This window comes from Crocodylus siamensis, chromosome 13 (genome assembly GCF_052110815.1).
Source record: "Crocodylus siamensis isolate JL-2025a chromosome 13, ASM5211081v1, whole genome shotgun sequence".
NCBI lineage: Eukaryota > Metazoa > Chordata > Crocodylia > Crocodylidae > Crocodylus > Crocodylus siamensis.
In genome coordinates, this window is record NC_143407.1 from 13160364 (window position 1) to 13422357 (window position 261994).

Below are 261994 nucleotides of genomic sequence, written 5' to 3' on the forward strand. Positions count from 1 at the left end.
TCAGAATTTCTGATCTCTTGTGGTTGGCAATGCTGGGGGCGTTGGTTTAAAAATACCATTTTTATTTCCATGGTGACAAAATAGTCCAGGTTCTGTATGACTTCAGAGCAGTGCCGGCAAATTCACACTCCAAGTCACAAACCAATCAAACATGCTCTGCAGTTTCATTATGTTCAGCACACACCAGCGATAGAAAACGTGCCTTCCACCAACTGGTTAGCTGTTCTCTGGGAAGTGCTGACCTCTGGAGGACCAAATCCTTACTGCTGCCCATGTCTCAAAGCTACTCCATTTTCCAAATACCCTGGCTCCCTGTGCAGGCAGGAGAAAAAGGTCTCCTCCTTCCCAGCAGAGGAGCTCTGCAGTGGAAAATGACTGGACTTTATTGTATAGGAGTCATGAAAACTAGATGCGTGGGATGATGGAGCACCAGTTCCTCTGACCCAGGAAGATACTGGACTGACTTCCCATTTGCAAATGACAACTTGGGGATTCATGGGTCCCCAAACCCATGATGTGAGGTTCAGACAAAGGCAGCTTATAGCAACGGTGTCCCTTGAGGACCGCCAGGCATTTTATGGCTCCACAGGAGCTTGGCTTGTTAACACGAGGTTTCCTGTATACCCCACTGGTTGATGGTGGGAGGAAATGGAGATGGCCCAGTCCATTCTTTTCTCCCTAGAGGCTGAATAAACCACTGTCTAGTCTTTATCATTCTTCTGAGTGCATTAGAAACTGCTATTTTCTGTTCTTACTAATGGAGAGACAGTGACCCAGATTTACTTTGCTTGGCATTTTCCACTCCAGAGATTTTTGGAAGATCTCCAGAATATCCATGGTGTGCAGCAGGAAGTTGCGATTTGACCATGGGGATGGTCCTGGCATGGGGGAGTTGCCAGTTGTTGTTCCCAGGAAAGTCCATTAAGATTTGGCTATGTACTGTTGAAAGCCCCGTCCCATCCCATCATTTCCTATCTGTCTCTTTGCACTGCAGAGCTCACTGGAACCTGGCTGCCGAAATGACTCAACACTTCCTGCACTGCATATGCCTCGCCAACGTCTCCCTTCAGTGTGATGCATGTGGCTAAGCCTCTACATGGGGCATAGACAAAATACACTTTGCTCCCTCCCTTGAGCCAATGGGACTAACCATGACTTCTAGGCTCAGTTCTTTGGGCAGGGATTGTCATTAGGTCTTTACAGTGCCAGTGCCAAACACCTACAGGCATTTGTATGGTATCTGCTGCTACTGGGTGTCGATAATTCTTTGCTTTTCACTGCTCTTGCCTATCTTGGCAAAAGACTGCATCAACTGGGAATGGAAACCAGCCCTCCAGTCTGGTCGCAACAGTCCGTTCAGCCATTGTCCATCCTGAAGAGCCTGCCACGTCTAAGTGCTTGTCTGCGCTATTAGAAAAAAACAGGGTTTACTCCTGAACACAGGCCTGGTCTACACCACATTTTGCCAGCAAAGCTGTAGTTCAGTCAGCAAAACTCCCCACATCCCAACATCTTCTGCATCCACAGCACTCCCCCCTCTGCCAGCAGTTGTCCCTGTCACAGGTTGCTTGGGGCACATGGCATTTTGAGAAGAAAGGCTGAGAGAGACGCAGCCAATAGGTGTGGCATAGGCTGATTAAGGAGTCAGCTGACCAGAAGGGGGCTGGGTTTGAGGCATATAAACCCAGGACCTGCACTGGTCAGGGAGTGTACCCCCAAGTGCCAGTGAGAGAGGAGCTCCTGGCAGCAGGGCTTCTACCTTCACAGAATCATAGAAAATGTGGGTTGGCAGGGACACCAGGAGGTCATCTAGCCCAACCCACTGCTCAAAGCAGGACCAGCTGCAACTAGATCATCCCAGCCAAGGCCTTTTCTAGTCGGGGCTTAAAAACCTCCATGGCTGGAGCTTCCACCACTTCTCTGGGTAACCTGTTCCAGTGTTTTACTACCCTCCTTGTGAGGTTTTTCCTAATATCTAACCTAAACTTCCCTTGCTGCTACTTGAGACCTTTGTTGCTTGTTCTGTCATCACTGAGAACAGTCCAGCTCTGTGCTCTTTCAAACCTCCTTCAGGTAGTTGAAGGCTGCTATCAAATCCCACCTGTCTTTTCTAGACGAAATAAGCCCAGTTCCTTCAGCCTCTCCTCAGCTCAGTACCATTTTTGTTGCCCTCTGCTGGACTCTCTCCAATTTGTCCACATCCTTTCTGTAGTGGGGGAACCAAAAATGGACACACTACTCCAGATGTGGCCTCACTAGTGCAGAATACAGGGAAATAATCACTTCCCTTGACCTTCTGGCAATGCTCCTACTAATGCAACCTAGTATGCCCTTAGCCTGCTTGGCAACAAGGGCACACTGTTAGCTCATATTCAGCTTACTGTCCACTGTAACCCCAGGTCCTTTTCTGCAGAGCTGCTGCCCAGTCACTCAGCCCCAGCCTGTACAGATGCATGGGATTGTTCTGTCCTAAGTGCAGGACGTTGCACTTGTTCTTGTTGAACCTCATGACATTTCTTTTGGTCCAATCCTCCAATCTGTTGAGGTCTCTCTGAATCCTACCCTCTCCCTACCCTCCTGTGTATCTACTACTTCCCCCAACTTGGAGCCATCTGCAAACTTGCTGCCGGTGCACTCTATGTCATCTTCCAAGATATTGAAAAGAACCTGCCCCAGGACTGATCCTGGAACACTCCACTTGATATCAACTGCCAACTAGACATCACGTCATTGATTACTAGCCTCTGCGCCTGATGATCCAGCCAGTTTTATATCTGTCCATTTACAGTTGTACAATCCATTTATCCAACCTGTACTTCCTTACCTTGCTTGTGAGAATGTTGTGGGAGATGGTACCAAAAGCCTTGTTAAAGTCAAGGTATATCACAGCCACTGGTCTCCCCACATCCCCAGAGCCAGTTGTAGAAGACAATCATGTTGGTCAGGCATGAGCAGCCATTGGTGAATTCAAGCTAACTGTTCCTAATGCACCTTCAGATGCATGACAAATAGGTCCAAGGAGGTGATACTTCCCCTCTATCGGGCGCTGGTCAGACCGCAGCTGGAGTACTGCGTGCAATTCTGGGTGCTGCACTTCAAGAAGGATGCGGATAACCTGGAGAGGGTCCAGAGAAGGGCCACTCGTATGGTTAAGGGCCTGCAGGCCAAGCCTACGAGGAGAGATTAGAGAAACTGGACCTTTTCAGCCTCCGCAAGAGAAGGTTGAGAGGCGACCTGGTGGCTGCCTAGAAGTTCGTCAGGGGGGCACAGAAGGGAATTGGTGAGTATTTATTCACCAAGGCGCCCCCGGGGGTTACAAGAAATAATGGCCACAAGCTAGAGGAGAGCAGATTTAGATTGGATATTAGGAGGAACTTCTTCACAGTTCGAGTGGCCAAGGTCTGGAACGGGCTCCCAAGGGAGGTGGTGCTCTCCCCTACCCTGGGGGTATTCAAGAGAAGGTTGGATGTGTATCTAGCTGGGGTAATGTAGGCCCAGCACTCTTTCCTGCTTATGCAGGGGGTCGGACTCGATGATCTATTGAGGTCCCTTCCGACCCTAGCATCTATGAATCTATGAATCTTCTCCTCCAGGTGCTTAGAAATGGATTTCTTGAGAATCTGAATTTTCCAGGGACTGAAGTGAGGCTGACCAGTCTCTAGTTTCCTGGATCCTTCTCCTTCCCTTTCTTAAAGATGGACACTATATTTGCCCATTTCCAATCATCCAGGACCTCTCACAGTCACCAGGAGTTATCAAAGATGATGGCCAGTGGCTCTGCAATCGTATCAGCCAATTTCCTCAGTACCCTTGGGTGCATCCTGTCCAGCCCCATGGACTTGTACAAGTCCAGCTTATCTAAATAGCTTCAGACCTGTTCTTTCACCACAGTTGACTGCTCACCTTCCCAAACTGTGCTGCTAGGTGCAATAGTTTTGAAGTTGATCTTAACATCTGAGCTAGTGTAAACAGCATTGTATAAAAAACTGGAGGTTTTGGGGGAAGACCAAGGGGTGGAGGTCTCTTGGGGCCCAGTAAAGTGTCTGGGAGCTGAGAGTGGGACAAGCAGGTCCATAAGCCTAGAGAGGGGCCAAGAGTGGGACCCAAGGGTCTGAGAGCCTGTGAGGGGTGGAACAGGGTCTGGGGGCTTGAAGCCTGGGAGAGGTAGTGTGCAACTGCAGGTAGGAAGGCTGCACTCAGGAGTACCCAAGAGAAGCAAAGTGGCCAGGAGGAGCAGGTCACCCTGGAAGTTGAATCAACATCAGTGAGTAATAACACCTGTGAAGCATGGGGTATGAGGCAGGGATGGATGGAGTCATGCAATTAGCCCTTAAGGCAAGATCAGGCTTGGGAAACCCAAGGACAGACTATTTTCTAAAGGTTAATACCAACAAGGTGTGGCAGGTGAGGGAAGGGGCGTTTTGCCTGAGAGGCAGTGAGGCCAAGGACTAAGAGGGTACTCCAGGGGCAGGATGGCCACTCCTGGAGTGAGGACCTTGTTACCCATTTCCTGAAGTTGGGTTTCTGCTGTCCCCCAACATCCAGCAGAAGGCACATGGAAACTCTCTTGCACTTGTTAGCTCTGCAATCCCTTCACCTACTGGTGTCTCCCCGGGGTGCACTTCACACATTATCTCCACTCAGCAGCTGTACCGTTACCAGAAGTGGCTGCACTCTGGCTGCACAGCAATGCCACCTACTGTCTGTGGCATGGGATAAGCACAGGCAAGGCTTTAAGCATGCTCTGGCCACAAAACAATGGCTACCAGGCCATCTCACCTCACTTCAGTCAACCTGGTCACCAGGATTTAATACGATGAAAGTAATTTCTCCATCTTGTAATGCATTGCAGCTTGTAGAACTATTTCTTGGAACGAAAGTATTAGGATTTGCATGCAGAGGCATGCCTGTAACATGGCGACAAACCACCAGCTAGAGTTTGTCAGCAGGAACCTTGCTTCTGCTCCACACCAGGAATGCCAAACCAAGCTCTTTACATCAGGCTGGCTGTCACTTATACAGAATTGTCCCAGAGCCTGCAAGAGATGATGATGATTAAAAACCATCTGGTCCATTGCGCAGCTGGAACTCTGGAATTTTCTTTTAAATAGTCATTTAAATTTGTCCGTGGTCACACCCTGGACAACTGTCATGTTTTGGTTAATACAAACCATTATGTAGAGAAGATCACAGTGATAGAACAGGGATGAGCACTGGAGTTTGTAAGGCAGAGAGTAGATAGAGCAAGGCTACATGTCACCTTTTTGTGGTACGTTTCAGCAGACTTCCAACAAGGTGGGCACAGATAAAGAGGGTTGACAAGCTGGAGTCCCTTGGCTTTCTTACTAAGCGTGGAATGACTGCTTTCCAAAGATAAGCCTGTGCATTTTTAGTCACCAGGGGCATCTCCCCTTGGGAGTGTGTAAAGGTTAAAATAAAGAAGAGCCCTTCTCTAATCCTTGTGCTTCCACATAGTGCAGGGCAAGTCTGGGTTCCAGGTGTGGTTTCACAATAGCCAGTCTACTGGGAGGTGCTTTAGTAAAAACATGCTAACACTGCTGCCCATCCTGTCTGTCCTTCAAGACCAAAGATATACTTTAGCATCATCACTGTATGAATTTATCTAGCCATACATCTGCTTACCCCATGGTTTGACTGAACTGTGTAATGTTTATGGAAGAATGCCAAGCTTTGAAAGCAGAGCACACTGGATTCACAACTTGCCTGCTATCTTCTTAAAACAAACATTAGGCAACGATAGGGAGGGAACATCACAGCAGGAGCCTTGCTACAGATAAATTCTAATGAGAAGTGCAAAACCACAGAACATCCACAACAGACAGATGCTTGTGACAGACAGGAATTTATCTGCATTTTTTTCAGTGGCTACATGGGCATTCAAGACACTCTGACAGGGACCTCTACACAGGATATGTTGATTCATTTGTGCCTTTACACACTGGATTTAAGCAGGGGTAGGTTGAAAAATGGGAATTCTCCCTATCGTATTTTTTTTCCCAGCAGCTGCATTCAAAAATCAGACTATTCAAAAATAGTGCACATGATCAATATGAAAAGAAGTACTGGTCAAGTCTTCCCTGACATAGGGCAAGATAAATTATTACAATTCTCACTAAGTTAAGACAAGAGTAAAAGCAGAATGCCAGGTCAGTGTTATCTGTAGTACTCTACGAGAGCATTTCCCAACTGGCATGCCGTGGCAATGAGCTACAATGAGCTTGTAAATATGGGGATGAGGAATGCCTTAACAGGCGTGCCATGGAAAATGTTTATTAATGTAAGTGTTCCTTGGTCTGGACAAGGTTGGGAACCACTCCTCTAGGACGCAGACTCACTCCGCACAAATGGAACTCTATTTCCTGTTGTGTTGAAATCTTGTGCTCAACTTAACCTCAGTGGCTCTCAACCAGATGCTGTGTCCAGCTAAAATTTCTTGTCTTGGCAGACAAGGATCTTTGGGTTAATCTGATATTTTTTATTAGACCAACTTAAATAGTTGGAAGAAAAATTAGCAAGCTTTCAGGTTTAAAAACCCTTAGTCAGGCTGAGGAAGTCTCTGCAGTTGGTGTGTGCTTTTCCTGGATGGAGTGAATAGTAAAGATGTCTTGTGCACAGACAAATTAGGAAGGACTGCAGCACATGCACGCTCTCCTATCTCATTAGTGTTGTCTGCAAAGTTTGAAGCAGGTAGGAGAGCCAGTTCCTGCTGCAGCCTTTCCCCGTCTGACACTGCACAGCATCTCCCAGAACAAGGTGCGTGGGATAGGTGGGACACTTGTGCCAGCCTTTGTTTGAGAGGAGCAAGGGGGCAGGGCCAAACTGGGAAGGGCTGTTGCACCAGCCAGCTCATGAAAACCAGTTTCTAGCCTGCAGCCTTGCTCCTGGTAGGAGATACTTAAGCTGCCTGCAGAGGGATGGGGGGGAACCCCCCCACCAGCTTTCCTTTAAACTCTGCATGACCCGGACATGCTCAGAAGAGGCAACAAGTTAGTTCAAACCAGCTCTGCAGCATCTGTATATACTGGGCATTTTAGTGGGGCTTTTTTGGTGCTTTGATCTAAGAGCTGATTCAATCAGCTCTTACATAAAGCTCCAAAAAAGCCTCATTGAAGTGCTGGACCTATAGACACTGCAGAGCCAGGTCGAACTAACATTCTGCTGCTTCCAGTAAAGTGCATCTCCCCCCCGTGCCTGCAAGCAGCCACCATCAAGAAGGAATACACGCTCCTCCCCTTGGGGACATTAATGTGTTTCCAGGCACTCGCAGACAAACTACGTACAAAAGGCTAAATGCACATGCTAATGCACAAAACAACACAGTGGCAATACCAGGAAGGCCTAAGAACAAAGCAAGATAACTGTGATTTAGACCCATGAAGCAAAACAGAATTCCACTTACTGCATCTCTCATGCCTATTCACTTGCTGAGGAAAATAAGCTTCCCACTGGGCCTGTACGGCTCCTTTGGTCAGGAAGTTGTTGCCTGAGCTTCAACCACAGGATCTTACATAGAAGTTGCAAATTTAAAAGCTCTCTCCCCAAGACATTCAGCATCAAAGCTTACAGAAGTCTGATGCACATACTTGCCAGTGGAGTTTAATGGTTCTGTATAAAACCATCCCAGTAGACTGGGGATATTGTGATGCCACTCACCTGTAGCCAGACTTTACTTCCAATCCTCTCCCAGCACCACGCAGAACAACAAGGACTAAAGAAGGCCTTGGGGTTTACTCCATCCCCCCAGTAGTTAATTTGGTCAGACAGGGTGCGTCCAGATTCACAGGGACGTTCGGTTCCCCGGAGACAAGTAGTGGTGACGCAATTTGTGCTGCTGATACTTGTGCCTGGGGAATGCCCATGCCATGGGCACTTTGGCCCCCGATGGGGTAGGGAAGGGGAGGGCCAGCATTGTGCAGAGGTCCAAAAACAAAAAAATCTGCAGGGAAAAAACGCAACACAGCGCACGCTCAGCCAGCATGCCCTTGCAGTGTGGAGAACATTGGCATGTGGCACTACAAACGTGCATCTTTCCTTTCCCTGTCTGTAGGCCGCTTTCAATTTTGTATTTTAGGTTGTTCTTTTAAAAAGGGACAGTATGAGCTTAAGACATGATCTTTTATATCATGACCACTCAACTGTGGACCAAATCTGCTTCCTGGGTCAGTGTCATCCAGTCTGTAGAGAGCCCTGTCAGTCACAGACTTGCTAGATTGGGCACGCAGAGGGCTGTGGGGTCCTGGAGGCTGATCCCAGCACATAGGGGTGGTGTGGGCCTGAACCTGAACCTTGGTCCAGTCTGGCCTGCAGACAGGTTCCATGCCACATTTCTGGCCTGCAGGGTGACAAGGTGGAACACCGGTTTTATATTATCAACACATACCTTTACCTGACAGCTCGCACTTTAACTCATTTCTTTATCTTGATCATTTCTGTTTTCCCGTGCTCACAGATCATACAGTGAATCAGACTAGCGACGGTAACTGCGGTTTCACTTGCTGGACTTTAGGCAATGGGATCATATAGCTGTGTTCAATCACACTGCAATGGCTTGTCACTGATGCTTGATTTGTGATATAATATCTAACACCCTTAAGTGTGAAAAGGAAGCTGCCTGCTTCCTTTAGGATAACAGACCACAGCACTACTTTCATTAGCACCAGGACTTTAAATGAACAGTGCCACGAAGCTCCTTTCAAATCATAAAACGTGAGTTTTACATAAAAGTGTGTTTACAAATTATTTGCTTTTTACTTGATTCTGCCCATCACAGCCTGGAAGTTATATACATATACTGGCTTTGTAGTTTTAAACCATTTGTGAGACTCTAGAATTTTTTCACAAAATAAAAATAGGATTCCTTGGTTTTTAGAAATTCTCTTCAGCTTGATGAATATAGATAGCAAATTGCTGCTTGCAGTTGCAGGATCACACTAAGCTTTTTGAGAAAAGGGGTACTGAGGGTGCCACCAATCAAAAAGGCGCACACTGTACACAGGGTCCAGGACAACCTGCATTCCTTGGTCAACTCGGGGTTTCTTGCCATTCCAAACTGGAGAATCCTGGAATACCAGCCGCACTCTATGATGCCTCATGTCAGTGCTCACATTTATTGTGAACTGCAGGGGGGGAAAAAAAAAAAAAAACACAAGAAGACTATTTAAACAGACATCTAGAGATCATTTCCAGAATGCCAGAGTGCACATAATTTCCTTTCTATTTACTGCTGGGGACTCTGATCACAATTTTTTTTCCTTGCACAATTACATTAAAGTTTATTTTTGATTATTTTAAGAATAAAATAGGTTAGCACAAAACAGAACTCTTGAGGACTCTTAGTCATCACGCCAGATGACAAAGCTAACATATTTAACGATTTCTTTGCCTCTGTCTTCCTAAGTAGGGACCAGTTCAGCCGCCTCCCTGCTGGGCCCCCCTCGGGCCCCGAGAGAGACGCGCCTGGGCTAAGGGTTAGCGAGGAGTTAGTTAGGGTACTTCTGGAGAGGCTGGACGTGTTCAAGTCCGCTGGTCCGGACGATCTTCACCCTAGGGTTCTACAGGAACTGGCTGAGGTCATTGCGGGACCCCTGGCACGGCTCTATGAGCACTCGTGGTGCTCTGGCGAGGTGCCGGAGGACTGGAAGAGGGCCAATGTGGTCCCTATCTTCAAAAAGGGAAAAAAAGAGGACCCGGGAAATTACAGGCCAGTTAGTCTGACCTCAATCCCGGGTAAGTGCTTTGAAAAAATTATCCTGGCACACATCCAGGAGGGCCTTGCGGGGGAATGCATGCTCAGGGGCAACCCACATGGGTTCATCAGTGGCAGGTCTTGTCAGACCAACCTGGTGGCCTTTTACGATCAGGTCACCAAATCATTAGACGCAGGGGTTGCTGTGGATGTAGTCTTTTTGGACTTCCGGAAGGCTTTCGACACTGTCTCTCACCCTGTCCTCATCAAAAAGCTGGGAGACTGTGGTGTCGATGCCCACACGGTCAAATGGGTCGCCAACTGGTTGGAGGGCCGCACCCAGAGGGTGGTAGTGGATGGGTTCTTCTCGACCTGGAAGGATGTGGGCAGTGGGGTTCCGCAGGGCTCGGTCCTCGGGCCTGCACTGTTCAACATCTTCATCAGTGACTTGGATGAGGGGGTAGAAAGCACCCTGTTCAAGTTTGCTGATGACACTAAGATGTGGGGGGATGTGGGTGCACTAGAAGGGTGCAATAGGCTACAAACTGACCTTGACAGGTTGCAACGGTGGGCGGATGAGAATAGGATGGGGTTTAACACTGATAAGTGCAAGGTGTTGCACATGGGGAGGAAGAACCGGCACCACACTTACAGGTTGGGGAACTCCCCTCTTGCCAGCACGGAGACGGAAAAGGATCTTGGAGTCGTCATTGACTCCACGATGAACATGGGCCGGCAGTGTGGGGAGGCAGTCAAGAAGGCCAATCGTACCCTGTCATGCATCCACAGATGCATCTCGAGCAGGTCCAGGGAGGTGATCCTCCCCCTCTATGCGGCACTGGTCAGGCCGCAGCTGGAGTACTGCGTCCAGTTCTGGGCGCCACACTTCAAGAGGGACGTGGACAATATGGAAAGAGTTCAGAGGAGGGCCACTCGTATGATCAGGGGTCAGCAGGGCAGGCCTTATGAGGATAGGCTACGGGACCTGAACCTGTTTAGCCTCCACAAGAGAAGGTTAAGGGGGGACCTTGTGGCCTGCTACAAACTGGTCAGGGGGGATCAGCAGGTATTGGGGGAGTCCCTGTTCCCCCGTGCGCTGCCAGGAGTGACCAGGAATAACGGTCACAAACTGGCGGAGGGTAAGTTTAGATTAGATATTAGGAGGCGCTACTTCACAGTCAGGGCGGCTAGGGCCTGGAACCAGCTTCCAGGGGAAGTGGTGCAGGCTCCTAGCCTGGGGATTTTTAAAAGGAAGTTAGATGAGCACCTTGCCGGGGTCATCTGACCCCGGTGCTCTTTCCTGCTAAGGCAGGGGGTCGGACTAGATGATCTACCTAGGTCCCTTCCGACTCTAGCTACTATGAAACTATGAAACTAGGATGTTTTCTATTAAAAAGTGGTGGGGGCAGGGGAGAGGCATATATTTTTTTTAAATCAAAACCAGAAAGTTTCTAATTACTCTCTTCTAAAACAAGATAATTCCATTTTAGAACTCACATCTTATGGAAGGACAAGGATAGGAGAACTTAAAACTTTTCTCGAACTCAGTTTTCAAGATTTAAAACCGTAAGGAAAAGATATTTTAGGTACTACTGCATATAGACAAGTTAACTCCCATCTTTGAAACACAGTACATTTAACTGAAATTACAATAAAAAGCCCAATCCCTTCAAGTTGAAATCAAGTATGAGAGCAGTTGAAGATTCATATAAAAACTAAACTGAGAAGATCCTCAAACAATGGCCCCCAATACCCTTTAGAAGTGCAGCTGTTGTAGAAAACTTTACAAAGAAAGGTAAGGAACCAGCTCCTTTCTTCCAAGCCTTGTATACAGTGTTAGCTTAGTCTTCAACACTTACCAAGGTAAATATCATACCCATGACTATTGGCACAAAAATGAAGTTGAAGGTGGTGATCTGCAACAGACAGCAGTCCTGATCAGGGTTTGTGTGAACTTCTTGATACTGAACAGGTGGCTGAAGACCTTTGCAACAGTTATTCTTAAACCTGGGAGACTTGTACGAGAAAGAGAGACAGAGACAGAGAGAGACTCATTCAACTAAATTAAATCTGACCAGAAGTTTCACTTCACATCGAAAGGCTAGTTGGCAAGGAATTCCTACCAAACTCTCAATCATTTGGACAGACAGCTTACATGGACAAGAAAGGCCTCTTTCCTGGGGCAAAGCATTTGCTTTGGAGTGGCAGAATTACCTTTTGAAAGACAGGGTCTGTAGACTTCTCAATATTGTGCTATAGCATATTTATCAAGATTAATGGAGGGCTTCACTACAGTGGTAACCTCACTTTTCTATGCACTGCCAGCACAGTTCTTTGAAAACTTCAGAAAACAAGACCTTTAGACAAAAGGTTTTTAATGTGGCCCCTCAAATTTAGGCCAATAAATTCAAGTGGCCTGATTTTCAGAGGTGCCAGGCTACAAATCGCTATTTGAGTCATTTGGACAGCAGGCTAAATGCCCATCATGAGTGGAGAAAAGGAACTATGGAAGTAGGGTCCATTTTGCAGTTCAAAGAACTGTCTCCTGCTCTCAATCTGCTATTCTAAAGGTAGTTTACCAAACTTCTGCATTTAGCAATGTTTATTTTTGTTACTCCAAGATCACAGATTTCCACTGATCTTCCATCACCCTGAAGAGTAATCCCAGAGAAAGAAAAATACCATTTTAAGAACCCTGCCATTTTGGTCCCAACATTTCAATAACTAAACATTTAGCTTTCTTACCTGTTTTTTGAACTTAAAATTAAATTCCCACATAGTTTCTTGTCTGTTCCCATCAATCTTTCTGCACCAGAAAAGCAGACACTGTTGCAGAAAAAAAAATAAAGTTATGAGACCCTTAGAGCTTAGGACACCACACGCAGCAAATTTTAGCGCACACAGTCAGACCAGCTTAAACCAGAGGAGCAGAAGAGATGGCTAACATCTGAGTCAATTATACTCAGAAAATCCACAAAGCACTTTCCATTTGCCAGGCAGAAGCTGATAATTTTGCAATACCAGAGCACAGTATATGAGCCAACAACTATATAGCCTTCAACCCTACCCAGCCATTCCAAAGGGAACCAAAGGTGGAATTGATTTGGTTCTTTCACAGGCACACAACACAGAAAGCAGCTTAATTAAATTAATAATGTCTCTGGTCAGCTTAACCACGCATTCAGTTCACACATAACAGTGCAGCAGCAAGGAGGAACTAAAGCGGGCCAGAGGAAGACAGAGCAAAGGACAAAGACAAGACAAAGACCATTTTAAAAAACAGGAGGTTGTTCTGGGGGCACTCTGGAGTCAGGAGATTCCCCTTCATAGCCCCCAAATGTCACTAATGTCATACTAGGGGCATGTTTTAATATTTTGCAAGTACAAACTGAAGCTTTGCTGGTGCACCTCGGATACCAGGCCAAAACACTCTTCTGTTCTGGAGGAGTACACTGTGTCAGATAGCTTAGCCACAGAGGCAGCAAGGTACCAAAGCATGACACCCTGGCAAACATACATGAAAGGATTCTATGGCTAGAGATCTTCATCAATTGCACTGGAAATGCCCCCTGCAGCAGCTCCTTTAATGTTTTTTGTATTGCCACTTGCTCCCCTCCTTGATTGGCGGAGGGGCCCTGCCGGCTGGGCAGTTTACCAGGGAAGCAAAAATAGCAGCATATTTAAAACCACAATTTTTGCTTCGCTGGCTATCAGTGGCAAACAGCCCAGCCAGCAGGGCTACTCCGCTAATCGGGGGAAAGGAGGGCAAGTGGCAAAATGAAAAACATTTGCAGGGGGTACTTCTGGTGTGATTTACGGAGATCTTTATCTATGACAAGGTGACTGGGGATCCTTTTACACAGGGGTGCGATCTGGGGGATTGTAGGGGCCAGCACAAAACACTCTTTAGAACTCTTGGCAGATATCAAGGTGAGTGGAAGGGAAACACAGCACAACATCCAAAAACTGTCAGTGATGGGAAACTTTTAGCACTTAAGAGTTGTCTGGTAGCCAGAAAAGAAACAAAGAAATGAAATGTGCCACATCTCATCTCTGACAGAAATCAGCCATCCACCACAACTGGCCATTACTAGTCCTGCTAGCAGACTCAGTTGCAGCAAATGAGGCAAGGAAGCAATTTTCTGCCTGAGGGATGGTCTCTCTGGCCTAAAGAGGGATACTCTCTCTGGTCTCTCCTCCCTCTCACCATCTGGTAGCTTATGCTATTTTCTGTCCTGTACCTGCTCTAGGGACAAACATTCCACTGTGGCACCAAGGCTGTCCAATCTGATTACAGGAGGGCAGCTGCAATCTGAATCATATTAATGAAGTTTTGTTCTAGTTGGGACATGGTACCACATGACCCACACTCGAACAAAGTCTAGATATTTTTGCTGTTAAATTCTGATTCTGGATTGTATCACCTGCATAATCACTGGCAAGAATCTGACCAGGATCCCTCCTGGGGTGAATCCCTTAGACATCACGTGCAAGGCTGAAGCGGAGTTAAGCTCAGAACACTTCCACCAAACACGTAAGCAGGGTGTGACTAATTCTATCTGATTACACTGCTGATTGCTCCATGGAGCCAGCATCAGCTAACAGTGCATTTGATCATGGCAAGTAATTAAGCACAAAATGGTAAGTACCTCCTAAGGGGCAGAGGATGTTGTCCACGTGTCAGCCGTCCTGCCCTTCAGACGTGCGCTGCATGGCCTGCTGCTCCACCAAAAATAATGGGGGTGTCTTTAAAGGGCAAACACTTCTGCTGACACCACAACAGCTCCAGTGTCCCACACAAGCTACACTAAGGAAAGAAAAAAGGAAATTAAAGAGGAAAAGCTAGATTCAGTGAGAGAGGGGTCTGGAGCCTCCCCTTGCTGCATGCACAATTTACTTGGGCATCTTCCGTTAGTGTTAATAGACCCCTAAGGGTATAACCAAAACCCATGAAAGCAAGGAAGCAGAGAGGTAATGTAAGGTCCCACTCAGCATACACCATTGTGCCTGGGCATTACAGCACATGGAGCAAATGCAGACAGTCTGGAGATCTGGTATGCGGAGGCATACACTGGGATCAGACACAGACATTTCTGTCTTTTGATGGGTTTAAGTCAGACCTCCACTGTTATTCTAACAAAGACTTTTCTTCATTTAATTTCCTTTTTTTTTTTTTTAAACAATGAACAGTTACCAGATATCACACACAGAGAGTCTTTACAAGACAGTTAGTATGGTATAAGCACTAGCAGTGGGCACCAAAGCCATCATGGTGTCAATATGAATGACTACTGTCAGGCAACCCTGCTGACATCATTAAGCTGGAGGAATCTGGCTTTTACAGCCTGGGTATAAGACTAATTGGTTAGGTTGCTCCAAAAGCAGGTTAGATTCCAGGGGACTGAGGATATTAAACTCAAAAGCTAGTGGAACTATGATTTTCTTTTCAGAAAGATCATGCCTGAACATAATATTCAGGAAAAGAAACTCAGGGTGGAAATGGCTACAGAAGACCTGTGCACCGAGCTGCCAATAATCCTTTAACCTGACCAGCTTGCTACCCAGATGTTTGCAGGTTGTCTCATGGCTCTGATCTAGAAGTGCACCGATATATCGCTCCATATTGGATTGGCACGATAAAAGGAAAATTGACATTATCGGCAATCATCTTTTTTTGGCCAGTGTAGCCAATAATGTCACTGATAAATGCCAGGTGCATGCATGCAGCTGCAACATGCACACAGCCAGGAATGCAGCCCAAAAGTGAGGAGAGCAGCTTCCTACCGGTAAGTCTGGGGGTTGGAGACAGGCCATGGGGAGGGAGGGAGGGCAAACTGAGGCCCCCACAGTGAGGGAGGGAGTGGAACAGGAGCAGGCACTGACCAGCTGGGACAGGGCGGGGCATGGTGCAGGACAGAGCTGCAGGCAGCTCGTTCAGGGGGTACAGGGAAGGGTGGGCAGCTCCCCACTGCTGTGTGCACTCCCAGGGGAGGCATGTGGCCCCGAGACTTGTGCACAGGATGAGGGTTAACTGCAAGCTTTGGGCCAGGGGCTCTGCTGGCCTCTTCCCGGCAGGGGTGGTTGGGCCAGGACTGCACTCAGAACCAGCAGAAATGGGGCAGTGTGAGTGGCTGTGGAGCTTGGAGGGGTGGTTACAGGGTAGGCCATAACCACCCTCAAATTCTCCATAGCCACCCCTCCCAGCACAGCCCTGGCCCAGCCCCCGCATCAGGAAGAAGCTGGTGCAGCCCCTGGTCCCAAGCCTGAAGAGGGGAGCCTGCTCTTGCCCCACGCACAAATCCAGGGTGCACATGCCCCTCCCATGCCTCCATCACAGGTGCACACAGTGGCAGGGAGTTGCCTCCTCTTCCCCCTGTACTTCCCAGATGAGCCACTCATGGCTCTGTCCCGTGCCCTGCTCTGTCCCAACTGAGCAGTGCCTGCCCCTACCACATTCCCTCCTTCAGCACAGGGGCCTCTATTTGCCCCTGCCCTCCCCCCAACACCTTTACCCACACAGACTCACTGGTCAGATGCTGCTCTCCAAGCTGCCAGGCTGCATACTGGCTATCAGACTGGTATCGGCTGATATGGCTGGTTAATAATCAGCCATCAGTATCAGCCAAAAAATCTTTAAGTGGTACACCCCTACTCTGATCCCAAGCAGCAAGCCACTTTATCAGTGCCCTCACATGGAAGGAAGGGTAGGGTGAATGTCACACAGCAAAGGATGAGTTTGTTGCATCTTGCATGGAAAGAAAGTGAAAGTGTCCAAACTGTACCCCTCAGCTTTTGGAGGCTGAAAGCCTAGTTCAATATATTTTTAGATTTTGGAGGGGGAACCCCCGCTGCACTGTGACTTAGGCTGGTTTGCCAAACGTCAGTCAACTGGGAATAAGAAGCAAACTATAACTGCAGAAAGGATGAGGAGTCAAGTTATTAAGCAGCAGCTAAAGCGGGACAGATACTGCAAAACTCCATGCAAGGACATCAGGGGAACCTCTCTCACTGAAACGCAGAGCAATTCCTCCCAAGCTTTCCCCACCTGCCTGCATAGCCATATTCAAAAGCATGCACTCACTTCTCATGTTAGCCATACACGCTGCCTCGCTCCCCTTTGGCAGATACCAAGCCTGACAGGCCACAGAAGCACAATGTCAAGGTACTCTCCTTTTAGAGGCTGTAAGCATCACTTCTGATGCTCTTGGTCTGCTCCAGTTGGGAGAGAGCGCATTCCCAGATTACACAGCACTGGGGAGATTTTTTTAAATCAATTCATTCATTCATTTTAAAATGCTGCCATCTCATTGAGGCAGATGACATTTTTCTAGTGATACTGGTATGATGGAAGCATTCTGAAGGGTCAGTCATGGACCAGGACCCCACTGTGAGTAGAGTTGTATAAATGCAGTACATTACAAATCTTCAAAAGCTGCTCTTCTTAGCACCGATATTGTCTATACGTCACTGATCCAGCACACACTTCACCAGTATTACTGTGAACAAGACTTATCTTTTGAAAGAAAAAAAAATGTAGAGAAAGGGTAACAGCTGGACCCAACTTAATTAATTTAATCAAATGATATCACTTACTTTGGAATTTCTTAAAGTGCTGGGAGTGGTCTCTGGAATAGCTGGATTCCCGGACACTCGAGAAGCGAAAGGTTCATACATGTGGTATAACGAACGGATTACACATGCACGCAGGCAGCGCAGTTTTTCCATGGATTCTGGACGTAAGCGGAGAGGCAGGTATGCATCCAGGGTATAGTGCCTACAGAAAGACCATGACAAACCAAAAATCCCTTTGTGAAGCCAGAAATAAGTTAAAGTAAGCGTCCCATAGTTACAAAACTAAACATTAAGAATTAGCAGAACAAATGGATCCCCTGTCAAAATGCCTTGGCTGCCATAATACATGCTCCCCAGACAGCTGGTATCCTAAGCACCTGGGGCTCTCTAAGTGCTGCGAGTATGCCATATTTATTTATCAGCATGTAATCACAATCAATGCTCAAGAAAGAGGTAAGCCTTTAGCAGAAAAAGCTAACCCTTTAAAAAAAATGAGAGGATACTTTGGCAAAAGCATTTCTGAGCATTTTGAAGCAAAAATGTGTCCTCTCAGGAAAATGTTATTCTAGCACTTAGTTCATGACAACCAGAAAAGCTTGCTAGATTTTAAAAATATGTATTGGATATATGGGAAGATACCCAGAGAGTGGGCATCTGATATATGGGAAGATACCCAGGAGAAACTAAAAGGCATTTATCTTAAGAAAGGTTGTTTAAAGTTCTCTATACAGCCATTTTTAACAGAGACAGCACAGGCTAGGAGGTAGATGCCAATTATAGAATGGAAAATAGTTCAGAAGTCAAACGTATATATGTGTGTGTATAAACATATTTATATTACACACGCATGCACATTGCAATCACTTTCAAAGTGAATCGTGTTCTGGATTTAACCATGCATATGTTCCAGTCCAAGACTCCCAAAGAGATACATTCCCTTTAATAGCTCAGCAGAGAATCAGACACCACGGAAGACTCTTTAACTTAGATTACAAACTATTTATGGCCGCACCTTCTGTAGAGTCTGGTCCAAAAGGCAGCAGTGCAAGTTACAGTCCATGCTTTCTTACAAATGAGAGAAAATTTCACAATATCTTCTGGACGTATGTAGGAGGCCAGCAATAACCAGATGTCAATGGGATACTCCTCTCCAACATCCCCATCAGGGTTTTCTAAAGACAACGGGACATGTTAGCATAACACAATTCCTAGATAACAGTCCTTAAAGTTGGGGGTTGGTTGCCTCTTCTCTATAAATATATCAACACAGCAAGATGAAGGTATGACTGCAGCATGAGTAGCCATGTGTGTGCTGGCTTTAATCTAGCTAACAAGAGCAACAGCAACAATGTTAATACAGTACTATGGCTTTAGCATAAGCTAGCAACCAGCTAACATGCCCACAGTCCTCAAAGGTCTGTGCTCTGGTTATTTGTCCAAGCCCCCCCATCTTCCCATTGCTGTTACCTGTGCTAGATGACATAAACCTAGCGCAGATGTGTTTCAGATCTTATCTTCATTTTGCAAACACATCCTACTTGTCACCGTCTTACAGTTGCTCCAGGTCCTTTCTGGTTAACTTGGTTAGCAAACAGCATGAGCATTTATCTTCCTTTATACTCAACATTGTAAATGAGATTACTAAGACCCTTTCTGAGTGACTAAGCAGCTGTACTGTTTCATCTACATTTCAATTACAGCTCCCATGATGGCAAGCATTAGAGAACGCCACTCAACTCAACCACCTGTTTTGATTCACAAAGACGCTTTAAAAATTTCCACTGCAACCAGACCTTCACATACTTGCTCATTTAAGAACAGCTTTGGAGGGAAACAAAGCAAAAATATTTTTCTAATCAATCAGATTTTTTAAGATCTAATGGATTGTGCTCAGACTTTTGATCCATGCATAGTTCACAGGTTCCAAGGCAATGGATCCCAAGCTAGAGGGTGTGACAGCTACAAGTGGAATCACAAGCTCCATGTGGCCTCTGGTACATCTGAGCTTGCAATTACCAAGTGTGCTCTTAATTAACAGAGGCAAAGTTTTACCATGCCTCAGCTGTTCCATACTAAGTTTTCTACTCTTATCTTGCAGTGAGAGCTAAACCAGGGCAGATTTTCTCTGAATGGAACTATTTAATTTTCACTTACAACAAGGGAATTGCAGGCACAGGGCAGTTACCAGGATGCCATGGGAAGTCCCTGCCCTGTTAACTGTAAACATATGAACAAGTGTTGTGCCTGCAATTAACCCCTGGTAAGTGAACCTGCTGGATTTGTTCTTTGTAAGACAGCGAGCACAGGACAGTTACCGTGGAGCAGCTGAGAAACAGAAATCCCCATCTCTGTAAACTGTGCACCAACCACAATGGTAATAGGGCGACAGGAATTCAACCTTAGTATTAGTAGGGGACAGGAGACCTGCTACTAAGCTGTAAATTGCACAACTTCCAGCCCTTCAGAAGGCATAAATATCACACTCTGCTTGAAAGGGGAAAAGGCGAAGCAGATTTGAGAAATGCTTAAACAAAGACAAGGATCTTGGCAGGAACCCCATGCATCGGGCAAGAGGAACAGTCATACCTTTGTGCCTTTTGCTTTTCTTTTTTCTACAGCCAGTTCTTTCATTAGAGCTTTCCTTAGCGTCCATTTCGTCGCTGCTATCACAGGATTCTCCAGACAGGGAAAGTACTTCCTCGGCAGGAACACGAGAGGCTTCCAAACCACAGAGTGATTTCACTGGAACCAGGAACAAGAGATTAGACATGGTTGAGTAGAGCATGAATGGTAACAAGACTGGTTAGGGTCTGGCAGGACTGACTGCAGCTGCTACCATTAGAGGTGTTTGCTGCTATAAGGCATCTGCTTAGGCAACCACTATGAATGGGAATGTCTTTTTGTTTTTAAAGACAAAATTAAGAGGACATGCTGACCAATGTCTTAGCTAAGTGATCATCAACTCATTGGTTTGACTGGAGTGGGAAATTCCATTCTCTTTTACACAAAGTGGCCTCCTACATTTAACAGGACTTTTTGCCCGCTTCTGCCACTTGTATCAACAGCTCTGCAAACTAGTCCTCCCAATCTACATAAAGAAAGATAGAATATGGGTACAGGCCTTGAACACAAGCAGCATATACAAGTTGAAAAGACCAAGGTGGAATCTTCATCTTTTGAGTATTTAAAAAAACCAAAACAAACCAGCACAGGAAGTTACAAAATTGATAACAAAGAGTTTAAGAGCTTGGTCAAATTATGGATGGTACCACGTAATGAGAGAGCAGGCAACTCAAAAACTGTTAGTCTGGCCTCAATAGCACTGAAATCTTTCAAACTGAAAGAAATGACAAATGGAGACTAAGGGACAAAAATGAGGCTGGAAGGATGCACACGGGGTCAGATGCAGGTGAGAAGGCATGTGCTAGGACCCAGCCGCTGCCAGCCCCTGTCCCTGCAGTAGCGGGGATGAGAAGAGCATCTGCAGGTGAAGCCCCACATCTTCAGACTGTTTTCATGGGCTGGATCTAGCCTGCAGGCTACGGGTTAGAGTCATAGAAAGTTAGGGTTGGCAGGAACCTCAGGAGGTCACATCTAGTCCAAACCCCTACTCAGAGCAGGACCATCCCCAATTAGATCATCCCAGGCAAGGCTTTATCTACCCCAGTCTTAAAAACCTCCAAGGACGGAGATACCAAAACCTTGCTGGGTAACCTGTTCCAGTGTTTTACTACTCTCCTAGCAAGTAAGGTTTTGTTTCCTAATATCTAACCTAAACTTCCCTTGCTGCAATTTGAGACCATTGCTCCTTGTTCTGTCATCTGCCACTGCTGAGAAGAGTCCAGCTCCATCCTCTTTTGAACCTTCTTCAGGCATTTGAAGGCTGCTATTAAATCCCCTCTCAGTTTCCTCCTCTCTAGACTAAATAAGCCAAGATCCCTCAGCCTCTCTTCATAAGTCATGTGCCCCAGCTCCCTAACCAGGTTGCCAACCCCAGGTCTAGCAGGGATGTCAAATGCATAGCCTATGGGCTGGTGCTATGCTATCTGACCCACAGACCTCGCAGAAGTGCCAGGAATTCAGGGCCCTCTGCTGAAATCAGGGCCACAGAACCCTGTTGGGGTTGTGCAACAGGAGGTGGCCAAAGCTGCTTTAACCCTGATGGCCACTTGCCAGCCCAGGTCAGGACTTTGTCAGGGGAAGGGGAGCAGGGAGTTTGATGCACCAGATCTAGAGGATGAAGAAATGAAGGATGCAGCTAGACATAACTTTTAAAATCTTTTAAAGTTTTAAAATGATGCTACAGCTAAACAAAATGCATGCTGGTTCAGAATGTTTTCGTTGCCCTAAACAGAGCTAAGAGGGAAGCAGACAACAAAGCATTGCAGCAACACTCTTAGAAACCGCTTGATGAGGACATTCTCCGAAGCCCTCAGTGGCACTGGCAAAAGAGTAAGCTTACCACTTGCAGCACGATGGGGAAAGGCTGTCCAACTTGCACAACACTCACTTACACGTCTTTCCCCTTAAGCATTTGTCACAGGCATAAAGCTTGATTGTCAACTAGCAGAGCATTAGAGATTTTTTTAATCCAATGTTTACTAGTTCAGACTAAGAGGAGGGTTCCCAAGCTACAGACAGGAAGAGCACTCTTGTGGTCAGGGCTCTTGGTTAGGTCTTTAGGGGACAGGGGGGTTTCATAACACTTTCTGCAAAACCTCTGAGTCAAGGTGCGCAGGGTCCGAGTTCACCCTTCATCAGGCACTAAAATAATCAACCAGATTTCCATATCCCAACACTTCAGAGAACTGCCACCATCCCCACAGACTGGGGGTGTCAAACTCACCTGGCACTGTGGGCTGGGCAGCTGGCATGGACCCACAGACCCCTCACCTCCGCCCCCACAGCACACTTGCCCCAGAGCAGCCTGGGAGGTATGCTGTGGACCCCGGAGCAGGTGGAAGAGCAGCAGCAGCTTCCCCACTAGGGTGGTCACCATACAGGACACGCTGATTTTCTGCTATTCTGTCTTCTACTGACACAAAACCTGATGCCTTTTATGTCCTCAATTTTTGTCATGAAAACCAGGGCTCTCCCGCAGTCCCGCCCAGCCTTGAGCTTCTGCCAAGGGTCTCACCTTCCTTCTGCACTGCGTTGGCCACGGCTTTCTTCACGCGCCCGGAGCGCACCACGGCGGGGTCGGAGTTGGCGAAGTCCGCCACGGTCACTACGGGAGAGCGGGGGTCAGGCGGGAGAGGGGAGGGGAGGGGAGGGGGCAGCCCACACCCGGCCCGGCCCACCCCACCCCGGCCAGCCTCGCCTCGCCTCGCCTCACCGTGCTCGGAGGACACGTCGTCGGCGCGGAACTTGAGCCGCTTGCGGGCGCCCCGCTTGGGCATGGCGGCGACAGGACGCGGCGGCGCTAGCAGGCGGCTGCGCGGAGCCATGTCCCCGGCGTCAGGGGAGCGCGGCCCCGACCCCCTCCCTCGCTTCCACCCGGCCCCGTGGCCATCCCGGATCTCGCGAGAACTCGCAGGGCGGAAGTGGCATCATCTTCCGGCGCCCGGGCGGGGGGATGTAACATCACTTCCGCGCGGTGGGGAAATTTCCTGGTTTTCTAGTGTTTGTGTGGGAGGGAGCAATCAAAGGAGTGTGTACGGGGGAGCCAGAGGCAATGTGGAGGCTATGGGGGAAAGGGTATTTAAAAAACATGGAGGTTATGGGGGGTATTTAAAAAAAATTGGGGGGGATGCTTAAATAAGAGGAGAGAAGATGGGGCCGGGCCTGCTCAGTTTAGGAGAGAGATGCTGGAGGGGGACAGGGGGCGTGAGAAGGTATACTAATACTAAGTAGCGAGGAAAAACCCCATAGGGATGCAATATTGACTCTCTTGCCAGGCAAGACGTGGGATCACAATGTGAAACCAGCGCGCAGTATCTTTAAAAAACACGGGGTGGCTCGTTTTCACCCAGTGTCCCTGATGGGGGGTGGGAACCAGATGTGGAAGATGATGGTTCAGCCAGACAAGGGAAGGAGTGTGCACAGTCCTGGGGGAAAGGGGCATCAGGAGCTACTGAGCGCAAGAGGGAGGGGCAGGGCCTTCCTAGACCCTCAGTGCTGGAGGCTGCAAGTGGGAGAGGAACAGGGGAAAAACCCTGGTCATACCCTGCCTGCTCTCCCTTTTAGCATCCACTGTCTGCCGTTGTGTGACACTAGATACTAGGTGAGATCGACCTGTCTTCTGACTGAGTAAATGGCAATTCTTATGTTCTACCTGCTGTACAGCACTGGTGAGATCGCAGCTGGAGGACTGTGTCCAGTTCTGGGCACAGCACTTTAACAAGGACATGGTAAAACTTGAGAGAGTCCAGAGAAGAGATACCTATATGATTAGAGGCATGCAAGGCAAGTCATACGAAGAAAGGCTTAGGGACCTGGACCTCTTTAGCCTAAAAAAGAGAAGGTTGAGAGGGAACCTGGTAGCAGCTTACCACTACATCAGGGGCTCGGTGAACAACTGTTATTTTTATTTTTTTAAGAAATGTTCGTGCTCCGAGCCCAATCAAATCCAAATCCATGAGTCGGTCCAGAACCATAAGTGGCCCTACAACCAGCAAACGTCATTCATCCCTATCGGGGGCTTCAGATATTTCCAAAATCTTTTAGCAGGCATCCTAATGTGCAGGCCCAAGCCCAGAGGGTTGGGGTTTGGATACCCCCAAATTTCACCTGCCCTCAGCCATGTGGCTGCAGAAGCAAACTAGGGAGAGCCTCCCATTTCCATAAAGTGGGCTTTAAGCCCAAACAGCTCAGCAGGTAATAAATCGCACCGGAAGAACAGTTATCCCTGGGAGCACTTAAGGAAAACTGCCTTCGTGGACCCAGGTACGTGGTGTTTCCCCTGCCAGGCTCACCAGGGTGCCTTTGGGGATAACCAGGAGTAATGGTTATAAACTAGAAAACCGTTTCAGGCTCAACATTAGGAAAATCTTCGCAGTCAGGGTGTCCAGACTGTGGAATAAGCTTCCTCCAGAGGTGGTACATTCACCAACCCTGGAAATCTTCAAGAGGAGACTGGACAGTCACCTTGCTGGGGTCATCTGACCCTAGTTGTCTTTCCTGCCTGATGCAGGGGGCTGGACCCGATGATCTTCAGAGGTCCCTTCCAGCCTTGCAGTCTATGAATCTGTGTATCATGTATGCCTGCATGACAAGCAGTGAAGTGTGCAACCTAGTTCTAAAGGTGTCCACAGGTTTGTTACAGGGAAAGTAAGCCAGACTCATAACACCTTCCAGCACTATTGACACCATGTACATGTAACAGTGAACGATCTGTTGGGCATGAAGTGTTTAAAAAGCTGAGGATTTGACAAAATTTGAGTCAGAAGACTCCTGATCTCAGAACCATACCCTTGCCAAGTGTCCAGTTCCTGTTGCAAAGCAAGGAAGTGCCACATCTCTTTACAGAATTGGAAGAAATCAACATTAGAGAAACTATCCATATTTCTTCTTACCTTTGATTCTAAGTATATTTTTCCTTGAAACTGACCAAGAGATAAATCAGTCTGAAGCAGACCCAACATAAAATAATTCAGCCTGTAAATGGGCTTGTAAAGGAAAGTGTTAGGCAACCTTAACTGCAGGTGCCATTACCGGCACTGTATAATTAAGATTTAGGTTCTAAGTATTGATCCGGGGGGCGGGGGTTTTTCTCAAATTTGATGTTATGAAAACTGACTGGCTGAACAATGACAGTAGCTTCCTGCTGACATGTCTGGCTTGCGTTGTTTAAGTTCGCTGATTTTTAAACTTACAAACAGGTGCAAGATAAGTTAATGTAACTTAGACTTCAAACAATTTTGATAGTTCTCACTATTTGGTTTAGGTTTCAATACAAGGCTCTTGGTGTGATGCATAAGGAAATGATGCCACCTTGTGGTGAGAAAAATAGGACTCATAGGTTGAAATTGACCCTGCAAAAGAAGAGAGCACTTTTTTGATGTAGGAGATTAACTTCAAGTTTGATCTGTCGTCAGTCTGGAGCACCTCAAGAGTTTGCCCATTTACTTATAGTTTTGATATTTGTTTTTTAGGGTAGGGCTAAGATTCAGAGTGACCTAGACAAATTGGAGGATTGGGCCAAAATAAATCTCATCAGGTTCAATAAGAAGTGCAAAAAGTCCTGCACTTAGGACAGAGCAGTCCCATAAACCAGTAGTCTGGGGGCTGACTGGCTGGGCAGCAGCTCTGCAGAAAAGGACCTGGGGTTTACAGTGAACAATAAGCTGAATATGAGTCAACAGTGTACCCTTGTTGCAAAGAAGCTTAATGTCATACTGGACTTCCATCAGTTGGAGTGTAGCTAGCAGATCAAGGGAAGTGATTATTCCCCTGTATTCTGTGCTAGCGAGGCCATATCTGGAGTATTGTGTCCAGTTTGGGCTCCCCACTACGGAAAGGATGTGGACACATTGGAGAGTGTTCAGTGGAGGGCAACGAAAATTGTGAGGGGGCTGGGGCACATGACTTGTGAAGAGAGGCTGAAGAAACTGGCAGGGACAGATTAATGGATCAAAGGGGGCAGGAGGGCGCAAAAGCCCCCATGGCTCACCAAAGGCATCCAGGAATGTCTCCTAGCTAAAAGGGAGGCGCACACCCAGTGGAAGGGAGGGGCCATCACCAGGGAGGATTATACTGCGGTTGCTCGAGGATACAGGGAGGCAGTCAGGAAGGCCAAGGCGGAGATGGAACTGAGACTAGCTTCCCGGATCACGGACAACAAGAAAAGTCCTTTTTTAAATACATAGGGGGCAAAAAGAAGGTTCCAGGTAATGTGGGGCCCCTGCAAGACATGCTAGGAAATTTGGTTGTCACAGCAGATGAGAACACTAACCTATTTAACAATTTCTTTGCCTCCATTTTCCTGAGCAGGGACCGGAACAGCCACCCCCCTTCTGGGCCCCTCCTTACACCCTAGGGGAGGCGCACCTAGGCCAAGGATTAGTGAGGAACTAGTTAGGGAACTTCTGGAAGGACTGGATGTATTCAAATCAGCTGGTCCAGATGATCTCCACCCTAGGGTACTGAGGGAATTAGCTGAGGTAATTGCATGATCCCTGGCACAGCTTTACAAGCACTCGTGGTGCTCTGGTGTGGTGCCAGAGGACTGGAAGAGGGCCAATGTAGTTCCCATCTTCAAAAAGGGGAGGAAGGAGGACCTGGGAAACTATAAGCCAGTTAGTCTTACCTCAATCTTGGGCAAGCTTTTTGAGAGGATTATTCTGGCACATGTCCACGAGGGGCCAGCGGGGGAGATTATGCTTAGGGGCAACTAACACGGGTTCATTAGAGGCAGGTCCTGTCAGACCAACCTGGTGGTCTTCTACGATCAGATCACCAAATCCTTAGATGCAGGAGCAGCGTCAGGAAGGTCAACCGCACCTTGTCATGTATCTACAGATGCATCTCAAGCAGATCCAAGGAGGTGATCCTCCCCCTCTATGCGACACTGGTCAGGCTGCAGCTGGAGTACCGCGTCCAGTTCTGGGCACCACACTTCAGGAGGGATGTGGACAACATGGAGAGGGGCCAGAGGAGGGCCACTTGCATGATCGGGGGCAGCAGGGCAGGCCCGACGAGGAGAGGCTACGGGACCTGAACCTATTCAGCCTCCACAAGAGAAGGCTGAGGTGAGATCTAGTGGCCTGTTACAAACTAGTCAGAGGGGACCAGCAGGCACTGGGGGAGTCCCTGTTCCCCCCCGAACACTACCAGGAGTGACTAGGAATAATGGTCACCAGGTTGGCAGAGGGTAGATTTAGGCTAGATATCAGAAGGCGCTACTTCACGGTCAGGGCTGCTAGGATCTGGAACCAATTTTCAAGAGAAGTGGTGCTGGCTCCTACCCTGGGGTCTTTAAGAGGAAGCTGGATGTACACCTTGCTGGGGTCGTTTGACCCCAGTACTCTTTCCTGCCATGGCAGGGGGTCAGACTTGAAGATCTGCTTAGGTTCCTTCCGACCCTACTAACTATGAAACTGAAACTATAATGCAAGGGCCAAGCGGGCCTGGTCCCAGGGCCCCCTGCCAACCAGGGGCCATGGCTAGGGCAGGGGTCCACTGTGCTCCCCAGCCTGCAGGGGAAAGTCCTGTGAAGCACTGAAGCTCCTTCACTTGTTAAATGCGTGAGAGCAGGCAGGAGGCAGCGGCTGGGAACTTGTCTGACTGTTTCATGGGGACAGCCAGGGTGAGGACGGCAGTGAGGATCCTCACTGCCCCTGCAGCTGGATACTCAGCTAGTCTGTCTCTCTTCTGTCTCTGTGCCTGGAAGGTGTTAGGAATTACGCTCTTAAAGCCACGTGCAGTTTGCTGTAGGCTGGGGCAATGATCACGCAAAGCAAGTATCCGAAGTCAAATACAGAATCTTTATTCGCTCGAGCGAGGTGCCTCCGGAGAGGAACCTTGCCTACTAGTTATAATACTTTTTTATACTTCCTAAGTGCAAAAGCGTTAGTTCGTGATTAGCTCGTGCTTGTAAAAATACCCAATCATCTATTAACTAAACCACTATTCTGTCCAATCAAGTGGCAACATGGGCGTGAACACCGAAGTTTAACTCTTGTGAATTACATGCCCCTTATATTTTGTCTCAAGATGTTTCTTTATCTAACAAAAACAAATGCCCAACTTTCAAGGTTCTCCTGTTGACGAGACTCCCCTGTTGACTGGATTCAGCTAGTTTCATATCTTATCAGTAACTCTCACACGGTAACCCTCACACAGTACCCCTTTTCCCTCCCCGCTGTCTTGTAAGTGCTGTGTCCACTTTTATGAAATGGAGGCGAAAGGAGAAAGAAATGGCTTCACTTTTAGCATTACAAAGCCTTGCTTTGACCCTACAAGATTCATATACAACAAAGGAGGCTGATCCTGCTCTCCTTCCCTCCCAAGGGTCAGGTCACAGGGCAAGCAGGCAGCTCAGGATGGGCTGCTGGTTTGTAGCAGATGCAGAATGTATTTGTGTCTGTGTTGGGGGATGCAACTCTAAAATAACCCCAAACATTGCCAGATCCCCCCTGCGGGGCAGCATGCAGTGCTTTAGTTCTACTGCCAACGGCTGCTTTGGGGCACAGAGAAGGGAGATCCTGCTGCCCCCGAGGTGCTTCCTGTAGTTCTGCACCCCAGATAAGGCTGCTGATAGAGAGGGGTCCACATCTCTTCTAAGTGATGGCAGCTCATGTGGGGGAGTGTGAGCTGTTTCAGGGGGTGATTAGATACAGATCTGTCTGTCTAAAGAGATTTATATAGAGAAAAAGATTGTGTAAGTACATCTATATATATGTTTATATATTGTAACAGGGTCCTGCCCTGTTACTAGGGGGTCAGGGGAGTTTGAACAGCCCCACACCCCAGAAGCAACTCTGCACACTCACCCCGTACCTGGGAGAACTCACCAGGGGCTGGGGAACCAGGTCATGGGACATCCTGAGTCCCTCAGCAAGGGAGCTGATACAGGTGTGCGGAGTGAGAGAGGGTTAGCCTGAGGGTGAGCCCGGAGTGGGAATGATAAAAGACACTGAAAGCAGCCACCAGGAGAGGAGCAGGGCTTTTCTCTGTTTGTTTGCTCACTTATTTGCTTGATCATTTGCTTTGTTGCACAAGCCTGCAGGCTCTGCAAAGCCTCTGAAAGATAAGAGGTTCAACCAAAAGGTGATAGCATATTTGTTTAACTTCTTTTGTTTGTTTGGCATCTCTAACAAGCCTGGGTGGCCTTCGGGTATTATCTACTAGCCTGAATGCAGCAGAGGCAAGGACTCTAAACAGTGTGTCCTTGGCCAAAGCCAGTAAAGAGAGCTTTACAGTATATGAAGTTTAGCACATGTTTAATGTTTCAGGAAAGATTTAAAAAAAACACTTATGTATCAGGTAGGCCTACTGCTTTATTTTAGTTGTTGGGGGTGAGCTCCTGGGCAAATTTCCTGTTTACCCAGGGCCCTAATAAATCTTAATCTGCCACTGGGAACTGAGTTTATTTAGTCTAGAGAAGAGACGACTGAGAGGGGATTTAATAGCAGCCTTCAATTACCTGAAGGGGAATTCAAAAGAGGATGGAGCTGGACTGTTCTCAGGGGTGGAAGATAACAGAACAAGGAGCAATGGTCTCAAGTTCCAGCAAGGGAAGTTTAGGTTTGATATTAAGAAGAATTTTCTCACTAGCAGGGTAGTAAAACACTGGAACAGGTTACTCAGAGAGGTTGTGGAAGCTCCATCCTTGGAAGTTTTTAAGACCCGGCTAGGCAAAGCCCTGGCTGGAATGATCTAGTTGAGGATGGTCCTGTTTTGAGCAGGGGTTGGACTAGATGGCCTGCAGAGGTCCCTTCCAACCCTAAATTTATATGATTCTTCAAAACTGCAACAAGTGGCTTCACACATGTACTTTCAATTCCCTATGGGGTAACAGTAGATTTGCAGATGACTTAATTTCATATACATTCTTAGTATCATAGTACTTAGGGTTGGAAGGGACCTAAACAGATCATCAGGTCTGACCCCCTGCCCCGGGCAGGAATAGGTCCCGGGGTAAATGATCTAACTTCCATTAGGGCAGGGCCAATGACCTAACTGGCGTTATTCTGCTTTATGTCACTTGCCCTTCCACTCAGGTGCCTCCTGAGCCTGCTCCCCATGACAACATCTTCATCAGTGACTTGGACGAGGGGGTAAAAAGCACCCTGTTCAATTTGCTGATGACACTAATATGTGGGGGGATGTGGGCACGTTAGAAGGAAGGAATCGGCTACAATTGGACCTAGACAGTTTACAGGGGTGGGTGGACGAGAACAGGGTGGGATTCAACACTGACAAGTGCAAGGTGATGCACCTGGGGAGGAAGGACCAGCACCATACCTATAGGCTGGGGAACTCCCTTCTCATCAGTGAAGAGGCAGAAAAGGATCTTGGAGTCATCATTGACTCCAAGATGAACATGGGCCGGCAGTGTGGGGATGCAGTCAGGAAGGCCAACTGCACCTTGTCATGTATCCACAGATGCATCTCGAGCAGGTCCAAGGAGGTGATCCTCCCCCTCTATGCAGCACTGGTCAGGCCGCAGCTGGAGTACTGCGTCCAGTTCTGGGCACCCCACTTCAGGAGGGATGTGGACAACATGGAAAGGGTCCAGAGGAGGGCCACTCACATGGTCAGGGGGCAGTAGGGCAGGCCCTACAAGGCCAGGCAATGGGACCTGAACCTGTTCAGCCTCCTCAAGAGAAGGCTGAGGGGGGATTTAGTGGCCTGTTACAAACTAGTCAGAGGGGACCAGCAGGCATTGGGGGAGTCCCTGTTCCCCCGTGCACTACCAGGAGTGACTAGCAATAACAGTCACAAGCTGGTAGAGGGTAGATTCAGATTAGATATCAGGAGGCGCTACTTCACTGTCAGGGCAGCTAGGATTTGGAACCAACTTCTAAGTGAAGTGGTGCTGGCTCCTACCCTGGGGGTCTTTAAGATAAGGGTAGACAATCATCTTGCTGGGGTCGTTTGACCCCAGTACTCTTTCCTGCCATGGCAGGGGGTCGGACTTGATGATCTGCTCAGGTCCCTTCCGACCCTACAAACTATGAAACCATGAAACTATCATACATAATCCTCTCAGTATTTTTTTTTAATATTCAAGGAGTCTTTTTCCAGCAAAAATTTGAGGAACTAAGACAATTTTGCCTACCCTTTTTGAATAAAAGTCATTCTATTAATGCATATTTACTAAAGGAAAAAATAGTTAATATATCCTAAAGACAGGTGGAATTTAGACATTTAGGTCTTGCTCAAATAGGCCTACGTTCTGAACAGCACCAAAGTGTTTTTAGGCATTTTTGAAAATGTTAAACTATTTCTATGCTTTTATTATTACTTAATAATTATATTATGGTGGGGCCTGCAGTACATAATTATGTTCAGGGCACCTTTGCACTTGGTTTGTTACAAATCCTGTTTTACTCCTTTATGGGTGTGTCTACACAAGATATGTTAATACACAGTAGTCTAATTAATGCACATTACGGGTGTACATCTACATGTTTATATTAACTTAGGCTAATTGTGTCTAAATTGGATACCTGCAAGTGCAGGTATCCAATTTAGGTGCAGTTAGTTAATGCACATGTAGACATGACCCAGCACTAACTTTAGTGCTGGGTCTGCCCTGCCACTAGAGGGCCAGCCTGAGCCCAGCCCCAGGGAACATCCAGGGGCTGGGATGCTGGTCACCCAGGGCCCAGCTCACTAGGCTTCCCCCCCTACCATAACCCCCCTCTTTGGGCTTGAAAACCCAAAATATTTTAAATAGTTTTCCCCTTGTATATAGTTTCCCACTTGTTAGCAGGGTTTTTTATTGTTGGTGGGTGGGGAGGGTGGTTGAGGGGGAAGGGATGGGGGTGGGTGTTACGAGGGTAAAACACATTTTTCTTTCACCTGTGTGTGTCCTGCATTTGGTGCTGGGAGTAAGCAGGGGGTAGAGGGGATGTGGGTGGCAGGGCAGGCAGGCTGGAGTGGGGAGTGCAGGAGGAGGGGGTTGGGCAGGGCCTCCCACACTTAGTGCCCTTGCCCCCACTGGTGAGTGTGTGGCTGTTCTGGGGCCTGGGAAGGGGCATGGGGGGCAGCAAGGCCAGCACCATGGTCAGCAGGAGCATGGGACGCTAGTCATCGCTGGCAGGGGCCGGGCTGGAGCAGTGGGGAATTGGGCGTCACTGGCAGGGGCTGAAGCAGCCCTGGCACAAGGAGGGAGTTGCTGCTTGCTGCCCCTGCACTGAGCATGCAGCTCCTGGATAGGGAAGGGGCTGACCAGGCATCAGAGTTTCCCAGATGACTGCCAGGTGCTGGCAGCTGGCTCCGGCTTCAACATCAGCCATGTGGCCAGAGGCTGGAGCTTCCCCCACCACCCGCCGCACTGTGGCCACAGGAACACTTGGGAGAGCTGCAGAGACTTGGAATTACCTTTAATGCAAAGTCCAGGGACTTGGGAGTAACCTGAATCCCAAGTCCCTGCATGTGTAGACACTTGCCCAAAATCACTTAATATGTGTTAGCTTATTGCAAATTAAATTTAGTTGCACTTAAATGCATGTATAGATGTGTCCTGAGTAGAGGTGCACCAATATATCAGTCCAATATCGAATCAGTACCGATATAAAGAAAATTTGCTGTATCAGATGTGGGGCCAATAATTTGGCCAATAAATGCCTGCTGCAGCTACCTCAAATTTTGTCACAACTCCGCTCCTAGCACTGCTGCCTCCAGCTGCCTGATGCAGCCTCAGCTCTTCCCAGCGCATGGGTGGGGGCTGGACATGGAGCTGGGCTGCATCTGGTGGCCTAGGGCTGGGAGTAGAGTGGCGGCAAAATTTGGGGTGGCTGCAGCCCCCTGCTGGCATCCACTCTATGCCCAGCCCCCACCAAGAAGAGCTGCACAGCACCAGCTCCAGCCCCAGCAGATCCGGGGGGCACCCCCCCACACACCCTCCTGGGAGCCATGCCCTGCATGCACGAGTTGCATCTTGTGCCTCTAACCCCCTGGGCAGTGCCTACCCCTGCCCTCTTCCTCCCTCACCGCGGGGGCATTGATCTGCCCCCTGACACCCCTTCCCTTCCTTCTCTGCTTCCCCAACAACAGACTTACTACCTGGAGGCAGCTGTATTGGATCGGTATCGGCTGACTATGTCTCCTTAAATATCGGCTATGGGTATTGGCCCCCCAAATCTCTATCGGTGCACCCCTAGTCCTGTGACATATAAAGAAGGCATAAGAGGGATTTAAAAAAATTTTTTTTTTACTGATGAAATTCAGGTATTGACTGTGTTAAAAGACTTTGGCAATACTGAAAGAGTCAAAACACTGAAATTTGAACCAGTGACTGGAATGGATGTTTTGATCAGCCAGGATCTTGCTTTTCTCTTTTTAAAAATCATGAATTCTCTGATTAAATGAGAGAATCTGCAGGTTGTAGAAAAAGCAAGTTGGCGTTTTTCTATGATTAAAATGAAACACCACTATATATATAGGTATCAGTTGAACATAATGTTTTATTAATATATTTACAACTTTAAAGCAATTTGGAAGTCTATCAGTGCCTCAGTCATTACAATAAAATAAATTCAAAATATCTATAAATTTTAGTGTTTTAGGGTTTTTTATCATGGAAAATTAGAGCTCCCTTTGTCCCCTTCCCCCTATGGCCTCCTTGCCTTTGCTTTGTGGCACAGAGCAACCCTGATATGCCATTGCTTCTCACTCCCAAATCACACGCTCCCCAGCTCTGTTGGTGCCCCTCACTCCCGGCGCCCCAGTGTGAGAGGAAGGGAGTGGGTGTATGGGGAAGGTGGGGGGGCACCTGCCCCCCAAGTTTTCTGTACCCACAGCAGGCATGGGGCTCCCTTCTGCACTGGGTCCCCCCACTGGGCCATGGAGAAGACTGCCCAGAGCTGGTCTGGCCCCACTGCAGCCCTAGTGTGGGCACAAATCCCATGGGGGCACGTGCTCCCCTGCCTTTGCCCCCAGGGGCAACCCTCAGACCAAACTCACTCCCCTTCCTTCTCCCCCTCCCATTGTCTGCATCAGCCCAGCCCTTCTCCTGGCACGTGCTGACAGACAATGAAGGCGCTCGGCTTTTGAGCGCCTTCATCTGAACCCTCGTGTAATGAGGGTTCAGATTGTCGCATGATTGGGCATTATGAAAGCACCCTGCAGTTGTCAGTGCACGGCTGTAGAGCACTTTCAGTGGCCAATAGCACAACAAATCGTCATGTGTCAGTGCCCCATGATTCACAAGATAAACCCAGAGATTTCAAATCTGAAAGTGTTAAAAACATTCTGACTGCTGTGGGCTTTCCAAGTTCTTTGCAATGGAAGAATTGCTCTAGTATTTTTCTGTAGTCAAAGAACAAGTAAAAACAGCTCATATTTTCCCCAGGAGTCCATCAAGTCTAAAAAGGTCGAGAACTACTACTTTATGGTTTTGTAGAACTGATATCTAAGGAACATTTTGGAGAGAGGCTGTTGTTAAAACATTAAACACTTCTGCCCTTCCAATTAAAATGAAGGAGCTCACAATATGTAACCTCTGCAAACTCCAAGAAATCATGCAGCAAAAGTAAAGCATAGCAGATCTGATATTCCTCATATTTGTAAAGGTGAATATCTTTTGGGCGGGGGGAACCGTTGTGCTTCCTCTTGATATCTCGGTGCTCCAGATTATTTCCTTCCTGTGTGCAGTCTCTGTTTCTAGCCACGGTTCTTTTATAAATGTCTAACATAAAAATGTACCCAATTGGAGGTATTAATAGAGCTTGGGAAGAAAGGTGCTGCCATGTTTAGGCAAGGTATTCCAGACTTACAGCACTTGCTAAGAGGGGTGAGAACTGGGTACACTTCCCTGGTCTGCCAAAGATTACACTTCATTTTTTTTGGCCTTGGTTGTCTAATAGTAAAATGGGGGTAAAAGCATTGCCCAAGGGCAAAAGGGTAGGATAAATAGAGTAAGGATTGCAAAGTGCTCAGGTACTATAGTAAGGGAGGCAGAAGTGCCTAAAATAGGTAGTTCCTACAGAATAACATGAAATTACTTTTAGGGCAGGCATGTCAAAGGGGCAGGGGCAGCAGTGGTGGGTCATGCACTGGAGGTGGAGGTGGAGACAGGCCAAGTGGCTGCTTGCCACAGTGGAAGCAGCAGTTCAGGCAGCTGCGGGAGGACCGTGGCTGTGTCAACATAAGCCACTCGCCCGTCTGCTGCTGACATCTATGGTCAATGGACCTCGGGGCTCTGGATTCTGCAGCAGGTCCCACTCCATGCTTGCCACCCCCCAGTTTCCCTGGCCCACCAGTAACCCAGTGGGATAGATGGGGAAGCTCTGTGGGCCAGATCCAGTCTGTACATTCAACACCCTGTCTTAGGGGAAAAGGTTTAGGTAATTTCACACCCTGCAGGAGAATGCACAGTGTCGGGAAGAAGCAGTCTTTGGGCAGGGAGCAGACTGAAACCCACGGGAGCTTGCCTCTAGGAAGGGCCAGAGCTAAAGGGCCATCCCCTGCTAGTGCAAGCTTGTAGGTTTGCTTCACTAGTTTATTTGTTTCGACCCAGGATTACTGTTTTGTGTGATGAGGACTGGTTGAGGGGCTCTCAACCAAGCAAAGCCAAACAGTGAGGCCACAGGCACCCAAGCCCACTTCTCAACTCCTGTTTGGACTGTCTGAAGGACTCCTAAGGGGGGCAACACCCATATACATGGCAAGCAGCACTCCACCCTGCTCAGAGCCAACCTGAGACATCGCAGACCTTTGGAAAGGCCTAAGCATAATCCTTACCCAGGCCAGTGATAGGAATTTCACCTGCAGCTTGTGTCTCTAGGAGTTGAGGGCCAGGCCAATGGAGTCCTGCACAGTTGGCACATACCTCTGGGCTTCCTAAAAGGCAGGGTGCCAAGCTGGGGCATGAGTTGGGTGGCCATCATAGAGGACGTTTTGGTTTTCTGCTACTCTGTCCCCTGTCCTCAACTGATACGAAACCTGACACCTTAAAGAGAAAAATAGAGGACATAAAGGCATCAGGTTTTGTATCAATAGAGGACAGAGGACAACTGGACTGTCCTCTATGATGGACACCCTAGTGAGTGGCATGGGCCGCATCTGTGTGGCACGCAGCAGATCAGGGAGGAAGAACAGATCTGATTTCTGTGGCTCAGCAGCTCGCTCACTGAGTTGAGCATGGGCAGGTTGTGAGCCCAAAGCTGGGTGTGGGCCTCTGAGTTCCAGCCTGGCAGGCCTGAGAACCGTCTGGGATAATAGGGCTGGTCCTGCTTCGAGCAGGGGGTTGGACTAGACCCAAGGTCCTCCCAGCCCTCGCTGTCTATAACTGTGACAAGCAGCTCAGTGGCCGAGGGCAGAAAATAGCAGCAGAGCAGCAGCTTAGGGGGAAGAAAGGGAGCAGAGTGGCGCTTGAGGAGAGCGAAGGGCTAACCTGTGGCCCGCCTGCCCAAAAGGTTGCCCCTTCCCCAGGCCCCCCCCGATTGTTAAAGGGGGCAGTACACAGACAAAGCTTTCCTCTAAAAAAATCCTGCTCTAAGCCAAATCCAGTCCAAATCCATGAGTCAGTCCAGAGCCCTACAACCAGCAAACATCCTCACCCCCACCAGGGGCTTCAGATATTTCCAAAGTCTTCTGGAGGGCATCCTACGTGCAGGCCCAACCCGGAGGCGTGGGGTTTGGATGCCCCGAGTTTTGCCAGCCCTCAGCCCTACGGCCGCAGGAAGAAGCAAGGGAGGAGACTCCCGTTTCCATTAAATGGGCTTAAAGCTGCCGCACCTCGGCGGGCACCGAAGCAGCCGGGAGAGGGGTTCTCCTGCGGGGCGGGCCAGGAAACCTGCCTGCTCGGACACGGGGGGTAGGTTGTAGCCCCGTCGGCCTAAGGACATGGGGAGACCAGATTCTTTGGGTGAATCCGGTCTCTCATATTAGACCAACTTAAATCGTTGGACAACGATATTTTTAGCAAGCTGTCGGGCTGAATAACCCCTTCGTCAGGCGGAGGAAGCCCCGGCAGTTGGCGGGGCAACTCGGGTACAGTCTCCCCTACCGGGTTAAGGAGCCACCGCGCTGCTCCTGAGCCAGTCACGGCCTCGTCTCTCCGCGCCCAGCCGCTTGAGCTCCGCCCCTTCCCGCGCTCGGGCCCCGCTCGTGGGGCGGGGCCTGGCGGGCGGGCTCCGGCGCAGGGGGCGGGGCTTGCCCGGGCCGGGCTGAGGGGAGAGCGGCAGCGGCGGCGGTCGGTGAGTGGCGGCGGCCAGGAGCGCTGCATCCCGCCCGGGAGGCCGCGGCGGGTCCGCGGCTTAAGCTGTGGGAGGAGGAGGAGGCAGGGCCGGCGGCAGCGGCGCAGGGGGACGCAGACCCCGAGTGCTGCCCGGGGTCGGAGCGGGGCGATGCTCTGGCGCTGTCACGCGGGGGAAGGGGCGAGGGCCTGGGCCAGCTCCAGCTGTTTGTCCTCAGTCACCACCCCCGGCTGCTCAGCTCCTCAATCCCCCTCTCTGCTCAGGACCGAGCTGCCCAACTTGACGTTTCCCATGCTCATCCCTGGCGTGCCCGGCGAGGGGCGCGCGCAGACCCGTGGCTCCGAGAGCAGGACTCTGGGTCGCAGCCGGTGCCCGCGGCGCTGACAGTCGGCTCTTGCCTGGCTGTCCCCGGGAGCGCGGGTATCCGCCGCACGCAGGGGGCGGCTTCAGGGAGTGTGTTCTTTAGGACCGAGCCGGGGGGTTGTCACTAGGGCCCGGCTCCGTGTGGTCTCTCATTTGGAGCGGTGGCAGGCGTGTGTTGTAGCTGGGGTGGTTTGGATGCTCCAGACTCCTTGAGCCTGATTTTTTTTGTTTATTTGTTCCCCCCCCCCACTTGTACTTTGTGTTACGGATGCCTCATCGTTATGGGGTGTTTCTTGCCTGGACAAAGTTGGTGTGAGTGGCTCTGAGGTGTAAGACACCTGATGGGAGTGAGGGGTTCGGCTGTGACCAGAGCTAATGGGCAGGCTCGGTGCCGCTGAGTGTGCAGCCCTTTCCGCTGTCTCAAGGGGAGTTTGGCTTCTGTTCTGTCAGGGAGCACAGATGGTATTTGGCAGTGATTTCGAAGAGTATGCGCCTGCCACTATCTTACTTCTTGCAGGGGAGGAAGCTGCCGTGGCTTCCAGCGTAGGTGGGGATCAGAGGAATGAAAGCACTGTTGTTTTTGATATCGATGACTGAGGTGGAGGATGGATCTAGGGGCGTCTCTGGAGACCACCTTTTCATTCATTTTAAACCATTATGAATGATGCCTAGTTTTGCCATCCATGTGGGTTTTGGAGCCTCTTAAGCTAACACATTTCAGTCTGCTGTGCCAGGATGGACACCTGTAATGGCTCATGGTAACACAGAATCATGCACAAGAAAACAACTTTCTTGCCAAGGAGCAGCAAAAGACTGCGTGGAGGAAAAAGATGGAGGCCAAACCCTAGTTTTGCTATGAAAGACACTTCACTCAGTTCAGGAATAGGAAGCAGTGTTGTGTGTATGTGTGGTTTTTAGTGAAGAAAGGTGACTGTGCCCCAAAACTCGCTAAGAACTTTTTTCCGACTGCTCAGTTGGTGTAATAAAAGAGATCACATATACCCAAAGAACCTTGCCTGTGTATATGTGTCTACATTTTCTTCAATTTTTGAAGTTGTTGGCAGTGGGGAGAGTGACCTATAATAAGTTTGTGATGAACAAACATCTTTCCTCACCTAGCACCATTTTCTCATGAGCTGATTTAGTATTTTTAGTGAAGACTAAGAAATATTGAATTGCTTATCACAGGAAAAAAAGCTTTTAAAATATTTTTCTACTTTTTCTACTTAAAGTGTTAGGAACGTCCCATCTTGTTTCCTGCTAACTTTTATTAGAGGTCTCCTTAGATGCTTCTTCACACATGTGAATTGGGAGATCTCTGGGCCAATAACTGAACAGACAGGATCTTACATCCTTAGCTTCAAAACTTGGAAGAAGTTTTCTGTTAAGAGTGTTAACAAAGAAACAAAACCCATAATTTAAATAACAGATGGCCACTGGCTTGTGCTGAAAAAAATCAGTGTGTGTAGAGAGAGCTGCGAACAAGTTCTTTAGATGTAAGGCTAGTATTTAGACAGTCTTAAAATTAAAGTAGCTGAAGATGAGTTAGGACTTTTTTAAACAGAGCAGTTACATTGGTAAAACTCAGATTGTAACAATCTAGTTTTAAACTACTTGGGTGCAAGTCCTTGTGTGCACACTGAATATTGATTTAACTTGCATCTGAAAAGATGCCCACAAACACCTAAATGTTTGACATTCATGAATCTTTCAGTGCAAAATTACAGTTAGTCCAGTCCTATCTATCCTCTTTGCCTCCCCAATCCCTCTCATCTTTTTTTTTTTTTTTTTTTAACAGTGCAGTAGTGAGTATTACTGGGTAGTCACTGGGTTCCTCACTGTCTTTGTCATATGTATCGTTGTGCACTGTGGAGTAGGGCAACACTTATCCATTGTACAGATGGCAAAAGAAACTATTGCACACATCCTTGAAGGTATGCAAGTGCCTAATTCCTATTGAAATTAATGAGAGTTAGATACCAAATGCCTTAAATCTGGCCACAGTCATACAGAGAATTGAACCTGGGTCTCTCGAGTCCTAGGCTAATGTCTTAACTCAGGGCTGTCCAACTTTTTTAAGGGGCTGGGGGCCACACCAAGGTGAGACGTGGACCCCTGTGGTCACATGGCCCCACCCCCAGTGCTGCACCACATTCTTGTATGGCTCCAGGCTCACCCTCAACTGTGTGCCGCCCTGTACTGCACAGCCCCCAGGGGTGGGAGCAGGAGGTGGAAGTTGGAGGGAGGGGGGAGCCCAGAGTGATAGGAAATGGGGTTTGAGCAGGAGCCTGGGGACTGAAGTTAACCCTTTGTGGGCTGCATGGAGCTTGTGGGCCACCAGTTGGACAGCTGTGTTCTAATCCACGTGGCACCCCTTCTCTCCTAACTTTCCCTTTCAGCTAATTGGCACCCCCTTGGCTGGCATCTGTGATGTTATAATTCTGTGGGCTGGACAGGACTTGAAGTTCTAGTTCAAAAAGCATATCACTCCCTTCTGCTTTTCAAGTGGTTTCAGGCCTTTTTTTGCTAATTGTGGAGAAGTGGGTATGAGAGAAGGACTGGGCATGGAGGTCACCTCTAATTATAAGGGTGTGCAGCAGATGAAAGCTGCTGCTTAAATCTTGTCACCCACATAGCATCTCCAGCTTGAGATGCTTGTTAGTTGGACAGGTGCCATTCCTCAGTTCTGCCTTGCACGCAGACTTGGGTGAATGTGGAGCCTGGTGGCTGCTATCCACAGGGAGCTGCTGAGGTCTTTCTTTTGTTTGTAGTAGCAAAGCCTCTGACGGCAAGTGTGTTCCTGTGTAATGTTCAGTACTTGGGTAGCAGCTGATTGGGAAGCAGTCCCCCAGAGTGAGCACCTATGAGGAACACTTATTGCTGCATTACTGGAGCATTTGCTTGCCAGCAGGTAACGGAATCATCTTCATGCCATTTCAGGATGGTTAATGCCAAACTGTATGCTTGTCTTTGCAGGGGGGAGGATGTGCCATGAGTGCATAACTGCATGTGCCTGATGTCTTTAAATAGCAAGCGTTCTGCCTTGGGGTTGAGCAGCAGAGAAGGATGCTGCAGGCTGCCTATGCTGCAGGCTGCTTGGACTGTTTTCCAGCCTCCCCCAGTGGGGAGGGTCAGTCACTGTAGCAAGCCTCACATTGCATATTGCTGGAAGGAAGGAAAGGCAACCTCCCTCCTGAACTGCTGCCAGTCAGCCTGGCGCACTGCTGATTTAGGGCTTTGCTTTCAATCCCATCTTGAAAACAGCAAAGCATCTCCATAACAATATCATTATTTTTTTCCAAAGCCAAACTCAAGGCACAGGTAATGTGATGGGGCAAGATGAAGCTGATCTGCCGTGGTGCTGATAGCTATGTGTTCCCCATGGGATTTCTGCTCCCATATAACTAGTTGCAGGGACTGCTTCATTTAAAGGTAGAACTCTGCGTGACAAAGAGGATTCATTTGGGCACTGGATACTTGGAATCCTAGTGCCTGTTTAGAGCCTCCTTTGCACCATGAGTGAGACTGAGCAGTCAGCGCCTGTCCTATTTAGAGGCTGTGAGTTGGATCCCATCGGTGGTACGGGTATGAAAATAGATACTCTTAGCTATTCGTTAGCATCACAGAACAGCACCTTGCTTGTCAAAGGTCTTTGTGTACTTCTTTCTAAATCCAGAAAAAGGCTTATTGCATGGCTGGAGAATTAACATAAGTGGAGCTCTCCTTGAAGTTCTTGACTTTCTAATTTATAGGTATTCTGAAAGCACTTAGTAATAAATAGTACATGTGTTTTGCTTTTGCTTTTGCTTAGCAGCTCTGGTCCTGGACTAGGATCCCATGATACTAGATGCTGTACAAATGCAGAACAGAACCAAAGGTTTTATGATCTTAAGTAATGTAGTGCTGTAATGTAGTCTAATTGTTCAGTGTTTCCTGCACCCTCAGTTCTTGGCTAGGAGTCAGAGAAGGCACCAAAACCCTTTTGGTTGTGACTGGTTCGTTCATATAGTTGTGGAAGCAACTCACTTGTCACAATTGTAGATTTTAGAAAGCCAACTAAAAGGTAAGGATTTCACTATGGAAATCCCTTTGGAGCCTCTTGGCATCTCACGGCAGAGGTTCAGCTACATGTGTAACCTCTCCTGTTGAGAAGCCCCTGAAAGTATGGTCCTGATGCAGCTCTTCACTACCTTTACCTCAGGTAGCTTCTGTGAATGGTGGAGAAAGTGTGATGCCTTATACAGTACAGCTCCCTGCAAATTGTGGGGTGAGCTTGGTCAGTTTGGGTGCAGGGCAGTAGAGTGGCCAGTGGTGAGGGATCTGCATTTCTGTATCTTAGCCCTTAGGGTGGTAAGATAAACCCTAGAAGTCTGAGGAGAGCTTGCCAAAAGAGCACACAAGTGCTGCTAGACATCACCATTTCAACTGGGTGGTGGAGGAAGGAAGATGGAAAGCAGATTGCTCTCCTTTTAGCCACGTTCCTTCTTTGGGGTAGGACGGCTCCAAAGCGGGGCCTCTCTGTCATCTTCCCACCTTGTCCTAGTTTGATCTAGCACTGGCAATGCAGAAGCATGGGACTGGGACCTCTATCCTCTCCCTAATAGTCTCTTCCATTTGCTGCTGTGATTGAGCACACATCGAGTTTTGCTGGAACTTCTGCTGTTTTGTGCAACTGCAGTAGGCTTTCTTCTCCCTCTCCTGCCCAGCTTTCTGCCTCTGGCCCCTGCATGCTCTTCCAGGACCTGTTTTTTGGTCATCTACCTTGTGGGATGATGTAGCTGTGTTGATGCTGAATATCTTGTCGCCTTGTTTGATTTCCCCCCCCCTTCCCCCCGCCGTGCTGTGAAGTTGTTCTTAGTACCATCTCCAATGAGCTGTGTTTGTTCCCTCCTGTTTACCAGTTCTCACACCCCCGGGGAGGGGTAGTGTTAATGAAGTGTGAGAGTCACATGGCCCGATCCTGCTGGCTGGAACTTTTGTTCCCTGAAATTTCCCACAGTTGCTGCCACTGGTACAATCCCATAGGTGGGAGCATTGGCACATAAAGGCCACTAGTGTGTCACACCTTTCTGGTGTCAATGTCAGTGATGATTGCTGACGCAGGAGAGCTCTGAGGCAAAGTTGGAAAATGTCTGAGAAAATACCGGGTGTAGATTGGAGCTAGAAGGTGCCTAAGTGCTGAATTCAGCCCCATCCATTGGTGCCTCTCCTTCTGAGGCATGCTCCTTCTGAGCTGTGCCCACAGGTCTGGCACATGTGGCTGTAGTAGCCCACTGGCCACTTGTACAGAATTGTAATATCATTCTGTGCTCTTTGCCTGATAGCGACTTGTTTCCTGCCCCAGCCAAAATGTTTTGGTTGGGTCCCTGCCCCAGTAGTGTTTGCCATGTTGCACATTTGCTATCTACTTCCTGGTATCTGCTTACGCCACATGTACTGACCATGTTAACTAAGGTGTAGCTTCCAAAGGGAGCGCTTTGCGCAATGGGGAAGGCTGTCCAGCTGCAAATGCACATCTTTCCTGGGCAGAAGGGATCTGATGGCTGTCTCAGAGAAGGGATCTGTTGGCATGCTCAATTGTGCAAGGTGATAGGCTAGGAGTCTAACCAGGCTTGGGGAATATTGGGGGTGGGCGGAAGGCAGAAATGAAACGGGCTTTGCTTTATGCACTCTGCTTTCCCACTGAGCTCACTTGGGGCCATGACTGGGAGCACTGATATAAAGCTGACTAGATCGCTGTCAGGGATTCCCCCATGTGTGTTAATGCCCTGTGAGCAGTACAGTGATATGGTAATCTGTAGCATAGGACGATGGCCCTGGGGGTGGCATAGGAGTTCTGTGAAATGGGAAGTGTATACATTTAGGAAATGAGGCAGAGGGTTGTACTCTTGAGTCCCTGAAATAATCTTTTGTTATGTTGAACAAGCAGAGTCTTTGCTTTTTCCGTGCCAATTTCTGCAGTCTTGGATAATCTTGCTGTGCTGAGGCACAGTTGTAGAAGTCGTGGAGATTCCCATCTGCCTGTTAACAGTTGCTGTCCTCAGTACTCTCTCCCTGACTGGGCTAGAAAGGGTGGTGCCAGGATCTTACAGGATTTTTTTATGTCTTGGGGGATTTTCGCAGGGGGGGGGGGTGTTGTTTTCTAAATGCAGATGAGCAGTGTAAAGGTCCCACCTCACGATAGAACCTAGCGAGCCTGGACGTTTCCCTGTAGCTGGGTCTGTCATTTAGCTCTGCACTTTAAGGAGTCTTCCAGGCTCAAGATAATCTACCAAACATTAGAGTGAGCTTGCAGTGGTGTAGTCTCCTAGTAGATTTTGTGGTGTCGGCAGTGCCAGGCTTTGAAAGGCTTCTTGCACCCATACCTGCCAGGTGGGGGTTGGTCGGCAAGTTTAGCCTGAGCTCATCTGACTCCCAGGAGGGAGAGGTCATTCCTTTTGCGACTTGGCAACTGCAAATCCCCTGTAAATGCTCCAAAGATTTGGGGTTGTTTATAAATTGCAGTATTAATCAACCCCTATGGGAGCCTTCTCCTCAAACTGTATTGACTTGGGTTCTTCATGTGTCCCTCTTAATTAAAAGCCCTCTCCAACTCTGATAAATATAAGAGCTCTTCTCTGGGCTTTCTTCAGTTTGTGCCATCTTACAAGGCAAGTGTCTGAGACTGGATGTAGTTTTGTAGGTGGTGCGTCCCCGTAACCTTTAACAGTAATGCAGTTCCTCTGCTCTTTTTTAGTAAAACAGGTCTCTTGCTGCAGCTTAGAAACCTGTTACTCCTCTGCTTCACTGACCATGCAAGTGCAATTCTGGGACTCCAGAGGCTCTGGTTCAGTTCTTTTCTGCTACAGACTCCCCATGTGACCTTGGGCAAGACACTTAGGGCCACATTTCTGTTTAGGCACCTAAGTCAGTTGATTTTTTTGATACCTTAAAAACCCTGACCCTTATTCTCACTGTGTATCAGTTTGTCTGAAATTAAAACTAGCATTCTCAGTTACTGGAGAGGTCTGCATGAGCACTGGCATCTCTTTAGAAACACTGATCACCAATAAATCTCATTCTGACTGCCCTGTAGCAAATGCCATAAGTGTGCACTTGGAGACCTCTCCCACATATGTTCGCTTGGGCCTAAAATTGCCAAGGCTTTAATTACCAAATAACTTGGCTATGGCACAGCCACCATTTTTATTTTAATATTTCCAGATAGCTTAATATAGTACAGCTGCTTGTTTATAATAAGCCAAATGCTGTTCTCCATATACAATATTTAAATAATGCATTAGCTATATTCATGTCATTAATAAATTAAGCGACTGTGGCATTGATGCCTACACAGTTGGATGGGTAAAAAACTGGCTGATGGGGTGCACCTAGAGAGGCAGACAGGTCATACTCAACTTTGCGAGATGTGAGCAGTGGGGTCCCCCAGGGCTCAGTCCTTGGGCCTGCACTGTTTAACATCTTCATCAGTGACTTGGATGAGGGGGTTGAAAGCACATTGTCCAAGTTTGCTGATGTCACTAAGATGTGGGGCGAGGTGGGCACACTTGAAGGGAGAGAGAGGCTGCAACTAGATTTAAACAGACTACAAAAGCGGGCAGATGAGAATAGGATGGGGTTCAACATAGACAAATGCAGGTTGCTGCACCTTGGGAGAAGGAATCCACAGCATACATACAGGCTGCAAAGTTTCCCTCTTGAAAGCACAGAGGTGGAAAGGGATCTTGGAGTTATTATTGACTGCAAGATGAACATGTGCTGCCAATGCCAGACCACAGCCAGCAAGGCCAGCCATACCTTGTCGTGCATCCAAAGATGCATCTCAAACTGGTCCAGAGAGGTGATACTCCCCCCTCTGCGACATTGGTTAGGCCGCAGTTGGAGTACTGCATCCAGTACTGGGCGCTGCACTTTAAAGGGATGTGGCCAGCCTGGAGAGGGTTCGGAGGAGGGCCACCCGTTTAGTGAGAGGGCAGCAGGACAGGCCCTATGAGGAAAAACTGAGGGATCTGAACCTGTTCAGCCTCAGCAAGAGGAGGCTGAGGGGGGACCTGGTGGCTGCCTACAAACTCATCAGGGGAGATCATCAGCAAATAGGAAGAGCCCGATTCTCCACACCTGGGGTGTCGAGGAACAATGGTAATAAGCTGATGGAGAATAGGTTTAGGTTAGAGATCAGGAGGTAATATTTTACAGTTAGGGTGGCCAGAATCTGGAACCAGCTTCCTAGGGAAATGGTCCTTGCCCCTATCTTGGGTAAATTCAAAAAGAGTTAGATGATCACCTGTCTGGGGTCTTGTAAACCTAGCATTCATGCCTGTGGCAGGGGGTCAGGCTAGATGATCTGTTCAGGTGCCTCCTGACCCTAGCTACTATGAAATGATGAAAACGCTTCCATAAATGACGGTTTATTATTGGTATTATGGTAGCTCCTCTGAGTTTGTCATGGATCAGAACCTCTTCGTACGAGGTGCCATACAAATGCTGAATGAACAGCTCTTCCTTACTCTAAGGATCTTGTCTGTTGGATTTGGTACTCTGCCTCCAAGAGATGTGGGCTAGGATGGGGCTGGGGGACAGACTTGTTTCGTATCCTCTGAGTAGCTTGAGGGGTCAACAGGACTCTTGCCATTATTCAGAGCAGCTGTCAGCTCTCTGACCTGAGCTGTGGTACAGTTTCAGATCCCCACGGCACAGTGCTTTGAGCTTGTCCTTCTACATGTCCACTTGCAGCAGGGCTTGTGAAGGGGCAGCGGGCAGCTGCAGCATGAGAGACCTCTCTGTGCTGCTATGGCACTACATAGAGACTTAAGTAGGGGCAGTATATGTCCCATAGCATTGAAACTCTGTCAGTGGGAAACCTAGAAGTTGGCGGGGGGCTGTGCTGAGTTTAGGGGCTGCCAGGAAGTGAAGTAGGCAGTCAAGGGAATCCAGCCCAGGTAAAAAACTAGGTCTGGTTTGTAGGAAACTAGGCTGGGAGTTGAGGAATTTGGAGAACTCAAGATCCTAACTGGCCTGTTATTTTTTAAAAAGAGGGGGGGGAATGTAATGAAATATTTTTAAAATGTAGCTTGAGAAACATCACACAAAAAAAAATCTCCAGTATCTCAAACCAAGAAGCACCCAACAACTTAAGCTATGTGAGTGGAAAATGAAATGTAGGTAACTATTTGTGTATGTTAACAGCTTGTCCACCCAACAAATGCATAACAAAATATATATGTGTATATGTTTATAATAGATATATATTTACATGTGCAATTTTAATGCTGCCTTGATATCCAGTGCTGCCCACCACTGTTTGTTGAACAGGGACACACTTGCATCATTACTGCTGCAAACTCTCAAAGCCGCTAACTAAAAATGTAGAGGAATCCATTTTATGCACAGTTGCTAGAGAGGTGCCTGTAGCATATGCAGTTCTATTGAATCTTGACACTTTCCACCCCAAATAAATAAATCACTAGGCTTGAAAACCTGGGGAATGTGGTCTGCTTGCTGAGGAGACTGGGAGAAGGTGGAAGCATGGCTGCATCTAGATGGCTGTGCCTTTGATTTTTATAAGAAGTTTAAGTGTGGATGACATGTTGAGGTTTCCAGCCTTGTGAATTGAAAGTAGATGGATAGGCTGGTTTTCCTGGCGAATAGGGGTTGAGTGGAAAAGTATCCTTCCTGGATTGATTGTTTATGGGTATTTGATAGGGTGCCTCATGTGAGAGAGTCTCTAGGCAATAAGTTGCAGTCTGGAGACTGGATAACCTGTGAAATTGTTTGGATATTTCTCTGGCTGCTTCCAAAGTGGTAAATGCTTATTTAATTTTGAAACTGTAACACTTTTTGAGGTAGGTGTTTTAACCTGTGTTCTGTACCAGTGTACAGCACTAGCACAGTCTGGTCGGCCCTTTGAGCTCCCAGAGTCAACACTACTGCAATGCAAATAAATTATTGGATGCAAACTTTGATTAACACAGTCTTGGGAAAAACCCCAGAGTGCAGAAGCCAAAAGAGTATCTGGTTTCTGCAGGCTTGTAGGCAGGAGTGTCCTTGCTGCCTCTACATTTTCATCTTTTACTGAGGGTAGTCAACTCTGGTGTTGCTCTAATAATGGTTCTCAACCTTCTTAGACTCAAGGCACCCCTTGCTATGTTGGAGGCACCCCTTGGAAAATGAAAGCTCATAGTTTTCAGCTGTTTTTTTGACTACAGAAGCATAATAAAAATGCAGTTCCTCTGTTGCAAAGATCTCAGGAAGATAGCAACAGGGCTGAATGCTCTGGACACTATGGATTATATTTGAAACCTCTGGGTTTATCTTGTAAGTCATGTTTGGACACCTAACAGTGCTAACATTGTGTGGCACCCTGCAGCACCTGTGAAAAGATCTCAAGGCATCCTGGCTGAGAATCAGTGCTCTGCTATCTTGTGCTGTGCAGGTTTCAGTGTATTCTCTGGTTCCTCTGGTGGCAATTCTCATGAATGCAGAAATCAGGGCCCATTGGCTAGAAGCTGATGCTAGCCAAACTCAAATGGGGAAGCAGGTGCAAACATTTACTGGTGGAGCCTTTTAGCCATTGGAACCCCTTGCTACAGGATGTGGTGAATTCCAGAAAGGAGAGTCTTGGATGCCCTTTTAAAAAACTCAGCTCTGCCTCAACCACAAGTTGAGGCTGGTTCAGGAAACTGTTGGGTGAAATTCTCTGACTTGTGCCAAGCAGGAAGGTCTGACTAGGTGACTCCACATGGTCCCTTCCAGGGAACAGAAAGTCAGAGGAGGTGCAGACCTCTTACACTTCCTCTTTCATTCCCAAGGGATGTAACAAAGTGGAGGATGAAACCTGTTTGAGCACATCACCGCCTGCCTGTCTGTTGGAGCTGAATCCTGCTACTGCTCTCTGGAGTACTAAACAATGAGCATCATCTGAATGCACAATTGCCAAAAATAGCTCTGCTGGAGGAAGCGCACATGACTAGGAAGGTGAGATTGACAGTGGTAATTGTACCGTGCAGTTTCTTTTCTCAACTCTGCAGAATTAGCAGACGATTGTACTATGGCAGTGGAGGCCATATTTGAATGCCTCCCCCCCCCTTTATCTATTTATTTTTTTGTTGCTGTATTTGTCCTCAGATGCCCCAGGATGCTGGCATGTTTTATTCATTTCACAGATGAGGAACTAAAGCAGAAAGAGGGTAAGGGACTTGTCCAAGATCACATGGGAAGTCTGTGGCAAGAGCAGAGGGTTGAACCTGAAGCTTTGCAATCCCAGGCTAGTGCCAGAAGCACTTGGTCACCCTTCTCTTCTGGTAAATGCAATGAATTCTTGAGCCCTAGGGACTACTATTCCTTCCCACCCTCATCTTCCAGGTGGTGGTGGTTATTCTTATGGCTCCACATACCAGCTTTCTGCTCACCTGTTTTTCCAGGTGTTGTTTTTTTTGCTGGATCTTTCTTGCTTCTCCTTATCTTTTCTGCTGTGATGCTTTGTCCTCAGCCAGGCCATTTCCAGATGGCTGCTGCCAGCTTTCCTCTGCAGCTGGCAGTCATGTGTAGGCAGCGATACCTGCTCAGTGCTTCCCTCTGGGCAGCCTCCTGTTGCTAATGGCTGGTAGCCTGCTGTAGGCAGTAGTTTATCAGTAGCATCAGCAACTTGCTTAGCAAAAGAGCTTTCCACTGGCACCTTTACACAGGCCTCCACACTTGCTTCTCTCTTGAACATTTACCAAATACTTATCATTGCAGTAACACAGCCATAGAAGCAACTCCAACTCCTGCGAGGTCTCTGGTGGAACGTCATCCAACCACTTTCTTCTTTGTCCTCCCCTGTTGGCCAGGGGGCTACATCTCCGTATCTCCGGAGATATTTGAACTGGGGTAGCGTCTAGTCGGGAATCAGTGTCCCACTAACCAATATGCTCTGACAACAGAAGACTAATGCAATTGCTACCCAACAGGGCAAATTTCATTGCTGCTGACTCCATAGGCTTCTTCCCCTGTGGTTCCTTGGGACTTCTACAGCTTGATAGGGGCTTCCCTTTCCATGGTGTTTTCTATATCTGGCCCCTTCCAAGTGAGGATTTGGGACCTTCATCTCATCCATCAGATTCCTGCTAGGCCTCATCTCCATATTCAAGTCTGGACTATTCTTTGACTGGCTTCTTAAGGAACCCTGAGCTGGTGGAGTTTGACCCTGAGCTTAGCAAAATGTCTTCTGCTCCCTACCCTGAACATCCTCAACTGGCTTGGAGGCATGTTAAGTTGTCCTTGTGGGGAAGTCATTGTGGTGAGACCATTTGGCAGGGCAGCTCAGAAGACATATATGACAACCATCCTCTGTGTAAGGGTGGGTACTCCATTTGTGTCTGGGAGGGTAATGAAGGGAAGGGGGTGGATTTAATGGGTGCAGAGATATCCTTGGTGCCTGGTGATTAATTTGGCTAATAGGCAGTATAAGCTAGGAGTCAGACAGTAGGTTGGAAGGAGGTCTGGGGAAGGGGTGGCAGGATGGACAGCTTGGAGCTGGGGAAAGGAGGTGAGAAGAGTAGTGGGTCATGTTCACATGCTTGTGTGCATGTATTTCTGCAGCTCAGTGTATTGTGGTGAAAACCCTTGGGGGAGTCAGTTCAAGGTGAAAATAAGAGCTATCTTGTTGCTGATGAGTTGCCCAAAGGACTGTGCACCCAGGACATTGTACCGGTAACTATTTGTGGTCTCTGATCTTCTTGGAGAGGTCTTGTAAGGCAGTACTTCCGTCCACTATAAAGAGAGTTATTTGCTGCTTATTTGGTCTGGACTTAGTTTGCCAGTTGGCTCCACAGATGAAGAGGAGGTGATGAGGAAAGTCACTAACTGAGAAGCTTCCAGGGGAAGTTGCTTGGATACTGTGGTGACTTTATTGGTGTTTTTTCCCTTAAAAATTCATAATTTTGCCAAGATGGTGACCTGGGTTAGAAAGTGTCACCAGGTTTTCTGTTCTCCCTTAACCTGGCTCTTAGAAGGGGTATACACACATTTCAAAAACTAAATAAAAAAGCAAATATTGTCAGATGTAGCATGACATGAGAGAAATCCTGGGCATCTTCTGTGCATCTTAATGAAGTGGCAAGCTGTGCCTGTGTGTATGCATCTGCAGCCGGCACTTAGCAGAGAGGATGCAGGGGGAGCTCTGTGTGTGCACATAAAATTCTCAGCTGGGGAGACTCAGAAGGATGTTATCTGTAAATGCAGCTTGTGAGTGTTTGGGGATACTGTAGGGGAGAGACTATTAAATGAAAATGCACAGGGGAGAGCTTGCAATGGAAAATCTGAGTGGCGTCTGCAGCGTTCTGTACGTAAGCTCTATTTTATTGCTTGCAAGCTTCCAGGGGAGCAAATTGGCTTGTTAGGAGAAGGTAGGGATTGCATCAGCTGAAGTAAGAAATATAGAAGGGTTCTATGTTTCTTGGTGGAAGCTGCTAAAATAGTGGAGTAACTTCAGCTGGATCTGATGTGTCCATTTCTGTGACCTGTGTGATCTGGGTTGGGGGCTGAGATGGAGGTTCTCTCTCAACCTGCAATGTTGACGGACACAAAGCCTTAAAATAATATGGATTCTAGCTGTTTAAATGCCACACCTCTTTCACTCCCCCACTGCAACAGTCCAGATAAGCTAGGGTTCATTTAATACTTCGTCCCTCTGATGTACATACTGGAGGTTTAAGGTGCTGCTTGTCAGGGCCAAGTGAGATTTGGCTACTATCAGCTGAGCTCTGGTGTTTGGGTAAGCTTTTTGTCTTTTGTTTAGGTGTATTTAAACTTGTAGACAGAGGTATTTTTTCTCCAAGTTGTATTACAAGCCGGGGGGGGGGGGGGGGGTTCTCTCTTTACCTCTGCTGCAAGCTCCCTGAACATATCTTAAAGGCCAGGTCTTCCTTGAAAATTGACAGGAAAAGTGGCTTTATGTTTCATCTCTCGCTGACTCCAGATTGTGCATGCTGTTTTTATATACAAAGATGACCTTGCTGCTAGTCCTAGAAATATACCTGGAGGTGAGGGCCCAGCTAGCTCCTTTCTGTCCTGTGTTCTCCATGGAGGTAAAAGATCCTGCCCCCACACCAGTTTTGTCCACTAGCTCTGTAACTGTTGGGAAAAACTGGATTACTTTCTTGATTGACATGTTGTACAGAGATAAAGCCTTCCGGGGCTGAACTGCCAGGAGCAGGTAGGCAGCAGTTCATAGGCTGCCTGGCTGGAAGGCTGGGAGTAGGTTGCAGTGATGATGGATGAATGAGGTGTAGGGCCTCAGGAGCAGGATGCAGAGGGACAGAGGGAAGGCTGTGGTGCTGAAGGGGAAGCACAGAGCCTGCGTTGCCCTCCCAGTGTCTGAGGAAAGACTGCAGGTTTTGCTTTATTATTTCTGTGTTATTCACACACCTGTTTTGTTTGCTGTTTCTGTGGGGACACATTTGCCCGCATGAAAACAATAAACTGCCTGGAAAACCAGAACAGAGCTGACTGTCCTTGAGAAGGGAGCTGGGTGAGTGACCTACTGATACTTCTCTTTTGTAAAATTTGTCCCTCAGGCTTGCACAAATTATTCTAAATCGCCCATATGCACTTGTGCTGATGGGCAGCCACTTTAAATGCCCTCCATCCCGGTTTTCCTAAGCACCTTAACAAAGCAGCTGTGCCTTACATTGCTGTGAAAGTCAGAAGAGACTGGAATCAATGGGGGAGTAGAGCCGAGGGCCCTTCACAAAGGGTTTGCTCCCACATAGAAAGCGTTAGCAAATGTACCTGAGCTTATGGGAACGCAGGGCTGGGGGCGGCCTTCTCCGCCATCAAGGACTGGTTATTTACATTCACAGGCAATCATTTCTCCAAGGCTTCCCCATCATTGCCCCTTCAAATCCCTCCAGGCAGCTACACAGCACAAAGCTAGCGATACGGTAGGTAAAAGCAAGAGAAATGAGGGCACATCCAGCGCCCTGCCCACTGCAGTGTTGGTTAATGTATAATGGTGGACTGGGAGAGAAATGGCCACACTACATGCCATTGTATGCTATTCTGTCCCTCCAGTGATGTTGTGGCACTTGGTTTCCTTTGTCCTGCAAAGGTTAAGTCGCTTTTGCTGACGGGCTAGGAATTAGACATGAAGACTATTTGGCAGGATCTCTGTATCTTTCTGTCTTGAACTCTGGCCTGCATTTGCTGATTTCTTGCCTCATTATTAGCAGTTGAATAATGCAGTTCTAGGATAGTCCTGATGCAGTTGAGCAGTCTGTCTAGATGTTCTTTTTCTCCTGTTTATAGCATTTACCAGCTCTTTGCTCATCAGTTTTTAGCAAGTTTCTTTTTCTTAGATCCCAGTTGTCCAAATTTTCTCTCTTTGTTTGAAGAATTGTGTGTTTTCAACCATTTTTGAGTAAATTTTTCCCGTTGCCTCCTACATTCTCCGTGGCTGTATTCTTTGCCCTTCTTATCTGTATGAAAACCTGTTGGGCTAAGAGCTCCGGAAATTCACTCTGTTGTTGTTTTTGTCTTAAGCCAATTAAATTGGCCAGAATAATTAATATTCTAGTGTGGGTTTTCCTACCTTTGGCTTTTTTAATTGAGTACATTTTGTGAAGTTGCCTCAAACTAGTGAATACCAAAATGGATCATGTTATTACTTTGGTGTTAACAGTACCTCATCTTTTTCATCAGAAGATCTCAGGGCTTTACAAAGGAGATCAGTATCATTATCTTCATTTTACAGATGGGGAAAGTGAGGCACTGAGTGTTGAATTGAATACTTGGAATAGAGCCCAGCTCCTCATAATCTTGAATTTTTTAGTTATGGTTTAAATTGTGGCATGCAGTTGCTAGATTTCCATCAGTTTCTCTACTGGAAGATTCTTAGCCCTCTTCCTGTTGTACCTTCCTTGTTAACATAGGTTTCCTGAAGTCTAATCCCCCCGTATTTAGCAAAAGGAGGCATGTAAATTGGACAGCACAAATCACAGCAGCCACTGGATCCAAGCTTCCTTATTACCAGGTATCTAGGTTTTCTGTTTCCCATGGAAAAAACACGGATTTTCCCTTTTTAAAGGAGAAAAATGTGGATTTTACTCTTTGAAGTGAGAAAGCATGAGTTTCCCCTTTTGCAAACAGCTCTGCAAGCTGGCAGAGTTCCAGCTGACAAGAGCTACTTGCAGAAGGATGAGAAACCCTAAGCCCTGTCCCAAGGAGGCAGGGGCAGGGCCTGAGAATCTGAGTCAGGCAGGGCTGGCTGAGATTCACTTTCCCTCCTGAGGCCTTTGGGGTAAGTAGGGCTTTTGGGGGGGCTGGGATCTGGGGGTGGAGAGCAGTTGTAGGCTCCCTTCAGCGGGGCTGGGGAGATTCTGTAGGTTGGGTGAGGACCATGCTACCAGGAAGCCAGGTAGAGTCGCCACCTGTCCCGAATTGGGCAGGACAGTCCTGAAATGGGAACATCAAGTCCCCGTCCCAGGCTGCATGACTCTAGGGGAACACTTAGCTCAGATTTGCAGTATTGTGCAGGGATCCAGGTTTTCCGTTCGTTGTGGGAAATGGCAGGTTTCCCCTTGCAGGCTGGCAGCGTTCCAGCCTAAAAGGGCCTGTGGGCAGTGGGATGCTGCGGGTGCCATGTGCCTGTGTGTGCACGTACATATTCACGTGGCCAGGAATACAGCCCCAGGAAATGGTGGAGAGCAGCTCCCACAGCTGCCTGCAGTTATATCTATGTGGGGAGTGCAGATTGAGGCCTGCCTTCTGATTTTCAAAAGGTGGTCACCCTAGAGCTGGGGCCTGCAGGGAAGAGCCAGCAGGGCAGGGGTGTGTGGGTGGCGATCTTCCTATCCCATACCGCAGGTAGGGTTGCCAGGAGTCCACCAGAATTGGCATCAATCTCCCAGTGACTATTGAAAGCAATCCAGGAGATTTTAATAGGATATTTTAAGAAGATGAAATTAATGACATTACGTCATGTTGAATAAAAAGATCTCCCAGAATAGCTTCAGTCAGAGTTGGCAACCCTAGCTGCAGGCCGAGGCTGGGGCAGGGGTGGCCTTCCTTGTCTCTGGTCACGCTGCCTCATCCTGCCATGACTCGTTCCAGCTTGGCTCAGCCTAGGGCTGGAAGCACTGCCCAGCTTGGGGCAGGTGGTGCCTCAGTGCAGAAGGCAGGGGGTGCCTTTGGAGCAGAGTTGGGAGCTGGGGCTGGGGATGCTACCCAGCCAGGGCGATGTTGGGGGCTGGGGCACTGGGGGTAAGCATTGCCCATCCTCCAGTCCAGCGGCTGTTGCCCCACTGTTCACTGTGCTGCCAAGCCACATCCCACTGGCCTATGGCTATGGTGGGCTGCTGGCAGCTCTGCCATGGCTAGTGCTGGAGGTGGCCTTGTGGGCATGCTGCACAGTGAGGAGAGGAGTGTTATGGCCAGCCCACGTGCTGCCCTGCCTGGCCTAGGCCTCACCAGCCTTGCTGGCCCTGGTGGAGTACGGCCCCTAGGTGCCCAGCCGCCAGATAAGACGGGACTTGCCAGTGGGAGCCATAGCCACACAGGCAGCTGCTGCATTGCAGCCCAGCCCTGCACTGCCACCGGGTCTTGCAGCCCTGACCTGGGTGAAGGGGGTGGGGTTCCTGGTCCTGGGAACCTCCTGGGGGCATGCCGAATGGGCTGAGGGGGAGGTGTGGAAGTGGCAGTGGGGGTGATGGGCAGGGTAGGGAATGAGGTGGCAGCGGGGTCTATGTGTATGTGATGGCCCAGGAGTGCCAGCGTGTGGGTGGGTATGCGTATGTAACGGAGAAAGAGAGATGGTGGGCAGTGGTGTACTGTGGGTCTCTGGCGCCTGGGGGCCAGTACTTCCATTTGCGCCCCCCTGTCTGTGGCCAATCACTGAGTGGAGGGAAGGGATTCCCCGGCGCCCAATCACCAATCCCAGAAGTGCTGGCAGCAAAACCAGAAGTGCTGCCGGGGGACCAAGTACCCTTGGAGGGCCCAGCTGGCACCCCTCGCCCCTCCCTCCCCAGTTGGTATGCCACTGATGGTGGGGGGGAGGGCACTCCCGCTAGAAGCAGCTGCCAGAGTCGGGCCTAGCGCCCCAACCCCAACTCCCTAAAGCAGCCTGTGCAGGGGGAGGCTGGCCTGGAAGGGAAGGGACTTGCCTAGCCAGAGGCAGGCCCAGCTCAGTTCCTGAGCTCCAGTTAAGGGCTTCCCAGGAAGGGCATGGTGACTGTTGGGACCTGGGCACAGGTGCAGGCAGCAGAACAGCAGGGGTTGGCACTGCTCAGATCCACAAAGCAACGAGTGGGACAGCCACAGCTGGACCCGTGTCCTGGTGCTACCGCTGGGTAGCTACCGCTGAGGAGTGAGTGGGGGGGAAGTCAGGGGCTGTAGGTCGGGAGTGAGAGGCACTGGCAGAGCTGGGGGGGCTGTGGGTTGGGTGTGGGGGGCAACAGCATGGACAGGGCAGAGCACTGGCGTATCAATGTGACTTAGCACCACAAAGCAGCTGTGGGGACAGCTGCAGCTAGACCTGTGTCCTGGTGAGCAAAGGGGGCAGGAGGAGCTCTGATTTTCTGTGATAAAAAACCTCCCAAATCAAGCACCGAAATATATAGGCATTTAGGACGTATCTTATAATGACTGAGGCACTTGTAGGTTTCCAAATTGCTTTAAAATTGTAAATATAGCAATAAAACATTGTGTTCAACTGATACCTATATATATAGTGGCGTTTCATTTGAATTGAGGAAAAAACGTGGATTTTTGGGTATGTTAATCGGAGAATTTGGGATTTTTAAACAGAGAAAACCAGGATCCCTGCTTATTACTTTCTCTTCTATTGAGTTGCTCTGCTAAGAAATGGAAGCCACCAGAGAACATCCACGTAGGCTAGGGACAGAAATTGCACATAAACTGGTATCAGTGATCAGAAACCAGCTCAAAGCTGTAACAGAACAGAAGTCCATTGCACAAGCCGCAAGTCGCACACATTTACCCATTATCTCTGTTCCTCATTTGTGAAAGTTGAGATCATGGCACTGCCTGTCACAGGTGTACAAGACAGGCACAGTAAAATTAGGAACCTACTTAATACAGTCATGGTGGCCTTGCCAGTCCTTGACTGGCTTCTTGTTTGAGGAGCAGAGTGAGTGCATTACTAGTTGCTGCACTGACAAAAGATGGCTTTAATAACCTTGATGGAAGTTGCTCATGCTTGATGTCTGCTCTCATAATAGCTGCGCAAAAACAGGGACTAAACAGTCCAGGTGACTTCTAGAAATCCACGTCAGCGGAATTTGACCAGGCTGCTACCTGCTGTGAAATCGGAGCTCAATCTGTACTGCAGCAGTTGGAGATGACCTGGTGTTTCCTGCTGTCCCAGCATGATGGTTGGCACCCCTAGCAGAGTGGCTGTGCCAGTGCTTTTGTTACAACCTTGCTTTACTGCTAAGGCAATCCTGTTTTCAGATCTGAGTCTAGAAAATGCTCCATCCTGGCCCATCTTTTCTCTTTCTGAAAGCTGCTGGATTTTACCTCTCTCCATGAGAGGTCATATTTAGCAAAAATAGTGCCTTCTGGACATGCCAGGCTTCCCTCGCATCAGTAGAGGTTTGGAGCTAACATTTATAAGAGGCTGTTTGGTTCCCAGCCATCTAATCCCTGTTGCATGTAGGGTGTCACCATGTGTTCCCAAAGACTTTCCTGTGGGGTTTTGACTTGGGCATCCTGTTGCTGGTTGGCAATGGCAGATGCACGCAGTGCAGGAAGTACATGATTATAAGGGCAGTATTCAGGCTGCTGCAGCTGGACTTCTTGAACCAGCTGTGGCTTCTGTTACACCAAAGCGAGGGAGCAGGACTAAGTGGTATATTTATACTGTGTCCCATCTCCCTTCAAGGTACATATTTTCTGTGTCTTGGCTTTTAAAGGATAGGCATGCTGGGCTCCAAGACTTCCTATAGATAGAGGAAGTCTTGAATCAGTCCTCTGGTCTGGGCCTACTGCTTGTGTAGGGGATGAATCTTTAGAGACAATAGTGAAGGTCTAAAAGTCAGAAAGAAGGAGTTTTCTGTTGGGCCTGGTAGTTTATCTAGCTGCTTGTCAGAAGAATGGGCTGCCCAGCTCAGAGGTGGTTCTGGTACTAAGAAAGCTAGCTTGTTCAGTCGGGTGCTGTAATGTCCTCATGTTCAAGGGCTCTGACACTGACTCCCAGGCAGAAAATATGACTCTTTCTTTTCCACACCTGTTTGCCAGTCTCTTGCTGTTCACTTCAGAATTTCATTCTCATGTTTCAACATCTGCCTTGATGCAGAGTTTAACCTCTCATGTTCTGAGTGCTGGTAAGACCTGCAGGTATCTTGCTGTGCTAATATGATGGCCACAGTAGTTGTAAATTAAACCAGGAACCTCTAGATCTAAATGCAGGAGCCACTATTATGAGACAGTGCAATGCTGTTGCCAGCCCGGATGCTTAGGACATGCCTTTGTTGTGTGGGGCCTGTTCTAGGGAGTGCTACAATGAAGTCCATGTTGGAGGGGAGAGAATTCAGATTTTCAGGCTTTTCTCCACAATGCCAGGAAAGCATTCTTTTCTTTTGGTATGAAAGATGAAATGTGCATATGATTCCAGGAATGGGGACATTAAGAAAACCAGCACATGCCATAAGAGGTTCAGGCAGATCATGAAAGTTAACACCATGGGAGCTGTGTTTTTCCTGCAGGTGATGGAGCCTGTGATGGTGGTTTATCCCATTGCTGTGCTGAGTATGTGGTAGCTCTGGCTTAGAACTCCTGTCTTATCCTTTTAGCCTTTATGGGGCTTTTGGGTATAGCAAGCTGGTGATAAACATTGTTGTAAGTGGGAGATGGGAAAGATGTTCCTCTTGGTTGAACGCTAGGGCTCCTCTATCCTGTGCATAAATGGCTTTGACTTTGCTTGCTGTAATCAAAGGCAGGGTTGTCCAGCTCTCACTGTAGGCTGCATGTGGCCTGCAAGGGGTTATTTTGCAGTGCGTGGGCTATGGTTTGGGAGTCACTCCTGCCTCCCCTTCCCATTGCTCTGACTGCTGCTGCCAGTGAGGTCTCCAGGCTCCCTTTCCCTCCTCCAGCTGCTGCTTCCTACCCTGCACCTGTGGAAGGGGTGGCACGGCCCATGAATCCCAGGGAGCCTGTGGGTTGGAGGGGGCTGGGGCCCCTGCACAGTGAGGGTTGCCCATGTGACCAGAAGGGGCGTTATCTACTCAGGGTGCAGCTTGGGGGGCCCGCAGCTACACAGATGCAGCCTTTGTGACAGGCAGCCCCCAGCTGCTCCCAGGTTGGACAGTCCTGATCTAGGTGGATTTGGGTTAATCTGTTCCACCTGTGAAGGTTTTGTACCAATCCCCAGGAGCTGGAGCTGGGACTAGGACCTGAAACATGCAGCTTTATCTTTCATTAGCAAGCATTACAGTAGTAGTGGCCAACCTGCAGCACAAATGCCTCAAGTAGCATGAACAGCCTCTGTGTGCATCATGTGGTAGACTGAGGAGAGGACGGGCAACACAATGGCAAATAGGGCAGAAAGCAGAGCAGCAGATCAGATGGGGAGTGTGGGGAAGGAAGCAGAAAGCAGAACAGCAGATTGGGCAGGAGGACAGGATCCAAGTGACTTAGGGAGGGTGCAGAGCTAACTTGTGGCACACCTACAAAAATGGTTGGTCCTGCTAAACCAGGGGTTTTCAAACTTTTTTAAGGAGTGTAACTGGCCCTGCTCTTGGGAGGCAGTGGTACGGGGTAGTGGGTGTCAGCGCTATATCCCCGCCCACCCACACGTACCCTTAGCTCCTTTCCAAGTATCCCTGGGGGTACATGTACCCCCCGGTTGACAACCCTTGTGCTAAGCTGCAGTAATTCTGGGCTGTATGGGGAGTGGAGGGGGTGGGTTGAACTTAGTCTCCTTTGACCTGGGTTTGCAGGGAGTCACCTACCCAATCTTTACAACGTGGTGTTGCTTTTTCCTTTTTTCAGTGGTGCAGGGGAGGTGCAGGGCTCTGGGTTTAGGAGGCTGCTCTGTAATGTGATACTGATGGTCTATGCAGCCTTCTGCCAAGACGGTTTCATCTCCTGCCATTTCTTTTTTCAGAAAGTCTTTTGTTTTTCTTTAAGTTCCTTGTGCTCTCACTGGTGGCTTTGAGACTGTCTCTGTAATTGAGGAGGTCCCAGATGAATAATCCATTGGGGAAACTGCTAATTTGGAGACAAGCCTGTGATAATTAAATCATTATCTAAAGAGAAGGAGTGAACAGAGACCCCAAATGGGGCTAATTAAAATCAAACCCAGAATGACTTGGGCTCCAGGCCAGAGCAGGACAGCTTCCCATGGGGAAAGCCCTGGTGTAATTGTCTCACAGAGCCAGACTTCAAGGACAGTTTGGATTTTTGCTGGGAGATGATTTTTCTCATATGCCCTTTGAATCATTCTGATTCCCTCTCCTGCCACTGGTTGATGGCAATCAGTTATCTTACTGATACAGAGGAGGCACCTTTAAGGAACTGAGCCAAACTTCTAGTGATTTCAATGCAAGTTAGATATCTAAATAAGTCTGGAGATTAAGGGCCTTGGGTTTTGGCTGTTCCCCCACTGGGGTTGGATATATGTCCCTTGGATGTACTTTGAGCTATGAGCTCAGGGCAACTCAGATCTCCCTCTCCCTTTATTTGGGGAGCCCACTCCATGCTCCCTCTACGTGCTGGGTCAGACGTGAAGGGTAAGAAGAAATTATTCCAAGGATTCAGAAATAAAGCTTTGCTTTCAAGAATGTTGTCACTCTAATTGTTTTTGCTTGTGGCTTTTTTTTTTCTTTTTGTTTTTTTTCCTTCTAATCTTCACCTGCACAGTCTTTATCCTAACCTCCCAGTTAATTTTCTCTTTTGGTAGTTGGTTTAGATGTCCCTGAATAGCAGAGGTACATTGATATATCAGTGGAATATCGAATCGGTACCGATAAAAGGAAAATTAACATTCTAGGCAATTGGTCTTTTTTGGCCGGTGTAGCCAATAATGTCACTGATTAAATGTTGCAGCATGTACAGGACCAGGAATGCAGCCTAGCAGCTTGGAGAGCATTCACTGCCCTGGCTGAGCAGCCCCTGCCCCTGTTCTTGCCCCACTCCCTCCCTTACGGTGAGGGCCTCAATCTGCACCCCCGCCATGCCCCTTCTCTTCCACAGACTTACCAACTGGATGCTGCTCTCCAAGCTGCTGGACTGCATTCCTGTAAATTGACTATCAGATCGGTATCAGCCAATATGGCTGGGTAATATTCAGCCATCGGTATTGCCCCCAAAAAATCTTAATTGGTGCACCCCTACTGAATAGCAGTGGGTTTGGGAGTTCTCTAGCTGGCCTAGAACTGTGGACAGGCAGGTGCATCTTCCAGGAATGGATCACTTTTTGCCTACCACCTCTGTTGGTCATGGGGTGGGAGGGCCTAATGCTGTCTGGCTGTTCATCCATGTCTTCGCTGTGCTTTGAGGTAAGGCCTGAGAGGTGCCAAGTGGGATGAGAGCAGTTCAGAAGGGTGTCCAAGATAACCACGTGGGAAATGCATTTGTTCTAATGAGAAATCTGTCCCACTGGTTATTTTGGCAAGTGCATTAAAGCAAGGGATCTGCAAGACTGAGCTGTGGTCCAAAAACCCCTAGAAAAGGGGGCAGTAATGGGAACTATGGTTAATGTTACTTTGAACCTGTCAGGCTGTCGATAGGACCTTGCTTGCTGGCCTATGTTTTGGGATAATAGTGACCGAATCAAAGTCCCTTGGTTCCTAACCATAGCTGGTTGAAAACAGGAATTTTTCTTCCTTCAGGAAATTCTGAGATTTCAAATATCTGAAGTCAAAATCCTAGGAACACGATCTTGACCTTATCAAAATGTTTTGCTTTAGGGGTCTGGTTTTGACATCTGTGACAAAGGTCAAAACAAAGTTTTGAAAAATTGCTCCAAACACATTGAGAAAATAAGAGTGTTTGCAACAATGCGTCAATACAATGCTGTAATCCACTTCAGTTAAGTTGAACTGGCATTGTGTGACAGGAAAACTGCTTTTTGGAAAATGTTTGACCAGCTCTAATTCTAACCAAGAGTGAATAAAGGCCAGTTATCATAGAAGTAGATCTTCAAGTCTCTCCCCCCGCCTGGGTGGGAGAAAAATTGGACTCAAATGAGTCCAGCCAGGTGGGCATCAAGCCTCTTCTTAAAGACCCCCAGGGTAGGAGCCAGCACCACTTCCCTAGGAAGTTGGTTCCAGCTCCTAGCCGCCCTGACCGTGAAGTAGTTCTTGTGGATGTCTAATCTAAACCTACTCTCCAATAACTTGTGTCCATTATTCCTTGTTATGCCAGGGGGTGCTCGGGGAAACAGTGTCTCCCCCAAACCCTTCTGGTCCCCACCCTAGTGAGTTTATAGACAGTCACCAGGTCCCCCCTCAGCCTTCTCTTGTGAAGGCTGAACAGGTTTAGGTCCCGCAGCCTTTCAGTGTAGGGTCTGCCCTGTTGTCCCCGGATCATACGGGTGGCCTCCTCTGGACCCTTTCAATGTTGCCCACATCCCTCCTGAAATGGGGCGCACAGAATTGGACGCAGTACTCCAGCTGTGGCCTGACCAGCGTCGCGTAGAGGGGGAGGATCACCTCCCTGGCTCTACTTGAGATGCACCTGTGGATGCACGACAAGGTGCGGTTAGCCCTGCCAACCGTGACCTCGCATTGTCGGCCTGTGTTCATCTTGGAGTCAGTCATGACTCCAAGATCCCTTTCTGCCTCCGTGCTCTCAAGAAGGGAGTTTCCCATCTTATAAGTGTGCTGCTGGTTACTACTGCCCAAGTGCAGCGCCCTGCACTTGTCAGTATTGAAGCACATCCTGTTTTTGCTAGCCCACCCCTGTAACCTGTCCAGGTCTTGCTGCAGTCTTTCCCTCCCTACTAGCATGCTCACCTCACCACACATTTTGGTATCATCAGCGAATTTAAACAGGGTGCTTTTCACCCCGTCATCCAAATCACTGATGAAGAAATTGAACAGTGCAGGCCCAAGGACCGAGCCCTGGGGGACTCCGGTGCCCACTTCCCCCCAGGTTGACTATGACCCGTCGTCCCCCCACACCCTCTGAGTACGACCCTTGAGCCAATCTGCAATCCATCTGACTGTGTAGGCATCAATGCCACAGTCGCCTAGTTTTTTAATGAGGATGGGGTGGGAGATGGTGTCAAAGGCCTTGCTGAAGTCTAGAGAGACTACGTCCACGGCGACACCTGCATCCATTGCCTTGTGACCTGATCATAAAAGGCAATCAGGTTAGTCTGATATGACCTGCTGCTAATGAAACCGTGCTGGTTGCCCTTGAGCAGCATCCCTGAAGCCGGCCCATCACAGATGTCCTCCTTAAGGATCTTCTCAAAGAGTTTCCTTAGGATAGAGGTAAGACTGACGGGCCTATAGTTGCCCGGGTCCTCTCTCTTCCTGTTTTTGTAGATGGGGACCACGTTGGCTACCTTCCAATCATCTGGCACCTGGCCCAAGCACCACGAGCGCTCGTAAAGCCGTGCCAAGCCCTGAGGGAAGCAGCTACACCCATTTCATTCAACATGCCAAGGTTTGAATGCCCCAAGTGCAATTGCTTGGCCAGTTTAGAGGGTGTTCTCTATGACGATGGTTGTCCCTGTACTTCTCTGGAACAGAGTTTCAGTTGCCTCTGCATTGCTGTCATCTTCCCTGCCCTATCCTGAAATACCAAATCACGCTGAAAAGCCTCCAAAGGTTTTTGGAATGCAGTCTGCAGTTATACTTTGGTCCCTTTATGTGTGTGTGTAGGGGGGGAACAGTTCTCCACCTCTTTTTTTTCTTCCCTTGCACTCCTCCAGCTGAAGAAACTGTGGGGGGGGGACAAGAGTCGCACTGGGTAGGGAGGTTTCAATTGCCTGACCTCAGAGCTGTCATCAAGGTACAGGGTTTCACATAAATCCCCTGTAATTTATGGGGTGGGGGAAATGTCGGACTGATCCTCATTTTATGCGGGAACCATCTTGTAAGGATTCTTGGATTGTCCCACCTCCTACAGGATAGGTGGTGATTGGGACCAGATTGATCCAAGGCGCTTGACTCAAGGCAAACTTTACAGCGTGAGATGTAGCATAGGATAAATACAGTCCAATAGCAAATGCTGCTTAATGTGTCTTGCAGCTTGTCCCACCTCCATGGCAGCTTTATTTTAGCACGCATCCAGGGCTCAGCTGAACCTGAGGTCATTAGTTAAACGAGTTGGGAAGAAAAGTGATGAAGTTTAACTAGATGTCCTAACATTGTTCATTCCTTGCAGATGGGATGAGCCTTTGTAAAGGACTTGGTTCAAGATGGAGACTTTAGGTAAAACTCCCAAAAGCTTCCCACTCCCACTTGCAGAATGGTCATCAATGGGATTCTAGTTCCCATGTTAATTAACAGCATTTTTGTTCCTAACTCTGAGCTCTTCTAAAAGCCTGGTCACTTGTGTACAGAGGGAAAATATTATGCTGGTTAAACTGGTCTAGAACCACTAACACAGATGAACTAGGGATAAACCTCTGCTATAGCTAGTGCTGCTTTGAGCAAAGCTTAAATTGTTTTAAATGCACGTGCTTTAGGGGTTTGGGGCATTTTAAACCTGAGCTACATTGGCATAGGTTCAGCTAACTCAGTTCACCTGTCTAGTATAGACAAGATCAGAGAAACTCCATCTATCAGGCACATGTGTGCAGTACATCAGATTGCAAACAGCTTCATACCTGTACAGCAGGCAAAGGTCATCTTGCGGAGGTTGGTGATGGCTGTGTGCTGCAGGGAGTCTGTGCTGAGCTGCTCAAGGTTGGCGAAGCACACTGAACTTGGGGGCAGGGCAGGGAGCAGTTTGCTCATTCTGTTTATATCTGCATTGTTTCTTCTTGTGCTAGCTTGGGACATGCAGTTTTTTGCCTTTGTATATCTCTATAGGGACCGCAGCATTTTTACTTTGCCGCAATCTGGTCTTATTATAGCATCACCGTGTGGGACTCCATCTGAAACAGGAACAGTAGTACAGGGCCACTCCTGGTTTTTTGCATACCTTGTCTTTGGGATGGTCCTGGCAGATATGCTGTGGGCAGCAGTTGGACTCAGGCTCAAGGGATTGGCAGAATAGTGTTGGGACCTGACAGCTCTTGTCCCACACAAGACTGCTTTCAAGAGATCTCCTCGCGTGGAACTAAGCTTCAAGGTTAAACCTGGTGGAAGCTCATTTACTTAGTTCTGTTCACAAAACACAGTTAGAAAGGTTTGTGTGCCTTCTGAAAAAAATTAGCCCTGGAATAACCTTTTATGGAGTGTCCCTGTTGCCGAAACCTTGCCACATGGTGTGGGAGAATCTGAAAACAAAGCTGCCAAGGCTATCTCTGGGGTCTGCTCCAACACCTGCTGCTGAGTCACTAGCAGAGGTCTGAGCAGGTGCATTTTCCAACCTGCTCTCTAAAAATAATTTTGCCCTGTGTGATAGCTTTCTAGCCAGGTTTGTGGCAAAGCACAGGTTGTGATTGGGTGTGCAGGTTACAAAAACGTACCTGGCCAGACACCCATGAAGAACAGGTGTTAGATGCCAAAGGAGGAGCTAAGGATGGAGCTGTGGAGCTGGGATGAAGAGAACTAGCTACAGCATGTGTGGCTCAGTGTTGAAGGCTGCTGCCCTGGGTTCTGGTTTGGTGCCTTGCTCTCAATGGAGAAGATGCTTCCCCACTGCACTGCCCTCCATCTGTTGTATCCAGTAATCATTAAACACAAGGGGCAGTAGCTCAGCTTTTGAAAGGGAGGTCACTGCATAATGCCTGTCTTGTGGTATGGTGGTCAGTGCTGGAAAGGTGGAGATGCAGGTTCAGACTCCCTCTGGGCACCTGCCCTGACCACCCAACCACTGGGGCTAAATCATGGGAGGGCCCGTCCTTCTCCCAAATTTTGCCCCAAATTACACTCGGGTATTTGCCTGTCTAGAGTGTTCTGGCTAAGCATGTTCAGTCTATGTGTGTATGGTAACACATGCACAATGCAAAAGCAGGGCCAAAACCCCAGGTGCATGGCTAGAAACCTGCCAGTTAGGTGAAATAGAATTCCACCGGCAATGTGCAAAGCCAAAACTTGCCTCTCCTGATGACCTCTCTATGAATAGTCACACTTCAGCTCAAATTATTTCTCTGTGCTTCCCAGCTCTGAGCATTCATCCTTCAGGAGTGTTCATCCTGCAACCTAGGTCGTGGGTCTACAAGCTACAGCCTGAGACAGCAGATATGGTGCACGCAGAAGAGCACTCTTGTACAGCCTCCCCAGAGTTGGGAATGGAGCTGTAGGATGCAGCTGGGCCCTGTCACTGCCTGTGGCTAGAATGTGCATTGCTGCATGAATGTGCAATGATTTTTTTGAACTGCCCCATCTTGGGGGTGCAGCAGGGGTGCTGTATGCCTGCCCGTGGCTAATGTGTGCTGTTTTTTGAAGTGCTACAAAATGTTGTGTCTGTACCCATACCTAGGGACTCTTCTTTACAAGCAGAAGTTAAACGACACAGTTCCCCCTGAATGGTAATTGATGATTGAGGTGAAAGTTATAGCTGTGTTGGTCTAAAGACCTAGGCAGACACGGTTCTTTGGGTAAATCCAATATCTTTTATGAGGCCAACTAAAAAAAAGTTGGTCTAATAAAAGATCATAGAATCATAGAAGTCGGGTCGGAAGGAACCTTGTAGATCTTCAAGTCTGACCCCCTGCCTGGGTGGGAGAAAAACTGGGCTCAGATGTGACTCCAGCCAGGTGGGCATCAAGCCTCTTCTTAAAGACCCCCAGGGTAGGAGCCAGCACCACTTCCCTTGGAAGTTGGTTCCAGATTCTAGCCACCCCAACTGTGAAGTAGTTTTTGCGGCTGTCTAATCTAAACCTACTCTCTAATAATAATTTGTGTCCATTGTTCCTTGTCATGCCAGGGGGCGCTCGGGGAAACAGTGTCTCCCCCAAACCCTTCTGATCCCCCCCAGTGAGTTTATAGACAGTCACCAGGTCCCCCCTCAGCCTTCTCTTGTGAAGGCTGAACAGGTTTAGGTCCTGCAGTCTTTCAGTGTAGGGTCTGCCCTGTTGTACCCAGATCATGCGGGTGGCCTCCTCTGGACCCTTTCAATGTTGTCCACATCCCTCCTGAAATGGGGCGCACAGAACTGGACACAGTACTCCAGCTGTGGCCTGACCAGCGTCACGTAGAGGGGGAGGATCCACCTCCCTGGTTCTACTTGATGCACCTGTGGATGCACAACAAGGTGCGGTTAGCCCTGCCAACCGTGACCTCGCATTGTCGGCCCGTGTTCATCTTGGAGTCAGTCATGACTCCAAGATCCCTTTCTGCCTCCGTGCTCTCAAGAAGGGAGTTTCCCATTCTATAAGTGTGCTGCTGGTTTCTACTGCCCAAGTGCAGCACCCTGCACTTGTCAGTATTGAAGCGCATCCTGTTTTTGCTAGCCCACCCCTGTAACCTGTCCAGGTCTTGCTGCAGTCTTTCCCTCCCTACTAGCATGCTCACCTCACCACACATTTTGGTATCATCAGCGAATTCAAAAGGGTGCTTTTCACCCTGTCGTCCAAATCGCTGATGAAGAAATTGAACAGTGCGGGCCCAAGGACCGAGCCCTGGGGGACTCCGCTGCCCGCTTCCCCCCAGGTTGAATATGACCCGTCCCCCACCACCCTCTTGAGTACGACCCTTGAGCCAATCTGCAATCCATCTGACTGTGTAGGCATCAATGCCACAGTAACCTAGTTTTTTAATGGGCCCCCCGGGTGGGAGATGGTGTCAAAGGCCTTGCTGAAGTCTAGAAAGACTAAGTCTACAGCGGCACCTGCATCCATTGCCTTGTGACTTGATCATAAAAGACAATCAGGTTGGTCTGACATGACCTGCCGCTAATGAAACCATGCTGGTTGCCCTTGAGCATCATCCCTGAAGCCGGTCCATCACAGATGTGCTCCTTGAGGATCTTCTCAAAGAGTTTCCCAAGGATAGAGGTAAGACTGATGGGCCTACTGGATATCGGATTTCCCCAAAGAACTTTGTCTGAATTGGTGACTAAGGAGTTCTTCACTAGCTGATGGGATGGGGACCTACGGATCAGAGCACTGGGGGGAATGAGACTTGTGTAAGTGGGTGAAGCTCACAACCTCCTACTGGTGATTCTCTGCTTTGCAACAGAGCCAGATTGGGATAATGGGTCAACCAGGTGTGAGGGCCTCTGCCTTTGGTGTTGTGTAAGGTGAAATGGTAGGGAGGGATATGCTTGTAATGAATCTGTTCTTCACTGTCCTGTACAGGCAAACTGCATAGTAGAGGTAGAGCTGAACTCATGAGAAGCACAACCTTTACACAAGACCTCTGGTCTCTTCAGTCAGAGAGGGTGTCCTAAGGGCCTTTTAGCTGCAGAGTGGTTGAGGAGTACAGGATGGCAGGCTGGAGGATCTGCTCTGAAACTGACCTTTGGGAACACTGAGCTTGGGTGATTGCAGTGAGGACCCAGATCTGGCTGAATTAGTTCAGCTCTGTGAAGCTGACATTTTAGAAGGGAAGTGAATGGAAAATATGTTTTTAATTAATGCCCAGTGCAGCCTTTTGTGATGATAAAAGCTCTGAATCCTGCTCTTCTCCCATTAGAGAGGAGGCTCTTTTGAACCAATGCACCTTAAGTAGCCCAGCTGCAAACGCTTCTGCTCTTCAGATTCCCGGAGCATTTTCAAGTTAGTTTCCCTTCATCTCTTTTGATGGCTGGAATCTGAAAAAATGGCACTGTCACTGCTGAGGCCAGAGCCTTCTAAAAATAGGGAAATGATGCCAAATCGCAGCATTCCCTTCAGCTGGTATTGCTGCTTATCTTCCCCTCTGAGCTTTTTCTGCCTTCAAGCATATGATTGAAGCAATATGCGCAAAAGGCAATAATGAGCACACCATGTTCAGGATCAGGTCAGTGCTCAAGACAGGAAGTGCAGGGCCATCTCTGCTCACTGTTCCCTTGCATTCAGTACCCCACACTTTGATTTCCGGTTGCTGCTACAATGAGATTTCTACCCTCTAAGGTAACCTGTCTGTGAGAGTCAGATGAGTTGCGTTCTCTGCTACTTTGCCCACAAGTGATGCAATGATTAAGCTTTGTGGGCTGGCATATGCAAGGTGTGATAGCAAAATGACAGTGTAGCCACTGGAGTTGCTCTGTAAATATCTTGGAGCTAAGAGGTCCTTCCCATCCCCTGCCACTTGCTATCTTGCTCACCCCTAGGCCTGGAGCTGCCTTCAGCCAAGGCCTGGCTTCCTGAGGAGCTTTTGCAGAAGGCACCTGCATAAGGTAACCAGCGCTTCCAGGGCTGTGGGTTTTTTTGGGTTCCCCCCCCCTTGTTCTCAGCTGATGGCAACTACTGTCTGTTACTGTGACACAAAAGGTGCAAAGGATAAAAGCCAGCAACAAAGAATCAGCTCCCTGTTTTAAGATGCCTTTCATGTAGGGCATAAGAGACCACCTGGTGTATGGGGCAGAAAGGAATGTGGCAGGAGCCCTGGATAGCCAGAATAATCTCTGGCCTTGCCTGCCTTGGGTTACCATAGTGCCTGAGCACTTGCCATCTTCAGTGCATTTACCCTCATGTACCTGTTTATCCTCCTTTTATGGATGGGAAATAGAGAGACTAAGAGACTTAACCAACATTACACAAAGACTCTGCATTTTTAGGAGAGAGTTAAATAGTTCCTGCCCAGCATCTTAACCACTGGACCAGCTTTCATCTTCTCTGCTTGGCTATGCTCTGGCCTACACCCCTTCACTGTGTTTCTTCCTGGAATATTTTTTTCTCAAAAACCTGCATGGTTCATAGAGGTTGGGGAGACTGCCCAACCTGTATCTTAATGGCCCTTAATGTCCCTGGGGCCATCTCTATGTAGCTCTGGGTCAGCAGTGGGGAAGGCACATCACTCCTCCCTTGTGCCAGTGCCTGCAAGGCATCTAGAGCTGAGTGGGGTGGGGGAGGAACCCCTGGTTTTTCTTGGCCTTGGTTGAGGGTAAAGAAAAAGATGGCAAGGCAGCCATTATAAAGCTGTAGTCCCCTTGAGTGTGTATGTAATGTGTGGCAGGGCACTATGTGTGCCTGCCACTTTAAGGCCCTCGAGCTGACAGCCTCCAGGTGCCTAATGAGGGCAGCCATTTTAGGCTCAGGGCTGCCTACATAAACAAGGCAGTTTGGCTGTTGGAGGGAGAAGCAACAGCATCGCCTGGCCTGAGGGCTGCTGAGTTTCCTCCGGAGGTAAGGGAGGAGCTGTAGGGGATGGTAGGAGGCTTCTGGTCCTGGGTACGACTGGAAACGGCACCTTGCCGGGAGTGGGTGGCCTGGTGGGGCTCCCAGTGATGCGGGAGCCCCCAGGAAATACCAGGCCAGTAATCACCCTGGTGAAAGGCAGGTTGGGGCGCCTTAACCCTTAGCCCTTACCTTAGGGTGGGTTGTGTACATCGGAGGTAGCTGTGGGGGTTTGAGACCCTGAAGAGGAGAGTTGGGGCCAGGCATGGCTATGGCCACCTGAGCCCACCTGTGGAGGGAAGCCCTGAGACCCCAAGTAAAGGGGGCGTTACGAGCAGTGTGGAGCCCCCAGTGTGAGGGGGACAGTTATCAGAAGCCCCAGAGAGAGGGTGATGTGGAGCCCTGTGAAGGGAGAGAGGGGCTCAGCCAGAGGGTGAGAGCTGAGTCCTGACCCCAGTAAGTCCTCCAATGCTGGGAGGCAGTGTGTGGGTCAAAGATAACACTGGTCGTAGCACCACGACCTGCTGCGCGGGGGGGAGTGAGAGTCCCCTGTAAGACCCTGAGGCACCAGTCATGGTGTGAGGTACTCCAGCTCCCCACGTCCATAAAGGAGGACCCAGAGAGGGGGACGCCGGGATAAGAGTATGGATCATACGTCAGGCCCTGCCAGAGCTTCCCCTGACTGGCAGAGGTGGGGGCCAGGACCAGGAGGGTCAGAAGGGCAAGGAGGCCCACCGAGAGGGATGCCCAGGGGCCTGGGGTCCCGACTGGCCTGGAGATGGGCCAGGGCTAGTGTGAGCCGAAGGTCCCAGTGAGGGGACCACACCCGAAGGGGAGCCAATGGCAGGGCGATACATAGCTTGGTATGATGGCAGCAGAGTCTGCCTGAAGGGAGGAACCCAGGTGGGGTTCTGGGGCCCATCGTGGGGGACTGGTGTGTATGAGAACGTCATGATGTCATCAGCAAGGCTTGGGCTGCGGTGCAGGGGAGGAATGGAGCCACAGATAGCGCCCCCTAGCAGTGGGGCAGAAAATGGGCAGATTCCTGCCTTATTACATCTATTAATTAATCAGTTAAGACCAAGGGTGGTGGGTGAGAAGGCGGGTGGTTAGCCCAAGAACAGGTGGGCTGGCCTCACGGACATTGGCCCCAGTCGCCCCCCTGTTACAATGGTGCATTGGCTAGGAAACATCAGTCTGATGGCCATGCATGGTGGAGATCTTCTGCCTTTCCCAATGTAAGGAGAAGCCCCTGAGAGAACTACCAGTGTAGGTGTGGTGAGCCCCAGCGTGGAGGGGGCAGTTGAGAAGCCCTGGCTTCCATTGTCCAATCATTATTATCATTATCTCTGCTGAAGGGCAGCCCAATACTAAAAGTTTGTCTGGGGCTGTCAGCAGTCTAGGTACGTCACTAGGATAATATAGAGAACTTCTAAATGGTTTCCCAGAAGAATGGAGCATGTTGTTCTCCCATGCCGCCCCCCCCGCCCCCCCCAATCATGACAGGCTGAGGTTTTGCAGTGCGGTATTAGTAACAGGTTGCACTTTCAGCCGCTTGCACTCTTTGATGCTGTGTTGCAAAGAAGCACAGGTGGCAGGGGTGTCAAACATACAGCGTGCAGACCAGATTTGGCCCACGAAGTCATGTCACCTGGCCTGTGGGACTCCTGGAAGTTTAGGAGTGGTGTAGCAGGGATGGAGCCTGCCACCAAAATCTTTGGTTTGGAGCTCTGCTGTGGACCCAGGTCAGTGGGAGGGAATGAGTGATGTGCATTAACACCCAAGGCTCCCTGCCACTGCTTACCCCACTGCTGCTGCATCAATATCCTGTCTAAAAGGAGCCCTATGTACGCCATACCCAGCTCAGAGGAATCACTTTAATTAAAGCGTAGACCATGAGGCACATTCCTGCAGCCAGTTGTGTCTTCTCTGTTGGATGGGCTGCTGTGACATTGCCATCATTATTTGTCTGAAGCATTATATACCTTATAGTTCTCACTCTGCATAAAATCAGAACCAACCTGACTACCAACTTGTGTTACCCAACCCCCAGTGCCTCTGCTGGCCTAAGTACAGACAGACAAAAAGCCTGAGGCTGAATCATAGTTTCATAGTTTCTAGGGTCGGAAGGGACCTGAGCAGATCATTTAGTCGGACCCCCTGCCATGGCAGGAAAGAGTACTGGGGTCAAACGACCCCAGCAAGGTGTACATCCAACTTCCTCTTAAAAAACCCCAGGGTAGGAGCCTGCACCACTTCTCTTGGAAGTTGGTTCTAGACCCTAGCCGCCTTGACCGTGAAGTAGCGCCTCCTGATATCTAACCTAAACCTACCCTCTGCCAGCTTGTGACCATTATTCCTGGTCACTCCTGGCGGTACTCGGGGGAACAGTGACTCCCCCAATGCTTGCTGATCCCCCCCCTGACTAATTTATAACAGGCTACAAGATGCCCCCTCAGCCTTCTCTTTTGGAGGCTGAACAGGTTCAGGTCCCGTAGCCTCTCCTCATAGGGCCTGCCCTGTTGTCCCCTGATCATAGGAGTGGCCCTCCTCTGGACCCTCTCCATGCCGTCCACATTCCTTTTGAAGTATGGCGCCCAGAACTGGACGCAGTACTCCAGCTGCGGCCTGACCAGTGCCGCATAGAGGGGGAGGATCACCTCCTTGGACCTGCTCGAGATGCATCTGTGGATGCATGACAAGGTGCGGTTGGCCTTCCTGACTGCCTCTCCACACTGCCGGCCCATGTTCATCTTGGAGTTGGTGATGACCCCCAGATCCTTTTCCGCCTCCGTGCTGACAAGAGGGGAGTTCCCCAGCCTGTAGGTATGGTGCCGGTTGTTCCTCCCGAGGTGCATCACCTTGCACTTGTCTGTGTTGAAACCCATCCTATTCTCATCTGCCCACCCTTGTAGCCTGTCTGGGTCTGATTGTAGCCTGTTGCATCCTTCCAGTGTGCCCACGTCCCCCCACATCTTAGTGTCATCAGCAAATTTGAACAGGGTGCTTTTTACCCCCTCGTCCAAATCGCTGATGAAGATGTTGAACAGCGCGGGCCCGAGGACCGAGCCCTGGGGGACCCCACTGCCCACGTCCCTCCAGGTTGAGAAGGACCCATCCACTACCACCCTCTGGGTGCAGCCCTCCAGCCAGTTGGTGACCCATTTGACTGTGTGGGTATCTACACCACAGCCCCCCAGTTTCTTAATGAGAACGGGGTGAGAGACAGTGTCAAAAGCCTTCCGGAAGTCCAGGAAGACTATGTCCACTGCTACCCCTGCATCTAATGATCTGGTGATCTGATCGTAAGAGGCCACCAGGTTGGTCTGACAGGATCTGCCACTGATGAACCCGTGCTGGTTGCCCCTAAACATGCAGTCTCCTGCTGGCCCCTCCTGGATGTGTGCCAGCATAATTTTCTCAAACAGCTTGCCTAGGATCGAGGTAAGACTAACCAGCCTATAGTTTCCCAGGTTCTCCTTCCTGCCTTTCTTGAAGATGGGAACCACGTTGGCCCTCTTCCAGTTCTCCGGTACCTCACCAGAGCACCACGAGTGCTCCTAAAGCCGTGCCAGGGGACTTGCAATGACCTCGGCCAGTTCCTTTAGAACTCTAGGATGGAGATCATCTGGACCGGCTGACTTGAATACGTCCAGCCCCTCCAGAAGCTCCCTAACTAAATCCTCGCTAACCCGTGGCCCAAGTGTGCCTCCCCCAGGGCCCGAGGGGGGCCCAGCAGGGAGGTGGCTGTCCTGGTCCCTACTTAGGAAGACGGAGGCAAAGAAATCGTTAAACATGTTAGCTTTGCCATCTGGTGTGATGACCAAATTTCCCAACGCGTCCTGCAAGGGCCCCACGCTACCCGGGACCTTCTTTTTACCCCCTATGTATTTAAAAAAGGACTTCTTATTGTCCTTAATCTGGGAAGCTAATCCCAGTTCCATCTCTGCCTTGGCCTTCCTAACTACCCCCCTACATCCCCAAGCAACTACAGAATAGTCCTCCCTGGAGATGACCCCTTCTTTCCATTGGGTGTAAGCCTCCTTTTTAGCAAGGAGACATTCCCGGATGCTTTTGGTGAGCCATGGAGGCTTGTGTGCTCTCCTGCTCCCTTTGATCCTTATTGGGATTACCTTCCTTTGAGCTTGGAGGATTGTCTCCTTAAGGAGCGACCACTCTTCTTGGACACCTGGCTCCCCTGTCCTCCGGGACCTCAGCGCTTCTCCAACTATCCTCCTTAGGTCGTTGAAGTCTGCCCTCCTAAAATCTAGGGCCACTGCCTTACTGCATGCCTTTGCCACCTTGCACTGGATGGTGAATTCCAGCAGGCGATGATCGCTGTCACCCAGGTGGTCGAGCACCCGCAGACCCCTCACCAGGTCATCACCCGTGGCCAGCACTAGGTCCAACAAGGTGTCTCCCCTGGTGGGGCTGTGCACCTCCTGGGTTAGATGGAGGTCCCGCACTCTGGCCAAGAACCTACGTGAGCGTTCAGACCTGGCTGACTGTTCTTCCCAGCAGATGTCCGGGAAGTTCAGGTCCCCCATGACTACCACATCCTTAGCCTTCGCTGCCTCTGTGAGCTGACCCAAGAATTCCTGGTCAAGCTCTTCTCCCTGGTTGGGAGGTCTGTAGTAGACTCCCACCGTTAAATCTCTTTCCCCTCGACTGCCTTGTACTCTAACCCAAAGCACTTCAGAGTGCCCCTCCCCTGACTCCTTGCTAATTGACGAGGATGTGTGTTCCTCCTTAATATTGAGTGCCACGCCCCCACCTCTCTTTCCTATCATGTCCCTCCTGTACAGCCTATAGCCCTTGACATTCACCGCCCAATCATGCGTTGAGTCCCACCACGTTTCCGTAATCCCCACTATGTCCGGGCTGGTGTCAGCCAATCAATTCAATCAATTGGATTGAATTGGAATCAGTTCAATCTTCAGAGGTGAGTCTAAGCTGCATAGACTGAACTGATAAACAGGTGAACAAATATTCAGTATGGGTTATATAAATGCAGCCACATGCCTACAGTGGCCCAGGCCAGAAGCCAAGGAATGCTAGAGCAAGCCTTCCTGCTCAGCTGGAGCAGACAGCTTGGGCCAAGGCTAGCTCATGCACCCTGCAAGGGCAGACTTGCACGGGAGGTGCAAAGCATGCTAGGATGCTGAGGGACTGAGTTAACTTGAATCTGGAGGTGATCTGGAACAGAAGTTCAATAAACTGATTTAACCTAAATCAGTTAAGTCTGATACTACATCTGTCCAGGTTTATCTTAAATCAGTTTCAGCCATTTTGAAAGCTGTTTATGTGCAATGAACTTTGGTTTTTGATCACTTATAATGGCTTATGTGTAATTTCTGTCCCTCATCCTAGGTCATGTCCTAAGTTCCTTACCACAGAAGGGGCAAGGGGGAGGAAGATAGCAGCATCTGTGTTGAGGTCTGTAGGACTGAACAGTTTCTAAACTGTGGAGTTTTTCTTTGCTGTTGATCCTGGAATTAATTCATTACCTTGGCTTTCAGTATTAGGATGGATTAGACTTTTAGCATTTTATTACATGCCTGTAAAAGAGGCATGTGATGAATTTTTGTCTGTACAGGTGTGACTGCTGCCTAGTCAAATGGACACAAACCTGCCCTGAGTTGGTTAAAAAAAAATGCAAAGGAAATGGCTGGAATTGTTGATTCCTCTTGGGATTGGTGAAGGGGCTGCCACATTATTGTCTAATCTGGCAAGGAGCAATAATGGACTTATTAAAGAAGCCAATATTAGCCTGGGCCTGTGGCTATTTACCAGCAAAGATAGTATCAGAATGAAGCAGGATGTTGGGCAGCATTAGCTGCATTGTATCTTGATTGAATTGAGCCACACAGAATTACTCTTGTGTGCAGAGCTGATGTCTATTCCTTGTCCCAGTGACCTTTTTTAAATGTCGTGTTTTTGAAGTGGCTGCTTGCTCTTTGTTTCACTTGTCATTAGCAGCTGGTGTGGGATGACTAGTGTTTGTACCCAGACCAGGATATTCTTTGTCTGATTGGCTTGATGGTATCAGTGGATGTATATGCAAAAAGACAGTACAGTGATCTTCTGCCTAGGTTTTAGGGCAGTTTTGTCCAGTTGTGTTTTTTATCCATCCATGTCTACTGCCATTTTGGCATAGGGCCCTAGATAGTCTGGTAGCTGCTACTTTCCCCCCTGTTTAGTATTATGTAGGTTGAGAACCTCATCCATTCCTATCCTATGACTGCTTCTGCTGTCCTCACTAAATTCTTTAAAAACTTCTAGGGGAGCCAAGATCTCATGAGCTGGCTGGGGTTCACTGTGGCACAGTGTGGTAGGGGGGTAACTAATTATGCTTGTTTTCCAGAAGAAGGAAGCAATTTGATGCGGCAGCATTTAACAAAGCTTTCCCATCCATGCCACTGTGAGCAGAGTAGCATCTGGCTTGGAGGTCTTTTCCACATAGTAGCCAGACATATCATATAAGAGTGGTAAGAAGGTGCTCCATGCATTCACTTTCTGGAGATAGCAGAGATGTTACAGCGACTGGGGCCTTGCAGTTGAGCCTGGCAGTCCAGTAGACTATGACAAGTCTGTCAAGTCGGTCTCTTGGCTGCTTTGCCCATTTGCTAAATAGAAATGTAAGGGGAAAAGCTGCAGAGGGCATAACTAAGGTTAGCAGAATTCAATTATTTCTGTATAATTTCAATGGATAATATCCCGTGTTTATGTTTAATTTTTTTAATTTTATTTTTACCGATTTTTAAATTTTCAGGATTGCACAAAATTAGGGCTGTGGGGGGCAGATAATTTAATGGTGACAGTATACTAGTATTATAGTGCAGGTTAACCACCCATCACGACAGATATAACTACTGTAAGACTGCCACCAGTTGAGCAGCATGCCTGCCATCAGTCCCAGCTCTGCTTGCCCATAGGTCTCTCATCTACTTTGTCACTTCCTTTTCCTTTGTTCCCAGTCCCCTGGGGTTTCTGGGAGTTGCAGTCCAAACTACAGTCAGCACAGTTCTGTAGGACTGCTCCCCCTGTCATCACCCACTCTGTCAGCCATCACTTTTCTTACATCCCCATTATATAAATTTTGATTGTTAATGATGGAAATATTTTTTGTCAGTCTGCGAGCGTGATGTGAAATAGATGTTTATCAGTGTTTACCAATAAAAATTAAACCTGACAAGCCTAGGCATAATCTAATGGTATTTAGGAGGGACAGGAACATCAGACTCTGCTTAATGCAAGAAAGGGAAGGTGGGGACATGAACATGGGGAGGCGAGGAGACTTGTTGGAGAGCCCATGTATTTCTTTGTCTGTCCCAGGGCTGCTGGTATATTATTGTGCACATGCCCGGTACAGAAGAGCCACTATAGCTAATACCAGTACAGCTCATCTAGTGCCTAGCCAAGGATCTTGAAACTCTTCCCAGACATTAATGAATAAAACCACCCAGACTCTGGGGGGTGGAGAAAGGGAATGCTTGTTGTATTTGTTGATTGCTCACCAGATTACTTTATTCTCAGCAAGCATGACAAGAGGACTAATTGAACTGAAAAGCTCAGCTGAGTGTGAGCCCTTCTCTCTATATGTTTCCTGAGACTCTTGGCATTTGGATGGCATTTCTTCTCCTATGTGATCTTAATATTTTGGAGGCAATGTGGCTTCTTCCTTGCAGAGAGATATCCCTCTGTTCTCTGGAAGTGGATTTGCCTTCAATTTAACAGCTCAGTAAGCACCCATCAAAGCAGGAGGTCTGTATAAGATAGCCAAGGGTCCCCCTGGGTGGGGGGGAGAATGCTTGAGCTGGCCAGATCTTGTATAGAGCACTGTGTGCATAACAGGTTAAGAGCTTCTTCCACTGCCTGTTGTTGCTGCTCACATGCAAATTGTTCTGTTGCTAGGGAACCCTGTCTGTCTCTGCAATTCTGAAGTTACGATAGCAATTGAAAAGTTAAATTCTCTCCACATTTTGGATAAGACCTCCTCTGTTGGCATCTCCATTCTTGACTCACTAGCTTTCTGCGCCCAATTCTGGAAGCTGATTGCATCTTCTTCAGTGGCATCTTGTTCCTCCTTTGTTGTGCTACAAGCAGCCTACCTAATGAAGCAGGTGTATTGCAGCTGCTTGTCTGTATGTATGTACATGGAAGAACCCTTTGGCCAGAATGCAGGTGCCGCACATATCTTTTTTTCACATGCGCCTGTATAACGCACACCTCATTTTAAAATGGCATCCTGAAGAATGTCTACTCCTGGGCTGGCAGGGAATATCTGGAGGACCAGGCAGAAAGCAGGAACTTGCCTCCTGCCTCTTGTACTGCTATCCTAGCTGAGCCCATCTTCTTGCCCACACCCTGGCTGAAGCAACACAGGAGAGGCTCTGGTTTTCCCTGTCCTCAGGTCAGTTGTGGACAGCAGCAATGGTGGGCAGATAAGATGGAAATGAAAGGGGGAGAGGAGTGCCACTGAGTATGGAGGAGAAGGGAGGCACAGAATTCTTACCTGCTTTGAGGACTTAAAAGTCTCCAACTGCTGCTCCCGCAGCATGGTCTGAAAGGTAGGGTGTGACAACACCACCACACTCCTCTGGTTCTGTCCCAGGACCTTTGCTGGTTTTGTGATCGCATTCTGGATTTGGCTGCGGACCAACCCCTGCCCCATCCCCATCCAATATGTGGGGCTGTGTTATCCATGCCAGAGCTTTGGCAGTTACTGCTGCCACTGCTCCCTTGTCACCAAATTTGGGACCCACGGGGTTCCATTTTTCTCACAAGTAATGCATACATCAGTTTTTACCAGCTGTCTTTGGGGAAACGTGTGAGTTATATGCAGGAGAATACGGTAATAGGTGCACAGTACTTTAAAATTGAACGGGTAGGATGCATTTTCTGCATTGAACAGTTTATTTAGGGACCCTGTAAATTACAAAGTTGTAGAACCCTCCCCTTCCTGTAAGACTGTACTCCAGGACTTCAGTTGTCATTTTGAATAGGTGGTCTTGGCTGTCATGGCTCTGGAGGAAAAATACAGGCAGTACACATAAACAACTGTAGTGGATGCAGTCAAGGACCGTGAGGTCTTTCCAAGTTTGTCAGCAGCCGGAAACATGGCTGTGGAAGGTGTGAATTTCCCCACTCACTTCAGTGGAGTGTAAAGGTTGAAACATAATGATGATTTCCATGTCCACATTAACTGCTTCCCAAGTGCTGTCCTGAAGCCAAGAGCCCATCTTGCCCCCTTTACCCACTTGCCAAAGCTGCTTCTTCCCTCTGTTCAGCTTCTTCTGATCAGTTAGGTACAGTTGATACCAACATCTGTGGCCTGCTAAGAATGTGGGGACAATGTTCAATTAACTTGATATTGAAACACCTCTTGGGGAAGTTGCTGAATAATGGCTGCTCCGTTTTATGTATTAGCAGCTTTCATTTGTGAATTTAACTGTTGTCAGTGATCAACTTCCATTCTACTTTCCCAGGCTGCATAAAACCCAGGGCCCTGCCTGCTGAATTTTTACAATAGTACCAAGCTCTCTGCATAGTAGTCCTCATCGGTGAGCTCTCAGCCTTATAAAGGGGGCAAGAATCAGTTTGCTGGTGGAGGTGAGATGACTTGCCCAAGGTCACACAGATAGGAGATAGGTGGCAGCCCAGAAGTAGTACTTGGGTCCCTCATTTCAGTCTAGGACTCCACTCGGACCATACTACATCCCAGAAGTCAAGCTTGCTGTGGGGTATAGATGTCTTAGACCACAGCCAGGAAAAGGGGTGTAGAGTCTGGGGCTTATTGATCCTGAGAACAAATGGCATGTAGGCCTGTGTGCTATGGAAAGGAATTGTCCCAGTCTTAGAGGACAGTATAGTGTAAGGCACATAACACAGAAGGAGAGAGCTGAAAGGTATGAGCTGCTCTGCACAGTAACACTTAACTAGTCTTGTGCAGGCCACAAGCAGAAGCCTGCAGTTGGCACAGGGCAGCGCTTGCAGCCTCTCCTGTCCTTGTGCATGTGCACATTAGAAATACTAGACAAGCTTCTTTCCACCCCACCCCTTAGTGGGGCCTAAAAATCTTTCTTGCTCCTGTAACCCAGGCGGTACTCCAAGAGGTTCCCCTCTCCAATTGAAGGGATCAAAGCAGGTGCACAAGCGCTGTGGGAGGTGTAGGGACTCTCCTCCCCCTATAGAGCAGAGCCAGACCACCAATAGAGACTTAGCCCTATACCTTTTAATACTGGGAACATAACAGATATAAATCAGAGGGTATGGTGGACACTACAATGCCCCAAGGGGGCAGGATTCAACAAAGGTTAGACACTTAAAATCACTGACAAAGAACAGGGTTAACAAAATATAAAACACAAACAGCAGAAGAAACAATACAGGATGGTGTAATATAAAAAGGTGCAAAATGTCAAATGACAAGGAAATATAGGGCCTTGGTACCTGGAGGGGGAGAAAGTGGGGGGAAAATACAATGGTCCCTTTCCACTGCAAGACTTGCTTGTTATTTCACTCACCCCAAGTCACCTGAGCTGGGCCTTGAACCCAGATCTCCCATGTGGTAGACAGGAACGCACCACTGGTGGCACTGCTCCAGCCTGCTAGGGGTCTTGACCTTCCCGGAACCCCAGCCTCACGTTTAGCTGCCTGGCCTCTGATTGGAGGAGCTGGAAGCAGAGCTGGGAACCTCTCAGATCCTTCCTGGAGCAGGAGGAGCCTCTGCTGCTGGCTGCACCCTTTCCCAGGGGATCCTGGAGCCCAGTGGGGAGCCTCTGCTGCTGGCCGCACGCTGCGCTGCTGAGGGTCCCACTGCTGCCTGCAGGTCCTGCTCTTTCAGGCTCTTCCAGGGCTCTGCTCCTGCCCTCCTGGCTTAGCTCTTGCCAGCTCTGTGAAGCTCCTTCCTTGTTGTCCCTCGCTGTTTTCTCTCCTGAGTCAGCCCACGCAGCCCCTTCTATCCCCCTCCAGGTGACCCAAGGAGCCAGTCGGGACAGGGGTGGGGGGAGTGAGTCTCTGGGGCCTGATTGGGGCGGAAAGGGAATCCCAAGTCCTCCAATCATCTTTTACCCCTTCAAAACCTCTGGGCCAAATCATTACCAGATTGGAGGACTTGGGATTCCCTTTCCTCGCCAATCATCTTTTGCCCTTTCAAAACCCCTGGGCTAGGTCACTGCCAGCTAGCCTGTCACACTCCTGTTGCTGCAGCTTACAGTGGAGGAGCAGCAGTGTGCAGAAGGCGTATTTCAAACACAGCAGGGGGGCTCTGTTTCAAATATATGGCTTCTGCACATTGCTGGCACAGTGCTCTGCTGAAATCCTGGTCCTTCAGGCTGTTTGTGCAACGGGTCAAAAGGTAGATTTGCTGGGGAGCAATGTGGAGGGAAAAGAGGGTCAGGATTGTCAGCAGTCAAAGCCGATAAGGAACAGACTTGTATCTGGTGCCAGTGGCTGCCCTCCCTTTCTCCCTTTGCTCAGTTTGCACAGGAAGCCTTGTAATCAATGATCCATTTGCTCTGTCTGTCTTTCATTGGTATATATAAGAATTTCTGCTACCGTTTTGGGACTCGGAGGAGAAAGTGCGATGTGTGTGCATGCTCCCATTTTTTACCAGCTGACTGGGTGACTTTCTGTCTCCCTGCATTGCTCTCATGCTTGCGTGCGGATGCTGCATGCTGTGACTCAGGTGCCAAGGCAGTAGTGGGGGGTGGAGGGGAGTGAAGCTTGCAAGTGACTGGGAGGAGGCATAATTATTTCTCTTGTCAAGGCTGTGGTGTGTTACTGGCATACATTTCAGCAGGCCCACTCCATGCCAGTGACTCTCACTGGCAATGAATAAATTAGCAGATTCATTTTTTTTTCGATGCGTGACTGAAGCAGAACAAAAATCGTGTCTGCTACAGCAAGGGGAAAAAGCAGGGACTGCCCCCAGGCACAGAGTTGCCCCGGTTCCCATGAAGGGGCTGAGGATTACTAGCTTTCTTTTCAGCAAAGTTGGTCTCTTGGCACCAGAGAAGAGGAAGGCCTGCTTCTGTCTGGTAAGCTCAGAGGTGAGCAAGAGATCCTTGCAAAGAAACCCTTCAACTAGGTTCCAGATGGCACTGCCAGAGCATTTGCTAGTTCTGGCCTCTGCTCTTTGATCTCTGACCTGTAGCTTCTCTGTCCCCTTGTCCAGAGTCCGTTGACAGTCCATGCTGCTTGACTTCATGCACACACCGAAGCTTTTTCAATGATCCTTAGCGTTGCTACAGAGCCCCCTTTCTGAAGATTTCAACACAGGTCACATGGATCAACGAGTTCTCTATGCACTCCCGTGAAGCAGCTTGTGGCATAGATGGGGAAACTAAGGCAAAGGCACACGTTTTCCCCAAGCTATGGAATTTTTGGGGCGAGCAGGCGAACTAGTGTTAGCAATGATCCTGGCAGATAATGATTTAGGGACACATGGTTTAGCTTCATCCTTTCTAGCCCATGGATTTGTACCTTCCCTCAGTCCCCCCTCCTATATAATGTTCTACATCCTTTTAAATTGAGTGTGGATGAAGCAGGGAACTAATGATTAATATGCATTAGATCTTAGAAAGTGCAGGACTGGAGAGGACCTGAAGAAGTCATCTAGTCCAACACAGCTCATTCCTCTGAACCCTCCCACACCAATGTTTGCCTAACCTGCCTTCTGACTTCCAAATGATGGAGATTTCACAGACTCTTTGGGTAAGTGTCTCCTTGTACCGTTAACCACCCTCATAGTTAGAAAGTTCTTAGGATCTAACCTAAATTTCCCTTGTTGCAACTTAAATCTGTTACTACATTTTCTGTCCTCTATGCACGTGGAGCCCAGCTGATCGCTTTCCTCATTATAGCAGCCTTTCTCTGGGGCTTTGCCCTCTCTGCTACAAGCCTTTGCTTGGCTGATGTCAGGAGCAGGTCTCAGGCATCTGGAGATCAACCCTAGTTGTAGGGCACATTTAAGTATTCTGGCAACATGGGTTTTAAACATGGGAACCTCTGACCTACAAGGTAGGTGCTCTGCCCCAGTGCTGCTAGTTGAGCCTTGTGCTTGCTGAAGCATATCAAAAACTGTTGAGGTCAGCGCAAATAATATTTTCTGATTAACTTTTCTGTTATGAAACAATAGTCCTTCAGCATAATGAGATGAGACAGGTGGCTTTCTGAAAATACCAACTAGAAGTATGTAATGTGTCCCTCTCCTACACAATACTATATTTATCTGTTGGATATTGACAGAATTATTTTTTTCTCTGTAAAGAATTGGTCAAATTTGGACTCATATTTTCTTCCTCCTCTTTGCCCTTAGTTGTTTAAGATGGATAAGGGAACAAAATTCTGAACCTTGTGTCTGATTCAAAAGCTAAAGGAGGGACAAAAATGTACCAGTTAGAGTATGTCATAGGGGGATGAATTTTAACTCTTTAAGGAAGTTTAGGATCTTTTCCCACCTTGGAGGCCAGGAGATGCAGATATCCTTGGAAGGGTTGTCTCCACCTTGCCCATAACTAACTGACTTAATGGCATTCCAGGAGCACTAAAGTTCTTCTGTCATCACAACCTTAACTCTGCCATCACTGCTGTCTTAAATAATTATTGACATACCTCAGTAGGGGAAGGCGGAGTACAATAATAATGTGTTAAACATTACTATGTGGTTATGAGCTCCATACAAAACCTGATGATAAATCTTCCTTGTCTGCTGCTTCCATAGGGGGCCAGAAACCCCACAAGGCACTGCTGGAAGTCCAAGCTTTTACCAGGGCTGGAGTTCTTGGTGCCCCAAATGGCTGAAAGAACAATTTCTGGGCATGGCATTAGAGCAAGACTTAAAAAGCCATTTCCCTCTTCTCTGATCTGTGCTTCCTGGGATGATAAGGATGACTGGGTAGGCCAGCAGGATGTCCCAGGGGGTGAGGGAAGCACTTAGGTGACTAGCTGCATATAAAGCTTATATATGGTTTTTAAGCTGAAAGGACCCATCTTGCTCACCTGTGTCACTACTCTTCATCCTTTGCAAGTTGACTTGCCTTAATTTTGAGAATTCAAAATCTTTTGCACCTCCTGACATCTATTACAGAAATGCAGGCAAATGCTGAATTGGTGATGATAATTATATATAATGTATGGGTATTTGTATATGTTGCACAGTTGTAATGTTTTCAGTGCCTTGTGAGCTTTCTCCTGAGTCTGTAGCCAATTAGTTGGGAAACACCATTCTGTCCTGAGCCCACTGCATGCCTCTTCTCCTCCCCAAAGATTGGTGCATCAGGCCATAAATTCTGGCTGATTTAAGACCAGACTGTTTTAGAAACAGAGACTAGTCTTGAAAACTAGATTCCAAAATGACTGAAAATCTGCCACACCTCATGGTAAATGGATGTAGTCACTAATTATCCTTGTGATTGAAAAACTGGCACCTTATTTGTAGCCTGAATGCATCACTTCATGTACTGTTCTGTCCTCATGTGGCTTGGCAGAGGCCTTTCCCTGGCCTCCAGCAGGTGCCATCTGCCGGGTGCTATTGCCATATGCATGGTTGGATTAAGAGAACGTAGGACACTAGGGACCCTGTTAAGGCGGGGGAATCTGGCTCCTACAGCAATAGGTCTGCTCTCACCTCTGAGTTGGAGATAGTATCATGGGGTCCTGTGATCCCCAAGGGAAGCAAGCAGGTTACCATCTTTTTGCAAACAAGGGTGACAGCAGGAAAGTGACAGCGGCCGGCATAAATACTGGGGGAGGTATCTGTTTCACAGCAGAGCTGGGTTTCCTGTTTTCTTCCTGCTACACAATCTCTGCTGCGGCCTGCCCCTCAGTTTGGTGAGTCTTGCAGTGACCACCCCAATGAAGTGTGTGGACTGAGATTCATATGTAATCCCATGATTCCAGGAGCTGTGTCCTCCTTTGCTACTTGTCTGGTGGTGGCTTCACTTTGCTACCCCTCTGCTTTAGCTTAGCTGTTGTGCACCACCAGTAGTCCTTTCCTCACTTGGACATCTGCTGTTCCAGTGACTGGCTAAAATGGCCTAGTAGAGGGAAAGTTTTGCTCTTTTGAAGTACGGGGAAGACTGGTCATCTGCAGCATGGTACAACAGTACAGCACTCACTGTGCTACTCGTTGGGTTACCCCTCTATTGGAAGCTGATGGGAGACCCACAAGGTCTCTGCAGCAGGCACTGAGGTGTAGATTCAGTCTGACCTGGGCTGTTCTTTGCCTTCCTCCTCTTGAAACCACAGAGCTAACCAGTTCGAGGAGCTGTGCCATGCAGTGCCATCTGCTCTCCTGCCACCTTTACAGCTCCGTGCTCTCTTCCAAGTCATTACTCATCTCTGCAAAAGCACTACTGCTCCAATGAAAAGTCACTGCTAGGCTAGAAATCTCTTCTTTCTTGTGGCGTTTGTCTTCATGGCTCTGTTTAGAGTAGTGAGGCAGCATGCTAACTGGAATGGCCCAGGGAATTGCTAACAAAATGTTTAAATCTGAAGTGCTCCTCCTTGTCCTCTGTGAAGTGGGAGCAGTGTCATGCGTGTAGCCATCTTAGACCCTGAACTGGCTTCCGTGTAGCTGTGTAAAGAGCAAAACCATTGATTGGAAAGGGGATGCAAAACACTAAAAGAAATTAAGGTGCCTTTATCCTTTTCTCTGAGTAAAGCGAGGCTTAAGTTTTACAGCACAGGCCTGATGGATTTGATTCCCAGCGTTGGTGTCTGCTGGAGCCATGCTCCTGAGCCCAGTGGACAAGATTTCTCCCATTGCCTGTTGAGGAGAAGCTGCTCTAAAGTCCTGCTCTGGAGAGATGGGTTTTCTCAGCATACGGGGCTGGTAAATCTGGAGAGTCTTGACTCTGCCTGAAGTGACATGACCTTTCTAAGCTAAGATGCTACTTTGTGCTGTGAGGATAAATTCATTCATGACCATGAGCTTTCTTTTTTTTTTTAAAGCCCTAGGGTGATGAGGAAGACTGACATGTGTCTCTGGAGAGTGAACGGGTTTTGTCCTTTAACTTTTCACAGGATCGTGCAAGGGCATGTAGATGACTATAATATTTACCATGTCAGGCAGTGCTGTATAGCAAGCACAGTGTTTCCCAACTTTTCCCAGCCCAAAGCACACTTACATTAATACATTTTTTCCACAGCACACCTGTTAAGGCATTCCCCATCCTCATACCTGTTGTGGCTCATTGACATGGCAAAATTCTGTGGCACACCTGTTCATTTCTGATGGCACACCTTTGAGCCACAGCACGCTGGTTGGGAAACACTGGTATAGCAGATGGTGGGGGAGATCCAAGCAATGCAGGACAGTGAGGGTGGCGGCTGCCATGTGGTCTTCATTAACCTGACACCTGCATTTGTCCGTGTGATGCTATGGCTGAGAATTTTTAATTTCCTGAGTCTGATGCACTTTATGTGATGGTTACCACAGCAACAGCAATGGTCTTTCTTACTCCGGTGAACTCTGTAGTATTGTTTGTGCTGCCAGCACCAATTTCCCATTTCCTGAGTGTTTGTATGTGCAAATTCAATGCAGGGCACATTAATGCTGTAACAATGCCCATTATCACAGTGGCTGGGATGAAAATTACCTTTGAAAAGATTAATCGAGTCAAAAGCACAGGCAGAAAGATGGGCTATGATATATGGGAAAGGAAAATGGAGGTCCTGGGGGCTGCTGTGTGATCTGATGCATGTCTGCAAAAGTGATCAAGCTTGTGTCCATTGCAACTGAACAGGGGAGAGGCAAGGTGATCGCATCCAGCACCTCAGGGAGGGGCCAGACCCACAGGAGCATATTGCAGTGGAAGTAGGCAGGAAGTAAAAGAAGGTGTCACTGGAAGATGGTTAGGAGATGGGGCTTTTCCAGCTGTCATTATGCACGTGCATATGAACTCTTCATTCCTGAAATCTCAACTCGGGCCTCGGACACCACCTTAGACCTAATCACTGATTCTGGGAAAAGTTAAAGGCAATTTCATGGGAAATTTTGCAATGACAGATTTATTTAAAAGCTTTGTTTTCATTCATTTGTTCTTGGAAAAATCTCTCCAGTGGTCAAAGCACTGCTTCGGCTGACCCCTCTGGCTCTCCCCTGGTTTGAGACTTTGAGAAGATTTTCATGCTTCCTAGTTCTGTAAGTGTTGCATCCTGATGCTGGAGTGGATTGAAACATTTTCCAGTGGAAGACTGGTGAGGAAAGGAGGAAAAGTCTGTTGAAGGAATGTATTTGATGCTTTCCCTCCATGATCTGTTTGTTGTTAAAATATTTTTGTTGTGCTCAGGTGGATTTATGTGCATGCCAGCTTGCACGCGCATGTGTGTGTGTGTGTGTGTGTTGCTTACTCCCCAGTAACTGGAAACTAAATCAAACTACTTAGCTCTTTCAGTGAATTCTAAACCAGAGGTTTCCAAATGTTTTCTTATTGCATACCTCCCTCCAGATTTACCAGCTGCTTGTGTATTCCTACCAGCATGTGATTTGTATTTTAACTCCTTAAATGCCAATTATTATTATAATGAAAATTAAATCTGCCATTACACAATTTCTCCCATGTAACCGCCCAGAGATATCTTGCATGCCCCTAGGAGTATGTGTACCATGCTTTGGGGACCCCTATTCTAGGCAATGCATGATGAGCTGAAAGTAAGCTATGGTAAAGAGTATGCATCTAGACGGTTAGTGTAAAGCAGGTAATTATAGAGTAAAACCCTGTTGTCTTCTAGCCACAGATAACTAGGAAAGGTTATTTGAGGCCTTGGTCTAGTTCCCATAACCTGAGAAACGAGCCCGTGGGGGTTTGTTCAGATAACAGTACTGTATAAGAGAAATGCAGAGCACCAGGACTTGGTGACAAGGGCATCGTATCTGCTTATGGCAGGCAAGTTTTGGGTTTGCTTACACTTGCTCTATTTCTTCTGCTTATAGCCCTGCCTCCCAATTTTAACTCATGAAACATCCTTTTTAATTAAAGTGTCCCCGTCCAGGCATTGTTTCACACTCTGCATAACACTATATAACTACCCTACCAGGATCCTTTCCTGAAAGGCTGGATTTTCCAAAGATCTCTACAGCTAACATGTTGAGCTCTTGAAAACTTGGCCTGGTGTGAACTCTGTCTTGTCAATCAGGTTTTTTGCACAAGTAGCTTGCTAAAATTAAACAGATTTAAAAGAGAGAGTGCAGCTTGTTGGTCCCCGTAAATGCATCACTGTGAATGGGCTCACTGTATTTAAATAACCAAGTTAAGACTGATGTACTGGATCTGAGCCTACCTTTCTAGTACACTCCAGATTCCTCCTCACATTGGTGGGAGTTGTGCATGTGGAAGAGGGGCAAATTTAGGTCTCTTCTTTATAACCATGGAGAGTATATAGCTCTGTAGCTGACATGATTCTGCTGGGGCCAGTAAATTGCCTGAAATGATGATGTATAACTAATGCACCTGGAAGATCATTATATTGGGTACAACCAGTACTGTTTCTGCAAAGGAATATTGTCCCTCACCAATGTGAGTGTATTGCTAACATAAATGATAAAGAAGGCTTGGTTATCAAAAATCTTGAAATTCCAAAAAAAAATTGCATCAAGGACCTCTCAAAGAGGTCATTAAGGAAACTACCTGTAGTGTTGGAGTGAGAGCCTGAAGTCTGGTCTCGGTCTGTTATAAGCAGAAAACCATCTTAGAGTCAGACCACAAAGGATAGGAATAAGTGGACAGCTTTCATCCCCACATTAGCTGAGAGGTACTACAAAGCTCTTGGCTACTACCAGTGTTTAATTATCTGGGAGACAAGATAAGTAGTAAAGTAACAATTTGAAGATGATACCATTAATTAGGCTAACCAAACCAGGTGAACTGGAAACATGATGGTTGATGAAATTGAATAGTAAAAAAACAAAACATTGCAGGATTCAAAATTAATGGTCTCATTCAGGGGAAAAGCAGTGGTGTCACTATGGACAATTCAACAAAAACTTATGCTCGGTGAACAGTAGTGGCCAATAAAGCCAACAAAATGTTGGGAGGCACAAGGTTTGGGCTGGAGAATAAAGTGAAAACATAGTGCCATATTGATTTGCAGAGTAGCATTGCCTGGCATGCTGTATTCATCTCAGGTATCTCATCCAAAAATGAAGATGACAAAAATGGGGTTTAGAACCAGTTAGCATTTAGTTTCAGGATTAAGGAACCTAATGTGAAGCTGCAAAAAGGGGCTGGGGCGGGTGGTGGTATCGGGAGAGAGATCATTTTGTGTGTAGGCTGGCTGCACCGAAGCACAAATGACTGTTCCTTTAGAATAGACAGCTCTGGGTACCTCTGTTTGCATTTCCCAAAGCATAAGCGATCCCATAGTGCCTTTGGAAACCCTGTATAAAAGAAGGAATGGCCATCTGCAACATGGCCAGTAAAGCAGGAAGAAAACAAAACAAAGTGACATGAACTAGCTCAGCCTCCTTCCAAGCTCTGTATCCTGCATAGGCAGTGTTGTCTGCTCGGCATGTCCCCTGAATGCCCATCTCTGTTTTGGTCTGATTTTTTGATTCCTTTTGTCCCAAGAATTTCATTTGTTATATAGTTAATGGCCAAGCTCTAACCACTGAGGGAGGCTTGTAGTTTCCCAGGGACCTAGGCCCGCCATGCCTGTATAACAGATAGGCCTGCTTGACATGGCAGCTGAGTAGGATACTTGTGGCATAGGAGGTGGGTTGGACCCAGCTGTGCACAGTCCTGCCCTGAACATGCTCTTGCAGCAGGTGGAATAAAGAAAAGCAGAGCCCCCGAGGCACAGCTAAGAAGTGGCCACCGTGGGACAGCTGAGGCCTGATTGTACACATTTCACAACATCCAAATTCAAGACTGCTTTCCGTAGCAGGGTTGCTGTTCCTGGTAGCTCTAGGGCTGACTGTTTTCTGTGCTGTGGCTGTAGTAGTTGACTCTGGAGATCAAGCAGAGAAGAATACTTTTTGATGATGGTATCTGTGTTGGTAGCGTTATCTTGTGGAGCTGTTATGTAAGAGACCTTGTAGCTTGTCAGTTCCGCACACTGCAATCTTGACAGCGCTGATCTTTTGAGGCCAGTTTGGGTGGAGGATAAGGAATTTCTGTGAGTAGAGAAGATGAGGCTTGACATTTTTATAGGACAATAAATCTATTAAATCTTGTTGCCTTTGAGGAATGTATGCGCATTAAAACCTCTTTGCCAGTTGTCTGCTGTTTTCATGAACTCACTGAAGAAGCCATGGAGAATTCTTTAAGGAATGAGATGAGATTGAAGATGTTCAAAGAAAAGCATGAATCTTTTTCTCCCCCTATACTTGAGCTGTTTGTGACTGTGTAGAAAGCTCAGGTGCATTTCTAGAGCCTGCCAAAGTAATGGACCACTTCTTCAGAAAGCTACCCCCACATGTCTTAAAACCAGTATAAATAAAAAAGATTGTAGGTCAAAGCAAAGGGCACAGAGGGGGAGATGCCAATTGGGGAACCTCAGCTTGTGCCCATTGCTCTGAGAAGGACCCCACAGGTGTGGAGACATGGGGGTCATAATTGATCTCTCTTTGAGAAAATTATCCAGGAGCACATCTGCAAGGGACCAGCAGGGGAGATCATACCTAGGGGAAGCCAACATGGGTTCATTTGAGGCAGGTCCTCTCAGACCAGCCTGGTGGCCTTCTACGACTAGGTCACAAAAGCCTTGGACACAGGTGTCACGGTGGACGTGGTCTTTCTGGACTTTAGGAAGGCCTCGACACTGTCTCTCACCCCATTCTCATTAAGAAATTAGGTGACTGTGGTGTCAGTGCCTACACAGTCAGATGGGTCGCAAATTGGCTGGAGGGCTGCACCCAGAGAGCGGTGGTGGACGGGTCTTTTTTGACCTGGAGGGATGTGGGCAGGGGGGTCCCCCAGGGCTCAGTCCTCGGGCCTGCACTGTTCAACATCTTCATCAGCGACTTGGACAAAGGGGTGAAAAGCACCTTGTTCAAATTCACGGATGGCACTAAAATGTGGGGAGATGTGGGCACGCTGGAGGAGGAGGACAGGCTGCAACTAGATCTAGACAGGTTACAGGGGTGGGTGGATGAGAACAGGATGGGATTCAATACTGACAAGTGCAAGGTACTGCACCTGGAGAGGAAGAACCAGCAGCACACCTACAGGCTGGGGAACTCCCTTCTCATCAGTGCAGAGGCAGAAAAGGATCTTGGAGTCACCATTGATGCCAAGACGAACGTGGGCCGCCAATGTGGGGACACAGTCAGGAAGGCCAACTGCACCTTGTCATGCATCCACAGATGCATCTCTAGCAGAGCCAAGGAGGTGATCCTCCCCCTCTATGCAACATTGGTCAGGCTGCAGTTGGAGTACTGCGTCCAGTTCTGGACGCCGCGCTTCAGGAGGGATGTGGACAGCATCGAGAGGGTCCAGAGGAGGGCCACTTGCTTGATCGGGGGCAGCAGGGCCCCCTGACACGTTCAAGAAATGCCTGGATGCTTAGGTTTCTGGGAGCACCTGACCCCGGCTGACTTCCTACCCTTTGGGCAGGGGGCTGAACCTGATGATCTCACGAGGTCCCTTCCAGCCCTAATGTCCACATCGCCAGCCTCTTCTGGCCACCTGCCTAGCTATCAGTGTAACCCACCCACTTGCTGTGACACTTTCACCCAATCGTGGTGGCTAAGTAGAGCAATCTCACAGCCGCCGCTGGCTCAGACAAAAGGGACTCATGCTGTGAGAGCCGGAGACACCCTGGTTCCAGCCCCATTGCTGGCAGTCCAGGCTTTCAATGTCGTTAGCAAATGGTGGTTGACCAGAAACATCTCTGTACAAGCAGATTGAGGGCAGGGTGGTGTGTTGACTTAGATGGGGATTGTGGCTGAGGACTGGTGTGAAAGAGACCTAGTGGGAATAGGGAGTCCTGGACAGTCTGACATTGCTGGCAGAATTGGGTAAGGGAAGGCATGGTAAGGAGGGTCTCTTGCCGAAGGGACATAAGAAGCTTGTTAGTAGGGGCAGCCAGGGGAGTGGGAGAGGAGATGCCTGAATGAGAAGGTGCCCTTACCTGCCAAGAATCTTTGCTATATTCCATTTCCAGAGGGTGAGGGGGTGAGAAAATGACTAGTGAAAAGAGCTTGAAATTCAGCTTCTGCCATCCCGTCAGGGAGAGGAATTCTCATTGCTGTCTGAGCAGTGCAGTGTTCAGCTGGATGCAAAACAGGCTGTTCAAATATCATCCAGAAATATGATCTGTTCTTAATCGGCCACTAAGGAACTAGTTTGGGACGTTGTTTGCTGCAGATTTGTCTCTTGCAGCAGTTAGTCAGTGTCTGCCTAGCTTTTTTGCCCTGAAAACGCATGAGTATTTACTTATTTTTTTCAAATAACAATGAAGCAGGCAAGCTCTTCATCAGCAACCTGCTTGCTTCTAGCAACTGTGCTTCTGCCAGCCCCGCAAGACTAAAAATACCCTGCAAGGGGGTTAGAACAGTGCAATGTCTGTTTCCTCTGATTACCAGCTGTCTCCTTGCGTTCTAGCTTTTCCACCCAGTTATTATCCCGTCAGTTAAGGTCCTTTAAAACCAGATATTTAGTGTTTGTTGTATAATTTTAAGAGTTGAGATCATCAATAAAGTGGGGTGTTTGAATCACAAGAGAGATCAAATCTCAGCTATTTTGCACCCGTGGAAATTGGTTGATCTAAGGTCTTATCTTGTTCCCATTAAAGTCGATAGCAAAATGCCTATTGATTTCCAAGTGTAAGAGCTCTGGGGTGGGAGGTTTGTGTTGCCCCCTCCCCCATGCAAGTCTGAGCCCCTTTTGTGGCATTCAGTAAACCAGAGGTGGCCAACTTGCAGCACAGGTGGCATGGGTCATGTCTCTGTCTAGCATGTGGCAGGTTGAGGCAGGGACAGGCAGCGCTGTGGCAGATGCATCAGGAAGCAGAAACCAAAGCAGCAAATTGGTCAGAGAGCATGGGGAAGGGAGCAGAAAGTAGGGATGTCTACATATGCTTTTATGTGCGCCTAAATGTAATGTGCATTTGCCTAATTTTCACAGTCAGGGCAGCTAGGATCTGGAACCAACTTCCAAGGGAAGTGGTGCTGGCTCCTACCTTGGGGGTCTTTAAGAGGAGGCTTGATAATTATCTAGCTGGGGTCATGTGAGCCCAGTATTCTCTCCTGCCCAGGGCAGGGGTTCAGACCTGGTGATCTAGTAGGCCAGGCTGCCCTGGCACCCTGGCCTACCCATCCAGCTCTTGGACTCTGCTTCCCACCTGCCTATGGCCCTATCCCATCCACCTGGCAGGGGTCCCAGGTTGGTCTGCATGGAGACCCCACCTGCCTGCTACCATCAAGCACCCCCAGCAGTGGGTGTGGGCCAGATGGGCTGGGGCCAGTTAGGATCAATTCCCCCCCATGTCCCACCCCCCAGGCTGAGCCTGCCCTGCAATAGCTCTCCAAAACTCCTTAAGTGGCCCTTCAACCCAAATAATTAACCACCCCTGTTCTAAAGGACTCTTCAGCCTGGAAAAGCACAGGCTCAGGTGTGATCCGGTGGCCACCTATAAGTTTATCAGGGGTGTTCACCAGGATCTGGGGGAACGTGTGTTCACCAGAGCGCCCCAAGGGATGACAAGATTGAATGGTCATAAATTGCTCCATGACGGATTCAGGCTGGACATAAGGAAGAACTTCTTCACTGTCCAAGCCCCCAAGGCTTGGAACAGACTGTCGCCAGAGGTGGTTCAAGCATCCACTTTGAACACCTTTAAGACACGCTTGGATGTTTATCTTGCTGGGATCCTATGATCCCTGCTGACTTCCTGCCCCTGGGGAAGGGGGCTGGACTTGATGATCCTCCGGGGTCCCTTCCAGCCCAAATGTCAAATGTCTATGAAATCTACTTAGGTCCCTTCCGACCCTACATCTGTGAATCTAATGCGCATTAAGGAGATTCTAGGCACGCATCTACACATGCATACACTAAGGCGCATTAACACAGTGGGCAGACTGACTTGGGACTAAAGCTAGTTCCTAGTCAGTTGACATGGAGTGTTAATGCCCTTTACCCTGTCTACATGTAAGTTAAGGTGCTTTTATGTGTTCTCACATAAATTTGATACCTGCATTTACAAGTATCAAATTTAGGGACAAATAGCCTAAAATCACCATTTTTAAGGCACATTAAGGTTACACACGTGAAGCATTTATACACATACCTTTTAGTCCCACGACATGCCAGAGACCCGCTACTTGGGAGCAGACTCGATTAATTGAGTCTGCTCCATATGCGAGCTGATGCAAGTTGCACTGTGCCATGTGAAGTTATGTAAGCGGCAAAATGCACATCAGCATGCAGAAAATGGCAGCAGTGCACTTTTGAACTGAAACTCCTTCTATATGTTATAGTTCAAAAGTGCACTGCTATCATTTTCTCAGTGCTGACGCGCATTTCACCATTAATACAACTGCAAGCGCCGTAGTGCTGGGCGTTTTTCAGAGCGCCTGGTGCTGTGGCTCTAACGTGTATAAAAATGCCTGTGTAGATCCGTGCCCTTAATGCGCCTTAAAAATGGCTAATGCGCCTTAAATTGGCACGTGTAGATGTGCCCACAGACTAGCGGGTTAGGCAGGCAAAAGGGATCCAAATGGCACTTGAGGAACGTGTGGGGCTAATCTGTGGCATTCCTGCCGAAAATGTTGACTCCTGCTGTAGTAAACAGCACAGTGCTACATTTCCATATGTTCATGTGGCTAGGCCCTTGATCTCGACTACGGTGGCCTGAGTTCTGCACCTAACTCTGTCACCAATCTGTTGTATGATCTCACCTTCTAACTATTTTCTCCCAGCCTTTGCCTGTCTTATTTGCTCTTTGAGAAGCAGAGTCTCTTTATTTATGAACAGCATCTAGCATGATGGGGCTCTGATCCCTGTTTTAACCCCTTTGTGCTACCAGAGTACAAATAATCAAAGCAACCTCATGCTGAAGAGATGCCCCAACAGTGCTGACCATTCATTAGGAGACAAGTGACCAGGTTATTGCTACTGGGAATCTCAAGGCAGGAGTCTGTATTCTTAAGTTTGGACACTGGGCTCATCTACATGTTCATTAATACACCATAATTACAGCGCATTTAGTTTACACCTGTAATGACAAGTACTGACTTGATGTGCTGTAATTGGTGCTATTGGGCATTAACAATGATGAATAGTTTTTTTGTGATGCTGCTGTGTATTAGACTAAAGCTACTGCATGTTAGCATATTAGCACATGCTTTGCCCACCATGCCAATGCACGGTAGAATTAGTCTTCTGTGCCTTAAGTGTCTTGTGTAGACATGCCCACTGATTTTAAGTTTATGTTTTGAGGGTTTAGCTTGAGGATGGAAGGCTTTAGCATAATCTTCTGTGACAGATGTACACAAGCCCAAGTGAGGTTTTTAGCCCTATTCTGTCCTTGGCATGCAGGGCACCAAGGTAGGGAATGGTGTAAGTAGGTGTTGAGCATCTGAGCAGTGGGAGGGTGGAGGCTATGTAGGCAGCCGTGGTTGTACAAGGGCAAAGTTAGCTTTGTTGGCTCCAGGGTAGTGAGAAGCAGCGGGTTTTGCTGTGGGAGCTGAGGGCAGTCACTGTTTCCTAACCAAATTGGATTCTGAATTCTTTGCAAGAGGATTGTCCAGGGTCTCTGCAGAAGTTCTGGCTATTCAGGGGAATCTTTTTCAAGAAGATTGTAGATGATGTTTGCCCTTTGAAAGTCCTGTTTCTGTAGTGTGCTCAAGATGTGTAGTAGCTCAGGCTCAGCTTGTCCTGCAGTCACTGCGATTTCAAAATTTCACTGCTGGATGAAGCTGTGCTCCTCAGCTGCTGTGGCTCTCCTAATTTCTAAATAACTCAGACTTTCCTCAATGCATGGTCCCTTAAGATGCTTCAGCAATCCATGGGGAGCTTCAGTACCCATGGGGAGTGTTTTTCTTTAGGGTCACATGGGTTTTAAGGCAGAGCCACTTAAACTGGCCAAGCTATCAATGTTCTGGTTCAGGCCCCCTGGGTATATAGCCTCTATATGCATCACTGAGCAGCTCCTGTCTGCGTAGCTTGTCCTGCTTTTCGGTATGGAGCTGCTGGGTACTGGCATGGGAGTAAATAGCTGGTTCAGGCTCCCCTGTCTCCTGGCTTCTGCATACATTTTCCTGTGGAGGCAGCTGGAAACGCAGTTTTTCCGATGTCTTTAGGGCTGCTGGGTGATGGCCTCAGAGTAAGTTTTACTTCTCTCTGCCTGGGGAGCCGCAGCGTCTGGGAATGTCTCCTAGAGTCCATTCCTGCTGCTTTACTATGCTGATAAATTATGAACCTCACTAACCTAACCTAAGCAATCAACCTGTCCTGGGAGCACTAAATAATCATTAAAGATATTAATTACTGCTACTAATATAAACTACCATATTTCCCTGATTCCAAGACTATTTCGAATTTAAGATGACCCCATAATAATTGGATTCTAGACATGGAAAATTATTGTTTTGTTTTCATTTTCCATACATTGAATATAATTTGGGAGAGTTGTCTTAAATTTGTCCCCCTCCATCAATGCAATGGGGCAAGCAGTAAGGGAGTTAAGTAGCCTGCCTACCCTCTGCTGCCTACATGCCCTGTGCCTGCCTCCTGTGGTGCCTGTATACCCTGGAGCCTGCCCCCCCATCTTTCCCCGCCTGGTGCCCCCTCCCATGGTTTCTATACCCCTTGGCTCCTGTCCTCCCCTGCCACTTCCCCCCTCACCCCACTTGTTAAATGCAGGAAAAAAAACCTCATCTTAGATTTGAATAACTATGGTAGAAGAAGGGGAAATAACAGCAGGAGCAGCAAAACAGCAGCAATAGTAATAAAAATAATTTTATGAGTATAAATTAGTATGAATAGTAGATAGTATAAATAGTAATAATAATATAGCCCAAAACAAACTAGTAGCTGCACTCTTGGGGCTTACTTGCAGCATGACCAGCACCTGACATGATTGAGAAGCCTCAGATGAAGGTCCTCATCATCATCAGGATAAATTCCCCAAGGGATGCTACCTCCTTGCAGATGAAGTGCCAGCTGGATCAGTCTCCTGCCAAATCTTTTAAGATGATTTGGCTGGATGTTTGACCTGTGCCTGCTGATACTCTTGTCTCCACCACTTGAGTTTTCAGTGACCGTGGGATTGCTAACTTCAGGAAGTCTCCTCAGCCTTGATAACTGTCCAGTACCTGGCCGCTTATTAGGAGGAGTCCTCTCCCAGGGGATGGATACCAGCCTAAAAATTAGCTGTTGATTAATATTCCCCGTGCCTCATCTGGTAGTAGGCCTATCATTATCTCTTCCTTTCACAGCAGCCCAGCATCTGCCTCCAATTCTGCCCTTCCTCTTCTCCCCAGGGCTTCTCCCTGCTGTGGGTTGCCTCCTGAGGATGTCTGCTGTCATCAGAGCTTTTGCATCCGCCCCATGCCAATCATTCCACAATCACCCACTCAGTTTCTCCATGGAGTTTAAACAAGTGCTTTTTAACAAGTATTCCCAAGATCAGAGTATGATAGCCTGTGATTAAGACTATTAGTCAGAGTTTAAGTGATACATCTCAAATAAAAGTCATATTTCAGAACAAGAATGAGTAACTAACGTTTGGTGGAGAATACTAAGATTAAACAGACACAATATTAAAGCCTGTATTTAATATAGTCACAGTAGAGCATTCTCCTCATTTCTCTCCTAACATTAGAATTATTTAAGATGGCGTTGTCTGTGTAATGCTCAGAATTAGTTTTATACCTTCATCCGTGTGTGATGGAGCTTCCAGTTAGAAACGTGAATCACTGATTTCTAGTTGCTTGGCCCAGCTGAACCACACAGAAAAAGATCCTCTTTTTTCTTTTCTTTATAGATTTCATAGACATCAGGGCTGGAAGGGACCTTGGCAGATCATTGAGTCCAGCCCCCTGCCCAAAGGGCAGGAAGTCAGCTGGGTTCATAGGATCCCAGCAAGATAAGCATCCAATTTACTCTTGAAGGTGTTCAATGTAGGTGCTTGAACCACCTCCGCTGGCAGACTGTTCCAGACCTTGGGGGCTCGGACAGTAAAGAAATTCTTCCTTATGTCCAGCCTGAAACGGTCTTGCAGGAGTTTGTGACCGTTCGAACTCGTCATCCCTTGGGGTGCTCTGGTGAACAAACGTTCCCCCAGATCCTGGTGGTCACCCTGATAAACTTATAGGTGGCCATCAGATCACCCCTGAGCCTGCGCTTTTCCAGGCTAAAGAGTCCCATGGCTCTCAGCCTATCATCGTAAGATCTGTTTTCCTGACCTCTGATCATGCGCGTGGCTCTCCTCTGGACTCTCTCAAGCTTCTCCACATCCTTTTTGAATTGTGGAGCCCAAAACTGGACGCAGTACTCCAGCTGCGGCCTCACCAAGGCCAAGTACAAGGGGAGAATGACGTCCCGGGATTTGCTCGAGAAGCATCTATGGATGCAAGCCAGCATTTTGGTCGCTTTATTAGCCGCAGCATCGCATTGCAGGCTCGTGTTCATCTTGTGGTCAATGATGACCCCCAAGTCTCTTTCTTCTGTAGTGCTATCCAACGTAGCACTGCCGAGCCTATAAGGATGCTGCAGGTTTTTCCTCCCAAGGTGGAGAACCTTGCATTTTTCGGTGTTAAACACCATCAGGTTTTCGTCCGCCCATTTGCTGAGCTTGTCCAGGTCAGCCTGGATCACCCACCTATCTTCTGGCGTGGATGCTTTGCCCCAAAGTTTGGTGTCATCAGCGAACTTGGCCAGTCCACTCCTGGCTCCAATGTCCACATCATTAATGAAGATGCTGAACAGTATGGGTCCAAGGACAGAGCCTTGAGGGACCCCACTGGTCACAGGGCACCACAATGATTGACTGCCATCAATTACAACCCTCTGGGTCTGACCACGGAGCCAATTTCCCAGCCAGCGGATCGTGGTGGAGCCAAGGCCACAACTGGCCAGTTTGGCCAAGAGGTGATCATGGGATACCAGATCAAAAGCTTTTTTGATGTCAAGATATATGACATCAACCTCTTCTCCCTTGTCCAGGTGATAGGTCACCTGGTCATAGAAGGAAATGAGATTGGTCAAACAAGACCTACCCGCAACAAACCCGTGCTGGCTGTCCCTTAGAATGTTAGCCTGGGCCAGTCCCTCAAGGATGGCCTCCTTAAAAAACTTTTCTAAGATCTTCCCCAGGTTAGAAGTCAGGCTAATGGGCCTGTAGTTAGCCGGATCCACTCTCCTCCCTTTCTTGAAGATCGGCACCACATTGGCCTTCTTCCAGTTTTCAGGCACTACACCAGAGCGCCAGGAGTTTTCAAAGATCTGTGCCAGGGGCTGGGCTATGACGCTCGCCAGCTCCTTGAGTACCCTGGGGTGCAGATTGTCAGGGCCGGCTGACTTGAAGGTATCCAGCTTCTCAAGATGTTCCTTCACGAGGTCAGCATTGATGGAGGGTAGGGGATCCCCATCACCCGGATCTCCCTGTCCCACAGCAGGCATGGGCGTCCCATGGGACTGATGAAAGACTGACGCAAAGTACCTATTTAATAGGTTGGCTTTTTCCTGGGCGTCAGTTGTCAGTTGCCCCATCTGGTTTAGCAGGGGTCCAACGTTGCCCTTGCTTTTCCTCCGGCTCCCCACGTATCTGAAAAAGGACTTTTTGTTGTCCTTGATGCTCCAAGCTAGTTGGAGTTCAGTTGCAGCCTTGGCTTTCCTGGTTTGCTCCCTGCAGGACTGGACCAGCGCAGAATAATTTTCCTTGGAGGTGAATCCCGTCCTCCATCCTTTGTAGGCTTTCCTTTTTAGCCGCAGGAGGTCCGCTAGGTCCCTGGAGAGCCAGGAGGGCTGCTGTGCCTTCTTGCTGCCTTTCCTCCGTGTTGGAATAGATTTAGCTTGTGCACTGAGGATCGCTTCCTTGAGAAACGACCACTCTTCTTGAACTCCCATCTCCCTGGGGTCATGGTCCCTAAGGGCCTGACCGACGAGCCTCTTGAGCTTGTCAAAGTTGGCTTTTCTGACTTCTGTGTTGCTGACTGACTTGCCAGCTTTACGGCGGATGGTGAAGGTGATCAGCTCGTGGTCACTGTCACCCAGCTTCCCATCGATCACTAAGTCGCCGATTAGGTCGTCCCCCGTAGCCAGTACCAGGTTGAGCAGCGCTTTGCCTCTTGTTGGCCGATAGACTTCTTGATTCCAAATAATTATTTTTTGTTTCCACTAAAATTAAAAACCAAGAAAAAGCTATTTGGGGTTGAATAAAATGCTTGTATTACTTTTCCAGGAATTTTTTTTTACCTTGGAAAACGTTGGAATGAAGCATGTCAACTTTTTTCAAAAAATGCTTTGAAATGCAAGAGTTCGGCATGAATGTTTGAATGTTTTTGGTTGCAGCAACCATGGGTTTGTCTTGGTTGGGGGGTGGGAAATACACCACCTTCTAAAGTTTTGCCCAGTTCTGTTTCCAATGGAGGGGAATAAGCAAGCAGGGTTGTATTTTGAAATGCTCTCTTGCTAGTCATGCAACCACTTGCTTTCTGCAGTGTTTGGATACAGAGGGAGGATTCCTTCTCAGGGAAGCCCCTGACATCACCCAGTTATAGTCTGTGGAAGAAGACAAAATTACATTGCGAAAAAGCTTGAGGACATTTGAGAAGTTCAACTTGTACAGCAGTGTTACTCAAAATCCAGTTGATAGCGCTTTGACAGGGTGGGTTTGGCCAGGTGACTGAATCCTCTTGAGACTTCCCCTGACTACAACCTACCCGGTGCATAACATAGGCATTGTCATGCCAGGGGTCACCTTTGTCACCATGATTGCTAATAGCAGCTGCGTCCGAAGTGTGCAAAGAAACCTTGCAATTTGGGAGTAACCTGCAAGGGAGGTTTAGGTTAACTTTCTCCCTAGGAGGGTGATGAAGCACTGGAACAGGTTACTTAAAGAGGTTGTGGAATCTCCATCCTTGGAGGTTTTTAAGGCCTGGCTTGACAAAGAACTGGCTGGTTGGGGAAGGTCCTGCTTTAAGCAGGAGGTTGGACTAGATGACCTCCTGAGGTCCCTTCAAACCCTCATTTTCTATGATGCTATGAACCTGCTCCTACAGAGTGCTTCCTCCTGCCCCCCTTTCCCCCCAGCTAGAGGTTGAGGCTTACCCCTGGAGCAAGAAGATTTCAGTCCTATACTATTTTTTTCTTTAACCTGTTACTGTTGTTCTTAGAGTCAAATACTTTCCTGAATCCTGATAGTTTAAGGCCTCAGTGAACCCTTGGGACAGTGAGTTCCTGAGGTTCATTGTGTCACATAAGCAGAAAAATCTTTCTCTGAGCAAGTTTGAATAGTATTTATTGAAGGCTGTGAATACCTCTTTCCATTTTCAGTCAAGCTGACACTGCTCACATCGGCCTTGAAAAGAATGGCATTCCAGGCTTGCAATTTAAGGCCACTGTCAGAATTGGCAAAACTGGTGCAGTGTCACCTGGTATTGCCATAGGCTTGCCTATCTGCCAGCCCATAGCAGCCGTGCTTTCTTTCCTGTGTTTCAGTCTCACTTTTCATAGATTTCATAGACATTAGGGCTGGAAGGGACCTCGGGAGATCATCGAGTCCAGCCCCCTGTCCAAAGGGCAGGAAGTCAGCTGGGTTCATAGGATCCCAGCAAGATAAGCATCCAATTTACTCTTGAAGGTGTTCCATGTACGTGCTTGAACTACCTCTGCTGGCAGACTGTTCCAGATCTTGGGGGCTCGGACAGTAAAGAAATTCTTCCTTATGTCCAGCCTGAAACGGTCTTGCAGGAGTTTGTGACCGTTCGACCTCGTCATCCCTTGGGGCGCTCTGGTGAACAAACATTCCCCCAGATCCTGGTGGTCACCCTTGATAAACTTTTAGTTGGGGCATATCTGCTTCAGGATGTACTGGAATAAAAAATCTGCTGAGCCACCTGTATCAGCAAACAGGTAGTGGAAGAGCCACTGATGGGAACAGAGTTCAGCTGTGAATAGGATGCCATTTAGCAGTATTTGCTTCAGACAAGCTTAGAGGCAGATCCCAGGTTGAGGAGCAGGGGGCTCTGAGATTTGATATCCTTCCCCTGCAAGGACTCTGCTATTTTTCTTTCCTCCCACCCTCACAAACAACCCCTGGTCTCCAGTCTGATACAGGATCCCGTGACAGACCCTGCTCCGTAGAACCGCATTGTTGCGCTTTTCCTGACACAGTAATTTCTGCATCTCCAGGTTGGTAGAGGGCTGGGTTATGCCACTGTACACTGGTAAGTCCTGTGTGAGACTAGTGACCAGTGCAGTTCCACAGGGTAAAACAGAAGAACTTGGCCCACACTTGGGTTTTCCCTCAAACCCATGAAACTGGCGCAGCCTTGTGTTCACTCATCCAGCGGAGCTTGTTTCCTCCTTGCAAAGCAACCATTGCATCGTCCAAGGGTTCCCTGTGCCTGGAGCTCCCTCTGGCTGAGGGCTGTTTCCTTCCAAAGAGGCTTGTGTGACCTGTAATGGTATGTCCTATCTGACTATAGGTCCTATAGGGACAGAGTCCCTGATGCTCAGGGCATGTAGCCTCAGGAGTTGTAATGTCTGCCACAAACTGTCTGGGACCTTGTTACTGGATTGCTCATTGCTGCACCCAGTTACATGACCCATGCATGTCATCTCTGCTGCTTTCTTAGAAAGAAGGCTTGGGAGATGCTAGTAGACCATATGACAATCTTCATTTTTCCAACTGAGTCAAAAGGTCCGGCGCTGAATTCTGCTGGTCCTTGCTAGAGCCTGAGCTGCATAAATCCAGATCCGATTGTGCTTGAGGCTGTCCCAGGTCACAGTGAGGTAGGGCACCTAATCTATAGCTCTTGGTCTTCTAGGGCCTGATAGAACTCCAGGGGAAGTCGATTTTACTGGGTTTTCCTCTGGGCTGAAGAGGAGGATTGCTACCTTGGCTTGCTACACTAGTGTTCAGCTTGGCATTAGCTGCAGTGGCCTCATTCCTGCAGTTTTCGGCCACAGCTGAATAGCTGATTGCAGATGAATAAAATTTTCTTTCCCCAGGAGTGCACATGCTGCTGCCTTCTGTCTGAACAACGTGGTCCTGAAGAGATGCTCTCTGCACGTACACTGTTGCTGTTCCTGGAGTTTTTCCCATTTCGAAGAATGATTCCTAGCTTTGCAGTTGTGACAAATTTCCCGCACAGTGCAGCATCTCTCCTTGGATTTATTGCTCAGTCTTTCCTTGCAGCATTTTTTCCCCTTGGTATATGTGAATCTTCTCCCATGGTGCCATCTCATACCATCTTTGATTGATGGACGTGATACAGGATGTATAGAGCAGTGGCCCAGACAGATTCCTGATTTCACTGTTTTTTTGCAGTAGTACAGTGGGGTGGCGCTTGTTCACAAAGGCTCCAGAAATGTTTCTGCACTTACATGACAAATATTTCCATCTTGGACCACTCTTGGTGCAGTTTGAGGGGTATCTCGAGGGACCTGTGCTCCATTGGGGGTTTGCCCCAGACTCCCCCCATTCCTCTCAAAGTGGGTAAATGCAGTTTCTCTTTCTTGTGTATGTGCTTAGGGGAATCTATAGCTGCTCTGAAAAGCACAGGCTTTTATCAGGAAGAGTTTGGTGGATGCAACTTTTCACAAATGCTTGAAGATGGGGCTTAGCACTCGAACTCCCTAGTTAAGAGCAGGTGATGAAGTGGAAAAGGCCTTTACCTGTTTATCCTGTTTTTGTAATGCTGTCTCTTTGTTCTAGCCATCATGTGGGTTACTTCCTCAACACATGTTCTCCTTTCCCATGCTGGGATGTGACTAGATGGCCAGTGTTCCTCACTCCGTATTGCAGAAGAGAACTGGTTCTTCCACAAGATAGTTAGATTGGTTCCAGCTAGGAGGATCTCCCTCCTCCAGCACTGTATGCTTCTCTCAGGTGCTGAGGATACTCAATATCCCATAGTCCTTTGCTCCTCCTCTGTCCCTCCCTCCAACATAGGGGCGGGGAAGGAGACCACCGGCTCCCTGATATCCCACAGGGATGAGGTGTCAGGGAGACCTGTGGGAACCTCCCTTAGACAATTCCATCCCCCTCCCTGCCAGTCAGGATTGGTGATGGGGCAGTCTCCCATAGTGGAAGCCCTCTTGGATGCTTGAATGCTCCCCCTAGTTCATCCCAGAGGAGCTGGGGGTAGAGTGAGGAGTAGGCAGCATAGGGAGATCTCTCCCTGGCAAAATGGCCCCTGCCCTTGAATGCTTTCAGCTTCACCCAAAGGAGGGCATGGAGCATGAGCTTTTCTGCAGTGGGAACCAGGAGCTGAGTTGATGGGATAAGAGATGCACTCTCCTGGAGCATTGTCTGCACTTTTCAGCATCTGCCAGCTGCCTACTGACAGCCTTGCCCCTTCCCAGGCAGAGGAAAGGACAGACAGGCTGTCAGTAACTGAGCTCCCCTGAGCCTGTGTATTTCTCCAGCCAAGGGTCTGGACGCATACTGTATATGCTTAACTCTTCAGCTAGCTTTCTACCGTCAGGATTTGCACCAAAATTCTTAGTGCTGGAAATGGCCACCTGCTCACGACCTGTCTCCATGTCATGGATGCTCTGTTAACTATTGTATTTAGTTACAGAAGGATTAACCACCACAGCAAGACTGTATTCTAAGGAGGAGGCTTTATAATTGGTTCCAAGGTGTGGGTCAAGTGCTGAGCAGTCATTTGGTGTTGGCATTAAGCCACTTAACCACTCTAGTTAGTGTTTTGATTGACCTGGGTGAAGTTCTTTACTTGGCACTTAAAATCAAATTTGCAGTCTTACTGCTAGTGTTTTCTCTAGATTACATGAGGATGGGTTGTTTTTAGCATGAATTTGACTGTTTAACTAATTTGATGCTTTGCTTTCACTCCCATATTGACACGATCTTCCTGACTTGTCATGGATTTGATACTGATTTGATGGCTGTATTCCTTCAGTCTTACTTTAGTTTAATACTGTTCACAAAGCTGAGCTTTGACGCTATGCTTTCTTGATTTTTATTTTTAAGCTTAATAACATTTGCATAACGATTTTGAATCTAATTTATTACATCGACGGGGTGCTCACGCAGTAGACGCTTGCAGATCAACAGAAGAGTCTGACCAACCAGTCCTAAATGGAACTTACTTATGGTTCAAGTCCACTCGTTCCTGTAGTCAAGGACACACAAAGGAGTGATGTGGCTACCATTGCATCCAGTTGCCTTTAAGTCCCTGCCAAATTACTGAGTGCCCATCTATGGCTGGGTTGACTGGGGGTGACCAAACAGAGCAGGGCACTTCTGGAGCCATAGTGAGACTCCTTAACTGCTCAGGGGTAAATATAGAAGAGTTATAAACTCCTGCCTCAGAGCGTAATCCGTGTGTTAACTAGCATTGAGCAAAAGAGGCTCTCCCCAGGGTTGATTACTCTGTAATTGTTCAGTATGTGGTTCCTTGCTTTCCTTCCCTGCAGCCTTTCATGCTGGCAGCTGTCGGACAAAACAGTAGCCTAGAGAGACCTCTGGGTGCCTTTTTCTGGCATTAATCTCTTGCGCAAAGTGAGGCTGCTTACCAAACTCAGTTATGGAGTAGGGAAGAGGATGCCTGAGTCTTGGGATTCAGGGTGTAATTGTTCAACCCAGGCCCAGTGGGAAATTTCCCCTTGTGTGCTTTGTATGACATTGTGGGTAAAGTTCTAGCAGCATTCTTGGATCTCTCTCCCTTGCTGCATCATCGGCCCAGCAGGGATGCTCGACTCCATGGACCAGTGGTCTGCTAGGGCATGACAGTGTCACTAATTGGCAGGTACAGTCCTTTGCTTCCCTCATTCCCCAGTATTTGCTTCAAGGATTGCTCAGAAAAAAGTGGACTCACCTTCTCTCGTAACCCCTTGCTTGCTGTGGGCTTAACTCTGACGCTACTTTCCTGGCACTGTAGTCAGTGTTGATGCTCTGGATTTATGGGTCTGGTTACACAGTTTCAGACAGACTCCACAGGGGACATTTGAGAGACGCCAGTCACGGGGCCCATCTGCAGCTGTGTTTTCAGAGGAGGGGGTGTTTGGGTCTCGCATATGCAATGCTGGTTGCTATTCCAGGATTCCCAAGGGGGATGCTCTCCTCTGGCTCTCCCAAGAGTCTGACAGCACAGACACAGCTCCCAGAAGCTCCCATATAGCTCCAAGGATTGGTGCATTGCTGTCAGAGACACCTGCCTTCAGCAGGGCTGGAGACGCAGCTTGCCAAATCACCCTTTGTGAACCATTTCTATATTTGGACTGGCACCATGTGGTTGTAGGTCCCAGCAACCACACTTCTCACAGCTGCTGGGAGAGGGGAGGGAGGTGGGGGTAAGGCTGGCAGGCTACAGAGTGAGTCCTGACAATCACAGGAAATTACCCAGCTGATTTCTGGGCTGGGTGCCCTGCTTCCCAATGTCACTGAGCATGAGCACAGGCTGCTGCCAGAGCTGGAGATGAACTTTATTGGAGGAGCTCCAGGTGAGACAGCAGGGCTTACACAGGGACCCCACTGACCTGGCCTGGTCTGGCAGGCGGGCAGGAAGGTGGAGAGATGGACAGACAGACACAGGCAAGGTATGTACTGCATCTTAAGTGCAGTATCTGCTCTCCAGTTCTTCTCTGGAAAGTTTCTCTTGCTGGCTTCCTATCCTGCTGCTCCTCTCCTATTTTCCTTCCACTTCAGGCATCACTGGGTCCCCCCATACCCATTAGTGATGGATACCCTCCTATTGTAGCCAAGGGTTCACCTCTGCAGCTTAGTCATACAAAATTAGGGTTGGAAGAGACCTCAGGAAGTCGCATCTAATCCAACCCCCTACTCAAACAGGACTGTTCCCAACTAGATCTTCCCAGCCAAGGTTTTGTGTAGCTGTGTCTTAAAAACCTCCAAGGATGGCGATTTACACAAACTCTCTGGGCAACCTGTTCCAGTGCTTTACTACCCTCCTCATGAAAAGTTTTTTTCCTAATATCCAATCTAAACTTCCCTTGCTGCAACTTGAGACCACCGCTTCCTTGTTCTGCCACCACTGAGAACAGTCCAGCTCCATCCTCTTTGGATCCCCTCTTCAAGTAATTGAAGGGTGCTATTAAATCCCTCCTCAGCCACCTCTTCTGCAGACTAAATAATCGCAGTTCCCTCAGCCTCTCCTGAGAAGTCACTTGCCCCAGTCCCCTAACCATTTTTGTTGCCCTCCACTGGACTCTCTTCATTTGGTCCGCATCCTTTCTGTAGTGGGGAAGGGTGGTGGGGCAGAACTGGACACAGTACTCCAGGTGTTTCCAGCATCCCTAATTTAATGGGGCTCTTGTAGGAACCTATGCTACTATCGGCATTTTTGTCTTGCTCTATTGCCCGTGACTGGGGGAAAAATATGGTTTGTTGCTGTGGGGGAATGCCCTGTCCCTGACCTGTTATCTGGAGAATTGTGTAGACAAGGGGCCAGTCCTCTTGGTGATATCCAAGCTGGTCCCATGATACGCAGTAGTGAATCAGCTTGGTTTAGTAGGATATAGATATTCTCCTTCTGCCCTGATAGTCAACTATAATCCAGGTGGCTGCCTTTTCCCTTTCCACATAGCAGCATAGTAAAACACTTTGTTACATGGCTGGCCTGGTGCAGTGGCACAAAGATTGTCTGGTTTAGTAGGTGCCTCAGCCCATGTGGCATATTGCATGTGACAGGAACAAGCTCCCCCAGAGAGGGCTTGGAGGGCTCATGCAGAAGCCGCCATGGGAAGCTCTGTGTGGCATGGACTGTCTTTGTGCTTGGTGCTTGCACAGCATCCCTGGCACAATGAGCTTTGGTTGGAAAAAGGGGTACGACGGTAGGTGCTATCACACCACAGAGAATGACCATAGAAGTCTAATTCAGGTTCTCTGCTATCCAGGCTTGTTTGGAGGGGCTGGACCCAGGACTTGACACTCTTTGAACATTTGCTTGGGGGATGCTTTGTGGTGACCCGAGTACAGGGAGGAGGGAAGTGGGGCCTGTGAAATAGTAGCTTGTATGTGGAAAATGTTCTATGTGTCTCTTTCCTTTCCATAGGTTGCAGACCTGGGATAAGAGCAGCTGTGTTGACTGAGGTGCATCCTGGCTCCAGGAGTAACTTCTTCACTACAAAGTGCATCTCTCTGCCTTGTGGGAAAGTAGCTGATTTCAAAATGTCCAAGAGGTTGAAATGTCCTCCTTACTCTCTTAAAGCTGCTGGCTGCACCAGGTACTTAAGGGGATTAATAGAGAGAGAGCACCGTGTTTCTCTCTGAGCTCCATGACTTCACTGTGTTCCTCCATGATGTTTCTGCAGTGGGATCCAGTATACAGTGAGCTATCAAGATCCCAGCTGGGATGAACGACAGATGGCCAAGGACATTTTTCTTTTTATGGGCCTTAATGATTTGAAGGACCTTTTTTTATCCCATAACCATGAAATACTGATCTAAATTATGCCAACTTCAGCTTCAACCATGACTTCCAGTGCAGGGACCAAATCCACATTTGTATGAGAGAAAGCATGGAGGAGCTCACAGCTATTTCCAAGCTGCCCATCTCTTTGATACTCTCCAAAATAGACCATGGGCAGCAGTAGCAGTGTAATCCAGGTTCAACAGATCTGTGGTCCCCAGAAGAGACCCTGAGTAGTCCTTCACAGCAGATTGTTAAGCAAGCCACATCAATCTCTCTAGAGACTGGAGCGTGTCTAAAGAGTGTCGCCATGATGTGTGAGGTGATGCCTACCATCAATGAGGGTGACCCCCTGGGGTCCCAGCCAGGGTCTGACTCTGATGCCAACTTTGAGCAGTTAATGGTGAACATGCTGGATGAGAGAGACAAGCTGCTGGAGACACTAAGAGAAACCCGAGAGACTCTGTCCATGACCCAGGGCCAGTTACAGGAGACTGTGCACGAGAGAGACCAGCTACAGAGGCAGATAAATTCTGCCCTCCCACAGGTAAAGTGAGCAGACCAGGAACTTGGAGAGCTCCAGTGAGCAGAGGGGTAGAAGTGGTGGGAGGTGGACCTTGGTTCTTGTGTGGAGGGGCTGTGGGATCAGTCAGGTTAGCACACTCTTGAAGGCAGATTTGCCTTTTTTGTGGTGAAGATGCCAGACTAACAGAATTGGATTACACTACTTTGTAATCATGAGCCTAAATCCAGTAGTCATATGCTCTGGCTGACTCCATTTCTGGGTGTCAAAAGCTGGTATGCATCCACAAGGGGCATGCGAATGGGCCCTAGCTACTACTTCATATGCTCTGTGCATGACTACGTAGTTGCACAGGCTGTCACCTATGTACGTGCCCAGGAATAGCATGCCAGCCTGGGCATAAGTAGTATCTTTGGCATGTAGACAACCAGAACTGCCATGTCGATGACCAGATCTAGATGCTTAGATGACCAGGAAGGAACAGAATGCCACCCACGGAGCATCTGTTTCAGAAGAGGTCGGCCCCTTGTGTAGAGTAACTACCACTAGACTTTTGGGAGCCTGATTTTTCTGGATGCAATGAGCACGTGTAGCTTCTAGAGAACGTAGTAGATGAGGGTGCTCAATATCTCTGCGCATCAAGTCTGAAGTGTCTGAAGCTGGGCATCCAGGAACTGAAACCCCTGGAAATGTGGGTCTTCATCTCTGCCTTACCCAGGGGTGTAAGAGCTTGCCACCACTGCACTGCCTGGAAGAGCTTGATTGTCTGATTTCAGTACAACACTTAGCAAATGTAAGGGGTGTCTGTGCTCAGTGAGGTTGTTAACAGTCATTGTTAATTATGGATCAGACCCTTGTTTTCCACTTGTAATCATAGGACTTATGGCTCTCTCCTTCTGTTGCAAGTGGGTGTGTTTGCCAGTACTTTATGGAGACTGAAGGCAGGGAAGGTGCAAACTATAGCCCAGGGCACCTGCTCCTGTGTGAGGAAGCTGCTGCATAAGAGTCTGATCTTGCTAGACAGTATTAACGTTCTTAGTTCTTCCTCCCAGCATTTGCTACCCTGAGGAAGGATGGCCCAGTGGTTAGGGTGCTGACATGCTCAGCCACAGACTCCATGTGTGACCCTAGCAGCAAAAATCAATGGGACTCAAAGACCCAAATAACTTTTAGAAATATGGGCCCTTGCCTTTTTAGGCCTCAGGTAAACACTGCTCTATTTCCTGCAGGTGTGTGAAGGTAAATCAGGTAAAAGTTGTGAGGTGCTGGAATCCTACAGGAAAGGGAACCAGGGAAGTTTGATAGACTGACCCTTTGTTTGACTGGCTAATAGAGGTGTGTAGGAGATGAGGGAGGGGCTGGGCATCAGAGTCAAGTCACCTGGGACTCGCTCAGTGTAGCAAGAATGGATATGAACACCTCACCCTTAGAGAATCCTAACCAGATCCCCAGAGAGCACCGAGCAGCTCAGTGATCCTGGTGCCCCTTTCAGTTTGGTAACACACCTGGTTAAAAGGCAAGAGTGTTACTCAAAAACTGTGGTGGGGAACTAAACATGCTTAGTAGTTATGGCTTAGGCCTCAAATTTATATGCAATATCAAGACTTCCCTAGCAGGCTCATGACTTCTTTCGATCCTCAGATTGCAAAGTGCTTGGCAAAGGGCATCAGTAACATTATTGCCATCTTACAGATGGGAAAACTTAGGCCCAGAGTGGGGAAATAACTTGTCCAAAGTCACCCTGCAGGGAAATGTTGGAGCTGCAGTCTAGTGCTGTATCACTAGGCACCACTGCTGTTAGAATCTTTCTTGTCTGGTTCCTTGCTCATGGGTGGCTGTTTAGCTCAGCTGGTTAGAGCGTAATGATAATAACATCAAGGTTGCAGGTTCAGTTTCTGTTTAGACTAAATGATGCTTTGAGGTCGCTTCCAGTTGTACTTGTCTATGATCTATGGTTGTGGAGTGTTGTGTGTGGATTTTGCAATATAGAAGTAAGGCCATTTCTTTTACCTTTAACCTCAATACATAGAAGCGGATACAGCACGTACTAGACGGGTGAAAGGAGAAGCGCTGTGTAAGGGCTACTGATAAGATATGAAACTAGCTGAATCCGGTCAACAAGGAACCGTGAAAGAGGTACAAGGACTGTTTTTCTAGTGAAGCAGACTACTTGGCAAAAGTATATAGAACATGCAGTCACGAGGGTTAAACTTCGGTGTTCACGTGCACAGTGCCACCTGATTGGATAGAGTAGTAGTTTAGTTAGTAAATGATTGGGTATTTTTGCAAGCATGAGCCAGTGCTAATGTACTAACTAAGGTATAAAAGAAAATTATATCTAATAGGCAGCGTCCCTCCCCGGAGGCACCTCACTGCAGTGAATAAAAAAATTCTGTATCTGACTTTGGGTACTTGCTCTGTGTGATCATTGCCCCAGCCTAGAGCAAACTGCACGTGGCTTACGAGCGTAATTTGTAACAGGAGAATCCTTGTCCCTTCAGAAGGGGTAGAGTTTACTCCTTGTCTTCTGGGTAAAACGGAGTGAGGTACATGGTCTCCCTTGGTAGGGTAAAGGGTAAATTAGCATCACTTTCCCGCCTCTGTTTCATCCCATGGCCAGTGCTTCAGACTGTATTCAGGGGCCTGACTGAGCGGGGTGCTGGGGCTGATGGTTGCCAGAGGCCCTCTACTATCTCTTAGTTGTGGGGAGAGTGTTTACTCTGGGAGCCTAGGAAAACATTTCCCACTTCCCCTCCTTTCATGTGGGGGGAGGTCCTATGGGCCATTTCCCTTTCAGCAGTACTAGATATCAGCTGCTTTTTAACTGGAACAGGAACAGCTGTTGGTGGTGTGGGCTGGAAAGGGCTGGGGCACCTGAGCACATCTTGCAGTGGTCTGGGTTGACAAGTGGAAGGGAGAAGGAGGATGTTCCTAGCGAGCTGGTGTGGGGTTTCAGCAATCCCTGCATGGTGCAGACCATGGCTCCAGCCCCTGCCTCATGGCCTCCCTTCGGAAGGGGCTGGCTCTGCTCAGCTGTGGGCATGTGGAGACACCTCTGCTTCCAGGCTGATGAAGAGGGGATGCTAAGGAGCCAGCTCCTATCTGGAAGGCCTCCCAGTGACAGGCTAGGCAGCGGCAGCCTAGCCCAGAACACCCAGCAGGAAGGAGAGAGTGCTGCTTGGCCCCAGAAGCCAGGTGGGATTAGAGATGCTGCAGTCCAGCATCCCCAAAGCACCTCCTGTAACTCTAGGCTTGATTTTTTTTCTGAGCCCTCCTCCTCTGGGATATCTCTTGCTCCCCTGCAGCCTCAGCCAACCAGCAGCTAACCTGCTAGAAGCGCCAGGTGAACTGGTTTGGGCTCGGGACACTGGGAGGTTGACTAAGGGTGAGGTAGGGAAGTCTGATTCTTGATGGGACTGTCCCATGCCCACCCCGTTCTGTGCCCAGCCTCTGTTGTTAGCCTAGGTCTCATGAAGCTGCATCAAGATGTCTTGCCCGCTGCTGCTGTGCTGAGCAATACCTGCGTCCTGCATAGCCTCCTGGCTTTCTGGAAATCAAACTCTCTTGGTCTGAAAGAGCACAGGACAGGTCTCAGCCCTGACAGCCCAAATGTGATGCTGAGTGACTGAGGAGCAAGAGGCCATGTTTCAGTTGGTCAAGGGTAGGGGGGTCCTTTCATCCACTAGAATGGCCACAGGTCTGTGTCCACTGCTCTCTGTCATGTGCAAAGCCCTGAGCTGTACCGGCACTCAAAGCTAGGGAGCCCTAAATTATAGAGCACTAAACTCCTGAGACTCTCACAGATATGCAGGTGTTCAGCCCCTGTGAAGGAATGGCCATTCCTTCATTAGTTTGGCTTCCCTTAACAGCCTGTGTTGTTGCAGGGCCTTTGCTCCATTATAAGCACTGAGAGACAGCACGCTCCTGAGATACTGGGAAAAAGTTAAGCAGTCTAATGGTCAGTGCATGGGTCTGGGAGATCAGAAATCCTGATAGAAGTGTCATTGACTCAGTCACCTCGGGTAAATTGCCATTTCTCCATGCCTCAGTTTCCCTACCAGTATATACTTTCATCCTTCCCAGGTGCTCTGAATCAAGTTAGTTAATGCCTTAGTCATGGCCTAGAGTTACATGATACCCCCTCAGAGCCCAGACCTTTATCTGTGGAAGCCTGGGTTAGTTTTGCTATAGCCCAGGGCTAAATGATATTGGTGCTACCCTTTTGTTTCTTCCATCTTATATTTATGTATCTCATTGTTTCAGAGCACCAGGCCCTTCTATCCATTGCAAAAGACTATCGTTCAGCCACCTCCACAGACCTACCAAATGTTGCCCTGGGCAGAGGGCCAGGCTTCCTCTTCTCCATCTCATACCTTGCCTATTAATCAGTATTTTCTTTTTCCCCATTTTGGTCAGTCCCATCTTGTCCATAAGCCACAACACCCCAGCCTCGTTATATTCCACACTCTAAGTAATCTGATGGCAGAGAGCCGACTCCTTTTACCTGGCAAAGCACTAGCCTGCCCCAGTGCACCGTGTGTGATAAATGTCTGTAACAACAGCAGCTAGGTGGTTCTAATGGATGCAGCCCCAGACTGGGAGACATGGCTCCACAACTGCCCTATAGTGACCTTGGGCAAGTTGCTTCCCCTTTAGTGTGGCCTGGGGAATGAAAAGTGCTAGGGGTTATTTGGGGGCCTCAAGGGAAGGAGAGTTGTCTGGCAGGTGCTCTGGACTTGACTCAGGAGGGCCCTTCTAGTCCCATATTTACTTAGACCAACACGTAGGGGAGGGAGTTGATTGGTGTCTGCCAATGTGTTACAGACAACATAAGCAGCAGAGGAGTGGGAGCATCAGCATCCCCTGGGGTCACAAACAGTGTAGCCAGCCTCATGGATTTGGCACATCCTGTTTGAAAGGTGCTTGGGCTGAATTTGCCTTTCTTGTACTCTTGACTGTACCCAAAGCAGACAGCTGCTTTGCTTCACTACTGAATGCTCGGGATCATTAGTGCTCTGGAAAAACCCTGCAAATTCCTACTGTGGAAAACTACCATATCACAAAGTGTCTTTCAGACTCTAAGGGCAGATCAGCTGGAAGCTGCTTGTGCTCTGTCTGAGATTGTTCTCTCCCCTCCAGCACTGGAGGCAGCTGCCACAGCATGAGGAAATGGGGTGGGATTGTCCCTGCGAAAACCTTAGTTCTGCATTGTGGATCTCCTGATTGGGGCTAATTGCAGCCTGGTCTGTTGCAGGGCACAGCTAGTGCCAGCAGGTGGTGCTCCAATCAAGTAGAAACCCCCAAGACTGCTGGCAAGAGGCTCCTGCAGTACTAGAGGTGCCTCTAGGAAGCATCACTCCCAGTAAACACACCCAGCCAAGCTCTGAGTGGCCTGGTCAACATGCCAGGAAGCTGCTTGGCCATCTCTGAACTTGGTTGCCCTTGCCCACTAAGCTCTTCCAGCTGGGTCACTGTTGTCCACTATTATTTCATTTGTGCTTATTGCTAGAGCCACTGGCAGAGTGGTGGCTGTTCTGTACCTTCACATATGTCAAGTAGTATAACTGGCGCCTGCTGCATTTGCTGGAAGATAGCCAGAGCAAAGAGTGGTACGGGGTGTGGTTATACTATGCCCGGGTTGTCATGGTAGAGGCACTGTGCATCATAGCCAGGATCTTGGGCAGCATGGCTGTACCAGAGAGGGTGTCATAGAATCAATGAGTGGGAAGGGACCTAGACAGATCATCTAGTCTGACCCCCTGCCATGGGCAGGAAGGAGCACTGGGGGTGGCAGGTGTCATAAGGCCCCAGCCAGGTGCCTATCCAGTCTCCTCTTGAAGATTTTCAGGGAAGGTGAGAGCACCACCTCTCTGGGAAGCCTATTTCAGGCTCTGGCCACCCTTACCGTGAAGTAGTTCTTCCTAATATCTAACCTAAACCTATCCTCCCTCCGCTTGTGGCCATTGTTCCTGGTGACTCCAAGGGGGGCCCTGGTGAACAGACTTTCCCCGAGCCCCTGCTAGTGGCCCCTAATAAGGTTGTAGGCAGCCACAAGATCCCCCTCAGTCTCCTCTTGCGGAGACTGAAGAGATTCAGTTCCCTCAGCCTCTCCTCATAGGGCTGGCCACAAAGACCCTCAACCATACGAGTGGACTTCTCTGGACCCTCTCCAGGTTCTCCATGTCCTTCCTGAAGTGCGGCGCCCATGTCCTCCACGTCATGATGGGCAGGCTTTGCTAGGGGATAACTTACCTAGCAAGTGCAATAGCACACCATCAGGATATACTGGTGTTGGGGATGTGATAGGTGATGCATAAGTGCTTACACTAGGGAAGCAGAACTCCACACTGTCTCCACTACCCCTGCTGCTGCCAGGCATTGGGTCCAGCCAGCCTGCATCCCCAGGCCCTGCGCCCTGTTTTTGGTATAGAAATTGTGGGGGGGAAGGAGGGGAGGCATAAGACTCCCCATCCCTCCTCAACATGTTGCCAATGGGATGTGTGATGCAATGGATGAGAGGGACTTTGCACAATTTAGCATATGCCAATTCTTGCATCTAAAGTGCCCCTAATGTGATATGTGTGTAATGCATAACTTCATCCTGAGTTGAGGTATTTAAGGGATCTACTGAAATCTGCAGGGTTCTGGATGTTCAGCAGAGCTGACTTTAGGGAAAATGGTGTCCTGGTTGAGCTTGTATTTTGGTGTCCCTTCCCCACCCTGGCAAAGAGCAGCAGCCCCAAGTAGGTGTCTGCAGCAGTACCCAGGTGAAACAGCTTCCTTTTCAGCTCGGTGCCCAGCAATAAGCTCTGCTCCTCAGGCATGGTGGTGAGGGTGCTGGGAGCTCTTGGGAAGCACTGCCACTTTGCAGGCAGTTGCGAGCTACAGTGAGCTGAGCTGGGCCACCACTGCGCACGTTCTTGCTGCCTGCTAACTTGTGCAGTGTCCTCTTCCCATCTCTGAGTTGCACCACTTCAGACGAGGATTAAATTTGGGCCACGCTTCATAGCTCATGGCAGGGTAACTTCATTCTACTCCCAAGAGATAAAGCGATTGCTATGCAGTCCTCTAGCACCCCAGAGTGCCCCACTCCCAGATCTCCGTCCCTTCTGGTTGCCTCTTCTCCCCTGCCCACCGTCCTGCCTGCTCCTATTGCTGCTGCTGATATTTACTGCCACTGCTGGGAGGCAATTATTAATGGCAGCTGCCCAGCTCCTGCTGCAGGCATAGGGTTGAGAGGAAGCTGCCTGGCTCTGGAAGGAAGGAGACTCACAGCCTGTGGAGATGGGAGGGAGGAAGGGAGGTGGTGGCCTTCCTCTGCTTCACCCTCCAGTGCCCCCTTCTCCTGAGGGGCACCTGGCCAGCTCAGCAGCAGCCAGGGGAGGCCACAAGGAATCCCTAGGGAAAGGGGTGGCTGTGTGTATGTGTGCGTGGTCCCCCTGACCACAGCACCCTGAGCAGCCACCCACATTGCTCACTCCTAAGGCTGGCTCAGATTCTCATTTCTGTTCAGTTTTTGGCCTCAAGATTGTACCCAGAGGGTCTGTGAGGAGTCAGACATATGCCTCACGCTTAATGCTCCAGGAGCAGTGTGAAGCAAAACTGCTGTGTGGCTGCTAGGCCCCATCTAGGCCTTGTCTGGATGATTAGACCCTTCCTCTGCATGAGATCTCAGGGATGCCTCGGCAAGTCCTGTGTCCTGTTCAGTCTTCCCTCTGGCTGGATCAGCTGGATTCTTCATTCTGCTCATCCCATCCAGTCATGATGAGAGAGCTGCTCAAAGAGTGGTGGAAGCCCTGCCCAGGCAGGGTTGGGGCTGCCTCTAAACTTTGCCTTTGGTCCTTGGGAAACAAGTGCGATGCTGCCAGCCAGGCCACAAACTGGGCTATGCATTCTCCCCCAGGCATTGTCCCCTTCTCCAGCCCTAGGGGAATGAAGTGCCCCCAAGCATGACATTGTGTCCACGTGTGCACTCCCTTCTGGGCTTAGTGCCCTCTTGGCCCCCTGGGCAAGGGACTGCCAGGCACAGCTGGAGGCAGAGCATCCCAGGTCACCCTGACCGCAAGGGCTGCCCACCCCCTAGGCTGTTGCAGCCACTCGGATTAAGGGACTGCGCGGATTTAGCTTCTGCTCCTGCTCCAGCTCCAGTTCCTTCGTGTCTCTGCACAGGGAACATGCAAGCAAAGCAAAGCAAACTAGGTCACTGCCAAGGGACTCTGCATCTTTGTGCTCCTCTGGGTTAGTCCACAGGATTCCCCAGCTTGGGGCTCCCACTCACAGCTTCTCTCCTCAGCCATGTCTCTGGCTCCTTCGATTTGTGGGAAGGGATGTGATTAGCACAGGCAGCAGATGGGGAATTTCTGTGAGCTCCAAATGCTGCCTCCTGACGAGCACACTCCCAGTGACCTGGCGTGCAGGCAGGCAGGCTATCCACAAAGCAGCTTGCTGGCTGGCTCCAGCCCAGCGCAGCTCCTCGCAGCTGGAGGAGGCCAGTGTCCTGGGTCCGCAGCAGGGCTCTCTGGCCCTCAGCCCTGGAGAGTCATGTCTGCTGCCCCCCCTGGCCAGCAGGACAGCCGATCTGCAGCTCCAGTTGGAGATGACGCCTCAGCATGAACACAGAGAGCAAATCCATAGCGATTCCTCTGTCCAATGGGATTAACTTCAGCATGTTCATGTACCAGGTAAGTTGTCATAGCTCTGCAGGATGTGTGGGAAATTCTCTAGGCTCATGTGCCTGGTGTCTCATCCTGAGCCCCTTTGGGACCTCACTTCTAGGCAAACACTTCTCTGGTGAGCTGACTGCTCCCACCAGGTTCTCCCTGGACCCCTCTGCAGCATCTGTCTTTCTGTGCCTGCCCTGCACCTGAAAGGGAGATGGACCTCTCCCTCCTCATGGAAGAGAGTGGGCAAGCTGCCAGGCATCCTGAAAAAAGCCCCCCTCTCGGGCAGCATTAGGCCCTTATGGCCTCCTCCCCAATGCCACTGCATAAAGCATTGCATTTATGCCATGTGCTGTCTGTTGGTGCCTGTTTCAGATCATGTGTGCACAGCCCCTTGGTTTTTGGCAAACTCATGGCAGAACTTGGCTCATGGTTTTTTTTGGGTGCAGGGGGGGCTGGTTCATGTTGCCTTCCAGTGCACATGGGGGGTGGCACTTTATACCACATCCCAGGGTGTGTGCTGGGTGCTTGACTTGTGCTTTATTCAGGTGCAGAGGCCCCTGTGCTCACTTGGTGTTGCAGGTGGGAGTGGGTGATCCTTGGCATATTCCAGTAGGGCAGGGGCTGGGAGGCTTGCTGTACAAATTGGCTCAAAAGAGTCTACCCATTAGTCTGCCTTTGCTGGGCATCTGTTGAAGGCAGAAGCTGGCAAGCAATGCTCTGGGCTCCCCTGCAAAACAGAGCTCCATCCTGCCCTTCCAGATAACCAGCACACTTGGCACCCAGCTCTTACTGTGCCCCCCTGCTGCTCCGTTCAGACCTGGCAGCAGGTCAGACTCGCTGTGTGGCAGGATTGCACCAAGGTTATGAAACAAGGGAACCCTTCCTATGGGCGGTCGTCTCCCAGCAAGGGCTCCTGGTCTGCAGCCTGGCCCTGAGACCCATTGTCTCCAGCAACAGGCTGAGGAGGGAAGCTCTGAGGCTGAAGGGAGGCATCCACCCTGTAGTGTCAGAGGTGTGACCTATACTTTAGTTAGGGAGAGTTTGACATACCTGATGCCCATGACCTGCCCTGACTGCCTGTTATATAAGCAAAGAAGCTGGGGGCTGGGGTGGGGGATACTGATTTCCTGAGTCGGAGCAGGGTGATAAGAGTCAGCGACCTTGGACTTCGGCGGTCTCCTCACTGTGTGGTGGAAGGTCTTGGTGGGGCTCACAGCCTTGGGCATTCAGACCCTGGAGATGGGTTGCTGGCAAGGAGAGGGCAAAGGGGCGGTTGTTTCTTCTGCATATGTAGGGCCAGTGGGATGGCAAGGCTGAGGTCAGGGCTTGGATGGGAGCTGAGTCCTGTGCAGAGTCCCATCAGGATGGGGTGCGGGGAGGCTGTGCCGTGCACTTACAGGACCAGGGAAAGGATCCATGCCTTCTGGAGGAGAACTGTGCCCTGGATACATGGGTTGAGTCTAGGAGCTACTGGACAGAGGACATAGACTGTGCATCCTGGGTCAGGGGACGGCCATGACCTGAACATACCAAATCAAGGGATAGATGTGGCCAGCACATGGGATGGGGAGGAACTGTGCTTTGTGCAGGTCTGGAAGAAGAGCCATAATCAACAGGTATGGGGGTTGGGTAGTGTCTGAGGAACCTGTCCCTTAATGAGATGGAGCCAGTCCTGGATTCACAGGATCAGAGAGGAGAACCATATGTGTATGGGGGACTGGCCGGGGCATGCAGGGGCCATATCCTGTGTAGATGGGTCTAGAGCCAGCTGGGGGAAGAAAAATATACCCTGCTATACAGAATTGGGACAAGGTGGGGAGAAGCTGCTTGCAGGAATGGGGGTGAGTGGGGACCCTCTCTGGGGCCAGGACATGAACACTTTCCATATTGTCTCCCAGGGCCACATGGCCCAGTGCCTGATAAACAGCGGGGTGCTGTGATTTTCAGGTTGTCAGGCGTCTTGCCCCATGGTTTGCCCATGTCGATGGAAAGATCCTTGGATCCCACGTGCTGGAGCCCAAGCAGTGACTGCATGCCTGTAGCAGAGTCATTCCCCTAATCTTTGCGGGCCTGCCTCATCCCACAAAAGGCAGCTTTTCTGTGTGATCTCCCAGGGGCACTAAGCAGCCTTAATACTGCTTACATGATTTGTTTATTCAACATGGGAGCACAAAACACTGCTTAAGCAGACTGAAAATGCTCTGCTCCAACCTCTCCCCTTCCCTGTCTTTTGGGGGCTAGTGGCTGAACACTGATGCTAAAGCACTACACAGCTGCTTTCACCAAGAGCTGCTCTCTGTCCCTGCAGTAGGGCCAGCATGCACAGCTTGCTTCCAGGCCAGGGTTGCCCCAGTGTGCTTCTAGAGTACTGCTTATCCCATAACCTCATGGCTGCTGCGACTTCCTGCCTGAGGCTTCCCCCTCCTGTATCTGCTGTTGGGCGCTTGCTGTTGGGAGCCTGCTCTGTGCACACTCTGCACCACGGTCCATCACATACCCTCGGACTTCAAGGTGGGCCTGTTTCCTGCATATCCTTGTGGTCAGGGCTCAGAACATGCATTCAAGTTCCTGCCAGGGTCTTTTCTTTGCAAGAACCTTCATGGGAGCATGGTATATGCCTCTAGGGTCAGCCTGAGCTCAGCCAGCTCCCCAATGAGCTCTTGTCACCAGCATGTGCTGTCTGGCTCCAGCCTGCACCTGCAGCTGGGACTTGTCTGCATTTTGCTGTTGAATCTGGAGTCTGTTCTCAGGAGTGGAAGCTGCAGGGAGATGGCAGGCCGTGCTGGGACTGTGCTCACACGAGTAATTAAACTTCAGGGTGGAAGGATTGCTTTGACTGCAACCGCTTGCGGGGATGGAGTATCTCTTGTTTTGTGTTTGTACAGCCCCTGCCACAGTGCCTGGGACAGGACTGAGGCTTGTAGGGTCTATCACAATGCAAATAATAACAAGTGAGGAGGCCAGGTAGCCCACTGTTTCCTAATGGATGCCTGGTGCCAAGCAGAGTTGCTGTATGTAGTCTGTCATGAAAAAAATGCATTATATCTGGGTGAGAAATATGGATTGGAAACACAAGCACTTGGAACTTGTCTTTCAAGGTGTCTAGTGTTTTCTGATTAAAAAAAAAAGTACTGGCAAAAGTTTTGAGGCAGGTAGGAAATTCTCTTTGGGTCTAGTTTAGTTCAGATGTTCACTTGCATTCCTGGAGGCAGAAGTTAGACTTAGGGAATGAGAAGACCTAGGGTCAGGCCCTTCTTCTGTTAGAGATGGGCTTGAATGGACCCCTTTCTGCTCTACAACAGAGAATTGAATGCGACTTGGAAATAATCTGAGCCTTAGCACTGAATGGAAGTTTAGAAGCCATAATACCGATTGCTTTGGACACGCTTCTTTTCCAAATGTCCCTTTTGTGCATATTGGGCTAATTCTCCCATATAATGCCAAGTCAATAGTGCTGATTTCACAGCATAAACAACCTTTCTACATCTCCTTCTGTTCACAGACCAGGCCTGTCAGAAACAATCATGCCAATTAAGTGCCTGAAATGAGATTAATCATGCAGATGGATCCAATTTATTCCTTGAGTTCTTTTGCATTAGAAAAATGAAAGCATTTCTGCCATGAAATGAAGGCTTTTGCTTGCTTTGGAAAAATCATACCACATTCTTGTTCATACTACAAACAGCACTTGGAGAGGCAAAAGATGGCCGTTGTGTGATTGATGTCTTTGTACATTTTTTGTCTTAAGACTTAAATTTTATCCTTTCTCCAGAGGCTGCCTCTGTGATTCAATGAATTGCACTAAGATCTTGCTGAAAGTTGGAAAAGTCCATGGATCATGGAGTATTCTTAAAGTGCTGCTATCTGTCTTTCCTTGGTGATGAACAGGGATCCAGGTTTTCCATTTGCCATGGAAAAACATGGTAAAACATGGATTTTCTCATTTTAAGGAGAAAAACCTGGATTTTTTTCCTTTAAAGGAGAAGAACTTGGGAAACGGTAGGTTTCCCCTTGCAGGCTGGCAGAGTTCCTGCCCATCCCTTGCAGGCGGGTGGGTGGGGGGTGATCAGGCAGGGGGTGCCATGTGCATGTGTGGGAGCACGTTCCTCCTGCCAGGGCAGTTGGGACCCCCATAGTGAGGGAGAAGAGGGAGTTAAGCAGGGCTGGGGCTGCTGCCGAGCCCAATAAGTGCCTAGGGCTTGGGGGCTTAGGGCCTGGGGCTGGCATGTGCAGCCTGGCAGAGAGTGGGATGGGGCCACAAGTGGCTGGCAGGTGGGGACAGGGCTGGGTCCCCACTGCTACATGCACTCCTGGGGGGGGCACATGGGGCATGTGTCCCCCAGATTTGTACATAGGGCAGAGTTGGCTGCCTGCTGTGGACTTGGACTCCTTGCCTTGCTGCCCTCCACCCAGGGTCTGCACGGCTTAGCAAGTGGGACCTGGTGCAGCAGGGCAGAGCGGGGTGGGTGGGGTGGGGAAGCACGATCCTGCTGTGAGCCCCACACTGCTTTGTTCAGGCACCCTCTGCCTGCCCAACAGTAATGGGGGTGGTGGCATGAAGGGCACCTTGCCGTGGTGACACGGAGCTCGCAGCAGTGGCACCTGGCCTCACTGCGCTGCCATGCTCGGTCCTGCCCCCAGGCGAGGGCAGCAGGATGGGAAGCCCAGACCCTGCATGCCACACCTGCCCCACACACACATCTGGCACCCTGGGAGTGCATGTAGTGGCTGGGAGCTGGCCCACATGGCCAAGCCCACAGCTGTCTCCACGCCCCCCAGGCTCTGCTCCAGCCATGCCGTCCACCACAGCAGCCCCCGCCTCTCACGGGCAGCAGCCAGGCCTTGGGTGCTGCTGTGGAGGGGAGGGGGCTGCAGACCTGGGTCTCTGGCCCCGTAGCCCTAGCAGCAGGGCCTCCCCTCCCCTCCCTTCCCCTGGGCAGGGTTGGGGGGAGTGAGGGGCACTGGCAGGGTCCGGGGGGCTGTAGGTGGGAAGTGAGGGGTACTAGCTGTGGGGGCTGTGGCTTATGCATGAGGGGCAATGGCATTGGCAGGTCACCAGCATATCAGGGCTGCTCAGTGCCACAAAGCAGTGGGGAGGGGGACAGCTGCAGCTGGACCCACATCCTGATGAGCGAAGGGGGCAGGGGAAGCTCTGATTTTCCATGATAAAAAACCCAAAATCAAACACCAAAATGTGCAGGTATTTAGAATGTATTTTATGATAGCAATTGAGGAACTGGTAGGCTTGCAAATTGCTTTATAATTGTAAATATATCAATAAAACATTGTGTTCAACTTGTTGCCGGCATAAGGTGCCCGAGGGAGGCAACAATTGGGTTCATTGCCCGGTGTGCGTCACGCCAATAAACACACTGGGGGGAGAAGTAGACAGAGTTTATTTGAGCTCAAGTAAAAGGCGCAGGGAGACTGTATGGTCTCAAATCCTGCGCCCCTAGCCCTGCAACAGTGTATATTTATACCCTGGTCACTTCCAGCAGTATTTTTCCACTAGCTGGCTCCCGCCCCCCCTTTCCCTCCTCCCTTCTCTCTCTGAGCGGTGTCCTTGCATTCCACAGATAACAGTTTTTAGGGAGTTTCAGCTTGCTTGCTACCCATCCTGTTTTCCAGCGTTACAGGAGGTTACAAAAAGTTCGGGGGGGGGCCCTGGCTCGGCTGGGCCTAGAGCTGAGGGGCTTCATCAACACTCATGGTCTTCCATCCCTCTGAGTTACCTAGGGTTATGCCCAGTGACACCAACAAACCGATACCTATAATATATGCGGCATTTCATTATAATCATGGAAAACAGCAGATTTTGCAGGTTTTAATCAGAGAATTTGAGGGTGGGCGGGTTTGTTTCTTGTTTGTTTGGGTTTTTTTAAATCAGAGAATTTGCAATTTTTAAAGAGAGAAAACCAGGATCCCAGGTGATGAACATTAGGTAAGATTACACTCCTTGGGTACACACAGAGTAGGTTATAGCCAAGAATCCCAACAAACAGGACCTGCAGAGCTCCTGTTGGTGGTCCTTGGCAAGCTGTCTAGTCACATGGTCCAGACTCTTTCCCCTTGCAAAGAAAGATCCTAGGTCTTAGGTGACAGGCAGCTTATAGTGATAAGAATTAAATCCAATAAGGAGCTGTGTTATGCTCCATTGGTACAAAGCAGGTAGTAATTAAAAATAATTAGCAATTAGCAGCCACAGCACAGCATTGCATGGTTCATAAAGTCAAAGACAGCTTCTGGCACAGGAGGCCAGAAGGGACTATTTTGATCCTTTCTGCTGCTCTTCCACATGGGACCAGCCAGGAATTTCACCCAACAATACTTCCATCAAGCCCAGACCTTATGGTTGAGCTAGGCTCAGTGGGGAGTACCCAACTTTGATTTTAAAAGCTTCAGAGAACAGTGGATCCATCAGGCCCCTTGGTAACTTTTCCCCAATGGTCCCTTCCCTTCACTGGGAGAAAATGCACCTTAATTGCCAACGCACTTTATTTAGCTTTAGCTTTCAGGGTCTTGTTAAGTTTGTGTCTGTTAAGTAGCTCTCAAGTGTCTAAAATGTTTTCCATTGAGATATGGCCACTTGCCTTTTAACCTTTCCATAAGGAAATCTGAAAGCAGTGCCGTTCATAAGTCTCTTGCAGGTTTTTTCCTGATCTCAGATCATTCTTGTTTCTCCATCTAATCGTTTCCAGTTTCTCAGCATCTCTTCTGAATAGTGGACTCCAGGACTTGGCACACGATTCTCCCATATGACACACACACAGAGGTCCTTCTCTTGCCCTTTTTCTGCTTGTTATTACCTTCCATGCATCTCAGAATTACATAAGCCTTTTTAGCTGCAGCACTGCAGTGGGTGCTGATGTTCAGTTTGTGGCTTCTGTGACCTCCAGGTCCTTTTATAAGTGACTGCTTTCCTGGATTCAGCCTCCCCATCCTGTAACTGTAAAGATACAGAAAGAGACAAATTTCAAAAGACGCAGAGTTACACCCCAGGATAGAGCAGTTCCATGAGACACAACATTAACAAGAATATCCAACAGTTCAGTACCACTTTTGCTCGGGAGCACTCAAATCACTTCACGAGGGAGGCCAGTCTCATCATTCTCATCTTACTGATGGGGAACAAAGAAACATGGGTGGTATCACTGGGTGCCCAGGGTCATGGATCTATTGTTTATTTGACTATGCTTTCATGAGCTTGGAGTGACCAAATTTCTTTTCTCTGATCTCAGACAGGTCTCACGAGGACCCTGTTATTAGTTTCCTAGCCCTGTGTATCATTGCTGTTAATTTGATCTAGGATTAGGCATCCATGTTTCACTTCCTAATCCATGTCTAGGTATCTCTTTTGTGCAAAATTGTTCTTCTTGTAAAGATCTCAGAGATCTTTTAATTCCACTTCCAAGGAAAAGGGATTTTCTGAGATTTAGGAGAATGTTTTGCACAAAGATCAGGGGAAAACCTGGGACCTTGGCTGCAGCTCAGCCCCATGGCAGCAGTTCCACAATAATATTTGTGTGGATTGGGCAGTTCAGAGCCCATGTCCAAGGGAGTCATGTACGTTACAACTGTAGATGCCACCAGTCTTGCATCTGCTTGATAGTCATCTTTCATGTCCCCTCTGAATTTGGCTCATAGTCTTAGACCAGGAGATCTTGCCTGCTGTGGGATCAAAAGAGGAGGTGCAGCAAGAAAAGTGGCTAACTGTAGGTGCAGGTAAGTGCAGTCATAGATTGGAAGGGACTTTGGGAGATCATCAGGTCCAGCTGCCTTCACCAAGCAAGAAAGATAACTGGGGGTCAGGTGACCCCAGCAAGGTGATTTGTCTAGTCTCCTCTTAAAGATTTCCAGGGTAGGCAATTGCACCACCTCTGGAGGGAGCTTATTCCGCAGTCTGGACACCCTGACTGTGAAGAAGTTTTTCCTAATGTTGAGCCTGAATCCATCTTCCAGGAGTTTGTGGCCATTGCTCCTAGTTTTCCCCTTGGGTACCCTGGTGAGCAGTTGCTCACTGAGCCCTTGATGTACTCTTCTGGTGTAGCGGTAAGCTGCTACCAGGTCCCCTCTCAGCCTTCTTTTCTTCAGGCTGAAGAGTCCCAGATCCCTCAGCCTTTCCTCATATAGCTTGCTGTGTAAGATTCTGATCATACGGATGGCCCTTTGGACTCTCTCAGACTTGTCCACGTCCTTGTTAAAGCGTGGTGCCCAGAACTGGAGGCAGTACTCCAGCTGCGGTCTCACCAGTGCTGAGTAGAGCAGAAGAATCACCTCCTTGGTTTTGCTGGAGATGCATCAATTGATGCATGCCAGAGAATTATTTGCCCTACTTGCTACAGCATCCCATTGCCAGCTCATTTATACTGTTAGAGTATGTTAGATTAGCCTCTGCCACAGTTTGCACCTACCCAGCGTGGATCCGATTAGAAGTGAAATATGTTCCTGTCATAGATCCCATAGCCTAGTAATTCTTAATTAGGGTGCCACAGCATCCTGGGGTGCCATGAGATGCTTCTAAAAGTGCTTCGGGGTGCTGCTCAGTATTGGCACTGCTAGATGTCCATATACCTGCACATGATTCACAAGATAAACCCAGAGATTTCAACTAGGAATCCATAGTGTCAATAATATTCTGACCTGTTGTGGCCTTTCTCAGTTCTTTGCAACAGAAAAAATGCTCTGTTATTTTTCCACAGTCAAAAAATAAGTGAAAGCTAAGTGCTGGCATTTTCTGAGGGGTGCCTTGGCTCTAAAAAGAAGTGCCTTGAGTTAAACAGGTAGAGAACCACTGCCACAAGGGGTTTCTTGCTTGGGACCTCCGCCTCTCCACACTCTGAGCACCCCTTGAAGCTATCCCAGGTACAGTTTCTCATGGGGATGATCCATCACACAGGGTAAGAAGACTAGAGAACATAAAACCTGACATTCACTGACTCGGAGCATAGGCCTATCTTTCCCAGTATCTTGGGCCACACAGTGGCAGAGAGTGGATGCTGAGAAGCAGTGAGCAGAGAAGTGACAGCTGTCACTGTCAGACCCCACAGAGTTGGCTCAGACCCTCCCTGGGGGCAAGAAGACACCAGATTCCTTCCCCTCTCTGTGTGTGATCAAGCCAGCCTCTCTCCAGGATGGCTGGGGGACTCAGTCCACTTCCCTTGCAGCAGGGGCAGCGGGGATTGGCATGGTTGGGAAGATGCTGGAATAGAACAGACTTTTCCTTGGGGGAGTAGGAACCAGGACAGCTGATTTCCAGCCTAACTTCTTGTATTACAGGATTTCCACATGGAGCCCATGTGCCACCCAGCCCTTCCCAGACTCTGCCATGATCACACTTAGACAGAGCATTGCTCCTAGCACAGAGCTGATGAGGATGACACCAAGCACCAGTTAAAACTCCCCCATCTTCCCTTTCTGCACCCCGTAAGGCAGTTTGGGAGAATGATGGCTTCTGAATAACCACAAGGCACATTCCAGGGCTCCCCTCTATGGGACACAGTGGCAACATCGGCTCTTTCAGTGATGCTGTACCAGGAAACAAATTACTGGTAGAGATTAGGAGTCAGAACTGGACAATAGCCCGAGAAGGCCTCATTGATTGAATGTGACTGGGACAAGAGATTCTTTTCCCTCCTGTTTGATCTAGTTTAAACAGTTTCCAGAGCACTTCTGGCCCCTGCTGTGACCTTAGCACTGGTTAATAACACGCGGGGCAGGAATTGTACATGTGTGTATGTGTGTGCTCCTGATTTTATTATTATTATTATTATTATTATTAATAATAATCTTCTTGTCCCTGGGGATGACAAGGTGGATTTGCCGGAGCAATCTGCACAGTCTCTTCATCCTGTTAGTCTTGCAGTCTGGCCCTGCATTGCAAGCATCCTCATCCCATCCCCCACTCCCAGCAGTGCAGGCTGAGCTAAACGGGCTTTTTCCTTTCTGGATTACTAAATATACAGTGGTCTCGTGACCTTTTTTTCCTGTAGCTTAATACACCGCGTGGTCTGTTCTTTCCTCACAGAGGTGCCTTACCAGAGCTGCAGCTAGTGTTGCTTTCTGCAGTGTTTTGGCTCAAGTAACCATTCAGTATATTGAGTGTCTCCTGCCTGCTGAGCAACAGTAATTCTTTCTGAGTGGCAGCAAGTGACACAACCTGACTAAAGGGTGACTGAATGACACAACTGTTGGTGTCCTGCAAACCTGCCACATTTTTTAAAATCTCAGTAGCTGGGGAAAATGGTTGGCAAAATGTGTTTCTTCCTCTGTAAATGGGAATGACGTGCTCTGCAGTGTCATTTATATCGATTTTTCTCACTGGTGTAAATGACGCCGGGATCAGAGCAGACAGACAGGCAGCTCTTAGAGAGCAGCACAGTGGTTCTCAACAGAGGTTACTTCTGCGGGTGCCCTGGGGTGGGAAAGGATAAGCACTCGCTCTTTCCCACCCAGTCCCCTGCAAGAAGAGAAACACAGACTTGTCTCCTGTCTCCTGTGCAAGAAGGTATGCTCATGGTTTTCCCTGCCTGGCTGCTCTGGGAGGAGCTAATTGCTTCCTCCTTCTCTGTCATCCCTGATCCCGTATCAGGAGTTAGGTGCTGCAATAAATACATTCATTATTGAGCTTGGGTGCTGCTCAATTCACAGGAATTATGGAGAGATCCCAGGAACTTAAAAAGGTTGAGAACCCCTGAAGTAGGAACTGCAATACAGCTTCTGCACTAGGTGGTGAGGATAATATGGGTATTCGTAACAACCTTGGGACAAACTGCAGACAGGTGCTGTTTCCCCCCCAATTTTACTGGGATAATTCTGTAGTGGATTTAAGTAAGTCTCACCAGAAAAGGGTTGTACGTCATCTGTCTATGCCTTTTTACAGGGCGTAAAAGCTGATTACATTGGTGTAAGTGTCTTACATGCCCAGGTCTAGGATTTCAAGGATTTGCCCAATGTGTGTAACAAGGCAGTTTTAGTCACATGCCTCTTAGCTGGAGAGAGCCAGCTCTAGCTTTCTGAGTAGGCTGCAGAGGCCACAAAAGCTGTTTTGCAAGACTTGAGACTCCTGTTAGTTCAGCCATGCATATATGCTTGGGGCTGGTCTCAACATGCTTGGGCAGGCCAGTAGCAAGTGTCAGGAAAGTGGTGGAGACTAGCCCAGATGTTTATTTATAGGGCCTTCAATTTGAGGTCCTGCGGGCTACCATCATCACAAGACCTGTGTCTGTCGATGGCAAGCACTAGCATCACTTTAAACCATTTTCCCCAGAGTGTTCCAGCAGATTAGGGACTTTGTAAGCAGCGTCTCCCCAAATATGAAACGGCCATCAGAAGGGGAAACATAATCAAGATGCTTAGGGGACTCCAAATGTGTGACATGGCTCACTCATGCTTTCTTTTTACTGGATCTCACAGGGCCCCTACATAATCTGTGGGGAGATGCACTCAAGCTGCTGGCTTTTCGCAGAGCCTTTACCATAACACCATATTCCTACAATTTGATGGGTATGGAGAATGGCTGAGCTCTTGTTCGCTGCGCCTCTTGCTCCAACATAGTGAATTGTGAGGGTATTTCTGATGCTGGAGAGCAGGTGCAAGAGCCCATCATTCCCATGACACCTGCTTTAAAAAACAAATTAGTGGTTATATGTTAGTCATCCATGATGCCGTAGGAAGCAGCTGATATTTCTTACTGAGATAGAGGATAAGTTAGAAAATATTGCAACAAAACAGCCAATTAGCACAGAACCCTTGACAGGAAGGAGAGAGAGCAGCAGAAAATCCATCAAACAAACAGCCAGGCCTAACTGTGGGAGAGGGGAGGGTGTCGTTAGGATTACAAATAACCACTTGCTGGGCCCTTCAGAGCTGCAAAATAAGGATTTAGATAGGGTTTGACATGCACCAAACAGCATGGCTGAGTCCATATCAACAGGAGCCCACCCAACTGATTCAGTCTGTGTGCAGCCTTCAGATTTTGTTTCTGAGCTTGATTAATTCTAAAAAGTATATAAAATATTAAATAGGACAGAGGTAGATCAAGTGCCTGCCTCACATCCCACATAGTAAACAATTATTAGTCTAAAAGGGGGTATAACCTCAGTCAGACTCTAAACAGAGGGGGAAAAAATGAGATGGAAAAAGTCATTGCAGAAATAGCACCTGTGTGGGATGGTTGTGAGATAAAAGCTAATCCAATCATGCCCTGCACATCAGGGAGGACAAAACTCCTCCTAGCTTGACAGCTCACTGGGCAGTGTGTTACCAGAAGTATTCAGAGCCTGCCAAAAGGGAGCTATTGGGCCATCCCTTCTCAAATTCCCACACATGGTATCATGCCTTCTGCATTAACCTTCCTATCTTTGATGCAAACACCTAGTCTGGATACCTTTAGGAAACGCTTGGATGCTTATTTACAGTGCAAGCACCTACTCTGGATACCTTTAAGAAGTGCTCGGATGCTTATCTTGCTGAGATGATTTGACCCCAGCTGACTTCCTTCCCCTTGGGCAGGGAGCTGGATCCAGTGATCTCACAAGGTCCCTTCCAGCCCTAATGTCTATGAAATCTCTGTACTACCCCAGCTGAATATGGCCACCAATAAGAAATTGTCTTTTCCAGACTTTCTCTATTGCAAATGTGACTGGGACTTTCTCCACTGCAGTGCACCACCACGTGCTCTGCTCCATGCCTGATGATGGGCGCCTGAAGCTTCTTTCCCCTGTCCACCAATCTTTAATATTATTCATCGCTACTGCAGAAGTGCTCAGGGGCCCAAATCCAGATTAGAGTACCACTGAGCAAGTATAACGTGAAGGCTGTAGAAAGCCGTGGTCCCTGTTATAAAGATCTACTGATCCATACGTCTCCTTTATTCTGTTAACCAGTGGAGTGGCAGGGACAATGGCATTCTCTGGCATGCGATTAGATGTCAGCAGAGACGGGAGATGGGTACTCCAGCAGTTGTGAAGAGGGCTGGCTGAGTGACATGCTCTGTTCAGTTCCCTGGCAATTAGACTAAAATGAGGGAGTGGGAGGAGTCTTTTGGGTTAAGCCAAAGCAGAGATTTTTGTTTGTTCATTTATTTTGGCAATTAGAAAAGTAAGAAAACCCCAAACATTTGGGGTTGATTAAACTTCTTCCAACATCTCCCAAAGCTTCAGTGTTTTATGAAGCAACATGGCAGCAACCAGAATGAAGGAACTGAGTATGGCTGGTGACTTATTTTGTCCTGCTTCTGCCAGGGCCAGGCATTCAACGCTCCAGGAAAAGGTACAAGGGGGGACTGTACAAGGAACAGCTATGGAAGAACCTGGCACAGAAGTTTGCTCCGGTCACTGGGTGGACCAATAGCTTGAAGCAAGAGACATAGGCTGGTTAAGAAGGGCTCTGTCTCCTCCTCAAACCCTGTTAGGGGAAGATGGGCCGAGTAATGGAGCTAGAGAAACATTAAAGTAACAGGGGAAGGCAAGACTCCTCTGCAGTTTATCCAGCCAAAATCCCTTCTTCTCTGAGATTGTTGAAATGGCCTGAGTTTTGTAATCCCAAGTGCTGTGCTTGAGAAATGTCCTTCTTTATTTAGGAAGCAATTTATATTAAATCACTACATTTGGCATTTGTTTTACTCCCTCAGATATGGTCATGAGGCACTGAGGTCTCCTGGCCCGAGCATTGGGCTGGGGCTCAGGAGGGCAGGTTCCATCCCAGGCTCTGCCTGGCCCACTGGATGACTTTGGGCAAGTTACTATTGCTCTCTGTGCTCTCTTGGTTCCTCGGAGCTTGTGATCTGACTTCCTCTGAAAAACACATTTTCATCTGATAGCTGGCTAAAAAGTGGGACTCTTGTTTTCATTTCCTGGTTGAGAGCTGTAGTAATGACCTGAAGCATGTTGGACAAGGCACTTAGACTAGCATGCACTGTCAGCATGGTCATGACTTGTTTAGAGCTCACTTGAAGTCCTATCTTCAATCCAGAGGCAGCCCCCCACCATCTCTGTCTTAATTTGGTACAGTAAATGACTCATCTGTTCCTCCATCGCTACTTTTATAGAGGTCACATCTTTGTAGGGCTGCAGTCACCTTTGCACAACCTGTGAAACATTTTGGCTGAGATTTTCCTGCATTATGCAGAGGCTCCATCTCCCTGTAGTAGCTTCATGAATGAGATAATTAGCTAATCCCTGCAGAGACCAGCGCTGGGGATGAGCATGAGAGGTATGTTGGGGCCTGTTGGAAGCAGTACCCCACACCTGCCCAGTACTCAGCCTCTTGCTCTCTCTAAGGCAGAAGTGTCACAGCGCCACATTTCTCTCCAGTTACACTAGTTAGTTTTTACATAGAGCTATCAAGCAAACATAATGAGAGCTGACTAGGCAAATGCTGTAGCCCTCCATACATACTGTGCCTGAGGAGCTATGGAGACAGCTCAACACCCTCCATGCCATTTCCAGATGCTCTCTTCATACTTAGACTTGCAGTAAAAAATCTGGAGATTTGGCCTGACCAAGCAAAACACCCCATTTTTATTACATCCAATAGGTGCTCAACATGATTCCTATTTTCTCCTCCTTTTGATCCGCTGCTTCCAGGTTTGAGACTCAAACCAGTAATATCTCCCCTCTAGTTTCTCCAGCTGGCTGCTGCAGAGGCAGGTGTGCTGATTGTCAAATGCAGCACAGAAAAGGGGACTGGTTCACTCATGAAGGAGCCTGGTATTCATTTAGCTTAGCTTAGCTACACAGCTTTACAGACATTACACATAAGCCAGTTTAAGTGATCAGAAACAGGTTTAAACCTGTAACGGAACAGACATTCGGTGTACATAAACCAGTTTCAAAATGGCCAAAACCGGTTTGAGATAAACCTGGTTGAATGTAGCACCAGACTTAACTGATTGAACTGAAGCTGGTTTGTGCGATGTCTGTCCCAGACCTCTTCCTGGTTTAACTTAAACCAGAGTCCCCCAGCATCCTGTCATGCTTGCTGAGCTGGGCTCTGCTCCAGCTGGGCAAGGCTGGTCCTGCCCCTCTGCTCCCCAGCCAAGCAGTGACAAGCAGGGGCAGGGGTCTAGCTAGAGAGGGGTTTAATTCCCTCCTCCCTGTCCCACCAGCATGGACCTGAGCCAGGTCTGCCAGTCACTCCCCACTCGCTGCTGCAGTGGTGGGCCGGCCTGGCCCCTGAGACTGAGGGGGCAGGGAGGGAGGTCACTCCCCAGAAGCCCCCACTGCCCCTGGGTGAAGCTGGGTCTGCCCACCCCAACTGCTGCTTGCTCCCTGCTTGGGGCAAGCAGCAGAATAAGCCCCCTCCCCCTGATGCTGGAGGGAGGGAGAATAACTCCTCATCCCTGCCCCCCACCTAAGGGGCCCTGCCAGCCGGCATCTGGCCTCCCCCGTCCCCACCCCTGCCTGCTGCAGTGGTGAGGGGGCAGTAGCATGAACTCCTTCTCGGTGGGGGGCCGTGCTGCAGGGCAGACAGAGCTGCAGCAGACTGCACACAGCAGCACCAGGGCTTAAAGGGAGCCAGAGCCCCCCCCAGCATGGGAGCCAGAGCCCCCCCCAGCGCTAGTGCTGCTATCGTGGTCCACTTTCTCTACCCTGCCGAGCGGCCCCTGCCAAGAAGAGGCTTATGCTCAGAAGAAGAGGCTGCCCCCGTTATGGTCACTCCCCCCTTGCCACTCGAGCAGCTGGGCAGGGGCAGGGGCAGGGGTGGGCATGGAGCCAGGCACCAGCCGGCAGGGCCCCTTAGGCAGGGGACAGGGGTGGGGGTTATTCCCCCTCCCTCCAGCATCAGGGGAGGGGGCTTATTGAGCCACTTGCCCCAAGCAGGGAGCGAGCGGCAGTGGCAGTTAGGGTGGGCAGACTCAGTGTCAGTCCCTCGAGGACAGTGGGGTAAGGGGAGGAATAATCCCCTTCCCTGCTCTTCTGCCTCAGGGGCCATGCCAGCCTGCCACTGCAGCAGCGAGGGGGAGGGCCCAGCTCAAGTCCTTGCCAGTGGGACAGGGAGCGGGAATTAAACCCCTCTCTGGCACAGCTTCCCTGCAGCCAAGGGTGTGCTTTAGCGCCCCCTGGCACTTGGCTTGCGCAACTGCAGGCATCTGCCTGCATTTCCTCAGTCCAGAGGGAATGTCTGTACTGTACAAACTGGTTCAACCTAGGCAAATTAGACTAACCTGATTGAATCAATTTAGGCTCTGGCTTTTTGAATGTCTGTCCCTAGCCATAAAGACTGTGAACACCCAGAGCACTCAGACATCCATCATTAGATACAGGTGTGTGAAGATGCTGAGGCTTGAGAACAGAGCTGGAAAAAGAATCTTCTGTGTTGAATATTTTATTTGCCCAGCAATGTAGGTTTGAGTTAATTGAAACTTCTTGCAGATTTTTGTCCAAACTGTTGAATTGTTTTAGCAGAAAATAAAATAGGGGAAAATTCTTTGAAAAAGTCAAAACATTTTAGTTTCAGAAGCAGTTTTGGAATGAAGTATTTGCATAATATTTCAATATCTATTTAAATTTTATTAAAAGATTTTAGAACCTCAATTTTTAAAATCACTGATAATTAAATGTGTCTTTCAATCAGAACAAGTGTTTTCCCAGTTCAGGCAGTGAACCAAAAAATCAGTTCATTGCACAGCTTGACCTGACAGAGGTGGTGGTTTCTTAAGTGTGGTGTGTTGGTGGAGAAGGTATTATCTCTCTGGTTGCACATGTGCATTTGTGAATGGGGAGGATGCTGCATGTTGGTTTAGTTTCACTGTGTTGTTTTAACTAATAACTCATAGGCTGTGAGAGGAGGACATCAGCGCTTTCTTGTGTCATTATACATCGATAAAATATATAAATTATGGGACACTGTTTCCTCTCAAGGAAAAACCCTCTTAGGAGCCATGGGATACAGTTCTTCCCAGCCTGACTTCAGGCTTTTCCTTTGGCAAATTGGTTGTATTTGCTAATTCTTTGGAAGTGAGCGGGGTGGTTCATTCATTTCCACAATTTTGCCCCAGTCTCATAAATGTCAGCAAAACTGTGGCAAAAAAATGTTTCCATACTGCATCTGCATAGTGCATCTGCCACCTTCTCCCTTCCTTTCAGTGTCTCTGCTTCTTGTAGGGGTCTCAGAGTAAAAATTCCTCTTACATGCAGGTCCCTGCTGCTGAGGCCATGGTGATGGTTCTGGTGAGTGTTATGGGACATGGCGGGAAGGAAGCTGGCGAGGAGCATCCAGCTCTGTAGCAGTAGATGAGAGAAGGACTGCATCTGGCTTCCACACCTCAGGCCAGCCCTGCTAACTCTCTGGTTATGACTCTTTGCAGGAGTTTGCGACGCTGACAAGAGAACTCAATGCGTGTCGAGAGCAGCTGCTGGAGAGAGAAGAGGAGATTTCCGAGTTGAAAGCTGAGCGCAATAACACGAGGGTAATTCATGTCCAGTCCTAGACCTGTGACCCAGCTGCTCCTGAGATAACCTGTGATCTGAGGAGCATAATTACATGCCATTGATCCCCATCCCAGGAACTAGTGGCACCAGAAAGAGTCAGACAAGCAGCTGCTGGGCTAGCTTCCTCTGTCCCAGCTTTGTCCATGCTCTTCAGGTTCTTGGCTTCAGTGTTTCCCTGCTCATGGAGAAGCTGACAGATTGCGGGAGGAAAGATTCCCTCCCTGGAGCCAATGCCCACCCTGAAGAATTCAGGAGAAGGGCTCACCTTTCAGCCATGAGTTCGGTAGGGATTTGGAACAGTTTCTGTAACACCTGCTAATTTCCTACTATGGCCTCTAGGACCTGCAGGATTCCCACACAGTTTTGCAAAGGAATGTGAGGCCTAGTCTATAGAGACCCCTGCTAGCCCAGTCCTGTTTCAGCTCTACAGCCTTCTGCAGCAACCCTGCTCCTTAGGTTCAGATCCCTTCCACCCCCTCAGTCCTGTGAGGTGGTAAAGGCTACTTTCTCTCCCTCTCTTGCAGCTCCTGCTGGAACACCTGGAGTGCTTGGTTTCTCGGCATGAGCGGTCTCTGAGGATGACTGTGGTGAAGCGCCAGGCCCAGTCCCCCTCTGGCGTCTCCAGTGAAGTCGAAGTTCTCAAGGCGCTGAAGTCGCTGTTTGAGCATCACAAAGCACTGGATGAAAAGGTGAGGTGCACTGCTGTGGGGCCCCAAGACAGCCAGGCCCCTGCCCACATTCCACTCCCTTTCCATAGCCAGTGGCCCAGAATCCAAAAGCCTTCATCTGTATCCAGCACTAGAGCTGGCTGCCCAACTTCCAGCTGCTCCCAATATGTAGCTCTGTCCCTGTGGATTGGCAGAGTTGGACGTGAGGCATGTGGAAGGGTAGCTCCCATCAGGCTCCTCCTACTCCAGTATTCTTTTCTTCTCTTCAAAGCCAGAATCGCCTCATCTCTAGGCAGCAGGATGCCTTTCCTTGTTAAACCCAGCCTCTCAACTGTTCTCTGTGATGTTATGGCAGCAAAGTCACTTTGGCTTTCATCTCAGGAGCTCCTGGAGGATATGGGTCATGCAGAGGCTCAAGGTCACTGCTTCTTAGGACATGATCCTTTTATAGTCACTTGTTTGTACAGCACCAACTTCTACCTTCCCTGCGCAAGGGAGAAGCTGTGCTGCAGAACTGTGAATGGTCTGTGGGTCCGTGACTTCCCTCCATCCCTTAGGGGCAATGTCCATAAGCTGATGCACCTCAATCTCTGGAGCTTCCCCCTAATCCTCACCTTTGAGTTTCTGTTTCAAAGTATCACCCCATAGCTCCCCTCTGTATCCCTTTGTGCACTCTGACTTGCCCTTGCTTCTCTGCCTTCTGTACCCTCTGATAATCTACTGTCCCCATAGTCACTTTTCAGCCAGGCTGGAGGAGTTCAGCTCTTTGCATAGATTCATAGATGTAGGGTCAGAAGGGACCTTGTAGATCTTCTAGTCCGGCCCCCTGCCCTGGGCAGGAGAAAAAACTGAGCTTAAATGACCCCAGCCAGGTAAACATTGAGCCTTCTCTTAAAGAGCCCCCAGGTAGGAGCCATCACCACTTCCCTTGGAAGCTGGTTCCAGATCCTAGCCGCCATGACTGAAGTAGTACCTTCTAATGTCTAGTCTAAATCTACTCTCTAGCAACTTATGGCCATTATTCCTTGAATACTTCGTCTTCCTGGCTGTGCAAGGCCCATAAAGGAGCTCAGGGCTGGCGCCAACCTCCTGCAGTGCAATGAGACCTGACTCCTACAGTGGAAACCAATGTCACCTTCCTGAGTACTGCTGCCGGTGGTGGGGGGAGCAAAGGAGCAGCTTGAGCAGGAGATCTGAGAAGGTTCAGAAAGCTGGGAGGAACCCCATCTTCAACAGTGTGAGCAATCTTAGCAGCACGGGGGTCAGGCTAGGATCACTTGTCTGGAAGGAGTTGTCTTGTCTGAATTGTGGTCTCCAAGCTGTGAGGTGGGAGGGCCAGGTTAATTTAAAAATGACAGGGGTCACAAATAACCTGGGGGCATTTTTTCCATTGTTTTGCCATCCCCCAGTGCAGGGCTGTCTTAATTTCTAGCAGCCACAGGTTGCATGCCTCACAGATCAAACCACTGAGGCCACAAGTGTCATGGGCTGCACAAAGGACCTCAGGGCCCCATGCTCCCTTCTGTGTGTCTATGCAAGCACCCCTCACCACTGCACCATGCACCCATGCAGTTTCAGCCTTGCCCTCAGCTCACATACTGCCCCACCATGTCCCATAGATCCCTTGGGAGGGAAGAGGAGCCCAGAGACTGAGAATGCTGTTGCAGCTGGAGTGATGCAGGGAATGGTGCTCAGATGAGAGCCTGGAGGCCTCAGTTTAACCCCTGGAGGGCCACATGCAACCTGCAGGCTGTCAGTTGAACGGCCCTCCTCTAGTGCAAGGTAGGGTTGCCCCCAGGTTACCCTAACTTGGATGGGGCAGAGAATCAGAGAGAGAGGTGGTGGTGGGTTATCAGCTTCTCTTTCTGTGTGTTCTGACTCGTCTTATCTTACTTTACTTGGGGCTGCCCTCAGTGTGAGCAGAGCTTATGAAAAAATTTAGCTGGAACCTAAAAGGTTTCAGAACAGTGAGGCTCGAGCTGCTTCCCAATAGGGGACATGGGGATAAGACACTTGGCTCCTACAACTGAACTGACTGATCCAGAAGTCCTCTCCCAGTCCTTTGTCCTCTGACTGTATCGTGCTGTCTCTAGGGTTCCCACAGCCCAACAGGCAGGTGGGTGAGGGAGCAGCGAGACCTGCTTTCCTGCATCCTTTGTGATGGAGCAGGAAGCTGCTGACAGCTCCAGCAAGAAAGGAACAGCAGCTGCTCCAGCTCACCGCAGCTGCAGGGGAGGTGGCAGTGAGGTAGCACCCCCATTAACTTTCCATATCAGTAGACCTGGTCCAGTTTAAAAATCCCTGGGTATAGCTTTGGGTTATAGCCTTAACTCATTCTCAAAGTGAAATGTCTGTCACCGTGCAGATTCTCCAGCTTGCAGGTTGGGTGTTGGTGGCCACGAGTCTGGCTGTGGAAAGAGATGATCAGGCTAGGGTACCAGTGGGTTGAGGGTGCTGACTCCTCTTCTGCCTTCCAACCAACTACCTACTGGTGTCTCCCCAGCCTGGGGTGCCTCTTGATGGGGCCCTCATGCTGCCTTAACGTTATCTTGCACCCCAGATATGCTACCTGCTGGCAGAAAAACAGCTGTGGATGCTGTGGGTGGTAGTACTGCCTGCCTGCCTGCATACACCCTGCAGTCCTGGGGAAGAGAGAGGGGAGTCAGCAGGGGAGAAGACTGGAAGAGAGCAACTCTGTTACATGGAAACTAGAACAAAACCTTGGACCCAGTATTCTCGACTTGGGCTCAGCCAGCACCTTGGAGCTGGGGGTTGCGCACCTTGGAGCTGGGGGTTGCACACCTTGGTGATGAAATGCCTCTGTAGCTCACATTCACGGGGTGAGGGTATATCTGGTTTCTTGCCCCCTGCAGTTCACACTCAAAGTCCATTAGTGCTTCAAAGGATCAAGTCTCCTTTGATTTCCCAGGCTTTTCCTCTCCCCTTCCTCCCTTCATCATGCACGCTGCAGCTGCTGACCAGGATGCACCATGCTAGGAGGGAATGCCCTATGCTAGCCACATGCCTTTGTGCTGGGGGATGAGACGGGAGTTAGGCTAAGGCTAGGATTTAGCTGCAGCCCCAACACTTCCCAGAGGTGATGCCCCCTCTGTAGTAACGTAATAGCCTTTCCCATTATCTTAAATGACTGCAGGTGAGAGAGCGCTTGCGAGCAGCATTAGAACGAGTGACAACCTTAGAAGAACAGCTGGCGGATGCCAATCAGCAGGTAAGAGTCATGCTTTTGGATTCCCCCTGGGAGTCAGCAGGACTTTGTCTGGTCTTGAACCTGGGCACAGCTCCTGGGGATCCCCTGGCTAACCTGGAATCGCTTGCTGCAGCAGGAAAAAACACCGGCATTTGTCCAGACCCTCTGGGTAAGACAGAGAACAGCAGGGTCAGGTGACGTGTCTGTCACTTTTGTCATAGGAAGTTAATCCTGCTTGAAGACTGTTTGATCTTCGAACACAAGGCAAGAGGCATGCTCTAAGCAGAGCTGTGCAGAACTGTATTTAATGAATAGTTTAATCATAGGAAAATGAACTTTTTGGCCAGCTGACAGTTTGTGAACTGGAGCTCAATTTGGCAAATACTTTTGAGCAAAAGCATGATGAAAAAAACATTTAAACAGTCAAAATGTTTTATAATGACATCTACAGAAATTCCACTCCTTTAGAGTCAAAATTGTTCCTCTGCGCTGCATTTTGATTTTCATTTAAAAATTTCAGTCATTTCAACATTTTCCCAACTTAATTTCTAAAGAAAAAATATTAAAGGGAAAAAATATTTGTGTCAAATTGGAATTTGTTTATTTTTTCTTTCTTTTTTTGAGTTACCAAGAAAACACAACTTTATTTGCATTGATCTGAAATTGTTGCTTTTTTAAAAACACTTCCGGCTTGAACATTGCTCTGGTCTCAGGCCCTTTGAAAGTAGCTCCTAGATCTTCAGTCCATGCAATGTACCAAACTCCAGAGACAGGATTTTAGACCCAGTCTACAAGTGGCAGGATTTTAGACCCAGTCTATGAGGGGCTTTCTCGTCTCTTTATTTGACCCCATGGCTGATTACTTGTTGGCTGTCCTGTCTCCCCAAGAGCTTCCAGCCTTCCTATGAGGATATGACCCTTCCAGCTTCTGCCTCCATCACATTGCACCAATAGGATATAAGGATCCTGTTTTATATGAATCACCGGTTTCCTTTGCATGGGCTGTGCTGTATGGCACTGACTGTCCCAGATTTCTCTTCAAGAAGCCCAGTGCTAGTGGCTGCTTCTCCAGAGTGGAAATTGTTCCTCTGCACTGCACTGAATTTGAGTGTTGAGATTATTTCCTAGAGGAGGGGCTCCTATTAGGACCATGTGTGTGAGTTCTTCTGTGTTGTCTGTCCATGTGGGCCACTCCCGAGTCTAAACAGACCCTCCAGCAAGGAAGCATATAGCAGCAAGGTAGGCTGTTGGGCTTGGCACAGGCCTGCAGAACAGTTTGAACAGCCAGAATGAGTTTGCTTGTGATCCTCCTGCCTCAGATGTCCCCTTGGCCTTTCAGCCCATTTCACTCCAATGCCCTCCCTCCCTTCAGCAAAGGGGTCAGTCAGATGCATGCAGTGTCCTGGCACCAGCTGAGAGGAGAGGTGAGGGGAGATATGGGAGAACGTGCCAGCAGGTGGCAGCATGATATCAGTACCCCGACAGCTCACCCTTTGCAAATCTATCCTTCCCTTTAGTTGGAATCCCTGGTCTCAGTTTCATCCTCTCTCCCCTAATCCTGCCCCCAGATACCATTGTAATTGCCCCTTCTCCCAGGTGTTTACATCTTTGAATATTTGTGGACAGGTGTCTAATTGACTGATGCTCAGATGGTGTAATTTGTTGTCGCGCCCATGCTGTGCCATGGCTCAGTGAAGCTATGACATAGCTATGACACGCAGCTTTGTCATAGCTTATTGGAGCTATAAGTTTAGACCCATTGTATGACTGCAAATCCTTTTCCCTCTTAGCCAATCCACCCATTATTTATGTACCCTGCTATTTATCCCTTTTACTTTTTTGAGACACAAAACAAAATATTTTACCAAAGCTTAAATAGTTCTTGTGCTCTCCCTGTCACTGTCCCACCATTTCTGTATTAGAAAACACTAAGCGGTCAGGTTTCCTGGCAAGATGAGTTCTTTATAACTTTTCCTTTCTTGTTTTTGTTCATGATTCTGGTTCCCTTCAGTTCATTTAATATATTTTTCTCTAAGAGTATTTTCCCATTTACTTGCTAGGTTTAGCAGTCAAGTTTACAACATCCTATGCTACCTATTAGGTGCCTAGGTAGATATAGGCATCTGTGTGTCATCCTGTTCCACCCTGCTTGAGTCCCTAAAAAACAGTTAAAGCAGAAGGTGTGAGTAGGTCCTCCTCTTTGCTGCTGCTTGTAGCTTAGTCTGAAGGCTAAGAAGATGGTGTGTGACAATGCAAGTGCATGCATATTTTTTAAGGACTTCAGCAAGGTGGAGTAGGTTCACACTTGTATGTGCAAGTCCACTTATACACCCAATAGGTGGGATAGGATCAGCCCTTATTTTTTATTTTAAATGAAAGCTGAGATTTTCACATATACTCGTGATTCCAAGTGCAGGAGGTTTACCTGAAGTATCAAATAGAGTTGTCTAGAGTTATCTCCTGGAAGAAGCAGTTCTGTGCTGAAGTGCTGGTCCACTAGATACCATACTGTACCTTCCTTTGTTCTTCTCAGTGGTTTTGCTACTGCTGGTGTTTGGCTGTTTATAGTGAGAGGGATGGGGGTTGTCTGGAAGTATGAAATGTGATTAAAAGACGAAAAATAACAGAGAAAGAGAATGAGAATTAGTGTCCACACATTTTTCTTTCTTTTTCCATATTTAGAATGTAGTTTCAATCTCTTTGGTCTCTCATGGGCTACCCACTGGGGTAATTGCAAAGCTTCATCAGTTCACAGATACATGTACAATTATACAGCTAGAAAGGTGTCCGTGAAGCCCCTTACAGCATGGAAGATACATGTGTCCTTTGTGGATGGAATATGGAGGTATTTCTAACACCTACCCTAACAAAAAGATTTTACTGCTCATTTTTTACTAAGATATTAAGACATTTGCTTAATGCAAGCTTATAAAAATGCATTCACACCAAAGAACATGATTTGTATAAACATAAAAACGATGAAACGGAATGTAGTTTCATCTTAGCTGTAAATAAATACCAAACATGACAGTGGTAAATCTAAGCTATGAATGTAATAAGATGCTCATTAGTAAGATAAGGAGATAGAGACTATGAAAATACTGTCAGGTGGATACATAACTGGTTGGATCATTGTGCTTAAGCAATAGTTATTAATGGCTCTATACCTAGTTGGGAGGAGGTGTCAAGTGGAGTTCTCCATGGGTCTCTTTTGGGTCAGGTATTATTTAATGTCTTTATTAATGATTTGGAGGATGGGCTTGAGTGCATGTTTAGCAGATTTGCAGACACCAAATTGGTTGGAGTCGCAGACACTCTAGAGCATAGGTCTCGGATCCAGCATGACCTGGATAAACTGAGGAAATGCTCTTCAGTCAGCCAAATTAAATTTAACAAGAAGTACAAAGTCCTGCATTTCAGACAGAATAGTTACATATATGAATACAGATTGGGGAATGATTTGCTAAGAAGCAGTACTGCAAAAAAAGGTTAGGCATGAATCTTCAGAACCTGAAGGGTGATTATAGAGATGGTGGAGATGGACTATTCTCTTTGGCCACAAAGGACAAGAATAGGAACAATGTCCTACAGCTGCAGCAGAGAAAATTTAGATTGGAGATTAGGAGGAACTTTCTGACTATGAAGGTGACAGAAACATATTTGGAAGAGCAGGTTTTGATTCTTAAATCAGAATATCAGGGGTTTGAGTCTTATTCTTCCCTTCCCTCAGTCATTGCGCATTGTCAGGATGTGTGACCCAGAAGGCATTACACTACTTTGTGGTTCTCCGTGGTCTCTGGAGAGTGAGTGGCCAATGGCAAGGAGGTGGTGACTGCAGCAAGATCTTGCAGTTAGGTAGCAGTGGGACCACCCAGCACCTCATCAAAGATTGGCAGTACCTTGGACAACCTATCTCTAAATATGGCAAGGAGCACATCTCCTTTCCACTTTTCCTGAGCCTTCAGTTGCTTAATGCCTTTTTCCTGTTCTCTGTCCTCCCTGACAGCCCATCAGCTGGGCTGTCCAGTCTTTTTCCTTAGGTTGACAGTTACTAATCATAGATATGCATAACGGGGCACCTCTGCTCCCGGACAGCAGCAGCACATTGGACACTGGTAGCTGCCAGCAGTGGCAATATGGCCAGCCAGCAGCTGAAGTGGCTAGTATTTTTGCACCATCCCTGAGTTATGCTGCTGCTGCTTATCTATGAGCTATAAAGTTGCTCCAGGACCCTGTGAGTGAGAATCTCTGGCCAGTGTAATGAAGAATGATTCCTCCTGGTTTGACATCTATGACTGTGTATAGAATCATAAAGAAGTCGGGCAAAAGGGACTTCCAGAGTTAATTTAGTCCAATCCCCTGCTTGAGGCAAGATCATCCCTGTTCAAACCATCCCATGCAAATCCTTATCTAACCTATTCCTAAAATACAGTGAAATCTCATTGTACAACAGCAAGGTGCAGCACCCTAATCTGACACAGGTAAAGCAGGAGGACATTGTCAGCCAGTGTCTTGCTGCTTTCAGGGTTGTTAAAATATGCTCAAGAGATCCAAGGAAAAGGGTCATGCCCCCTGCTATAGAGGCAAAATCCCTACAGTCTGCCCTAGTCTGACCATGGGTTAAAATTCTTTCTTGACCCCAGATGTGGTCATAGGTCTGACCCTGAGCAGAAGGACAAGACTCTTTAGCCAAGAACAGCCAGGTTTTAGTTCTGGCAGCTGCACTGGCATACCCCAGTCGAAATGCCCAGCTTTGGGAAGGTTGGAAAAGAAAGCCCCTTGACCTTTAAAGCAACAGGAGGGGAAAAAAATCCTTCTTCCATGTGGCAACCAGCAAAGCCCAGAACCATGGGAAATAGCTGGAGTGTAGCACAAGCGTAACTACTTTATGCTTGGTTATTGTGCAGTGACCCTAGCCCTGAACAGGGAGCAGGCAGTACTAGAAATGGTGCTTGGTGTTTTCTAATACATATGGTTAAATTTTGCAGGTAACTGCTCTGCAGCATGGCCCCACACAGAGGGAAGCCCCACTAGGAGAAGATGAGAAGAAGGCAGAGGGCAAGGAACCAGGGCACAAGATTCCATGGAAGGTGAGGACCCCAGGAGAAAATCAGATCTGAGCTGAAACGCTCCACACTTGCTCTCTGACTGGTAGCCGTGTGTGGATCAGCCACTGCAGGACTTTCAGGGAGGGTGCCTTTATTGACCTGCCTTCCTTGGGTGGCTGCACACACACACACACACACAGGCACCCAAGGAAGGCAAGTCAATAAAGGCACCCTCCCTGAAGTTTCCCCTGATAATTTATAATGCCAGTCCATGTTCTCCTTGTATGATTACAGGATCTTCTGGTAAAATGGGTTTCCTCACTTTGGGGAGACAGGCTGCTGCAGTGAGAGCATCAGACTTTAGCATACCCAAGTATTTGTTCTTGTCAGATTCCCCTCACTGGCTGGATGTTGTTATGTGCTGTGCTTTTAAAGAGACATGCCTGTGTAGCACTTCTGAAATGGACATACAGATCTTCCTGGTCCAATTACAATCACCAGCACTTGAAACAAGTGCCAGATAAAGCCTGTCAGGACCCCTCAAATTCTCCTGGCTAAATAGAATCCATCTCATTGGACTTTACTACCCTATTTATCCACATCCCTCTTCTCTGCATCCTGAGAGCCTCGGTCAGCTTTCCATCTTGACGGGCTGCCCTGCTGGGCTGTGTCCCTTACAGACTCCTCAAGAAGCTCTAGGCAATTCAAGCAGTGCTTTGGGACAGCTTAGAGGCTCTGTTTGCTGCAGCTGTATTGTAATACTAACATTGTCTGTTCTGGGGGTTTCCAGAGGCTGTCGAATGGCTCTGTGCATCCTGATGATGAGGCGAGTCGCATAGTAGAGCTGCAAGAACTCCTGGAGAAGCAGAATTATGAGCTTGCACAGGCTAAAGAGCGGATAGCAGCTCTGGCTGCCAATGTTGCTGAGCTGGAAGAGGATCTAGGCACAGCCAGAAAGGACTTAATCAAATCAGAGGAGATGAGCAGCAAGTACCAGAGGGACCTTCGAGAGGTCAGATGCTTGTACTCTTATCAGCCTGAACACTCTCTGTGTCTGAATTGCATGTGGTAACTCAGAAGCTCAGTACAGGGCTGTGCTGTGGGAAGGGTGTGGAGAAACAACATTTTTAACAAGAGGTTTGGGGATTCCTGTGTTTGGGCAGCTCAGCCTCATATACTTCCTTTTCCAAGGTTATGAGTGCCCTGCAGCCGCCAATGAGTTACTTTTTGGCTCCCTGAAATCTCAGCCCAACAGCATCTTCAGTTGGATACTCAAAAAAACATAGGCACCCAAACGTGTTGCTGTCTCATGGCAGTGAGCTGCATCCATGCCAGAATAGATAGCTTTGTTACTCATGGCTCCAGGCTATCACTGGTAGTGGGATGAAGTATCTTCAGGGCTTTATACCCAGATAAAGGTTTTCAGGATACCACACATGAATGTCTGTTGTCTGATGGTTTCCCCTTATTTCTGCACTTTGCTCCCATTATGCTAAACCCCTTTCCAGTCTAAGTGAAGCATGCAGGCTAGGGCTCCCTTCTCCTCTGATCCTGCTTTAGGCTGGTGCTCTGCCTGCTTGAGGGTCATGGAGCTGTTAGCTGGTGCACACTAACAGCTGGGGCTATGACTGCTCATCTATGTTCCCTCAGGCCCTGGCTCAGAAAGAGGATATGGAGGAGAGGATCACCACTCTGGAGAAGCGCTACTTGGCAGCTCAGAGAGAAGCCACCTCCATTCATGACCTCAATGACAAGCTGGAGAGTGAACTGGCCAACAAGGAGTCCCTCCATCGCCAGGTACTGGGCTATGCTTCAGGTACAACCCACACACGGGGAGAAAAATGCTTGTCAGGCTACAGAGATGATGTGTCCTGGCTGGAAACTCCCCTCTTCTCCCTCTCACAGAGAATCATGTCTGGAAGAGCATGTTCCCCCTAGTCAAGAAATAGGATATTGTCCATAAATTCCTCCTCTTTTCTGACCAGCAGGATTTTTCCCCAGAAGCCATCTGGGGAAAGCTCCACTCAGATAAGTGCTTGACCTCTCCCTGCATTGAAGTAGATGTTGTCATTGTCTGCAGCTACTGTAAAGAGAAGGGACCTAGAGAAACCTTCCCAGTAGTGTTGATGGGAAATGTTAAGCCCACACCCAAGTATCCACTCAGCCAGTATCTTCTTCTATGGTATGAGCCAACTCTAACTACAGAGGATCAGGAGGAAGTTTCCTTCAGGGGCAGATTGTTCTCTGGTTGCCCAGTAAAGGGATTCCCCACTTTCTTCAGCAGCAGCTGATGTTGAAGGTCAAATGCTAGACTGTTGATGTGATCCAGTCTGTGATTCCTTCTGAGTGAGATGAATCTAGTTTAGTGCTAACATGTTCTCCCAAACTCTGGGCAGGATCCCACAGGTGAAAGGGCAGGTTTTTCAGGACTCTTCTGTTTGCTTGTCCTTGAAATGCATCCTCTCCCCCTCTGTAGCCTGGGTCTGAGTTGGGTGATGCTGGGTAGAGGAGGCTCCCCAGCCTCAGCATTAAGCACATCTGTTCTGCATTGTCCTGCAGTGTGAAGAGAAGGCTCGGCATCTGCAGGAGCTGCTGGAGTTGGCAGAGCAGAAACTGCAGCAGACGATGAGGAAGGCAGAAACGCTGCCAGAGGTGGAGGCAGAGCTCGCCCAGAGAATAGCAGCCCTCACAAAGGCAAGTGTGCTGTGGGAGGCACAGCAGAAATGGGGTCTAGGCCCTACTGGGTCCTTCCTCAAAATATAACCTTGGACTGGCCAGATGTGCAGGCCATAAAGGATCATTATCCCTATCCAGTTCTGCACAGTACAGAGCAAAGGACTACCCAGAGTTAATTCACATTTGAACATGAGCATGGCTTTTACACATACACCCAGTTTTGATTTTGAAATTACCTGTGATGGAGAATCCACTGCAGTCCTCAGCACCTTGTTCAAGGTTGGTTCTGTTGACCCCACTGCCATGTTGCATTGATGTCCCATTGCAGGCACTGAAGGTCCCAAATGCCATTGCTGTTTCTTGATAAGGTAACTCTTCTCTAGAGCTGTAAATGCTGACACTTCCTAGAAGAGTCCTTTAATTTTTTTCCTAGGCAGAGGAGAGGCACGGGAGTATTGAGGAGCATCTACGGCAGCTGGAGAGTCAACTAGAAGAGAAGAACCAGGAGCTGGCAAGAGTAAGCGCTACTGAAGCATGAGAGCAGGTGCACCCTGGCTTCCTGCCAAGATCTCACACTGCTCTTGGCATGGACACCAGGGTCAGCTGCTGCTTCTTGATGCTACCCACTTTCCCTTTTATTTTAGTTTGGTTGTGTCAGTAGATACCTGGGCAGGCAGGGGTCTTGAATGTTTGTCTGGGGTAGCAGGAAAGTCTGTGAAATTCTGACAGGAGGCCTAGATTTGGAGATGATGAAGGTCACTCTTGCTGTGGTTTTGTTGTCCCTCTGGCCTTGTGTTGGCTCCCACAATGGTCACTCTAGTGTTAAACTGAGCCCCACCCCTCAGTGCAGTGATTATTTTAAACGGCTCTTAGGTATTTATTAAAAGCACACGCATGCTTCCTCTCATCTAGACCAGGCCTCTGTGAGCACTGCATAATGGTGGACACCACCGTCTGGTCCCTGCAGCCCTGGCACGCTGTGTTTGAGCATCTCAGCGTTCTTAGTCACATGTTACCCTCGTGTAGGCCCACAGCATTGGAAACACTTCTCTCCTGTTTACAGGTAGAGTAACTGGAGTGCAGGAATGGAAATGGTGCTGAACTATCAGGCTAGCAGGGAATATGGCTGAGGCCTCCTGATTTCCATTTTCTATGTTGCAAACGCTGCTGACATAATTGAGTGTCTTTGTGAAAAAGCTGTGTGCAGTATAGAGAGGTGCTTCTCCCTCAACTCTAGATTTTATCTGGAATTCAAAGAAGACCTCTGGCCATCGGTGGTGCAATGATCTGGAACCATCTGTAAATAGGCATGGTGGAGACAAAAAACTGAACCAGCTTTGAGGTGGAGTTTGATCAGCTTCTGAATAGGTCAGTGCGATAGGTCTGCCAGCAGCAGCAGAAGGCCGGACTCCGTAACCCAGGAAGTCACTTCCCATCCTGCGTCCTGTGTTTTTAATTCCTGATTGCCTTTGAATTGTAGGTCTGCTTCTTTTCTTCTACTCTGTGAGGATTTTTTGAGTCATTGCAGCTCCTTTAGTGTAGAATGGGTTCAAGTGAGAGGAGATTGGGTCACAGGTTGCATCTTGCAGAAGCTATTAGCTCAAAAGAACCAATCCCTTTTGCACACTGCCTAGGTCAGAGTCAGAATTAGCACTCAGTATGTAGTATTCAAATTGCAGCTTCTCTCTGGATCAGAGGGATCCCGCCCCGCTCTCTTGCTCTCCTGCTTAATCCCTGCACAGATGTCATACTGACTGATTGCACAAACCTAGGAGCTCTGACTCAGCTTACTGGGGCTTGAGCAAAGAGAGGTGTGTGCAGCAGCCCAAACGTGTGCTGCACACAGAGTGATCATGCTGTCTGGCAGACAAGCTCCCTAACAGCATTAACCATGTACAGTGGTTTGCCAGTGTTCTGGTTTAGCCCGCAAGCAGTGATGTGCCTGTGTGCAGAGGTAAAACAAGGATTGGACTCAGTGGCTTCTCCCCATCCCTGATCTGCTTTGGATCCAAAGCAATGCTGGAGCGAGATGTGTTAGGAGAATGCATTCTAGATTTCAGACCAGATACACATGATGTGGTTAAAACACCCACCATTTGTTAAAGTTGCCAATACCATGCAGGGCCTCAAGGACAGCAGAAGAATGGTGGGAGGTTGTCTGGAGAGCCAGGGAGGAGCCACGGGATGATCTGGGGTCCTCACTGGTTTAGGAAGCAGCATTGAGGGGGCAGAAGGAAAAGCAGGGAGAACACACATCACTGATGCCTTAGGACAGGGGTACTCAACTCCTGGCCCCACAGGTCAGATCTGGCCTGTAGAGCCATGTCATTTGGGGCTCCCCAGGGGTCTGGAAATTTGACAGCAGGGGCACAGTGGCAGCATTAATTGCTGCTCCCCTGTTGCCAAATTTCTGGACCTCCAGGAGCCCCATGGCCATATAATGTGGCCATGCCCTCCAGGTTGTACCAGTGTGAATCCAGATGCAGATGCATGGGATTGGGTCCATGAGCCAACCCTGCACACTGACCAGGCACAGGATTCAGCCATAGACTGAGCCTACACCATTCATCTGGCCAGAAGGTTGAGCGCCAGTCTTCTAGGGAGGCTCCTGAAATGGCAGGGAGAGCTATATCAGCTCCTTGAACAGACGCTTACCAGCTGCCTTTATCCCTGGGCTGGTACCTCAACGATTTAAATATGATCTTAACAGTCAAAGGTCCAGTGAGCCTCCCTTGTCTGGACCCTGGTTTCCATCTGGTAGAGGGGAAGCATGGCCCTTGCCTTTACAAAGCACATCATGAACCAGGGTGATCCGTTCTAGTTGTTATCTGATTGTCCTTGCAATGATCTGATGTTAGCATTCATCTCTCTGCGCAGTTTGGCTCAAAACTCTCCCACTTCAAAGAACCCAGAGTTCTTGCTGGAGTTACAGAGCAAAGCTGGTGCCAACAGCTCAGCAGCCTCCTTAAAGCCTAGAAATCCCTTTTTCCCCTGCTCCAGTAGCTCAGGCCTGGCTGTTCTCAGCCCAGTAAAATCTTCTCTGAATGTAGCTGGGGGGCCTGGAAGACATTTGGCCTCATGATTTATATATTTCAGGAAGTTAGGGAATGCCTGTACTTAAGGGCTGGGGATGAAGGTGCTCCCTTCCTTCCCAGCTGCTCTGGGTCACTAGCACTACTGCTGCTGTGATGCTGGGATATTGTCCTGCCTGTGGCACTGTCAAGGAGTCAGCCTGGTTTCCTATGGAAGTGAGGTGCTCAGGTGTGTGATACTGTGTGCTCCTGTTGCTCATTTCTACAGTGGAACAGGAAAGCAGGTCCCAATGGGTGGTGCCTGCCTGTTCTTGCTCCCTAACACCGTAGCCATGACATTGCTGGCATTGGACCTGATCTAGGTTGCCTTCTTCCTCCATGGCTGTGGGTTTGCACTGCTGAGAAGTCAGGCAGGGCTTTTGGCGCTAAGGGAGAAAAGTTAGGATTTGGGCACCCAGAAGCTTTTGCCACTGGGCGGGGGGGAAGGAGGGGGAGGGGAAGGTTACATCTCCTCTTTTAGGCCTCATGTGGAAGAGGCCAGAAGTGGCTCAAATGGGGATTGTCACAATTTCCTAGGATCCGTCATGACAGAGTGGTTAAAGCATCTGACTAGAGGTCAGAGAGGAGAGTTTGAGACTTGCACTGAAGGTCACCCTCAATCAGCCTGGCTGTAAAGAGATACCTGATCGTTCACTCAAAAGAATCAAAGGATGTGGTTGCATATGATGCCAGCATCTCACTCTCTTGTGTGCTACTACCTACAGCATCTGGTGTGCTGTAACCATGCTAGCCTGATGGGCTGTCAGGCACAGTCAGATCTTTGACCTTGATCTCCTAGGCCCAAGCTGCAGCAATCCCTGATATCAGTCAGCTGCCCTGATACGCCTAATGCATCCTACAGTGATGCATAGGCCATAAGCTCATGCTAAAACTACCAAGAATGAAATAGCTAACAATATTGCCATGCTATTGGAGGTGTTATCTACAGAAATACATGGGGCAGTTGACTCCTAGTGGATATTGTGCTAGGCTTCCTACAGTCTCGGAGACAATGCTCCCTCTGGTCAGACTTTCACAGGCGGAAGGTTCTCTTTATGGTACCAAAGACTGGGGAGCCTTTCATTGAGACGGATCCTGAGCTGGCATAAATCAACAGAGCTACTGCAGTGTATGCAATAGAAGCACCTGGCCTAAGACTGCTCTGCCTCTTAAGACTGATATGCAGCTTATGCCCAGGTCCTGCTGGCAGAGCTGTGAGCACACCAGCTCTATGAGCAACAGATGGCTTCTGTTGACAGAAGACAAGTAGATGCTCCTGTGCTTTCTGCAGGCTGCCACAGCCCCTCTATCAGAACCTCCTGTTCTGCTCTGTGCACCCTGCTTATTGTATACCACGTTAGTACAGCCATGTGGTTCCAGCAGGAGCTGTGTCTGCAGTCTGTTCACGAAGCACCTTTCAGCAGAAGCCATGTAATCAGGATAAGCCCTTAACTCTAGCAGAGGGTGGATTGTCTGACATATTCTGCAGCCGGAAAACTGGCATGAAGGTGGTCCCCACAGTGGGAGGGGTTCTGCTTCGCTCTAGGGATAACCTGGAGAGGATGGAATAGGCCTTTCCCAACTCTCATTAGAACAATTATTTGAAATATATGAAAATCACCCTTTTAGCGTGTGCTGCACAAAGGAATTACAGGGCTGATTGCAGTTTGCCATTACAGGCCCGTCAGCGGGAGAAGATGAATGAGGAGCATAACAAGCGGCTGTCTGACACTGTGGACAGATTGCTGAGCGAGTCCAACGAGCGCCTGCAGCTTCACTTAAAGGAGCGGATGGCAGCTTTGGAGGAAAAGGTACAACCTACTGTGCCCAGGGGTGAGAACTCCCTAGGAAGGGTTGGGTATGCAGCCTGCAGACAGCAAAGGGAGCCTTCTGGGGCACTAGGGAAACCAATACTAGGATTTCCAAAGTTCCTACAGGATTTGCCATTCGTTTCTAGTAGGATTTGGATGGTGCTGCAAAGCTCATCCTGGAGCACAACACAGCAGTACATCCCTGGACCTGATTCATTGTTCGCTGTATTGCAACAGACCTGTGGGCTAGAAGGCATTTAGTGTTGGGCACTGGACACACCAAGTGGTTAGCAGGTCATTGCCCATCAGTGGCAGCAGGAATGGGCCCTATGCTATTTCATTGCTCAGGGGTAGGCAACCTTTTCCAACTGTGGGCTGGAATGACCCTTCCTGTGTCAGATGCAGGCAGGCAGGAGCTAGAGCCATGCCACTCCCACTGCTTGTCTCTACGGTGGCAAAGGGAGGGCACGCGCAGCTGAAGCCGCATGTCCACAGGCCAGATCCAGAGGTTCCCCAGGCCAAATGCATTCTGTCGGCTGCAAGTTGCTGATCCCTGCTCACTGTATTCCTTCCATGGTACAACCACCAGAGGAACATGTATCCAGATCCGTTAGTGTGAGCTGTTTTGTTGCATTTTGCTGAACAAGTGCAGCTGTTCATCCCTCCACCTGAAGCATCAAAATGTTTAAGAGTCAAAGCTGCTACAAGACCTGCTTAGAACCTGCCTTAGCCAGGTTGAAAACAAATTGTATCCTGACCCGTAAAGCTTCCCATCTAGTTTTGTCCCATGCAAACCCATGGGAGCCAATGTCTCTGCCAGAAGGCTGGATGGAGTTTCTGCTGAACTAAGCATTCATTCAGTTAGCTGCAAGAGCAGGTGGCTCTGAGTAAGTGGATTCCTCATTGCAATACTGAGAGGAAGCCAGCCTGTCAGTCTCGGTAATAAACAGTCATATATATGTCCAAGGTCACTTGGGGCAGGCTCCTTTCTCCTTTAGTGGGGGATTACAATCAAACTCTGCATGTGAGGAAGATGTTTTTAGCACCGATCTATCCATCTGACTTGTCACATGTATGACTTCCTCTCCATAGCTCGTGAATCCTGATCCACACATTAGGGCTTGGAATTACGATTGTCTTGCCCCTCATCTCTTGTGAATACCAGTGTGGTGATTCTAGGTTTTGGAGCCACTCTGCAGAGATGTCAGTGACACTCCACAAACAACAGGGCTGAAACACTGCAGCACACTGCGTGGGCTCCCTGGAGGCCTGGCTCTGATACTGATTCACAGAGACAAACTCACAGCATCAGATGGAGAGTTGCCCCTGCTTAATGTCAGTGGAGAATATGGCCTCAATCGATTGCTGTCCATGCCAGAAACCCAGGCACAGGTGCCTGGGTTTATACAGCTATGTGAAGTCTGTCAAAAGGATGCACTAACTACTTTACCCAGAGGGATCTGATGTTCTCAGTTTGCAGGGTGTATTAGCTAATCAAAGGTGTGTGGAAGAGCCATTCTCACCAAGTGAGGGTGTCTCCAGTGATGTGCTGGAAGCTTTTTTTTCACTCAGATGCCTGCTGGGAAAAGCGGACCACTAGGGTTTAGGGTCTGTATAGTTTAGGAAAATCTATTATTATTTATTATCTAGCCCTGGCCTTGCCAGGACCTTTTCTCTAATACAGATATAAGTTAGTGGCCATTCAGCCTGGTTCTGTTGGTTGAGGTGCTGCTCTAATCTCACTGCCTTTCCCTAATCTGGACAAATCTTTACAGACACTTCTTCCCAAGGCCAGCCATATCATTTGTCACTGTCTCGGCATGTTGGGGAAGGTCTGGGGCAGCGCAGCCTTGGTTCTGGGATGGAAGGTGTGCAGGGACTGTTTATTCACAGTCTATGCTGAAACAGCCCCAGGAACACAAAGAATAGTTTTGAAAGCAAGCTGTTGATGACTTGGCTCATTATTGCAGAGCAGACCTGTCAGTGCAGTTGCTTTCACTGTCAATCAAAGTAAACAGAGGGTATGGAGAATGTCATCTTTCATCCTGATGTGTGTCAATCAGCCTAGCCCTCTTCCAAGATGCCTGTGTCAGTCTTTCTTGTAAAGTTGCATGGACACATTTCCACTGATTGACTTGAACAATGTTCTCTCTCTCTCTTATGTTAAAGAACACCCTATTACAAGAGCTGGAAAGTACACAAAAGCAGATTGAGGAGCAGCAGCATGACAAGGTATGTGTTGCCCCAAGGGGTTTGTGTTAGCAACTCTGCTTCCTCGGTCCTCATCCTATGTTAGGAGCAGTCATACCTACTAAAAATGCCCTGCTTACCTGTGTAAGACTGAGGATCCCAGAGCACCCAGCAGTTGTAACATGAATAAATCCATGTGTTACTTTGGCTAAGCTGAGATTCCAGTGCTTGCAGAGGGGTTCCCAGCCTGCAACCCCATCTCCTATAAATCTTGCCTGGTTCCCTGGAGCTCATAACATTGTGGGGTGAAAGAGGACCTCAGGCCCAGCCTTGGAGATCAGAAGCAAGACTCTCTCTCTCCCTAGTCTTTGTTAAAGAGGCAGTATAAGAAGTTGAAGTGCTAGGATGGCACAGGGAGGTGGCAGCCTTCTGAAGCAGTGAGTACTTTCTGAGTGTGCCAGCTTTCTTCTGCTAATCCAGCACCAGACTCTTCTGGGGCTAGGAGGTAACAAAGGGGCTGCTTCTAGACCTCACTCTTTTGGCCTGGAGCTGCTCCGTTACACCCAGAGAATTCCACGAGCTCAGCTGTCCTCTTCACCCACTAGCTACCTTAAAGGGCTATTGCTGTTTGTTCCTGTGCAGGGAACAGGAGCCTTGGGAACAGACACTGTGCTGTGTGCATAGAGGAAGCAGCATTCAAATAACCCCCAGCTTTGTCTGTTTGCACATGGGAGCAGATCCCAGTGTGACTGTGAGGTACCTGCCCATGGCTTCTTGATCCCTTCCATTTACACTTCCACTTTGTTTCCTTAGTACTTACGAAGTGACTAGGGAGAGCAGGAGGGGGAATGTTAGGATCACATTCACAGTGACTTGATGGGATCTATCTGCAAACTTCTGGGAAGGTTTATGTTATGCATGCAGGGATAATGGATTTCTGGCTCCAATCCAGTCTCTGCAGCTTCCCCACTGAGCTGTATCCTCTTTGTTTGAAGCTATCAAGTTATAATATGGCTGCTTAGTCAAGATGCAAGTTTCTGATTAGGAAAGAGTTGATGAGTGACTGGCATGGGAGGAGCTGGGCTGGTGTGCAGTTTGGACGGTTGGTCCTTTAGCTGAGAGATGTGCAGGCATACACCCAGCAATCCTTTAGAGCCAAAGCAGAGGAGCTGAGTGGAATCAATTCACCATCATGTAACAAATTAACATCTACTTCCAGCACTTCCTCACATGTGTGTGTGTGTGTGTGTGTGTGTGTGTCTAGTCTCATGATACTTCAGCTGGCTTCTCCTGCATTTGTTCTAGCATCATTATTTAGCATAACCTGCATGGTTTGGAGCTTAGCAGACATGTAAGAGGCCTAGATGCCGGTGCAGGGACTTTTGAAATATTTATAATCAAAATAAATACAGAAACAGATGAGTGGATTGTTCTGTGCAAAACTGCCTGTTCCCCTTTTGTCTCGTTCTGAACAGAGGAGGTTGTCCGATGAAATCGACAAGCTGAGATTAGAGGTTGACCAGCTAAAGACAAGAAGTGGAACCTTTGTGGACAGCGTACATACAAGGTAAGGACCTGAATGCTGGGGCTTCCAACAGGCTGTGCCTTCAGCCTGCTTTGTTCCCCCCTGCACCTTGCACCTACTTGCCTGCATAGCACAGGGAAGACCTGTCTTGCATGCCCACAACTCAAGGAATGTGCTTTGCTCTTTGAAGACACTCCAGATCCATATAATGCAGTTATGGGCTCCATCAGCTTCCTGTTTTCCTGGATCCTTGGCCTGTACCAATGCTGTGGCCAACAGTGAGAATTGTCTACAGGAGGGTTGATATCTCAGGGCATGTCTATCCAGCAGACACTGCCTTAAACCAGCTAACTTCGATGCTGCGAGCAGTGTAGCTGCAGTAGCATATAGCTCAGCACAGAGTAGCTACCCACATACTGACTCTGCTGCTTGGGCTGTTTTTGTAGCTTGCACTAAGCCCTGTGCTATTGGCTGTGCTGCTAAGGTGCAGACAGAAGTGACGATTTTTCCCTGATCTAGCCACAGAAAGCAGCTTATAGCTGTGACCAAACACAAGTTTGTTTGCACACAGCTTAACAAATGGACGATTCGGTGAAAATCTGACTTCTCATTACATGAGGTATCAGATAAAGATGTTACAAAATGTAGGGTCTTTTGTGACTTGTGTCTATGAAGCTCCCAGCCTGTTGCTGTTTTCAGAATGGGGAGACACCAAGAATAAGCTCCCTTCGCTGAATGGGGAGCCCCAAGAATGAGTTCCCTCTGCTGCCTTTCCCCTCTCCCGTTATTAAAACAGCAAGCACTGACAGAGAGCCTGGCCATTGTTATGGGAACCTGGGTGCAGACTCTGAGCAGGTGGAACCAACAATGAACTTCTGTTTGGTCTGGGGTAACATTGTAACTCACAATGCTTTGCAAAAACTGTTCTAGGTTACAGCTGGGAACTGTAAGTCTGTCTGCACCCCTAGTGGTACCCAAGGTGGCAAGCTTACAGCTACCTTAAGTAAGTCTGCACAGGCTGCAGTCACAACAGCAACTGCAATGTAGACAGGCCCTCAGGAGCAGACGGTCAGACTGCATGCTGAGCTGAGAATAATGCTGCAGTTGCTCATTTTCCGTGTCAGTAGCTTAAATGGGACGACAGGGGTTCCAGGTGTTTCCTGTTTGAATTGATAGAGTAGCTGTGGCCGGAGCTAGTCTCTCACTGGTGTAGACAGCATGGCCCCTTTGTGCCATTTCTGCAGCCAGGCTCAGGCAGCTCCCAGGCTGAAAGGCTCCATGGGTCTCAGGGATTTTGCAGTTCTTTTTCCATCTCCTCACAGGCTTTCTTTCTTGTTCTCATGCCTCTGTGTAAGCAATAGTCAAAAAAAATGCTTCTCCTTTCCCTGGGCACAGCTGTTCAACTTCTTAGCATCTGAGAGACAAATGCCCCGCAGGCTACACCAGCAAGGATCTCACACCCACACTCCATAGGCCCTTCACCCTGCTGCACCAAACACCTATAACTGACAGCCCCCTTCCCCTGAGAACCCATTGCAGAGGATGACGGCTCCAGGCACCTCTGAGCACAAGATTTCACTCAGCCATCATTTTGCTAACCCTGTCTTTATTCCCCTTGCCCAAGATGAAAATCAGGGTGGCGCAGAACACTTGGGGTGAGGGGGCATAGTAGCTTTAGCAGTTGCTACACACATTTTACTCTAACTTTATTGAAACTTGGACTGCACTTTTGTTTATCGAGCGCTTATAGGATTGCTGGGTAAAGGCAAAGGGCTTGTTCTTTCCCCTAATGGTTCTGCAATGTTTGCCACACACTTGGCCATGAAAATGAAGGAAAAAACCCAGACTTCTTTCACCTGACAATATCAGATGAAAGGCGGGGGGGGCTCTTGTTGCCTTTTTACTGCTTGAATCATTGACTGGTTCTCTCTGCTGATTTTCCCTATCTCCCTGAATCCATTGCCATTTATGTCCCAGTATTCATGCAAATTCAAGCTCTTGACACAAATACAAGAGAAGAATCATTTAAAACTTCCCAAGCAGCTTCTCATTCTGAGAAAGGAGGTGACTTCCCCTTAACAGCCCATTAGACCTGCAGCTAGGTATTGCTCACCAGGGTAAGCTGACTAGACAGAATCACTGTTGCTTTATGTTCCAGAAAGTATGTGTCTGCAGAGGGCACCATCACCTCACAAGAACTCTGCAGTTTAGCTGATCTCAGCTGGTAGCTCCAAGGTCTTCCTATCTAACAAAGCTCTCCTGGCAAAAGCAGGGCTTAGTCCTTATCTCTAAGCCAGGGGTTTCAAACTTATGTGGACATCTGGGCTGAACCTGGACTTCAGGTCTCCTTGCAGGCTGGATTCAGACCCACTTCCAGTGATGACGCAAGTGGCTTCAGTGGCAGACAGTGCTGCCATCGCTCACTCCCCTGTAACCAACACACATTGCCAGTAGGGCTCCATATTCTGAATTTCAGCTGTAGGCCCTGCCCCCAAATTCCTGACCTTTCCAGGAGCCCCCCGCCCCTTCCCCACAGGCCAAAAAAATAGTGCCTTGGGTCCTATCTTTGTCACCCATGCTCTACAGTAAAGGACTGCTGGTCCTGTCAATTGCCAGACCAGACCAGATCAAGGGATCTTTCTAGTCCAGGATGCTATATCCATCAAAAGCCAAAACTGCCTGTTTTTAAAGGTAGGTAAAAGTTTCCCCCCACCCCTGCCTACAGTGGACAATCATGGAATAACATGTCCAAAAAATGAGTTCATCCCTTAACATCATCAGGTAAAGATTGTCTATCCCATCCTGGAACATGAGGGGTTTTATTGCTTTTATCTCTTATCAGCAAGTAAAGAGTCCAGGTAGGTGATGTATCTAATCTGTCCCTTGCCCCACCAATCCAGGCAAGTCAAACGTCATTTTTGCATCTCCCCTGCACCTGTCCTAAATGCCCTTTCTGCTTGTCTTCAGTGCTCTTCTGTGCTAAAATGGGCCCAATCTGCAGAATTCAGGTTGGTGCCGACAGCCTGGACACAGCCTCTCAGTGTGAGGCTACTTGGATATGAGGTTCAGAATCTGCCAAGTGTTCCACTGCAGACACTTGTGGCATTCATAATTGAACCCTGATGTAGATTCTACCTGCACAAGGTTTGAAGAGGCCGATGTATAGGCTTTCACTTCAACCCCATTCCTGATGCTGTCATGTGATCAGGGGCAGCAAAGAACATGACTGCAGAACAGTGTCTCCCTTCAACCTGTTTCTTTAGGGGCTAATTGCCTATTGTTGCAAAATTGCTTTATTGCATGTAGTTTATGCTAAGGGCTACCCAGGGCTGCAGACAGTAAATACAACACTCCAGGTCACAGAATCTATTGCTGTGTTCTGCAGTTGCAGGCAGTTCCCATTACCTTGGACAATTGGCGTGTCCTTAAAAATTAGCATATTTATTCTGAATACAGCAGGTCCACAAAGAGCGCTGATTTCTGTGGCTGCAGTATTGCAGGGTCCCCCTGAGGCTGCAGGAAAATGTCATGACATTTTGGAGAGGAGAAGGAGGAGTTCGGAGTTAAGGTTGTGCCAACTGTTCATTTATAAGGCTGATTTTTGTGATCCTTGTAATAAACTAAACAGAAGACCTTCATGACTTCCCCTTGCAAGCACCAGCAGTCGTCCTTACCAGTACCCACCCACACAGCTGGAGAATGTCTGTTGGGGTAGGTAAGCAGGGCCATCTGCTACGCACAGACCTCCATGGGGGTAGCATTGATTGGCACAGCTCCCCACAGCAGTGGATCTTGCGGTTAACACCCTCAGGAGATAAATGGGGCACTTACCCATGCTCAGAGCTACTTTACTATTGTTTCAAACTGTTTGCAGACTCTGGCAGACATCACTGAATTGGTTACGCTTAGGTCATGTTTTCAAGCCTTGCTTCACAAGCATAACAGCTAGAAACTTATATTGAGAGTGCAGCTGAAAATATAGTGTAATCCCATGATTCCAGGAAGTAGAGCCCTTTATGGAGCCATCTCAGTGTAAATTGCTAAGATACCATGGAAGCAAGTGCCTTATAAATGCTAAAAACTAGATTTTTGGCATCAGCCACCCAGCCCCAATAAACTAGGCATAAGATCCAAAACTTTGCTTTTGGGTGAGACTTGGATATTTCTACTGGAATCAGGCAGTTCTGTGAAAAAAAATTATTTGGGAAGAATTCCAGTTCTACTTTGAAAAATACTAGGAGTGCATGATTTTCTACTAGGCTTAGAAAATACCCTGTCTACTAAATCCTTCCTTCTGAGGAGCAGCACTGGCACAGCAAAGTTCAGAGGTGGTATGGGGCTGTTAGTGTCTAAGAAGCCTCCTCATTTGAGAGTATGAGCTCTCTCCCACTTGGGCAGTGGTCCCCCATGTTCATCTATGTAGCATTTAGCACCTTCTTTAGAGGTTTCACTGAGATTTGGAGTCCTTGCTGTCCCCCAGCCAGTAGGAGAACAAGGGTGAGGTGAGCAGGGCACCAGCCGTGGGTACCAACTGTAGGGGGGAAAGGAGGGGAGGTTGTGCTTCTCTTGCCCTGCCATAGTAGCATCCCATGCCTAGCAGTGTGTCTGGGAAGGGGAGGCAAGGGAGATGAATGGAATGGTGCTTCCCTCAAAAAGAGCCTTTGCCAGAGCAGGCAGGGCCCTGCACCCAATAACACATATTGTGGGGAAGGAAAAGTAGACAGAAGGGACTTCAAAAGAGCAGCTCCAAAAGAGCCCTGGCTACAAGACTGCTGCCACTGGAGCAAGTCCAGGCTGGTAAGACTTCCCTCCCACCCCTTCTACAGTGGTCAGCACAGCCTCCCTCCATCTACCCCGCCAACCCCTTCTGCTGCCCTAAACACTCAGTGAGCTTGCTTATACCTCTGTATTCAGCCAAGCTTGCTGCCTCCTCAGATTAGCAGTAGCATTGGCCAAGAGTAAGGGATGTACCTAGAAGGCAATGTTGAAGATGGAGGAAGGCAAAGATCAAGGCTGTGAGGTCATAATGTTGCTTGCATGCGTCATTTTTGTCTCTCGAGGGTCATCAGAGCATGCCTGATTTCTGAAATCAGTGCATATGAATATATGTGACCTTCATTCCAGAGGTTCTGAACACCCACAGGACCCACATGAACTAAGCACTTGATTCTGAGTCATCCTGACTCTGGAATGTAGCTATGCAAATAGGGCCACTGGTTGATTAAATACAAAAGCAGACTGGCACTGAACATCATAGGAGGGAAATCTCCAGACAGCATCTCAGGAGTTGGTACAGAGGCCTTTCCTTTAATTTGGGTAGAGATAACACCCCCAAGAGCAGAGGCTGTCCAGTGATGACATTTGCTGAGCACACCAACATTTGCGCTCATTAGTACCACGAGTGACATAAATCATCAGAAAGACTGAGATGGGAGGAGAAGTTACCAAGTGAATGAGCTGCTGATAGAATCCAAAGTGGGTTGGTATAAGGTTTTGCATTTGAAAAGCATGAGGGGACATGCAGCTCAGACTGATAGAAATAGATCTGCATAGCACTAGCAATGAATCTGACCTAGGTCAGGTTTACAAAGGCTCTGCACAGGGGTGGGCAAAATACAGCCCACCAAACCATTCTGTCCGGCCCATGAGGCCCCTAAAAAATTTAGAAAAATAATATTTATTTGCTCCTGGCTGCCTGTCATAGATGACAGGAGCCAGAGGCAATAGTACCCAAGGGAAGCCGGCGGCAGGACCCAGCAGCAAGGCCTGCCCAGACCCTGCCCTCCCCCCAACCAAAAGCCTGTGCCTAGCAGAAGCTTCTGGCCTGGGACCATGGGGCTGTTCCTACTTTTCTGATCCAGAAAGGGAAATGCAGTCCTTGACAGCTTGCCAAAATTCAGCAAGCAGCCCTCCACCCAAAATAATTACCCGCCCCTGCTCTATCAGGTCTACAGTGGGTCTAAAGATTCAAGGAGAGATAATGGTAGTTAAGCACCTAACTCACTGTATTCTTCTAAATATAAATTGACTTTTTGTTCCTCCAAAAGGACCGGAAAAATTGCACGTGACTTACAGTTAGGGTTGACCTGTAATTGGGCCCCCTAACAATTTTGACTTTTGCAGTTGCAATATTTTTATGCATGCAATAACAATACAAAGTTAGATATTTTTTCAGTGAGTCTTTGGGCTCTTTCAATGGTTTGGTGATTCTCCAGTGGGATGATTTAAGGGCAACAGTAGTTCAAGGACTTTATTTGTAGTTATTGACTTATATTTGGGAGAAAAGCTTCTTTTTACCCTAAATTGTACCTGTAAAATGTGTGACTGACTTATATGCAGGGTTGTCTTGTAATTGGAATCATGCATCTGTGCTTATGTTGCATTGGTGCAGCCAGATTGCCACATATTTAGGCATCTGTATGCCTTTGCAAATTTGACCTCACATACAGAGTCAGGTTAGAATGCATTGTCCTCCTGTAACAGAGAAAGCCAACCAAATTCTTGACTTATGACAAGGGCTGTTTCACACACGGCCAGGGAAATAAAGATGTCTGTCATGAGGCAAAGCTGCTATGGGGTCACATCTCAATCTGTATTTGCTTATGTATAATTCACCTGCCAGAGATACCCAGGGCTGAGCTACCATGGAGAAATCAAGAAGTTTCCACCCACAACTTTTCTTGACATTAAGTTCCCCAAAAGATTTTTTTTTTTTGAAACCTGGAGACAAATTAATTTGAAACTGGAATTTTTCAGCGTTTCAATCAAAATCTCAGAAGTGTTAAAAGTTTTTAACAAACATGAAACCGTTTTAGCTTTGTTAGCATTTCTACTAGGGGTTGAGGTCAGGTCATTTCCCAACCAGTTCTAGGGCCAGACCTTCACCAGCAGGGGGAGGCTAAAGAATCAAATGAAGAAAACGTGGTGGGAGGTTCATGTGGTTTCTTGGTATTTTGAGGAGGATGACAGGAGCTAGAAAGAAAAAACAGGTGGCCCTCCAGGAATTGGCTAAACACACAGCAAGGTGTTTATTTCTTGGGGCAGTTTGGAGTCTAGCCAGGACTATTAGTATCCTTGAGCTGAACCTGCCCCCATGGGATGCAAGGACACCTGAAATATTACAAGGTATATCCTGTATATGGGTTGGGTCGGCTGGCTAACCACAGGTTCTAGCTCATGCCCACTGGGGGTGGGGGGAATCACATCTCCAGAGTTTGGAGCAGGGAAGAATTTTCCCTGGCTTCTGTGAACAGCAAGATGGAGGTTTTACCATCCTCCAGAACATGGAGCAGGGCTACCAGTTGAGATCAGTTCAGCCATGCTGGAGCCCATCTGGTTTCCTCAGACTAGAGACAAAGCTCACAGACTCTGAGTTGAGTTACCAACCTGGGCACAAGCTGGCACCCCCCAGATGCCTTGTGCTATTTATTGTAATTTCATCTTTTCATATGGTGACTTATCACTCTGTTTCTCATAGATCCCACATGGGAAGCGCCACGGACCTGAGATATCCACTGAGCACTGTGGTTCATGCCCCTGCTGAGCCCTTTGGTACAGCCACTGGACTGCACCGGGCACAGAAGGGCCGATTTTCAGCTCTGCGGGAAGAACCCCCCAAGGTAAAAAGCCCAGTGTCCATCCCACCCTAGGCGCAGATCACGACTAATGTCCCGGCAGTAGTTTGGAGGTCAGCGCCAGCCTCGTGTGCAGGCTCTGGTTACATCCGCAGCATGGAGTGTGTTACAAGTCTTTTGTAACCAAAACAGCTGTGACAGCTGCCTTTGGCCTTTCAAATGAGGGGGGCTTTGCACTGTCATTAAGCAGTGACAGCTGCAGGGCTCCCGCCCTAGCCCCCTTCCAAAGCAAAGAGGTTGTTATTGTGTGGGATGCAACTGGACGGTGGCCAACACAGCACTTACTCTCTGGGTTTAAACTGAGGGTGGAGTGGTTTTACAGTCAAGTTAAACCACACCACAGACACATGCCATGGGGTCTGGGGCTAAGGAGAAAGGCACAGGGAGACAAGCCAGTAGCTAGGCTGGTTGAGAAGCCAAGCTGCACTTGTGGCTTTAGGAGAATAGTGGGTGCTGTCTGAAGAAGGGTCTCCAAGGCCTTGTTTTCTGGGTGGCTTGGAGGCCCTTTCTTCTGGGAACTAGGCTGATAAAGTCTCTCTCTTCAGGGCAAAAGGGGACTTCTTCCCAGGCCTGGCTTTGGGAGGTGTGTGCAGGGTTCCCTTCCTCTAGATCCTAATTTTGGGGAGGAGGTGTGGTGGCCCTTCTCCCTGGGGCCTGGCTCAGGGTGGAGTGTGGGAGCCCATTGAGATAGAGTCAGTTCTGGTGGACAAGGCTGGTCCCTCTGTCCAGAGCCTGGTTTAGGGAAACGGGGGAGCTCTCCCCCCTGGGACCTGTCTTCAGGGGTGAGTCATAGGGACTGTTCCTTCTGCTGAGGTTCAGCTTTAGGGAACATGATATTGGTCAGTTTGGAAACACTCGTGCCCGAGGCCTGACTTTGGGAGGAAAACCTCTTTCATGGACCAGCTGTATCAAAAATATTTGATACAAGAAGACTAGGTGGGTGCCCTTTGGTAGCACTCATGGTGCATAAACAGCTCTTTTGGTGCAGATCCCTCCCTGACTTTGAGACAACTTGAGCATCCTTGTGTACAGTGCTAATTCCCTGAGAGGCATGGTATTCTAGCTCACCCTCAAGTTCACTAGGGGACCCAGAGAGTCTCTGCCAATGGGTTATAATGGGGGAACAAGAGTCCCGCCAGCCACTGTCCAGGGCAGGGGTGGACAATTATTTGGGCTGGAGGGTCATTTAATGAGTTTTGGTGAGCCGTTGAGCAGTGGGGGGGAGGGAGGGAGATGCCAGTTGATCCTATCTGATCTGCCGGCTGCCATTGGGAACCTAAGGAGGGAGGTCTGTGCCCTACTCCACTGTACTCTGCTGCAGCTGGGGCTGAGCTGAACCACGAAACGCGCAGACTCCTCCACCCCTGCATTCCTCTGTCCCCCACTCCTGGCTTCCTGTTGGTGCTGTGCAGTGCTGGTACTGCAGGTGTAGGCAGCCAAGCCCGCATGGGACAGGGTGCAATGCAGTGTGCCGAGTAATCATCCCCCCTGCCTGCTGCAGTGAGCTGCTGGTGATGCATTGTGACTGGCACAAACTCACCTCCTGATGGTGCCATAGTATCAGCAGCTCATCACAGCGGGCAAGCGGGACAGCTGCTTAGCGTGCTGCATCATACCCCATCCCATAAGGGCCTAGCTGCTGGCAGCTATTGTGCCAGGACTGAGCAGCTGCAGTGCCAACAGGAAGCCAGGCTGGGGGAGATGGGTATGGTGGGGGGGTGGAGGAATCTGTGTGCTGTGTGGCCTGGCTAGGCCCAAGCTGCAGTGGAGCAGGGTGGAGTGCAGCCTTCCCTCCTTAGGCTCCCAGCAGCAGCTAGTGGGTTAGATACAATCAGTTGGTGGGCTGGCTATGGCCCACGGGCCGTATTTTGCCCACCCCTGGTCCAGGGCATGTCCAACTAGAAAAACAGGAGTTCCATGCATCAGCAGTGCTCCTGGGACTTGTGCCACTGCTACCACTGTACAGACACCTCTCGACTTGTGCTGTTCTGCAACAGCTATCTATCAGTGTGGGGGATGTCATAGTCCAAGAGGTTTGTCTTTTGAACCCCTCCAACTAGTCGATGCTGAGCTGCCCTGTATATTCAGCGCAGTCACCTACAGTGATGGCCTTGGAGAAACTCCGCTGGGAGGAATGGAAGCATCCTAGGGTCCTGTAGCTACACAATGAGTTAATAACAAAAGATGATATTCTCAGGTCACCTATCTAAGGTCTGGTCTCCATCACAGTCTTCAATTTGCTAATCTACACAATCCTTTTGTTTAGTAGGGCATCTCCATTTTACAGATAAGAAGCTAAGGTGCAAAGAGGCTTCCCAAGATCACGTAAGGAATCTGTGGCAGACCAGGGACTTGAACTTAGGTGCTTGGCTAGCACCCTTATCTATGAACCATTCTGCCTCTCTGGCATCCTTGTTAGGACAGAAAAAAAGCTCGTACAGGGCTTTCCTTGGCCAAGCAATGTATCTGTCTAATTTGTCTAAAGGCATACGCATAGTCTTCACCACAAAAATATCAGGCTCTGGCTTTATGGGCAACACCTTTGTGTACTGGAATCTCTTAACACAGAATGAGCATCACATGAGAGCCAGGGATGCAGGCCAACATACTGCCAGATGTCGGCTGCATTTGTGGGAGCCCTAATCTGTGCTGGTTGGGGGAAGGTTGGGCCTATGTGACTGACCTCTGTGGGGTTTGTTGTCTCCCAGGACTGGGAGCAGGCCCAGCCAAGCAGCATCCTGGCCACCGTGTCTCACACTTTCGACAGTGACCCGGAAATCTCCGATGTGGATGAGGATGACCGAGAGACGTTGTTCAGTTCCGTGGATGTGCTGTCCCCCAGTGGGCACTCTGATGCCCAGACCCTGGCTATGATGCTACAGGAGCAGCTGGATGCCATCAATGAGGAGATCAGGTGAAGAATAGACGTGACTGAGGTAGCAGGGAAGGAGGATTGATTTATACACATGATGACTTTGCTCTGCTCTGACTGTAAAGCCAGCTTAGCTGGCCTGTGTGACACCGCGGATGTTTACATATAAAATTGTTACATAGAAGATAAAACCAAAGAAACCCCTTAGTAAAACTACACTGAGATGGAGTTCTGGGTATGAGTTCACATCACCTACATTACAGAGATATTGTAATTGTCCCAAACAATGTCCCAAACCCAGGAACAAACAGTTCTGGTTCAGGGTAATAGGAACCCAGCCATGCTGAGGTACAGAAAGACACAGCTGATGCTTCCAAACAACCTGAACAATGCCCAGTATTGAGGTGGCCCTTTTCTGCTCTCCCTGTTACTTCTGAGGCCCTGCTGTTCCAAAGTGAAAGAAGGGGCCCCCATGCCACTATATATGTCCTGGGATGGAGTTGGAGCCCCAGGGTCCCAGGACATGAGGCCTAAAGACCTGTGACTTCTGGAATCCAGTCTAGAAACAGTAGAGACATGGGGTAGGGTGGGGGAGTGCCTAGAAATGTTGTCCATACTATCAGTGGGGAAACAGGACTGGAACCTGGCTTGAGTCTCCATTTGCGATTACTCAGGATGATTCAGGAGGAGAAGGAATCCACGGAGCTGCGTGCCGAGGAGCTGGAGACTCGCGTTACCAGTGGCAGCATGGAAGGCCTGAATCTGACACAGCTGCGCAAAAGGGCCTCCATCCCCACCTCTCTGACTGCTCTGTCCCTGGCCAGCTCCTCCCCACCTGTCAGTGGGCGCTCCACCCCAAAGCTCTCCTCTCGCAGCGCCGCTCAGGACCTTGACCGCATGGGGATAATGACACTGGTGAGTCACGCAGGATGCAACAGGGTGAACTGAAGCCAATGAAATATATGGGCCTGTTAATGACAATTGATGCTCCTCATTTAATAACCTCGTGACTGGGCCTGGTGCTCCTCTTATATACAGCAGGTTGTGTCTTAACTGAGCTCTGAGGTCCCTGAGATCTGAGTCTGTGGAGGCCACACTGAGATTGCAGCTCTGAATGTTGTTCGCTAGAATTTTGTGGACTGTTGTGTTCCCTCCAGTCAGTGTAGCCCTCTGCTGTCCTGTCCTCCTGTGGAAAGACAGAGTGCACTGCCAGTATTAGTTAAGTCACCTTGCTGAGACTCCAGATGAACACGTTTGAGTCTTGTTCCAAACTTATGCAGAAAGTCACTATCAAGCTGTACATGGGCACCTAGTCATTCAGGCTGATGAGACAAAGGCAGCTGGAGTGATGGGAGCCAACAGGATGCTAGGCTTGAGTGGTTCTTTGATTAAAATGCAGCCATCTGAGGGTGCCTGTGCAGCTAAGGGCAGAATCCTGTTCACTTTACAGCCACATGATAATTACCTAGTCACAGAACTGTTATTTCTGGCCCTTACGCATAGTTTGCAACCCTAGTTCATGTGCAGTGTGGACGTGGAAGCATCCATACAGCTGTTGGGCATGTAGCGTAAACTCTGTCCAGGCTGGTCAACAGCAAAGAAGAGGAGGATGGTTCTCCTGTATTTTAACCTGCAGCAGCCGAGTGGCTTAGGGTGCTCACCCAGGAAGCAGGAGACCCAGATACTAGGCTCCCCTCATCTGGGGAGGTCTGAACCTCTAACTTCTCAGCACAGGATTCTCCTCCTCTACTGTTTAACACCTGTTGGCCCTGGGTTCTTGCTGGATATAATTTTGTGAATTAGGTTCATGGCATGAATACACATGCAGAAAGATGTACCTGCCTGGCCATCTCAGCCTACTGCCTATGCTGAATAGTCATGTGGACCACTATGCATCCACAGTGCACATGGAATAGGATCATAAACTGTGTATACATCACTGAGTAACTGCCATTTGGTCACATAAAGTAAAATAGGATTCTGCCTGTCATGTGCACATGGGTTAATGGTAGGAGAAAGCAAGAATACAGGTATAGGAGGGTGGCTTGTGGAGAACTATGTATATGAGAAGATGGTATGTGTGTATGCTGTAGTGGACATGTGGGAGACATGAGTGTGTATGAGGGAATGCATATGTGGATGTTGGGGGTTTTAGGGTATGTGAGCCTGTTAAATTGGATAATGCCCATATTTACCAGGGTTGTGAATATGCGAGTTGATGAGTACATGGAGAGTGTCTGTAGATAGCGAGCATGTGAGTAGCAGGGCAGGGGGCTGTACATGTGGGAGCTATGGCAGTAAGTGCATGGACTGATAGGCATGTATACAAGGGTGAGGCTGGTATGTGTAACCAGGCACAGGGTATGTGCATGGCAGCAGAGCACATGCTGAAAGCATAGCATGTTTGTTCCCACTTTCCTGTGTTGCCTGGCCCAGCCCTAGTGACAGTTCTGCAGAGGGGACACTCTCACCTGTGAGCATGCTGGCCTGTCTCAGTGTGGATGTGTGGGCTGTATGTGGACCAGTCAGCCATACCCACTGTCTGCAGCCAGCACCTGACTGTCACTGCTCTGTTCAGAGGGGAATCCATAGTTAACAGCGTCCCTTTTTGTGTCTCTTTCATTTTTTCTCTTGCAACCAGCCCAGTGACTTGAGGAAACACCGGAGGAAACTGCTTGTGAGTCTGTCTTTAATTCCTTTGGCCTTTGATGCGTGCTCTTGTTACTCTCTGCTGTAACTTGTGGACTTGTCAGACAGCTCTGGCATAGCAATACATGGATACTCTTCCTATGCTGAAAAATGTCTGTACCCTGAAAAGTGATTGGTAGTCAGGGTGAAGGGGACATAGATAGGGCATGGCACTTTGTGAATAACTTGAGCCAGAAGCCTTGCCTTTGAATGTGTTGTTATGGCACCTAATAGAATGGGCTCTAGCTTGATTGGGATCTGTGGGTGCAGCTTCAGTATACATACATGTGCCTTAGAGAGGTGTGCTGCAATTGGTGTAAACCCTTCCCAAATGCAATTTGCAACAGGGGGCTCCTAGCAAGAAGTTCAGAAGTCAAGGTTGGCCTGGTCTTAAACATCAGCACCTGTTTGGAGAAGACAGAGTGGCTTGTCCACAACAGCCCATGCCTTACCTCTTGCAAGCTATACTCCACCAAGGCCCAGTAACCAGCCTCTGAGGACCATTAACATGCACATGGAAAAATGATGTATGGTTCAGCCAGAGGTGTGAGTGTAAGCAATGTCATATAGTAGGGCTCTTGCTTTCCTCCTTTGCAGGAGAAGTGACAAGCTGGGGTACTCTTTACCTAGGTGAAGTCAGTGGGAGCACTGAGTCTGTACTGTTGATGAGGATTGTTTTTGAACTGGCTACAGTGAATGGCCTTAGCTGTGTTTGCCAGCATGCCTAAATCCACTGATGTTCCCCATGCTTATGTGACATTAGGCTACAGTGAACATTGGGCTGTGCTCATGGGCTTATTTGAAGCCACATCGAGGGGCTGTACTCAGGTAATGTTGGTGACTGCAGAATGCTGGGGGCAAATGGCTAAGCCCATGGGGTTTCTGTTGGCTTTGAATGCTTGCTTGGCAAGTCAGTTAGCAGTAGAACTAGAATAGGGAACATTTGCCTTTGGGATTCATCTCAGGCCACTGAAGGAGGCTGTAGAAGATGCTCTGTTGTTTTAAGGCCAGTTGGAAAGATGTGGCCAGGAATATTAGCCATAGAATGTAACCTCCCTTCCTAGCCATGCCATATGGGGAGAGATTTAATAATCCACCATGAAAAAACAGCTAGTCCAGAGCCCTCCCTAGTACATAAATGGCAGGGTCTGCCCTTCTTCAGATCTTTTCCTAGCTTGCCTTATGTCTAGGCCTTGTCTCTTCAGCTGTTGAAGGCAAACACTTCTCACTGACTTGATTGCAGCAGCTGAAGTGCCAGCCCCAGACTGCAGCTTAGAGGAATATCATACTTTATTCCAGTCTAGGAGCTGACAACTTGGATGTCTTCCAAGCACTGGGCTGGAAATATCTAGAGACAGGGAAAGGTTTTAGAGAGCAAACATTGAGAGACTGAGGAAGAGAGACAGCCAGGCCCAAGGAGAAAAAAATGGAGATAGACTGAGGCAGAAAGGAAGAAACGATGAGTGGTGGGGAAGGAATGATGAGTGGTGGGGAACAGCAGCAGAAGACGATGACAGAGCCACCAAGTTCCAGCAGCCAGCCGGACTCCTGCATCACGTACCTTCTTGCATACTGTAGAGATATTCTGTAGGTAGCCTGTGTCTGCATAGCACTGCCCGGAGATTTGACAGACAGGGGCCCTGTCCCAAGAAGCTTACTCCAGGGAGATGGTGTGTATCACCAAAGTGTGCATGGCAGAGGAGAGAACTAGCAGGTGATGATATAAATAGTACCACACTCCTGTCTGAGTTTAAGCAGGAAGTTGGCAATGAGATGGTGCTGAGGCTGCTGGAACAAATGGCTCTGTTCTTCCCTTGTCCCTTGTCTTTGCTTAGGTCAAAACCACACAAGCTTTTTCCTTCATCATCTCCCCCTGCTATTTGCCTGCTATCATGGAGTTGTAGAAAAGCAGGGCTGGAAGGGACCTTTGAAAGTCATCAAGTCCAACCCCCTTTCCAAACTGTTCCATTACAAATCCTTGTCTAACCTATTACTAAGACTATACAAATCAATCCTGTCACACAGCCACAAAGCAAGGCATCCTAACTTGCCACATGTAAAGCAGGGGGGCAACAGTAGTTAGTGTCCTGCTGCTGCAAGGATTGTTAATATGCTCTGAAGATATCCAAGGAAGAGAGGCATGGCCTGCAATGCACAGGAAAACAAAACTGCCCACATACTAGTCTGATCAGGGTGTAAAAGTCCTTTCTGATCCCAAATGCAATTGGTAGCAATTGGTCTGACCCCAAGTGGTGGTTTTAGTCCCACCAAGAGCATTGGCACACCCCAGTTAAAATCCCCAGCCTTGGCTGCAGCCAACATCTGTGCTTCTTAGGCAGATTAAAAAAAAATGACACTGTAGCAATGGGAGGGAGGAAATATTCCTTCCTCGCCCCAAATGCAACCAGTAAACCCAGAAGCATGAGATTACTGAACACCTCCCAGTCTGCTCTGCAATCTGAGGACAGCGAACATAAATCTACACATCACACTCTCTTACTAGACCAGCAGAACTCCTCTTTCTGTATTCCTTCCATAAACTTCTCGCAGCTACTTTAATCTTCTTTCATAAGAGAGCCAGTTGCAAAGATCTGCTTCATTCCCCCACTACTGAGTATGGGCCTCTTGCATATCCACCTGCTTTAGGCTGTACAGGTCTTCCCTTTAGCTCCAGGTTATGCATGTCTGCATGGCTTCTGGGCTTCTAACTGCTGCTCTTTACAGAGCACTCCATGCAGAGCTACTCTAAGACCATCCCTGACCAAAGCTGGTTCAAACTCTTCTTGAAAATCTCCAATGATGGAGAGTCCATAACTTCCCTAGGCAGTCTATACCACTGCCTCACTGTTCTAGCAGTGAAGAAGTTTTTCTTGGTATCTAATCTAAACCTACTTTGCTGCAACTTCAAGCCATTGATCTGTGTCCTGCTCTTTGTAGCAGCAGAGAAAAGGTGTTCTCCCTCCTCATTATGTCGGCTCTTCAGGTATTTGAAGACTGCTGTCACGTCCCCTCTTAATCAACTGTTCTGTAATCAAAACCTGGTCTCAGTCCCACTCTCTGGATGGGCACCAGTCTGTTGTGTCTAGTCCTTCTCCTAATCCCACATAGTGGTTTAGGTAATGACTTATCACTGTTTCTACCTCTGCATCCTATAGGCACACTCTCCAGGATCACGCTGTACGTCAGATACCCTCCTCAGTTAGTTCATCTGCCTAAACACTGAAACCCAGACCTTACATGCTTAGACACTATCCCCCCCACCCCAAAGTCTACCCAGTTGAGTGAGCTCTGATTTTTTTTGTTAATCAGGGACCATAGAGAAGTAAAGAAAGGAACAGGCTGAGCAAATGTCTCCCTGTCTTTCTCTCATACACACACACACATATATACACATTTGACCTTAAAAAGCACGAGAGAATCACAGCTCCATAGAAACTCCTTAATGCAGTCCTGTTCCATGTCCTTATACCCATGCTAAAGGTTACATGCCACACAGAGGTTATAATTCAGCGTGGCATTCACAAAACAAAAACAGTCTAGAAATTGAAGCAGACATATTCCCCAGAGCCATTGTACATTCTCTGTACCAGCCTCCAGCAAGTTATTTCACAGCACAGTGCTCCTACCCACACTGATTTCCTCTCACTTTCCAAGAGGTTGGGAAGACCTGGCTCTACCTACCATATTTACTCAAATACAAGACAACCTCCCAATAATTAAATTCTATATATGGAAAATGTATATATTTGTTAAAATTTTCCAGGTGTAGAATCTAATGTTTGGATATTTGCCTTGAATGTGTCCCCTTCTCACTGCTATATCAAGATAAACAAATCTAGGTGGTCAAGTAGCCCCCTTGGCCTCTGTCCCCCCCAACTTCTCTCCCCCCTTTACTGTCAGACCCTGCTCTTCCTGAACACATGGGAGAAAGGGGCAAAATTTGCACATGGGCAAATTGCTACAAGTGCCCATCCAGACTTAATTCATCCAGAATTGAGGCATTGTTCCTTTATTCAGCTGCTGTCTTTTAGCACAGGGACTCCATAAGTCCATTAGTCACATTTTTTGTAATTACTTATATATAGTACAAACTGTATTTTTTTTAATTTCATGATCCAGGTCAAATTAGCCAAATCAGTTCCAAATCCTATCAACCAAACAGAAGTCAATCATTCAAATCCATGTGGCACTACCACTGGCAAGTATCCTCTTTCCCAGACTTTTCAGCAAGGGGCTTCAGGCACTTCCAAAGCCATGGCATGCATCCTACATGCAGGCCCAAGCCTGGAGGTCTTGGGGTTTGGATGTCCCCGAGTGTCGCTTGCTTCTAACCAACAGGCCAAAGGAGCAAGCTAGGGGGAAAATCCCCCATCTCCATAAAATATGTGTGTAGCGAGATCTGTCATAGTGGGGCCTGCCTGCAGTGCAAGGACATGTCTCCACTCTCTACTACATATAGTTATTCAGAGGTCAGGAAGAAGGGGATTTTCCTTTCTAGTCACAGCAGGAAACCACCTGGACTGATACCATGGTATCTCTCCTGCCATGTGATATTTGTCCGAAGCCGGAAGGCTCATCATGATTTACTATATAATTCATTGGGCTGGGCCTCGGTGGAGTCAACAGTGTTTCAAGCCATGGTGACCACTGAGCACTGTTCACTATGTGTGTATACTCCAGATACCCCCTACAAAAGCGCTGTGTGCTAATTAGCCCCCACTTAGGACTGGAACCAAGTGTTCTTGTCACAAGTCCTGGGATCTTCCAAAAATTTATATGCAGATGAAGTGCATGACAACCTTTTCTGGTTCTATCTTATGCAGGACAGAGCCACACTAATCATATGTGCCAGGCTGAGAGGAGTGGGTGACAAGAGGGATTCTGGGTGAACTGTTTGGGGCCTCATTTTATTATGTATATTAGACATTTAAGGTTGCTGAAGAAACAGGAGTCATTGGAAATGGGATAGCAAGGCACAACTTGGCTGTGGGAGTGAAGAGGAAAATGAAATATATTCAGTGTAGTAGCCCATCATAACTTGAAAAAGTCAGCACTGAGGGGTACTGTGTGCAGGGGGCACTGCTGTATGTCTTATTCAGGTGGGCTGCACTAACCTATCCTGTGCTAGGTTCTCGTCATATGATGGGTCACGTGTTTTATAGTTGTAATGAGTGTTGCCTACATTTAAACAGCTTTATAGTGTTTTCTATTATTGAGTACACACTGCTTTTGGCAGCAGCAAAAGATAGTTTATTGAATGAGTTTTTCTTGTGTGTGACTATAAGATGAGGGGCTTTTTTCCCTACACTGATTGGGTGGGGGATGACTCGTCTTGTATTTCAGTAAGTAAATACAGTATTATAGACACATATCTGGTCCCTGTTGCTGCACTTTCTAACATCTCAGAACCAAAGACAGTTAGGGTTGGAAGGGAGGTCAGGAGGTCGCATCTAGTCCAACCCCCGTGGTCAAAGCAGGACCAGCCCCAACTAGATCATCCCAGCCAGGGCTTTGTCTACCTGGGTCTTAAAAACCTCCAAGAATGGAGATTCTACTTCCTCCCTGGGTAACCTGTTCCAGTGTTTTACTACCCTCCTAGTGAGAAAATTCTTCCTAATATCCAACCTAAACTTCCCTTGCTTCAACTTGAGACCATTGCCCCTTGTACTGTCATCTGTCACCACTGAGAACAGTCCAGCTCCATACTCTTTGTAACCCCCTTCAGGTTGTTAAAGGCTGTTATTAAATCCCCTCTCAGTCTTCTCTTCCCCAGACTAAATAAACCCAATTCCCTCAGCCTCTCCTCATTAGTCATGTGCCCCGGCCCTCTAACCATTTTCATTGCACACCACTGAACTCTTTATCCACATCCTTTCTGTAGTCGGGACCCAAAACTGGACACAGTACTGTAGGTGTGGCCTCACCAGTGCTGAATAGAGGGGAAGAATCACTTAGCCTGTTTATTCTTGCAGTAAGGCATGGCAGTGTTTTAATCCTTTCTTAATGATAGGGAATCAAAGGTAAGAGAGACAGAGCCCACATAATTTTCCCAGAGTTACAGAGGTTGCATAGGGACTTTAACCCCAGCTTTCTAGGGCTTAAGCTGGTGCCTTAATTACCAGACCATCCTTCTGTTACTAGGGCAGGTAGTTTACTCAAGTCTGGATACACTCAGTGCTCCTTAGTCTTTTGCCCACTGAGGCACTCTCCAACTGAGAAAACCCTTCTGCATGCAGCCCAGGGTGGGGGTAATGGATCCAAAAAAGTCTTGGTTCATATCCGTCTTGTGTCTTTCTCTCACGCTTCACTGGCCTCACATCAGCATTGTCTCTGAGCCAGGGCCCAACAGAACTAAAGTGAAATGATCAGGAATGGGAAATCTCAGTAAATCATGTGCTAAAGACAAAGGTAGGAAGAGGAAGGAGTGGAAAAGCTGTCTTTGAAACTGCTGACGGGGTCTGACCGAGAAGGCACAGGGCAGCACAGGTGTCGACAAGTTAGAGGCCCCCATTAAAGCAAAAGGCAGGTCTTAATTGGAGAGAATCCAAGGTAAGGCAAGAGCAGTGATGAAGTCAGAGAGGGCCTGATCTGTAGGCAGAAACCAGTGGAGTGTGAGTTTTGCACAACATAGAGCAGGGGTGACCACAAAAAGGTATGATGCCAGGCTCTACATTGCCAAAAGGGAAGTATGCAAAGGAGGAATCAACATTTATTACTATGGGTCCAGAGATAGAACCTGCAACTCAGACTACCTGGTGCTAGCTGCCCGGACTTGCGGCCAGTAGCGTAATACTTGGGGCCTGCACACCAGCCTCAGTCGCCAACCCAGGAAGGAAGGACAGCTCGACTGCACCACCATCAGCACAACCACTGACACTGCGCTGTGGGTGGCTGCTGCCCTGATTGCCCAAGAGCCCAGTTACACCTGTTGGTGGACTGTACAGGAACTGGCTGAGCAGGCAAAGCCCCATCGCTGGTGAGGTTCTTGAGATGGCACAAAACACTTTCCAGCACCAGTATTTATGGACAGTCCTGCTGTAGTGCAGGAAGGGGATGACCTAGGAGGTCCTTTCCAGCCCTGTGACCTGTGGTCCTTCTGCTTGCATGTGTCATTCTGCTGCTGCCCCATTGCTCATTCACACTGCTGCCATGCAGCCTTCCTGCCCTGTCCTGCTGTGGACACTCATTCAGTACACTGCATCCTGCATTGCTGGTTCTGCTGCTGCTCACATGGTCAGTGGACAAATGGGGTTCTTCAGATGCATGCGTTTGCTGTGCTGTTGCAGCTCCCTGCTGCCTCTGCATTTCACTACACTGCTTTGGTGGTTGCTTGCCCTACCTGAACTTGGTTACTCCTGAGCATCCATGGCCACCTCCCCATTTGGGAGCCAAGTGTTTGTTTTTTTCTAGAGAAGCAGGTTTATGCTATTCTTTGGTATTGAGGTGACCTTGCTATGTCAAGCTGAATCAAATCATCAGCCTGCCACGGGGAGGCCTTTCAATGTGATATGAATGAAGTAGGAGGATTAAGGACACTGGTTTCTTCTTGACTGGCACGACAAGGTCAGTGGCACGACAAGTGCCAGTTGCAGTGGTAGTTTACCCTATACCACAGCTCAGCTCTAGCTGTGGCCCTACATGTATCTCAGTGCAGCCTATCCACTATCACCTGTTGCTCTTCTTTCATATGATATATACACATCCCTCTTTGCTCTGTGTGCACTAAAATGAGAGGTGGGGGACTCGGTCTGCCTTCAGATCTGCCAGCCAGCCCAGGTCATAAAAACAATTGCACATTACTCAGGCAGGGAAGAACCTCCCTTTCCTCCAAACCCTGCAACCTTCTCCTCCCTCCCCCACAAAATAGGCACCTAATCTAAGATGGAGTAGACATGTTGGATGGAGAGTGGTTTCTCTGACAGTGCACAGCTATTGACTGGGCTCAAGAGGAGCCATGAAGGTCCTGGGCAGGTTCATCAAGGTAGAACACTGTGCAGCAGACATCAGCTGTTGTGGGGAAATCCATGCTCCTGACAAACCCAAATCTAGAACAGGGGTATGTTTGTTTTGGAAGTAGACTGATGAAATGGGTTGCTTGATTCTGGGGCTAGGCGTGACTTGGGAAGTCGTCTTTGATGCTTAACCTCACAACTCTACTGTTTGTTCAGTCACCAGCGGCTCGGGATGAGAACCGAGAAGATAAAACCACCATAAAATGTGAGACTTCCCCTCCTTCCTCTCCCAGGACGCTGCGGCTGGAGAAACTGGGTCATCCTGCACTCAGTCAGGAAGATGGAAAAAGGTATAGAGGTGGGAAGTGGATGGAGTCTGACAGCAACACTGTCTGGACCTGTGGTGTGAACTGGTATATCTGTGGAGGAGAATGTGTTGCTATGAACTGTAGAGAGGAGAGGACCAGGTTTTCTAAGGGATGAGTGGGGAGGGCTTGGCACGAACTCTGAAAGGCAACAGTGCCTTTCAGAGCAGTAAGGATCACAGGACTGAAGAGATCTCCATGGTCATGAACTCCAGTCGCCTGCTATTGCAGTTGCCCCATCATATCATCCCCTCCATGAAGTGACCAAGTTCTGTATTAAAATAAGCTGATTGTTTTTGCCCCCACCCTCCTTTGGCATGTTGTTGCTGAAGTTCATTTCTCTGATGGTTAGAGCCAGCTCCCAGTTTCCAGTCCAGATTTATTCATAACCAGCTTTGTGCCCATTCGTTCTCCGAGAGTTGCCCTTTAGCTCTCCTGCCCCATAATGCTACTCACCCTGATGTATTGCTAGACAGAAATCATGTTCCCTTTCAGCCTTTGTTTTCTCAGCTAACTTCAAGGCCCCTCTCAGAAGCTAAGGGGTCCATTTCCCTAATCCTCCTGGCAGCCAGGATTTATACGTGCTCCAGTTTGATTGAGTTAATCTTTCTTGAGCATGAATGGTCAGAATTTTCTACAGTACTTGGGGAAAGCTCGTGGTATGAGGACACACTTTAAACATAGTTCCAAAGTCTATAAACAAATGGATTTGTGCCAGGGATGAGGCTGTGATGATGAGTAGCCCCGTTGCTCCTGGGGTGGATGGCTAGGTCCCTATGTAGTCCTTGCTGTGCTGGTGACTCAGGACTCTGCCTTCCAACCCAGCTAGAGATTCTGGTAGAGGCGCATGTCCAGTGGCAAGTCTCAGCCAGGGGACTGCAGAGTATGGAGAGCTGGGTCTTCAGCTCCTTTGCTTTGCTTCTAATCTTGGCTTCTCCAGGCCTCAGATTAGCTGCAGCTGTTTGCTGTGTCTGTGCTTCACTTCTTTCTCTCAGGCCAAGCCCCACAGTGCCCCTGTCCCTCAGCTGATAAGCTGTGTCAGAGTAGGCTTGGTAAAGCACTTCCATTGGGTAAACCTGGTACTGAGATGAACAGTATGGGCATCTTTGTTCTTATAACTGTGGGGGATGGCATAGCTATCAAGCAGTGGGTGAAAAAGACGTAGTGTCCCTGGAAAAAGATTCCTGTGCCAAAATGCCCCATATCTTCCCAGGGTGCCTAACTCTAGGTCTCTTGCAGCTCACAGTGGGTGTATCTACGCATCGCCGTACAGTGGCATTAGTACTGCACCATGTTTTAGTACTTGCTTGGGGGAAATACTAAAACATGGCTCACTAGCTGCCCATACTGCAGCATATGGGTGGTGCATGGTTAGATTCACTGGCTGCATCGCTGTAGTGACATGCTATAGCCAGGCAGTACAGTGACGTAGCCGGCGATCATGTGTAGACCAACGTGATCACTACATTGCTATAGTGTGTCATATGCACTTAGTGTGTACCCAGTACCTCGGTGTCTTTGGCCAGCATTTCTTCTTCCCAGTACTCACAGCGGAGCTGATGATGATCATCTTCAGGCCCGTGGTGTCCCAACCCAGGGATGGCTGCATGATTCCTCTGTATGCAGTATGGAGCACGTGGGGCACTTTGGGGCAGAAGCTGGCATATTCCCATACAAAAAGCTTACCAGTGCCTTGCAGGGCAGCCAGACTCTGGGAAACAGCCTTCTTGCAGTTCCTGTGTCTCCTGTGTGTGTCTGCTGCAAATCAGAAACCACCTGAATGTTTTCCTCTCTCTCCACTAATTCCCTAGCTCTCTGGAGGAACAGACAAGCAACCCAAGCAGCAGTAACAGCAGCCAGGACTCTCTGCACAAAGGTTCTAAGAGAAAAGGGATCAAATCTTCCATTGGGCGCTTGTTTGGGAAGAAGGAAAAAGGACGTCTCATTCAGCTGAGCAGAGAAGGAGCCACTGGACATGGTCTCTGAGTTCCTTCATTTATTTATACAAAAGAGCAGTGGGGTTTTGGGGTGTGATTGAAATAGAGAGGTCCTGGGGGCACCTCTTAGTTGGAATGTTTCTTGCTTAGGATTCAAGGTACAGCATGAAGGGAGGAATTGGTTTCTGCCAGGCATGTAGGGTATTTATACACATACATTTTAATGCCCAGACACACCGGAGATCTGGTGCATCAGAGGCTTAGTAGGCTCAATTAATCGGTTCTGCTCTGCACGCAAGCTGATGTGCATGGCGCTGCATCGCTTGCAGTTTTATAAGTGGCAAAATGCACATCAGCATGGAGAAAATGGCAGCAGTGCACTTTTGAACGAAAACACCTTCTGTATGTTTTAGTTCAAAAGTGCACCACTTCCATTTTCTGTGTGCTGATGCGCATTTTGCCACATATACAACTGCAAGTGATGCAGTACCATGCACATCAGCTTGCGTGTGGAGCACCAAGTGCTTTTCATGCAGTGCTTGCATGTGTAAAAATGCCTAGAAAAAACAAGCTTTAGTCTCATCAGGTCTGTATTAAAAGTTTAGACCTGCCCTGAAAAACCATCCCTGCTCAGAATCCCCCTCCAGTAGCTGAGTTGCTGAGAGGCAATTAATGCCCTGGTTTTTGCCTCTTGGCCACTTGTGGGGGTGGGATTAAAGGCACTGCTGTATCTCAAACTTAGGTAGGTCCTGATTCATAACACTGTTCAGGGCCAACTGGGCTTTCACATTTATTAGAGCTGCCAAGGGGTGAGAGGGTTTTCTATCTCAGTATTGTTTCGCCATCTGTTGTACTCTCCCTGAAGCATGGATTATCACCATAGGGACAGGAGCTAAGGACTGAAAACAGTTAGTTGATGCCAGTCTAACCTTTGGGATATTCTTGCCTGTTCCACAGTTCTGATGACCGATTCTGAGATTGGCCTACAAGACACCCTGGGGCTTGGTAAGCTGGGAGCTCAAGCAGAGAAGGACCGACGGATGAGGAAGAAGTAAGCCTGCCTGTTTGTCTATCCCTGTGTGAGTTGGTAAGGATGAGCCCCTCAGGGTGATAGCAGGCTTAGGGTAGCCTGGGGAAAGGATCTATGCATCCATCATTGTCCCTGAGTTCACTGCATGTCCCTCTCTCACCAGTTCCTGCTGAACTGGCACATGCTCACCTCTTACTTCCCAGAGCTATGTTTGCCTTCATTATTACTTTGCTGTGTGTAGTTTTTTACTCCCTATGGCTGCTGCCTATTATCTGACTTCTTTCACTTCATGGCAGTCTTCTTCCAGTGTATGTGCACCTCAGAGACAACTATGTCATTAGCATCCTTTCCTTAGCTGCACCAGGTTAACCCCCAGTATACACCTCAGAGACTCTGAGGTGTGTATTTGTGGGGAGCTTGGGATGCTTTCTTAACTCTAAGCTTAGCTGTCAGTGAATACCTCTTCTGCTGCTTTCCCTCCCAGGCACGAACTTTTAGAAGAGGCTCGAAGAAAAGGTTTGCCTTTTGCTCACTGGGATGGCCCAACTGTTGTCTCATGGCTAGAGGTGAGCTTGTGGTTCGATTAAACTGATACACCCAGGAAGCCATCACTCTGTCCCTCCCCTGCCACCCAAGTAAGAGAGAATGGCCACACTGATGAAAAAGTATCCATGTAGATACTGACCTCTCCTTCAGTGTCTCTCAACTTCACCAATTTGAACTGAGTGTAACTTCATTAAAATGTAGGGAGTTGCCCTGACATGAATGTGAAAAGAATTCAGTGCTCAAAGGTCATGCTAAGAAATTGCTGCTAGTGCTCCCTGGAGTACCTATCAGGTAGAATAGCCCTTGCCCGATGCCTCTGGAACCAGGTATTTGGCCTATTCCAGTGAGGAGAATGTTTGTACTGCCTGGGAATGTGGGTTTAACTAGCTGGTTTGAAAAGATCAAACCAAACATGCTTTTCCCCTAAGCTATCAGACCCAGGACACTTTGCTGCATCCCATGTTAGTATGCAGGTGTCTGGTCCGAGATGGATGCATAAAACACCTATTTTCTCCTGTACTGCCAGCTGTGGGTGGGGATGCCAGCCTGGTATGTTGCAGCCTGCAGAGCCAATGTGAAGAGTGGTGCCATCATGTCTGCCTTGTCCGATACCGAAATCCAGAGAGAAATTGGCATCAGCAATGCCCTGCACCGGCTGAAATTGCGTTTGGCCATTCAAGAAATGGTGTCCCTAACAAGCCCTTCGGCTCCACCCACCTCGAGGACGGTAAATGCTTATAGCCATTCCTGGTACTGCATAGAGTCTTGTGCACATTGTGTCAGTACTTTTATCTGGAAAAGAAGGTAGATTTGCACCTTATATACTAACCAAAGTGTGCGTGTGCATGCACTCCTGCGCATGTGCATGTGTGGGGGGGAAGAGGGGGTGTACAAGCTTTCATGGGCTAAAGCTTACTTCATCGTATGTTATATTTTTATGTGCCAGTAATGGAGATAATGAATTTGTGTTATGTCCTCTATCTACCTATCAGAGATGACACAGGAACACAGTATACTGTTGAAATCCATCAATGTTGAATTAACAATACTTCTTTAAAAAGAAGCAGGTTTTCATTCTACTTAAAGGAAGATTTTATCATAAAGCCAGCTAGGAAGAGAGTTTAGTTTTATCGTCTTGGGTTGCTGAGTAGAGATCCAGAAGAACTTTGCTCCAGCCTGAAATCATCCAACAATACTTGATAATGCTTTCACCAGTCATCTCCTCCAAGCTAACATGGCTTGTTCTAATGCCCCCTTTTAACTGGGCCTGCAGTCTGGATCTAATTCAGCCTTTTAAAAGATCAAGTACTCTGGAGTCTGATTCCCCTGTTGGTGAGCTACCTCCAGCCTCTGTGCACATTCTCAGATAAGTTACTGTATTGTGTAGTACATATAAAGCCGGAAGTTTCAGAGGAGACAAAGCAGCCCTCTGTTGTATCTGGCCAATTAAGCAGTATTTATTAACATGGCATTCCAGCCTGAGGATATATGTAATACATGTTTTATCCTAGATGGAGTAAATGCAGTTGCTGTTCTTGTTCACTGTTTTTTAATCTTACCTAGCTCTACGTCTCACCAGTATTGTAGAACAATGGATTCCATAAATTGTACATACATTGTGTAAAGTACTTCTGTTATCCATTTTAAATTTCTTCTTGGCCTGGGGTAGCTGGGAGAACACTACCAGTTTTCTCAGCCACTGATTATTAGCATCCTGTACTGTCATAATGTCATATCTCAAACCGAAGTGAAGAGCCCTAGGTAAGGTTCAGGGCAGCTGAAAGTTCGTTTCACTAGACGAACCTCAGGAAACACTAGTACCCTTTAGATAAAGAGGGCCAGACTCCAGTCTCACTGATTTTGGTGTAAATCAGAAGTGACTTCTTCTGGAAACCAGTGTTATATAGAAGAGGATCCAGCTGTGAAAGTCTGTTTGTAAACTACTGAAACATGCAGTATATCTGTAGCTGAACTTGCTCTCATTAATAGTTTTGACTTGGCAGTCACACTTCAGTTACAAAATAACTTTGTCTGACTTTATCCCATTGCCCTGTGTGACTTTTGTCCCCCTAGTCCTCTGGAAATGTCTGGGTCACACACGAAGAGATGGAGAACATGGCAACTTCCACAAAAACGGTTAGTGCCTTTTGTCTAGTGCCTCCTCCCATCTGAATGGCCTGTTGCTTGCTAAACACAACTTAGAAGTGGTTAGTGTTGCAATCTTAGTCCTTAGGGCTCCATTGAATGAAAAAAGGAGTTCCTCAGGCAGTCACTTTATGGAAAATAATTTGGAACTGTTTTGGAACTGTTAATAACTTGGCAGCGTCTATGCCTTTCTTTTTCTTTTTTGCTTAAATAAGCAACGCAAGATCCTGTGGTTTTGCTGAGAGTTCATGACATTGATCTCTGTGTTTCTAAGGCCCCTGCTACATGTTACATATATTACGCAATTAACTGGTTTATCGCACAGTAACATTTTTGTGCCACACACATACAAAGTAATTCTCACACAATTAACTGGTTAATCACACAATACCTTTAGACCAGCCACACTTGCAAAGTAATTATCACATGATAAAAATGACTGTCCAACTATAGAAGGAGCCAACCAGCTATGAAGTTAGTGCTTGAAAATGTATAACAGCTCTCTAGCTGGTTTCTATCCAGCTTTAATCTGAACATGTAGCAGGGCCCTAACAAAAATTACCCATTGCTTTCAAGACGGTGCAGAAAAATGACTTAGAATGTGAGATCCTGACTCTGCTGATGCTGCTGGCAAAATGTTTATTGACTTCAGTGGGGCCATTTTAGTGACCCTTATGTAAAATGGGTAAGGGATTTCAATCTGTTTCTTACTGGCCATCTGTCAGTATCACAGTGCTACAGCTCATTTTTACAACCACTATGAACATATGATCCAAAAGCTAAAGAGAATTGGGTGGAATTGGCATCGTGCATTGGCAGAATCCTGGGTGCCTCAAAGTCTCCGGCAAACCTTGCTTTGCAGTCAGTAGGGTCAGAATATCACCCATGCAGTTTCTCTCGGGGAGAAACGCACCCCTGAGCTGCATATCAGTGGGTGAACCTATGTCTCCCTGGCCTATTCCAACAGACATTGAGTCCCATTAGCACTTTTTATTTGACTGCAGTAGGTCACAGTTAAAATATGTATGTTCAGTTGTATTTGTTTGAAAAGTGTGATCTGTGGGTAGCAGTTACTGACTTTACTTGTTTTTGTTGACATGCTACGTTTGTTACAATTAGGACACTGAGGAGGGCAGTTGGGCACAGGTGAGATTCCCATGTCATCTCTTTTCGTCTTTGTTAGGCTGGGGAGTTACTTGTTAGTAGAGGCAGCACAACCCAGAGAATCAAATATGACCCTCTAACAAACTGAACTCCTTGGTGACACGGTGTGTGTCCAATCACATCACTCCATTTCCATGCAGGCCACTCCCTCGGACAATTATTCAGCATTTATCCCTGCCCTTATGAACAGTTATTCCCTTAAGCCCTGCCCCCAAAAGGACATCATTGGAAGGTCGGTGAAGGCAGCAGCAGAGACTCTCAAACCCTCACAAGGCAAGGAAACCCTTCTTTTTATTTTCCATTGTGCTTGAATTAATCCTCTTTTGTCTTGTCTTATTTTGGGGGTGAATTCATGATACCAGATCTTCTTCACTCACTTATCACCTATCTATGATATTTATTACACCATGCACTCCTGCCCTTAACTCTTGGATGGAATGGAATTTAATGCATATTACTGTTGCTATTTAAATTTCTATGGAAGTAATAAAACATGATACCCTGAACCTTTGTACAGTGGGTAATGACATGCTAAGATTTTCCAATGCACTGTAGGTGACTTAGTTATTGACAATGACTGGAAGATACTGGTGATGGCCCTGCATAGCTTTGGTAGATCGTTACCCTGTGTTCCTCTAAGAAGTGGCTTCCTGGGAACATTTCTGGTAGAAACACTTGCTGTTTATCATCTCTTTATGCACAGCATGTAAGGAGTCACTCATCATCATCCCTGGAAAAAGTGTGAAAACCTTATTAATAGTAGTGCTAAGTACCATATTTTCTGGCATACAACACTCCCCAGAATGTATCTTTTTGCACCTGGGCAAAAAGACCCACCAACACACTTGTAGGCAGGGGGATGACCTTCTCAGCAGTGCATCAGCAGAAAGGGCTCTTGAAGTCATAGTTGACTCCAAGATGAACATGAGTCATCAATGTGACAAAATGATCAACAAGGATAACCGCACTTTATCATGCATTAGCAGATGCATGACTAATTCAGGGAGGCGGTGCTTCCCCTCTGTGTGGCACTGGTCAGGCCGTGGTTGGAGTACTGCGTCCAGTTTTGGGCGCCGCACTTCAAGAGGGACGCGGAGAATCTTGAGAGGGTTCAGAGGAGGGTACTCATATGGTCAGAGGCCTGCAGGCAAGGCCTCATGAGGAGAGACTGAGGGACCTAGATCTCTTCAGCCTTCTCAAGAGAAGGCTGAGAGGTGATCTTGTGGCTGCCTATAAATTAATCGGGGAGGGCAGCAGGGAATAGGAGATGCTCTGTTTACTAGGGCACCCCCTGGAGTAACTAGGAACAATGGCCACAAATTGACAGAGAGCAGATTTAGGTTGGACATTAGAAAGAACTTCTTCATAGTAAGGGTTGCCAGAATCTGGAATGGGCTCCCAAGGGAGGTGGTACTCTCTTCTACCTTGGACGATCTTCAACAGTAGACTGGACAAGCACCTAGCTGGGGTTGTTTGACTCAGCACTCTTTCCTGCCTGGGGCAGGGGGTCAGACTCGATGACCTACTGAGGTCCCTTCAGACCCTAACATCTATGAATCTATAATACATACCTTGTTTTGGAAAGTAAGAATGAAGAAAAAAGATTTTTCCAGAGTTATGACTGCATAAAGCACGGACAGAGCATAATCTGATGATCTGCCCTCTTTTCCCCGCTTAGACTGTGAAATAGCAGGAGAGATATCAGAAGCAGCAAGCAGATGAGCAATATTGCCCTAAGTAAGGTTAGCTTGATTAATAAAACATCAAGACCATTAAAAAGAAGAGATGGTTGTTAATACCATAGAGTGGAGAACAGTGAGCTGTTAAGTCAGTTGACTCCCTCGGTTGCCTGAATAGTAATGCAACAGCTGCTGCACTGTGGAACAGGAATTAAAGTAGGGCACTTCTGTTCTGGTGAGAAAATCAGCTTACCAGTTTAATATACACATCCCAATTTGGGGGGGAGGTGCTGGTTTGTTGGAGGGAAAGATGCATGTTGTATGCAAGAAAATATAATATGTTTAGTACTGTATCACTAGAAGAATTGGCTAACCTCATAATTACTTTGGGAGGTAGGGAAGTTTTATCAAATCCATTTTGTAGGTGGGAAATTAAGAAGCAGATTGAAGCAAAGATGCTCCCAGGGCCTAATGAAGAACACATGGCTCTCACTCCTGTTAGGTACATCATGCTGCCCCAGATTGCAACCCCTTCTGAATTCCTAGTTCAGGAATATGTGGAACTGGGACAATATTTCTCACTAAGAGTGAAAGAAGTGGGGCTCACAGGGGGTTAAAATGTCATAGGTCAAGGCCTACTCTCACGAATCCTGCTTCTGTGCAGATGTGAATGGTTTTCCTGCCAGCAGCGCATAAGCCTGATTCTCTCCTGCACTGAACTTTGCATAAAGCATGTTCAGATTTGTTATTCTTATTTGGTAGCGCTGTATCCCACTTCACACTGGGTTTAAATAACTGTGAAGGGGAACAGCAGCAGATTATCTAGTGCTTTGACTCTTTATCCAAGATTTATACATGCCTGTATTTCTGTGCTATTTGCAGATCTGTGGTTCAGTGCAGAGAAATACTAAGCACCGTAGAGCATTACAGACAATAGTGAGAGCCGTTGCAGCTGATCCATACTTCGCTGCACACCCAGGACGATATAATGGAAGGAAATTCCTTATGAGAAGAGCTACTTTGTTCTTCTCAGCAAGAGCTCTGCAGGCTGCAGTGGCAGCAGTGTGCTAATTATATTCAGAAGTATTTGTAACAGAATACTTTGGTCCAGACTCTATCCCACCATTTGAGTGTCTCAGTGGATGCGTCTACATGTGCAATTAATGCACCTGAATTTTCTGCACAGAAAATTTAGGGGCATTAAACTGTGCCTCTGCATGCATCTGAATGTGTGCCCATCAGAAGTAAAATTCCTCCCAGTGGGAGATGTTCAGTCTAAGGCTGCTCCTGCCCTGCTCTGCCCCCCTGAAGCAGCCAGGGGGAGCTCCAAGCTCCCCTGGTGCCAGCTCTGGGCTGGCATGGGGCACAGGGGCTGGTTCTGATCTCCATGTGGGTGGGAGCTGTCCTTGCTCTGGGCAGCTGCCTCCATGCCCCATGGAGACTAGGGCCCATTCCAAACTCCACATGGCTGGCAGAGCTGTCCTGGCTTCTGGGCAGCCAGGGCAGCTTTCCCAGCCACATGGAGATTGGGACAGGCACTGAGCACCCATAGCTCTCCCCACCCCTTGTGGCCCCTTGCTGCCTACACTGACTGGGAGCAGTTAGTTTAATGTGCTGATTTCTAATAGCTATAGGTACTAAAAAATGGATCATTAGACTAATCTACTCTGCAGTAATTGCTGTGCACATGTAGATGGTGTGCTTTACTGCACATTAGATTGGTCTCATGTACAGTAAAGCGTTTCTTGTAGATGCATCCAGTGTGATCTTATTCCATCCTGATCAAGTCTCTGAAAAATTAGTTAAGGCAGGGAAGGCCTCCTTCTGATCATTGCTTTTTTCTGAGGCTGTCGTAAAATTATGATGATGGAGTGTTCCAAAAGTCAGTGTGTAGACCTGTTTTTAGGGACTCAAGCAAGATAGAAAGGGATTACACTAGGAGCATTTTTTTGCCCTGGTTGAAATTTTCAGTTATATAAGACTTTTCATCTAAGTGTTTGAAAATGTTCTGCAGGCACCAGTTCAAGATAGGAGTGTGAGAAAAATTTAAGGTTTCAAAACAGTTTTCCTCTTCAAAAAAAGAATCAAAGATTGAAATCTCAAAATTTTTCAAAAACTAAAAGTCACTCAAACGTCTACATTTGGTTGATTGTTTTGTTTTGATGTTGACCTTTTTTCCTTTACATTTTTCTGTTGTAACCTTCTAAATGAAAAGTCACTTCGTTGCAAAACAATTGGAAATTTTTCATTTTGAAAATGTCAAAAACAGAACGTTTCAGCAATTTCTGTTTCCAGGGGTTTTTTTTAAATTGAGAAATTTATTGAAGATAAATCTTTCTGGGAATCATTACTACTTTGATGAATCAGCCTTTTCCAATTTCCAGGTACTCAGTGGAGTGTTCTGTTCCCATCTACTTTTGTCTGAGCCACTTAGGTTGGTAAACCATTGCTTATCACAGTGTTAGCTTACATACTACAGGCTTGTGCTTTAAGTTCCAGAAACTCCAAGTTTGCACCTTTGTTCAAATATTTCCCCAAGTATATGCAGTGTTATAATAATAGTAATATGTAACTTTTATACAGTGGGACTCATCTGTACTTCACTAATCTGCAATTATCTGTACTCAGATAAAGAAGCACTGACACAAGTAATTTACTTTTCAGAGTAATAACACTGTTGCATAAGTATTTTCAAAAGCAAAGTTCCTGGTAAGACAGATTCAGCTGAAAGTCAGCCGACTTCTTCTATATGTAAGAGATGAGAAAAACCTTGTACCAATATGTATCAAAATGCCATCACTGGATGTCCTGGAAGATTGTCTGCAGCACTGCTGAGTACCAGCATCCATGCTTGTCTCTTTACTTTCACAGACACTAGCCTATGGGGACATGAACCATGAATGGATTGGGAATGAATGGCTGCCAAGTCTGGGTCTCCCTCAGTATCGCAGCTACTTCATGGAGTGTCTTGTTGATGCTCGAATGCTGGATCATCTGACCAAGAAAGATCTCAGAGTGCATCTAAAGATGGTTGACAGCTTCCATCGGTGAGCTGCCCTTCCTGCTACACCCTTTCCTGAGCAAGAAGGAAGAAGAGGGCCTGTTGCAACCATGAGAGTGAATGAAAGCTATAGGTCTTTGAGTATCAAGGGTTCCCAGCTGGGATTTTCCCCAGACTTTAGCTAAGCACCTCAGCTGGTGAAGCTGAGCATCCTTAGACATCAGCTTTGAAGAAAAGATTTTGCTGGCTGTGGAACAAAGTGGATGGTCCAGGATAATTTACAAAATTCTTCCTCATCAAATTGCAGTCAGTGCAACTGAACCAGTAGTGTAACTAAGGGGGTGACAAGGGCAGCCCCTTGGGCACTGCCTTTGTTGCGGGGGGTGAGGAGGAGGAGTGCAAAAATAGCTGGTACCGCAGAGAGGGCTCATCGCAGCTCTGTAATCAGCTGTCACTGCCCCAGCATAGAGCTGACCAGCTTTGCCTCTGAACTAAACGACTGGGGTGGGGGTGCTTTAGTTGACATGTAGTTCAAAATATTTGTCCCAAATCATAAAAGGTCTTCCTTACTCATTTGTTTTCACCCTCTATAGTCTGTCAGGTACAGCAGTGACAGAACCAGTCCCTGCATAAGCCACCTAATTTTTTTTACCTTGCTGCATGTTTATATGGATAAGAAGGCTGGTGTCATAATCAGTATTGTTCGTGCGTCAGCCATTGCTTGGCAATTCCTGATAGACAGATCAAAGTTTAGCTAGATTTTGCCATGGAGGTGGTAAGAAGGTTACTTCCTGAGATGTCTGGGCCTTGAGAATAGGTTTTGTGTGTGATAGTAAGTTGTTTCTAATGCGGCCCAGTGCCCTGGCACTGGGTGAGGGTCACTCTCCAGGAGGCTGCTCGTCTTGACGGAAATCCGAAGACTGGGGGAATTCCTGCCGAAAGTGGGTACAGCCTGTTTGGAGCGGCTGGAGTCCCAGTTTCAGAAAAGCAACTGCTTCCAAGGAAGCAGCTGCTGGCATCCATCCATCTCATCTAGCAGGCCACCATTTCAGGCTGGTTTCGCTTTTCCCTCAATTCTGGAACTTACCCAGGTGCTCTTTTCAAGGGGAAGTTTCTGCACTTCTGATGAATGCGTGTTCCAGGGATTTTCCCCCTGGAGGTTGCTATTGTTCCTTTAGGTAGGGATCTTCCACACCAATTCCATGAGGCAGAGAGGAGCTCTGAATATTTTAGGTCTTTGCATACGTGTTGACCTTCCCTCCTCTCTTAGTCAGAACCTTTACAGAAATCTCTGTAAAGGATCTTGCTGGGATCCTTTGACCTTTGCTGACTTCCTGCCCCCTGGGCAGGGGGCTGGACATGATGATCTTATGAGGTCCCTTCCTGCCCTAATGTCTATGAAATCTATGAGTCGGGCAGCCGTCTGTAACTGGGGCTTGGATCTGTCTGATCCATATGTAATTTAGATCTGTAGCTTGCAAGCTGCGGGGGCTATGTGACCTCCTGCTAGACTACAAGGCAGTGGGGTCCCCAACCTCTAGCTTTTGGGAAGCGATCACCCTGCTCCTATCTGATCACTCAAGGCCTCTCATTCTCACTGGCCAGTTCCTGATGTCCTTCCTGGCTTAACAGTCAGACAGGGTAGGCCAGTGGGTTAATGGCCAGCATATGCTAAGGAATGTGGCCTGTTTGCTTTACAAGGTCACCAGTGGAATAAAGTGTCTGTTCAGAGCAGGGAAGGCTGTGTTCTCCTGCAGCTGTTCTTTCAATTCAGGAGGCCGGGAATTCTCCCTGAGGGAAGCAGGGGAATTTGCAGCCTCTCAACACACAGCAGCTTCCCACATCCATCCTTTTCCATAGCCTCCCTGGCTTTGTGATCCACATATCGCTCTTTCTCTGGATCTGTAGCTTCTGGACCTTTCTGGGGTTTTCCTTGCCAACCACAAGCCCCAAGAATGTCACTAGTTACAGTCATGGGCAGGGCATGTTGCTGGGGAGTGGAGAAGAGCACCAGGTCCAAAGACATGCCTTTCTCCCACCTGAGCATAAATGGCTGCTTGGGGGTTGTGACCTGCACATGGACCATCTGGCAGAAGCTTAACTGCTAGTGTGTGGGTGAGATGGAGGGAATCACCCCCACAACACACATGTCCTGCATAGGGGGCTTTTGCAGGGCAGTCATGCACCCCGTGGAGTGGACAGGGAACATGTGTTTGCACAGTAGACCATGATGCAAACTTTACATGTGGATGGAGAGACTGTATAGCACTCTGTGAAGGTGCGTCTCAGCTGGCAGCTCCTGGATGTGCTGGGAGTTCCTGGTTGAATTTTTACTCTTAAAGTTCAAATTCTGCCTCGGGATCCTTCCAGGGCAGGGGTGGTCAGCCCCTGGCCTGCAGGCCAAATCTGGCCTCCAGTGCCATGTCATTTGCCCTGTGGAGCTGTCTGTGGGTCCCTAGGGAGTCCTGTGCATGGGGCCTGATCCCACTGCATAGGACCAGGCAGAGGCAGTGCAGGCCCCCTGGAGCCCAATCCTCGTGCGTGGGACTGGGTGGAGGCAGTACAGGGCCCTGGAGCCCAGTCCTGGTGTGTGGGGTCCAGTCTGGCCCACGGAGCAGCCCCTTATCTGGGCCTGGCACAGGTATCAGGAGAAATCTCAAAACTCTGGGGTATTTCTGGAAGCTGCACTACAGCAAGCAGCCATGAAGCTCCATTCCATAGAGGAAGTCTGAGCAATGAGAGGAATGCAGGTTGGTGAGTCTGGAGCCAAGCTCTTTCATACAGATACTACAGAACAGGTGGTGGTGAGATGCCCACTGTAGATGATTGTGGGAGTTATTACAGGGATGTATGGGACAGATGTTTGCAGGGAAACCCTAGTGTTCATCCTCCAGAGAGCAAAGGACTCTTGTAATGAGCTTCTGAAGGGCTGGACTCGGTTCTGATGTTTTTGGCCTTTTCTATGCTGGGTCAAGAATATATCCCTTGGGGTTTTTTTGGTAATAAGATTCAAACTTATTATCCTGGAGCATCCCACAGCTGGTTTGTGAACCCAGGTGAGAAATAAACTCCTGGTGTTGCTTTCCAAGGATTAATCAATGTGTTCTGTTCTCTAGTACTAGCCTACAGTACGGCATCATGTGCCTGAAGAGGTTAAACTACGACCGCAAGGACCTTGAACGGAGGCGAGAGGATAGCCAACATGAAATCAAAGGTCAGTCACAAGTTAAAAGATCTTTCTGGTGTCTGATGGATAACAACACCAGGCGCAATCTGCCTAATGTGCTCATTTTCCTATTTTCCTTCCCTCAGTTTCAAATGCAGAGGTTGCCATGGAAAAGTCAACATTCCCCCACTAATGTCAGACAGTTATAAAATGTTGTACAAGGGCTATTCTGCAATAGCTCACTATGTGGACTTTCTTATCCCACATTAAGAGAGTCTTTGGGTGTGTCTATACATCACCCTACATTGCTGTAGCAACGCAGTATGTCACTGTAGCATGTTGCTATGGCAATGTGGAGTGATGTGGGTCTACACGTGACTGGCAGCTACTTCACCATAGTGGCGCACTCGCCTGTTGTAGCTTACTGCTATGGCGAAGTAGCAGTGAAAACTAACCGTACACTGCGTGCACGGCACAGTACAGGTAGTTATTGCACCATGCTTTAGTACTTCCAAAAGTATTGCACCGTGCTTTAGTACTTCCAGAAGGAAGTACTACAGCACAGCACAGTAACAGCATCACCGTACGGTGATGTGTAGATGCACCCTTTGTGCCGTTCAGCTTAGTCCACTTTGCACAAAAAAAATCTTTGTATGGAAAAGGGTGTCTACTTGAGGAGTTAGTACAAAAGAGCTATTACCTTTAAACTTATTCCTTATTTCACAATAGTTTAGCTGTGTATACAAGCCATAAATAGAGAGGAAATTGGCATCTCTATGGAAGCTCTCTGCAAATGGAGACTACTCCCTACTGAACCTTTACTTACAAGTAGATTGGTTTTTAACTGGTTCTTCCTCCTCCTCCTCTGAGGTCCTGATTCTGTTTTGTAAGAGCATGAGCTGTGCATGTACCTTGAATTGTTCAGGTAGGAGATAAGTGGCAAGACCAAAGGAGGCCAGAAGGTCTATTGAGGTTATGTTACCAGCATGACAAGTTAAGTAGACTGTTGCAAACAAAGGATTCAGTCCTGCCCTAACTAAAATCAATGGTAGTTTTGGATTCCTTGACTTTAGTAGGGTGGGGGCATCAGGGTTTACCCTGAGAGCTTGGTTTCTGAAGTAGAGCTGTTCCTAAGCAGATTGGGGGTTCCAGCTCCCCAGTTAGATGCACCTTTGTAAGAAGCTGGCAGTTCCTCATTTTAGCCAGCCTCTTCTCCTTAATCCAGTGCTAAAGGCACCAATGCTGTTCTTCATTCCAGCTTTCATTTTGCTCCCTTCATAGACTATCTACCATCACTGCCAGAGACTTGAGGCTAGAATAGTTATATAGGTCACTGTAGATCATGAGAAGAAAATGTCAAATGTTAATATTAGAAAGAGAGAAACTGGGCTTGTCACTCTGTATCTGCCAACAGTCTCCCCATCAGCTTGTGATGTGAGAACCCAAATGCATAGAGCGGCCTGGTCGTTTCCTGTATCAGATGTGCCTGTAAAAGGGAAAAGTGTAGTTGAATATGCGAGGTGCCAGCTCATGCAACAGTGATGAAAATATGTTTGCTACTACTGCTGGTCAAAGGGGAGAAGGGAAAGTGTCCCCGAGGCCAGTCCTAGCAATAGTCCTTAATTTGGTCCTAAAAGACAAGTAATTAAATAAACTGTGAGAAGTTATTATATAGGCAACACACTCTGCTCTGTCATGATATCATCCCACCATGGGCCTGTCCATATTCAGGGATTAGCAGAGCTCACAAGGAACTTGAAAACCAATGTAAACCAAGGTTTCATGTGTGCTGAATGTATGACCCCATTGTCTTCCAGATGTATTGGTCTGGACCAATGACCAGGTCATTCATTGGATTCAGTCCATCGGGCTTAGGGAGTATGCTAATAACCTCATCGAGAGTGGAGTACATGGAGCACTCCTAGCTTTGGATGAAAATTTTGACCATAATAGTCTGGCACTTGTATTACAAATACCCACTCAGAACACCCAGGTAAGGGGAACATTTCCACTGAGGGCTTTCAGGGAGATTATTGCATATTACCAGTCTGTCTGTCTCTATCTTGTCCTCAATTTAAATATATCTAAAGCATTCACTATATTGGCGTTTAAGTGCTGTTGCTCAATCCCTGAGATTTCAGAGAACTTGAAGAGGGATTTATCCAAGAAATGTTGATCTGAAGATGCAATTGCACTTACTTGACTCTGCCTCTTCTGCTGATGATGGAGAACTTGACTTTAGCTTCTGCCTCTGTCCGTATTGTTCACATAATTTCAAGATTCTTTGCAGTGTAGCAAAATATTTTTAGCCTGCTTCAACTGCATGTGTTGCATGGTAGCATTTTAGCTGTCAAAGAGACTTGCGCTTTCCTCCCAGTGGTAGCACTAGAAGTAAGACACTTCTGTCTCTCTTAGTGCAGTATAATTTTGTGTTAAATCCATCCTCCTTTATAGGTGGTTACTGTTACTCACAATATTATTTTTAGGCTCGACAGGTGTTGGAGAGAGAATTCAACAATCTGCTTGCCTTGGGCACCGGTAGAAGGCTAGATGATGTGAGTACAAAGTACTGTTCTGTGCCTGAATCATTATGGGTATTGGACAAGATTTTATTACATGAGAGATAAAGCAAAACAATGTTTGGACAGGCGGAGGGGGTATGCAGCAGGGCTAGCCTCACAATAATTGATCTTGTCACCTACAGAAAAGAACTACACTGCTCAGAAGTGCTTGCCCTGCTTTAACAGTCTTGGATAAAATCCATAGGAATGATAGATATACTGAGCCTTGGGGATTCAGGATTGCAACCAGTACCTTTAGGCAAGAGGAAAAAGAGAACACTTTCTAGCATTTCATTATTTCTTTGGGAGCAAAAACCTGTGTCAGCAGCACTCTTGCTTTGCTTTTTCACTTAATTAAAGGGAAGGGTCTCACCACACAGTAAGTTTACAGATAGTGATACCAGCTCCCTGGGGAGGTGATGGGAACAATATCTCTTGAATAATTTATCACTATACTAGAAAAGCCCTGAGGAACATGCTGCTGAGGATAATCATGCATTAGGGAATACAGTAGATGGAATCTAATGCATCTTTTCTATCTTCATTTTCTGTGGGCTGATTTCTACAAGGTGCCATGTGGTTTGCATTGACTCTGCTAATTCCCCCCTGATTGCAGAGAATTAATACAGTCTTTAAGGGAAACACAGGCTGGGCACACAGTCCATCTAAAGCTGGTACAAGATGGAATGTTTTGGGTGGGGAGGGTTGAGAAGCCAGCTAGGAAAGGGCTTGGGCCTGCTGTGTTTGACACCCTAGCAGAGCTGTAACTTGAATGGGTTTTCAGGCTGAGTTTACTCCCTCGCTTTACTCCTTCTTCACTTGTAACTTTGTCAGTGTCACAGTTAATGTTCTGTGATGTGTGTATTATTGTATCAATAAATTCAAAACCTGTGTTAAAAGAATGTGCAGGGTTCCTAAATAGCCTACACCAGGCATTGTTTCTGAAGATCTCTAATGCACAGGACTCAGACTGACCATAGTGTATTCCTATTTGTTGAGGGGTAGCAAAGAACACCATGCTGGGGATTTTGTTTCCATTGCTTGCCTGTAGCTGACAGTGGTGATTGCTGTGCTCAAGCACAACTAACCAGTGCTCCAGCCCACACTCTGCACTCTTGGGTCAGAGCTCATAATGTCAAGCCATTGAAGCAGGTAGCAGGTGACAGGTGACTGCCGGCCTTGGAGCATATCAGATGCTACCTCCACTCTGTTACTTGTTCTGTAAGGTTGGATTTAGGATAAGGCCAATAATACTAAGCATTTGCTCGGTGTGTTAGATGTTCAGAGGACAGTTCTGTGGATAGGCTTGGGCCCTCCGTACAAGGTGACCTCATGGATTATCATTGTCATGAATTATACGTATAGCATTAGCTCCCAAGAGCCCCGGCCACGGATCGGAGACTCATTTCACTAGGTATTATACAAACATCAAACAAAAAGATGATCCTTGCCTGAAGACAAGGATCAGCGTTTCATACACCTTCACAGTGCTTCATAGGGGCAGCTGTACATATGTACATGCCCTTTGAAATGTTTGAAAAGTGGCAGAAGCATCTCAAAATAGTGCTGCTTGAACCAAGGTACTATTTTGAACTCTTGCCCAGACTAGGTAACTTGGTTATGAGACAGAACTAAAGGGAATGGCGGACAGGCGTGACTAGATAGACCCTCTCATTCATGACATATATAGAATAGCATCAGCCTGAAGCCACTGGCCTGCACTAGACAAATTTTTAGTGTGTCAGGTGTGCCATAATGTGAGAGCAAATCAAGAGTGTCTTTGAATTAATTCCACAAGTAAATGGGCACATCTACATCTGCATTTGATCCGGGATCAGTTTACTCATAAGTAAAGTACTTGCGAGTAAATGCTCTCAGGCAGACATCTCTACACATGCAGGGAAGTGGGAGCAGATTTGTTGCTAATGGCAGCAAACTGCTTCCTGGGGCCCTGCAATGGGTCCTTGCCACCAACAGTGGGAGTTGTAGGCAAGCTGGACAGCTGTCTCCTGGCCAGGGCTGGAACTTACACTCTGCCCCTGGGTGCTGCTTGCTGCCAGGTTGGAGACAATGTCACCTTGCCCCCGGAGTAGAGAGCTCTTGGCTCCCCGATCAGGGACAGGGGAGTTGGAAAGAGCTGCAGGGGAGGGGCAGGTCCCAGCCCCCTGCTCTGATGCTCTGGTAGGTTAGGTAGTTTGATGCTAGCTGCTCCTCCAGCAGATCAGGGCAGGGAGCTAGGACCTAAACCATCCCTGCAGCTCTTTCTAAGCCCCATGCCTCAATCATCTGATCAGAGCACAGGGCTGAAACCTGCCCATGACCAGAACAGTTCCCAGCCTGCGCCCCGCACATGGAGCTGAGGAGGAAACAGGCTTCCCAACCCCCTGCCAGCAGGGAGCTCCTAGCACCAGCTCCACACCGTGGGGCCGACCATGAACGGTGCGTGCCCCCGGTGGCTGGGGGGGCACGGCTGTGCTGGGAGGAGCGCGGCAGTGGCGGGAGCCCGGCGGCAGTGAGCGGGGAGCTCCCCCAGACACTGCCAACGCTGGCAGCTGCAGGGGGATGGCAAGCGCTGACCACAGGTCGGCAACTACCCGCAGGCACTGCCGGCAGTGGCAGCCAGGGACGATCAGGGACACATTCTCTCTACTTGGTAAGGAATGATGTCTGCCTCAGAAGTCTCTGTCTGTGGTGCATCATGGGAGATACAGTCCACAGGAGAACCCAGACCAAAGATAAGAATGGGGATACTAGGCAACAGAACTATGAAACTACAAGTCTCATGAGACGTTCTGGTAGCATACCCAAATTAGTTTTGGTGGCTGCCACTAATGGCCGCACACATTCTGTTTAGAGTTGGGGCTTTTCAACACACAAAAATTGCCCAGAGATTCCAGATTAGTACATTCTAGTGCAGCATGATTTTATTGCATAATTAGCACTCCGACATGAAAGTGTAAGTTCAGCCAAACCCAATTAATACTACTCTTATTCTGAATGGGAGTGTCCATGCAGGACTTTAATCCAGCTGAATTGATCAAATTTAAATTCACACCTTTAGTTATTCTGGATTCATTTCCACATGTGGACGAGCCTTTGGTTAAACAGGAATTGTGGCTTTGCCACTTTGGTGTGGAATATAACACCACCCATCCACTTTGTCACTATTGGGAATGGCAGAGATGCTGGTTTAGCTCCCAGAGGGGGGCGGGCAGGAGTGCACTGGGTAAAAGTGATGGGAAAGGGTCTGTAGTGCCAGAGGGTATGAAGGGCTCCTAGAGAGGTTGTAAAAAGAGAGGAGGGTGCTGCTGATGCGATAGCAGAGTTCGCTCCTGACCTTCATCTCCAAGCCACCACTTCCTATTGCCTGTGTGCTGCACTAGAATGTGGACATGGGGAGCGCCCATCTCTGTGATACAGAGGTGTCAAGGTCCCACCACCCAACTTCTCAGACATGTCTGAGCTTTCCCAGTCCATGCTGCAGATATATCTGAGACCTGTTCCCTGTATCACAAACGTATCTGCTGCAGGTGTGCCTAAGCCTCACCACCCACCTATGATGCCAGAGTACCTGAGCCTCCCACCTGTCTGCTGCAGGCATGTCTGAGCCCTACTACTGTGTTGCTGGAATGTGCTAGTCATTGGACTGGGTCTACATCTCCAGTGATGCATGACAAGTCAGGCTGCACACGGCATAACCAGCCATTCCCTTTCAGGGTGAGGACAAGGACTTCCGGCGAACTCCATCCTGGAGAAAGCGTTTCCGCCCTCGTGACGTTCACAGTATCAACATGCTCAGTGGGTCAGCTGAGACATTGCCCGCTGGATTCCGAGTAACCAGCTTGGTGCCACTGCCACCTCCTCCTGTCCCACCGAAGAAAATGCCGCCGGAAGGTAAGGCCTGTAGCGCACTGTGGAATCATTTGCAGGGCAGACATTCTGCATCCTGACATCTCACCCGTTACAACACCTACAATTTGGGTAGCATCCTCTCAGTGTGCCACTTGCAGGTGCACTGCTCAGGCACTCCTTCTCTGCGTGGGATGAAGGGTGGTCTGCACAGTCTAGACCAAGTTATTTTCAAATGGTTTCAGAGTCCACCTGCAGGGGACATTTGCTCTGTACCTAACAGTCTGTTCCTCAAATCTCTTCTTGATCTGGGCCACCCTTCTCTGATTTCCTCAGAGGCAGGCAAAGCAGGACAGATTTCCTTTGCTCTAGTTTTTGAGAAGCTCACAAGATCAAACTCAATAGAGACCCTTTGTTCTACTGGCCAAGGAAAGAGAATTTCAAAGAGAAAGGGAGGAGGCTGACCTGCACCTTTGTGGGGTGGGAAGCAAGGGAAGTATCACCTGCTTGGAAGTATCTCACCACCTCGTAGTAGGTGCCGAGAAGCCCTGTGTATCCTACATCAGCACAAAAAGCTAAATGGCCAGGACAGGAACTGCAGTGTAGGCCAGGAGGGATAGTGCTAGAGATTATCCAGTATGAAAGCCGTGCTCCAAATCATAGAAACATGGAGAAGGGAGCTGGTCTAAGGAGATTTGTCCTAAGGTCCAAACATACGTTTTGTCTGCTTTAAAAGGGAAGGGGTTGGGTGCTGCTTTGGAGTATGCAGCATTGTTTCATCTGCATGATACTATAGCAATACCAGTGAACTAAATTGCCCTAACTTGAATCTGGATGAAGCAGAGCTAAAGCTGGAGTAGTTTTGCTTCATAGTCAAAAGTAACAGCTTCATTGTAACAGTTTGAATCAGCCTGGCATTTTGCATTTCTCCTAATCACTAAAGCAAAGTGCACGGGCAGCATTGGAAACTAGGGCTCCTTCCCTAAGTCACAAAGGCAAGCACTGTCTTTCTTGTTCTCCTTCCAGTTCCATGAATCTTTCCTTCTTGTCTATGCAGGGGTCTGCCTTCAGTAGGAGGATGTTCTCAACCCTGCCTAGCCTGGGCATTGATCTGTAACATGAGAAATCAGGGTTCAGACCTGCTCAGGAAGAAGTGTAACCTAGATGGATGCTTTAACCACTAGAGCAGGGTCAGGCAGTCACTGGTTGTGATTTTTGCTTAGGTGCAGTTGGGCAGCGTTTTGCACCTTCCTGGTGGAAGTGAATTGGGACTGAGAACAAATGGGGTTGCCACTCTGGGACTGTATCATCTCACTTCCAAGCATGGACTGTAATCACAGCAGGGTAAAAATGTAGACCTGTAAGAAATGTGGACATCTTGAGCTCAATTCAGGCCTTTTCACTGGGCAAAGGGGAACATTTCGTGAGTTAGATGCCAGAAACCTGCATAAGTGACCTCAGACATCTTAGTAGTAAAGCAGAATTTTATATTTCTACAGGAAAAAAAACCCTGAATCTGAGAGTTTTTGTTAATCCTTGAGCTGGTGCTTTCATAAAAGCCCCAAGTACTGTGAGACTCAGTCATGCGAGTTGGCAACATTGGGATACACACTACTGGATGTTTAACGTCTAGGAGTATGAAGAAACTTTTCTAGGGAGGAGTGCTAAACTGTTTCAGCAAATTGGGGCAGACTGTGTCAGGACCTACACCAGCCTGTACAAATCGACAGGAAATTTGAGATGATTTAGCATGCATCTTTTAATCTTCTTGGGTGAAGCTAAATTTGTGTAACTCACATCTTTGTATGACAATTATGCCTGGACCCTGTTTAACAGCACCAGATGCTAATTGTGTGTTGACTAAAATAGTGCAATTTTTCAAACCCAAACCACTAAATCCTGTAACAACAGTCCAGACAGAGCCATCTCGATCAGCAGCTGAATACTAATTCCAAGCTAGATGTGGGCACCACAGTGTCTCTAATTGCTTGCTCTGCTGTGTTTTGCTCTGACTCACTTGCAGTTGGTTCATCTGGGTCGCAAAGATTGGAGACCTCCACAGTTCGAACATACTCCTGCTGAGGGTCAGTCTCTAGTGGGAATCCGCCCAGTCCTTGGGTAAGTTTCAGAAAGATCTGTTATCTCAAATAAATATATGTGATGGGGAAAATGAGGTCCAGAGTTCAGACAGGGGCAAGATAAATTCAGAGCCCAGTTAGTCGGTATGTGTCATAGGTTACATACAGTTTTTGTAACCACGTGTTACAGTCAACACAGGTTTCATCCTCTGAGGACTGGGTCAGAGGAGGGGAGTTCTGTGGGGGTTGATGAAGCACACTGGTAGTACCCAACTATTTACCCAAGACTCATCCCCCCTCCATCTTTCTGTCTCACTATTTTATATTTTGCTAGTTACATGGCTATCCAATCATATACCCCTACATCATATCAATTCTGCTTAGTTACAGGGCTAGCCAGTCATACAGCAACATAACCAGGCTCTGTTCCTGCATTCATAGAATCAGACAGAAATAGGGCTGAAGGGACCTCGGGAGGTCATCTACACCAGCCCCCTGCTCAAGGTAGGAGCATCCTGTCTAAACTGTCTAAACAAATATTTGTCCAGCCTGCAGGTAAAAGCTTTCAGTGATGAGATTACACAACCTTTCTAGATGATCTCTTCCAGCATTTGACCACCCTCATAGTTAAAAGCTCTTCTGCATATCTAACCTATGTCTTCTTTGTTCCAATTTAATCCCTTTACTTCTTGCTCTGTCCCTGTGGAGAGAGGACAGTTGATTGACATCCTCTTTATATTGTATTTGAAAACTTATCAAATGCTACCTCAGTATTCCTTTCTGTAGTTTAAATAATCCCAGTTTTTCAAGGCATTCTAGACCTCATTTCACTTTGTTGCTGCCTTATAGACTCTCACTAATGAGTTCATGTTTTTCTTGAAGTGCATTGCCTAAAACTAGATGCAGTATAGCTAGGGAACTTACCACTTCAGGCAAGACCTTTCCAGGGCCAAACAGAATGGAAGAATAATTTTCCATGACTCATCGATGACTTTTTAATTACTTTTCAGTAATCTATTAGCTTTTTTTATGACAGTATTACAATGGGGGCTCATGTGTAGCTTCTGATCCTTTTCTTCAGTACTGTCATTCCCTGGCCAGTCATTCCCCATTTTGTGTTTTGTGCATTTGATTGTTCCATCCAAAATGCACTATGTTGCACTTGTCCTCACTGAATTTCATCTCATGCATTTTTTGAGTATTTTTGCAATTTATTCAAGTCATTTTTTAATCTTAATTCTGTCCTTCAAATTGTCTCCTACCCTTCCCAGACTGGAGTCATTGGCAAATTGCAGTTCCATCCTACAAGTCATTTCTGAAAGTCTTAAACAGTACCAGCCAGACCCAGAATAGATCCCTTAGGAACTGCACTTGATACCTCCTCCCAGTTACACACTGAGCCATGGATGACTACTCTTTAAACACAATTATCCAACCAGTTATGACCACACCTTATAATATTTGTACATTGACTATGTATTTCCTTAACTTGCCTATGAGAATGTTATGGGAGATGGTGTGAAAAACCTTGCTGAAGTCAAGGTATATTACATTCACTTCTTTCCCCCATCCACAAAGCCCATCACATGGCCATAAAAGAAAATCAGGTTAAGTATGATTTGCTTTTGACAAGTCCATATTAGCTGTTTTAGATCACCTTGTTATTCTTTATGGGTAAAATTCTAGTTCTCTTTGTGCATCTAAATGGCAGCTTTCCAGCTGTGGAAGTGGAAATTTTGGTGCTTATGCACAGGAAACAATTCTGTTCCCCTGCAGTGTGGACACATCAGCATGGACAGTAGCCTGTGTATGGGTTGGGTGCATCCATAGCTCTATAAGCACACACAGAAACCTATGACTTGGTCTTTCTCTTGCTTCTAATATACTTAAGAGTACCCTTTTGTTGTTTTTTATGCTCCCTGTTAGCTGTATCACAGTTTGTGTCTTTGCCTTTCTGATCTGTCTGTATTATACTCTTATACTTCATAGTCAGGTTTCCACTTCCTGTGAGATTCCTTCATAAGTTTCAAGTCATTGAAGGGTTTGCTGTTTAGCCAACCCAGTCTTTTGCTATTCTTCCTTTCCTTCCTTCACACTAGTACCACATGTTCTTGTACTTCTTTAAAATACAACCAACTCTCCTGGACTCCTTTTTCACTTAGACTTAAGCTTTTTCACCAGTTTCTTTGAGTTTGTTGAAGTCTGGTTTTGTGAAGTCCAGCATTGTTATTCGGCTGTTCTCCTTTCTTTTGCATCAAAACTGTTGTGTCTGAAACAACTACAAAGTGAGGTGAACTACTAAACAACACAATTTTGAATAGGATTGTAAGCAAAAAGTTTGACAGCGCATCACTGTAGGCAGGCATAGAGCCTATATGCAGACAGACAAAACCACCACCAGATTATCTGATAACATGTGCCTTTGGGTGACCTGACAACAGATCAAGGTAAAGTGGCTGAACTTTCAATAATCTACAGCAGGATCTTGTAGATAGACTTAAGGAAAACATATAACCCAATGCAGCGTTCCACAGCTGGATTCCCCTAATATTATTCCTCTGCCTCCATTTTCGCAGAACCAGCTCTTGCTTATTTTTCAAAGCTGATGAGAACTTTAGCATCTTGGCAGGGTTTTTTAGTTTCCTTAGTTTCTTAAAGCATCTAGTTTGCTTAGTTTCTTTGTTGCTTTTTATAAGCTGCCCTGAGCCTTTGCTGAAATAAAAACCAAGTTAAATTAATCAATCAATTAATAAATAAATAAATAACAAAGGGTTGCCTTTGGTAGTTCAGAAGCAAATGACTTCTCCTTTCCTTATTCAAGGAGTCCAGTTATGGATCAGGCCCCATACAGATAAATAATCCAAGCCCATCCCTGTCCCTGAATGCCCATAGCCTGGTATTTGGACAGCATGCCAAAGGAGTAACATGACAACAGGGGGATGCAGTAACTGTAGAGATGGTTGCATTCATGCCAGCTGCCATGGTTATAATGGGATGCTGCTTTCTCAGCATTTCATTCTAACTAAGCATTCTCATCCTCTCCCTTCCACCCCCCTCCCATGGAGAGGCACAATGTCAGAGGCAGCCCAGAAATACGAGCAGAGAGGATCCACAGTCAGAGCAGGGAAGGTGTTAAATAATCTGCTGTGACAAATCATTTGTGGGTGTAAATCAGCTCCACTGAAGTCCATGTTCTGGGTCTGGGGGAGCAGTCAGAAGAGGCTCCATCCTGTCCTTATCTCCAGGAGTATTTTACATCTAGAAACTGGCATCACAGAGCATGTGTTTTAGTGGGGGATCCAGAGCACATTGCTTTTCCTCCCTGCACAGGTTATTGATATCCACCCCCTCAGAGCAGTCAGTATTTCTCATATCCATATCATGCTTAGCTGTGCAAGGTACTAACCTTTACTAATGAATGTGTAACACTTCCCTGTGAGCCTGAATAAAGAGGGGCACTGCAATGGGAAACAGGAGGAGCACAGGGGGGTGCCGAATAGGGAGTGAGGGCAGATGGGGTCAGTGTTTCTGACATGAGCCCATGGAGGGCAGAGAGCTGCCCATGTGTTATTCAGACTGAGCCTGAGATGATGATGCTCACTGTGGAGCACTGAGTGCTGCCATGATGCAGAAGGCTGTGGAGAGCAGCTCAGAGGCCTGAACCTGGCCCAGCACTAGGCCTAGCTCAGCTTAATGGGCCTCCTTGCCATGTCTGCCTCCAGAGTAGCTGTAACCAGCCCTAGTAGATCACACCCCATTCCCATTTGTTCCCTAGCTTCTGTTTCCCTAGGAAATGGGGCCAGGCCACAGTCCTGCTGGGTTGTCCTTGTGCTAACTCAGCAATTACGACAGTGGGGAGAAAGGAGATGCTGTGTAGAGGTGAAAGGGGCTGGTTCAGTTACCTTTGCTTTCCATTTTGAGCATATAAATCTTTGCTGTGCTCCTGGGGAGATATCAAAGGCGGTCTCCAGTGGCTCTTGGACTGTATTGCGCTAGAGAGAGGCTGTTAGGCTCCTGACTGTCCCTGTCCTATTGCTTTATTATCTAATACGGGTAGCTCTGCCTGATGGAAACACTAGCCCTAAAAGAAGCTTCTGTAGCTTTCCCAGCTGGGAGATAAGCAGGCATCTTGCTAATGTTGATCACTCTGTATTTCTATTGAAGTAGAACTTGCAAGCCCCAGTGAAGTCTAGGGTCTTGCTGAACAGATGCTTTTGGAGATACTGTCCCTGATAAGACTAGTCATCTGGTTTTGCTCAAGTCATTGCCCTGGTCTCTGTCCTTGAGCTGTCTCTACCTCTAGAAGTGTGAGAGCTTCACTGGAATGTAGGGAGAATGGTCTGTGGGTTTGGGCATTAGCTTGGGATGCAGAGAACCAGAGATAACTTTGTTTTCTGCCACGGACTCCCTGTGAGACCTTAAGCAAGGTTCTTAGCCTCCCAAGGTGTGTCTGCACAATGTCCCCAGCGTTCCCAGGAAGATTGTCTCTCTAGCACATCCTGTCCGTGCAGTCCTGCTTACATGAGCCAACTCCAGATATGAGGCAGTAAAGCAAGTGTGGGGGTGTCCCCTACTGCCTTCAGACCTCTTGGAGACAGATAATGAGCTCAGTGGCAGTGGCTTCACTGCTTCATTTCCATGTATGACTTATGTGAGCAGGTGCAGCTGGGCAGTGCATACGTGAGAGTGCAGCTCACTGGATCCCAGCAGCGTGGGGGATCTAGCTCGGGAGGATGTATGAGAATGCAGACAGGAAAGAGAAGTACTTCAGAAAAGCCACTGGGGTTTCTGACTCCTGCCTGGGTCACATCTGTTACAAGTTGCCAGATGAAGATGAGCATAAGTAGCTGCAGCTCAGGGTAATATCTGTCATGCTAACAGGGCTCTTCTGTGTTTTGCAGCACATTCCCACTACCTGTATGGCCACATGCTGGCTGCCTTCCAGGACTAGCCTAGGGTACAGGCCGTGCCTGTTCCTGAGCTCCAAAGAACAGACACTACAATCCAACCACTTAAGGCCACATGGACCGGAAAGGACATTCTCTCCCTTCTGCTTGTACACAGCCCCCCAATCTCCTGTTTGATCCTCATAGGTACCAGTAATGTCTGTGGCTTTTCTGTCATTCTTTTTCCTCACCTGGGTTGTAGCATATACTTTTCTGAGAGAGGACACGGATTTCTCTCTGCTGCAGGTGTGTTCAGTAGACAGTACTGTGTTTCTGTCTGAGGTTTGGGATGGCCTGTCCAAACGTGAGAGATGGAGGCACCTTGAATCTGGCCTGCAATATTTGTAAACCTCTTTTCTGTGTATATTTCATTTTGCCAATATTTCTGAGGGCAGCTGAGCCGACTTGTTCTTGCCACGGGCACCTGGGAGCCAAGAGAAGACTTCTGCCAAGAGAATGAGAGATCAGGAATTCAGAACATCGCACTTCTGAATTCTTCCTCCTCTACAATACACAAGCCAGCGTGCTGTGCCCTCAGGCAAGGACCTTCTGCTGAGACAGGCTGCAGTGCCGCAGGGGGGAAAGGGGCTTCTAAACCAGGCTGCTGTGTTACCCTTAGGAGTGGGAAGCGTCTGTGTCAATCCAAGGCTGGAGACTGCCCAATGGCACTGGTTTTGTAGTGGGGTTTATGCCATAGAGAACAAAAGACTATGATAGGGTTGGAAGCTGGGAAGCATCACTGCTGATGCAGGGGAGAGGGCTGCTCCTTCTAAAGTGGCACATTAGGCCAGTCCACACAGCATTTCTGGGTACCATTTGTGCACAGTTGTGTGCATGTAAGAGCCAAACTGATGCTGAAAACGCCCTGAGAATTTCAGGCACCCAAGCAGAGCTGCACTGGGCTGTGTGGGGAAAGGCTGGCACCATCCCCCACACCTCCCTATCCCACCCACAAATGGACCAACAGAACTGCATGTGACACATATTAGAAGTACCATAGATGATGCTCCCACCTCTCATGGGTGCATAGGGAGTTCCTGCACCTCTGCCCTCTAATGCGTAGGAACTGCCCATGCCTCCCTCCTTGAGATTCCAGATAGCAATCAATTCAGGAGGCTCTTGACTCTCTCCATTTCTTCCTTGTAGGGTAGGATCTATTTGTCTCCTCATGCCACTTTTGCCTTGTGTGGCCCCTGTTTCTGATGTGGTATTTATTGATGGCTGGAATGACCCATACTTATAATGTGCTGTTTGGAAGTGCAATATCAGAGGGACTGTACAGTTGCAATGTCTTTTTGGTGTATTATTGCCTAATACAGTATTAAATATTTTTTTAATTTGAAGAGTAAGTGACCCCTTTATATCAATGCCCTATTTCTTTTGTCATATTATTGGTACTGCATGGATTCCAAACCCTGAAACTGGGTCAGGAAAGGATATATGTGTGTTCCAATAAACAGGATTTTAAAGCAGTGCAGGCTTGCTTGTTGTTCTCTTCTGTAAATACACACATTTGGAGATGTAGGTCCTCTACTAGTTGGTTGCACTCCAGCTTCACTGGCTATAATTTGTAACAGCAGTGAAATAAAGACAGCAGTTCTGATGCTTTCAGTAATTAAGTGCCTACCCAGAGAGCATGTTTGGGGGTGAAAACATCCATGGTAGTATTTGAACAGGCTTGGTGGACCCAAGGGACTTCAAAGAGTCTGTGGTCTAATCGCCTGCGTAGATGCAGGATTTTCAATTCCTAGATCTTCCCAGACAGTTGCTTAGCTAACTCTTCTTGAAAATCTCCAGTGACAGAAGTCTCACAGGCTGCAAGATGGGAACCACTACTGGGCACATCTACATGTGCATTAACACACTTTAGTCAATGCACATTAAATCTAGTGCCTCCGTTGTGAGGTACTAGCAAAATGTGCATTATCCTGTCTTAATGTGCATTAACTAAAGAGCATGGGTGCCTGTACACAATCTGGGAAACTGCTCTGACACAGTGTAATTACAGCGCGTCAGAGCAGATTCGATAAATTGAGTCTGCTGGAGCATGGTGATTACTGTGCTCCAACCAGCCTCAACGTTCAACAAGCTTTAGATAAAGCATGTCCACGGCCATTTTGAAGCACAGAGATGCTAATACGTGAGACACTCTGGGCGTTTTAATTAGAACAACTTTTGGAGAGCTGAGCACATGTAAAAACACCCATGGTTTTTAAGTGATGCTTAAAGCACATTAGCCTATTTTAATGTGCATTAACTAAATAGTGCGGAATTTTTCAGTGACACTTTAATGCGTGTTAAAATAGGCTAATTCTCATTAAAACACATGCGTAGACACTCCCAACTGACTGACGTTCTCTGGTCTGTCCTGTGTTGTAGGAGGTGAGTCTAGAAGATCATGATGATCTCTCTGGCCTTAAAACCTAGGACTGTTTGAACTGGTGCTTTCTCTGCAGCTTCCACAACCTGGTACAGGGTGCTGCTGAGAGGTAGGCCCATGCTCCAAGGGCCAGCAGGATATTGCGCTGCTCTGAAGGCAAGACAGCCCCTACTGCTGCTGTGAGAGGTGGAACAGGTACTCACTCCATTTGCACCACAAGGAAGCTTTTTGTTACTCAAGGAAGAGACAAGAGGGTGGGGACCAGGCTAATCAAAGGAGGGATACATTTCAGCTGCCTTCTGACCTTTAAATAATTAAGCAAATTAATCAAATTGTGCTGGAACCAGGACTCCATTGGGCTAAGTAGAACAATTCCTGTCCCAAAGAGCCTCAGCTTGGAGAGTACTTTGAAGACACACGATGCTCTCAGTTAACAGGTCCCTAGCAGTAAGAGCAGCTTGGAATAAGGAAACAGAGGGGGTGGGGGAGCAAGAAGAGTTATAAGGCAGAATAAAAGTGAAATGTTCTTCTGTGCAGCACAGATCTACATTAGGACCTCATCCAACTCCTACAGAAGTTTTAATGGGAAATACCATCAAATTAACTCAACCCTCATCTCTGACTGTGTCTTGTAAACAGCTATGTTCACTCTCAGCACTCTCAGCTGATGCAGATCCAGATGTGACAAGAAGGAGCCAGCACCAGTACTGAGGCACACACAGGAGAAACAGCAGCCCTTCAACAGTAAGCCTGCAAACAGTCTCAAACGAATATGCCTTTATTTAAAAAAATCCAAATAATTTAACAAAAATAAAAAGGCAACTCCACACAGCGCTCAGTAGAAAAGACCTCAATGGCAGCATTTACATGGCTTCCATGCCTGCAAAACGCCAACCGGAAAAGGAAGTTGGTCAAACAGCATCTTAAAAAAAACACACACGCACACAAACATTGGCCCCCAAGGAAACAAACTTCCACAAAAAAGGGAACAAAACACAAACCCCACGCTGGAATCCTTCCTTATTACAAGGAAGTTGTGTCGCTTCTCCCTCCCCCCCCCTTAAGTACTGTTCACAATAAATCATAACAAAATGCTTTGATCAGTAAATTCTGGTCTGGTTTTCAGAAGGGCTGGGAACCCACCACTTCCACTGAAGCCACTGGGGCCCAGCACCCCTGAAAATCATGCCACTAGCTCGTATATTAATATTACAGGGTTCATTTGAACTAGCTGGTTTATCCTTTGTCTCTTAGCTGACCCAGTGGAACACTTTTCAATGATTAGGAAATTGGATCAGTGACTTCAGTCGATGACTGAATAGATAAATGCATTTCCCAATGTCTGAAGAGTTCTTTTGTCACATTTCCACTTTCATGCCAGCTGGTAAACACTGAAGAGCCCAAGGCTTCCAGGCTCAGTTTTGAACCCTCTCCTCTTGGAACGTGACAGCCACATCCTCCACAGCAATGCTTTCAACGATTGAAGATAGGGAATGAAGGTTGCGATCTTCAGAGGAGTCATCGTTTAACAAATGATCTGCAAAGAAAAAGCAAGAGACAGAAACTGTTAAAAAGTGGCTTTAGAGCCCAAACTGCCAGTGGCAGTGATTGGTGGGAAGACCAAGAAAATGGGGTTGGACAACAGAGCCTGTTTGGAAAAACAATATTTCAGAGCCAGGGAAAGATGATTGTCCAGAAAAGATTTGTTCTGAACATTAACATATTTTTAGCCATGGTACATCATGAAAGACTGGTACTTAGGGTATTACTGCCCCAACTAGAAATCTAAATGAACTCAGGCACTCTGTCCCACTCTGTTCAAATCCTAAAAATCTGTTGTGAACCTGGTAAAACACTGTCATCTTGTCTTGCCTTCTGTAATGGAGTCACAAAAAAGCAGGGAAGAAGACCTGCCCATCTTTTGCATTATCTCAAGGAGCCAGCAGAGTGTACTAGGATTGTACCTAGGTGCCTAAATCCACTTACTTACCTAACAGGTGAGATAGAATCTGAGTAAAACTTGCCTGGCTTCATTGGCCTGCCAGGAGAGGTCATAAGAGCTTCCTCCTGACAAATTCAGAGGACAGGGAGACATTCAAGTCGATAGTAACAACATAAGCAGTTCCTGTTTCCACTTACAATGCCTTTCACAAGGAAGGGGGATGTCAGAGAGGCGGAAACCACCCTCATCAAGTAGTGTGCACCATCTCTTGAAGGTCTTAAGAATGATTAAGGACCTAGAAAAGACTGGGGCTGTTCATTTTTCAGAGTTAGGGAAGAGGGAATATGATAACAGTGTACAGAAGAATGAATGATTAACTTCTAGCTGTTCTTCTTGTAATATAAGGGTGCATTCAATGAAGCTGAAAGGTAGAACCTGAAAATGGATCATAGGAAAAATGTTGTTTGTGAACTGCACGGTTGGCCTGTGGAACTCACTGCCACAACATCTCTGCTTAGCAGGAGTCACAAAAGAAGAAGAAATGTATGTAGGTAAGAAGGCTATCGAAAGTTGGAATAGTAGCCTAAGAAGGGCTTGAGGGCATGACTTTGTGGGTTATAAAGAAACTGCCCATGAGGACATCTTGTTCTGTAGTCGCCTGCTGCTGCAGCTCGCATGCTGACATTACTAGTGCCAGAGCCAGGGCGCTAGGCTAGATGGACCCGTGGTCTAGTCAGCCCAGCAGTTCCTAAATCCTACAGTCTTCTCTCATTAGAGATTGCTCAACCACCATCTGTCTTCACATTCAACACTGAACAGTATGACATTGCTGACATGGGGAAGAGTCCTTTGGGAGGTTTGGCTGGTTGGAAATTTCTCTCCAAGTTTTTTACCAATGGAAAAATCAGCTTTTAATTAATTAGATTTTCTTTTCCATGGAAAGTGGCTGAGGTTTTTTTCTGTGCAGTTGTTACGATTTTTATTGGAAAATCCAGCCTCTGCCTGAAACACATTAATGGAATATGCTTTCTGAACAGCTTTTTAGTTAGTTGCTTGGTTTTTAGGATGTTGTCTTTCAAAAGTCAACATTTTCCCTGAACTAAGACCTGTGGGGTCTCATCTCTCAGGAATAAACAACAAAACTCAATGAGGCAGTAAGAGCAAGCAAGTCTTTGCCCTTCCCTAAAAAGCAGTCCCAGAGAGGAACTTACCTAAAGCCCCGGACAGCACCCTCATAAGAGTCTTTGCTTCCATGTATAGGGAATCCAGTGATTCCCTCATCCGCACACCACTCCTCTATCCTTCCCCACTCTTCCCATGAGTGATGCTGCACCACGTTTTGGAAGTGGCAGGTTGCCCATCTGCAGTGCCTCAGGAAAACTAGAAATGCTGCCATTTTAACTCTGTATTCAGGCCAACATTTGGGGGTCTGTAGAAACCTTAGGTGTCTCTAGGGCAAAGAGCTATTGGGCATGGCATATGTAAGTCGAGGAGCCATCCTCCGGGCCCTACTGCTGCACGATGGATGGGAGACTGTTGGCTGCTCCTGGCTCAGAAAATACAGGGGTGTTGATCTGGCTGCTGGACACCCTGTGATGGGTCTGGAGTGGGCCTGAGGACAGCTGGACCATACAAAGAACCAGGCAAGGTGAAGGGGAGGCTGGGCCCACTGAGATGAGAAAAGGCTGGGGGAAGGACGGGGCAATAGGGAGGGAGCAAAGCCTTTTGACAGCATTACAGAGCTTTGTCCTGATGGTTCAGAGGATTGTCCTCGTGGTTCTGCGATGCTTCTCTGAGCTGAACTCTGCACCCTTCATCCCTGCCTTGGGCTTTATGTTTTAAGAAATCTTAAGACTGAGGCCAGCCCGGGATATGTGCTTTGCTTACCCCCAGGGTTACTGCTGAACTCCAGCTGGGTGCTCCACTCCGGGCTGCAGGAGGCACTGTTGGACCCGCACTCACTGGCCACCTGTAATTAGGAGAAGACCATTAAAGCTACCGTATTTTCCCACGTACCACCCACTTCCACAATAAGACACACTCCTTGTTTTGGGAAGACAGAATGAAGGGGAAAAAATGAAGACACAAAAGAGTTTTCCAGGTATGGTCACAGGGAGCAGGTGCAGAGTTTCCTCTTCAGCTCACTTGCCCTCCTTTTCCTGCTCAAGCAAAAGTTATAGTTTTGACCCTCTCACAGCCTCTGCCAAATTAGGAGCAAGAATCAAGAGGAAATAAATGGACAGCCGAAAACCGACCGCTCTCAGAAGCACGAGAGAGGACACAGCAAAGGTTGTGAGTCTCCATCAAACTGGGAAGATGCCATCCATCTCCACTGCCTTGCAGCATCCCTCCAAAATCACAGCAAACTCTGGCAAGTGTCTCTGTGCTCTTGGTCACCCAGGGAGAAGCTTTTCCTCTCTCATACCCGCGCATGGGGCGAAGGCTCCTTTCGCCTCCTCTCCAAAACCAGAACTGTGGGAACCACACAGAAAACCAGAAGGAGCTGGAGCTAAATGGTTCCCTTGGCATCAAATGGGGCTTTTGTTCCATTTGATCCCCCCTCACAGAGTTACTCCATTCAAAGCGGTTGTAGCTGTGTCAGTGCTATGGGCTGGAGACGCTGAAAATGCCATTGACGGGCACCTCAGACCGCATTTCTCAACCGGAGGAGTGTGATGCCTTTCTCTTTCCCAGGGTCACAAAAGCAATCAGGAGCATGGCCTGGGGTTGAAAATGTTACTACAGTCCACTCTAAACCATAGGACTTTGCTTCCCCAGTCTCCGCATACCCTTACACTTGAAGGTCAAGTACAGTCTGCCAACCTCTCTAAATGATTGCACAGCTATGTGTGCATTGATATATTGTTTATTCCCATATAATAAATGTAAGTAGATATGAATGTATTTTTTTACTTCAAACAGACAGGGTTGCCAAAGTTCAGAAAAATGGCTGTAGGGAGAATAATACATAAATGCTCGTAGCTTGCAATAAAATCCGTGCAGGATGTCCACACCATTCCTCTTTCCAAATCCGCTAAGTACCTTGAATTAAGTGGCAATCAGTTGCTTCCACATAACAATATCTGGTGTAGAGATATATTTTGTCATATCTCATACAGATTAAAGAAGGGACAGAATCAGAGTGAAAAACTGTGGTCAAAACTACTCCCCGCCCTTTGCAAAAAATGTTCATATTTGAATTGATTAAAGGTGCCTCCTTATCTATTCTATTGTTTTAGCCAAAAGGCTGAGGGGAGGGGAATAAAATTGTTGTTTGGGGGAGCTTTTTCAAGTCCCTATTTTTTTATTCTAGAAATGTTTCACTGCAAAAGTGACCTTCAGTTTCATTTTGTAAAAATATTAAAAAAGCCCGTCCCCAGAACAAAATGAAATGTTTCATTTCAGCTCTGATAAAATCTTTGGTACCATCCCAAACTCAATTTTTGTAACTACTCTTTTTTCAGGAAAAAATGAACATGTTCGATTTCGGGTTAATGCAAATCAATTCTTCTCTATGTGATTGTCCAGTATGGCCATCAAACCAAAAATAGGAATATATTTGCATAGGTCTAAATATCATCACACAGTGTACAAAATCATAGGGCATTTTAAAGCCTGATTTGGCAACTTACATTCTGAGACACTCTTTGCTGCAACAAGAGATGTGATTTTCCATTGAGATACTAAACCAGAGACCGTTATCTCAGTGGAAATCCCAACGGAAACAAGACACTGTTATTTGCACTTCTGTCCAGCTGGCTAAGCTAAACCCCAAGTGGCCAAAATATAAGGTTGATCTCAACTATCTTATACAGAGATTTAAAACTACCTGTTGTATGGTTTCGTTATGATTATACTTCAAGGTAGCAAGCTAGCTGTCTTAATATAGGGAAACAAATATCTATTTTTGCAGAAAAGATATCATAATCGTGACTTCATTTAGAGTTCTTCCAAAGTTATTTAGCAGAATTAAGATAGGTCAGTTAATCGAGCTAGGATTTCATTTGGCACTGTGTGGTACTGAGGTGATTGGCATTGTACCAGTGAACTTAGGCAAACCACAGATGTGCTCTATTCTCCCAGAAATGGGTTCAGTTGAAAAATAATATGTATTCTCTAAGGAATGGATCATTCATGGATTTAGTAGTTTGTATTGGGGGGGTAGCTAACTTGTTTAATTTCATTTTTAGTAAAAATTCTGGTTTTATTTTTTTCCATTTTAACTTTCATTTTCGACGAATTGGGGTTATTTGTCAGCATGATTGTTTTAATCTGTGTGAAAATGAGCAGAAAAGGAAAATATGAAGAGAAATGCAAAACAAAAATTGTCAGTTTGCGGCCCAGCAATACACAGTTTTACTTTTGAACAGTTTTACTTTTGATTTCTTTGACGGAAAAACTCCAGAAAGTTTTAACGGACATGACTTCTTTACCAACATTTTTAGATATGCTTAATATTTAAATTAAACACTTCTGATGACTGCTGCCCAGGAGCGTGAGGAGGAGGAGGCTTAGGGAAGGTTAAACAAATTAAAAATAGTTAGTAGCCCTGAGGTTCTGCAAGTAGAATTGGCTGATTCACTTTGTCCTTTTGGTGAGCAGGTTACATTAACTCAGTTGCATAGGCACCAGCAGGACAAAACTAATGCAAATAAATTTATCCCACTCAAGCCTAGTTTCACAACTTTGTTCCTTCATCTTTGCTTCATCTGGTTGTTCAGCTATGGAGCCTTTTAATTGTTTCTCATGTTTTCTGTATAATGAAAGGTAGCAAATCAAGAAAGTGGAAGCAGTTTGCACCCAGATCTGTGCCTCTGGCAGTAAAAAGTACAGGGAATGGGCAGTGAAGGGTTCTTCCAGAGAAGAGCTGAGCCCCTCGGCTCCTGCAGAGAGCTGCTGACGGGAGGGTGCTGAACACTTCTCAAGATGGGGCCTGGAACACAGTTCAGTTTTTTGTTTCCTAAAACATGCAAGGCATCACCTAAATCTTGCAATGATGACAAATCTCATGATTTTATTGCGAGTCCTATGATATCTGGTGTTTAACTTAAGTCCCCAGCGTCAAATGAATGCAGAAGAATCTCCACTTTTCTGTGTTTAAAGTACATGCTCCACTTTCATTGTTCCGGACACAACAATGACCTGCTTCAGAAACCAGAGAGCAGACCAAAAAAACCTGGAATTATCATTTAAAAGAAAGAAAATCTTATGATTTTTAGAGTCAAGCTCATGGTTTTAGGGGGCCCAACTCATGATTTCTGAATGGTTGGGGTTAGCAAGAGTGATTTGGAAATGCCTGTTTGGACCCAGATACCCTTGTGCAAGATATTCAATAAGACAAATGTCCACAACAGGTGGCCCTGCTCCCAGACGCGCCCAACGTCCTTTTGCACTCTCCTTTGCTTGCCTCTCAAGTACCATCTGCATCAACTCGTTAGCTTTCAAGATGGCATGGACAGTTGTTCTTTGCATGCCCAAGTCAATCTGTGAGTCCAGCAGAGGGAAATGACTCTGCTATTGCCTAGAGGGTTTAGCAGCCAGCCATTATGATCCAAGACAGGCACCAAGAAGACAGGATCAGTAGATTCACCAGCACCCTCCAGCTGCTGTGTGCCACTCCAGCCATGCTTTAGCTGCATGCAAACCTATTTTTTCATTGCCAGAGCTGCACAAAGTAGCAAGCACGTGTTGGGAATCTGGCCTGGTATGTCTACATGCAGGAACATACATAGTGGGGTACACACAATATTCCAGTGCCTTTCCAACCTATTGCCTCTTTTCTGGGTGATGCCATCTCGGCAGGGGCTGCACTTGGTTACGTTTCAAACTTCTGCAGCAGGGACAAATGAAGCACTGTCCCCTGCAAGGTAGGATGTCTGGAGAGTCCTCTTGGCTTGCTCATAGGCATTGCTAGAAGGGATTTGGAGTGTTCCTGTGAAACAGGTTAAAAGTTTGGCCAAGTATGCTAGGCTGAAGGACTAGAAACCTTTGCACCAGTGCTGCTTCCAGTCCTGGACGGTGTGTCTGTTTTGCCAGCCTACTTTCAGATGTCACCGGTCTCTGCCATTGTCACCTCTCTCCCATCTGCTCCTGAACTAAGGGAGGTGCGTGGCTATAAATGGCACTCACGGTGCCTGTGAGAAGCAGTGGTCTCCCTGCTCCTGGTCCCTAGGGATAGGTGCTGGCTAGGAGAGCAGTGCTGTCTCAGGGTCAGGGCTCAGGGAAGCAATGCCATCCCCTGGGTGGGCAGTGGTCACTTACCCCTGGCTGGGAGGTGGTGCTGCGGTAGCGTAGGTCCCTCTGCTCCCGCTCCTGCTGGTTCAGGGTGCTGAGCAGGCTCTGCAGGCGCTCAATGTACTGTATGGCGCTGCGCAGGATCTCCACCTTGGGCAGCCGCTGGTTGGGGTTGAGTAAAGTGCTCCGTTTCAGGGCTTCAAAGGCCTCATTCACTTTTTTTAACCTCCGCTTCTCCCGTAGGGTGGCAGCGCGGCGCCTGTCAATGGAAACCGTTTTCCTCTTGCAGAGCTTGCATGCCCAGGGCAGGCACTGGCCAGGACAGTGCTCAGATGTGGGAGAGCCCTTCTCCTCCAGCCCTGCCCTGCTCTCCGGGCATAGCCCCATGCCAGGCCGCTCTTGGTACACTGCCTGTTCGTAGCCCTGCAAGCGGGAGCTCAAGTAGTTTTCACCATCGTAAAATCTCTGGTCTGGAAAGAAATAAGCATTGGTCTCAAAGAGCTCCATGGGCAAGTGGCTCGTGGGGGAGCAGCCTCCTTGGAGTGTGCAGCTCGGTGGCGGCTGCTCTGTCTCCTCGCACCAACTGTTTGGTGGCATTTAAATCCTGGCGCTGGCATTAAATCACAGAGATAAATATAGAAAACCTAAAGGAAACCTGAGCCTGCTCTAAGCTGCTGCCTCACATCAAAACTTGTCCATCTGATTTCATGAGCTCTCCCTGCGGGGATTAGGCTGCCTGGGCCTGCACTTTGTCTAAGGGGGGGACGGGGGAGCTGGCATGTGCTGGAGAGCAGCTCAGCCACCCCACAAACAACGGCCTCATTTGATTCCTTCTCACTGCTTCTCAATGTGGCGGTATTGATGCTCAGGCTGCTGCGGGGCTGGCAGCTCCTTGCTGCATTCCTGCATCATCTGCTCCTTTCAGTTACTGCTCCGGGCCAGAGCCAGGGCCTCCCAGTGTGTCCCAGAGCTAGGAAGGAAGAGCCCAAAGCTCTGCTCAAGAGGGAAAAAGGCAAGCTCAGCTTCTTCTCCTGGCTGGAGCGGGCACTGCAGGTGCCCCTCTCACACCTCCCCACACCCACTCTATCCTTCACCTCGCCACCTGTGCCCATCACGGCAACCCCACTCTGCTCCTCATCCGATAGCCACTCTTTCCCATCCCCGCGCTGTGCCTAGTACCCCGCAGCCACTCTGCTCTTCCCTTTACACCTGCTGTTCCTCACCGCACTGCCTGGCACCTTACGGCCCATCTGCTCCTCGTGCCCACTCTGCCTGTTCCCTCACTTCCATGCCAGTAGCCTCACAGCTACTCTACCCTTCATTCACGTTGTGCCTGTCTTGGACCTCATCTCACTCATTCCCCCCCCGCACCTCTTCTACCTCTCAAACTTTGCCCCTTGCCTTCCCTGCTTTGCCCCTGGCTTCATGCTTACTGTCCATCTACACTCCCCCTGCTACAGCCCTGCTTTGCGCCATCCATCACCTCACCTGCCCCTCACTCTAGCAGGCTGCTCAGTGTGCCCCTCACACCACCAGCCCATGCCTGCCACCTCACCCTGCTCTACTTCTCACTTTGTGCCTCTGCTGTCCCACTTCACTGCCTTCCCGGGCTCTGCCAGTCCGTTTACCTGGTCTTCCTCAGACCCACGGCTATGTCTGACTGATCAGATCAGTTACTCTCTTGACTTGAGGCCTGGTCCGGCATTCCTGGCACACTGAGGAGTCCCAGTGCCACTGGAAGGTGTAGAAGAAATGTGAGGGGAGAATAAAGCTGCTTTGTACCAAAGGTTGCACCCTGCCTATGCCCCAAATCCCCCTCTGAGCATCCCCTTTCATCGTCACCAGCCTTCTGGTGCTCTTACCCCTCTCCTTCCTGTCCTGGTACTGCTGCCCATTGCTCCTCGTGCACACCCATCCATCCCTCCAATCCAGCCCATCTACAGTATCTACTATCACACTGAGAAAGGTGTGCCTATATGCTCCCCCACCTCTATTCCCCTCCTTTAATCCTGTCTTCTTTCCTCCCAGCTCTTTTGCTTTTGGCTTCCCTGTATGCTTTATCTCTGTTCCTGCTGTCCTTGAAGAGGTCCCTGACAACCCCAATTTCTTCTCTTGTCTTACCTTTGCCTGTAGCAACACCCTTTCTTCCCCCCCAGTTTGGCAGCCTGGGCACTCTCCTGGCAAGTAAAAGAAGTCAGTTCAACCTGCCTCAGGGTGTGTTGGGCCTGGAGCCTGTCTCCTACTTAATAGACGATGATACCTGACAAAATGATCATCAGCTGTACTGTGCTTGTGCTTCAGAACCACAGTTTCACCCTCAAGACCATCGATGGACAGGAACGCTGCCCTAGAAGTATTAAGAATGTCATCCCGCAAAGCTCAGTACTTTCTCCATTGATTTTCAACAAGTACATTGTTGACCTGCCTGACACCCAGTCCAAAAAGTATGGCTATACTGTCGACCTGGCTCTCACCAAATCAAGGAAACAATGGGAAGTTACTGGATCCACTTTGATACCAGATATGAGCACCCTTGCTGACTACTACAAATGGCGTCTCCAGCTCAGACTCGCTAAAACAGTTGCAGCCACCTTTCACCTAAATCACAGCAACTGAAGAAAGAAATCAAAGTCAAGATTGATGACCAGACACTTACACATTGTCACATCATCACTTATTTAGGAGTCAAGCTGGACTTTACCTTACCTACTGCCACCATCTGGAAGAGGTCCAGGGTAAGGTTAATGGCAGAGGAGCTCCTGCTGGCATCCATCACCTTGCTGGCTCCATCTGGGGTGCAAGTTTCCAAACACTTTGCACCTTTACTTTGGCACTTGTGTATGCTCCTGCTGAGTACTCTGCACCAGTATGAGGCTTGAGCATGCACACTAAGTTAATGAATTCCACCCTTACCAGTGTCATGAGGACCATCACCGGATGCCTTATACCAACTCCAGTTGACTGCTTGCCAGTCCTCTCAGGCAGTCCTTTGACATCAGAAGACAAGCTGCTACCCCGGCCTTAGGCCTGAAAGCCCAAGATCCGGAGCATGCTTTGCACTCCAGCTTACACTCAGCCACAACCCAGAAACCCAACTACCCCCTGAAGACTCAGAATCCATTTTCCACTCAGGCCAATAAGCTCATCGAATCTGCAGATGGCATATCACCTACAGCACGGACCTCCCATCAGTGGAGCAGGAAATACACAGCACAAGAACTGCAGCTAAAAAACTTCATCCCCTTAGGATGGGAGGTGCCCGGCAGAGCCCGGACTGTCTTAACCATCTCAGAACAGGTGTTGGATGGTTTGAGGTGAGCATGCGCTCTTGGGGCCTCTCCAACAACACTGGCTGCAGCCGTGGTGCTCAAGCTCAGATGGCCAACCACATCATCTGTGAATGCCTTTACAGCCCTCCTTTGGGTGCCCAAGGTCTTATTGACATTGACCATTATACTTGTTGCTGGCTTTCTGGCCCTTGTACTTTTGATGCATGAGTGTAGCGACAACTACAGAAGGGATTCGGACACGGACATGCATCTCTTTCAAAATGGACACACTGAGCGTATAATTGTTTACAAAGTCTAAATTCATTCTTGCCTAAGTGCTAGAATACGTAGAACGGTGATAAAATTATGTGATGACTTCACATAAACCTATTCTTTTAGGTAGGACTGTGTTGAAACACAAGTTAAAGAAAAGGCACTTGCATTCTACCATCTGTATCCCTTTATGAATGTGGGCCATGCTGTACATAGTATTGCTCAGTAAAGATGAAAGGCAACATAGACACTGTAGGGCTTTGAACGGCACATTCCAGTGACTGAAGATGCTGTCCTGGATTACAAAGATAACCATTTCCTTCAACAGTGCTTAGAGCCTTTCCTCTTCTCTACAAACTCATGAAACTTTGTAGATATCCATTAATGAAGCTTTGGTATTCCCTGATGAGGGACCTATTGTCCCACATTGCAAACAGGGAAACTGAGGCACGGAGCAAAAAAATAACTTGGCCAAGCCCACATTGTGAAGTAATGGCAGTGCCAGGATTAATCTGGCAGTCCTTGCTCCTGGCTTCTGTACTTTGCCTACTAGACCTCATCTCTCCATCTTTGTATTTAATTTAGATACCATTTTTATTCCAGGAGGAACATAAAAAAATGCTGACCATATTCTCCTATTCAGGGAAAGCCAGTCCAAAGCTTCAGGCCAAATACCAGCAGAGGGATCGGTCAATGGAAAGAATGTCAGCAAAGGGAAGGGCAAAATGTGACAATATTTTCCTTCCCCAAAACCCCCTCCCTGTGGGAGGAACTTGCTGTTTAACATTCATTTCTTAACCCACATACTTAAACTCCCGGTGACTTCAGGCACATCTCTAGCATTTTTAGAATCTACTGTTAGTACAGTCTGAAATCAAAGCCTCTTGCAGTTTATCTGTAAGGACTGGCCCCTTTCCAAGTCTCCCATTCATCAGCAACCACTGGAAAAGTGGCACCTATTCAACTTCTAAAAGGAGTGAGAGTGTCATCCGTGGGAGGATGTTACTCTTGGGATCCTGGCCCTTTCCAGTCCAATCCTGGCATTCTTCTTTCCCCACCAGCACATATGCTATGTCATCACCAGAGACAAAGATCACAGTAGGTCCCCACAGGCTCTCAGGTCCAACTTGCAAAGCCCTCATGACAAAGAGATGTACACACTAGCAAACCACTGGGAGAACCACTGTGGTGAAGTTTGAACTTCATAGTCTGAGCAACTCTGTCATCAGTGTCAGATCTGTGGCTACTGGCTAGCAGGGTTAAGGACAGTAAGAAAAAAATCTTTAAGTATATCAGGAACAAAAGAAATCCAAGCAATTATATCACACCTTTACTAGATGGAAGTACTACCGTTCACATTAATGATTCAGACGAGATGTGGTCAGTAAACGTTTCTGTCCAAAGACTGGAGAGAAATTAGAAGATGTGTTCTGACCTTACACCTACAATGAAGTACTCGTTAGTCTAACATTAATTAGGTAAGATGTTAAACAAAGTTAAACAATTTTAATTTTCAGGATCAGATAACTGATGCCCCAGAGTTTTAAAAGAGTTGGCCTAGGAAGGCATAAATATGTTTATATATTGTAATAGAGGCCCCTAATCCCTGTTACTTTGAGAGAGAGAGAGAGAGAGATGACTGAGGGTTGACTGGGAGAAAACAGGCATCTGAGAGGGGAAAAAAGAGTAGTAGCTCTATGGAAAATGAGTGTTGTAAAAAAACCATGATTTCTTTTTAAATGAGATTACAAGTTTGATTGTTTAGAAAATGGTGCTGATATAATATACTTAGATTTCTAACAGGTGTATAACACATTTCTGCACAACATGCTGGTTAAATTTAGTACTATCCGAAATCAACCTATCGCACAGACTCAAAACTGGCTAACTAATAGGATTCCACAAGTTATTCTCAATGGGGAATCATCCTCCTCCAGTTCGTTGTGAAGTCTAGAAGGGATCTATTCCTGACCCAATTTTGTTATATCATTATTTATTAACCTGAAAAAAAACCATGAAAATGTTCATGGTAAATTGATGTCACTGTAACTACTGTAGTACAATTGATGCAACAGCTGGCGCTACCCCAGGCATTGCAGCCACCCTGGGTGTGGAGCTGCCTTGCTACATGTCTGCTGGTTGCAAGAATCCCTAAATTAAACTCTCAGACCCAAGTCATGTCTTTCCCTGGTCCTGGGAGCAAGATGGTTGCTACACTCGTTCTATATGACAATTTATGCTCTGCCCCTCTCTTTATCTGCCTCCCTCTGTGAGAGAGCAGTGAGGGAGCTTGCTCTGTCACTTCTCTACTTCAGTCTCCCCATTCCAGCAAGGGATGGCAGGTTAATCTCTGCTTCTCCATTTACACCTCCTGAATTGTGCCTGGCAGCAGTATGGGATACAGAATGTGCTCTAATTGGAAGTCATCTTCATCTCTAGCAAGAAGGGCTGAGATCCACAACTACATCATCCTAAATGTTTCAGAATTTTTCTGAAAACCATAGGCAAATTTATACCCTATATAGAGTGATTTCTGCCCCCCCTTCTCCTGCCCAAGATAACAGGTCTGACTAACCTCTTTAGTGCTAAGCTGGAAATCCTGTGGATCTGTGGACTGGAATGCTGCAGAACACCCTCCTTTAGGGCTAGGGCAGACATTCAAAACGCCTGAGCCTGGTTAAATCTTTGCAGGTTAGCCTAACCTGGCTAGGCTAAATCAGTTTGTAACCCAGGCAGACAACCCAGAAATGCAGGGACATGTCTGCAGTGGCTCAAACTAGAAGCTGAGAGGTGCTAGAGCAGCCCTCCTTTTCCTTGTACAGTGCTGAGCTAGGGGGGGCATGGGCAGGCCCTGGTAGGACACTGATTATTCACACCCCCCAGCTGCCCAGCAAGGAATGTTTATCACCCTTAACTCAGTGGTTATCAACTCATTATGAAAACAAAGCCTCTCTCCATTAATTAATGAAGCTCTTCTTAAACAGCTCTTCCAAGGAAGGGCATTAAGCTACCTGTTGATTAGCTCCAAAAAGCCTGTCTGCCTGTCCCACAGCACAGACCTTAGCCAGCGTGTGGTCTGCTAAGTAATGCTGAGGTGTCTGCATAGGACAGAGGGGAGTGGGGAATAATCTCTACTTAGCAGGGAGAAACCATGCAGATACTCTGTGCCTGCAAGTCTGTGCCAAGCTCCAGCCAGGGAGCAGAGGGGAGGGGCCAGCCCTGCAGTGGAACAGAGAGCCCCACCCAGCCCAGAGAGCATGCTGGCATTCGGGGGGGGGGGGGGGCAGTCTGGTTTATCTTAAACCAGCAAGGGGTCTGAGACAGACATTGCATAAGCCAGTTTGAGCCAAATCATTTAAGTCTGATACTACAGTCAACCAGGTTTATCTCAAACCAGTTTCAGCCATTTTCAAACTGGTTTACGTGCACCGAACAGCTGTTCTGTTACAAATTAAACCTGTTTCTGATCACTTAAACCGGTTTATGTGTAATGTCTGTCCCTAGCCCTGATGCCCTATAAGATATCAGTGCTGTATAAATAGAGTGGGATGCTGGCAGGGAGAGGGCACAGCCAGGGCAACCTGGAAATGGCCTTCCTTAGAGGCTGCATTTGCAGCCACAGCTTTCCTGGGGAAGGCTCCTGGGAGCATGCAGGTGCAGTAGTAGTTGCCAGCCAAGTGCTAAGACTGGCTGTGACTCTGGAGGAGAGCACTCAGGACCAATAACCAGTACAACCTTTAAAGGGATGTGCACCCCACTGAACTTCTGCAGCTGCACCCTGAGCTCCCCGAGCTCCCAGAGCTTGTTTAGCAGATGCATGGACTAAATGGTCTCTGCTGGCTCTCACTCTCACCTTCTTGCTGCTGTTCTGTGTGCTGCCTGATGCAGCAAGGTGCCCAGCTCTGGGTGAAGCAGCCCCTACCCTGGCTACATTTTCAATAGCACCACTGACTGCTGCACTTACACCAGAGATGATCACAGCCCAGTACTCTAGACACTGACCTGTGCCTCTCTGCCAAGGCAGTGGGGTTCCTGACCTGCCCCTGGTGAATCCTCTGGTGCTATTACGAGGTGCAACTAGCTTTGTATGATGGCTGCCATTTTGGCTAATGCAACCGGGGGCCTCCAGAGCTAAAAGCATGGTCTGCTGTAACTTGAGTTAAGAAACTGGTGTCTTTACACGAGGCTGGACAGACTCACGCCCTCTGAAGATCAGCACAACATGGATCTGCTAGCAGTGCCGAGCCCTTGCTCACCTGGGTGTGGCAATCTGTCTTAACTAAACTTCATTCTCAGTCCTAGTGACACAATTGTGCCTGATGGCCCAAGAGGAGGAGGGAATGGAGCAAGACCTGCATGCTCTCACTTTGCAGCTGCTTTCACACCTTGGGACCCAAGGGTGCTGCACCTCCTTCCTGCCCACATTGACAGCAGGCAAACGCTAGTGAGCCGAGGCAGCTCATGTCACTAAGTAGTGATGAGCTGGTGGGGGGATTACAGCTCTGCTGCCTGCTGTCAGGTTAAACAGTGATGGATGGTCACGGATGGTAACAACACAAAGGCGACACTGTATGTGTGGGTGAGAGGCGAGCGTGTTCTGGGCCGGCATGGGGTCACCTTACGATGTTAAAAGGAGTGAGGCAGGAGGGCCCTTGCAGGGGCTGCTCATACATTCACAGCCACAGGGGAAAATTAGCTACAAGTCAGAGCTGAGCTCAGCCTAAAGATAGCAGTCCATTGAGGAAATTGCCAGGGACAAAGCGTCTCTTGGTCTCCAGAGCCTGTTCCGAGGCCCAAGCCTTTGAGACTACTTTCAAGAACAGGATTCAAAGTAATTTCTGCCTTTCAGTAGACAGCTCTTCTGTAGCTTGCACTGAATTAGTGGGGAAATGCTACTGAATACAGCAAGGAGTCGCCTCCAGGCTTCCGCCGACCACAGGATGCAATTTAGGCAGGGACCCCAATGGGCTAGAATCACTCAAATGTGCTTCGATATGTGGCCTGCATTTTACATTGTCTGAAAATCTTAAATGTATGAAGCACAGGATATCAGGCGAGCCACACAGCCGTTAGCTGAAATGGCTGTATCTTCTTTACTCCTGGTCTCTTTTTAACTAACATCATAGATCCAACTGCAACAAAAAGGTACAGGTTAAAACCAAGCATTTAACGGTTGAAGTAGCACACAGCTAACACTGTAGCATAGAAAGAACATAATTTACCACAGGGATTATCAGCTGGGAAAAGCCCCAGGGTCTGTTGCAGTGTAGAAGCAGACTTTCAAAGGGCTGTGTTGAAGAAACTCTTAAGATGCTGTCTCTGGTTCCCTGCTCTTCACTGCCTCCCCAAGTGCATTTTAGTAAAGAGGTCATGGGCTGGGCTAGATGTGACCTCCTAAGGGCCCCGCCAGCCTGACTTTTCTATAATTCTGTTATTCAGTCTAATGTAATTACCTGTACATAAGCAGAACAGCAGTGGGGAGTCTGGATGTAGCAAATTCCTCTAACCGTAGTGCAGTTCATTACCTACCGCAGATACTTCTCGGTCTCTTCTTGGATGATTGCAGTTGGCTGAAGGCAGGGTAGAGCTGCACCTCACAGAGAGATTGCCTGTTCAAAACTCTTCACAGGAAGTTTTCTGTCTGAACCCATCCCTACTCCTTAGTTGATGGTCCTACGAATGGTTTTTACCAGAAGAGGGTATGATTTGTAAAGCATGGTGGGTAAAACCCTGGCCCCACTAAAGTCAGCTTCAATTGGACCAGGATATCTTGCAGTTTTTTGGGTAGCCCTACAGTTTTTTATGAACTGCTTAATCCTATAAGGCTAGGACTGGGGCCCCAAGCTGTATATGTTCAACAAGGGGTTCAGACAGAATCGGCTTTTAGTTCAGATCTGTCTCTTTGGGGCGGGGGGGGGAGGAGTTAAACTGAATTCCTCTATCTACCAATGGAGATCTCTACCCCCCTCATGTAAGAAAGGTGTTTTGACCACACCTGTACCATTAATTATTCTACCTGCTCTATGGCCTCAGTGGGTGACAAACCCACTGAGGTTCAAATGACAAATAGTGGGCTCAAGGGGACAAACATCCCTTTAGTCTTCCTCAGCTGGAGAGCCTAGGAGTGAGAGCTCTCCAAAGCAGAGACTGTTTCTCAGTACTACAGTAGGTCCTGAGCCTGATGGGGAGGCTTCTGGTCACTCCTGTATTATCATTTCCAAAATACAGGAAGATCTTCCATTAGACTTGGATGCATTCTTGATTTTTTTTTTCTTTTCTTTTTTTCAAGGAAGGAAATTTCAAATTTAGCGTGGCCAAGATGGACTAAAAACTGGACAGAAGTCTACAACCAAAGGCTAATGGTAAATGAATAGTTTGGGGCTGAGTTTAGAGTGGTTGTCGCTAGTTGTTGTTAACACCTTGTTGGAAGAGAACAAGTAGAGGATGTGAGTCTCTACATAATGCGTGGATATCAGCCTGAGCTGCAGGGAAAGACCAAATTTGAGATACCCTGATGGTTCCTTTTTAAGCTGGATCTAAAGGGAAGGAAACCATGGGCATGAGCCAGGAGGACCTGGAGGCAGCGAGGGGCTGGTGCTGAAAGAAGGTGCTGGGGCTTCGTCACATGGATCTTGCACTAGGAGTGGCATATTCAGGAGGTGATCCCCTTGTGCAATAATGCCCTGACGTGATTTGAGGTTACGGCCAAGAAAGATAATATCTCTGCTCATGTTACCATGCATGTAATAGTGTGCTCAGTTATAGATATCTGGTTAGTACCAGAAAGACTGAAAAACAGAGGCAGTTTCAGTTCAGAAGAAAAGAAAAGGAGCCTGTAGTGGAAGAAGTGAGGAACTACACCCAGAGGCGTAACTAGCAGGGTCTGCACCCTGTGCAGCAGCAGTGCCATGGGCAGTAGTTGCCTTCCTTGTACCCCTCTCAAAATTGCCACCCTGTGGGGCTGGAGCCCAGGTTGCCCACCCCTCTATATATTACCACCTACACCCCTCTGAGGTCCTTTCTGTACAAGACACTTAGACTGGTTTCTAGTGACTTTTTTTTTAATCAAGTTAATGTAATTACTTTAATTAACCAGCACACAGGCTGTGAGAGACATTTGGTATAGCCTAAATAAGGCTTACCATAATTCATTTCACCTTAAATCAATCCGAAGTCAGCTGAAGTGGACACAGAAGAAGCCCCTGGGACAGGATGTGTAAGTAGCTCAGGGCTGCCATGGCCTGTCGGTGTTTTTATTCCTCAGGGTTCATGTTACAGCTTGGGGGGGCCACAGGCATGCACAGGGAAATGCATAATGTTACCACTGACCATGAGCAAGTGGGGGAAGTCTTGGGTACAGCAGGTTTGTCCATTAAAGTAACGGGAAAGTGTATGTTTGGTAAAGACAACACAAAGCAAGGAGACCAAGGACTAGTTAGCCTGTTCTGTCTCAGATTTGCCTGTTCTAGCTGTTGTGTGGTAGCACCTAGTAGTCCCAGTCCTGGAGCAGACTGCACTGTGCTAGGTACTGTGCAAATACCTAACATAAAGATGGTCCCCTGCCCCAAAGAGCTGACAATCTGCTATTCCGCCAAGTTGGAGAAAGGCAGGATAGAAAAAAAGGCCTTTAAGCTTTGCTTAATGATGTTGACAAGCCAGCCCACCCTTCCAACCCTTTCACCAGCCAATCTTAATCAGACTTGGAGAGCGTACACAATGGTTTTGTACCAATTTAATGAAATTGCTTTAAAAACTGATGCAAGTGGCCAGTGCAGAAAATGGTGTATTTGCTCCTAGGTCACACATGATGGTGAAATCGTTGTGGTGCATCACAGTTAAAGAAGAGGACCCTGACTGATGGAGAGGGATTATGCAGGGGTAATGGGATGGAATTTGAGTAACCGGATGTCTTTGGAAAAGGGACAATTAAGTTCAATTTGAGGAGGAAATATCTGGACACAAAAAACACTGGACTGAAGGACCAGTACCATAGCGAAAATCCCTAGGTTTGCGACAATTTTAAATGAACACCAGGCAGAAAAGCAATAAAAAGGTTCTGTACAGGGTAATCCAAGAACGCTTCCTCCTCAAGGTACCCAGCCCCTTCCTGATCTCCTGAGACTTAAGTTTGTTCAACTTAGGGACACAAGATCCCTCTCTGATATGCAGCCCCTTCCAGCTGCCCCCCCGGCACTCATGCTCTACCCCGGGAGCTAAAATCTCCTTATTTCAGAGACTCCTTCCCCTGCCCTAAAGTCCCAAGTCCCCTTTGCTTTCCAGGCTTCCCAATATCCATTCCTGCTGCCTTGACAATGACAAGTGGGAACATATTTGGAAGCAGCTGCTCCTTGCACTGAGATGCCTGCCCCACTCCCCCACGCCCCCGGCTGTGGAATGCAGAGCAGCCCCTCGCCTCGCGCTCCGAAATACGGGATTTCCGACATGCCTGCTCAGCGCAGATTCAGCTTGTAGGGATGGGAACAGGTGCTCTGCCAAGATGGGGCTGCAACAGTCAGTAACCTGCATTCAGAGACAATTGGCCTGCAAGGAAGCAGTGCTCAAAGAGTGCAAGGGACTGGAAAGCTGCAATCTTGGGGCAGCCCCCAGAACTACCCCCCTGCTTGTGACTTGTGCTTTCTTTGGTTTCAACTAGCAGTGCTCAACTCTTTTGAGGCTTGAGAGTTGTCTGTTGATCCAATTTTTCTGAGAATCGCCATGCACCTCTCAGCTGGGAGACAGGGCTTCCCCTTTCAGAACACCCTGCCCTGCAAGAGAGGGTTTCACCCCTAAAATCCCCCTAACACACACCCCGTCTATCTGAGGTCTTCTGCACCAACCCAAATATTTCCTACTTGCACTTTTATCATGCTTATCTTCCCATGTGCTGGCTAGGTACAGACATTGAAAAAGCTTGAGGTGGAATTGGTCTAAGTTTGGCAGTTTTCTGTAAGTGGTGTAGTTTAGATCAGTGGTGAACAGAAAGCACATTTGCCCTTCGGTGGGGGGTGCAAATCGTAGACCAGGTTCTGCTGTTTTTAAACCAGTCTAGGTGTGCTGAACTTCTGTTCTGTTGCCAATACAGACCGGTTTTGTGTGCCGACCTTCTGTTCTGTTATGGGTATAGACCAGTTTTCGATTGCTTATACGAGTAAAAGTATACGGCTGTACCTGGTCACTGGGTGCATCAAGTCCCAGCCATACTGCAGTGAGGGAGAGTGCCCTCTAACAGAGCTGTTCTGAGCTCAGGTTCAGCAGCAATCCCCAGACCAGTTGTGGATCATTAACCATAGCTTTATAAACAAGGCCACACTTGGGGAAACTACTATTTTAAGTCTTTTGAGGGAAACTTTTCAAGTCGCTGGTTAAATTCTCGCTAGCAGGTTGCATGTTTGTCCCTGTCCAAGTTCTTCCATTGTACCCATTGCTGAAACTCTCCATCTGCTAATCATTAAACAAGGGTAACAGGAACATGCTGTTTTGCTGAAAAGTTTGATGTAGAAACAGCTATTGACACCCCCAGTGCCTGCAACCCAGGCCTCTCCTGTGGGAGCAGCACTAGCAATACTCATCTGAGGCTGTGGTTTTGTGTGATCTTGTCCTTTCTTTGCATTTAATTATGGGAGTTCCTTCTCTGGGTGTTAGTGAATGCTGACCCCTATGATGGGCTTGGAAGAATTGATTTCTGTAACCCTGGCCCAGGCGAGAAAAAGAAGTTTAGCTCTAACCGGTGCTCTTGTAGGCCGTCCTCTCATTGCGTGGTAGTACTGAGGCACTCGGGGCACCTGGGCTCTATCCTGAACAGACTTCCAGCATATTGCAGAGTGCTCTTGATGTTTCTACTTTTGTCTTGTAATGGTTTGAAGTAGTATTTTAGTGGATGCTTGCTTGCTGTGAAATACTGGACTCAAATACAGGACTGGACTCATTTGCCCATGAGGCCCCTCACAATCCCATGTTTCTGTCTTCCTAACATTTGCTTCACAGAAAAATATTACTGTATTGCTGATATAACAGACACAGTTGTACTAAACATCCATGGGCCAATGACACCTGAAATAGGAGAGGAGCTGGAAAATCTTTTTAAGTTGACTTTTTCCTCCAGAGATGGTAAAAAGAGAATACTACTATTAATCACGTGGCATGGCCAAGATCCTACCCAAGGCAGTATATGCCAGCACTTTTGAGGTGAGAGGAAAGGATGGATGGACTACTAAAAGACACAGCCCACTACTACTGTGTGTTTGTATTCTGCCAAGCACAAAGGGACCCTATTCTTGGTTGGCTCCTAGATGGTCTATCATACTACTACACTGATCCTACTAAATGAGAGGAATTCACCAAATGATTTGTCACAAAATGCAAGGCATCACTGTCCAAGTGTATCATTATGGTTGCAATGCCAGCTGATGCCGAATTAAGCAGTGAAGGTGTAAATAATATTTGGCAGCCTTCACCTGAGGCGCTCTTGGAGCTGTTCTCCAAGAGCTGTTGTCTGAATTGTTATCAGTGAGGAGAAGTAAACTGCCAGGAACACTGCAAGGGAGGGGAAAAATCAGAAAGACAATACAGGTCTCTTTTTTCCCATTTCAATTGTGATATATCAATTCTGGTGGCACAGGTGGGCCCAGGGAGTCAAAGGCATTTCACCTGACATTACTGTACACCTCTAGACAGTTGCACACGATTCAGAATTTCACAGAGACCTCAGTCTTCTTAGTCCCTTGCAAGCAAGCAAGACCATTAAAATCCTTTTAACAATGTCTTAAAGATCAGAATAAGAAGGAAAAGGATTTTACAATGTAGCATATTAAATCCAGCTTGTATTTTAACAATAGCTTTATTCCATTTCCTTTACTTTTATATGGAGTTTTTTATAAGGACCCTCCTCTCCACTGGCAAACCAGTCCTGTTTGACACTGCTTTAGATGCCAATAAAGATAGCAATAACCATCCTTCTTGATGAAAAAGATTACATTCCAACAACTGCTATCAAGTTGCTATCAACTGCTATCAACTGCTATCAAGTTGCTATCAACTGCAACAAGATGCTATCACATCTTTATGAACTTTTTCTTGTTTTTCCTGGATATAGATTCATGGATTCATAGATTGTAAGACCAGAAGGGACCTTGGAAGATCATGGGGTCCAGCCCCCTGCACCAGGCAGGAAGGACAACTGGGGTCACATGACCCCAGCAAGGTGCCCGTCCAGTTTCCCCTTGAAGATTTCCAGGGTGGACGATTGCACCACCTCTGGAGGGAACTTATTCCAGTCTGGCCACCCTGACTATGAAGAAGTTCTTCCTACTGTTGACCCTGAATTGATCTTCCAGGAGTGCGTGGCCATTATTCCTGGTTTTCCCCTCGTGTACCCTGGTGAACGGTTGTTCACCGAGCCCTTGATGTAGTGCAGTGGTAAGGTGCTACCAGGTCCCCTCTCCGCCTTCTGTTCCTCAGGCTGAAGAGTCCCAGATCCCTCAGCCTTTCCTCGTATGGCTTGCCTTTTAAGACTCTGATCATAGAGGTGGCTCTTCTTTCGACTCTGTCAAGCTTGTCCGTGTTCTTGTTAAAGTGCGGTGCCCAGAACTGGATGCAGTACTCCAGCTGTGGTCTCACCAGTGCTGAGCAGAGCAGAAGAATCACCTCCTTGGCTTTCCTGGAGAGGCGTCGATTCGTGCATGCCAGAGTATTGTTTATTGTACTGGCTACAGCATTGCACTGCCGGCTCATAGGCATACTGTGGTCTGTTATTACCCCCAGGTCCCTTTAATTCATGGTGCTGGTAAGTTTGGTGCCGCCAAGCCTGTAGGTATGTTGGGTGTTGCTCATCCCAAGGTGGTGCACTTTACATTTCTCAACGTTGAACTTCATCAGATTCTGATCCTCCCAACTTGCCAGCCTGTCTAGGTCCACCTGTATCTGTAGACTATATTCAAGCGTGACCATGCCTCCCCATAACTTGGTGTCGTCCACGAACTTGGTCAGTGAGCTCTTCACCCCCACATCCAAATTGTTAATAAAGATGTTGAAAAGTGCTGGACTGAGCAGTGACCCCTGCAGGACACCGCTGCTCATTGCTTGCCATTATGACACAGATCCATTCACTACGACTCTCTGGGTCCTATCCTGCAGCCAGTTTCTCACCCACCTGACTGTCTTGGAGTTAAGCCCACAATCCTCCAATTTTCTTGCAAGGATATTGAGGGATACTAGATCAGAGGCCTTTTGGAAGTCAGGGTATACAATGCCAACCTGCTCTCTCATGTCCAGGTGGCAAGTTACCTGGTCATAGGAGGAGATGACATTGGGAAGGCGAGACCTGCCTGCGATGAAGGAGTCCTGGCTGTCATTCAGAATCTTACCTTCTGCAAGCTTATCACAGATAGACTCCTTGAGTAATAATGTACTTTCTTTTACAAGGGTACAAAAGATACAAGGGTACAAAAGTGGTAATCTCAATGGTCACAGACCGGCTCATGCACGGGGCTGGACCCGATGATCCTTCAGGGTCCCTTCAAGACCTATGATTCTATGAAGAAGAGAGAATATGAAAGAATAGCAAAACCACAAAATAAAACTTACCTTTTTTATGCTAACTCTCACAACATGGGCACACAGGAAAATTACTAAGAAGTAAAAAGGGGCAGGGACCTACTGCACATCAAATGCTCTTCTGTAACTGCCAATGCACTTGTTCGTACCCTGTGGTCAGCAAAGGCTAAGATTCTCCCTTATGCTTAGGGCTAAGTTGCCGTGGGTTAGCTTTAATTTATCATGGAGTAAGCATGTTACACAGAGGGCTATTAAACGCAGCAGTCAAAGGTGTCACCTTAGGCCCAGGACATTGCTAATCTTATGACTGCTGGTAACTGGGAGTGTTTGATAGGGAAGGAACACTGTACACATGTCCTGTTTCTTATGCTCATTCTTTAAATTGTTCACTGTTGCTACTTTTGAAGACAAGATACTAGGCTAGATGGACCCTTGGTCTGACCTAGTCTGGCAGTTCTTTTGGTATGTGCTTTTCTAGGCAGGGCAGTGTGGCAAAACTGTGGTCTTGGCTGGCTAAGCTGGACTATTTTAAACTGAAGGCAAAAGACAGATATGAATAGAAAAAGACGTGAGGATGTGGGTAAAGCATTAACACAAGTGTTGAATTGTTTGGGATTTAACTGAAGTCAGTGTCTTTGACCACTGAGATTACCACTATAATCTTTTTTCATGGTTAATTTTCAGCCTTTTTATCTTTAATTTTTGCCAAGTTGGGCTGTAAACAACTTTGAATATTGGCTTCTGCACAATAACACCTTCAATATTGCAACCTAAAATGAACCTTTTCATTTCTAGGGGTATTCAATTAGAACTAGGTAAATTTTGAAGTGAAGCATCACTTTAAAATGAAAAATGGATATGTTATATTTTAAAAACATACTGGGCATGTCTACACAAGATGCTTTACTCAAGATTAGAGCTAATCTTGAAGACAAGTGGCGCTTACTGTGCAGTAATTTGCTCTGATCACTAGTAAATTTGCTACCTGCAAATGCAAGTAGCAAATCCACTCTTGATTACTTACTGTGCTGTAGAGCACATGTAGATGCCTGACTGGGAGCAAATGTGCTCCCAGTCAGCCAGCAGCAGGGGGCAGGAGATTGCTCCCTTCCCTTGGGAGCTGCCTACTGCTGGGGTGGGCTCTGCTACCAGAGCCTAGATGGGGACTCAGTCCCCTTGCCCAGCAGCAGGGAGCTCCCAGGCCCCTCTTTGTGAACAGGGAGTGGGGATTGGGAGATCCTTATCTCCCAGCCTAAGCCCTGGTGTCATGGGGCCAGGGCTGGGACTTCCTTATCTCCCAGCCAGAGCTCCTCAGTCACAGGGCCAGGGACATAAGGATCTCCCAGCACCAGCTCTATTATTTTGGGATCTCCCAGCACTGTCCCACAGCCACTGGGAGAGAAGAATCTCCCAGCACTGGCCCCACAACTGCGGAGCTGGTGCTAGGAAATAAGGAACTACCAACCTGGGCCTCTCAACTGTGTGGCCCAGGCTGAGAGATGAGGGATTTCCCAGTCCCAGCCTCAAGATCACAGAGCAGGGGCTGGGAGCTTTGTGCAGCCATGGCAGGGGGAGCATTGTCCCTGCCCAGGCTCTAGTGACAGAGTCTGCCCTGGTAGCAGGCAGCTCCCAGAGGCAGGGTACAATGTCCCTCCCCCCCGCCACTAGAAGACAGCTGTCTCTTGGCCCTGCCAGCCCCTGAGCTAGCACCCAGGGGGAGCCTAGAGCCCCTCCACCCCCGCCCCCCGTTTGCTGCAGGAGCCCTGTGCAGGGCTACAGGGAGTGGGAGCAATCTGCTGCTAGCAGCAGCAAATCTGTTCCTGCATCCGTGCATGTATAGACATGTGCCTGGGAAAGTTTACTATAAAGTAAACTGCTCCTGGATTATTTGCACGTGTAGACTTGCCCACTGAAACCAAATGTTCTGCATCTTTCAAATTTTGCAGAGGGATTTGGGGAGATGGAACCATATGACTAATTTGATATCAACTTGTCGATTATTTCAGCCAATTTGAATCTACCTTTTTCAGCCAAAAATATGCTGTCAAGTTCCAATCTCACGGGCTCCTGTGATCACTATAGTGCAAGCTCTAAGGCTTAGCTAGTTCTCCTGGAGTTTGGAGAGTCTTGAAAATGAGATCTGGCCAAGGAGAAAGAGAAAGAGTAAGTCAGGGTTCAAACATGCATGTGCATAACCCCAACATGGATAAATCTCCAGTAAGACGCATCAGGTAGCATTTGCACGCAGTGAGCACATCTACACATGACTATATTTGCATAGCAATGTGCTATGGCGACATACCATCTGTGGGCAAAAACCATGATGCTATAGCTACGTCACCATAGTGATGCACACCCTTAGTATAGCATGTCACTACGGTGACATAGCAGCTAAAAATAGCAGTGTGCCGTGCACACATCACAGTACGAGCTGTTACTGCGACGTCATTTAGTACTTCCAAAACGAAGCACTAAATGACGGCACGGTAACAACAGCCCTGTAGGGACACATGTAGATGAGCCCATTGAGGCCACCATACAATGAAGCATGAATGCAAAAGGGTAAAGCCATGGCACTGTGCATCTGTACGTTAGAGCAAAGGGCCAAATGTCACCCATGGCCACATGCAGGTCATATTTCCACTAGTGTCAATTCAGAGTAACACCAGTGGCTCCAGTGCACGTGCTGACCCCAGATATTGAATAGAACGCAATAAAGTAAGACAAAGCTACTGTGATAGGGCATAGAGGCCCCCACACCTTAGAAAGGGCAAAGATGGACAATTACTTCTCCATCTGTGACTAGGAAGCCATTTACAACTATCGTTAAAAAAAACAACCCTGCAACCAGAAAGGGCGGTAGATAGAGGCTAGGTGAACTGCAGATGAGGACAAGCTGCATTAGGAAATAACTCTCCAGAGAGTATCAGAAGAGATCCTTGGAAAAGATATGAAAAGGTATGGGGGGAGCAGTCAAGGGACAGATAGGGTATTGTGAGATGCAAACCCTAGCTACATGATGCACAATTGTGAGCTCCGGCCCAAAAGGATGAATAAACCCATGTTCTCCAGCCAGAAAGGGAGAGTTGGCATTGAAACTAAAAGAAGTGGGCCTTATTAGAGAAAGACTGATGGATAGTGTAAAGCTTTCAGAAGGCCGTAACTCTTGTTTGGACTTTGCTTTGTGAGGGCATAATATTCTTCTAGAGAAAAGAGTGGGAATGACTGAAGTGCTACTAAGTCTAGCCACCCAAGGGTGCCTGACTACTGACTTGGCTGTTGACACTCAGAAGCATGAGCTGCCAGTGAGATGTTCCAGGCTGTGGGTTTGGCTTATTGGAAATTGCAATGCACCTGTGTCATCACTCGTCAGGAACTTCCAAATCTATCAGGATCCATGGAAGATCCAGTAGACTTGAAGACCCAACAGAAACAAATGACTACTCTGCAGACAACATGGCAGCTGAGACCAGTTCCCGTTACAGACAACATGCTGGACTCAGTGCGCTACCAGGTCACGGGCACGTGTTTTGGGGGGTGTTGAAAACAGACAGGCACTAGCTCCACTTGCTGACAAGCTGCTCTCAATATTGGTCAAAGAGGAGCCCGTGGAGACTCTGACTTGTCAATTATGGGTTGTTTTCCTAGTGTTCTGAGGGTCTGGCTGTCAGAGCTGGAGAACAGGTGGGTATCTGGGGGGAAGAGCCATGAATGTGAAGGATTCTTGAATGACACATGGCAGCTATTGGATTCCAAGGGAGTGACAGCTGTCTGGGCATCAGGATGATACAAGGGCCAGTGACGGGAGCCAGGAATACGAACATTCAGCACGGTTCGGCACTGCATTTCTGAAGGAGATTGAAGGCTGAGACTAGGCTTCATGGAGATGAAACTCCAAGAGATCTCAAAAGGGATGAGAAGCTGGGCTGCCAAGGTCAGGGGTGAAAGTGCCCACCCAGGACAGGGGAGTTAGGAGGAACTGCTAGGGGGACCCCTGTGAAAGATGCTATGGCATGTTAAAGATAGTCCCAGGGAAGTGCCACGTGTGCAGCCCAAGTGAAACTCTGCTGAAGACAACAGGAGCTCAACCAGGCCTCAGTTGGGTCCAGACCTTGGGCTGCAAGCTCTAAACTATGAAGGTGGGTGGGCAGGGGTTGGGCAGCTTCTCAAGGGTCTGACAGCTGGCTGGGGTCTGGGTTTGGCAGCAGTGGAACCGGGGGCTGGTGCAGAAGATGGCAGGGCAGGCTGGATGAGTGCTGAGCATGTGCGTGTTAAAAGAGAGGGTTTGGCAGACCCGGGGACCTAAACCTGGGGACATCTCAGGCTGGATACCCAAGGGTTAAAGAGTGAGGGAGCAAGTGGGGATGCTCCCTGGATACTTTGGTGGGAGCTGAGGGTGATCATAAAGTAGAATTCCCTGTGACAGCTCCATAGCAGTGACAGATGAGCAGCCTCCTAGGGCTGGGTTGGGACGGGATGAGACGGAGTCAGCTGAGAGCTTTCTGTAGTGACCGAAGTAAGTGAGGGAGGCCTCACCCAGAGAAATTCCTCCCAGATAAAAGGAGTAGCCTGCACCCCTCTCTCTGCCTGCCCCCTGTCTTCCCCCAGAGGGTGTGGGAAACCCATTCTCTCTCCCTCCCAGAGCTTTCCTACACATCTAAACATATTTCTTTCCCTCCAGGGCAGCTGTGTACCCCTCCCTCACTCCAAACCCTGGGCCTGCAGGATGATAAATAAGTTCCTGAATGTGAGCCGTGCCCCGTATTTTGCAGCAAAGAGCATTATAAACACACTGAGTCATGTTTGAATGCTCAGCTGTTGCGTGTTTCTGCAAGTGGTGTCAGGCCCGGTCAAGTGTCTGCAGACCTCTCTCTCTCTCGCACAGTCCTGGCCAAGCAACAGTGTAAGGACCCTTGTCTGCCGGGTAAAGCCCTGCCCTGTTGTTAGACATCAGTGCTGCTGTTGGGCCAGTGCTGGGTTGTCCCAGTCACCCTTGTATCAGACCTGCTCCCACCCTAAGTTTCCCAGCTACGCTTGTCTTGGACCCTACACCTATCCTGAGATGACTTCTCATCCATTTTGGTCCCTGTCTACTTTCTGTCTCCTGTAGGCATGGGTAGGTTCCCAGTCCTGTCTCCAAACTTTCTCCAGGCCTTGGTCTCATCCCCTTCCTCCCTTCAGGGTGTACTTCCTCAAGCAGGCCTAGGGACTGAACCCTCTCTACCATGTCCCACTTCCTCCCCATCACTGGGCTTGGGCCCTCAGCCTATTCTTTATGCAGCATCCTGTCTCTTCAACCCATCCCCAAATCCCGTGCACTGCCTAGGCTGGGCAGCAGCAGCCCCAGCCTCAGCCCTGCCCAACTCCCTCCCATACTATGGGGGCCTCAATTCAACCCCCTTCCCCTCCACATCAGACTTACATGTGGGACCTGCTCTCCAGACTGCCTGGCTGCCATGTGCATGTGTACGTGTGCACACGCACATGGCACCCCCTGCCTAACTGCCCTCCTTGGGGAACTCTGCCAGACTGCAAGGGGAAAGCCCACCATTTCCTGCGTTTTTCTCCTTTAAAGGAGAAAGTCTGGGTTTTTCACCTTGAAATGAGAACATCTGGGTTTTACTGGGTTTTTCCATGGCGAACAGAAAAGCTGGATTTCTGCTTATCATCAATACTGCCCTATGGTAATCCGGGTTTCCAGATGCACCACTCCCATAGTGCTGGGAAATTTTCAGGTGGGAAGCAGTGTTTTGTGGGATAGAAAGAGCAGCAGCAGCTGGATCCTTGCCATCTGCACTGAAAAGAAACCATGGCAGTCGACATCGTTTCGATAGATATACGCTAAAGGTTGTGTCCCAGGCATTAAATAGCTTGAAAATTGTTTAGAAAAGCTGCTGTGTCTGGATTCCTGCCACCCCCACGTGCGGTGCAAGCTCCTGTGGTTCTAGTCAATGGAGTGTTGTGGCTTCCTTCTGCTTAGTGGACACAAGGCCTGCGAGTCTGGCTACGTTCACAGAGAAAGCTTGCGTGTGAGAAGAAAGCCGGGTTTCCTGATATGACAGAGATGGGAAGGGGACAATTTCCCGTTGTGGTGCTAAAATGCTGGGGAGCACTTACTTTCTTCACAGGTCTGGGCACTCAAAGAGAATTTGGGAAATTTGTCTATTAAACTGAATCTGCAGTTTTCTTCCAGCACTTGCACCACCTTCTAACCGTGTCCCACCGCTGACCCCAGCTTTGCTGCTCTGCTGCATTGCAACAGAAATCTGGGACTTTGCAAATCTGCTTCCCAGTGGAAGAGCTGTCAGTAGGACGTGGAATTTCGTTATGTTTTAAACGTAATCAGTTCTGTGTAACTGTATGCTCCATGACCATGGACACAAGTGGCCAGATAGTGCACAAGACAATCCAGAACTCACCAGTTCATAATGTCAAGACTCAGGAAGCCACTTGACCCTAGAAGCTGCCTCAAAATCACTGTGTAATGTGATAATAAACCAATTCTTTTGTTGCAAAGAACTTCAGAGTGACCTTGACAAATTGGAGGATTGGGCCAAAACAATCTCATGAGGTTCAATAAGGAGAAGTGCAAAGTCCTGTACAGTGCACACAGGATACAAGAATCCCATGCAAAACTACAGGCTAAGCAGGAGCTCTGCATCAAAGGACCTGATGTGACAGTGGACAATAAGATGGATATGAATCAGCAGTGTGCCCTTGTTGCCAAGAAAGCTAATGGCAAACTGGGCTGCATTAGAAGGAGCATTGCCAGCAGGTCAAGTGAAGTGGTTATCCCCCTCTATTCAGCACTGGTGAGGCCACATTTAGAGTCCCATGTCCAGTTTTGGTCCCCCCACTACAAAAAGGATGTGGACAAATTGGGAAGAGTCCAGCAAAGGACAATAAAAATGGTACAGGGGGTAGGGGACATGACTTATGAGGAGAGGCTGAGGGAACTGAGCTTATTTAGTCTGCCCAAGAGAAGACTGAGAGGATTTAATAGCAGCCTTCAACTAGCTGAAGGGGGGCTCCAAAGAGGATGGAGCTGGACTGTTCACAGTGGGGACAGATGACAGAACGAGGAGCAATGGGGTCAAGTTGCAGCAAGAGAGGTTTAGGTTGGAGATTAGGAAAACTTTCTCGCTAGGAGGGTGATGAAGCACTGGAACAGGTTATGTAGAGAGGTGGTGGGATCTCCATCCTGGGAGGTTTTTAAGGCCTGACCAAGCCGTGGCTAGAATGATTTGGCTGGGGCTGGTCCTGCTTTGAGCAGGGGTTGGACTAGATGTGACCTCTTGAGGTCCGTCCCAACCCTCATTGTCTGTGATTCTGTAAAACTCAGAAAGCCCACAACAGCTCACAAAGGTTTTGACACATTTGAAATCTCTGGGTTTCTCTTGGGAATCGTAAGTATGTGTTTGCATGTCTGATGGTGTTAATACTGGGTGGCCCCCACAGCACCTTTGAAAGGATCTCACAGCACCTCAGAGTGTCACCACCCCTGGGTGAGCATCGCTGGGTTAGAGACTAAAACCCTTGTTGAATGTTAAAAGAAGAACTTGCCCAATTATGCCTAACAGCACCACCTGCTGACACAGGCCACAGCAACTAGGACCTGTATCTACATAGCAAAGAAAGCAGCTGCCAGGGGCTGGGGGTAGCAGCAAGTTATTTCCAGTAGCCAGGGGGCTAAGGGGAAGCCTGTTTTCTAGCCCTGTGGAAGTCACCCTTTGAGGCTGCGTGCTCCCTGTGACTGGGGGTAGTCCTGCATTCGCCTCAGGACCTGCCTACCCTGTTGGGGGCAGGAGGCTTCTGCTCAAAGAACAGGAGCTCGGCTTTCTCCCCAGCTCATCCCCAATTTCTTTCAGCTCCAGAAGTTCCCCACATCCATGCAGCTCTGCTGTCCCAATCTGCCCATTCGTCACATGCATGTGCCTTCCCCCTGGGTCCGCAGGGCTACTGTTAGGGTGCAGCATGGTGCGATGGGCTGTGCCCACTTGTCAGCCTTCTGCTCAGGGCTGAAGAGCAGGATGCCTCCCTTTCTCTGAGCTGCCCTGATCTGCACTCGCATACCTGTAGAAGTGAAGAGGAAGAGCTGAGGTGAGGCTAGGGCAGTGTTTCCCAACCTTTTCTATCCCTAGCCACACTTACATTAATACGTTTTTTCCACGGCACACCTGTTAAGGCATTCCCCATCACTGTACCTGTTGTAGCTCATTGCCATGGCCAAATTCTGCGGCACACCTGTTCATTTCTAACGGCACACGTTTGTGCCACCGCACACTGGTTGAGAAACACTGAGCTAGGGAGCCGTCAGGGAGCAGCTGACCTTAATCCAGTGTGTGCAGTATCCCTCTGGTGAAGAGAGACTGGCAATTTTAACAAAATGGCTCACTGGGGCTTTGGAGTATAATAAATAGGATGTTCACAGCCAACAGTGTCCCCTGCCAGGTTTTCCTCCCCTGCTTTCAAACCTACCTTAGCTGTTATTGAGGGCAGGTCTTTTGTGTCTTGGGACACGCTGCCATCCTCCCATCTCCTGCCCTCTCGCAGGCAGGACCAAGAGAGTCAAGTCTGGTTTTCTATCTGCGACTATGAATGACGCGTGCCCCTGGAGGCTGGCAGGGCACGGCGACTGCCCACAGGCAGCAGCGGTGGTGGTGGCAGCAGAGGCATGAAGGCGGCAAGTGGGCATCTCCTGCAGGCGGCCGCAGTGGTATTGGTGGCAGGGGGTGGGGGTGGCGAGAGCCAACCAGTGGTCAGCAACTGCCCACAGATGTGGCTGGCGGTGTGCCCGTGGCAAGGCGGAGGGGAGTGGCGAGCCGGGACTGCCTGCAGGCACCACCAGCAGCATTGACAACACTTCTTTCGGGGTTGCCCCGCCAATCTCAGCGGGTGCCCGTGCACCCCCTACACGTCACCAATGTTTGCGACTTACCCCTAGTTAATCCCATGCAGGACTTCGTGTGGGTCTGCAGTAGGATGTGAGCACCTCCAGTAATGAAAGAGCTTAGCTTCACAGCATACGCATGAGGTGAGGAAGTGGTAACTACCCCATTTCATAAATGGAGCAAGAATACCATGCTGTCTCTGGGAGTTGTGGCAGATCTGAGCTGGGTCCTGCAGCCTGGTTTTCTGAGCCCCAGTCTTACATCTTGACTGCAACCCTGCTTCCAGCGATCTGCAATTGCTGTAGGCTGCGCTCTTGAACAGTGCACTGGCAAGTGCTATGGAAGGAGCAAGTTTGCATTGGCCTCACGGAAAAAGATTGTCACGTGAATTGCCAGCTTCTGTGATTCAAGGTTAGGACATGAGAGGGCACCAAAACCCTGATTATACCGCCACTGATGGGCATTTCTGCCTTTCAGGTATCCAGGCTGTAGCTGTATTGGTCCAAGGCAAAAGGAACCAGAACTCGTGGAAGAAGTGACATTTTTATTAGACCAACTAGTTATAGACCAAACAAATTATTTTATATAGATTTCATAGACATTGGGGCTGAAAGGGACCTTGAAGACCATCAAGTCCAGCCCCCTGCCCCAGGGACAGGAGGTCAGCTGGGATCAAAGGCAAGATAAGCATCCAAGTAGTTCTTGAATGAGTCCAGAGTAGGTGCCTGCACCACTTCTGGAGGGAGTCTATTCCAGGTTTTGGGGGCTTGGACAGTAAATAATTTTTTTACGTCCAGCCTAAAACAGTCTTGGAGGAGTTTATGATGGTTGGTCCTTGTTTTCCCTTGGGGTGCTCTGATGAACAGATGTTCTCCCAGATCCTCGTGTACACCCCTTATGTACTTTTAAGCAGCCACTAGGTCCCCCCTGAGCCTGCACTTTTCCATGCTGAAGAGTCCCATGGCTCTCAGCCTCTCTTCATAAGCCCTGCTCTCTTGCCCTCTGATCATGCGCACGGCTCTCCTCTGGACTCTCTCAAGCTTCTCAATATCCTTCTTCAATTGTGGAGCCCAGAACTGGATGTGGTACTCCAGCTGCGGCCTCACCAAGGCTGAGGACAGCGGGAGGACAACAACCTGAGATTTGCTTGAGAAGCATCTATGGATGCAAGCCAGGGTTTTGTTTGCTTTACCAGCTGCAACATCGCATTGGTGGCTCATCTTCATCTTGTGGTCAATCGTGACCCCCAAGTCTCTTTCAGCTGTGGTGCTAGCAAGCCTATAAGTATGCTGCAGGTTCCCCTCCCCCGCAAGGTGGAGTCCCTTGCATTTATCGGTATTGAACATCATCAGGTTTGTATCCACCCACTTACTAAGTTTATCCAAGCCAGCCTGGATCACTAGCCAGTCCTCAGGTGTGGACTCTATGCCCCAAAGTTTAGTGTTATCCGTGAACTTAGCCAGTGTGCTTTTGACACCAATGTCCGTATCGCTGATAAAGATGTTAATGAGAACCGGTCCAAGGACAAGCTTTCAGGCACACTCACCCTTCATTAGACGTAAAAGAGACTAAAGATTGTCAAAGTTCTCCTAGGCAGAAATTAAAATTCATATTTCACAGGAGAGCTGAAGGTGTGGTATAGTCTCCTGCTTGGGCTAGTTCATTTTGTCCAGGTGAGACACAGAGAAAGGCTGAAAAAGTCTCTTTACCTTAAAGTTGTCTGTTGGGAAGCAGGATGTAGAAGTATATTTCCTTTAGGTTATCATGTTTTGTATTTCACGGAAGAGTGCAAAGATGGAAAGCTCTTCAGAGCAGGAATTTCTTTTGCGGTAAGGTTTCTGTGTGTCCCTGTGCTCTGGGAGATGCAAATTTGCTCCAAACATGGCAGGAGCCTGGTGTTAGCATATCAAATGTAAAATGATGAACTTTTCATTTAAAAACCAGCTAAAATGTGGTATCTTCCATGTGTCAGATATCCAGGCTGTAGCCAAATTGGGCTAGAGACAAAAGGAATCAAAACTTGTGGAAGAAGTGATATATTTTATTAGAGCAACTAGATATTTGCAAACAAATGTGCGTTTCAGCCCATTTCACTCCTACTGCTCCAGGACTTCACACATGGTTTAATCAGGTGTGAATGATTCACTACCTGCCAGGCAGGAAGAATCAAGCCTTTTTTCAAGGAAGACACTAAACCCTGTTCTGCTTTGGTGTAAATGCCTGATTCAGGTATCCAAAGTGTTAGCTGTATAGGTGTAGAGGAAAAATGCCCGAAAGCTTGCAATTAAAGAAATGTTTTTTGCAAAAATCTTGTTTGCCTATTAAAAGACATCATCTCTACTGTGAGTCCTCATTGCCAATGCCTGATTCAGGCACTGCAGTACCCTCAGGGATGCTGTACCCACTTATAGGGTGGGGATGGAAACGTAGAACAGGCAATGTCCTCAAAGGAGCAAGCCCATCCCTGGTGTACATCCACTGCAATCACAACAGGAATGAGTCCAGCCTTTAGTCTCTGAAGTGTGCTGAGATAAGCCCAGAGGTGCAGTTTTCCTCCTGTGTTTCCTCTGACTGCAGACAATTGGCACGCTCCCTGCTGACGGGCACAGAGGAACTTCCAGGGTTTGTCTTTCTATGCCTATGGTGGCATTTGTGACCCCTTCTGCCCCACATCCCAAACTTCTCTCAGTCCCTCCTTTGGGACAGAGATTCTCCCTTCTGGAAGACAATGTTTCCAGGAGGCCCAGGGAATTTCCAGGAAACATTTTCTTCTAGGTTTGAGCTATTGGCAAGACGAAGGGGGGGACTGCTCTGACGTACTGGACTCAATACTACTCTGCCCTGGATAAACCTTCCTCAGGGGGCCTAGGGCTCAGGGCAATGTAGGAGGAAAGGGAGGCCAAGGCTGTGTCTGGTCCTGTTTCCTCCCTGCAGTCTCCTGATGGGCGGGTATCCTGGAATGCCTCCTGCAAGCAGCAAGGCCCCCAGAGATAACAGCCTTCAGAGGATTTAAAAATACACTGTGTTTGATGAGAAGAAAGCTCTTGAGAATCAGTAGCTGCATCTAGAAATAGTTGTGCCTACCCCAGTGAATGCACTGTGGGAACAAGCTCAGGGAAGCACAGGGGGACCCATACACAAGAGCAAGAGCTGACTGGTAGGCGATGGGGAAGTAAGAGAGCTTGGTGGTCAGCTTCTTTCCCTTCCAGCCCCAATGCTAGGTCAGAGGTGAATCCCACCCTGGGAGTGCTGCACCACTGCTCAGCTCATGAGTGATGTTACTTTTGCTCCTCATTCAAGAGCTGTCCCCTGGAGAGAAGGACAGGAGCCCCTGGCTGATGCCCGCAGACTACCAGTATGTCTTGGTGCTCATGTGGACTCCTCTAGCACTGGAGAAAGAAGGAAAAGGAGTAAAGGGATGACTAAGGAGAGAAGCCCAAAGGCTGCTGGTACAGTTAGAGTTTATCCCAGGCTGCCCCTACTTGGCTAGGCTGCACTAGGCCCTCAGGAAGGATTGCTGGATACTGTGGGCATCAATAGGGTACAAGCAGATGGGAGAGAGGAACAGACGGCAGGGCTCAGAAAGGGGTGGGAGGAGCATCTGAGAAGAGACCCAGGATCACTCCAGCCTTTGCCTGCAGCTGTTTCTAACTTGTGGAAAACAGTGGTAATGAGCCGTGTAAACTGGCAATCAAAGAGCTGGTGAATGTGGCAGGAAGGTGCTATGCACTATGCCATACAGCACCAAAGCAGCCAAGGACGTGTTGAGGAGGGTGCCCAGAAGCACCTTCTCCTGGAGTACTGAGTTAGTGAAGGTCTATGCAAAAGTGGCTGTAAAATGCGGTGTGTGACATTGGGCTCGACTCTTGCTTCTCTCTCGAGGACCATCCAAATAGGAACAGCAAAGCTGGGCTGGCAGACTCAGGAATGGATGGGCCTAATTTATGTACAGCAGTGGTGATACGGGCAGCTCAGTGCACCTCCCAGCACCTTCAGGGTGAACGGAAAGTTTTGCCTCCGGTGCCCATTCAGTCCTCTGCTGGGAATATGGTTTAGGAAGTTTCTTTGTGTTACATCTTGAGCTCTCGGCCCATGTCACGTTATGGGTCACCAAAGAGCCATCTCATGATCAACGACTTCCAAGCACAACCGAAATAGGCAGTCTAGTGATGAATAACGCCATTGTCCATTTTCTATCCGATAGCTACCCTGTCCCCTTACCAATGATGAAGATGCAAAACTCCCCCTGGGTGGATGCTGGAGATAAAATCTCAATCCAACAGACTATCTGCAGAAGAGATGGTGACACCTCGGCCTTCTAGTGCTTCGTCCTAAAAGACTGTGTCATGGGACACGATTTGAAACTGATAGTCCATATCCCAGGCAGCTGAAAAGCTACACTTGCTAAATACCTCCCGAGCCTTTACTGTGTAGCATCTCCATCTTTTTCAGGTTATGAAGGACAGAAACTTGGCAAAAGTCTATTCCTATCCATAAACCCCTTTCTCAAATCCCCCAGCCACAGACATTTCCTTGCGTCTTCCAAGCTTCTCTTGTGTCTGTAGGAACATAGAAGGGGATCGTTCCCAGAGACTTGTTTACTGAGTATGCTCCTTGCAGGTTGCTCTTGCCCATGTCTGTGTCTCAGCTGGTCACTTTTGATCCATTTAGTTAATTGTTTTCTATGAACAAAGTGCTGATGGGAGCAGAATTTCTTGCAGTCCCTTGCTGAAGATGTCTCAGGGTGACTTCAGATCCTTGCGCTCAGTGCCTTCCAAGGACTTTCCTGAAGTCATTGTGTCTCTGCAAGGTAGCAATTCAAACTTCACTTGCCAAACAAGGAAGCCCTTTTAGGGCATTCACACCATCTCTTTTCAGCGCATGGTTCATTAGCTTACATGCGGTTAGATTTTCCTTGGAGAGTCTGAACAGACCTATGGGAGTCATAGCTGCCATCTGTTGTTCTGCTAATGCCATGGCCCCTCATGGGGATAAAATACAATTAGGATGTTATTGGTGCAAGGCATTATTGTATTCCCCATATGGCTTCTGTGCTTGACTTCCACAGTGGTAATGCTGTGGCTGTGTTCTGCCAGAGCTCCCCATTTCAGCTGGTAAATTGGAGATAAGATGGAGAATGCAGGATTACTTGGGTCTTATGTGCTATTCTGAGCAAATTTTGTTCTGATGGGAAGTCCAAGGCTGACAGACTCTGAGGCTGGTGCTCCTGCACATCCAGGGACAAGCAAAGTGCAGCTAGCCCTGCCGCAAGGCCTCAGCCCTGACCTGCACGGATGGTTTTTGGAGGCAGAAAACAAATGCTACTTCTGTTGGGGCTTTTCCCAGTGTACAGCTCTCTGCACAGCTCTCACAGTGCTCATTGCTGCTCAGCAGGACAAAGGCTGTCATATAGTCTAACTAGCAACCCCCTGAGCCATTAGGGACTTTAGAGTAGGCCCTAGGCAAACAAACTCATGGGCCCTGGGCTGGTTGGGACCCCCCCTCCCCACCCAGGTGCTGCTGCCTGAGCTGCTGCTAGGGGGCGGCCGCCACCGCGGCGAGGCCAGCGGAGGGACGGGGAAGGGAGTTGGACGGGACCATTCGTGCCACCATGGCACTGGGCTTCCTTGCAGCTCAGGACCCTGAGCATGTGCCTAGTTTGCATATGCATTAATCCAGCCCTGTTTGCCCACAGCCACGCTATGAAGCATGTATGTGTGTGCATGCAGCATCCTGTGGTACTCCCCTTAATCCTATCAGATCCTTCCCTGTCTGATTCCCATCACCCAGACTGCTGTCTCTGGCCTACTGCTCCTGCTCTTGCTCAGCCTTTGTCTTTGCCCTGAATCTGTTCTGCACTCAGCGGCTTAAATAATACAGTGCCTTCCCTTGGCTGGATCCTTTGCCCTCAGCTCATCTGGGGAGAAGCAACCAGCAAGGAGCTATCAGGTTCATTCAGCTATGTAGAATTTTGTCTCATTGCTGGTATGTTTGCAAGCCTGTCATGGAAGTTGTTTGCACTTGTATACTCAAGGAACAGAGCCAATGTTTCTGTGGGAACTTCTGTGATGAATATCTCTGGGTTTTGGGTAATGAAAATATCACGTCTTGCATCAACATATTCTCGAAGCTGCATCAAAGTCCGTAATCCTAAGTAAAGAGAACTGTTTCAGTAGAAAAAAGGTTATGGTAGCATTTTTAGTTTTAAATAAAATGTTTTGGTAACATTAATGCTGACCCAGGGACTTTTTTTAGATGCAAAAATCAAAAAGATTGAATATTTATATTAAAGGAAACGAGGATAAGTACACAGCCAGCATCCTTCAGCAATAATGAATATTCCATAAATAATCCCAGTAATGAATATTCAGTCTCAGTGCATGCACGTAGGTGTGCGCCCAGGTTTTAGAAATAATCAGCACATGTAATTTAAGGGTGCTTGCCAAAACCAGACTCAGTCCCAGGCTGAACTTCTGATACAAGCAGATACTGCGAAGCTATGAGAGTCAGAGAAAACACTTTTAATAAAAGCATCTTTGGAGCAGAGTCTCAGACTTGGTGGCTGGGAAAATGCCTTTCAGGCAGAGAATGAAGAAGCACAATCTATTTAGCTTTCTGAAAAGAAGATTCAGAGGTGACTTGATTACAGTCTGAAAGTCTCTTAATGGAGAGAAAATACCAAATATGGAGTGAAGGGCTGTTTAATCTAACAAAGAAGGGCATAACAAGATCTAATGGCGGAGAGTTAAAACCAGGCAACTTCAAATTAGAATTAGGTACAAATTTAGACCAAGCTGATGAGATGGCTTGTCCTCAAATAATATCTGTCTGCCTTTCTGGAAGATGCACCTTGGTCAAACCTGAGTTCTTGGTTCAATACAAGGATAACGAATGTTACACAGGAGGGCAGACAAGACAATTCCTTCTGAACTTAAAATGGTTAACTCCACAGACAGTGAGAAACTTTGGAGAGCCCTGTATGTGAGGTGGTAGGTTGCAGCTGGAGAGCCATAGGATGTCATGCGCCCTGCTCCCCTGAGTGCTGATCTGTAAAGGAGCCTCTACATATTTCTCACATCTTCTGAACCAGAAAACTGAGGGAGTGAGGGGAAGTTAAACATCCTCCCTGTTTGTCTACTTGGGTTCTGATAAGCTTATCACACGCCGCTGTGTCTGAGACTGCCTGTGTTATGAGAGGTAAGATGAAGCAGTCCTAGTGGTCCCTTCTAGCTTTGTTATCTCTACAGTAATCTCAGAATACCTCTCTTCTCTTCTCTTCCCCTTGCTTTCTTCCTTACCCAACAACACTCATAATTTCCATTGCACTTTTCTTCTGCAGATCTCAAAGTGCTCATCAGAAGGGTTATTTGGAAAAAGAAGGGGACATGCTGAGGAATGAGACAACAACTGAAAGTCAGAGAGCAGTCAGAGAGTTGTTGGTAGGTCAGAAGATTGATGAACTTGATTGATTAATGAATGAGGTCAGAAGATTGATGAACTTGATTGATTGATGAATGAGATCAGAAGATTGATGAACTTCATCCCAGGGTACAGAAGGAACTGGTAGAGGAGATCTTGGAACCTGTGGCAATATTTATAAAGTCATAGAAGACAGGTAAGGTACTGAAGGACTGAAAAAGGGCCAACATAGTCCTCCTCTTCAGAAAAGACAAAAAAGGAGGATCTGTGTAACAATAGACCAATTAGCCTCACCTCGATACCCAGGAAGTTACTAGAGCATTTAGTAAGGCTGTCCATTTGCAAGCATGTGGAAAAGGAGAGGCTGCAGAAAGCCAGCATGGATGAACAAACCATGCCCCCAAAATCTTGATCACCTTTGACTAGCTTAATGGAGTAAGGGAATGCACTGGATATAATTTATCTGAATTTCAGCAAGGGTTTTGACAAAGTCCCATATAACCTTCTCATAAACAGATTGGAGAAATGTGGGCTAGACAGAACTCCTACAAGCTGTTTGGACAAATGGCTTGATAGCAGCAGCAAAGGGTGATTATAAACGGATCCATGTCAGAATAGCAGGAGGTTTCAAGTGGAGTCTCACAGGGGCCCATCCTGGGGCCAGTTCAGTTCACTGTGTTTATTAACAATTTGGATGCTGGAACAGAGTGTTTCTTAAGCAGATGATACAAACCTGGGAAGTACAGCAAACACACTGGAGTTGAGGAGCACAATTCAGAAGGGTCTGGATAGATGGGAAAGCTGGGCTGAGGCTAACAGGATGAAGTTTAGTACTGACAAATGCAAGGTGCTACACCTTGGGAAGAGTCATCAAAAACACAAGTACAAGATGGATGAAAACTGGTTGGATGGCATCACTGCAGAGAAGGAACTGGGAGTCCTGGTGGATCACAGACTCAATATGAGTCTGCAGTTTGATGCAGCTTCATGAGAGGTAAATGTGGTCTTAGACTGCACCAATTCATTAAGTGCAAAACATGGGAGGTGATAGTGCCTCTTTACTCAGCACTGGTTGCCTATACTATCAATATGTCCTATGCTTCTGGGCTTTGTTGGTTGTCACATGGGGCTGAGAGATTTTTTTCCCATCCTATTGTTACATGCGTCAAGGGTTTTTGCCCTCCTCAGAAGCATTGGGTGTTGGCTGCACTGCAGCCACAGCTGGATATTTTGAGTGGGATGTGCCAGTGCTGCTGCTGGGACTCAAACCCAGAGGTTTCTGGCTACAGGGTCTTACCCCTCCACCCAGGGTCGGACGAACTGCCACATTTGGAATCAGGGAATAATTTTACCCCATGGCCAAATGGGTAGATACTCGGGGGAGGAGTGGAGGATGCCTTTCTCTGTAGTGGGGGCATGGCCCTCATCCTTGGGTATATATTAAGAGCTCTTTCAGGAGCAGGACAAAGACCACCATTTTCCTCTTTCTTTACCTGTGGCAGATTGGGGTGCTATGCCTTCTAGTTGTGTTGCAGGGTTGATTTGTGTTGTTTTAGTAATAGGTTAGCCACAGCTTTGTATGAGTTAGTTCGGATAGGACTGAACCTCCCTGAGGGCAGCGGGTTGGACCAGATGACCTCCAGAGGTCCTTTCCAGCCTTACTTTTCTATGACTCTGTGAAGGAGAATGCTATCATTATCCCCATTTCGTAAGCCAAACAACTTAAGCCCGGAGAGTTGAAACAATTTGCTGAAGGTTACCCCAAAGTGACACAAATAAAACCCAGACATCTAGGCTAGTGCTCTGACTGCTGGACCATGCTGCGGTAGTATTTGTGCATTACCTGTCATCAAGCCCAAACACTTGCTCACTTCCTGATTCTTGCTTGTTTTTAGCTCTTCTCTCTCTTCCCCTTCCGCATGTTTTTTTCCCCCTAATGATTGGCTCCAAAGTGATTAAATTGGCCCTTGGGTACATATAGGAAACAGTTTACCTTCTTGTGAATCTTCCTCGATAAGCAGCAAGTCATACGGGCATTAATGAAAAGCATCTGGTGAAATTTTTCTTTCTTTCTTTCTTTTTTCCTTTTGAAGTTATTGCTGTACACAAGTCTTTTCCTCCAAAAATCCATCACTTTTTGTAATCTACTTTAGAACAATTACATTTGCAAAATTATCTCCCTGGGGCATTGCATGTGAACCCTCAGTCAGTAGCTTGCAAGGAAAGAAATGAGTTTACGTTCTCTGTAAAAAGGATAGGGAGCCTTGTTTCTGTTTAAGAGATGGGCACGACGTGCACAGGCTCAGGGATGGGTTGAGCGGGGGGAGGAAGATATTTTATTCATTCTATAAACTGCAGTATGCTGATGTTTTCCAATATAACCATTTAACCTGTGCCTGCAAAGCTCTAAACGTTAATTTTGTTATAAATGGTTATTAGGATTCATTCCTGGAATGTCTCCCAGATTGACTGCATTAATACCAACTCTCTTCATCGATGGCTTGGAATTAGGAAAAGCTCTGGTCATGGAAAATGAGTTTCACAGTTTCATGGTGCTTAGGGTCAGAAGGGACCTAAATAGATCATCAGGTCTGACCCCCTGCCCCGGGCCGGAATAAGTGCGGGGGTCATAACACCCAAGCCAAATATGACCCCAGCACTCATTCCTGCCTGGGGCAGGGGGTTGGACCTGATGATCTGTTTATGTAACCTGTTTAGGTAACAGATATTAGGAATAACTCCTGATTTATAACAAAATTAACATTTGGAGCTTTGCAGGCACAGGTTCAATGGTTATATTGGGAAAAGTCAGCATACTGCAGTTTATAGAATGAATAAAATATCTTCCTCCCTTCCCCACCCTTCCCCGAGCCCATGCACGTCATGCCCATCTCTTAAATTCCCAAATTAAAAGGAAAATAACCTTTTTCTATCACGCAAATGGCAGCAGACTGTCACTTTTTTCAGGAAATAATAAATCTGGAGCAAGCCAAGCTCACAGAATTTGGGTGAGTCTTGACATTTTTACTTGAGGCATAGCACATAGATAGTGCAGACATGCCCTTCTTTTACCAATGATCATGCCAAGGACAACACTGGCAGAGATCTTCTTGTTTTTGGCTGTCTGGAGAGCTCACTTACTTTCTATTAGATGAACTGATGTTTCAGCCCTTTTCAGCCCCAGGGAACATAATGAGCAGCTTCTCAGAGGTGGCTCAGTAGCACCTTCTGCTTCCCCCACTTTCAGGTAAAGGAGCTGAGGCTAGGAGACACGCACACTATGTGTAACCTTTGGGAGTCTGTGTTTCCTGTCCTTCCTCACCATGAGCTACTGTCCCAGGAACAAGACAGCATCACCCAACAAGGCATGTCCAGCTAAGAGAAGATGTAGGAGGTTTCTGTCCTGCTGCTGTCTTTAGAGCGTTGAACTCAGCAGGTCACAGCCACCATCTTGGTGGTGCCCGGCAGAAATAGGACTTTGTCTTGCCACATGTTTGAGCAAATGCCTCCCTGCAGGCACTATCACTTTCTCCACTCAGACTCCTGATGCTAACCTTGGCTTCCTCCTTCTCTTTGGAAGCTTGTAACCCCTAGGAACAATTAGCAACGATGAATTATCCCTCACAAGTCCATGTTGTGCAGAAATGTCAATGCCACTCCTGGAGGGTGGTGTGGCCTGTGGGTAGGGTACTGGTCTGGGACTCAGGAGACCTGGGTAACTCCTTTCTCTTACAGTGGTAGGTTGGGTGAGCTTCAGTTTGTCATTTTCCTTGTAACTTAGTTCCTCATCTATAAAATGTGGATAATGATAGTCATCTCTTACTTAAAATGCCTGGAGATGGAAAGATGGGGGAATACTTCAGAAGAGCTGGATTTTATTGTCCTCACTTGATAAATAGGAAAGCAGCACTGCCAATCTGCAAGATTTTTATCATGACTTTTGCACTAGTCCGTGTTTTTCTTAACACCTCCATTCCAGGAGTTGGGTAATTTCTAGGAAAAATGGTTGCGAAGAAAAGCTTCAAAACACGACTGGAATGTGAGCTCATGACTCAGAAACCAACGGGCAAATGAAAAGAACCCAACATTTATTGTTTAAAAATGTGATTGTAGCAGGGCACCAGGGTGCCTGCTACTAGATAATGGTGTAGCAGGGCACTAAGGAGCCGGCCACTGAATAGTAGTAAATAGGCTTAGCTGCCACTCACCAGGGCAGCACAGCTGTGAGTTGCCAAAGCAACTAATTGGGTCAGCTGACCGCCAGGGGGCAGGGCCTGGCCTTTATAAACAGAGAAGGCTAAGGCCAGAGCCAGTGCCCTTCTGGCAGCATAAGGAGTAAGAGCTCTGCTAGAGCGAGCAGGGCGGCGTTGTGCACCAGCGTGCGGATACAGGGTGGAGAGGACCCTGACAGGGATGAGAGAAGGATAGCCAGGTTGGCCTAAGATTTGTGTTATGGCCTAGGGGCTTTGTGTTTCTGTTTTGGTTGGTTGTTGTGATATTACACCGGAGGACTGGGCGAGGCTGTAGGGGTGGAGGAGGCCTCATTAGGAGCTCCCCAGTAAAGCGGGGGTGTTCCTGGCACCACAGAGGGTGCCGCGTTGTGGGGGTGTCCCGACCCCAGCCCAGTGTGGGCAGCTTCGGGAAGAGCTCGGTGGAGGCAGAAGCCCAGTGGGGCGTAGGCCCAGGAAGGCGGGTCTGAGCTAGTGGGGAATCCCGACCCCAGCCCAGCGGGGGCGATTATCGGGACAAGCCCCAGTTGGGAAGAGCCCCGGTGGGGCATAGGCCTGAGAAGGCGGGTCTGTGGGGCCAGGTAAGGCTGAGGCTGCCTGAGCCCCAATCCAGGGAAGCCCGGGGTGGGCGCAGGAGGCGCGAGCAAGGGCCCCGGTGGGGGCGGAGGGCGCGGGAGGCGCGAGCATCTTGGAGCAGGCCCCAGGAGAGGGCGTGTATATTGGACATTGGGCAGGCCCAGTGGGGCACTGCCTGTGAAGGGAGCATGCCCAGTGGAAGGCCCCGGAGAGAAGGGTAAGTCTACTAGGAAGCCCGAAGAGAGAGCGGGCTACCTAGAACTGTCACAGAGACAGGCCGGCGAGGGCCGGCACAGGGAGTGGCCCCGGAATCATGGTATAGCAAGACCGGCCCCGTGCCAAGGGGGGCAAGAAGACCGCCTCCCATTGATAATGTAAGATCAAAGACGTGGCGGGCGAGACAGGACCTAGACTTGGCACAGTAGGCAAGGGCGTCAGGGGAGGACACGGCACCCCTAGGTCATCCTGCCACAGTGATATTTTAAAGCCCCTCTCACAATTTCCTGAAACTTGTCTCATGATTTTTGAAGGCCCAGGGGTGCAATACTGGTAAAAATAGACTCATAGAAAAAATAGAGCTGGAAGAGACCTCTAGAAGTGATTAATCCAAGCCCCTGCTTGAGGCAGGATTGTCCTTATCCTAACTATGCCAAATAGATCTGGAGTGGTGACTTGTCCACAGGGATGCAGTGAGTCAGTGGCAGAGTCCAGGTTAGAAATGGACCCATGACATGTACAGCTGGCTCTTGGATCCAAATTCCTTTACATAAGACAAGGTTCAGTTAAATCAGAAAACAGATAAAAATGTAAAGACAATGAAAAGTTCCATAGCATCAGAGACTCTTTGAAACCTGCCCTGAGCTAGCAACCATGATTAGGGTGAAGCAGGAACGGCTCATGTATCTTAGGGCTTGTCCTTACCGCAAAGCTGAGTTGAGCTTGAGCTCAAAAGAGTGCACAGGGAGAGTGAGCCCCGCTGTGCCTGCAGAGTAGTGCTTGTAGTGTGCTTCTGATGCCTTTGTGCAATTCCCCACCTCCTTGTGCTGAGAGGACACATAATAATGCCCACAATGTGCTGCAAATGAATGCATCATGTGGATGCTGTAATTCAAGTGCTTTGCAGTCACCCTTAAACAGAGCTAACTCACGGTAACTTGAGCTAACTACAATGAATATCTGGCCGCCTCCCTGACTGCCCCACCCTTGGAGTTCATATGTCCAACATTCAAACCCATGGGTTCTCTCTTTGTTCCCCTTTTGCTTTTGAGCCTGTATAACAACCTGGTATTAGAAGAGGCCTTTCCTTATTCTCTCTGTCTTTTGCTTGTTCCATCTTGTCTGTACTCAGCATAGCATCAAGTTTGTGTGCCAGTCATTCGTATTAATGTATTGCTGTGATGTCAGCTCTCTAACCAACCACCTTCATTCAGTTGCCACAGGTCACAATTTTAATTAACTTTCTGGATCATAAAGCAAGACTTACCCCTTCCAATGAGGGACTGTCTGACCAGAAAGGGTTGATCCATCTTCATTAAGCAGCACTGAGATGATATCTATCTGTCTTAGAGACTTATCTGGCCCTCATTGTTGTAGTAGCAGAGCATTTCACAAACTTTACCATGTTTATCCTCAAAACCCTGCTCTGTGATCAAGCAGTATAATTAACTGCCCCCAAGACAGAGATGGGGAGTTGAGGCAGACAAAGGCCAGTCCAAAAAAAAAAAAAAAAGATGCAGGTGCCTAAAGTGAACATAGGCAAAATGGAGGCATCTAAGCTAAAAAATTACAATTGTGAAAGCCCCACTCAGCTGCTGTTTAGCTTTGGACATGCCTAAACCCCACAAGTACCTGAGATTTTTTTACTTTAAACTTCCCCAGTGACTGAAGTGTTTTGCTTCTGTGCATGCCCAAGGGTGCCTGAGTCTTGACAAGCTGAGCAGCTCAGCACCTAGCTCACACCCAAGCCTGATCAAGATGCAAAAACAAGGCGTTCCCCAGCTTGTGTCTGGAGGGATTCTCACTGCACACTTGACACATGCCGGCAAGCTCAGACGCCTCAGAAAACTATGGTGGCTGTGACTTGCTCTTCAAACAGCTGTTGTTAGTGCTTGCCCCTTATACATTCACTTGGTTGTGGGAACACTCTCCCAGACTTTGGGAGATCCAGATTTGGTTTCCTTCTCTGCCTGCAGAGGTTCAGTCTGACCTGAGCTGTCTCTAGCATGCACTAATAACTACAGGCTATTATAGGCATGCAGGGTGGAGTAAACCCCAGCCACCCCACCCACTGCATGAAACTGTTCCAGTATGCAGAAAAGAATTCAAGATTCACTGGGTCAGAGAGAAAAAGGTCTAACCTAGTGGTCAAAGCACACCTGTAGGGGTGAGAAGGCTTGGGTTCCGGTCCAGGACTGTTTCTGTATTTTATCTTGTGACTATGTGATATGGAAGAGCAGCTTGTGGTATTGTGCAGGCACTTGCCATTACATTTTGGCCCTGAGAGGGTTATACATAAGGTAAGGCAGGCAACAGTTTCAGCAGACTCAAGATTTTCTGGACTCTCACTCATGATTGTTGAACGCAATTCTGAACTTGGGCTTTCTCTGCCAATTCACTCTTGGGACAGAGCAATCATGAAAAGTGAGGACAACTGTAATAAAGAAATCCTTCTGACTTGAAAGTCCCAACCAATCTTATGAGTGCCCTATCCAGTTCCCCAGCCTGCCTCGCCCTCACCTCTCCTCTGAGTGACCCTGAAAATTCCAGGTGCCAGGGCTCAACTTTAGCTATGGGAACAAGGTGAGCAGAGAGCAGGTCCTGAAAGGGCCGTAGTCTAGCTATCACCTCATGCGGTCTGCTGTTTATTTCTTTGTGGCTTTATTTCCCTATGAAGGGTAGATAAGCTCTGGAAGCACATTCTCCCAAGGTGACTTAATTTTAGTCCAGGACTCTTGGCAATCTAGGTGCTGCTGCAGTGAAGTGTAGTCGTGTCGTCTGTGCCAGCCAGAAATTTTTGGAGGATATACTGAAATGTAAAGTAGGTGAACAAATGAGCAAGAACAGTCTTGCTCAGCACCGTGTTTTCCTCAGGACTTGACTAGAAGGCCATGCATAAAACATCATGCAGTGAACAGAGGCACTCCCTGTCCTCTTGTAGTTGAGGGGCCATTTCCCTTCTCAAAGGCTTCTCTCTACCACTAATTCAGTGGACTTGTAGGGTTTCCTTCACTCCTTTAATAAAATTGACTTGGCCTTCATCCTTAGCCTTTTTATACACTGGTCTCAGATCTCAGAAGGTCTCAGCCAGGTCTCAAACACATCCTACATCAGTGCTTATTGCTCCGTTCTCATGTAGCTTCTGCAGTCACGGAGGAGAACCCCACCCCATACAGTGCAGCTATGAGCCTGGCAGTTTGGGTTCTACGTGGACTCACTTCATCACTTAAAATGCTTACAACAGTTCCTAGTTTTATCTTGCTCAGATAGGGGCATTTTCAACCTCATCATCAATTTATTCCATGTTTTCCCCTAAGTGGAGCTTCTGCGAACAGGAAGTGCCTTGGTAATGTGTAGGCAAGAGGGACAATCCATTAGCAGATGGCTTCTATTGTCCCCTGGAGCCAGATTTCCAAGAATACTTAGCCACCAGCAGCACACACTGCCTCCATTATGTCTCCATTGTTCTCAGTAGGAGCTAATGGATGTTGAGCTCTCTCTTGAAATTTGGTGCCAAAGGTGTGTGGTGAGAAGCTCTAAGAAATTCTGGCCCTCGTGCCAATGCCAGTTTGGAGCTTGACTCCATCATGGAACAGCTGCTAAGGCTGGCACTAGAAACTGATTTCAAACCCAAGCATTTTATCAAGGGGGCTGTGGTCTTTAAACATTGTAATCTGTAGGCAGATTTGAAGCCCCAGCCAATCTCTGAATGAACCCAAATACAAGCATACACATGCACCCACCACTTACCCACCCATGCCTTTTCCTTTAGTGATAGAGCCAGTCATGTAACTGAGGGGAGAAATGGCCAAAATTTGGAATGGGTTTCCAAGGGAGGTGGTGCTCTCCCCTCCTTGGTGGGTCTTTAAGAGAAGGCTGGATAGGCATCTGGCTGGGGTCATCTGACCCCAGCACTCTTTCCTGCCCTGACAGGGGGACTCAATGATCTGTTGGGGTCCCTTCCAACCCTAGCATCAATGAGTTTATGACAGCAGCCCCAGATGATGCCTTTTGTAAGGGGATGAAAAAATAGCTGCCACTGCAGTGACTGGTGGCTGGCCACATCACTGCCACTGGCAGCATAGCAGGTGGCCCTGCACAGAGCCTGGTGCTTCTCTGGTACACGTCTGGGCAGAGCATAGGTGGCTATAACTTTCCACTGCCTTACCAAGCTTCTAAATGTAACAGCACATTATTTTTCTGGCAAATATAAGCTCTTGCTGTGTTGAAATCCCTCATATTCTTGCAAAACATCTCTAACAACTTCCCTTTCTTTTGCTTCACACCGCAAAAGCTCTGGTCCAGGCTCTCATCACATGGTGTCTCAATTACTGAGACCTCCTCCCCCCTGGACATAATGAGTTCCACCTCCTACTCACAGTACTCTAACTTCTGCTGTTGCAGTCTCTGTCCAGGATTGTCGATTCAGCCATTTCACCGTTCTCTGCACCTGTCTGCATCGCTGGGGTAGCAGGTCACACCACTGAGGGCTCCAACTATGCCCTCCCTACCTGTGTCCGTAGGCTTGCTCCAAAGCCAGAAATGCATCAGAGGTGTAAGCTGCTTTGAGCTTGCACCTCTGGACCCACTCTTGAACTGTCAGGGACGAGGAGTTCTGAAAGTACCAGCTGCAGGCAAACCCGAAGTGCCCTCTCTGGTGAACTTCTGGGTTTGGAGCACATCACTGGATTTGACTGGGCAAAGTACACATAGCCCCACCACTGCTGCTGTCTAGACTGCTGCTTTCTGTTCCTGCACCAGCTTCCCCTTCTTCACCACATCAAACACAAGCTATGCAGATTTGCTTTTGGCCTATCCCAGTCTATCCCTGCCTTGCCTGCTATCTTATCTGCCCTATCAAGGTGCTGCTTCTGGCTCCACAGTGTAGCCATGTCATGTCTGTGCGGCTCTTTGGGCAGGCTCATTAGCTTGCAGTGGGCACATTAATGCTAATTGTCCTTCTGGAAGTGTTATGCTGCCCCCAGCTTAGAAAAGAGCTTGTTTGAGGATGATACTGCTGCACACAAGAAGTTTACTGTGTAGACATGGCCTTAGGAAAGTCTGCACAGCGTAGCAGTCTGCAATGAAGACATACCCTGTATTGTTGTCTCTCGGTTCTTCCCTTTGGACAAGCACTATGACCACTGGTGTTCTTTATGTCACTGACAGGATAATAATATATGCTAAAAACTTGGCAACTGACTCCTGTAATGCTTCCACAGGAAATTCTGAATCCATTCTATGCTTATTATGTTTTGATTTCCAAATCCAAGCATCTCTGCAGGACGCACTGCTGCCCCATTTGATGTTAATCAACAGATCTAGCATGCTTTCATTGATGTCTCCTAAGGAATATTTGAAATGACTCAGATACAAACCATGAGCCACTATCTGCAAGGATCTGCTCAGGTGACCTGGGAGTGGTAAACATCAAGCAACATTTCCACAAGCCTGGCAAAAAGGAGCGTTCTTTGTGTGGCCACCTGGCATAAGCATCAACCACAGGTGAGTGCATTTACTTTTATTTTTTTTTGCAAAATTATTACGTCATCTTTGCCAGAGCACAGAGGAAGATCTCCCTGGCTGGCTAGCAATTCAGAGAGGTTTTTCTCTTTCCATTTATGTCCTTAAGACAGAACTTGCCTCTTTCAGTGAGAGTTAAACTGTCAGGACAGCCTATTTTGTAAGAAACTCTCACAAAAATGGCTTCTATTTTACTTGGCTGAGGTGGAAAATGTAGCCTTGCAAATACTATTTGGCACAACAGTGTTAGAAAAATGTATTATTTTTATCCTTGCCCTTCTTAGGATTTGCATAAATGCTCTCCTGTCTCTTTGGAGTTACCAGCTTCTTGCCCTTACAATCCTGAGTCAAGGGGTTCTGTTATAGCGGGGTGCACAATCCAAGGCCCAGTTGCCAAGAAGGACAGACAACCACATTCTGAATAACAGCCTAGTAGTTATGGCTCTCATCCAGGAAGTAAAAGGCCTATGTTAGGCCCTCCTCAGCCAGAGGTGTTTTAAACCTGTCTCCTACTCCCAAAGAAAATGCCTTTATCATCAGGCCATGAGCTGGGCAGGGTTGAGGACAACCTCTGCCCCTACTGCAGCGTTCAGGCAAGAGTACAAGAATCAAGGGGCCAAAAGGAACGCAAGCAACCTGGTTCTGTGGACCAGTGAGGAGGAAACTGCCCTGGGATGAAGGAAGCCATGAGCCCTGGAAACCGGGACTGTTTATGCATCTTATATCAGACAGTCATTGCATGCACAGCACTGTGAGTTGGGTTGCATCTCAGGGCTCCCCCTTCCTTCTTGCCCTCCTATGGGAACACTCTTTTTACTGGCACATTGAGTCATACTGCCTCTTGCTTGTTGTCTTCCTGGCCCCGTGATTTTTGTGTTCTTGCTTGCCAACTGGGCCAGTTTCAACAAAAACTGTGGAGATGCCCTTTGTTTCACATAGCTCAGAGCCTGGTCATTAGAGCAGTCTCCTGGGAAATGGGAGATGTAGGTCAAACCATCTCTGGCTGAGGAGGGCCAAGAACCCAGATGCTTCCCTTCCTGGGGAAATGCTGCAACCTCTCTGCTGTTGGGCAAAAAGGTAGATACTCCTCCTCCCTACACCTAATACATTAGGCGGTCCAGGGCCCTCTGGTGGAAGGGTGACATGTTACTGAACCCAAACTTAGGCAGAGTTTAGATCGGGATGGGCAAAATGTGGCCCACGGGGCCCCTAAAAATTTAGAAAATTAATATTAATCTGCCCCTGGCTGCCTGTCATGCAGCCCTCGATGGCTTGCCAAAACTCAGTAAGCGGCCCTCTGCCCAAAATAATTGCTTGCCTCTGGTTTAGATGCTACCACACATGGACCTTTCATTTTGACGTATTGGTGGACTTGTCGAGAATTCACAACAGCTATGCTTCCCAGTGCCTCCATCCATTTTCCCTAGGCACTGAAATGTGTAGTTCAGTGCTGAAACACCTAGGACTTCATATGCTCCTGGACGTTTAGGTGGGACTTGGCTGGCATTGCACATTAGAGAAAAGGCACATAGATTCTGATTGAAAAGTGACCAGTGCACATAAATCTCTTTTGAATCTGGGTCTGTCATTCCCCATGCTGAGCAGGGCAGTCCTGCGCCACACGCTAGGAAACCCAGGGCAAAGGGGAATGCCTTTCTCTCAGTCTTAAGTAGCTACCTGCAGCCCTGCGGTAAGTACCTATGTGAGACTGATATTCACAACCTAAACCCTGCGCATAAATGGAGGTTTTTAACTCATCCCTTTATGTACAAGCTGCTGGCTCATGCATTTAAGGTACAGCTAGTGGTGGTTAATTTTTATAATATAGCATCCTGGTTTGAGCACTCCTGATGAGTGGCAGGCCCTCTTTGGCTTGAGAGGATGCAAAACACATCATCCATCGCTCAAAAGAATGCCCTAACCAGCAGAAGAGGTTAGGCTGGCCTGAGAGCACCAGCCATCTCTCCTGGTGAAGCTGGACTTCTGTGCAGAAAGGAATGAAAAAAAGGGACCAGGAGGAGAGCAAGGAAAAGGAAACATGATGCCCTGGAAAGGTGCTCCCTTGGTAAGGGGGAAGTATTGGGTTTTGGTCCCTGTCCCAAGGACTGCTTATGCATTTTTTCATCAGAGAGTCCTTGAATGAAATGCATAGACAATGTTAGGAGCAGTGGCCAGAACCCAGGACAACCCCCCACTCCCCTGTTACGAAACAAAAGAGTATGCCCCTCCCTGGATGACAGAATCAGTCTGCCTCTTGCCTATTCTTTTTCTGTCTGCCCCAGTGAATCATCCATTCTTTACACAACTTCCATAGGAGGGTGCTGTCAATCCTGCCCAGCTGGGTGATTTAGACACTCTCCTGAAAAGTGGGAGATACAAGTTTGAGTTTACTTGGGCTGCAAAAGGCCTAGAAGTCAGGTCTCCCATGTCTTGGGCAAGCGATCTAACCTGTAGGTTATTATAGAAAAGATGATGACTTTCTCTTTCTCCAGCCATAATTTTTATTTAAAAGGGCCAAGGGTGCCAAACTCAATTCTGCTAGCACACATCCGGCATGCTGTGAGCACACCTAATAGAGGACACCCCTCTCAGAACCTGGGGCAGAGCTGTCTCACTTGTGAATCCCAAATAGCTTTAGGTAAGAAAAGAGATAGGTATTGAGCTACGCTGCTCAAACGGCATGGGGCATGTGCAGTAGCTGAACTATTGGAAAATAAGTATGTTTGCTGGACAGTGCTTAGGCACTCAGGTTTCAGGCACATAAAGAGTTAGACGGGGTTAGTGTCAACTGATCTTAAGTGCTTAGGTGCCTAAAGTCTACCTATTTTAATTGCCTTGGGTTCTTAGCAAATCTCACTGTCAGCTTCTGTATACCTCAGTTCCCAAGCTCTGTGATGAGATGGATAACTTTGCATTGCCTTGCAGGAGAGTGTGAGGATAAAAATGGTAAAAATCATAAGGCACCCAGGTACTCTGGTAATGAGGCCATGGAAGTACCATAGATGGAAAGATTGTTTCTGCAAATCCATCCACCCCCTCACACTGCCTGGTATCCTCAACAGTGCCCAAGACACATCTCTTTAATTCAAGTAAATTGATGAACAGAAGATAAAGACTCCTAGAATGTGCTGGCTGAGAGCCCCAAGATCACAGAAAATAAAAAAGGAGAGATAATAAAACTTGCTGGGCAAGGAACAACTGTATTACACAAGATGGATAGATAGCTGTGATGATTTGGGCTCATATCAAGAATGCTCCAGGAGGGAGCACCGCCCACAGCAGTCTTATACCAGGGAACAAGGAACGGAGGAAGATCAAGGATGCATTAGACAGGTTTGGTCAAAACTAATGTGGGATAAAAAGATTTTCAGATAATGAAGCCAAGAAGGTGACAGCATAGATCTGTGGCAAGATTTTATTCAGCACTGTTGTTGCTGTTGAACGGATGGACCGGGAGCAAAGAAGAACCTTTCACTTCGCTCTAAGAAACCCACAAAAAAAGCAGGAGAAAAGCCAGCTCCCCATCAGAGAGAGTGCAGCAGATCTCTCCCCGCTGGATTCTGGCTGTGGCAGATCTGCTGAGCTCTGCAAAAAGGGAGAGAGCTCAACTATTTAAAGGTGCAGGACATAAAATGTAAAGGCAATGCAGTTGGAGAGCAGCCGCCTCAACAGATATTTATGCTGTGCTATTCTGGGGACTTCGGCTCCAGCACCACTTGATGATTAATTAGAAAAAAATCTAATCAGGTAAACCCTGTGTCTCCCTGCTGACTACAAA

At 47.9% G+C, this 261994-nt stretch overlaps 3 protein-coding genes across 9 annotated transcripts; 1 reads left to right on the forward strand and 2 right to left on the reverse strand.

The window, feature by feature from the left end:
* Positions 1 to 8745: 8745 nt before the first annotated feature.
* TMEM183A (transmembrane protein 183A) lies at positions 8746 to 22796 on the reverse strand. Its single transcript, XM_090026208.1, has 8 exons — positions 22614 to 22796; positions 22416 to 22505; positions 19865 to 20020; positions 18291 to 18450; positions 17300 to 17480; positions 12452 to 12532; positions 11566 to 11721; positions 8746 to 9137 (listed from the first exon to the last, which is right to left on the reverse strand). The coding sequence occupies exons 1-8, from the start codon at positions 22723 to 22725 to the stop codon at positions 8952 to 8954; spliced, it is 1122 nt and encodes a 373-aa protein (XP_089882334.1). The 5' UTR covers positions 22726 to 22796; the 3' UTR covers positions 8746 to 8951.
* A 14245-nt stretch (positions 22797 to 37041) lies between these two features.
* PPFIA4 (PPFI scaffold protein A4) lies at positions 37042 to 206178 on the forward strand. 7 transcript variants are annotated; one of them, XR_016439002.1, is made up of 32 exons: positions 37042 to 37089; positions 107928 to 108831; positions 134779 to 134880; positions 135427 to 135591; positions 138725 to 138799; positions 143767 to 143868; positions 144617 to 144838; positions 145477 to 145623; positions 146386 to 146524; positions 146940 to 147019; positions 151253 to 151384; positions 153554 to 153616; positions 155050 to 155141; positions 162577 to 162718; positions 165442 to 165647; positions 166280 to 166520; positions 168247 to 168282; positions 176462 to 176595; positions 178422 to 178588; positions 179505 to 179598; positions 180062 to 180143; positions 180650 to 180850; positions 182197 to 182259; positions 183388 to 183414; positions 187983 to 188158; positions 191229 to 191326; positions 193096 to 193271; positions 193765 to 193833; positions 197556 to 197733; positions 199712 to 199806; positions 200151 to 200270; positions 204668 to 206178. XR_016439002.1 is itself a non-coding variant. In XM_090026215.1 (32 exons), exons 3-31 carry the CDS (start codon positions 108595 to 108597, stop codon positions 199768 to 199770), a joined length of 3705 nt encoding a protein of 1234 aa, XP_089882341.1. In that variant the 5' UTR covers positions 37042 to 37089; positions 107928 to 108099; positions 108187 to 108594; the 3' UTR covers positions 199771 to 199806; positions 204668 to 206178. The 7 variants fall into 7 exon arrangements, 5 of the variants coding, with proteins under 5 accessions (XP_089882341.1, XP_089882340.1, XP_089882342.1 ...); XR_016439003.1 differs by having other exon boundaries at positions 200208 to 200270; XM_090026215.1 differs by lacking the exon at positions 200151 to 200270 and having other exon boundaries at positions 107928 to 108099; positions 108187 to 108831.
* Positions 206179 to 207854: 1676 nt separating this feature from the next.
* MYOG (myogenin) lies at positions 207855 to 215868 on the reverse strand. The gene is made up of 3 exons (XM_090026221.1): positions 215296 to 215868; positions 210922 to 211003; positions 207855 to 208629 (listed from the first exon to the last, which is right to left on the reverse strand). Exons 1-3 carry the CDS (start codon positions 215863 to 215865, stop codon positions 208508 to 208510), a joined length of 774 nt encoding a protein of 257 aa, XP_089882347.1. The 5' UTR covers positions 215866 to 215868; the 3' UTR covers positions 207855 to 208507.
* Between the last annotated feature and the right edge of the window lie 46126 nt (positions 215869 to 261994).

What these genes read in the sequence shown, in the direction of transcription:
- TMEM183A (XM_090026208.1), bottom strand. Translation starts at nt 22,725, where the DNA reads ATGGCTCCGCGCAGCCGCCTGCTAGCGCCGCCGCGTCCTGTCGCCGCC. An exon ending in ATTTTAAGTTCAAAAAACAG is followed by an intron (nt 11,722 to 12,451) that starts GTAAGAAAGCTA and finishes TTCTCGTACAAG; the next exon opens with TCTCCCAGGTTTAAGAATAA. An exon ending in TGGGTATGATATTTACCTTG is followed by an intron (nt 9,138 to 11,565) that starts GTAAGTGTTGAA and finishes CCCCCCCTGCAG; the next exon opens with TTCACAATAAATGTGAGCAC.
- PPFIA4 (XM_090026214.1), top strand. Translation starts at nt 108,595, where the DNA reads ATGATGTGTGAGGTGATGCCTACCATCAATGAGGGTGACCCCCTGGGG. An exon ending in CTGAGCGCAATAACACGAGG is followed by an intron (nt 134,881 to 135,426) that starts GTAATTCATGTC and finishes CCTCTCTTGCAG; the next exon opens with CTCCTGCTGGAACACCTGGA. An exon ending in AGGAGTCCCTCCATCGCCAG is followed by an intron (nt 145,624 to 146,385) that starts GTACTGGGCTAT and finishes ATTGTCCTGCAG; the next exon opens with TGTGAAGAGAAGGCTCGGCA.
- MYOG (XM_090026221.1), bottom strand. Translation starts at nt 215,865, where the DNA reads ATGCCACCAAACAGTTGGTGCGAGGAGACAGAGCAGCCGCCACCGAGC. An exon ending in GCACCACCTCCCAGCCAGGG is followed by an intron (nt 211,004 to 215,295) that starts GTAAGTGACCAC and finishes TCCTAATTACAG; the next exon opens with GTGGCCAGTGAGTGCGGGTC. An exon ending in GTTCAGCAGTAACCCTGGGG is followed by an intron (nt 208,630 to 210,921) that starts GTAAGCAAAGCA and finishes TTTTCTTTGCAG; the next exon opens with ATCATTTGTTAAACGATGAC.